Source organism: Rutilus rutilus (genome assembly GCF_951802725.1).
Source record: "Rutilus rutilus genome assembly, chromosome: 8".
Taxonomy (NCBI): Eukaryota; Metazoa; Chordata; class Actinopteri; order Cypriniformes; family Leuciscidae; genus Rutilus; species Rutilus rutilus.
In genome coordinates this window covers 21,572,666-21,820,998 of record NC_140222.1, presented here as the reverse complement: position 1 = coordinate 21,820,998, position 248,333 = coordinate 21,572,666, and the positions used below count along the sequence as shown (strand labels likewise).

Here is a 248,333-nt window from a genome sequence, read left to right as displayed (position 1 = left end):
AAATGGGAGATGGTGGAGGAGATAGAGGCGAGAATGCTAATTAAAAAGTTTTATAGCTAAAGAAATTAATAGTACGTTATATAGTTGAACATGACACTAGCAAATTCATGGGTATCATTCCTAGGGGGCACAAATAATGAAAAAAAAAAACATGTACATTCAATGCACTCTAGATAAAAGTGTCTGATGAAGGTAAGAAAAATAGTTGGTACTTCATGGAGATCATATGACGAATTATTAAAGTAAAAGCAATGCACCCACACCCACACCATTAGGTGACAAGTCCAAAACCACTTAGGAAGACGAATAAGAGGCAGCAAAGGTAAGGCACATTTACCATTGTTCTGCACATTTTTAGAGACGAAATCAAGAAATTTCAATTATAATCAACTTGAAATTTTTTGCTTGAGTGCGAAAGATTTTCCTGTATGAATTTCGCAATGGCTTCTGTTTTTTTTACATGGTTTTGCCAAGAGAAAGCTGCTTGGTTTGTGCTTCATACAATCGCCATGCTACTGACAACAGACTTTCTTTGCCTACAAAAATTCACTGAAATTTCACTAACATGACTACACTTTTACCAAAAACATACCATAAAGTACAGATTGTAGCTGCTTTTCCATTGTTTGTCTATGTAAACATGCGCCAGACGCACATCTTTGACCACTGCATTTGAATCTTTTAAAGGAATAGTTCTGTCATCATTTACTCACCCTCATGTTGTTTCAAACCTATATGAGTTTCTTCTGTTGAACACAAAAGAAGATATTTTGAAGAATGTTGGTAACCAGACAGTTGACGGTAGCCATCGGGTGGCCAAATACTCTAAATTTGTACATCTGGAGGTGTTTTGGGGGGTGTTGAAACACTGAAATTGTGTGGAATCAAAATACGGATAAAAAAACAACTTAAAACGTCTTGAGACGGCATTTTTTCCCATTCCACTTTCCACGTCTTGCGTTTTTCTCGCATTCTGTTTGAATGGCTTCTAACAATTGGCTTGTTTTTTCTAAATATTAGATTTGCTAAACTTACCACCACAATGCCAGGGTGTTGCCATTTATTGCTAAGGGGCTCTGGGTGAACTTAGCTCATTGTTATGGAGTTGCTAGGGTGTTCTGAGAGGTTATTAGCATGTTACAATGTGGTTCTCCTTTTCTGCACAAGACTTATTACTGGTGCTTGGGGTGGTAAAAACACTCATTTTATCAATTGCTGCACTACAAAAATTGAGGAAAACTAACCAGCCACACAATTTGAAGTATCACTCATGTCCATAGCACAAAAGCTCCGAAACAAATTTTAGCTCGCTGCTAAAACAATGACATCAGTGGAGTCTGAAAGGCTTGTTTAGAGTAATGAATCCCAGAGTACAAATCAGCTCTGTCTTCGCTAATGAGAAGATCGATAACTGACCTCCAATGTCTGAGCGAAGCGGCCATCGTGTTTGATGAAGCCAGTAAACACAGCTGAACTGCCTTTCTCTTGTTTCCTCTTCTCTGCTGACTCAGGAACGACTTTCTGGGTATTTTGCAGAGAAAGCAAAGAACAGAGACCTGTAAGTAAAAACAAGAGAGCGCTTGAGCCCGTAAAACCCTAGAGCTCAGCAATAACGTGGCGCTTTATTGAAAAATGGATAAGAGAACACTGAAATCTGATTATAAGCACACATGCGGTCCAGAAACTGACATATAAGAACCACTGGTCATTTTCAGTTTCTTAAAGTAATAGTGCACTCAAAAATAATAATTATTATTATTAAGATTTATTTATTTAAATTATTTATCATCTTGTTTTAGTATGGAGAAGAGCAGCCTGGACATTCGGCTAAATAACTCCCTTTGAGCTCCATGAAAAAAGGGATGCATTTCAGTAAACTAGCATAAGTTAATCCTAAAATAGACCCAAATCAAGTATGTAAACACAAATACTTCTTGTTATGCATGATTGTAACGCACTGGCCAAACATTTCTGCCCTAAAATATGAGTTTTGAGCGAGATATCTCTTTAATTACAGTCACACACACTTTCACTGACCTGCGTTTCCTGTGTCAGTGAACGGGATGAGTATTTTCTTCTATTCAACCCATGACTCTGTTGTTCAGGACACGGGACTGTTCGAAAGGGAAGGAAGGTCACTCCTGGCACAGCAAGAATCCGGCTGCCGTGCGTCAATACCGCGGGAGAACCGTCATGGTGCAAGGACTTGTCATTGAAAAGGCTTGCGTGAAATTTTCTAAACAAAACCATTACGATAAAAAGAGGCATTTGGGGGATGTTTGTTTTCTGTTACAAACTCACCATAAAGCAAAATGTAGGCTAAAGGAACATTTTATGGCACAACTGAGAGTTTGAAACAGTCCTGTTTGAATGGGTAAATATTTGAAATACATGAACGCTGTTGCCTAATGAGCCTGAGGTTTAAATGATTGGGAATCATCTGAAAGCAATTAAATAGAGGACCGGCCCGCATTGATGGATCAACCCTGCACACACTCTCAGTGGCTGTATGTTCGCAATGGCGTAGCCTACTGTTGCATAAACTGCTTAGACAGTCATCAAATTTTTTTTTTTTCTTCAAGACTGTTCATAACTTTAAGTCAGTTAGATCAAAAACATAGATTGGTCTAATTTGGACACTAAAAAGTAAGACTGCTTGCCCCTTGGCTAACAGCTGGTCAGTCTTGACATAGCCTACTAACTATGTTTATGCAACTGGCCCCTGCAGTACTGCATACTACATATTATTAAAATAGTATATGTAACCATTTGTAGTCCAATTGAATAGAATACTAGCAAACTGCCTTCTATTTTTCTAAATAGTATTTGAAATAGTATGCAGTATGCAATGATAGGCTTCAAACAGTAGTAACAATACACATACTATATAATACAGAAATAGTATGGAAGAATATTCGATCTTCCAAAATGGCATACTATGCAGTGAGAGATGTCCATGTATCATTTCTGAAATATGTTTTAATATAATTTGCATCTTAGATCCACTTTTGTGTAAAAAGGTCTTCACTGATAGTGGTCTACTTAATAAGCCCAAGTCAAAAAGGTTGATACCCTATCAAAGGTCAAATCAACCACATTGCATTGTGGGATACAGTAGCCCATTGAGAGGTGCTGAATTCAGAACCGCATACTAGTATGCTACTTTTACCACATCTTTCTATGGCAGACATAGTATAAGTAGTATGCAAGTATGCGATTATGAATTCAGCAATGGACACCCCAAACAGTAGTTTACTACACCGTTGTCACATGACTTATTACTATATTGCAAGTTTAATACAGCGAGGGGTGTCCAGTAATTGTGCAAAATGGAATGATAGCATACCGCAGTCACAGAGTAAATCAAGCACGTCGCATACCAAAGAGAGGCGTCTAGTAATCCGAAAGAAATTAAATACTAGCATACTACACACTCAACAGTCTCATGAGAATTCATAATTGTTTTACGTTTAGGCAAATTGGTTACAAATGGGTGCAGCCGTTTTCTTACGAATCACGTCACATGAATGTGTATGTAATTGCAACTTTGTAAATAAATTTTCTTGTCAGAACAGTTTGGCACACTACACAGTGTAGGCTATACTGTATATAATGATGCTTTCATATACCAATAAAAATGTAGCACTGTTTAATTGAACACATTTTACCATATTTCAATCCATTTCCACCCAATATGTGCAGAATTATGGCAATTATGACATAATTAGCACACTGTAAACAAACATAAACAACAAAATATGGTGAATAGTATGCTAGTATTCAACTACAAACATTGCCAGGATACATAAGAGCGAGAATTACGCACACTATATCACTGGTCATAGAAGCCATTGGAACTTTCTGCTAACGCTAAATGCAGCTGCACAGCTGAAATGAGTGATGAGTCTACTTTAACGTGGGAGTTTTGATTGCAGATTTGGGATATAAAATTGTTTCATATGCACTGAAGCAGTTTGAGTAACTCATATGATAAAGATTACAAGTCTCCAGACACAGCAGCTAAAACAATCACAGCTCATTTTGGCCTCTCCAAGGAAATCACAGCTAGTCTTCAGAAAACCAACCGGGAATAAAAGCCCCAATTAGGACTCTGGGTGGGTGTGAGACCGTGGTTCATTAAAGATGGAATCATGGATATGGAATGCAGATTCCTACAGCAGTTATGATCATGACATCTCTGTTGTACACAATTTGGTCAACAAGATATTCACACTTTCTGAAGAAGTGCTAAACTCGGTTTGCTAAAGTGTTATGAGGGGTTATTAGCACAATGCTATGCGGTAACTAGCTGGTTCTGAATGGTTGCTAAATGTTTGTTTTCTGGCCTGACTCAATAAATCCCTCCCACAAGCCTATATGATGGGGTTTGTTTGCTCATTTTATCATCTGCAAGTTAGACCACTTACATTCTTAGCACAAATGTCCTGTTTTTCTTCAAGTGCCTTTGTCCAGGTCAGAGATTAGCGTCGCTGGAAAACGTTCCTTATAATGATAAATGATTCCAACAGTAGAAGATAACATTGTCTGGAAATTTGTTTGTGGATGGAAGATGAAGGAACCAAAGCAACGGTGGAGTTCAGCTCTGTGGAAAGAACAAGAGTTCAACTAGAGCAGGGGTTCCCAAACTTTTTCATTCGAGGACCCACCTAGACAAGTATAATCAATCTCAAGACCCACTTGCACTGGTGCTACCAACTTTCTCAGTTAGTCGCACCAGCATGATTTGGTCGCACATTTTTTTTTTTTTTTTTTTTTTTTGCTACATGCCATGGGATTAATCAATGCATGCTGATGATCTTAATCTGTATACCCTAGTTTTGCACTGATGTAAAAAGACTGACAGTGACAAGACCTCATGTTAGCAAAATATTTTAAACTTTTAATTCTTAAAAAAACAACAACAACAAAAAAACATGAATGTTCTTTAATGTTTGATTATAATTTTACCGTCTTCACATAGGGATGGGAAATGATCAGATTTTATCAATAAAAATAATGCCACTGACAATTCTGATTGTCGATCCGATTCTTTAACGATTCTCTTATCGATTCTTGATAGCACTGTGTGGAAAAATTTCATATGCTTTTCAAAAAAAATAAGTGGTTTTATTTATTTTAAAGCTTAAGCTTGAGTAAGCAAACTGTACTTTTTATGTAATGTAATAAATAGAACCTTATTGTAAAGTGTTACTGATTATACACCGATTCATACGTCTCCTGAGTTCACTGTTGGAAAGATCAGTTGTTTTAACCATTCATTAAAATGAATCGGTTCAAAGGAGTCATTAGTTCGCGAATTGGACGTGTGCATGTGCGCGTTGTGTGATTATCCCAGCAGTTAGGACATGGACATCCAAGATTTCTGTCAACACAGAAAACATTTCATCACTGGATTTTTTTTTTCGTTTAATTAAAGTGTTGTTTTATGTCAGCTGAATGTCTGGGACGCTTTTCAGAGAAGATAAGGCAACTTATTTAGCACAATTCACACCCAGCAGTAATTCAGGAAAAAAAAAATCTCCGAATGCTCCACATGAAACTTTGGTCTTCCGACCTTTTACCACCATGTTGATTTATTTTGATTAATATGTGCGAGGGAGAGAGAGAGAGCAAGACAGCGCTTAGTTTGAAGACGGTGAAGTCTTGTTATGTTTACACTTTCGCCTGGCTCCGAAGAGAGAGAGAGAGAGCGCGCGCGCGACCGAGTCTCTCTCTCTCTGCTCGACGTTCTTTCAGTTAAACATGCGCTGTGACAAGCGCAGCAGTTCATCTAATTACTCACCGATCAAATAAGATTTTGGCGGGACAAAAATTCACTTTGGCGGGCGCTAAAACTCACTTAAGAGTCGTTTGGTCATTAATCGGACTGGTTTTGTTTCACTCATCGTAACGTAAATTTAGCTGCAGCTAAGTGCCTTTGTGCGACCCACCTTTTCTCACTGTGCGACCCACAAGTGGGTCGCGACCCACAGTTTGAAAACCACTGAACTAGAGGACAGACTGCAGGAGGAAAATACGGTCTACTAAGAGACAAAATGGCTTAAAGTATTTGATGTTGTCCTGTTGTGGATGGAACTTAATTAAACTAAACAGAGGAGACAAACACACACAGCCCATAAATATTGGTTTTGCTCCTCTTGGTTCAACAGGGTAAATATTCAGCAGGTATAATGTCAAAATCTAGACGACCACATTAAATCAACATAAACCCCATTTACTTTCTAGACAGCTAAATTTACAAAGTAGATTTAGATTCAAAGCTGCAGTCCTTAACTTTTTTTGTGTTCAAAATGTATAGAAATAAGCGAGTACATCATGAATCCATTTTTTAAACTGTGTTTTTGTCTTATCCTGAATCACTACGGTACACCTATTATAAGTGTTAATATTCGGACTATATAGACTGGTACGGGTCGTACCGCTGTGGAGTAGCCCAGTCCCTGCGTGACTCGTCATAGAAATAAACAGAGAAGTAGCTCTGGCTACAATGCTCTTCCGCAAGACGCACGCAGTTCTGTTTATTATCAGCTAGAGCGGCAAAAGATAAGAACTGCAGCTTTAAAGGGTTAGTTTACCAAAAAATGAAAATTAGCCCAGGATTTACTCACCCTCAAGTCATTCTTGGTGTATATGACATTCTTCTTTCAGACGAATACAATCGGAGTTATATAAAAAAATGTCCTGGCTCTCCCAAGCTTTATAATGGCAGTGAATGGCTGTTTCTGTTTTTAAGTTCATCATAGTGCATGCATCCATGATAAAAGTGCATCCATCCATGATAAAAGTGCTCCACACGGCCCTGCAGGGGTTAATAAAGGTCTTCTGAAGTGAAGCAATGCATTCATGTAAGAAAAATATCCACATTTAAAACTAGGGCTGGGTACCGAGTTCGATACTTTTTAGGTACCGACCGAATAGCCTCGATACTATCGAGTATCGAAAAATGACTTGTTTTTCGGTACCAGATTTCGATACCTAAGGGGTTAACTCGTCAACGTCAGTGCTCAAACAAATACATATGAAATGCACAACGACACGCCTAAATTCGCTCACGCACATACACGCAAACTCTACACACACGAGACGCGCGGAACTCTCCGCACATACTCTTATGAGACGCGCGCGCGCGCACACAAACTGTCCACGCACATTCTCATGAGACGCGAGCCTATGGACGCGAGCACACACACACAAACTCGCGCACATACTCAATGACACGCAAGCACACACACTCACAATACCCTAAAGATGTGGAAAAGTCGATCAAAAGTGTGGCTACATTTCTCCAGGCTCGATGCCAACAGCGTGCGATGCAGTATTTGTGGTAAAATAATGGCTGCAAAGACGGTACCGCGACAGATATGATGAAGCCCTTGACAGTGCACGGAGTAAACATAAGAGCAGAAAGTTGCTGCGTCTTCGACTGGTAAATGAAGAGATACCTTGTTGATCACTCTGACTGTGTTTATATTGCAATAATGACCTACTGAATGTACACTGCCGTTCAAAAACGTGTTGGTCAGAATTTTTTTTCAGTAAGCATGCATTAAAGTGATCAAAAATGACCTTCCAAAAACTGTTTTCATATTTCAGCTTTGACAACACAGGAATAAATTACATTTTGAAATATATTCAAATAAGATTTTAAATTGTAATACTATTCCACAATATTACAAGTTTTACTGTATTTTTGATGAAATAAATTCAGCTTTGGTGAGCATGAGCTCTTTATAAAAAAATATATTTTGTACCTTATGTATATGTATAAGGAATATTTAGTTCCTTTGTGCTTTTTTTGTTCCTTTGTGCACTGACTAAGGAGCATGAGTCAAACTGAAAAAATAAAACCAAAGTTTTTCTGAGGTAATGTGTTATGTAATCTTGTTAAAATGGATTTCATAAAATTGGTATCGAAAAAAGTATCGATCAGGAACCGGTATCGAAATCAAGGTATCGGTATCGGTATTGGTATCGAAATTCTTTAAACGATACCCAGCCCTATTTAAAACTTTAGCGACTAAAATAACTAGCTTCCAGCAGGCGGCCGTACGCATCGATTTACGGTGGAAGAGTGACCCTTGAGCTGATGTAATGACGAACGTGTAAGCGCAGAGGATAGAGCAAAACAAAACACTATTCATGAATTAGAAGTCTAAAACGACAATTTTTAAAGAGAAATGTCGGAGGAGCTTGGGTTTGTTGCCCAGCCCTGTTTGTTTGAACTGCGAGAAGCGTCTAAACTTACGATACTCCTACATCATAGATGCGTCATGCGTTAAGGTCCTTAACCCGATCCGAATTTTATGACGGATGAAAGTTCCGGAGGCAGTGTGTAAACGTGATTGACAAAACATGAGGTCGTATTCATTTTTTAACGTGCGAAAATTTCGGACATGAATTTCGGACTCAGTGTGCAAGGACCTTTACTCTTGTGGCGCAAGTCGACTTGCGTAGTATGCCTATTGCCGTCTGCCGGAAGCTAGTTATTTTTGTCGATAAAGCTTTAAATATGGATATTTTTCTTACACGAACGCATCGCTTCACTTCAGAAGGCCTTTATTAACCCCTGCAGGGCCGTGTGGAGGACTTTTATCATGGATAGATGCACTCTGATGAACAACCATTCACTGCCATTATAAAGCTTGGGAGAGCCAGGACATTTTTGAATATAACTCCGATTGTATTCGTCTTAAAGGGATACTACACTTTTTTTTTTTTAAATTAGGCTCATTTTACAACTCCCCCAGAGTTAAACAGTTGAGTTTTACCATTTTCGAATCCATTCAGCCGATCTCCGGGTCTGGCAGTACCACTTTTAGCATAGCTTAGCATAGACCATTGAATCGGACAAGACCATTAGCATCTCTCTCAAATAAATGACCAAAATTTTTCCGTCGGTCTTAGTACACGATGTAACTACAGAAGAGTCAAGTTTTAAATAGGAAAAAAAAATCTAAACTCTTTGGTCATTTTTTTAAAAGAGATGCTAATGGTCTTGTCCGATTCAATGATCTATGCTAAGCTATGCTAAAAGTGGTACCGCCAGACCCGGAGATCGACTGAATGGATTCGAAAACGGTAAAACTCAACTGTTTAACTCTGGGGGAGTTGTAAAATGAGCCTATTTCCAAAAAAAGTGGAGTATCCCTTTAAAGAAGAATGTCATATACACCTAGAATGACTTGAGGGTGAGTAAATCATGGGGTAATTCTCATTTTTGGGTGAACTAACCCTTTAATTCAGATTTAAATTTACAAAATTAATGCAAAACCTGCAACCTAATTAGTTATTTGTATTTTTTTTTATATAATAAAATCAAATGTTGGTTTGTAGTTTTTTTTGTAAAAAAAAGTTATCTTGCAATAACTTCAGTAACAGGGTTGAATGGTCAGTCTCAACAAATACGGTCAACAATGCGATGTGTAAAAAAAAAATTTTTTTTTAAATGGAATGAGGTTTACTTACCATTACGTCATGCTGCAGAACGGTCCAACTGATGTCACTTCCTGTGCATCAAATTTTTTGGAATATTCAACAAAAGAAATAAATCATAAAACTATTTTTTAGACAATGAATATATTAATGATATATCAATTTAAAAGATCATGTTGAACAAAAAAAAAAATCTAAAATCATAGCCATTTTCAATCAAATCCATATGGATAAAATCAGTTCAGTGTCCCACCAAATATTCAGTTTTAATATCGAATTAACAGACAAACACAGTTTGATATGCATTTATACGTGGTATTTTCTTTAATGCCATCTGGTCATTTCAACTGTAATAAATAAAGACTGCCAGAACAGTGAGAGGGGGCAGGGCTTCTCACAATGACTGGCAGCACTGTGTCAGTCAGTGCCTCAACCGACCAATCAAGGAGCGGCAGCAATTCCATCATCCAATCAGCAAACAAACAAATCACAGCGCAGTAAACAGCCATTGATTCTCTCCTACTGGCTGGAAAGCAAGCAGAATCAGGTCTATATGAACTACATGCAAAATTCAGGCTGTAGTTTTACTTGCTTATTTTGTACTAACCCTAACTGCATTACCTCTACGAACATCGCATCCTGACGATCTGCGAAGCTCTGCTTGTTATACAATGCCCGTCGATTAAAGCGTTCAAATGCAACCTGATCTTTCTGAGGGCTTCTAGAACATCTTCAGAATTCTACACAGAATGTTCTAGAAGGTTCTCCAGAGTCCTTCAAGATGTGCTCCTGATAAAAGTCAAACATCGCTAAATATTCTCGATTTCTATGGTCATATACTAACAAACAAACAGCCATTCACTCATACAAACCACACTTAGTGTCTTGGCCGTACAGCCCATAATAGTCTTCAAGACGTACATGTGGAGGATTACAAGAAAACGAAAAAGTCAGGACATCATTGTCAGGCCTCAGCCTCTTCTCAGGCTGACGGCCAGAGCATCTCGCGGCCCGTTTGCCGGGATTCAACATACACGCGTCGAGCCCTCCCAAACTCACGGGGGCGCTACACAGCAAGCGTGTCCAGGATCCAGCGGTCGGGAGGAAAATGAGGGAGGACGGAATCTTCACAGGAGGTCACCGACGACATCAAGCTTCACAGATGACGACCGGAAAATCGACGTGGATACGAGGGTGATCCAACTTGACGACTCCCTACGGAAAAATTCCCAATATTAATGTTCTAGTACTCATGAATATTCAAAGACTTATTACAATTCAATATAATGAAAACATGTAGAAAATGTTAGCAAAACATTCCTGTGCTGACTAACCTGAGGCATGAGATTCTTGTGGATTCGTTTTAGTTTGGCTTTCTTACGGCCGTTTTTCGTTACTACCGTTTCTTCGTAAAACTCGTGGGCCAGGTCGCCGTCCTCATCGTAGTACAAAGAGCTTCACAACATGAATACAAATGTAAAAAAAAAAAAAAATCACATACATGTGCAACAATCAAAATCTTTTTACAAAGTCACACTACAGTATAACGATAATTATATTAGCATCCACACCAACGCGCGATAAGTTCTGTTTATTACAAGCGCGCTCAGCAGGTTTGTTGCGTCTCTGTGCCGTTATCGTTTTAGTTGCGGTGTAGACTTCCTAATCTCATAGAATTAGAACGATTATTAAAACTTTATAGTTATCGTTCTTGGTGTGAACGAGCCTTAAGGGGCCGTTTACGAAGAAAGCATTTTTGAATTCCGCTGTGCTGCTTTTCCATTGTTTCTCAATGCAAACATTCACTAAATAGACGTGATTAACCATGTCTCGCGTCTTTTACAGAGTCTTGCACGTAAAAAGATGATGTCACGGGCGGCTCTAGATTAGGGTGGTCCTTGTCAAGTCCATTTTTTTTTTTTTTTTTGCAAAATGTTAGTGTCTTAACCTCTTAAACTGTTCCTTTTAACTTCAAAATTGGAAATATGCAAAAATGTTGACAAAAAATAGGAAGATTGCCTATGTTAAGCTGTGCGGCGTTATTGTGATATGCAAGTAATATTAAAAGTTGCTGCAAATGAACTACATTTTATAGAAATCAGAGCAACACTGACATGACAACAATGACAACAATCTCAAAAAAAGCACAAAGTTTTCAACAATCCCTCATTTCTGATGCTCAGCAGGCAGTGTTGACTTTTTGCAGTCTGGATAGATCCGTCGGTGATCTTCCACCACATGAAGGAGTTGTTCTTCAGAGTGTGTGAGATAGCCATTGTATTCTTGAATCAGAGCCACTCCTCTCTCGGCGTGATCATTGACTACTTTCATTGCATGTATAATTGCCTGTGCCTCCTGATAATCTGCTTGATTAGGCCAAAGTTCCGGGTCAATTTCAAGGAACGTAATGTATTTTTTTAAACCAAAAAATGTGCTCTAAACCCAAACAATAACCAAGGTGATCATCAATAGAAATATGTATTGATTCCACCAGGAAAGGTAAATCTGCTAAACCGGGTCATGGATGGATTAATTTGGATTTAGTTTCTACAATAAGTAAACTGAGATATGCATCTAAAATATATATTTAGGAATATATGGAGCATATGGAATATGTGGAGATTTTTTTGGAATTTTACTAGCCAGGTACAATACCAGTTCAAATGATCGTTTTTTTACGAAAATCATCACAATCTCAGAAAGTTTAAAGCTATTGAGCTACCAGTAATTATTATGTTACTGCCATAAAAATTGGCATGCTGTATTTTCTTATATAAAGGAACGATTTGAAGGGTTAAGAGCATGACAATTGGAGACTTTAAAAATGAGGACCACCCTACTCTAGATGTTCTTTTCCATTTCAATACCCTGCACCTTGTGTTTTTAAAAGAAAAAATTCTGTGTGAATGGAACACTTGATTCTATGGAAGCTTGTTTCCCCTGCTGAATAAAAAAGGTAATTACCACGTTTTTATCTCACAGTTCTACTCTTATTCTTGCAATTGTTAGCTTATATCCTATATTCTAACTTCTTTTCTCAGAATTCACTCGCAATTCTGAGATAAAATGTCACAATTACCTTTTTTATTTTTTATTCTGTGGCAGAAACAAGCTTCCATATGATTCTGATTGGTCACTTTTGGCATTCTATGAACAAATATGCGTGTGTGTATATATTATGTAGCGTATTGACTGTACATTTAAGGTTGAATGACATCAATGGCTCAAATACTTTGAAAACATTACTTTTGAAATCTGCAATGAAACTCAAGAAAATGTGTTTTTCAGAGCACCGTCTCTTAGTAAAAGAGAGTCCCTTCTCTTAGTGTAACTGGCACAGCGGTTCAGTTATGCTGTCGCATGCCAGGATCTGTGGCTATATTTACCTCCTCCTGGTAAACACGAAAGGCGTCGCATTTCGGATGCTCCGGACCCTGGCCAGGCTCTGCTCTTGGCCGTCTTTGGCAGGTTCATCCCCACCAACCGAACCAGAGAACGGCCAGTACCCTTTACCTTTAGACCCGCTGCCACCCATCATGGGCCGCAGAACATTCTCCTCTTGTTCGGGTCACACTTGGGACAGACGTACAGCTCTGGAGGAAGAAAGAATAGACTGTTATTTGACTCATACTGTTAAATATTGACATCATGAAGCTGATAATGTCAGTGTTATAAAATATGGCTTCTTTTTATGGCATGGGAAACCTGTGACCTGTGCTTTCCCACCAAGTCAAACACTTCATTATAATAAAATCCATAAAAAATCTATATATTTTACGTTCTTAATAAATTGACATTTTGAACAATATTTTATGTAACAGAGATATTCACCTCAGCATTAGCATGTAGCATCTTTAAACAAGACAGATTGTGTTTGACAGCAAAAACAAGAGTCAAATTTATTATATTTATTCACTAAAAAGATTTTCCATCAGTATTATTATTAAGAAATAACATTCAGTTTAATTATTTTATTTTCCAATTGTCTTAATTGATATAGCTTTCGTGCTAATACGGCTAACATCATCATCATGTCCTACAACGTTTGTGTCTTTAACACAATATTATTCATATTTATAATGATGACACTTACTTGAATAAAGTCTCTTGATGTTAAATGAAGCAGAGGAGCGGATATAATACGAATTAATGCGGGTTTAAACAGATTTATTGAGTGTGTAAAGTCAAAAAACGAACCGCTGCAGATCAGAGAGTGAATCAAGACACACGTCTCAGCCGCTCCTGCTAAAACCGGAAATACATAGAACTGCTTCGGTGAGGAGAATGGATAGAATAAAAGTTTGATTTTTTTTTACAGAATAAAAGTCTTTACTAAATTTAAATTTTCAATAATTTTTATTTTATTTGCATAAAGTCATTAATCAAAATGAAATAAAATTTAATTTATGGTTTGCATTTTTGTCAAAAAGCAGACTAAACAACTAAAAAAGGGTTGTGCATATAATTTAGTAAACATGCAAACACAAATAATTTGACCTCTAAAGAAAAATCTGTATTCTCTTTCTAAATGACATGTTATTGGTCATATTGTAAACTATGAAATAGAGGACGTTATTTAAAAACATTTTGTTTTGTAAACTAAATGCTTTCCTTTTCACTTAACTTTAAAAGCTACTTATACATTTAAAATATAATTATTAATAATAAAATGCAAAATAATGCATATTACATATTTCAAACAATGAAATGTGTTTCTGTCATTTAATGGTTCTTGCACACAACAAAAACAGTCATTTTTAAAGGGGAAAAATATTCTACTTTATTTAATTTCAAAGAAATTGACAACAAATATCCAATATATACATGGGTCCTTCAATATCTCACAAGTATTGCATCACTAAATGGTGGTATATTAATATAGCCTTTAAAATTATATATTGTTTCCTATTACAAGTTCAAATGGTGATTAAAATACTCTTTAATCTGCATTGATATATGCAATCACCACAGACCAATAATCTGTCGCTCACACTGGAAAGACGTTGCTCCACAACTGGATCTACGGCTGCGACCGCAGCATTTCTTCCAGTGTAACGTCACACTCCTCTCACGCTCATCAGTCACGCTTAAACACACGCTACTCCTCTCTTTCTCTCTCTCTCACTGCATTTCTCTTTCATTTACAACCCTCTCATGTCTCAAAGGGTTCTTCCACACACTCTTTGGATTCAAACAGTAATAAGCTTCGTACTTAGTACGTTTTCTTCTCCTTTTCTCTTGTTTCTGAGGTATAAAAGCAGCTTGTTTCAGCCAGGCGTACTGAAGTTCTTCATAGCCTCTTTCATCTTGTCTCGTGCCGAGGCGTAGCGCCGCACGATCTGCCGGACGTGATCCTCCTCCTCCCGCTGCAGAATGCGCAGGAAGTTCCGGAGTTCGGGAAAACTGAACGCATCCCACTGCGAGAAGAAGCCAACAATATCGTGAATACTTGGACCTCATATATGTGTATATACCTTTTAAAACAATTTAGCATATTTTAACGCTTTTATTATTTCTGGTAAAGATAACTTTGATGACCACGCACAGGCAACTGTCAGAAGGGCGTTTACTCACATTCACTTCTCCCGTTTCATTCTCTTTAAGAACTAAACTGAGGACTTTCTCGTTGGGTCCAGCACACAGACGTAAGAAAAGCGGACATTCATCATCCGCAATCTTCTTTAAGTGCACTGAAAAAAGAAAGATAATAGGAATGTTACATTAAATTTATATTTTGTTTATTATAAGAATCAATGTAGGTAAGGTGTCAAAATAAAAGTATACATGTTGTTCTCCCCACCTTGATTCTGCCGTTCGCTGCGTTCGAACAGAGAGAACTTGGCCGGATTGTCCACCACGGTGAACTTCTTCAGCAGTGCTTCGATGACCTCTCTGGCCCGTGTGCTGGAGCTGATGTGCAGGTGTTTGACTGTGTCTCTGGGCAGGTAGAATGAGGTGCGATGCTGCAGTGCTTCAGTGCAGTCCCATCCCGAGGAGGAGGACGTGCTCCGTGAAGGAGGGAGAGACACGGGCCGGGCCAGCTTAAACTGGACCTTTATGAAGCCAGTGTAAGATCCATCACGGTTCTGATGACGAGGACAAGAAAACAATCACATTGAAGTTGATAGTTACGGTTAGGGGTTTTTCAAAATGCAAGTACCACAAATAAATACAATACAATAATATATAAATGAATGTAATATTATAATAATATACATGTGCAATTAAAATTACTACAATGCAAGCACGTCTAATAAGCATAACGATTAATAATATTATAATGTATATCATTATATTTATGTTGTGTTATTATGTGATTATAATTATAATACAAGCACCACTAATACATTTATAGATATATAATATAATGTGTATGTTTGTTATTATGATATACATGTAAACAGCAATAAATATATAGATATAGAATAACAAAAAAATAAAATAAAATAAATGATACATATATATATATAATTTATACTGTGTAATAATGTTAATAATTAATATATAATAACTGAATGGATTAATATATTTTTAATTGTGTGTGTATATATATATATAAATTTGATAATATATTAAATTGTAAAATTAAAAACAGCAAAAAACTATTTGATGGATTTACATAAATGGAGACCGACAGGTTTCCTTACCAGAACCATGAAGAGGTTGCTGTTGACCTGAGCGTTGTATTCTTTCACTTTCTGTTGTATTTCAGTGATAGAGAGCTCCTGTTTCCTGCAGTCGACCGGCTCATCCTGCAGGACAGAGGACAGGAGAGTGTGTAATGCATCACGTGACCACAAGGGGGAGGCAAAGAAAGCTCAAGCGACTCAGACTGGCTGACGTATCCCTAGGTTTATGAGAACTTTATAGTTCATCCTAAACACTGATTTTATGGGTTTTCCTGAGATACAAACCAATAAGAATCAGATTTATAAGTACTTTGACAAAAAAAAAAAAAAAAAACGCCTGACTTTATGTGACTGAGTAACTATATTTAACAACATCAGCTGGTTGTGTTTGTACAGCAGAACAAATGCAGTCTGAGACAGAAAGTGGGTTTCAAATACTCCGTCAGATCCAGCTGGATGCCTTTACCCACAACTAACACAGACTGACACGGGCCACAGGAAAACACCCTCCCTCATCCAGAAATAGCCGACAGGAAGTGGGAACGAACACACACACATTGTTCCGCACTCACTCATACACACATGTAGACTTTAAATGCGTCTGAATGTGAGTAAGGAGTGAACAGATTTTCAGTCTGCCACATTAACTCTAATACTTCACAACAAGTAAGATTTCTTCCCAAATTTGTGGGAAAATGTGTTTCCTACATTCGAGACCGCCTCATCCCAAGTTTTCTATAAATCTCCGGAACTGTTAAAAGTACCATATAAACTGAATTAAATATTTATCAACTGGTTAATTTAAGTAGTTATTAAATATTTAAGATAATAATTCCTGCTTTTTATCTAAATATTGATGCATGGTTTAAAAATTAATTTACAAATTATAAATTCATAAGACAGACTCCACTAATAATGTACAATTTTGGGCATTATGGATCTCTTTTGTGTGTAAAACAACATACTACTAAATAAATAAGCAAGCAATATATGTTTCTGGTATAAACCTGGTCCACTTTTGTCTTTAAATAAAATTGCTGGCTTCATAAATAGTAATGGAAGTTTTAATTAAGAGTCTTTACACTGATCATGGGCTATGTAATGAGACATGGACACACTGCAGATGCTTTGATTTGTTAATCACCTTAAGTACTACTCAGCATGACATCATTTTAAGAGGAAACACTTCCCCCCCATCCTACACACACACACACACACACACACACACACACACACACACACACATACATACATACATACAATTAACTAAATCTAAAATATAACAAATACAATAAATATTTTAAAAAAATAACGAATAATTAAAATAAATTATGTTACGATTTTTAATAATAAAATAAATTACTAAATTGTACAGTTTGAAAGTATATGCAAGCATCATTTAAAATAGCCACGCATGCGCAGATTGCGCACATGCATTGTTGGCACACCGAGTCGAAGATATCCGTAAGTTAAGTTTCTTCAGTTCCAAATGGACTGTAAAAATAGCAAAACCCACCCAAAACGTCAAAATAATATACATTTAAGCTTAATATAGTATTTTGTATGATCATATATCACTGTCTTACTTTGTCTTTGCGTTTTTTAGTCTTTCTGAGTGAGGTGCGCGCGGTGTAGAACTGCTCGAGCTCGTGCTCGTGCTCGGAGTCGCTCTGGCTGCAGTATCCGCTGCTCGCGCTGCTGCCCCAAGTCATGTCGAACCACTCACAATCCGTCATTATCACACCGAAACCGACTGGACCAGGACTGAACAAGAGCTTCCGCTGTGTCTGAGTGAGGAGGGTGATGTGGCTGTCTGACTAACTGACCTCGTGCAACCGGGATGCAATGCAACCGTTAGGCGTGATTTGAAACCCCACCCTTCCGCTTTACTCCGCCCCCCGGATTGAGTTTACTGCACGTAAGCTCCTCCCTCCATTCAATCCTGGCCCCTCCCCCCGAGACCCAGCAGAACAATACAATACAATACAATTTCTAACTATAAAAATATATAATTATATATACATTAAATGGTATAACAATTCAAAAAATTATACACATATTTATTTAAAATAAATGTAAATAATAGTATTTTAAATACATTTATACTATTATGTATAAAAATGGATAAATCATTACAGTTGACATAAAATTATAAATCACATCTACAAATAATTATATAATAATTGTCAAAATTACATGTAGTAATATGCAATATTTTTAAATGGTACATTTATAACTGTATAAATATATTTTGAATACATTTATACTATTATGTACATATATATTTAATATGATTATTATTTGAAGTATTGTCAATTAACATACAAGTATTTGGTATGACAAAACAAGCTGTGAAACAAACAAACAATATAAAAATCACTACAGTTGACAAAGAAAAATATAATTATATAATAATTACTTATAATATGCATATAATATGCAATGTTTGTTATATATAAAACATAACATTTATTTTAAATTGTATATTTATATTAGTAAATAACAGTATATGTTTATTTGTACAAATGTATATTAAATCATAATAATTATAATGATTATTATTATTATCATCATTATATCCAATATTACCAAGAAACAAAATAATTTAGAATTAAAGAAAATAAGTGCAGAAAATAACACAGTGAACAGAAAAGAATCGCTGGGTCTCAGGAGGATATATATATGTATATAAATGTTTCATATGGTGCCGCTGGGTAAAGTCTTATGTGTAATAAAAAATAAAAAAAGTAAAAGTAGAAAGACCAAATGAGAGGTTAAGATGATTTGCACATTTGTAATTAGGTAAAGCGTGATCAGTTCATTTCTCCAGCTGTCTCCTCCTCCACCCTCCCCCATTTCACTTTCACATCAGCACTCAAGAAAGACTCACTAACATGGAAAAATCAATGGCAGATCTGTCCTTCGCAGATCATCACCGTGATTACCATCTTAAATGATCGACTGAAAGCTTCCATGCAACTCTACATTGGTCAATAAATGTCCAGAATGTTTTAAAAGTAACGCATTTATTTGTCACGTTTGAAATGTTAAAAAACGAGCAGCTGCTTTATTGTGTGGTCGTCGTAAATTGCGCGTGACTCTGCGTGTGTAGGACGTAATAAAATCAGCACTGGTGGCATATGGCGAGCCGAGACTCAGACCTCCTTCAATTATGTTTTACGCTGAATTTATGCGCACATGCTAGTGATGGGGAAACAAAGCTTTTAGAAACTTTGAATTAATTATCTAAATATTCGAAATTATGACAGATAAAAAGATAATAATCAAAATTGTGACGTCATAATTTCAATTTCTTTTTATCTAATAATTATGCATTTATAAATCATAATTTCAAGTTATGTCATAATTGTGACAAAGTCATAATTTTAAGTTGATTTAGTATGTCAATTTTACCTTATGTCAGGAATTACTTTTTATCTTATGACTTTCTGTTACAATTTCATAATTTCAAAATTTCTTGTGAATTTCTGTCATAATTATGACTTTTTAAGCCATCATTTTGATTAATGTTACAATTGTAACAAAGTCATCATTTCGATTTAGTGTCTTTTCATCCTGATTTTGTCAAAAAAAATTTATCTTGATATTTTGTCATCATTTTGACTTTTTATCTCATAATTATGACTTTTTAAGTCTAAATTTTGACTTATGTCATAATTGTGAGTCATAATTTCAACGTTTTATCTCATTATTATGACTTGCTATGTCATCATTTCAATGTATGATTTAGTATGTCATAATTTCGACTTTGTATCTTATGATTTTCTTTCATAATTTCGACTTTTTATCCTATAATTGTCATAATTAAAAAATTTCTTATGATTTTCTGTCATAATTTTACCCTTTTATCTCATGATTTTCTGTCATAATTATGACTTTTTAAGCCATAATTATGATTAATGTTACAATTGTAACAAAGTCATCATTTCGATTTAGTGTCTTTTTATTAGTGTCTAATTTTTGTCATCATTTTGACTTTTTATCTCATAATTATGACTTTTTAAGTCTTAATTTTGACTTATGTCATAATTGTGACAGTCACAATTTCAACGTTTTATCTCATTATTATGACCTTCTATGTCATCATTTCAAAGTATGATTTAGTATGTCATAATTTCGACTTTGTATCTTATGATTTTCTGTCAAATTTCGACTTTTTATCTCATGATTTTGATTATCATAATAATTGTAACATAATAATATCAATTATCATCGTTATAATTGTGACAAAGTCATAATTTCTATTCTTAAAAATTGCAACTTTTTGTCATAATGACTTACCAGAGCATGATTGTTTTCTTATGTGGCAGAAATGGCGAACGGGTCCATGACTAGCACATACATAAACAACTTCCTCTCTTATTTACGTCATTTACGGGTGACGTGTGCTCTCTAGCAGTCGTTCTCTCACCACATTGGTGTCCGTCTCGATCGTGTCCTCGCAGTAGTTCGTTTGTTCACGGGTGGCGTCACAGTCGGAGCTGCAGTCCAGCTGAATGAAGGGTTGACAGCGGTAGTGACAAGTGTAATTACAGTCTGAAGAGACACAAACATTCCTTCAGAAACCAAAACCACACATCCAGTTTTTGTTTCTAGAGTTAATAGTTCTGAGCACTACAGTTTAACAGAGCAGCGGACTGATTTTAGTGGAAACACATGACAGAGGGATCAAGCGTTGCTCATGCATGAGTCTACAGCGCCACCTGGTGGTAATGGTGGTTCTGGGTCATTTGATGAATAAATCATTCATCTGTGGTCTGTTTGACTAAGCCACTTTAAAAGCTGTGTAAAGTGTAAAAACATGCTGGATCGGTTTAAAGTGATGTTTTTGGCAAAGAGAAAGAAAAAGAGCAAACGATATTTTTAATTTATATGACAAAAATGTGGGTTGAACTTGCAAATCTCACTGTTACAAGATATTCTGGAAGGTTGCCAGGGATTTGCCAAGGTGTTCTGGCTGGTTTAGGCATTTATTTATGTAATTATGCAGTTATTCTTCTTCATTTTCTATACTGTACTCTATTCTGTTGGTTTGTAAGCAGTTTGTTATTTACTCTGTCTTATTTAATTTTAAATTAAAATCAGTTGCACATATTTTAACATCTAATCTGTATGCTATTACCCAATTTATTAATTTGACCTAAATTAAATCAATCATATTTTTTTCAAATTTAGTTATTTACTTATGCCTTTACTCAAAGTTTTACATTTATGCATGTATGTATTTATACATTTATTAGAACATTTATTTGTTTATTCCATTTGCATTATTTGCCTAAATCTACTTTGTATAAGGTTATTCCTATTCTGTTGTGTTATTTATTTGCTGTACTTATGAATTACTGTCCATAAATAAACTAATAACATTACTGATTGATTTGCCGTTTGAATTCTTAAATTTCGTAACAAACACACACCCACACCTACACAATCTCTACCCCACAGAAGACACTGTCTAAACTAATCCGTACCCAAACATCCTTTTCCTATTTGCTTTCAGTCACTGAGGGCCAGATTGTCTTGACAGAAACATTTACACAGCAGAAAACAAATATCCCCGTGGAAATGTTCTGGATTATCTGGGTAAAGGACTCACGTGTGCAGCGGAGACTCTGCCTGTACAGGCCCCATATGAACTCCCCGCAGAGGTCGCACCAGCTGAGCTGCGTCTGGCTGCAGGGCTGGAAGTCGTGACCCCGTCCGGGTTTACACGTCGGCCAGTCGGGGTCCTCCAGACGCACGCGCTCGCCCACCATCCGCACCACCTTCTCTTTGCTCCACCTCTCCAGAGTGGGCGGAGGGCCGCTAGGGGGCGCTAACTCGATGCGGTCGTCCGGAGTCAAGTCCTGTAATTCAATGAGTTCACATTTTGCCATCTTGGGGATGTGGGAGGCTAAAAAGCATCACTTCAAAGCGACCCGGTTTACTCCGAACCAGGTCGACGGACTTCGCGTCGGGTTCTGACGCGTTTGCACATCCAGGCTGAGAACAAACATGGATCACTTTGTCGATCGTACAATATTAATACAAAAGAGATGATGTTTTCAGCGAGATGTCCTCTTGATTCAGTTTTCAGCAGCATCTGGCTCAATCTGAGGAAAAACAACAGAGATTAGATTAGATTACGATATATTGTGAGATAAATGTGGACAGTTATAATCTCTCTGATCTTCAAAGGACTTTTATTTGTTTTACTGTCATTATATATATATAAATAATATAAAATATATAAATATTATATATTATTATAATAATACATTAAGTAATATAAATATTCTATATTATAAATCTATTTTAATAATATAAATCCATTATAATTACTTTTTTTGTATATTACGCCTATATATTTTTAATAAAAGAGAGACCCTTGATATTTGTTGAACAGAATTAAATATTTAGTCTGTATAGGGTAAAAGCTTCTTTAAACATCAGACGACAGAAAGTCCACAGACAGGAAATTATGGGGTTTTAACATTCCAGCGGGTTTGTGCAAACTAATCTGTCCTTTACAAAACCACTTGACAACATCTATATGGAGGCTGATCAGTATGCGTGAGGAGGAAAATTCACTCAAGAGTGTTTTTGGACCATTTTTGTTGTAGGGCACCTCTTTTGGCTACTGTCCTAATCCTGAGAAGCCCAAAGGCCCGAACAGCCAACCAGAATAGAAAGAGGCGTAAAACTGGGTCACAAAAGCATAGCAAATAAAAAGCACATAATATAGACTAATGAAGAATGGACAAATAGAATAGAGTAGAACAACTGAGTAAATAACGCAAATATTTAACTAAGAGAATAAGCAAATAAATCGCAACAATTAATGTAAAATAGGCTACATACATTCTTAATAAATTAATAAACAAACCAAGAGATTATAATACATTAGGCCTATAGAAAATAAAGAAAATAAATAGCAAACATAATAAGAAATACATATTGTAAAAAAACAACCTTACAAATTTAGTCTACTTGTAAAAAAAAAAAAAAAAAAAAAAAAAAGTGTAGTAGCCTACTATTCATTCCAGACACATAACACGGAAAAAAATAATCTCTCACAGATTAGATTAGCAATTCGACGTCATTGATTTGACGTGGAATATAAAAAACCCTACAAACTGCAGAAAGTAGGCTATACATCTGTAATGTGATGGTTATAGTGTCATATTATAGTTGTAGCCTACTTGTATTTGAACCTCTTGTAGAAACTGCTTAAAAAGACCAACCTACCGTAAACCCAAAACAAGACACTTCTATCGCCAGAAGAGCCTCAGACTGACAGTAAACGGCTCAGTTTCCTCAAATCCGCTCTTGAAGTCTCAAACAGCGCGTAATCTGCGCGCGCATCGCGTGTTTGAGAGGAGATAACGCAAGTGATTGCGTAAAACAGAGAAAACATCTTCGATTACAGGCAAAAGTAAAGTGGAAATGATGCTCCTCTAGCAGGGGGATGTCTCCTCATATTTTCGGTTCACTGTTGGTGTCATTCGCGGTCGCAGCTCGAAACCGGGTCGATTATGAGTTTCTCCTCAGTCAGAACGCGCACCTTGTACAGCGCGACCGCTAGCGCGCGTTAGTGCGCATGCGCCGCAGACTCAGATTAACGCTTAATCCAGCACGATCTGTTCTATTTAAGAGCGGCGAAGGCAGAGCAGACATCATTTCCTGAATCATTTGGTGGACCCTCGGGTTTTATACTCTGAACCCACGCCTGCGGGTCTATTTACAATGACCTCGTTTAAAATTAAACTCATTCTTAAAGGGACAGCGCTCTCAAAATGATCATCTACTCGCCCACATGTCATCTTTCCTCGAGAATCTTAACGTATATCTTTTCCAAACAAATTGGTTCATACAACTTGTATAATATACATTTCAAGTCTTCTAAAATTATAGGTGTGGGAGCAGACTGAAATTTAAATCGTTATTTGATAAATCTTCAGAATATTTATACAGAGTCATGCATAAATTTAATAAATAACGTATGAAAGTGAACATGGAAGATACCATTTTCCTGCAAAGCTTTCAGTGCATAGAAATCTAGTGTGCGTACTTACTTGCTCCAAACTGGGAGTTGGCAGAGCTCCATAGGCTTGATTTAACATTGAAGTCTCTCTCTCTCTCTCTCTTTGGTCTGATAGCGGATGTATGTATCATCAGGAAGGAGGTCTAGGAAGACCCAGATGAGATAAGAAGGTTTCTGTCCTCCTTCTGTCTGGATGAGGGCCAGCAGGACGAGCAGGTCACAGGACACGAAGAAATCCTGCTCCGCATAGAGGACAATAAACAGTAATTGGTTGTGAATGTCTGATTTAGTTACGGTCATCGGATTCCCCAATTAACGGAGTCATTTCATGACATTTCCCTATACAAACCAAATATAAATACAAACTATTTGTAAAGATAAAAATGTCATTGTGAAAAGGAAAAAAAATTATAAAATTATTAATCTAAAAATAAATAAAATACAAAAAACCAAACAAACATACTTTTAAAGTTAAAAACATCATTGATCTCAGTATTTATGGTCAGGAAAAAAAATATTTAAAAATAAGTTCTGCACAGACACAGATAACAATAAACTGTGAAGCATTTATTTATTTGTGGAATCTGAAAGAAAAAAATCCAGTGTGATCCCTGCAGGTCAAAAGACGGAAAGACATGCGTGTAAACAAAATCCCACGTCAGCATGAGCACAGGGATTTCTAGAACAGAGGCAATCTGGAAGAAATTATTTACAATTATTTCCAAAATAAAAGTCATGTATATCATTTAGAGAAGAAAATAGACTTTGGCGCAAACCAGATTCATTTTAATTGATCGTGGTGGGTTTTCAAAATATATAAATCATATTTATTTTTATGACAAATCAGATTTTGCTTAGAAACGAGATGAGACTTTTATTATGGCATGTTGGTGTGTAACCGGAAATCTTGAATGATCAGAGTTCGGAGTTGAGATTGCGAGCATTTCAAATGGGTTGAGTTAGTTTAGTCTCAGTGTGCTGTTTGTGTATGTAGCTGTGTGGAATAGATTTGAGAGAGACCCAGTAGAGTACAATATGACTGTCCATCACGAGTCGGAGCCTAAACTGTACCGCTACAGCAGGATAGTGTGCGGAGTCTCCACTCATGTGCTGTGCGCTGTGTTCACTGGCTTCATCACGGTCCTCGCCAAACCTGGATCCAGTGAGTACAATAAACACCAGTGTGAAGATCGTACTCAGATTCACACTGATCTGTGCTGTCAGACTGTCAGAAAACGATAGTTTCCTGTAGTGAATTTATATGTTGTTTGATACTATTGATAAAAAATATTGACATTTTGAAATGCATTCTCATTTATTTCTGACAGGAATATACGTACATGTTATTATAATAATAATCAAACGTTATATTCATTTAAAATAATGACAAAATAACATAGTGCAAATATCCTATTAATTATGAAAGTAGATTAGCCTATAGCCTATAATATAAATGTTGTAATGGTTGTATGCGCAAAAGATCGATACTTTTGTATTTGTATTGTATATGTATAATGTATGTATATTATTTATTTGACAACATTTAATAAAATATCACATCATCATAATAATACACTATTAATAATAATGAAAATATAGTTTCTATCATTTATACAAATATTTCAATTGTTTGTTATATATAGTGCTGTAAAACGTTTGTGTATATAATTATTTATTTAGCCAAATATAAAATATTCTATCACATCATCATAATAATACACCATTAATAATAATGAAAATATAGGTTCTATAATTTATACAAATATTTCAGTTGTTTGTAGTTATACATTGCTATGTATGTATATATATGTATGTGTGTGTGTATATATATATATATACACACACACACATATATATATATATATAGCCTATATATATATATATATATATATATATATATATATATATATATATATATATATACACTCACCTAAAGGATTATTAGGAACACCATACTAATACTGTGTTTGACCCCCTTTCGCCTTCAGAACTGCCTTAATTCTACGTGCCATTGATTCAACAAGGTGCTGAAAGCATTCTTTAGAAATGTTGGCCCATATTGATAGGATAGCATCTTGCAGTTGATGGAGATTTGTGGGATGCACATCCAGGGCACGAAGCTCCCGTTCCACCACATCCCAAAGATGCTCTATTGGGTTGAGATCTGGTGACTGTGGGGGCCATTTTAGTACAGTGAACTCATTGTCATGTTCAAGAAACCAATTTGAAATGATTCGAGCTTTGTGACATGGTGCATTATCCTGCTGGAAGTAGCCATCAGAGGATGGGTACATGGTGGTCATAAAGGGATGGACATGGTCAGAAACAATGCTCAGGTAGGCCGTGGCATTTAAACGATGCCCAATTGGCACTAAGGGGCCTAAAGTGTGCCAAGAAAACATCCCCCACACCATTACACCACCACCAGCAGCCTGCACAGTGGTAACAAGGCATGATGGATCCATGTTCTCATTCTGTTTACGCCAAATTCTGACTCTACCATCTGAATGTCTCAACAGAAATCGAGACTCATCAGACCAGGCAACATTTTTCCAGTCTTCAACTGTCCAATTTTGGTGAGCTCGTGCAAATTGTAGCCTCTTTTTCCTATTTGTAGTGGAGATGAGTGGTACCCGGTGGGGTCTTCTGCTGTTGTAGCCCATCCGCCTCAAGGTTGTGCGTGTTGTGGCTTCACAAATGCTTTGCTGCATACCTCGGTTGTAACGAGTGATTATTTCAGTCAAAGTTGCTCTTCTATCAGCTTGAATCAGTCGGCCCATTCTCCTCTGACCTCTAGCATCAACAAGGCATTTTCGCCCACAGGACTGCCGCATACTGGATGTTTTTCCTTTTTCACACCATTCTTTGTAAACCCTAGAAATGGTTGTGGGTGAAAATCCCAGTAACTGAGCAGATTGTGAAATACTCAGACCGGCCCGTCTGGCACCAACAACCATGCCACACTCAAAATTGCTTAAATCACCTTTCTTTCCCATTCTGACATTCAGTTTGGAGTTCAGGAGATTGTCTTGACCAGGACCACACCCCTAAATGCATTGAAGCAACTGCCATGTGATTGGTTGATTAGATAATTGCATTAATGAGAAATTGAACAGGTGTTCCTAATAATCCTTTAGGTGAGTGTATATATATATATATATATACACACACACACATATATACACACACACGTATATATATATATACACACACACACACACATATATATATATAAACGTGTTTTGTGTAAAATAATCAAACATAATTTAATACACTATTTGTAATAATAAAAATAAATCCTTTATAAAAATAAATCAAAATTTTGTAATATAAAATACAATTGATATTGATATTTTCACTTGCTTGTAGTATATTTTAGATAAAATACCTAAAATACTTGTAATGAACATTTTAAATATATAACTAAAAATAATAAACAGGAAACATTATAATGATGTCAGAGGAATCTAAATCTAAATAAATAAATGTCTTGTTTCTGGCTCACACTATATCAGTGTATTGTTAACTAAAATCATTAAAATGTCTTTTATTTGGTAATTGAAACAAAGCTGAAATAAAATATAAATATTAGAGTAAAGGCAAATTAGAAATGTTGCCTTGGCAACTAACTGAAATGCAATTAGATATAAGCTAAATAGAAATATATTTAAAAAAATCTAATGAAAATAAAAGAAGCACATACAATTATTAATAAATACTATAGTGGTATATAAATAACACTGCTCTCTGTTTGCTCACAGGTCTGTTCTCATGGCATCCGTTCCTGATGACTCTTGGTGTGAGTATGACGCAGAACAGCCCATACAGCAACACAGTGTCGGCCCACATCTGGAACGGGTGGGATCCACATGTAGGCTACCAGATGTGGCCCGACACTCTGTTGATGTCTGAGTGCATACAGACCTTGATTGTTTTGCATGTAAATTAATTTTAAGTTGGCTTTTTGTCACGCCATACTTTCCTCTCACAAGATTTTCTTGCTCCCATCCAGTTTTCCTTTTTCATGACCGAAGCCGTTCTGCTGTTCAACCCCTACTCGTCTCCTGTCAGGAAGTTGAAGCACAAAACTAAAGGCCGCCTGCACTGGATCCTGCAGTGTCTGTGCGTGTGTTGCGCGACCGCGGGCCTGTGCGCCATCGTTTACAACAAGAACCTCAACGACAAGCCACACTTCACGTCGTGGCACGGGTTGGTCGGTGTGATTACGGTGTGTGTCGTCGGGCTGCAGTCGCTCGGAGGACTTCCCCTCCTCTATCCCAAACTGGCCAAAGGCTGGTCGCTGGCCAAACTGAAGCGCTACCACGCCACCTCCGGTTTACTCACGTTCCTGCTGGGCAGCGTCAGCTTGTTTCTCGGACTGTGCTCATCGTGGTTCAGTGACAGTGTGAGCGGGTACGTCTGGTACCTGGCCGTCCTCTGCCCGGTTCTGTGCGCTCTGGTCGTTATGAGTCAGGTGACGAACGCTTACATGGCCCGGAAACGAATGCAGTACTGAAACTTTCTAAACAGGTTCATCTGATACACAGACATTGTGAACCTGAATTGCAGGTTGCGGCTCAGCTGTATGACGGAGATGATGATACTGAGTGATGCTTTGCAACTACTTGTACATTTATATTATTGCTGTATAGATTGACCAAAACAGATGTATTTTTGGATAACAGATTTATATTCTTGATGGCATTTTTTTTTTTTTTTTTTTTGTGCAAATATCTTTGGAATTGACTGAAGGCAACTGATTTTTCTTAATTGCAAGGATAAAATAATTCATTTATTCAATTATTTGTCATTCTTTTGGTGCTTGTGAACCATGTTTTTGCATTTACCAGTGCCAGCCTTTTCTGGTATTGCAGATCATGAAAGGGAAATATATATTCCTTAATTGGAAACTTACATTTATGTGATTAATAGTATATATAAATTATTAAAATATTACGTTATATGTAATCAACTATTTATTTCTTAATGGCAGAAATCATATTTTTGGTTTATTAAAATCTTATGTTCAAGTTAACAATTCAGCTCATGTATAAACTTACATTCATTATTGAACTTCACATTATTGATATTGTACATAAATTAACAAATATTATGAATAGTATGTATACTTTTTAAATGGCAAGTATCCGTTTTTATTAATTAAAATAAAATGTATTTCCCTGTGCTATAACAGTTTTGCAGATCCTGTTTAAAGACATTTATAATGTCTAATTTTCTTTAAATTAAACTATTATATATGGAAAAATTATATATATATATATGTCTTTTCAAATGTTAGATTTGGCTATTTTTATGAAAAAAAACATTGTTATATTTATATTGTGTCAATATGTAAATATATGAATATATACATAAAGAAATATATATATATATATATATATATATATATATATATATATATACACACACACACATACACACATAACACGCACACTTTTTTCATGAGTCGAGCTGAAATTGGTGGAAGCTGTGAGAACCATTACTCTGAATACAGGAGGAGTCAAGTTTCTTTATGTTAAAACAATGTTTAATAAATACAATGTCATTTGAATCTACTCCTCCCTTTGCTGGGAACATGAGATGACGTGTGGACACCTCCTGGTACAGCGTCTGTATGGGATCACGTGTGTTTGTGGGTCCCGACTGCCGAATCGCTCACAGATCGTGGTCTTGAACTCGCCTATGGGGATGGGGGTTTGGGTGAAACCCTGCGTCTCTCTAATAGAGCGATTTATTTCTCCTTAAAAAAAGGTTGAAAATGTATAAAAAAATAAAAAAAAGAATGAAAATGAATTACTCTTCAGCATTATAAATAAATATTTCTGGTACATTTGTACATAGTTGAAAGAGAAAACAACATACATAAGATGTAACAAAACACAAAAAAAAGATATCACATGTCAAATGCACACCATTGTATATATAACAGCGTCTGCAGACTCAGGCCAAAGATCATGACACGGCTATCTGCCAATCAGAAAGCAGACTGTGGGAGGAGTCAAAATAAAGAGCTCTAATAGGCACAGAGAATGAACAGTGTTATTGGCTGAGGGATTTATCAGTCACAGGTCAACCAGCGCGCATACAATTCAACATTAACACAAATGTTAAACACATCAAGATTTTTCAAAATGGCCGAACGAACACTTTGGTCATGACTGTGGCCCCAACACGGATGAAACTGAATGGCCGTGCAGATGATGCAAAGCGCCAATTTAGAAAATGACGGCTAGTAGGGTTCGCTTAACAGTCTACACATTCGTAAGATGATCCCCATGGATAACGACAAATGATTTTGTTTGCTACGCAATTGAACAAGAACACAGATCCATTTGTCTGCTTTAAGGCTAATATCGAACTAAACGCACTAAACTTACATCTCCTCCACCAAATTTTAAAGGCTAACATGAAAATACATTCGAGTTTGTAAGGTTTTCCTTGTCTTTTTTTTTTTTTTTTTTTTCAAAGGAAAGCAAAAAGGTCTCGGCGGTGCTTATGCTAGGCATGGCTTCTGTCGCTCTACGATTCGACTGTTATGAATTCCCCCAGTTGCCCAGTCTGCGATTTTCAATGGTCGAAACGACTATGAATATTCATGTAGGACCACCGTTTACAAAAGTAATAGTAGTACTTACAGTTATAATTAAAAAAAAGTCACATATTTTTTTTGTTTTTCATTCCAAGTGATGCTACAAGGTCTAGCAAACGGCTAAGTATCTCTAAAGTCATCTCTTATGAATGCAAACAGTCTGTAAAGACAATCACATTTAAGCTTGATTCAGTAATCTCTCTGAGGGAAGTTCGTCAGTTCAGTGTCTAGGCCCTCGTGAGAGAGATATGACTAGGGCTCTTCAAGTTAGCCCTGTGCTCTGGTCCCTTACGGTAAAGAAAAATATATAATCGCCTTTCTTCACTCCATGCATATTCAGCATTTGGATTTATATAATTTCAGCTCCATCCAATAGGTTTCTTCCATTCGGAACTACGGAATCTGGAGCAGCCGATCAGCGATCACTGGCCCATCACCTCTATGACATCGTCATCCGAGCTGCTCCCGCCGTTTTCCGCGAGCGAGTGGTGCGTGTCGGGGCGGCTGAATGCTGCCCCCAGCAGGCCGGAGGAAGAGAGGAAATTGGAGGAGTTGGAGGCAGAGGTTGGCGTAGAGGACAGGCCTCTGGGGTGTAGGGATCCTGCAAACAGCGGCTGGGAAAATGGTACCGGGAAGCTAGAGAGCATGCTTGCCATGCTAGGGTTCATCATGAAGGGTGGGAGCGAGGAGGAAGTGGAGGAAGATGACGAACAGGGCACAGAGGATGAAGAAGAGGCCAGCATTCCAGCGTGGGTTGAGGATGTGGTGTTGGTCGAACAACTCGAGGAAAGAGTGCTGTTGGACGGGCCAAGTCCGAGCGGTTCAGTGGGGAACATTGCATGTAGGTCGCCCAGAGCCTGACCGGCTTGCTGTAGGAGGTGCGACCTGCCTCCAAGTGAGGGTGGAGTCATGTGACCCAGGGCGCCCAGCAAGGCAGGGTTCAGCCCCATGGGCGTGAACCCAAACCCACTGCTTAGAGGAAATCCCGGGTAACTCCCGGGTGCACCGGCTGGCGTTGAGGTTCGTTTGCCACCAGGCTGTTTGGATGTCCGACTTTCCAAAAGCTTCCGCTTTAAACTTTGAACATCCATAGATGATGCAATGTCATTGCTGAGCTGCCGGTGCTGGTCAGTGACGCGAACTGGGTGCTGGATGGATCTGTCCACTCCCGAGGGTTCGGGTGTTCCCAAAGACGGTAAGTTCTCTACTGCAGAAACGGGTTCTTTGTTGCTGTGGTATTCTCGGAGGAGCTCAGGGCTGTCTTGGGGCGAAGGGCGAGGCTGAGCCTCAGGGGTTAAACGTTTCGGCTCTTGAGGAGACGCACGACCGTTACTGACAGAATGCAAGGAAGGGCCGGAATCCTCTGTGAGAAAGAAAGAGATTTTGTTAGTTTATGTTGATGTAGACTAATGGGTGAAGATCTGGAATGGTCAACGAAAGATTGTGGGTTCAATCCCCAGTAACGGGTTGATCCATCAACAAATCAACTCTGCAACTTTGATCAAGGTAGAGGTCTATACATATGCAGAAACCCCAAGCAATGGAGTACGCTTCAAATCGCGTTGTAATTACGGTCTTCAGACTACGCAGCGTGAACCCAAATAAGCACGGACCATTTGAAAGCAGCTGCCTATCAGTGGGTTATTGAACCCCCAGTCCGCCCGTGCCTATTGATTCCCGACCTGCACCCGCACCGCAAATGACAATGTAAATATTATTCCACCCGTTACATCAAATATTAGCAGTACCCTGTCGGGTACCCACATGCAGCACTCTGCACCTTCCTATTGCCTCTACCGGCATGCTTTTACTAGCGGGAGCGGGACAAAACATGAAAGTTGTGGGCAGGAGCGTTACAAAATATAAAGGGCAGAATATTGCGGGAAAGAGACTAAAATATCCACCCCATACAGACCTCTAGATCAAGGCATACGAAACATTTTTAATTGGATTAATGTGCAGATGAACTGAGCACATTAATGGTGCGTTTCAAGCAAGTCAGAATTTACAGAACTTCCTATTTGCTAAAAAGTGCAATAAAAAAGTATTGCAAATAATTGTTAATCTTTGATCTAGCATTTTGTTTCAAGACTGTGTCAAGCAAAGAAATGACTAAAAGTTTGGAAGCAAGAGATGTAAAAGTAGGAACATCCCACGTCTGACTTAAAAAAAAACCAAACATAATAACAGACTATAAAGGTTATGTCAGAAGAATTGCTAAATGACAAATTAGTACACCTCTAGAAGCTGTGGCTGCTCCTTCAGATGGTCTTGGCTTTCCAGAGCGGATTGCAAATATCCTCCCATCATTGGTCCTTATGTATGTGCCTGCAGCGCAAATGACAGAATATGAAGCAAATAAACCTTACCTACAGTACAGTAAACATTCTCAACAGTTTTCTAAGGTACCTTTGGATCCTCGGATAACGTGAATACTTTCCCCTGCACCGATTCGGGCTTGGACATCTGTGCTGCTGTTTGACCCTGGGATCACAATATCTGAAAAGCAAAGACATGAAACCATGAAGAAACAAACCGAGAGACCTGACACACAGCAAGAAGTAGCATGCACTACAAGTGAGAAGTCTGTACCAGTGGTGGTGACGACGCGCTGTACGTAAACGCCGGCCTTTTGCAGGTAGTTGACGGGGAATCCTGTGCTTGAACTGGGGACGCCCATGGGTACCTGGCGGGGCATCATGGGAATGGGCGTGGACTGAACTGGCCTCACGCTTGCGACTGGTTTCTCTTCTAAATGAGGTGGGGGCCGCCTGAAAAAAAGGTTTGGATAAGCAAACATCTAAGACTTAAACAAAACAGAACATCACTACATTGAGGTTTTTCTGTTTTGGACCCACCAGTTCCTCTGGCTGAAGGCAGGGATATTGGTGAGTCTCTGGTCACTAGCCGGGTAATAATGTGCGTAAGAGGGCCGTTGATACGGCACAGACGCCCGCTTCTCATCTTCATAACTTTTCTTGGCTGCTCTCTTTTCTGCTTTGGTCAGTTTCAAATCCTTGCGGTCCATCAGGAGAGACTCATGATGGAACGGTTGCTGGTGTGGAAAACAGAGAGATGTTAGTATAGGTGACTGAATGACAAACGAAGCACAATATAATTAACATTCATGAGCTAAGCCTTCAACATTGTATTTGTCTATAATACTGGTGTGAAATCCAGATCAACATGAGCTTATGTGACTGGACGCTCCAGGAAGGTTATGAATAAACACAAGCACAAGCCAATTAATATTCATGAGCAAAACTTAGACCATAGTAGGATCTACAATATTTCAATTTATAAACATTTGCAGATTCAAATAAGGTTATGTGACTTGATCTTCCAGGAAGGTTACAAAGCAACTTCAGCACATTCTAATTAATATTCATGAGCTCACCATTGTAGGATTTAGAATTTTGCTGGAATAGATTAATTCGGACAAGTAGCTGGTGTAGAAATCGGCTCATATGACTGGACACTCCAGGAAGTTACGAAGCAACTTCAGCACAATTAGCATTCATGAGCTAAGCCTTCGCTATTGTAGGATTTAGAATTTGTCTAGAGTACTTCAATTAATAAATGTTTACTGGAACGGAATTCAGACAAAAATGTGCTTATGTGATTAAATGTTTTATTAAGCCACACCTGTACAACCTAATTAATATTCGTAAACCAAATTCTGCACCATAGTAGGATCCAGAATAGCTGAATTGTACAACAGTAGCTGGTCATGATAAAAAAAATACAGCTATGTCAGTGCAACCTACTTTTGCCAAAATAATTTATTGAAAAATGGCTGCAAATCAATTAATATTCATGAGCTAAGCGTTCACACAGTTGGATTCGGAATTGTTCGGAATATATTTTAGAATAGTCACATTTTAAAAATAACGTCTGGTGTGGAAAGCAGACAAATAAATTACCTTGGTTAAGAGGTGTGGGTAAAACAGACAGGCTTGTTTAATGACGATCTCCATCTCCTCACTGGGGACCAGCTCTGAATGGCTGGTATCAGGCTCCTCCTCTACAAAGTGCAACAGCGACTCCACTTCCTTCCGTGTGAAGGTGAGGACCGGGTTCAGATCGTCCACGACTCGATCTGGCCAACGCACAATCATAACGTCAGAACTGTTCACAACATTGAGACCCAAAACACACCTTTCCGCCCTCTCTTACCAGACATGCCCTGCTTGGACACCTGACGGTCGTAGATCTTCTTCTCCAGTGTGAAGTCACACACCAGCCTGTATATGTGGCAAGGCTTGTGCTGGCCGTAGCGATACACGCGGCAGACGGCCTGAGCGTCGTGACACGGGTTCCAAGAGGCATCGAAAACCACCACGCGATTCGCGCCAATCAGATTCACCCCCAAACATCCAGCCCTGTGAATACAGCAGCCTGTTAGTCCAGACTCCAGACCTCATCATTATCTGTGGCATACTGTAACATGCTGACAAACGTGCAAGTTCTTCACCTGGTGGACAGCAGGAAGACCCAGGCTTGGTTGTTCGCAGGGTCGTTAAACTGGTTGATGAGTCGTTCTCTCTCTGAAGATGATGTGCTCCCATCCAACCCTTCACAGGAGACATAAACGAGGTGAATTTACGAAAAATACACACACCCTAAATCATGACAAACCTTAGGCAAAGTTGATCTACAGGACGCAGAAATTAAAACAAGGCTGAGAATATGGGTGTGTAGAGAATATCATGACAAAAAGTTATTAGGAAGAGGGTCCTTTGCAGGGGATCATTGTATATGGGGGTCCTTGGCAGTGTTATTTTAGTATCAATGATATACTATTCATTTTTTGTTAATATTTTGAATGAACATAATTTTAGTTAAAGTTTTAGTAATTTTGCTGAGTGTTTTTTATTCTTCTCTCGTTTTTAATTTTATTTTTATAAAATAATATTGTTTATAGTTTTAGTTTATTTAATATTAGTTATTTTAGTACTTCCTTGGCAACTAGCTGAAATAACTTTATTTTATTTTAAATAAACGGAAACTTTTTTTACGGTTTTTGTTTTTAATTCTCAGCTCCCTGGTACTTGGTATCAAAACCTTTAATAACTCACTGTAGTAATTGATGTTCCGGACCCAGTTGTGTCCCCCAGTTTCTGTTTGGATTGGCATGGGCCTCCGACTCAGGAAATCTTCGATGACTGTGAGCGTTGATAAACTCTGACTGTAAGAATGACACACAGATAAATGAGTCAGTGTAAGCATTGACGTAACTGTAAAACAACAGCATGACTGACAGCTCAGGATGCTGAAGAAGAGATTCCAGATAAAAAGGCAAACATCTGTATACTGTCACACAAATAGATTTCCCACCTGAACACAAGTATTTTATCTCCTCGGCTGACGCTGTCATCAATCAGGTGGAAAAGCAGAACCATCTTGGCCGAGTTATCCAGAACACCCGTCTGGTAGTTGGTCATGATGTCTTTTGCCTAAAACAAATAGATTACGAAATGGCATCATATCCATGAGCTCATTAACATATAACCACCAACATTTACATATCAACTGTTCGATTGTAACTCTAATCTATTCAGCAGCTTTGCACGGCATTGTTTCTCATTTCACTCGCAAAGACAATGAGCAACGGTAACATTTACATTCCGGATGTAAAAGACCGGATGTAAAATGTTCATGAAAACTAAATTAATATTGCGGCCTTATGTCTCACTTGGGACGAAGAGGATTAAGTTTGCTAATATAATATGTAAAAAAATAAAATGAGAAAGTGCACAATGTGTTCTAGGGCTGCAAGTTTTGGGGGAAATATCTAAAATCTTAAAATGAGTTAGAAAAAAGAAGAAAAGCTCCAGGTTTGCTGTGCTTGTTTGTAGGGCTGTACAATTTGGATGAAAAATGTGTGTATACTATAATAATTAATATTATTATCACTACTAATTAAATACTAAACAAAATAAGAAATATTACAATTGAAATGGTCACTGAAAAAAGTATTTCAGAAAAATAACGTTATAATAATATTATATTATATAATAAACTAATATTTATGGCTGTCTTTTCTTCATTTTCAAAAGTTAAACCATCATGCAAGCGTATATATTTAATTAAATCATAGACTTTGCGATTGATAATCGCACCAAGCCATCGCATTCATTGTGTTCCCACAAAAATAAACACACTGTACGTTGAAGGTTTTACCCATTCATAGGTGATGACTTGGTTGGCCTTCTCCTGTAAGGGGTTTAGGGGTCCCAGTGCCATGGCCATCTTGCTGTTGGCAGGGTCGGATGACTTGCCCTTCATCCCCGGTGCGGAGCAGCGGGTCCCGCTGGTGGAGTTGAGGTCATCCAGGTCAAGATCCTGCTCATTGGCCAGATTTTCCTTCTGCAGAGCTTCGTACAAAACGTCCGGATGATTCCAGATCTACAGGGCGCACAAAATACAGATGTGAGCACATCGACCACTATATAACAACAGACACACCGGTGTGTTTGGGGTCTCTGTACCTTGCAGCAAACACAGAAAGCTTTAAGCGGGTTGAGTCCGAGCCATCCGCTGTTTCCCGCCTCCCTGAAGCGGTTCATGAACTCCGTATAGAGCGCCCTCTGCAGGCGAGACAGTCGTACCAGAATCACATGCTCCTCTTTTGGCGGCAGCTGCTCCCGGAGAACATCGTGACCTCGTCTGCGAAGGTAGAAAACAGTTTAGCTTGATTTTTGGTCCAACTAAAAAAACGTCTGAGTCGAAGCCATAGCCTTGCGGGCAGCGCTCCGCTATATAACGCAACAGCTCTTTGGGCAACCAGAGTTTGCATCCGGCCTCATGGCCCTTTCCTGATCCCGTGCCCCTATAGCTTACGGTCTCTCCAATATAACAGCGGCGGATACATAAATAAAGTACTTTTATTTAATGAATAAAAATGTAACTCATATTTACTTGATAAGCAAAAATTGTGATAAAGAATTATTATTCTTACATATAACATAATACATTAAAACAATAAGAATAATGTAAATGATAATAAATGTAATAACAATAATAGAAGAAATATTAAATAAAAGAACAAACATTTAATAATAATAATAATTATTATATGTAAACAATAATGAATATCCATTATTATTATTATTATTATTATTATTATTAATAATAAATAAATATAAACAATACATTTACAAACAAACATTAATGTTCAATGTAATAATAATAATAATAATAATAATAATAATATACAAACAATAAATATTAAATAAATACATGTAAACAAATATTTAATAATAAATAAATAAAAACAAAATTAAATATTGATTTATAACACAAAATAAATATTTAATAATAAATGTAAATATTAAATGTTAATTAATAATAATAGTAATAATAATTAAACAATAATAAATATCCATTAATAAGAATAATAAATCTAAACAAAAACTATAATAATTATATATATACAATCATACATTTAAAAAAATTCTATTATTACAATAATAAGTAAATAATAATAATATATTTTCACAAACCAACAATAATAAATTCGAATTAATAACAACAACAACTCACCTCTGCACGAAGCCCTCCAGCAGACTGTGCAGGACGTGACTCCTGTATCTCATGAGCTGGACGTCCTGTGGCGTGCTGTCGATACACTGACCGTTCAGAATGGGCCGCTCGAACATGTTACTAAACTCCTGCCGTGTACCGAGGAAATCGGGCCGGACGAAATCCACCATGCACCAGTACTCGATCAGGTTATTTTGCAGTGGGTATCCGGTGAGAACCACCCGTCGGCGTGACCGGATGTTCTTCAGGGCCTGGGAGGTGCTGGCGTGACAGTTTTTAATGCGGTGACCCTCATCACAAATGACGACATCCGGACCAGGCCGCGAAATCGCTCTTTCAATCCCTGAAGATCACAGACGAGACAAGAACATTTGTTATAGACCACAGCTGAAGTAGATGCCACGCATTTTCCACCCGCAGAACCCCGACAGACCTTTCATGAGCTCTTGCTGACGGTCCTCCTCGTCCAGGTCAATAATTACAGGACCCGCGGGTTTCTTGGACTTCCTCTTGCGGCCGGTCACAAAGCTCTTTTTGAGCGACATCAGGCGGTACATCTCATAGCCCATTAGCAGCACCCCTCCGCCACGAGTCCAGTCCTCCACCACCTTGGCCCGGGCCACTGTGGTTCTGGTCCAAATGAACGAAATACATGAACATTTCGGCAGAAGATACTACAAGCAACTTATAGTGCATTCAACAACACATTTTATCAGTATGTGTGTTCCTTAGTGTTGCTAGCAACTTTAGCAAAACTACAGATACTCATTAACTCTCAAATCATCAAAAAACACAAAATCATTGACAACAAAGATCCCAAACATATAGTGTGATTTGTTTTTTCCATTTTGCAGGTAAATCTCACTTTTTATTTTATTTTATTGTATAATTATGTTTTGCATAAAGAATATATAGCCTATATATATCCTATATAGCCATGTGACATTATTTACTATGACAATGAAGCACAAAAGCTGGTGCGGCGTTCATACTTGTGCTCATCGTTGAGGATGTGAACCTTAAAGGTTCGAGGTAAAACCTGGGCTGGATCTGTGTCGGGGGGAAGGGACTCAGCAGCAGGCAGCCAGAGATTAAACTCAGCCAGCCAGTTTTGTAGTGTATTCACCTGGAGAAGAGAGGAAAGATGAGACGCAAACCCCTCAGACAGAAGTATTTAATCTAATCCCTCAGTGAAAACGCCACTCACAGGTACAATGGCGAGGACAGTTTTGGCTCCAGTGTGGCGCAGTAGGATGTCGATAAAGGAGATGACCTGTAGGGTTTTGCCCAGACCCATACTGTGAGCCAGAATACAGCCGAAGCCACTGCTGCTCTTGTAGCGCTCAAGAGACTCCACCAGGTTATCATACAGAAAACGGATGCCGCCGATCTGACAGAGAAAGGAAGAGACATTGAAAATGGATTCCACGTCCAACTAAAATGGAAAAATACTGGAAAAATTTTAATTTAATGGCAAAAAGTGTGAACCTGGTGTGGTTTAACAGCGCCGGCGAGCTGCGGGGCGAGGAAGAGGTCCTCCTCTTCTCCAGGGTGGTTGATATTGACCAGCACCCTTCCCTGGGCGTCCGGTAGATTGATGGCGTCGTTTACATGAGACCCGCTACTCTCCTCCGGGCCGGGAGTGACCGAGCGATCTTCGTTGTTGTCCTCCTCGCTGCTTATCCGCATGGCATCTTCATCACCTGAACTCAACTCAATCACATCTGGAACAGAAAGGAACATCAAGATACCTAAACCTCATTGCAAGATCAATTTAGAAGAATTTTTTTTGATTTTGTAAAAAAAAATGTATAATACATATTTAATAATAAACATTCAACTCCTTTTCATTCATTTGTTTCTCAATTTTTTTGTGTATATAATGAAAGCAATATATCATTATAATAATAACAATAATAAGTAAATAATAATAAATGTTTAATAATAATAAAAATGGTTAAATACGTTTTTCAAGATTTGCTTAAAATACATTTTGCATATTTATCATTATAATATTGAATGTATGGAAATAATGTCATTAAAATAAATAACAATACTGTTTTATATTGCAGTGTGTTTATGTTGAGTTTACCATCTCTGAGGTCAGGTAGCTGAGGGGGCGGGGCTTCTTTAGGCTCACCCTCATCTCCGCTGCTGTCCAGACAGATCACTTCCTGTTTGAGACCCGGCACTACAGTGGACAGATCTGACAGCAGCGACACAACACAACCAATTAACTAATTACATTACAAACAGCGAAAGAGGAGGAGCGGGCGGAACAGGCGAGTCTCACCGGCGTGAAGCGGGAAGTCTTTCCGCTGCTGTTCGAGGCGCCGCCGTCTCTCAAGCTCCTCCTGCTGGGCGGCTTTGGTTCCCGCTTCCAGCTGATGCTCCGTGAGGAGCTTCCTGCAAGCCGGAGGGGAGAGATGCGATTTAGATAAATGATCTTTATTATAAGTGTAACGGTGATCAACAAACATGCAGGGTGGGTTTCGGACCAATGAGATTTTCAGTGTGGGCGAATCCTCCCAGAATATGATCAAAATGTCTTGTTGTGTGATACTTAGCATGTCTGGTTGGCACTTAAAAACAGGATTTAACAGTGCAACAGTTGAGCTCCAGAAGTAAAAACTTAAAACTGATTAAAACGGATTTTTAACCATAACTTATAAACCTAAAGACAGCCCTGTGAGCTATGAGGTTGTTAATCAATGGCTCAATTATGCTTTTATTGAGGCCATCAGTTTACATTATTTCAATGTATTGTATTTTTAAATAATTGCGTTTAACAGTGGAATTTGCGACGAAAAACTACCCATAATGCTGTACAAAGAATTCCACTAATCAGAGAGTTGCGGCGAGCAAATCACGCCAAAATAGCTCTTTAGCTCCGAGTGATCGAGTCAGTTTCGCAATGCTGTCAAAATACTTATATATTTGAATATGTATATACACAATTAAAATATATTAATCATTTTATAATTCACTGTTGTTTTTACTTTGATTATGTCATTCTCAATGCTTCATGGGACTGTAGTTCTCTCCTTCACTTAAGCCGTTAAGTACACAGTTAAGTAATCAACGTCTCTTTTTATCCAAACACATTTTGCTTCAAATCAAAAAGTTCATAATGTTGTGATTCACCGCGTGGCCGGTTGGTTTGGTTCATGGCAAATAACGCTTTAACAAAATCCCCACACTCTTAAAAATAAAGGTTATTTTTGTTACTGATGGTTCCATGAACAACTTTTAACATCCATGGAACCTTTTCACTGCACACAAGGTTCTTTATAGTGGAAAAAGGTTATATGGATTATTAAAATGTTCTTCACACTAAGAAAGAAATGGTTCTTTAAACAACTGTCCACAGAAAGGTTCTTAAATGGTTCTTCTATGGCGTGTGAAAACCCTTTTGGAACCTTTATGTATGGGAAAATTAACTACTTCCGGAAACAAAGGCACTATAAAACTAGGCGGGACCTAATGCATGCTGTTATTAAACGAAGCTCAATACCGGATGTTCCTCCTCAGGTGAGCAGGTTTGGAGGTTTTGGACTTCTTCTTCATGCTGTTGGCAGACGTGTTGCTGCGGCTGTCCGGGCTGGACGCGGGTTGAGAGCCGGGCCGTGATGACGTCCGTGAGGTGGACGAGGGTTGGGAGGGCGGCCGGGACAAGGGGTCAGGGCTTGAGTCTCTAGAATTAGGCGAGGTAGGTGCTGGGCTGGCCGGATCTCTTTGATCCTCGGCCTCCGGGCTCTCGGGCTGGTCTGTTGAGAGGAAATACCAAGAGATCAATAATTCATTTCCAGCCAGAAAGCCAAGCGCACGCATTAGCGATGATGATGATGCCAGACAGAAGCTTGATGCTTTTAAATGTATTAATCAATGCAAGTTCAAACTCAAAAAGGTATTTGCATGCTAAAATAATGGTTAAAAAGCCGGTATGAATTGAAAAGATGCTCACCGCCTGCATCTTCCTCATCATCCCCATCATTCTCTCCGTCCTCTTCCTCCTCCATCTCCTCTTCCTCCTCGCTGTTAAGGCTGGGCTCCAGGTCGCTCCCTGAGATCGCCTCTTCTGACATGGCGTCCCCTGGGTCTCCAAGAGCATTACTTACACATCTTCATTCAGACCACCTGAACAGCAAACACGCATGATGTTATTAGACACTGTCGTTCAAAAGTTTGGGGAATGTAAAAAAAATTTAAAAGAAATTCATATTCAGCAAGGATGCATTAAATTGATTAAAAGTGGCAGTAAAGACATTTATAATGTTACACAAGATTTCTAACTTTTTGAACATTCTATTCATCAAAGAATCCTGAAAAAAAAATTATAAACGTTTCCACACAAATAATAGGCCTAAACAGCTAAAACAACTATAAAAAACTGTTTTTAACATTGATAATATTAATGAATGTTTCTTGAGCATCAAATCATCATATTAGGATGATTTCTGAAGGATCATGTGACACTGAAGACTGGAGTAATGATGCTGAAAAATCAGCTTTGATCACAGGATATATTTTTATATATATATATATATAGGCTATATTCAAATGGAAACAGTTATTTTAAATTGTAATATTTCACAATATTATTGTTTTTACAATTTTTTTATCAAATAAATGCAGCCTTAGCAATATTATCACCATCTGAAACATTCCTGTTGCGTACATTTTCCATTTATTAACTGCCTTGTTAAAAAAAATGACAACTTCAAAAAAAAATTTTATTTTTTAAACGGGCAAGTGTTAAATAAATGTTGCTTGGGTACAAATCAATGATCAGTTTTAATTTTTAGCAATGTATTTTTATATTTGCTAGATGCATTTACATGGTTAAATATCTGTTTTCTTCACAACATTTTTTTGTTGTTCAGCAAAAGTAGAAATAGAAAATTTGCAACAAGCTAGAAATTATACAGCTATGAAGGAAGTAAATCTAAAAAAAATCATAAGCCTATTGGAAAAATGATAGCATACAATGAAAAACAAAGCGAAAGGTTTGAAGTTTGAAGTCAACACGTGATTCTTTTCTAACTGATGCTTTAAAGACTATTGCAAGTCATTCTTGCACAATAATCCATGTTTGCAAGCTACAAAACATTATAAAATCATCTAAATTTGCAACAGCCACAACATAGAATAAGTCTGAAACGTTTAACCGGACAAATCAGATCAATGTATGTAAAACAGTTCAGTACAATAGCAATGCAGAACTGGCCCCAAACTTGTGGATTTCAATCTTTGAATAAAAAAAACACACAAAAAAGATGGTCACCCACAACACTTGATGGTTCGTTTTCAGCTAAACTAGTAAATGAAAGCAAAATATTGTAACTATAAAATGAAACCACACAAAGTTAACACAGAATTCAGGGTTGTGTAATTCACTTTAAACTGTCCGATTCTCAGCGTGAATCAAAATCTGAGCAAATTCACGACTCAAAAAAAAAACAAAAAAAAACAGTTTGGGAACAGGAGAACAAAGAGCAACCACAGAACTCCAATCAAAAAAGTGTTGAGAGAAGAAACAGAAAGAACTAGAAGAAGAAAAAAACAGAAGGGAGCAAGAGATTCAGGCCTGCTTACATAAGCAGGGTTATATAAGAGAAGGCAGCGAGCGGTGTGTGTGAATGTAGGCCACGCTGGCCGTGACACACTGACACATTCACACACACCGTACAGCTCAAGCACAGCCTGTTCCACAACAACCTGCACCTTCAGACACACACGCTTGCTTCGGTTCAGTTCAAGCGAGCAATAACGTCAATACAGCGGCCATTATAAACCGTAGAACTTTTCTGGTTTCCTTTAATGAAACACAAAATGAATATTGTCCAAAGTGCTTTTGTCTGTACACTGAAAGTGAATGAAGTCGGATGCTGTCAAACATCAAAACTGACAATGAAAGCATCATGAAGTGGTTATAGGACTCAAGTTCTCACTCATAGACTGTTTTTATGGTATGGTTTTTGTGTGTATGCATGATTTATAACACTTTATTATAAACTTTAAGAAACAATAAAATATTAATATTATTTTATTGTATTATAATTACATTACAGCTGTTCCAACAACAACAAAAAAAGAGCAGAAATGCATTGACTTTCAGTGAAACCAGATGTTGAACTCTATTCAGAATCAGATCTATTCAGTATTAAGTATTAATCAGCTTTACATATTTGTATTTCCCTATATCTATCTATCTATCGCAGACCCACTGATCTCGACTCTCTCTAATCTCTAATTTACATAGAAATCGAGCACAGACACTAACCCAACCATGTTTGATTAAATAGCCCTTTAAGTCCATCATCTATTGCATTATGAGAGTGACTGTGTGTGTAAAATGAAACTGAAGCTCGTGAAGATTATTCTGAACCTGCGCTTGACACACACCGCTATCTTCATATAAAACCACGAACCCACCTCATATTTCATTACACTAGGTATATATTAGCCTATTTTGATATCACACACCACACGAAAATGTTTCAAAGCGCTTTCGTGGACTGAAGTGAATGAGGCACATTTACATAACTGTACTTGACCAGCAGCGCCGCTAAGAGAAGAACAACCAGCCTGAAAACTCACCCAACGTCCACAATGTGAGCACAAAACCACGTTAGACTAACACATCTGGGTGTTTAGTATCGCATTATATGCGTTATGTGTAAAACACGACATTGTTTCAAGCCTAACGAGCGCGCTAGCTGTTAGCGCATTAGCACGAACGCGCGATGCTCTCTTTTGTTGACGTTAGCTTCCGCGCTAACTCTGCCGATATATAACTGATACAACACATTATCGCCACTTACACGTGCGTGTGCGGTGTTAAATCAGCGTCTTACCTTTTTACACCCTTTTTAGGAACCCGCGGCTGTGCTGTGATTCATTGAAGAGTAAATATTATTTTTAGTAATACTCACTGATTCTTTTATTTTAACTATGAATTGTGCACGAGCACCGACCTCAAACGCCCGTCGAGGCGCACAGACGGAGTCTAATGGTTCCGCTCTTCATACGGTCCGGGGGGCTGAATGTCATTGAGTGTTTCATAACCACTTAGATGGTTGCATAAAAGTAAATACAACAAGGTGGGGTGTTGTGTAAATGCCTAGAATAATCCAGCTGGATGACTTACAAAAGGAAGTTTCAGACAAGACTGTCAGTCACAGTTTAGCCTACATTCTTTTACTGTCATTTTGGCATGTATCCTTGTAATATTTAGTACATACACACGTTTTGATGTTTTAAATATTATATGAAATGGTTGCATACATATAGAACAGTATATATCTTAACATATTGTATTTTTTTTTTGTGCATGTTATATAATTTATTATATAATTAGGAAGCATATTATAAAACAGCAATGTTTAAGAAAATGTTGTGTAAATACTTAAAATAATCTATATTGAAGGCGTTTTACTTAAGCCTGTTTTATTATAAATATTATATTATATAATTATAAAACAGTATAACTTATCACGTAATGATAGGCTTTAATTCATATATCATCATTTATGGATGCAAATCATGTACTCTTTTTTCTTATTTTTCATTATCATATATATATATATATATATATATCCAAGATGGCGGCGCGAGTACATCGCGAGGCTCGCGGTCTCTCCAGATTCTGTAATTTAGCAGTATTTTTCTTGCTCATTTCGGGTCTGTTCGTCCAGAACAGTTGTGCCTTAACATCGTACACCCAAGGTGAGCTTTTGGATATTGGTTTGCGAATTTCCGACAGTTTTATGGACAACCCTCGACTCCTTCCTGAGATCGCCAGATCACCCGAGGCTATGCACTCTGCCCGGCCGGGCGGAAGTGCTCGCAGGCGCCGGCGAGATCGTAAACAAAGGCGGGGGAAGCGCGGAGGACTAAGAGCTAAGCTAAAGCTAACACCACACCGGCTCTCTTTACCCAGCATTTTCCTTGCCAATGTACGGTCGCTGTTGAACAAAATGGAGGAGATTCGACTCAACATCACATACAGCAAGAGACTTTTGAACTGTAATGTTCTAATTTTCACGGAAACATGGTTAAACAGCGGAATACCGGACAACGCTATTGAGCTAGCGGGACGCCATACATTCCGGGCGGATAGAACATTACATGGCTCCGGTAAGACCAGAGGTGGTGGATTGTGCATTTACATTAACAAAGCTTGGTGCACAAACTCTGCTATTGTTGGGAGACATTGTTCAGCTAACCTTGAGTTTCTCATGGTTAAATGTAGACCGTTTTATCTACCGCGGGAGTTCACTTCCACTATTATAACTGCAGCCTATATTCCCCCGGATGCTGATGCCAAGTTTGCTATGAAAGAACTTCACGCAGCCATCAGTAAACAACAGACCGTTCACCCGGAAGCTGCGTTTATTGTTGCGGGTGATTTTAATCATTCAAACTTAAAGTCAGTGCTACCGAAATTTCACCAGCATGTTTCCTGTCACACCAGAGGAAACAAAACCTTAGACCATGTTTACACAAACATGGCTGAAGCTTACGTCGCGACACCCCTCCCCCACTTGGGACAGTCAGATCACCTTTCTTTGTTCCTCACCCCCAAATATGCACCTCTGATCAATCGCGTGAAGCCATCAGTGAAGACCATCAAGGTGTGGCCTGCGGGGGCAGATTTCTCACTCCAGGAAAGGTTTCTACACACAGACTGGAGTATGTTTGCTTCTCAAGCCACCAGTGGCTCTCACACGGACATTGACTGCTACACCTCCTCTGTACTGGATTACATTAATACCACCATTGACAGTGTTACAACCCAGAAGCAGATCACCACATACCCAAATCAGAAGCCATGGATGAACAGGGAAGTGCGACTCCTATTGAAGACACGCAATACTGCCTTCAGATCAGGAGATGCACAAGCCTATAGCACATCCAGAGCAAATCTGAAAAGGGGCATCAAAGAGGCCAAGCACTGCTACAAGCTTAAGATAGAGGGACACTTTTCCAACGCTGACCCTCGGCGCATGTGGCAGGGCATTCAGGCCATCAGTGACTACAAACCCTCTCACTCCACCCCCGCAGCCACTGATGTCAACTTCCTGAACGAGCTAAATGACTTTTATGCTCGCTTTGAAAGAGACAACAGAGAAACTGCCACCAAGCTCAAATCCTCAGCTGACCACCCACCGATCACACTCTCCTCCACAGATGTCTGCAATGCACTGAGCAGGATCAGCGCGCACAAGGCTGCTGGACCAGACAACATCCCTGGACGCGTACTCAGGGCATGTGCGGAGCAGCTCGCTGGGGTTTTTACAGACATTTTCAACCTGTCTCTTGCCCAAGCAACTGTACCAACATGCTTTAAATGCACTTCCATTGTGCCAGTGCCAAAACACTCCAGCCCGAAGTGCCTTAATGACTACCGCCCTGTAGCACTCACACCCATCGTAATGAAGTGCTTTGAGCGGCTGGTCCTGGCACACCTAAAAGACTCTCTACCATCCACATTGGACTCACACCAGTTTGCCTACCGTAGCAATAGGAGCACAGAGGATGCAGTCTCCATGGCACTGCACTCTGTGCTCACACATCTGGACAATAAGAACACTTATGCACGCATGCTGTTTGTTGACTTCAGCTCAGCATTCAACACTGTCATCCCAACTAAGTTAATAGCCAAACTTGGAGACCTGGGCTTCAACACCTCCATGTGCAACTGGATTTTGGACTTCTTGACCAACAGACCCCAGAATGTTCGATCAGGCTCCAACTGCTCCACATCCATCACACTCAACACTGGTGTACCACAGGGCTGTGTGCTAAGCCCGTTCCTCTACTCCCTCTTCACCTCCGACTGCAAGCCTGTGTACGGATCTAATTCCATCGTCAAGTTTGCGGACGACACTACGGTGATTGGTCTCATCAGCAACAACGATGAGACTGCCTATAGGGAGGAGATCAAGCACCTGGCCACATGGTGCACCGAAAATAACCAGCTCCTCAACACCACCAAAACGAAGGAGCTCATCGTGGACTTCAGGAAAGTGTCAAGAGGCACACACGACACCATCCACATCAATGGAATGGCTGTTGAGCGTGTCTCCAGTTTCAAGTTCCTGGGGACCCACATCTCGGCGGACATGACCTGGACAACCAACACCTCCAGCCTGGTCAAGAAGGCTCACCAGCGCCTCTTCTTCCTGAGGACACTGAGGAAGAATCAGCTTTCCTCCACTATCCTGGTGAACTTCTATCGCTGTGCAATAGAAAGCATCCTGACCAACTGTGCTACAGTGTGGTATGGGAGCTGTTCTGTTGCAGAGCGCAAGGCACTGCAGCGGGTGGTGAAAACCGCCCAGCGCATCACTGGGACTCCACTACCTGCCATCGAGCACATCCAGAGGAAACGCTGTCTGCATCGAGCTCGCAGCATCCTTAAGGACTCCTCTCACCCAGCCCACAGACTGTTTTCTCTCCTGCCTTCCGGCAGGCGTTTCAGGTGCCTCCGGACCAGGACCAGCAGACTAAAGAACAGTTTTTTCCCCAGAGCTGTCTCTTTATTAAACTCTAACCCTCATTGATCACACTCCCCTCATATACTGATTGACTCTCCTCTCCCTCCTCACACCTGCCTCCATTTTGTTATTTGCAATACTATAATGTTCATTTGCACTGCTGACTGTTATTACAGTAACAACTGTTTACATATGCATCTTGCACTACTACCTTGACTGGAATATGCTCATTTGCACTGCCGACTGTTTATTTACAGTACCGACTGTTATATATACATTGCAATATCGTACCCTAACTGTAATATGCAATTACTTTCCACTGCACTCACTCGGATAGCTTCTGTCCAAACTTTATTTGCACTACTTTAAATCCATTGTTATACTGCTCATTAGCCTAACTTATACATATATCTATTTGTAAAATTCTGTTTATAGTAATAGCCATCTGTATATTATGCTCACATTCTGTTTATAGTAACAGCCATCTGTATATATATTCATAGTACATATCTATCTGTAAAATTATGTTTATAGTAACAGCCATCTGTATATTATATTCAGTACATATCTATCTGTAAACATTCTGTTTATAGTAATAGCCATCTGTATATTATTATATTCAGTACATATCTAGCTGTAAATTCTGTTCACAGTAATAGTTATCTGTATATTATATTCATAGGACAATCTATCTGTAAATTTTTGTTTATAATAGTATTCAACTCTATATTTATTCAGTACATATCCATGTTCTGCACTTATGAACCACTGTATATCCTGCACTTGCTGCTATTGCACTTCTGGTTAGACCTAAACTGCATTTCGTTGCCTTGTACCTGTACTTGTGTAATGACAATAAAGTTGAATCTAATCTAAAATCTAATCTAAATATATATATATATATCACTTTAGCCTGTATTATTATAAATATCATATTATTTTGTAATAAAATACTTTCATTAATAGTATAATATTTTTGTATACAAAGTAGGCCTATACTCTTTTTTTACTTATTGGTTATTGTTGTTTTTTTGCATTTTATCTGGCATCATTATAAATACTTTATTATTTTGTACTTTATAATGTAATTTATAATTAATCATATTACAGTGTAAACCTTTTTTATTATTGTATTTTTTTGCATTTTAGCACATATCTTTATAATATTTTTATATTTTAAATATTATCTTAAAATAGTATTATATAATCTATAGTAAATGTATAATATTTTGTTGTGTAAAAATAAGTTATATTTCATATATTTAAAGACAGTGCGTGCTATTCATGTTATGTAACTTATTATGTAATTAGAAAGCATTTATGGCATGTTATGAAACAGCAATGCTCTCAAAAAGGTTTCTTATTGTGTAAATCTCAAGAAGTATCCAACTAGATGACTGTAGTAAATGTAGTTTAAGACAAAAAAAGACTGTCCAGTTTTAAACCCCTATAATTATTATTATTTTTTTCATTTTTTTTTTTTTCAATATTGTTATACATACATGTTGCATATTAGTACTACTGATTCTAAATGCCCCAAAATGAATTTTCCTTGGCCATGATGATAAACTATTGGTACTACAAATCGCTTGTTGAAATCGGTTTGCTGAAAGGTATTTAAACAAATACTTATGTAATGCTTAAGGAATATGTCCCATATTGATTGTTTAGATTGAGATATAGCAAAATCACATACAAGTACACCGTACAAAAAACAAAAACAAAACAAAAAACTATAAACGAATAAACTGTTACGAAACTAGAACCATTTTTATGTCATAGATGTAAGTTGAACTTCACAGCACAGCGCCACCCAGCGCTTCTTCCCTGCATTACACTACTGACTCACGGCGCAGCGGGATGACGTCAACTACGGTCGACGGCGCTGCTCTTCATTGTGTTTACTAGCCGTCCAGATCGTCTAAAGATGGATTAAATATGTACTAGAAAATGATTGATGTAGTTCTTTATAATATTATGGACTGGTCGATGATTTAGCGGAGTTTTGGTGACTCTGATTTCTGCAAAAATGAACAAAGGTTGGCTGGAGTTGGAAAGTGACCCGGGTGAGTCTTTATTAAATCAACATTTATGCATATAATATTGGAGTTAGGTCATTAATTATTTATCAATCATTATTTTATTATTTATCAAATATGCTGTAAGTTAACATGTCATCTCGCTATATTATAGAACAGTTGTGAATTCAATGCATATGAAAATTCAACACAATATATGCTCTCATGTTAACGTCATTATATTGGCTGTTTCGACTTTCAGGGTTGTTCACACTCTTGGTGGAGGACTTTGGTGAGTTGATCTGTATGACACACACACATGCAAAAACGATTTATTGCTTTTTGGGGGTCAATTACAGTCTAAATATGAGTGATGGTGTTTAAACAATTATTGATAAAACATGGAGTGTTATGAATATTAAATGAGTTTAGACGCTTTGGGTTAATGAATTAATATGTGAAGATTCATGTAAATGGCTTGTGTTTGGACACAGGTGTGAAGGGCGTTCAGGTGGAGGAGATCTATGATCTTCAGAGCAAATGTCAAAGGTGCATTTATCAAACACTTTTACTTGTTAAGCCTGTATATTTATGATTTTAATATATACACTCACTGGCCACTTGGTTACACCTTGCTAGAGCCGGGTTTGACCCACTTACACCTTCAGAACTGCCTTAATTCTTCGTGGCATAAATTCAACAAGGTGCTGGAAACATTCCTCAGAGATTTTGGTCCATATATACATAAGCACGTTTCCAGCACATCCCAAAGCTGCTCTATTGGATTGAGATCTGGTGACTGTAAGGCCATTTGAGTTTAGTGAACTCATTGAACTCAGTTTGAAACCGGTTTGGCATGATTTGAGCTTTGTAACACGGTGTTTTTTCCTGCTGGAAGTATCCATCAGAAGATGATACACTGTGGTCATAAAGGGATGGATATGGTCAGCAACAATACTCAGGTAGACTGTGGCGTTTAAACAATAAAAAAAAATTTACTAAGAGGCCCAAAGCGTGCCAAGAAAATATCATTACATCACTACCAGCAGTCTGAACCGTTGATACAAGTCAGGATGGATCCATGCTTTCATGTTGTTTACGCCAAATTCTGACCCTACCATTTGAATGTCGCAGCAGAAATCAAGACTCATAAGACCAGGCATAGTTTTTCCAATCTTCTATTGTCCAGGTTTGATGAGCCTGTGTGAATTGTAGCCTCAGTTTCTGTTCTCAGCTGACAAGAGTGACACCGGCGTTTCTTCTGCTGCTGAAGCTCTTCTGCTTCAATGTTCAGCGTGTTGTGGAACCAGTCTGGTCATTCTCCTCTGACCTCTGGCATCAACGAGGCATTTATAACCACAGAACTGCCGCTCACTGGATATTTTCTCTTTTTTGAATCATTCTCTGTGAACCCTAGAGATGGTTGTGTGTGAAAATCCCAGTCGATCAGCAGTTTCTGAAATACTCAGACCAGCCCGTCTGTCACCGACAACCATGACACGTTCAAAGTCTCTTAAATCATATTTCTTCCTCATTCTGATGCTCAGTTTGAACTTCAGCAAATCGTCTTGACCGTGTCTACATGACTAACTACTTTGAGTTGCTGCCATGTGATTGGCTGGTTACTTGAACAGGTGTACCTAATAAAGTGACCGGTGAGTGTGTGTGTGTGTGTGTGTGTGTGTGTGTGTGTGTGTGTGTGTGTGTGTGTGTGTGTGTGTGTGTGTGTGTGTATATATATATTTAGCTCTTCTGTCTTTTTTTTTCTTCTCCTCAGTCCAGTGTATGGCTTCATCTTCCTCTTTAAGTGGATCGAAGAGCGAAGATCTCGGCGTAAAGTCTCCACGCTGGTGGACGAAACCTCCGTTATCGATGACGATATTGTTAACGACATGTTTTTTGCTCACCAAGTGAGTCCGTATTGATTTAGTTTATTTCTTTGCCTATAAACTGATAATGGTAGCCTTGCAACATAAATCTGCCGTTATTATCCCCGTTTTCCTATTGTCTGTCTGTGGATTGTTGTGTGCAGTTGATACCGAACTCCTGTGCTACTCACGCTCTGCTGAGTGTGCTACTGAACTGCAGCGGCGTGGAGCTGGGAAACACTCTGAGCCGCATGAAAGCTTTCACCAAGGGCTTCAGTCCTGAGGTCAGTTACACACATGAACACCATTTTTAAGTGTGCCTTAAAGGGATAGTTCACCCAAAAATGAAAATTCTGTCATTAATTCCTCACCCTCATGTCGTTTCAAACTTGTAAGACCTTCGTTTGTCTTCGGAACACAAATGAAGATCTTTTCGATGAAATCTGAGAGATTTTTGTCCCTCCATTGACAGCTACGCATCTACCACTTTGATGCTTCAAAACATTCATAAATAATCGTAAAACGAATCCACATGAATTGAGCGGTTTAGACCAAATTTTCTGAAGAGACTCGTTTACTTTATATAATGAACAGATTGAATTTAGGCTTTTATTCACAAATAAACATCCATCAACGCACACAACCAATGAGGTTTATTCTCGCGTGTCAAGCAGGTTCGGTTGAGCTTTTGTTTATGTTCACGGATCAATGTTTAAATGTGAATAAAAGCCTAAATTAAATTTTCATCATATAAAGCAAACGAGTCTCTCCGAAAATTTGGACTAAACCGCTCAATTCATATGGATTAGTTTTACGATCTCTTTATGAACTTTTTGTAGCATCAAAGTGTCAGTTGTGTAACTGTCAATGGAGAGTACAGAAAGCTCTCAGATTTCATCAAAAAGATCTTCATTTGTGTTTCGAAGATGAACAAAAGTCTTTCGGGTTTGGAACGACATGAAGGTGAGGAATTTATGACACAATTTCATTTTTGGGTGAACGATCCCTTCAAGTCATGCTTAAAAATGTCTGAATGTCATTGCACTATAAGAAAACAGCAAATGCACACTTTTGCATCTTCTCAATGCCTGTGTTTTAAAGCACATCTGCATTTTTTGACTTCTTAGAGTAAAGGTTACGCCATTGGAAACGCCCCTGAGCTGGCGAAAGCCCACAACAGCCATGCCAGGTAGGGTCAGCTTTAATATTACTCTGCAAACTCTTTCCCGCTAACATAGAATAAGTCGATTTTACGCAATCAATCTTAGTTGTTGTCTCAATCTGTTGTTTTGTAGTTATTGTTTTTGTCTTGTTTCCATGGAGACCGGAGCCGCGGCACCTGCCGGAGAAACAGAACGGCATCAGTGCCGTGCGGACGATGGAGGCGTTTCACTTCGTCAGTTACGTGCCAATCAAAGACCGGCTGTTTGAACTGGACGGGCTGAAGGCGTATCCCATCGACCACGGTGAGAACTTAACTCACAAAAGACCGTTTTACTGACAGTCCAACAAAGGACAAGGTTATAATAATCTGTCTGTCTCTCTCAGGGCCATGGGGTGAAGAGGAAGAGTGGACCGATAAAGCCAGACGGGTCATAATGGAGCGAATAGGACTGGCCACTGCTGGGTAAGAGCCAGACTGATCAATATTCACATCTCTAGCCAACAGGATGATGAAATTATATATAGACCATCAAGAATATTGCAATATTTGAATGCACTTTTTATTCAGATCTTCTGTACAGTTTTTTTTAAGCATCTAATTTTTACACTTAGAGTCCAATTCTCACTATTAACTAGTTGCTTATCAGCACTGGCTGATTATTAGAACTTATAAATCACATATTAATGCCTTATTCTGCATGATCACATTCTAAATCCCTTGATTCTACGCAATACGTAAATTTAACAACTATCTTACTAACTATTAATAAGCCGTAATTAGGAGTAGTTGAATTCAACATTTTGAATCTACATTACAACAGTTGGTTTCTCTGATTTAAAAAAAATATAATAATACCCTTTAAGTCACACACTGGTATATATATATATATATATATATATATATATATATATATATATATATATATATATATATATATATATATATATATAAAATTAAAGGTGAAATATATTAATTAAAAAAAACAAGCAATTTTTTTTATATATATATATATATATATATATTCACATAGTCATTATATTAAAATAGATAAAAAATATATGTATTATTTTTTTATTGTTCAAGCAATTTATTATTTTCTTTCTAGCATATCTGATTTGTCTTCTCTCCCCTCAGAGAGCCCTACCATGACATCCGCTTCAATCTCATGGCGGTGGTTACAGATCGGAGAATAAAATACGAGTCCAGGCTGGACGTCCTGAAACGGAACAGGCAGATTATTCTAGAAGGGCTCCAGCAGGTTAGAGAGAAAAAAGTGAGTATAAACTCTTCTTTGTTTGAATAAAATCCTGATAATCAAGCTTTCTGTGAATGATTTCTCTGTGTACGGCACAGTCGGGCTCATTTGTTAATGCTTATGTGCACCACTGTACATGCTACAGGTCATTCGGGTGACCCAACAAGATTCAGGCCAAGATCGTAAGCAACAAGACTCCTCCTCTTCAGAAGACACTCCCCCTGCTGTTAAAAAGGAGGAAGGGCAAGACACACCAGTAACCTTGGGTACAGAGAAGGCCACACCCACAGGTAGCCCACACAATTTGATTTGAATATAATTTAGTTTGTATGATTTAAATGTAAAGCCTTTTGATTTAAGGCCTATTTCTTGATAAGAATGACGTCAGTGGGAGCATTTTTGCCTCAAAACTAGGTGAAAAAGAACCTAAAACATGTCCCATGACATTTCAGAAACTCAAGAAGGTGCTGCGGCTCTACCAAGTCCCGCTGGAAAAGTCAGACCCATGGCTAAACCCGCCGCCTTGCCAACAGTGGGTGCTCCGCCACCAGCCCCTCTACCTGTTCCCAGTCCCAACCCCATCGTCCAGCGTCTGCCAGCCTTCCTAGACAACCACAACTACGCCAAGTCCCCTATGCAGGTAAGATCAGGCTAAGTTTCAGGAATATCTGGACTCGTTAACATATGTGTTTTCACTCAGTATTTTGGTTGATTGACAGGAAGAGGAGGATCTCGCTGCGGGTGTGGGACGCTCACGATTACCTGGCCCCCCTCAGCCCCCTTATTCTGACGACGAGGATGACTATGATGATGAGGAAGAGGAGTGCAGCACTACAGGTGCCACAAGCAGGTATAAGATGTTTGAGAAAGTGTTACATCTCTAAACTCAATTTAAAATATGTTCTTGTAGTGGTAACAAACCTCCAGAACTCAAGAGGGTGATAGAGTCCCTTCAAATGTCTGTACCGTTAAACTGCAGGTGTCATTATTTAGCTAACAATAAACATAGTGTCGTAGATTTTTCCCTAAACCTAATTAAGTCCTATCTCATCTGACCTAAGTCTACCTGGGCCAATAATATTTATATTCTAGCGCGTCTACACATTGACGTCGGCTGGGTGCTAATCCTATACTCTAGCGCGTCTACACATCGACGTCGGCTGAGTACAACCCTATACCCTAGCGTGTCTACACATCGACGTCGGATGGGTGCTAATCCTATACTCTAGCGCGTCTACACATCGACGTCGGCTGAGTACAACCCTATACCCTAGCGTGTCTACACATCGACGTCGGATGGGTGCTAATCCTATACTCTAGCGCGTCTACACATCGACGTCGGATGGGTGCTAATCCTATACTCTAGCGCGTCTACACATCGACGTCGGCTGAGTACAACCCTATACCCTAGCGTGTCTACACATCGACGTCGGATGGGTGCTAATCCTATACTCTAGCGCGTCTACACATCGACGTCGGCTGAGTACAACCCTATACCCTAGCGTGTCTACACATCGACGTCGGATGGGTGCTAATCCTATACTCTAGCGCGTCTACACATCGACGTCGGCTGAGTACAACCCTATACCCTAGCGTGTCTACACATCGACGTCGGATGGGTGCTAATCCTATACTCTAGCGCGTCTACACATCGACGTCGGCTGAGTACAACCCTATACCCTAGCGTGTCTACACATCGACGTCGGATGGGTGCTAATCCTATACTCTAGCGCGTCTACACATCGACGTCGGCTGAGTACAACCCTATACCCTAGCGTGTCTACACATCGACGTCGGATGGGTGCTAATCCTATACTCTAGCGCGTCTACACATCGACGTCGGCTGAGTACAACCCTATACCCTAGCGTGTCTACACATCGACGTCGGATGGGTGCTAATCCTATACTCTAGCGCGTCTACACATCGACGTCGGCTGAGTACAACCCTATACCCTAGCGTGTCTACACATCGACGTCGGATGGGTGCTAATCCTATACTCTAGCGCGTCTACACATCGACGTCGGCTGAGTACAACCCTATACCCTAGCGTGTCTACACATCGACGTCGGATGGGTGCTAATCCTATACTCTAGCGCGTCTACACATCGACGTCGGCTGAGTACAACCCTATACCCTAGCGTGTCTACACATCGACGTCGGATGGGTGCTAATCCTATACTCTAGCGCGTCTACACATCGACGTCGGTTGAGTACAACCCTATACTCTAGCGCGTCTACACATCGACGTCGGATGGGTGCTAATCCTATACTCTAGCGCATCTACACATCGACGGCGGCTGAGTCTAATCCTATACCCTAGTGCGTCTACACATCGACTTCGGCTGGGTGCTAATACCTGTTCCCGTTAAATGTCCTTTAAATGCTTTAATCACAGCCGGAGGATCTCTCGAGCAGTTCTCAGAGAATTTCCCCAAGAAGAAGCAAGGCCGGAGGATCTCAGACAAATGTGACCCGTCACGGAAACCAGGGACACAAGTCGGCAGCACAACTTTCGAGCAAAATGAGAAAGAAGCGGTTTTTTTTCAAAATTGGTGATTTTCGTTTTTTTGCAGAATCTGTTAGTTGAGATCACGAAGAAGCCTCTCCATGTTTGAGATAGCAGTATTGGTATATTTAAAAGCGTACATTTTGAGTTTGAAATCGGCTTGTTTTTCGGAGATTCTAGCACGCAGTAGGGGCGTGTCATTGTCGGTGTGTATTTCCATACTGAATAAGCCGGCGTGGCTACTTATTATGCAGCGCTCTGGCCGGCTCTATCTGATTTCAAAATTCAATGAACATGGACGCCAATAACATTACGATGTCCAGCAATCGATTTAAATAGTAGGTTACATGGGGTTTAATTTGTCGTTTAATGAGATGTAGCCTAATACATGTTGTCAGTGCCAATACATAGATCCGCCTTTATAATTAACGAGATTATGAGCTTTAGAGCTGTAGAGTCAGAGGTGTCAGAGGTTGAGAGTTCGAATCCGCCCTTGTATGGATTTTTTTTTTTTTTCTCGTATAGTTTTTTTTCTCTCATCAAAACGATTATGTTCATCAGTGGTTGTATATCAAGCAGGGACACGCAAACGTTTGAATTATTTTGTTATTTCAACAGAACGAATAGAGAGTATCCGACCGCAACGCAACGGATTGAAGCGCGCGTCGAGTGAAGACAATGCAGTGTGTGCGCGAGCCACATGAGTAAACACTGTATCTGCGCCACTGATCGCAGCGGCAACGAGCACTTTGATCACTTGATAAAAAAAAACAACACATTTCAGCGCAAGTATCTTATTTAAAAAACAAACGAAATGAATGCTCTGCCAGTTAACTGGAAATGTTTTATTTAGAGAATTTGTAGAATTGGTACATTCAGGGGGGAGGGGGAGACGGGGGAGCTTTACAGGGGGTATGACTTATCTAAATGAGATGTAAATGAGCCCTATTGTCATTCCCAGAAGGGCGAGAACTTGCCAATCTTTAGAAGCAGATTTCTACCATTTCAGTTTTTTTTGAGTGCCTACCTTCAAATGGCCACAACTTCTCCAAATATTATCAGATTTACATGTGTTACACATCGTTGGAAAGCTTGAATACTACACTTTCAGAATATGTGAATAACTCAAAATGCCCCAGAACCGACTTGTGTCCCTACTTTCCGTGACTGGTCACAAATTCCATTGAGAAACCCACCAGCTAACACGAATACAACAGTTTTTATAGAATAGGGAGGTATGGCAAAATGATATGAATTTGTTTGGTTCTTCATATACAAACCCTTCTGTTACTAGGTAAAGCAAACTTTGTTTTAATGATTATTTCATTGTTAATCACAAGGTTCAAATTGACCCTTCGCTAAGCCACGCCCGAAAACCAGTCGTGGCTTAGCAACCGTAACTAGGCGCGGGAGGTCTGGCAAGCTTTCGAGCGATGGAAACATGCCGAAGCGTTGTGCGTATGGATTGTGCAAATCTGATACCCGGTATCCTAAAAGTTTGGACGGGGTGGTGGATTTTGTTCCCTTCCCGAAACCTAAAACCCAAGGGGAGAAATGCCGGGTGTCATCTTCATTTATATAGCGCTTTTAACAAAGTAGATTGTTCCAAAGCAGCTTTACATTGATAATAGGAAATTAAAAGTAAAGTGTTTTGGCTTTAAAGCAGCTCTAGAATAAAGTTATTCTCCAGCTCGTGGATCAAGCAGTGTGATTAAAGGCAAGACGGAGGCTCACTGACATAACTTAACGTTACTTAAAAATATATTTCAGCATTTTGTTAATCGACGGCTAAACTAGTACCCCAATCCGATCGCGACTCTCCCGGTGTTAGTTCTAGTACAAGTAAAAGGTAGTTAGTAAAAGGAGGGAACACCAGGGGGCTTGCCGGAGATCTCCAAGGAAAAGGTTGGTATGCAAACTTAACGTTAATCAGTTCATAACAGTAACGTTAGTCACTTATGTGACCCACGACGTGTGAGCAGTAGCCTGGCGCACTAAAAATATAAGAATGTTATCATTGCAAAGTGGTCAGGCTAATGTCTTGTGTTTATTCCACAATACTTATGGATAAGCTGTTTGATTTATAAATATTAGATTTTCAAATTTCACCCACCCTGCTGTGCACGCACAAAGCTGTTCCTCAATTTGTGTGTTTCCCATTTGAATGGTCAGCGTGTGAGGCGGCTGCTGCTTGCGTTGGGACCTATAGGCTTTACAGCTTCAATTTTGATGAAATTATTCTCTAATCGGTTGCATATTATGTCGTGGATATATCCCTCGAATGCATACTGCAGTCCCTTTTGTCTTGCTCTCTCAGATATTTCACCTGTTCGCCAAAAATGACTAATTATCTCCTTGGGAATGTCTGAAACCGGTGCATACATACTGTAATAGACGTGCCAGGCGCAAAAGCTTGACAGGCGTAGCAACAGTAACTAAGGAGGGCAGGGCTTAGCGAAGGGTCAATTTAGTCATCTGTCTAGTTTCAGTTCCCATATTTGTTATTTTTACACTCACACAACCAAAGTAAAAGGGGTATGGCAACACAACATACAACATTCAAAAACAGGACAGAACGTTTTAGTACATTGTGTTTCAAAGTGTTATCATGTTAGGCATAAAAAGAGAAATAAGGTTAGATGTTAGAAACATGGTTAGTTTAATATACAGTTTACTATTTTATCTATTAAAAATCCACCACAATAGCGACATGCTTAACAACCGGTAGCTAACATGCTTAGCAACATTCTCACCATGATATTAGTAAGTAGTTGAAAACTTACCAAAGAAGAACAATTATGCAAACACCTTGCGGCAACACTGTGGCGTATTTGAATACTTTTGAATACGAGAATACTTTTTGTGTACAAAAACCCCCCAAAATAATGACTTTATTCAACAATCTCTGCTCGTTGAATGAGAAGCGGCGTTCTGATGCATAACCTGGAAGCGCTGCACTGTTTGCACTTCGTCAACAGCATAGGAGAATGAAGTGGAAGAGAATAGATTGTTGAATAAAGTCGTTATTTTTGGGGGTTTTGAGCACAAAAAGTATTCTCGTCCCTTCATAATATTAAGGTTGAACCACTATAGTCACATGGACTTTTTTAACAATGTCTTTACTACCTTTCTGGGCCTTGAAAGTTGCAATGACGTTGCTGCGTATGTGGGGTCAGAAACCTCTTAGATTTAATCAAAAATATCTTAATTTGTGTTCCGAAGATGAACGAAGGTCTTACGGGTTTGGAACGACATGAGGGTGAGGAATTAATGACAGAATTTTTCATTTTTGGGTTAACAAACCCTTTAATAAAGAAAAAAAAGCTATTTGTACCAAATACCTGCTGTACCAAAAACATACCGAACCCTTACTTCAAAATCCAAAGTACATACCAAACCACCATTTTTGTGTAGTTTCTCCACTATGACCTCAATTGTTTGCGTGTCTGATTGGCAGGGTCCGAAGAAAGGTGGGTCTACGCACACGTACCATGAGCCGCACTGGAGTGAGCGGGGTTGCGGCAATGGAGGGTCAGCTAGCACTCAGCGTTTTAGCTGAGAAACTCAAGAAGGAGGTCCAGAGGAAGGACGCCATGGCCACAACAGGATCCACACCTCTGAATGTTCGTACCGAGGGTCGCACGGGCGGGATCAGCATCACCTCGGCCTGCCAGCCTTCACCCACACCCAGTAACGAAAGCACGGACACGGCCTCTGAGATCGGCAGTGCGTTCAACTCACCGCTACGCTCACCCGCACGATCGCAAGCAGCTACGCGTCCCTCCAGCCCCGTGGCGGCCCACTTGAGCCGTGTGCTGTTCGGAGAAGAGGAGGGGCTGCTCCGGTTAGATGCCCGACACAATCGAGCCGTCAGAGACTTGGGGGCGCTAGTGAGCTCTACCCTGCTGCAACTGCAAGAGGATGGTGTCATGTTTGCCCTGCCACCTACAGGTAACAATGAGATTGAACGTTTTGAAATCTAATTGGACCCTATTTTCATTCGTAATAGATTTTCTCTATCCTATTGTGAAGGATTCATCAATTGTTCCAGTATTAGTTTGGATAACTTTGATCTCATTTGACAGAAACGTTGGAGGGGTTGAAGAAATCAGATAGTGTGGAGAAGAAAGAGAAAGAAGAGGCGACCTGTCCAGGAGGAGAGGAGGAAGCCAAGGAGGGACCTTCGGTGGAGATGAAACAGGAGGACGTCAAAGAGTCAGTGGACGTCAAATCAGACAAGGAGAACCTGCCGTCCACCGACGCCACCACTGAGACCAGCAGCAAACCTTCTGGAGAAAAATACACTCCTAAAGTGAGACGGCTACCATTTTCTTTCTGCAATCATTTCGTTTCTCTTTAGTTATGTTTGGGACAGGTTTGATATGCAACATGAACTTGAGGGTTTCTGTCTTACAGGAGTTGCTAGCCTTGTTGAAGTACGTGGAAGCAGACATCACAAACTACGAAGTGTGTCTGAAAGAAGAAGTGGAGAAAAGGAAAAAGTATAAGGCAAGTGTTTAACTTCATCTTTGACGGTCCAGTGAACAAAGAAATATGATTGCCAGAGAGCTTATAGTGATGCTTTTTGTCCTTTCTCAGATCGATGACCAGAGGAGGACTCATAACTACGACGAGTTCATCTGCACCTTCATATCAATGCTGGCACAAGAAGGTAAAAAGCATTTTTGTCGAGAATCTTCATATGTTATATGTTCATGCAATAGCAGCGTGAATGTTCTGCTAAACGTCGTCTTTTGCGTTCCATGATAGAACGGAAGTCATATGGGTTGTAACAACATGAAAGTAAATTGCCTGGAAATGATTCTTTTAATCAAATGTCCCTTTGGTGGTTTGTAGGTATGTTAGCGAGTCTGGTGGAGCAGAACATCTCTGTGCGTCGCCGACAGGGCGTAAGCATCGGCCGGCTCCACAAACAACGCAAACCCGACCGGCGGAAACGCTCACGGCCGTACAAAGCCAAGCGCCAATAAACGCTAAAAAGAACCGAATGGCAGCAACTTCATGACTCAATCTTTCTGAGACATTGTCCTGACACATTTCTGAAGACAAGCAACAATAACAAACACCTCATTGACAGTGTTAGTGATGATGTTGATTCAAACATTGTTTTTTTTAACCTTATGAATTGTTTGTTTCACATTGTAAACTGCCCACATCCATAGTACACCACTTCCAAAGCAAATTGGTGATGCTCAGAAGATGTTTAGAGATACTGAATCATTTGTCATGTTGCCATATGAAATCCTTACTTTGTACTGTATCAAGCTAATCATAAAAACAACAATCATTGTAGCACCATATTGGGAAAACAACTGCTAGTGCCATTATTAGGGTAATATTTTGAGATTGAGGATCAGGGCTGGAGTAATTCAGGCTTTAAAATCCAAAGATTTCAAGGAATCTTAGTCTCCAGACATCCCAAATATCCAATTAAAGTGCTACCAAAGATAACAGCGCACCAGATTCACTCAAACAGTGCTTGCCCGGAGAATGTCTATTGTTATCAAATGGACCAATCGCCAATCTGGATGGAATTCTAGAGATATGTTCACAGCCATTCTGGGATCAAATATTCAGTGTCCAGTCATTTTGTTTATAAGTATACTAGACTAAAAAGGATCCAAGATTGGCACTGTCACTTTGGGATATTTTAAGATTGTGAACCTGAGTTGGTTTGTGAATTGTATTTTATTTCATTTCATAGAAATCATCACTGTAAGAGTCGAAGCAGATATGGTTTTGGTTATATATAATTGTTCTTCAACATTTTCTTGAAGATTGTTTTTGTTGGCAATCGACCAGTGGGTTTTGTCTCATATGTTTGTTTGTACATATGTATTTGTGTTATCTTATGTCTAAACAAGACTGTCAGATCTAGACATTAAAATAAATGTTTTGAATTACACTGGTGGTCTTGGTTTTAGTTTGAGAAGTCTCTTGCATGGGAGTAACTAGTCTTAATAGGTCAAGTCAGCAGCAGAAAAATAAAACCCCTCCACCTGAACCTGGTTGAGAGACGCGTCATTCTCAACACCCACCGGCCACCGCACGAAGTGAAAGAGCAGCTATGGCTTCCAGCGTCCCGGTGTTGCTCCTCATGTTCTTTTTGGCTTTATTCACGACCAAAGTCAGTAAGTGTCTAAACGTTTCAACGCGTTTAAACTTGTTTTTCGAGTATGAATACAGGACGGGTGTCATGTTTGATTAGAAGTATAGTAGGATGCTGTGCACGTCTTTAAGATTTATTTGCTAATTATCCTAATAATCCCATAACAATAATCATTTGAGTTTTGACCTTTTTCAAGAGCTATTCTGGGGTTATTTGTCATTTCTCTCAACATTTTCGCGCGTTTATCACGCGGAAGCACGTTGCTTTTTCCCACGCGTTAGTTGTTTGTGTGTGCTAGTACTTGTTGAATTATGTTAGTGTATTATAACTGTTTCTCTGTCGCCAAATGTTTATGTTGCTTAATCTGGTCAGCATTACTCCAAACAAGTAGCGTTGTTCGATTCTTGAACGAACTGTTCTTCTTTTCAATGAATAGTTGAACAGGTTCACAAAAAAAAACTGGTGTTGGTTAGAGTTTTAATTGGTCTGAACGATTCGTCCACCAACACACCAGCTCACCGTCACATTTGGACATGTCAAGCTCATTCAATTAAATTTGAGAATAGAATGTTTGTCTCGTTTAATGTTAATGCTAATTATTTTTAGATTCTTTGAAAGATCTGCTTGTCGAAAATTATTCGAATTTCTTCTCAAATTTAAGTGTTGAAGAACTTAATTTAAAGTCCCTGTAAAGTCAAAATTAAACATATGTTCTGAGTTTGTCAGACCACAGAAAAATGTGTTATTAGCCACCCAGACAAAATTTGAATGATAAAAAAAGCTGCCAAGTAAAAAAAAAAAAAAAAAGCCCACAAAATCTTGGAAATGCTCTCAAACGCTGGGGGCGTGTCCGCTGGCTGCGCTGAAACCACGCCCACTCGCGGGAAAGCTGCATCCTGCGCTGGACATCCAACCCCGCCCACATCCAAGAATGACTTCAGAAGCCACGCCTGTGTCCAATACATCACCTTGTGACAGACTCCTCATCCCGTTCTGCCCCGGAAACCTGATTTGTTGTGTGTAGGTTTCTGATTGAAAGGGTTTTAAGGCGTAAGGGTAGGTTTTAAATATGCGTTTCAGCCGTAAGGGTTAGGTTTTTGGTGGGTTTTATTATGTAGGTTCCGATAAGGTGCTGTATGTAACTTTTTCACTCTACTACATTCTACATTTACATTCCACATTTATGCATTTGGCAGACGCTTATATCCAAAGCGACTTACATTGCATTTCAAATGTCTGTTTTTGTTTTGGTCTGTGTGATCCCGCCCACTGCCAGTTCACCCAATACTATTTCGACTACCCGGGATGCTAGTTGGCAGGAAACACAGCGTATTGCAGCCAGCAAACAAACTGGGTCAGAGATTGCAGATTCTACCCAACCTAAAAACCCTCACTATCCATCTAAAAATCTCTAAGACAAGAGCATATTAAAACGGCTTTCATTGTCAATTTTGCTCATTTTAGCGAAAGTGAGAGAGTGTAAGTTTTGAATGCTTATATCTCCTAAATGCGAATTTTGTCATTGTTTTGGAACACACCAGCTTATTCATAACATTAAGGGTAACATATTCATACTAAATGCTAAACAACTTAAATTTTTATTTCTGGGGGCCTTTAAGGTTATAGTGACAGGTAGATGTAGGGATCACTGGTTGGTGTGGTGTTAAAAATCACTCCAATGGGAATGTAATGTATTTGGACATGGGCGTGGCTTCTGACGTCACACTTGGATGTGGGCTGGGTTGGAGGTCCACCCCAAGCTGCAGCAAGACGCCTCTCAAATTTTTTTTGTCTTTCTCTTTAAATACAATACTGCCCCACTTCGAGCACTGGTTGCTGCAAAAAAGTTGAATAATTTATACAAACTGATAACTAAACAGAAAAGTTTGAATATCTGTAAAAATACTGGTCGAGCAGATTATTAAACTCAGAGATTAAAATGTGTTTTCATGGGGTTTCTTAAATATTTAACCTGTTATTTACCCCAACCTTGCAAATCTGCTTTAAACAAGTGATTTGCAACACAAGACAACTCAATTATTTTGCCTTTTCAAAATGGTTCACATCTCTTCTGTTCTCTTGTTTAGGCAGTGAGGATTGTAGCATGTTCGGGGGTAAATATGAATGGTGTGATTCTGGGAAGTTCTGCTGTGGAATCTGTGGTGAGACGTACTGCTGCTCCGATCCGCAAAAAAAAATCCAAGGACGACTTGACTGTTTGTTGTGAGGAATTGCTTTTTTCTTTCTTACTTTAAGTCAGAACTAAGTGTTGCACATTTCTGTTACCACAGGGTATTTATTTTGACGATTTTGTCATAATCTAGTACAAGCAAGTAGAATTGAACATTAAAGAGCAACAACGACTGTAAGTTCTGGACACAGCTGCCTTTTTCAGAGAGCTTTCAGAACAGGAAACCCTAAAGAGGAAATGCCTTCTTCCCATTATTTTCCGTTTTTCTACAAGCACAAACCTTTTCAGTCCCAAGAAGACAAAGGATTGAGAAAGAAAGAACCTAATATATTTATAATATAAAATTGGATTTCTAATGTTTATTCTTCATAATCTGTCCAGAAAAGGTTTCAAGAATTTGGGTAAACCTCCTCAAATGGAGTCTGCGCCTGATGAGGTAATTTTCCCTGTAGTAGTGGTCCTCATACTTGTGACCTCCATCATTGTGCTCATTACCTGCTGGGTCTGTCCCTGCTGCTGTCTCCATAAAAGGTTCAGAAGTCCTAGACGTAAGTGCCAATGTATGTCCGTCAATAGAACCGAATGCATTTAGAACGTCATTCCAATGTTGTTCCACCTTTGATTCTCCCTGCAGCTGTGATTGCGACGACTTCAGTCGTGACGACACAATGCCTTCCACGGCCTGACATTCAGGGCAGTCAGTACCTTATTTTCCAGCCTTTGCCAAATAACCCACCTTACGGAGGCCAACCCTTGCCAATTGGTCCTTTTAAGGAACAACCGTATCAGGAGGCTGGTAATATCTGCAACAAGACGACCAAGGCTATTTGAGCAAAATGGTGAACAATGAAAATGACTGCTGTCTTTGTTTTCCAGCAGGTCCAGGGTATCCTGTTCCCTTCAGCCAGGCACCCAATGACGGTTATCAGGCCATGTACCCTATACAACCAGCTCAACCACCGCTGCCCACAGACTACACCACGCCTCAACCTGCGTACAACCCCGCTTATGTGGAGTTAACGGGTACAACTTTGGCTACAACAGTTATGACCAGTTACTAAACCAAAACCACTGGGTTACGTGTTTCCTCGCTGTTCTGCCCTAGTGAATTGTGCCGCTACTGTGGACACTGTCCTACCATGGTGTCGAGAATACAAGTATTATTGTTGTTTGTTAATGCGTAACATTTATACTCTCTTGTTCGCCATTGCGAAGTTGCTTTGTGCACTTGAATTTGTTTGTTTCTCCCTATTTTAACCAGATAATTTGCTGAAGTATTAAAGTGGATTAACTATCCATTGTCCTATAATTTTGGATCCTAGATTGCTATTGATATTTTGAGATTGTACTACACTTGTTGGATTGGGTTCATTTTATGGCAAAAAGGAATGCCAGGAGTCAAATTGACTATAGAGTCCTGAGTTTTGCAACTTTGTCTTGAAGATTGTTTTTTGCTCGTTATTAGAGCCTCAGACGTTAGTCTCAGACATGTTCTGTCTGTTTGTATACATGTATTTTTCTCATTTTTCATTAATATTAAAATTAATTTGTTTGTCAAATTACACTGTTGGTCTTTGGTTTCTTCTTGAGTTTCTTGGATGGGAGGAGCACAAACAGGACTCATCAGGATTGTTTGCATTACACTAGCAAGAAAAACATAACTGGGTTTAATTGATTCTTCAGTTTCCAGAAATGCACCTGAAAGGTAACCTTAAAAAGGTACTGGTAATTTGCTGCCAGGAAATTATCCGTTTATGTGGACATTTAACCTTAAACAACAATTTAATGCGTTATTCAAAATACAGGTAAAACGTAAAAAATGTGCAGGATGGATGTCCCACATTTTGGATTTATTTAGCTTACTATCACTGATGTATTGTGTGCAAGTACTTCAAAATTATACAGACATTATAGGCCCTATAATGTCTTTGGGTAATGAAACGAGGTGTTAGGGGGTAACAGTTTAGGTCCCAAGGACCAGATGTTTAAAAGAAGACCCGGAGTTAGAATTATAATGACACTCAGACCCTGAAGTTAGGCACGTCGTGACCTTCCAGTTCGCAGATTTGGGTTGCTGGGCGCCAGCATGTCCAGAACAACAACTCAAGTCAATCTCCAGTAATGCCAGGGGTTCCTTAACCTGTAACCAAGAAGACACACCGACACACAGCCTTTCCAAGGTTGGATTTGGCCAGGCTCTAACTATAAACAGGAGAGTATTATCCAAACATCAAGATAATGCGTTCTTTCTGTCAAGGAGAACTACACTTTAGTCTAATTAAGCAAGGCTTTAAAGGGATACTTCACCTCTGGGAAGATGAATGTGTATTTAAAATAGGTCATTTAAGTAGAAGAACTGTGAAGACATTTTTTAATTTGGAGCTTTCTAGACCGAGAAAAGCCAGAAAATGCATTTTTGTCTTATGTGGATGAAAGACAACAACTCCCAGAATGCACTTGCTTCGCTGCCTTAGGAGGCCACGCCTACCGGTAAGAGTGCGTAGCTGAAAACAACAAGGCTAGCCTACGTGATGAGTTTGCCAGTGATTTAGAGATGGGCCAAAATGTCCGGGATTCGGCTTTTGCGTTCTACAGTCGCCATTCATTCATTATGTTTACTGTGGTGAGCAGGACGAGGCTGACGGCCGCGGGAGAACGGCGCGAGGCCGGTGGCGTCATTGCTGAGACGCGCCGGGTCTCGCATCTCTCACGGAGGAGCGGGAATTTTCTTAGCAATGGTAAAACGCACATCAACCGATCACTTGTTTAGCGTTCATGTAAACACTACATTCAGATTCACCAATCGGAATGAATTCAGTTAGATTGAAACAAAAGGTGCATGTGCATGTAAACAATGAATGGCGACCGCAGAACGCAAAAGCTGAATCCCGTACATTTTGAACGATCTCGCCCATCGGACAAGTCCGGGAAAAGGAGGATGTTGTTGTTTACCCCTACTTACTCAGCTTTCTCCTACTATTCAGCTTTCTCCACAGAACAAGAGCCTGCTAGCTTAGCTTCCAAAGAAAGACAGCTGACACTGTACATTCTGTGAGTGAGATCCCTCCCTCTATGAGCGGGCTGAAAACATGCGGAACAATGCCATCTACTGGCTGTAGTCTTTAGCCTCTGACCAGAAAATCCTCCGATGACGCAAAATGACGATTTTTGCGTCATCGGAGGATTTTTTCCAGACAAAAAATACATAAATCTCTTGTCTCAGGGGGATATGAGGGTGGAAAGCACGGTAATTCGAAAATACTACAGGTTTTCTACTAATACAAAGCTTAATGCTAAATCCTGAAGTAACCCTTTAACAAAAGAAATGGTCCTATTGGCTTCAATGACCCCTATATGTTTTAACACGTTGAAGACCTTTCTCAAACACAAAACAAGTCCCTATTTCATTTCTAGAAGCCGGGCTAAATAATATAGACATTAAAGAATACATGAAAAGAACATTTAAGTGATCACACTGGTAACTTCTATAACAAAGTAAAATCTCCAGAGAAGTCATTCAACTTGTGATATTTAGAAGGAAAAATATTGATTAATACCTTCAAAACGAACGCTTCATCTTTTGTGTGATGTAGCCTACAATGAACTTCATAAAACTGATTAGTAAAGTTTTGGCCATCATTCAAGCTTATGGGTAGCAAATTTCAATTTGAAATGTAATATGCAAAATGACAATGCAATATGTAAAATGGCAATGCATTGAATACATATTTTAACGCTTTATAAGTTGCAAAATTAAAATGTATTACAAAAATGATGAGATATGTTTAACATGTTCAAACAAAAACTGTAGCAAAATTGTAATTTAAATGTTATTTTTTCTTAATTGAATTTACACTCACAGTTAAGACACTTGCGATTGCATTTCCAGTAAGTGTCCCGCAATGAATGTATCAAAATTCAATGTGCAATTTGAAAATGTATTCTGAGCCGATCACGTGCCCACCCCGCCCTGTCAATCACTGCGTGAAGTTGGCCCCGCCCCCAACCCAATGCAAAACGTCGGCAAAAATAGGCTCAACTGTTTTTACTTCGTTTGTGCTGTAATTTTTGTTTGTGTTTGCTGCTTCTGTTTTTTAGATATTAAAAAGAATATTTATAGTTAATTCTGCCACCCAGCCCGCCACATGCTCCAAATAAAATAGTCTCGTTCGGTTTGTGCCGGTTTTGTTTGTGCTGCTTCAGTTTTTTAAATATTAGACCGAATTATAGACGATGACGTCACCAGCCCCCCGACCTGCTCCACATTCACCCAAAATAGACGCATATGTTTGTGCTAATTTGCGCTGATAAACGTTTATTTTGTTCTGCATCGGTTTCTTAAATATTAAAATAATATTTATTACTATCTAATCATTTCTGTAATACATTTTAATTTTGCAAATTATAAAGCGTTAAAATATGTATTCAATTTACATATTAAAACTAGTGTATGAAATGGCAAATGTAAATTATATAATTGAATTTTCATTTTCATTTTGCACCAAACGTTGCACAAATGTATGGGAACTTTTAAATTTAAATACAGAAATGCATTGCCATTTTACATATTGCATTGTGACTTTGCATATTACATTTCAAATTGAATATTGCTAAGCTTCCATATTGGACAGTGTTCGCTACAACAGGCTTGTAGTGGATAAAAGCAAGGTGACAAGATAAGTTATAACCGTAATTAAACTAAACTATACCTGTTCTATCTCCATGCAGCATAATAATATCTGGCTCTGTAGGCATGATTGTCCTACTCTGGTTCGAACTGAACACCGCTAGTACAGTTTCCAACATTTTATTGTTCGTGTGAGATGGTCCTTTTGATGCCAGCACCATAGACAGTAAAAGAAATGGACACAGCGACCTCATAGACTTCAACGGAGAAAAGTGAAGCAAATTAGAAGCACTCACTTCCTGATGGCTGAGCGAACTGCGCAGACTCAAACTGAGCTTGATGACGTAGATGTGATGTGAGCAACCTGTCTGACAGTTGTAAGTCTTCTAGTAGCTGTGCCAAGAGAAATCTGAATCATTCCCTTCCGAAACTTGCAGAGACGGAGAGCGTGAGTAGGAGCTGTCCATGAGCTAGGAGCAGAAGCAACTTTATGACTCTCAATGGGCTATGGGTCTATACGGTAATTTCCAGAGAGTCACGTGGTTATGACGCAAAGACTGCTTCTACGGGGCCATAACGTAAGATACAAGGTAATGGAGCCTTTTATACATTGTCGTGTTTCTTTAGAAATAAATAATGGACAAATGGAGTATTTAAACGCCTCAGATGTAAAGTTAATCGCTGAATGAATGAATGGGAGTCAATGGAATGCTAACAGCAGGTGATGGCTTGTTAGCGAATGGCGGCCCCCCAGACATGGTACGCTTTTCGGGTGCTGGGATACCCCCCTGGCCAGCATGAGCTCTTGAAGCTTGCACCCTTCTTGAAAGGGGGCTGGGAGCAGCAGCTCATTTGCATTTAAAGGGACACACACAAAAAACAGCACGTAATTAATATAATAGTTAAGGGACCATTTCTTTGTTAAAGGAACATGCCACTGTTTTTTTAAATAGGGGTTATTAACCATCTCCCCTACATTTAGATAGGTGGGCAAACACATTTTTGTCTCCGTGCATGCATTGTCTTAGTCTGGCAGCGCCGCCGTTACCTTAGCTTAGCATAATGAATAGAAACCTTTGTTGCCGAATAGCATCTGGTCCTTGGGTCCTAAACTGTTACCCCCTAACAGTTTTTACTCCAGAAAATCACTGTTAGAGCTGAATAAAACAGTTCAAGAAGTGCGCATTAAAGTCTTATCCCTTAACTCTCTCTCTTCCTTGCATTATCATTAATATACACAGCAAATTACACAAAAACCTGTGCAGTATGATTTCACACTGCTCAGAGAATCAAAATGGCATGTCTATGAGACTGCTTTGGTTTAAAATAAAAGGAGTGGGTGGATTACTAAGTTGTGTCATAATAAGTTGTGAAAAGGCCTTATGGAGATGGTTTGGGCGTGTTTTCTGCTAATGACACCTTGTACCTGACTGCTCTTTTAGAATACTCCAAATTCACTAAAATTAGAAAGGGAGTTCATGTGTGTACGCACGTACTGAGAAGTTTTTGGAGATTTTCGTGAGAAGTTCTCCTGTGCCTAGGCTACTAAATAGCCTACACACAATTATAGTGAATGAGACCCACACGTATCATTGTATGGCCTTTTGTTTATTGGTCAATAAATTGCACACATCTTATTAAACTAAAATTATTTATGTTAAAAAGTTAACATAACATCGCCACTTGTGGGAATTTTTTTTTTTTTTGCGCAGCCTATACGTTTTGAACGTTATTCTGTATCAAACAAATCAGGCACTGGGTCAACATGAGGCTCTCTAAATTATACTTTTTTTAAAAGTTCTTTATTAGTTCTCACATTTTTGTTCTTAAAGGCGAACAACAAAAAAGATTCATAGAAATTGTTCGTGATTTACAGATTTAACACATTAATAGGCTATAGCCTAAGTTTCACAAGTTTTTTCTTCTTCTATCGCTTTCGTTTCACCTTGTAGTAGGTGCAGTTGATGACACGAAAACAGAACAAAAGAAAGTCGGTCCCACCTACTTTATTATAGCCTATTCAAGAGCCTCAGTTGGATTTGATAACGCTGCAGGCTTTCATCAGAAGAAGAGCTATGGCCTCCACCGTCGCGGTTCTTCTGCTCCTGTCTGCGGGGTTATTCACGGTCACAGTCGGTAGGTTATACGGGCTGGTACAAAAATCTAAAGAAACACTTTAAACTTGTTTTGGGGCGGTTTACCGATGGCTGTCAAGTACAAAATAAATTTACTCCGCACTTACACTATTACTTTAAAATTCAGTTTTTCTGAGACTTTACAATGTATCAGTTGTTTGTATTTGTAAATGTGCCACATTTCCTCTGTTTAAGGTTTTCTAGATGAAAATGACTGTATCGGCTACATCACCAGCAAACACAAGTACAGGTCGTCGATAAGCTGCAGCAACGGGTTTCTTTCGCAGCATTGCTGTGGGGACTGCGATAACAGATACTGCTGCTTCATTGGATATTTGAAGTTATCCAGGGAGGAGCAATTCGTGTGCACTGTGTAAGGAATTTTAAGTCGTTTCAGTCTTAATACAAATGTCTTTCAGACCCAAAAGTACTTTTTACACATCCTCATGTCATTCAAAACTCGTATGATTGTCTCTCGCCTGCTTTAGGGGAGAGCGAGGCACAAATTTACGCTTTTTGTCTTCCGCATTAATTTCACACGTCTAGTTCAATTATGTGGTTCTGTTTTATTAATACTGTGTGAAAGTGAAATGTGACAACATGGTGTATTTTAACATGACCATGACAGCTTAAAATGTAATCTGATCTAATTAAAAAAAATGATCCAAGACAAACTAAAATATTTTCTCACTAAAATACAATTATTAACTTTTTCATGTAAAAAAAAAATAATTCTGTATATTCAGTATTTATCCACCTGGTTTCTCAATAGAATTCATAAAAGTATTGTATAGAATAGTTCTAATGGGGCTCATTGTAGTGTTACAACTAGTGTCTTCTGCCGGTTAGATCAGCATTTAACTATTTATTTCAAAGTTCTGTTAAACTAAAAAGTTCGTCGAGACAAACTTTAAGTTGGCTTGACAAAGTTTGGACCAAAAAGTTTGAAGTTTAAAGTAGTTTGAAGATTAAAGTAGTTTGAAGTTTAATTTAGTTTAAAGTTTAAATTAGTTTAAGTTTAAAGTAGTTTGAAGTTTAATTTAAACAAAGATTAAAACAATATCAGATTTCTCTAATTAAAAAAAAAAAAAAAAAAAAACATGAAAAATTAACATAAGAATTTTTATTTTGCAATGGTTACTTATTTTACTTTATTTATTTATTTATAAAGCACTTTACAACTGCACCTGCAGACCAAAGTGCTGTACAATCAGCAGCATAAAAACAAACAACACATAAAAACAACATGCAACTTACTAATACAGATACTTACTAATACAGTGGATGATACAGTAATACAGTGGCCCAACCTCTCAAAACCTAAAGACAAGAAAACAAATTTAACACAAGCTTTAAATACATTTAAAGTACACTCTAAGAAATATCTGTTTATTAACAGTTGTATTACTGTATATTTTTACAGAAATTGTCCATAGACCGTCATTTACGGGTGTATTTCTGTTTATTTACGTTTCGAATTGCATTATGGGACTTTGATCTCTGCTGCAACTGCCAACTGCCGTGGCCAGAGACGGACGTTTTAAGCAGAACGCCCAAAAAGAATCTGCAACGTCTGCCTTTCAGCGGTAAGTAAATTTTTTTTGGAAAAATGTACATTATCCAAGTGACTGTTTTATTTGCAATAGTTTTAAATGGTCTGGGTTCATCGTGTGTGACGTTATACCATTTTGAATTTCCGTTGGCTATTGTTAACTTTAACGTTAGCTAACTTAATGTTCGTGAGCTGCTGTTATTAACCAGCGCTTGGTTAGGGAGATTAAAGAGCTGTTTTTTTCTCAGAAGATTTAAAACTGACCAGGTTTGAGTGAGTTGTTTTTTGTAATATTAGGTCAGAGCCAATTATCATCCCTTATTTGGCCTTATCCCGCTTCTCTCCATTCTTTGCGGCAGTGGGTCTGTTAATTTACGGAACTATTGTCAGTACTAGTGATCTCTCTTAGTTCAAGAGGCAGACTATTCCAAAGCCTCGGACCTGCAACAGCAAAGGCCTGATCACCTTTTAACTTTAAATGAGCTTGAGGGACAGAAAGCAATGACTTATTATTTGATCTTGAAGACCGAGGTGCTTGATGAAGAGCAATGAGCTCAGATAAACAGGAGCTATCCCATGCGCTGCTTCAAAAACATACAGCAGAGTTTTATATTTTATCCTGAAATCCACTGGTAGGCACCTGAGAGAAGCTAAAATAGGAGAAATGTGATGACTTTTCTTAGCACACACCAGCAGCCGAGCTGCCGCATTCTGAACTAATTGCAAGCGTGATATAGTGGTCTGACATGACATGACACCACATACATAACATTGCAATAGTCAAGACGAGACAGAACAAAGGCATGAAAGGGGTGGTATAATGCCCTTTTCCAGAGGTGTCAAGTAACGAAGTACAAATACTTCGTTACCTTACTTAAGTCGAAATTTGGGGTATCTATACTTTACTGGAGTAATTATTTTTCTGACGACTTTTTACTTCTACTCCTTACATTTTGACGCAATTATCTGTACTTTCTACTCCTTACATTTTAAAAATAGCCTCGTTACTCCTATTTAATTTCGGCTTGTTTTCATTCCGGCTTGTCGTCGTTAAAAAAAAATGGCCAATTACACAAACGGTTTAGATCTGAGTCCCGCCTCCTGAATACACATCGCTAAACTGATTGGCGTTGTGGTGTCTTTCTAACTTGTGCGAGGCTGTAGTCAATTTGGTTGTGCGCAGCGCCAAAACTCCTCCGAAGGAAACCTAGATGCGGTAAGCGAGGGAGAAATCGGGGCAAATCGCGTCAAATGATTCAGAGAGAGAGAGAGAGAGAGGGAGAAATCGGGGCAAATCGCGTCAAATGATTCAGAGAGAGAGAGAGAGGGAGAAATCGGGGCAAATCGCGTCAAATGATTCAGAGAGAGAGAGAGAATTAATTGCATTTTTTTCCTTACATTACTTTTATACTTTAAGTAGTTTTGAAACAAGTACTTTTATACTTTAACTTGAGTAAAAAGCTTGAGTTGATACTTCAACTTTTACAGAAGTCTTTTTAAACCCTAGTATCTATACTTCTACCGGAGTAATGAATGTGAATACTTTTGACACCTCTGCCCTTTTCACAAGATGTAAAATAAGTCTCTGATGTCCCCAGAGTGTTTGTGTGAAGTTTTAGCTCAAAACACCCCACAGATATTTTTATATAGCATGTTAAAGTTGTCACTTTTTGAGAGTGATCAAAAACGCACCGTTTTTGTGTCTGTCCCTTTAAATGCAAATAAGCTGCGGCTCCCGGCACAGTGGGTGGAGCATCAAGAGCTCGTGCTGAAACATGCACTGAAAATTTCAAAAACCTTTAGCCCTTTATGTTCAAACCGGAGTCAGACAATGATGGAGAGACTCAAGAAGAAGTGACAACATGTAGACAACATTTCTGAATGGTTAGTTGATTCATTTATGTAGCTTATGTGTAGTTATCTTCTACTCATTGATTAGCATATTCTGTCATGATAATCCATAAATCGTGTTCCCGGGGGCGGGGTTTATGCAAATTTTAGGGTTGGTGATGTCACTAACCCGGGAGGAAGCTTGTGTAGTCCCTACCAGCCGATTGTTGTAGTCCTTAAAAAACGATTTCTTTAAAAGCAAATATCTCCCTTTGCTTTGTACTTTGAGCGTTGTTACTTTGCAGATGTTGTTTATGCTCAAACAGCAACATGACACACTAACTAAAGTTAGAAAAGTGAAATCATAATCAACCACCCCTTTAATAATAATTAATAAATCTGTTTTTCAACAGATTAGACTTTAAACGTGCAATAGTCCTAATTTGAAAAAAAAAAAGCGACCCTTAACCACGGCATTAATCTGCTTATCAAATTTCAGCTCTGGGTCAAACACAACTCCTACATTTTTACTTGGTCATGACAATAGTCTGAGTCTGACCATGTGCCAAAATATGTTGCAATATCGAAGCATCCTCTGGAAGGGCCAGAAAGCATAATCTCAATTTTACTCTGGTTTAACTGAACCAAATGATGGGTCATCCAGCTCTTAACCTCCTCCAGACATGACAACAGTGAGGTAGAACCACAATTCACAATAAATTTGTGGATCGTCAGTGTACAAATGGTAAGACGCCATATTTTTTTTAAATCAAACCCAGGGGCAACATGTACAAAGAAAATAAAATAGGGCCAGTAACAGAACCCGACAAGTGATAAGCACTGTTGTTGAAACAAAGTTACCATACCATATCAGTAAGATAAGACTTGAACCACTTTAAAACTGTCCCACGTATTCCAACCAATTGGGATAACCGCTTTATGAGAATCACATGGTCTATAGACTATTGTATCAAAAGCCGCACTCAAGTTCAATAAAATCAGAGCTGCAGCATTACCTTCATCTCGGATTAAACGAAGGGCAACGAAGGTTATGTTCAGTGATATCTTCCAAAGATTTCAGAATTTTGGCACCATTTTTTCTCTATATAGTGTTGAAATGGCAACTAGTAAATACACTAAGTTTCGTCATGCTGGCATGTGTGGAGGTATTTAAAACAAGTGTGTTACAACTAGCCCCGCGTTAGGTTGTGCCACACTCACCCTAAAACAGGAGAAATTTTGAAAGTGTTTAAAAATAACATAATTTTCATTTTGGGGTCAGTTATTGCTTTCATTTCTCCATCATAATCTGTAACTGTTAACTAGTGATAAATCGGTGAAGCGTAAAATCATGGTGATTTCTTCTGAAATGTTAGTAGTTTTAATCCAATCTTTGAGACCTGAAACCTTATCACTAAATTTACCTTTGTATTGTTTTTGCGATGTGTGTTACTTGAGGCTTTGTCTCTCTGTGTGTCGCTCCACTCGTAGTTTCCTACAGAGGTTGTGGTCGTTTTACTAAACTGCAGTTTGCAAGATGCATCCCCCAGATTGACACGTTACAACATAACAACAGCTTTGTGTAGTGCAAGGTGTGAAAATGCTTTGCTTGATAATTAAAGAATAAATAGTTCATGTTTTTGGTTGTGAAAGCTGTAGCGTTCAAATTTATTAAGTAAATTTAATGACAAATGAGGCAAGAGAGAAGAAGCATGATGCAACATCCACCTTTTTCAAGTTTTTACCCCAGTAATGGAGCCACAAATGTTTTATTTCAGAAGTTGCAATCAAAATCTTGCAATCAAAATCTGCACCTACAATCTTGATAATAACAGTTCCGAAAGAGGATTTTCGGCAACCGTGCCATAGAAGAACCATATGGCTCCCCAAAGAATCTTTCAGTGAACAGTTCTTAAAAAAAAAAAAAAAGAGAATTTCTTTAGAATCTGAAGAACCATTTGTGCAATGAAAAGTTTCCATGAATGTAAAAGTTATTCATGAAACAATAGATACCAATAAAGAATCTTTATTTTTTGAGTGTAGAAGTGAATTCAAATGTCCAGTCCATAGGAAAATAAATACTAAACAATTAACATTTAAATAAATAAAACTAATTAATAAAATGATGATCAAGAAATATAATTATGTATAAACATGATTTTATAGATTAAATATACTAGAACATGATAAAGAGTGTTTATAATGCTTGTTGCTTCATATTTTTTCATAATCTGTCCAACAGCCACAACAGTGATGTCCTCATCATTGTTTCAGGAGTAATGGGATTGTTGATCGTATGCATTGTGTTCATCGTCTGCTGCTGCTGCCCCTGCTGCTTTATGTATAAAATGTGCAGAAAACCCAGACGTAAGTGTTTTAGTGTCAATATAACGCTTAGGCTAGTAGTAAAATGATAAGAATTTTAAAAAAACGTCTCTTTCTTTTTCCCACAGCTGTGGTAGGAGCACATATAACCACAGTCATGAATACGCAATACAATCAGCAGCAGCAGCAGCCTGTCATGCAGCCAGCTCAGTATCCAGCATACCAGCCTGTGCCGACCCAACCGGGCTACGGCGCTCAGCCTATGCAGACGGGACCATATCAGGGACAGCCATACGCACCTGGACCCGAACTCTCATATAAAATGACAGGTGAGAAGACCTAGAGAAGGGGCGAAAAACTTCCAACCCTGCACCAACACAGACATACCTGTAGATTTCAAATAAGCCTGCTTGATCGGCTGAATCAAGTGCGTTTAATTAGGGTTGAAGCTAAAGGTGCGTTCACGCCATCTGTAAAAAGCCTTCACGTACATGTAGAACTCGTAATTACAACGTGTAAACTGGTAATTTTCCGAGAGCTACGACTTAGCACGTGGCGTGCACACAGCATAGAGCTGAGTTTTGCACCCCTGTACTAGAGATTGCATGAGTGAGTAGTGAACAGACACACACACTGCAAACCGTGGACGAACACACCGGAGCAGTGGGCAGCCGTTTTGCTGTTGCGCCCGGGGAGCGATTGGGGGTTAGGTACCTTGCTCAAGTGCACCTCAGTCATTTCCTGCTGGTATTGAGACTCGAACCCGCAACTTCAGGTTACATGTCTGACTCTCTAACCATTATGCTGCGTTCACACCAAACGCGAATCTGCGTCAAAATTCGCGCCTGCCGCGTCTAGTTATACGCGTGACCACTTTGTGTGCATTCGCGCGTCAAGAGTGAAATTGACGCGCGTAAAATCAAAAGTTTGAAGCGAAATTTACGCGCGTCAAGAGGCGAAAGTTTCTAAGCTGTTGGCGGCCATCTTTTTTAGATGTTTATCTAACATTAGCAATAGCATTAATCGAGAGAGTCACCGCTCTTATATGATCTGAAGAGCAGAAACAGCTGCGTAGGGGACATCGTCGCTGTACTCGGGTCCACCAAAACCTCCGGAGGGTTTCAGGAGTTTCACAATTTGCTCCAGGAGGTAGGTTTGGTGGACCTAACGGTGAGGACGCTGACGAGGACAGCGTAGGCCGTATAAAGCCTCGGCCTCGAGTGGTCGCTGCCTGACGAGCCCACGCTGTAAAGCCCGGCGCGAGGTTCACCCTCTCCCGCACCTAATCTGTCATTTATTTTTGTTTTGATAATAAATGGAGGCAGCCTCCAAAAGTGAAACCTGTCCTGTTATTTTTTTGAAAAGTTTTTATACACTTAATTGTGTTTGGTGTCTTTACATTAGATTAATAAAGTTTCATATAGGCTAATCTAGAATAGATATGGAATAAATAGCATTCAATACAAACGAGTAGGCTATCTCTCATATTGAAATCGAGTTTTTATGTGAAAGATTTGCTTTGTTGTGCATTTTAGTCATATTACAAAATAATTTATTGAGGCCAAACATAAAATAACATTAAACTGTCAGTTCACCACGTGACAGCAGCAAGCAGGCAGGCTCCTGATTGGTTAACGCGGCGCGAATTGACGCAGAAGTTCAGATTTTTCAACTCGGGCGGCAGACGCGAATTCGCGTCAAACGCGTGATGCACAAAAAGCACAATTCGCGCTTAACGCGCGAAACGCGCCAGACGCTCAATTCGCGTCTAGTTCGCGCGAATGAGGCGAATTCGCGTCTACCGCGCCGCGCTAAACGCCTCATTCGCGCCGCAAGACCTCCAGACGCGCGTAAACGCGTCTTACCATTGACTTAACATTGAAATCACTCGCGCCAGACGCATATTCGCGTTTGGTGTGAACGCAGCATTAGGCCATAATGACAACATGGGCGAATGTAGTACTAATACATATAATGACAACGTGAAAGAAGTTTGTTGAAATCTTTGAAAATGTATTAAAAATAAAAAATGACATGTAGATAAGTATTCACAGCCTTTATCATGACACTCAAAATTGAGCTCAGGTGCATCCCTGAGATGTTTCTACTAACTTGATTGGAGTCCACCTGTGGTAAATTCAGTTGATTGGACATGATTTGGAAATGCACACATCTGTCTATATAAGGTCCCACAATTAACAGTGCATGTCAGAGGCGGTAATGCACCAAAAAGCTGGATGCCAACCGCCAGAAGAAGAAGAAGAAGAAGAAGAAGAAGAAGAAGAAGAAGAAGAAGAAGAAGAAGAAGAAGAAGAAGAAGAAGAAGAAGAAGAAGAAAAGTCAGAACACAAACCAAGCCATGAAGTCCAAGGAATTGTCTGTAGACCTCTGAGACAGGATTGTTTCGAGGCACAGATCTGGGGAAGGGTACAGAAAAGTTTCTGAAGCATTGAAGGTCCGAATGAGCACAGTGGCCTCCATCATCCGTAAATGGAAGAAGTTCGGAACCATCGGGACTCTTCCTAGAGCTGGCCGCCCGGCCAAACTGAGCAATCGGGGGAGAAGGGCCTTAGTCAGGGAGGTGACCAAGAACCAGATGTTCACTCTGACAGAGCTCCAGCCTTTCTCAGGGGACAGAGGAGAACCTTCCAGAAGAACAACCATCTCTCACTCCACCAGTCAGGCCTGTATGGTAGAGTGGCCAGATGGAAGCCACTCCTCAGTAAAAGGCACATGACAGCCCACCTGAAGGACTCTCAGACCATGAGAAACAAACATTAAACTCTTTGACCTGAATCGAAAGCGTCATGTCTGGAGGAAACCAGGCACCGCTCATCACCTGGCCAATACCATCCCTACAGTGAAGCATGGTGGTGGCAGCATCATGCTGTGGGGATGTTTTTCAGCGGCTGGAACTGGGAGACTAGTCAGGATCGAGGGAAAGATGAATGCAGCAATGTACAGAGACATCCTTGATGAAGACCTGCTCCAGAGCGCATTGGACCTCAGACTGGGGCGAAGGTTCATCTTCCAATAGGACAACGACCCTAAGCAAACAGCCAAGATAACAAAGGAGTGGCTACGGGACAACTCTGTGAATGTCCTTGAGTGGCACACCAGAGCCCAGACTTAAACCCGATTGAACATCTCTGGAGAGATCTGAAAATGGCCGTGCACCGACGCTCCCCATCCAACCTGATGGAGTTTGAGAGGTTCTGCAAAGAAGAATTGGAGAAACTGACCAAAAATAGGTGTGCTAAGCTTGTAGCATCATATTTAAAAAGACTTGAGGCTGTAATTGGTGCCAAAGGTGCTTCAACAAAGTATTGAGCAAAGGCTGTGAATACTTATGTACATGTGTTTTTTGTGTGTTTAAAAAAAAAAAAAATTTGCAAAGATTTCAAACAAACTTCTTTCACGTTGTCATTATGGAGTAGTGTTTGTAGAATTGAGGAAAATAATGAATTTAATCAATTTTGGAATAAGGCTGTAACACAACAAAATTAGGAAAAAGTGAAGCACTGTGAATACTTTCCGGATGCACTGTATATGAGGATGCGAATGATGTAGAATACCCCTAGGCTAACTGTAAAAATGAACACTTGTGGCGGTCTAGTGTTGAACACTTGTGAAGTCCACAAGACCGTAAGTGCAAATCAGGTGTGTCATCTTTTTACAATACAAGACATAATTGTTGGGCTGTCAATTAATAAACACTTGTTGGCACATACTGTTATTTTTTGTCTTTTTTTAAACTGTAACATAAACCACAGGTACTCAAGTAACTATTGTTTTGCAACTAGTAACTAGGAGAAATCAGTAGTCGTGCAACCCCTACCTAGGCTAGTACTTGACAGATTGAGACCATGTACTGATATTTTGCTTGTAAATAATTTGTGTCTTTTTGCATTTCCAGCAAGCCCTGGATATCCCAGTGTTCAGGCTCCATATGACGGAAGTCAGGCCACGTATCCCATGATGCCCCCTGTCCAGCCCGGAAGTGCTTATCTGCCCCCAGAGACATTCAGTCAGCCAGCCTACAACCCTGCCTACATGCAGCCACCGAATACCGGATACTAAACCACAAGCATCTGTCACATCAGTCACTGTTGGATTGCTTAGGTTTGTTGACGCACTTTCACTCGTCAGTAAGAATGTCCCGCATTCGATGCAGAAGACTAGTGGATGTGTTACAGTCAGTGTTATTTCTGTTTTATTTTCAATCAGTCGTTTCAGTTTAGGTTTCGCTCTGCGTGCGACACACACTAAAAGTAAAGATTTTAAAAGAAAATACCATTTGAAACTTTCTACTTTTAAAAATTTCAAGTTTAACTCTATTTGACATTTATTTGTAATTAATTGTGAAAGTTTTACTAGCGATTTACGAGTGTAAATTGTTTCTACAATAGTTTTAGCTTTCAGTGTTATTCATTCTACTATTCTACTAATATTGAACTGTGTAATAAAGTGCATATCTTTTGATACAATTTGATATACTAAAAAAACTAAAATCTAAAATAAAACGTGGTAATTTTTAAGTTGTAGTTTAGTTTATTTTTGCAATTTTGCTTTTGTATTTTCGTTTTCGTTTACAGCACAGAAACATGAATGTCTTCAATATTTATATTTCAACCAGCAGGATCTGTGATTTTATTTGAACCCTTTCATGCATGAATTATGATAACCTCAGTCAGGATTTTTTTCCTATCTGGTTTTATTGCTCTTAGGGCATGAAAAACAAGATTTGAATTTTTTAATTTTTTACACATTTTTCAAAGAGATCTTCAGATGTCCACTTGAGTGGACAACATGCGTTTATGGTTTAAACTGAAGAGATACTGTATTAAACATATATAATCATACAATAATCAAACAGATATAGTGTGTGTATTTAACAAACCAATCAATAAAATTATATCAAATCATGTGAAAACTATAAAATATATAAAAAAATATATAAATGCGAAATAGCGATAAGGTTTTTTTTCAGTCTCATCTGAAATGAGCAGTGTTGGGGGGTAACGCATTACAAGTAACATGCATTATGAAATCAGATTACTTTTTGATCTAACAAGTAAAGTAATTAATTACAAGCAACATGCATTATGTAAATAGATTACTTTTTGGTCTAACAAGTAAAGTAATTAATTACAAGTAATGTGCATTACGTGATCAGATTACTTTTTGATGTTACGAGTAAAGAAACGCATTACAAGTAACGTGCATTACAAAATCAGATTACTTTTAGATCTAACAAGTAAAGTAATGCATCACAATTCACATACATAGTGTAATCACATTACCTTTTTTGATGTCAATGAAAATTACATTCTAATAATACAAATACATTTATTTACAGTAGAACAAAAAGTTACTGTAGATTAAGTATTTTCAAAAACAACATTCACAGTATAAGTATGAATTGTAGCTGAAATATATTGATGCATGAGGTCCACTATAGTGGACAGATGATTAATCAGAATTTTCTCCCAATCTAAAATCAAAACTTGGCAAATTTGACTGTGAAATGACTCATTAGATATTGCTTGATGCAGAAATATTTTTTTTTACCTACAAGAGTCTCCTAGGATAGAAGGAATGGGTGGATATTTCGGAGCAACTTGGTATTTCTGACTGATCATTGGCCATCTTGCCATCAAAACCCGTGAAAATTCAAGAAAATGCTTTTTTAATAGCTGTCCATTGTAGTGACCACTATGCATGAAAGGGTTAAGAAAGCGTCAATGATTTCCATTTGTAAAATGCAGTTGCATTTTAAATTCCAATGAGTGATGCTGAATCTCCGTAATTTTGTCACGAGTCTCACCGGCTTGTTGTTTTGACCAGGTGAAAAGGTATTTTATTAAAGGAACCTTTGTTAAAGCATTAGGAAACCATGTGTTTTTTGCACAGTCTTTACTGTTCTTTTTCAGATTATATTGTTTCGGGTTACATTGGTTTTTTAGATGGAGCCTATTATTTTTTTTTTAGCTGTTACAGATTTTGTAAATGTTTAACTGCTGTTTTGTATTCATATATTTATATATTTGTGAGAAATGTGAAAAGCTTGATTGTTAAAATAAATATCTTACAGTCTCTTTAAAGAAAGTTTTACAGTAAAACATAAAAATTGTCAAACTCAAAGTCGACAACGGACAGAAGATTTTGGACTTTTTTTTTTTTAATGCAATGTTTGGTGAAGTTACACCACTTGAATGTTTATGGGACCCCCTACTGGTGAAACAAAAAAGAAACAATCTGTAGTGCTTGTATTCATCTAATTGTAGTATTTTTCATTTATTTAAATATTTTGAAATTCTGTGTATCCACTTTTCAACCTGATTTTTACAGATTAGTAGAGAGAATGTTTTTTTTTACTGTTTTTAATATGATGCTGAATATATTCAGATATACTGAATATATTATTCCTCCTGTGTTCCTGTTTTTGTATGCTTTTTGATATTCAATAAATCAGCTATTCATGCAACTGATTCCTCCTCTTTACCCACCCTGACAAAGCGTGGCGGTTACGTGCGACTGACCAATTCCTGACCAACAATTTGGCAAAAACCTTTTAAAATATAAATGACACATTTCCAGCAGTTGAGTTAATTTATTTTATTCAATCAATCAATCAATGACAAAAATATATTAAAAGATCATTCTTTAAAAAAGAAAGGGGGAGAAATAGGACAAAAGCATTTCAACCTTTAAAAATAAAATTGGCTTCAGAAGTCTGATTGAGCCTGATTAAGACCTGATGGTCGAAACGTTGCTTGAATAAACTCTTTTGGAGCAGTAATTTTCAGTGTGCGGACTACACTTCTTTATTTTGTTCAGAAGTCTGATGTCATAACTACAGGTGGTCCAACGGTACAGGTTTTTAAAAATCTGTCATACATCAGACTACTGCCTCTTTTCCTTTGGGTTCTCTGAAATCTGAAAAAGAAAGCACGATGTTACTCGAGAACAAGTCAATTCAGTTGCCACATTCAAGAATGTTAATATACTAAACACAATACGATTCACTTTTTAAAAAAAGTTGCTGAACACAAAATATTCTAACTATGATTAAAGCATCATTAAATTCTGATTATTTCATTTATTTTTCTAAAATCTATTAATGCTTCAATATCAAAAGAAATCACTATGGCAGGGGTGTCCGATTTTATCTCCAGCCCTAATTAAACACACCTGAAGCAGCTAATCAAGGTCATTAGGATCAATGGAAACTTCCAGGCAGGGGTTGGAGCTAAATTCATGACTTCATGAAGAGGAACAAACAGAAAAGAAAGGTTAGTACTTAAGAGGAAAGTAAGAAAATTGGGTGTGGTAGTATTCAGTATGGAAAGTCTATTGGGAAAGCAAGTAGAACAAGTAAAAATATATAGTGCGATAATGAAGTATCTTAAAGCAATAGGAGTAGGTTGGAGAATTTGAAGTATAGGGGATACTTTTTTTTTTTTTTGAGTTGATTATTGTTTTGTTTTTTTGTTATTAGTGCTTCACACTCCAGTCCAGTTGGTGGCGGTAATGCACCGGAAGTTGGTTTGCCAACCGCCATAAAACACCAAATGAAGAAGAAGAAGAAGAGGAACAAACACCTATGAGTTATAGCCATTAACAATATCTCAGTTCATTTTCTGTGAAACTACATAGCATTCAAGTAACAATTTTATCTTGTAGAATAAAAGAACTTAGTTTTTTTCAATGAAAATTTCTTTAAAGGGATGGTTCAGCCCGAAAGGCAAATTCTGTCATCATTTACTCACCCTCAAGCTGTATGAGTTTCTTTGTTCTGCTGAACACAAAAGAAGATATTTTAAAGAATGTTGGTAACCAGAAAGTTGACGGTGGCCATTGATTTCCATAGTAGAAAATAAATACCATGGAAGTCAGTGGCTACCATCAACTGTCTGGATGCCAATATTCTTCACTCTATCTTCTTTTGTGTGCAGCAGAAGAAAGAAATTCATACAGGTTTGGAACAACTTGAGGATGAGTAAATAATGACAGAATTTTCATGTCGGGCTGAACTATCCCTTTAAAGCTGCAGATTCACCTTATGTAGACCTTAATCTCTTTAAATATCACAAAATAGCCATGTCAGTCACTTTCTTAATAAACACAAGATGTTTTTTGTTATTGTGTTTCAGTGGAAACAAGCTAAACTAATTGGAAATCAGTTGCATTTCTCAAATTTAATACAGATTCAGGAATATGAATGATTACCTGATTAAGCAGTGATAAGGCACAGGATATCATCAAGTCCCAGGTCAGGTGATTCGGTGTATAATCAACGTCAGCATTATCAGGAGGGGGGTGCTTTTTTTTATTGTCCATCTTCGTCAGCCTTCATTCCTACTAAAGGAGCAATGTGCTCTGCATGCAAGCACTGATGGATGCAAAACATGGGCTATGTTTGCAGTGTAACTTTCTTGCACATGTTCATGTCTCCTGCACTTCAAGAAATGTGTTAAATGACATTAGAACTTTATTCAGGAAATTCATAATAAACTTTACTAAAGCAATGTGAAGTTTTAAGTATGTAGATGCACCATTGTTTGAAACTGTGCTAGAGAAGTCATGTATGTCAGGTGCTTCAACAAACAAGACTTCTGTATAGGATGCACCTATGTTTTCTCTAATGAGGAAGCATTAGACTACTGAGAAGTGCGCATACAAAACCAAAATGGGCGTTTACCAATCAGTGGCCAATTTCAAACTACAATAAATGTTTTTCAACCATTTTTCAACAGACTTGCTAAACCACCCCACCCCTAAACCAAGCCCCCAATGAATTAGAGCAAATCAGGTAAAGCGGTTGAAAATGCCCATTGTGGTTTGAAAATGCCCCACTGATAGAGAAACACCCACTAGTGTTCTGCAGAGATACATGTCTGAATGATCTTGTGCTCATCAACTACAAATCACTGTTAGTTCAATGTCACTGTCTCCACCCATGTGTGCTGTTGGCTTTCATCAAAATTTCAATGCTGATCCAACACACTTTAAACACTGAAATGTCAATCTCAACCAAAATTATGGTTTGGATCAAAACTCAACATTGTATTAATGTTCCCATGCTATCTGTGCGATTTATTTCAACACTTTACTTACTTGGAAAATTAATGTATGTTAGTAGATTTAGTAACAATAAATAAAATGCAAGTAAAAAGCATGCTAAAAACAGAAATACATTATATGCACCATTGTTTGAAACTCAGAGAGTTCATGCATGTCAAACACACAAGACTTCCGTACAGGATGCACCTTGTGTTTTCTCTCTAATAAGGAAGCATCAATTAACTACTGAGAAGCCCACATGCAAAACCAAAATGGGCGTATACAAATTAGTGCCAATTTTCAAACTACAATTGGTGTTTTTCAACCATTTTTCAAAAGACTTGCTAAAATCATGAGGGCCCACCCCTAAACCAACCCCCCAGTGTATTAGAGCAAATGAGGTAACACCATTGAAAGTGCCCATCATGAACTGAAACGCCCCACTGATTGGGAAACACCCAGTAGTGTTTTGCACAGATACATGCCTGCAAGATATTGTGCTCATAAACTAAGACTCACTGTTAGTTCAATGTCACTGTCTTCACCCATGTGTGCTGTTCCCTTTCATCAACATTTCAATGCTGATCCAACACACTTTAAACATTGAAATTTTGATGTCAACCAAAATGATGGTTTGGATCAAAACTCAATATTTAATCAATGTTACCATGCTGTCTGGGTTTTTTTTCTGTTTTGTGCAGAAATGCCCGCAATGCTGTCTGTGCATGTCAAGAACAAAGTCTTGCGTAACTATGTGTGTGAGTTCTTGAGAACGGGATTGTGGCAACAATTGGCCAGGAGAATGGCTTTGCAATCAGCCCGAATAATGCAGAAAACTCAAAACAAGAAACTTTACATTTTAAAAATGAAGAGATAAAAAAGATCCTATCTTTAATTATTGAACAATCAAAAATATGTTATTTGCTTTTTCCAGCAGGTCCAGGGTATCCTGTTCCCTTTGACCAGGCTGCAGGTGCTTACGTGGAATTACCATATTTATCAAAACCGGCTGTTATCAACACTGGACCCTTTTCCACGCTTGAATATTTTTTATTGGACGTTTATCTAATGTTTTGTTTTATGTTCTCTGAACATTCTGAAGCATTCCCATGTTTGCAAAATGATAAAATGGAATGTTGCCTAAACATTCATACATAGGCTAGGCGTTTTTGAAGTGCCCCCTATTTTGCTATTTTAAAGTTTCCTAATGTTGTTTTGGAGTCTCCTACAACAGGTTTACATGTATCAAAGGTAAAAAAACGTTGTCATTTTCTCATAACATACATTTGCACATCACCACCGGACCACATGTGACCTACCCCAACCCCGCCCCTAAACCTACCCGTCACTGGGGTTACGACCAACCAAGAGCGGTTGTGGTCATGTGTGGTCAGGTGTGGTCCGGATAACCGTACAGTACCTTCAATTATTCTCAAAAGACTCGTCTTGACGTCACAACGAAGCGGCTTATGACTTGTTTAAAAACGATTCATTTCATTGACTCAGAGTCGACTCTTACTTTTGAAAGACAATAACTTTATAAACGGTGCACTTTCAGATTTAAAACTTTGCAGGATGTTTTCATTCACTTAGAGCTTACACTCTACATGAAAGGTAATTTTCAAAAATCCATAATAGGGGCCCTTTAACCCTTTATGTTCAGAGAACATTCAAAAATATATATTTTTACAACCTAATAGGGACGATGGCGAAACATTCTATAGAACTATTTTTGTTTTTGTTTTCAATCACGGCCCACTGTTTGTTTGTTTCACTTTATTTTAACTTAATTTGGACTCAGTGGGTCTCATTCTAAGCATGTGTACGCAAAAATGAAACGAACGTTTTCACGAACAAATCGACAGCTTTCGACCGTTTGACGAGAAAACCCTAATAAAGATTGGACGTGTTTTATGCAAATAAATAAATAAATAAAATAAAAAAACTCGTGCACGTGGCTTCTATTTGGAATACTCCAAATTCTCTAACATTAGACCGAGATTAAGAACAAATACATGTGCGTACTTCCGTGCAGTGATTTAGGGGGAGATTTTTTCGTGAGAAGTTCTCCTGTGTTTACAAATAAGAAATAAAAAATTATTGGTGGACGAGACCCATTGTTTTGACACGTATTATTTTATAGCCCCGCTTTTGTTTTATGGTCAATAAAGTGCATACATCTTAAATTAAACTGATTTATGTTAAATAAGTTATTATAACATATCCACGTATGGGGAAATATATTTAGGGTAGAGTGGGGGAAAACGCCCCCCTGGGGTAAAACGCCCCCCACCTGTTTTTCCCAAAATAACCACTAAAAGTAGTCAAGATACATTTTTACTGTTGCTATGCACTACGTTGATAACGGGGATATACAAGTCTGTAGTTTGAGATCATATATTATTTATAAGGAATATAATTATATTTTAAAAATTAAACATTATTTTAAAAAACTCATAGCTTGTGGGGTAAAACGCCCCCTACGCTGAGGGGTAAATCGAGAGATTAAAGACTATTGTCTGTTAATTTAGCTGTTTATCTATGAAGCAAACTGGTTGGTAAGAAAGGGGGCATTTTACCCCACCTTGGGGGGCGTTTTACCCCACCGCTGGGGCAAAACGCCCCCTTTGTACAAAAATATTTTCAGTGGAAATACTAATTAATTATGAAGGCTGAGCAATTTTAATATTTGGTGAATAACTCCTGCCATAGTCACTCAAAACCGGGATGGCAATTCTAGTCACATTTATGTTTTGTTTCACTGTAATGTCACATTTTCCTTAAGGGGGGCGTTTTCCCCCACTCTACCCTACTTAGCCTACGTTTTGAACGTTAGGCCTCCTAATTCGAATCCTTTTTCATATAACTTAACATTTCAGGTCTTAAATGTGAACAAAAAAAAAAAAAGATGAATTCAAAATTCTTTGTCGAAATTCATATTTACACATTCAGGAAACTTTCACAAGTTTTTTCTACTTCTTTCGCTTTCGTTTAACCGTTGCAGTTGAAGTCTAATCGGTTCCTCATACGCCCACCTACTTCATTATTCACGAGCCTCAGTTGGATTTGGTGCTGCAGGCTTCATCAGAAGAAGAGCTATGGCCTCCACCGTCGCGGTTCTTCTGTTTCTGTCTGCGGGGTTATTCACAGTCGGTAAGTTCGAAAGAAACACAAATCTGAAGAAACACTTGTTTTGGGCGGTTTACAGACAATAAATAAATAAATTCTGATACTTTAGAATTTATCGGTTGTTTGTTTTGTATAAAATGTGTCACATTTACCCTGTTCTTTAAGGTTTTGGGGATGACTGTAGAAACTACACCACCAGCAGTAACGAGATCAAGCCCTTTATAATATGCCAGAACGGGCAGCACTGCTGTGGGACCTGCAATAACAGATACTGCTGCTCCAGTACTTATTTTAAGTTAACCGATCAAGACGTGTGCAACGTGTAAGACATTTTAATTCGATTCTGCCTTAATTCAAATGTCTTTTAGACCCAAAAGTCCATTTCCACAAAAGGAGAGAAGATTTTAAGTTTTTTTTTTTCTTTTTTTTTTTTAAACATCATTTTCATGTTTTGGGTCAGCATGCTTTCATTTTTCCTTCATGATCTGTAACTGTTAACTAGTGATAAATCAGTGAACTGTAAAGTCCGATTTCTTCTGAAATATTTGGTGTGTATCTAATTGTTGAGGTTAATCTCAAACCTGCAACCTAATCAAATGAACTTTTTTTGTAATGTTTTTGCGATGTGTGTTACTTGAGGCTTTGTCTCTCCGTGTGTCGCTCCACCCATCGTTTCCTACAGAGGTTGTGGTCGTTTTTAATAAAACAGCAGCTTGCAAGATGCATCCCACAGATTGACACGCTTCAATTTTAACAGCCACTTTGTGTAGTGCAAGGTGGAAAAATGCTTTGCTTGATATTTATAGAACAAAGAATGAAAAGTTTTTTTGCTGCGAAAGCTGTAGCGTTCACATTTATAAAGTCAATTGAAAGACGAATGAGGCAAGAGAGAAGCATGATGCAATACTAAAAAAATGTTGTTCAGGGGATTAACCGGGTGTCCAAGACAAGAAAAGGCGGGACCAAAGAAAAACTGTTTGTTATATAAACAAATGTTTTAGTTGAAAAAATTATATATATATATGCGCTTTGTATCTCAAAATTATTGTGAGCTAAGTTGATCGTAGAGAGTGTAGAAGTGAATTTTAATGTCCAGTCTCCAAACTAACTGCAGATACATACACATAAACAAAATTATCATTATTATCAAATAAATAAATAAAACTATATATAAATACGATTTTAGAGACTTATAATGCTTGTTGCTTCACATTTTGTCATAGTCTGTCCAGCAGCCAAAGTGGCCACGCCATTGTTTCAGGAACAGTTTGGATTCTGGTCGTATGCGTTGTGTTCGTCTTCTTATGCTGCTGCTGCTGTATCTATAAAATGTGCAGAACACCCAGACGTAAGTGTTTTAGTGTCAATAGAACGTTACAATGTTACATTATTTAGGCTGGTAGTAAAATGATAAGAATTATATATTTTTTTCTGTCTTGTTTTTCCCACAGCTGTGTCAGGAACGCACATAACCACAGTCATGAATACGCAATGCATTCAGCAGCAGCAGCAGCAGCAGCCTGTCATGCAGCCAGCTCAGTATCCAGCATACCAGCCTGTGCCGACCCAACCGGGCTACGGCGCTCAGCCTATGCAGACGGGACCATATCATGGACAGCCATACGCACCTGGACCCCCACCCCCATACCACATAGCCGGTGAGAAGACCTAGAGGAGGGGAGAAAAACTTCCAACCCTGCTCCAACACAGACATACCTGTAGTTTTCAAAATTAGCCAGAAGGGTTAAAGCTAAAGGGGCGTTCACGACATGTCGTAATTACCGTAATGATTCTGAACTATAAAAAGCCTTCACGTACATGTAGAACTTGTAATTACAACGTGTAAACTAGTCATTTTCTCAGAGCTACGACTTGTAGCATGTGGTCGCTGTACCTCCTGACCACCGCAGATTTAAGGTGTGTTCGACTCGAAGTGGCGCTGTGCAGATCGATCGGTGTATGACATCCAAATACAGCAAGATTCGAAAGCATACAGCTTTGTTTTTATTAATTTAAAGCAAACCAGCAAGCCATGAATGCGAATGCTCAAAGAGAGTTACTATGTCCGAAATCTCATACTTTAATAGCAGACGGAAAACAGTATGTGACTAGCCTGGGAAAACCCAGACAAACTTCCGGCAAATTTAGATTTGCTCTCAGTCTGCAAGTAGTCTGGAAAAGAGCTCATTCAAGCCGATTTCTAATCCGTCCAAATCGAGGCACCAATCAGAAACGTTGAGGCGGGCTTTACACGATGACGATCGCTCTGATTGGTTTTAGGTCTATCCAATTGCGCCCAGAGGCATTTGAGCGACGTCCGTTGTTGACGCCCCTTTGGAAATGAGTTATTAATGAAGCTTTGCCAGACCATAACTCAGTTACTACTGAGAATGGTCTGGTTTTAACCAGGCTAGTATGTGACAAAAGAAGTATGTCCGAATTCACAGTACTCATAAAAGAGTAGGCAAAATGTACCTGGATGACCTACTACTTTCAGTGAGATTCTGAAGTGTGAATACGATGGACACTTTACTATCCCATGAGGCCACGGGAGAGGATTTGTGAATGGCAGGGTAGATCACATGATAATGAAGTGAGTGAAAGTGACATGTGAAGACCCATACTCAAAATATGTCCTCTCCATTTAACCCATCCAAGTTAGTGCACACACATTAGGAGTAGTGAGTAGTAAACACACAAACACACACTGCAAACTGTGGACACACACACCCAGAGCAGCCATTTTTGCTGTTGCGCCCGGGGAGCGATTGGGGGTTAGGTGCCTTGCTCAAGGGCACTTCAGTCATTTCCTGCTGGTATTGACACTCGAACCCGCAACCTTCAGGTTACAAGTCTGACTCTCTAAACATTAGGCCACGACTGCATAATGACAACATGGCGAATGTAGTACGTCCGGATTACATTCATACTACACATATTCATACTGTACAGAACAAAATAAGTACCTAGTATGCGATTTCAGACGCAGCCAGTTTGTGGCAGGAGGTCGATGACAGCAAATAGACTACATGCATTTTGTCTTATTCTATTATAAACTATATTGAACCATTTGAGTAAAAATCAAAATGATGCGAGTAGTTATTGTTTTTACTGTTGTAGACCTGTGAAATGTTATGAGGATGCGAATGTTGTATAATACCCCTAGGCTAACTGTAAAAATGTCATTAATATATGTATGCACATATTGTTTGAAATCAAAGACGCGGAAGCTAAGTTTATAATGGCCCTGTCCAAAATGGCACCCTTAACACTCGCAGTCTTCCTACGAGTTCGCACTTTTTCAACGTAACACCGCTATGAGTGTCTTCTGTGGAGCTCACTTCAGTGCGGACTCGGCAAAAGTGTGCATCAAAGGCGCATATCGGCAGCAAAGGGGTTGTCCGCAAGCACCCTTCTGAACCTAAAATGACAAATGGGACATTATGGCCTTCTGGATTGAGCACTTGTGGCGGTCATTATAAGTCCACAAGACCGTAAGTGCAAATGAAGTGTGCCATCTTTTTACAATACAAGACAGACATAATTGTTGGGCTGTCAGTTAATAAACACTTGTTGGCACTTGTTTTTGTCTTTTTTTACCACAGGTACTCAAGTAACTATTGTTTTGACTGGGAGAAATCAGTAGTCGTGCAACCCCTACCTAGTACTCGACAGATTGAGACCATGTACTGATATTTTCCTTGAAAATAATTTGTGTCTTTTTGCATTTCCAGCAAGCCCTGGATATCCCAATGTTCAGGCTCCATATGATGGAAGTCAGGCCACGTATCCCATGATGCCCCCTGCCCAGCCCGGAAGTGCTTATCTGCCCCCAGAGACATTCAATCAGCCAGCCTACAACCCTGCCTACATGCAGCCACCGAATACCGGATACTAAACCACAAGCGTCTGTCACATCAGTCACTGTTGGATTGCTTAGGTTTGTTGACGCACTTTCACTCGTCAGTAAGAATGTCCCGCATTCGATGCAGATTATAGAAGACTAGTGGATGTGTTACAGTCAGTGTTATTTCTGTTTTAGTTTCAGTTTATGTTTGTGTGCGACACACTGTAAAAGTAAAGATTTTAATAAAACAAAGATTATTGAACTAAGTTTTAAAAGAAAATACCATTCGAAACTTTCTACTTTTAAAAATTTGAAGTTTAACTCTATTTGACATTTCTTTGTAATTAATCGTGACAGTTTTACTAGCGATTTACGAGTGTAAATTGTTTTTACAATAGTTTTAGCTTTCAGTGTTAATTATTCTAGTATTATACTAATATTGAACTGTATAATATATTGCATATCTTTTGATACAATTTGATATACAAAACCTAAAATCTAAAATAAAACGTGGTCATTTTTAAGTTGTAGTTTAGTTTAGTTTTGCAATTTTGCTTTTGTATTTTCGTTTTCGTTTACAGCACAGAAACATGAATGTCTTCAATATTTATATTTCAACCAGCAGGATCTGTGATTTTATTTTAACCCTTTCATGCATGAATTATGATAACCTCAGTCAGGATTTTTTTTCCTGTGTTTTTATTGCTCTTTGTTGTTTTTTTTTACACATTTTTCAAAGAGATCTTCAGATGTCCACTTGAGTGGACAACATGCGTTTATGGTTTAAACTGAAGAGATACTGTATTAAACATATATAATCATACAATAATCAAACAGATATAGTGTGTGTATTTAACAAACCAATCAATAAAATTATATCAAATCATGTGAAAACTATAAAATATATAAAAAAATATATAAATGCGAAATATTGCAAAGGCAAGCCCTCCTCTGAGAAAACCTAGCGATAAGGTTTTTTCAGTCTCATCTGAAATGAGCAGTGTTGGGGGGTAACGCATTACAAGTAACATGGATTAAGTAAATAGATTACTTTTTGATCTAACAAGTAAAGTAATGCATCACAATTTACATAAAATGTGTAATCACATAACCTTTTTGATGTCAATGAAAATTACATTCTAATAATACAAATACATTTATTTACAGCCAAAAAAAGTTACTGCAGATTAAGTATTTTCAAAAACAACATTCACAGTATAAGTATGAATTGTAGCTGAAATATATTGATGCATGAGGTCCACTATAGTGGACAGATGATTCATCAGGATTTTCTCCCAATCTAAAATCAAAACTTGGCAAATTTGACTGTGAAATGACTCATTAGATATTGCTTGATGCAGAAATATTTTTTTACCTACTAGAGTCTCCTAGGATAGAAGGAATGGGTGGATATTTCGGAGCAACTTGGTATTTCTGACTGATCATTGGCCATCTTGCCATCAAAACCCGTGAAATTCAAGAAAATGCTTTTTTAATAGCTGTCCATTGTAGTGACCACTATGCATGAAAGGGTTAAGAAAGCGTCAATGATTTCCATTTTAAATTCTTTCCTTTAAGGGCCTAAAATGCAGTTGCATTTTAATTACAATGAGTGATGCTGAATCTCCATAATTTTGTCACGAGGCTCACCGGCTTGTTGTTTTGACCAGGTTAAAAGGTATTTTATTAAAAACCACGTGTTTTTTGTACAGTCTTTCACTGTTCTTTTTCAGATTATATTGTTTCGGGTTACATTGTTTTTTGAGATGGAGCCTATTGTTTTTTTAGCTGTTATAGATTTTGTAAATGTTTAACTGCTGTTTTGTATATATTTCTATATTTGTGAGAAATGTGAAACGCTTGATTGTTAAAATAAACAAACTGTTTTTGTATGCCTTTTGATATTCAATAAATCAGCTATTTATGCAACTGATTCCTCCTCTTTACCCACCCTGACAAAGCGTGGCGGTTACGTGCGACTGCAGTGATGTCGCCCTCATATTGGAAGAAGGCGTCGTTCTAAGAAGTCTCTGTGAAGTACCAAATGTAACTTCCATTTTGATCCTTTTTCATTGTTTTAAGTACATTGTCACCTTTAAACACTGACCAATTGAAATATAATTTTATTTTATAGCTTTTTTTCCTGTTCATTTAAATGTTAAACACTGGCTATTGAAACTCTTGGATATTTGACTGTTTTGACCTTTAATTTAGTTAATTTGTAAGGGAAACAGCTGACAAGGTCATTTATATGTATTTAGTACAGACACTTTTAAATCTAGTTTACTTGAAATAAGTAGTTGGGTCAATTATTTAATTATGCCAACAAAACTTTGTAAGTTGAAATACTTAATATTCTAAGTACATACAACTTAAAAGCAAAAAGATAACTCAAAAAGTTAAGTTGAGAGAACAATTTTTTATAGTGTATGTCTCACTTTAATACATTTCTTTGACCTCATAATGTTCACTCAAAATGTCTCTGTGGTGAGTGGTGACATATGTCGGGCTTCTTCAATCAGTGGGGAAAATCAAAGAGGGTCTTGTTCATCATATTTACTTTTATATAACAGAATTTAAATGTATTAGCAAGTGTGATTCGTGAGATAGCCGCCTTTGGTGTCATAGGTGGCTGATTCACTATTCACGGATTTATGAATGAACCACTTGTTTTAAAATCTTCCTGACATTTGCTATGACACCCGCTTCAAACTTTGCAATGCTCATGATAACTTTATTTAACTCTTCAATATGTAAATCCACTTCACCAGCTACTTACTCTTCGACAGCGATGCCATAAAAATATACAGAGCTACCGCAAAAACGTGAGTTCAAAGTCAAAATTCGAAGCTAGATCGCAGATCCGTGTGAACAGGGATCTTTTTGACAATGTTGTCGTTTGTCGCAAGGAAAACCTTTAGTACATTGTTGTCGTGTAAATCAGTTCAATGTTGATTCAGTTCAGTTCAATAACTGAAAAATTCTTCAATTATAAAATTAAGTCAAAACAGCTATAAAGCAGCTCTGCAGAAAACAGTGGTGGCATCCTCCAGCTCAATTCAGTTTAAGTTTTGTTCCAATCCAACAGTCAAATCAATAAATGCAACAAATGAGCCATGCAAATGTGAGCGGAAGTAGCGAAGAAAAAAACATCTCAATTGCTTCTTTTTCTGTTTTGTGCAGAAATGCCCGCAATGCTGTCTGTGCATGTCAAGAACAAAGTCTTGCGTAACTATGTGTGTAAGTTCTTGAGAACGGGATTGTGGCAACAATTGGCCAGGAGAATGGCTTTACAATCAGCCCGAATAATGCCGAAAACTCAAAACAAGAAATTTTACATTTTAAAAATGAAGAGATAAAAAAGATCCTATCTTTAATTATTGAACAATCAAAAATATGTTATTGCTTTTTCCAGCAGGTCCAGGGTATCCTGTTCCCTTTGGCCAGGCTACATATGGTGCTTAGGTAGAATTACCATATTTATCAAACACTTATCAACACTGGACCCTTTTCCACGCTTGAATATTTTTTATTGGACGTTTATCTAATGTTTTGTTTTATGTTCTCTGAACATTCTGAAGCATTCCCATGTTTGCTAAATGATAAAATGGAATGTTGCCTAAACACTCATACATAGGCTAGACGGTTTTGAAGTGCCCCTATTTTGCTATTTTAAAGTTTCCAATGTTGTTTTGGAGTTTCCTACAACAGGTTTACATGCAATCAAAGGTCAATAATCTGTTTAATTTTCTCATAATATACATTTGCACATCACCACATTTTCAATTATTCTCAAAAGACTCGTCTTGACGTCACAACGAAACGGCTTATGGCTTGAAAAATGATTCATTTCATTGACTCAGTGTCACATTCACCGCCTTCTTGTCTGTGTCTGCACTACACTTCCCAGAATCCTCCATCATCACCTTCACCTGCACATCGTCATTATCATCCTCTTCACCTGTGTTCACCCATCATCATCACCATCACCTGTTGTCGTGTCATTATCACCTCTGTATTTAAGCTCCCCTTCTCACTCCTGTCAGGTTGGTGCACTAGCACACTGTTTCGAGTTTGTTTAGATTTTGCCTATGGAAATAAATATTTTGTATCTTCGCTTGACCTTAGTCTTCTTCTTCAACCCGCTGACGTTACACTCAGAGTAAGAGAGTCGACTCTTACTTTTGAAAGACAATAACTTTATAAACAATGCACTTTCAGATTTAAAACTTTGCAGGATGTTTTCATTCACTTAGAGCTATATTACACTCTACATGAAAGGTCATTTTCAAAAATCTATAATAGGGGCCCTTGAACCCTTTATGTTCAGAGAACATTCAAAAATATATATTTTTACAACCTAATAGGGACGATGGCAAAACATTCTATAGAACAAATTTTTGTTAGTGTTTTTTTTTTTTTTTTTATCACAGCCCACTGTTTGTTTGTTTCACTTTATTTTAAATTAAGAATTTGGACTCAGTGGGTTTCATTCACTAAGCATGTGTACGCACAAATGAAACGAACGTTTTCACGAACAAATCGACAGCTTTCGACTGGTGCACATGGCTGCTTTTTGGAATACTCCAAATTCTCTAGCATTAAACCGAGATTAAGAACAAATACATGTGCGTATTTACCATAGACTGTAAAAAAATATGGACGTCGTGTCCGTGACGTCACCCGTAGGTTTCTGAAGACCGTTTTTGAAGCCTAAAGTGGGCGTGGCCGACCGTCGCCATCTTGGCAGCGCGTCACTCCCGGATTTATTTATTTTTACAGTCAGGCAATGAGCTGAGGTAACATGACGGCTAACAGACAGCAGACAAACGGCTAATGATGACTAATGACCACAGCAGCGGGAATCCACCTGTCACTCAAAAGTGGACACCCTTAATTATGCAGAAATTTTAAGGCTTAATATAATTTAAACGGATGAGTTCATTCACCCCCCCTCACAGTTGTCATGAAGGGCACAATTAGCTGTATCGACCAAAGCCACATACAGACACCAGGCTGTAAACACGTTTTTTTCTGCTGTAAATTTGCCATTTTAACATGGGGGAGATACAGATTTGACTCACTTTTGATACCAGCCTCAAGCGGCCAGTCAACGAATTGCAGTTTAACTCACTTCCATGTTGGTTTCAAGAGAGAGACGGAGAGGTTGCCGCTCGGTATTTACGTGCAGTGATTTAGGGGGAGATTTTTTCGTGAGAAGTTCTCCTGTGTTTACAAATACGAAATAATCCACGCAATTATTGGTGGATGAGACCCATTGTTTTGACATGTATTATTTTATGGACCCGCTTTTGTTTTATGGTCAATAAAGTGCATACATCTTAAACTAAATGTATTTATGTTAAATAAGTTATTATAACATCTCCACATTATCTAAAAATTATCTTAGCCTACGTTTTGAACGTTACTCTATCAAATCCAAGGGGTTAATCTTTCAGAAAAAACTGAAGCTTCCCCGGGCGCCGCCATTGATTAGCAGACCATCACCTGCTGTTAGCATTCCAATGACTCCCATTCATTTTGGCGTCACTTTGACAGCGAATAACTTTACATCTGAGGCGTTTAAAGACTCCATTTGTCCATTATTTATTTCTAAAGAAACACGAAAATGTATAAAAGGCTCCATAACCTTGTATCTTACGTTATGGCCCCGTAGAAGCAGTTTTTTGTAAAAATAGGCAAACGATTGCGTCATAACCACGCGACTCTCTGTCGCACAGTAGAAAAATTACCATATGGACAGGAGGAGAAGTTCGCGGGCAATCGGGGGAACGTGGAGGCAAAATGACAAAATAATTAATCAGAATACTTAGCAAAAGTTTCTCCTGCTCCTACCTCATGGACACCTCCTACTCACACTCTCCGTTTCTGCAAGTTTTGGAAGGGAATGATTCAGATTTCTCTTGGCACAGCTACTAGAAGACAGACGGGTTGCTCACGTCACATCTACGTCGTCAAGCTCAGTTTGAGTCTGCGCAGTACGTTCAGCCATCAGGAAGTGAGTGCTTCTAATTGACTTCACTTTTCTCTGTTGAATCCTGTGTCCATTTCTTTTACTGTCAATGATCAAATCAGACACTGGATTGACATAAGGCGCTCCAAATTAGACGTATTAATTCGAATAATTTTTCATATAACATTCTGTTCTTAAATGTAAAAAAAAAAAAAAAAAAGATTCATTTTAATTCTTTGTGGATTTTCATATTTACACATTCAGGAAACTTTCACGAGTTTTTTCTACTTCTTTCGCTTTCGTTTAACCGTTGCAGTTGAAGTTGAACTTTATTATTCACGAGACGGTCGTCTGGGAACGCCCCCGGGAACGCCCCGTCACGTGATGTGAATTAGCCCGTGGGGGAAAACATTGCCTTGGCGCTCATTGAAATACACGGGGCAATCATGCCGAAGAGTTGCTGTGTCGTTTTCTGTACCGCCAATAAACAAACAAATTATGACCTGAAGTTCTACATCCTCCCTAATAAACACACAGGAACCGGAAATGAGGACAAAATGGCTTTTGAGCTTTCTTTTTTGAGATTACTGTGAGTAGATCCCTGTGATATAGTAGTGGGTGTTAAACTCGTGGCAGTGGTGGGCTAGTTTTGTCTACATCCCTTACGAAAAAGAACTATAGTAATCCTATAAGATTTCTATAGTAGGCCTAGTGTATAATACTTATGTGATGTTCTGCAATACCTCTATAGTAGCCTACTTCTAGTATGTCCCAAAATATTATAGTATTCCTATAGGATTACTATAATATTTTGTCCCAAAATACTACAAGATTCCTATAGTTGTTTTTCATAAGGGATGTCTCATTCACATTAGTATTATCAGCTGAAGGCTCATGACGCGAGCCGTGAACCTATTGGAGTAGACTGCAGTCTGTGAGTTAGACAACTTTATAGGGATAACTGTCAGCACAGTCCCTCGGCAACTTCGTAGCCTACTAGGGGAGACCGGGGACAGTTGCAACATGGGGATGGTTGCAACATGCCATTTTTCTCCAATCAGAAACAAGTTAGAGTGATGACACTCATACTGTACATGCACAGTTAGACCCTCCCCCCACCAAGAAGACAGTAGACATATTCAACAACTGCTGCTGCATTTATTGAACAAAACTTGTTTTGGAGGTATGAAAGTAAATTTTTTCATGAGATATATTTTTGTCATACTGTCCTGACATTTTGTATGAATTAATCAAAACTTACTTAGTTTGAAATATTGTTTTGTTGACTTCTAAGTGCCATGGTAAGCATGTGTCAGAGTCAGTGTGTCTAGCAGGCACATGATGTTCTGTCATGGCTGATAGGGTTGGGGACGGTTGCAACAAGTTATAATTTGCATGTTTAATAAAAGTTTGCTGCATTGCAAATTGTTCAATTCTTCCTGTCTGACACTGCTGGAGAGATTGAATAGCATCTGTAACACCTGCACATTGAATCTATGTAGGCCTATGTTCTACACATGAACAAACAAAACTCAATAACTGTTATTTGATCAATATGACTAAATAAATAAATAATAGGCTACAATAATATTATTGAAATAGATAAAACTATAATATTATAGTAGGCCTAAAACAGTTAATATTTTCAGAATTCTATGCTCATTGAGACAAAAAGCTCAAGTTAATTAATGAAATTTAAGGTATTTTTAACATGTTGCAACCGTCCCTGGGTTGTGTTGCAACTAAGGTTGCCAACTTTCTGAAATGGAAATAAGGAACGGGGGGTAACAACTAAGTGTTGCACCTGTCCCCGGTCTCCCCTACTGATCACCGTTTTACAAAAGGATTAATAGTTTGGAGTGAAGCATACGTACAATTGGTAAGTGACAAGATTGTATGGAGTTATAGTATGCAACATAAGTTGACTGAGTATAGGCTAATGTTACCGCTACTACAGCTACCGCAATGTCTTAGAGATTCAACCAGATAACAAAATATGTCTGGAAACAACACCTCCGGCCAATTGGTTGGGTCATTGACCCAGTTTTTAATTAAATAAGGGCTATCATAACCTATTGCAGTTAATTTTACAATGTACCGTTGCCGGTCGGCAGGCGTCAATGACTCGCAATACCACATTTTTGTCATTCAAATACACACGATGTTCGCAGTGTTTTTCCCCACGCCGATTCCACCCTCGCCACGCCTTCAACTATGACTAGATGCCGACTGTATCAGAAGAAGAGCTATGGCCTCCACCTTCACGGTTCTTCTGTTCCTGAACTTCCTGTCTGCGGGTTTATTCACAGTCTGTAAGTTATAAAGAAACACTTTAAACTTGTTTTTGGGCGGTTTACATACAGTAAATAAATAAATTCTAATACTTTCGAATTTATCGGTTGTTTGTTTTGTATAAAATGTGTCACATTTCCCCTGTTCTTTAAGGTTTTGGGGATGACTGTAGAAGCTACACCACCAGCAGTAACGAGGACAAGCCCTTTACAAAATGCCAGAACGGGCAGCACTGCTGTGGGTCTTGCGACAACAGATACTGCTGCTCCAGTTCTGCTTCAAGGTTAACCGATCAAGACGTCTGCGATGTGTAAGACATTTTAATTCTATTCTGTCTTAATCCAAATGTCTTTTAGACCCAAAAGTCCTATTCCACAAAAGGAGAGAAAATTTGATTTCATGTTTTGGGTCAGCTATTGCTTTAATTTCTCCCTCATGATCTGTAACTGTTAGCCTAACTAGTGATAAATCAGTGAACTGCCAAGTCCAGATTGATTGATTCTGAAATATTTGGTGTGTATCTAATTGTTGAGGTTAATCTCAAACCTGCAACCTAATCAAATTAACTTTTTTTTTTTTATGTTTTTGCGATATGTGTTACTTGAGGCTTTGTCTCTCCGTGTGTCGCTCCTCGCATCGTTTCCTACAGAGGTTGTGGTCGTTTTTAATAAACAGCAGCTTGCAAGATGCATCCCACAGATTGACACGATACAATTTTAACAGCCACTTTGTGTAGTGCAAGGTGGGAAAATGCTTTGCTTGATAATTAAAGAACAAAGAACGTAACGTTTGGCTGCGAAAGCTTATTGCGTTCACATTTATAAAGTAAACTGAAAGACGAATGAGGCAAGAGAGAAGAAGCATGATGCAATATTAAAAACATTTTGTTGAGGGGATTAACAGGGTGTCCAAGGCAAGAAAAGGCAGGACCAAATAAAAACTGTTTGTTATAAAAACGTTTTAGTTGAAAAAAATTATATATATAATTTTTTAGATATAATAACTTTGTATCTCAAAAGTATTGTGAGCTAAGTTGATTGTAGAGAGTGTAGAAGTGAATTTTAATGTAATATTTAATGTAATATAAATACGATTTCAGAGATTTATAATGCTTGTTGCTTCATATTTTGTCATAGTCTGTCCAGCAGCCAAAGTGCCCAGGCCGTTCTTTCAAGAATAATTTGGAGTTTGGTCGCATCCGCTGTGTTCTTCATCGTATGCTGTAGCTGCTGTATCTATAAAATATGCAGAACACATAGATGTAAGTGTTTTAGTGTCAATAGAACGTTACAATGTTACATTATTTAGGCTGGTAGTAAAATTATAAGAATTATATATATTTTTTTCTGTCTTGTTTTTCCCACAGCTGTGTCAGGAACGCACATAACCACAGTCATGAATACGCAATGCATTCAGCAGCAGCAGCAGCAGCAGCCGCCTGTCATGCAGCCAGCTCAGTATCCAGCATACCAGCCTGTGCCGACCCAACCGGGCTACGGCGCTCAGCCTATGCAGACGGGACCATATCACGGACAGCCATACGCACCTGGAGCCCCACCCCCATACCACATAGCCGGTGAGAAGACCTAGAGGAGGGGAGAAAAACTTCCAACCCTGCTCCAACACAGACATACCTGTAGTTTTCAAAATAAGCCTGAAGGGTTAAAGCTAAAGGGGCGTTCACGACATGTCGTAATTACCGTAATGATTCTGAACTATAAAAAGCCTTCACGTACATGTAGAACTTGTAATTACAACGTGTAAACTGGTCATTTTCTCAGAGCTACGACTTGTAGCATGTGGCCGCTGTACCTCCTGACCACCGCAGATTTAAGGTGTGTTCGACTCGAAGTGGCGCTGTGCAGACCGATCGGTGTATGACATCCAAATACAGCGAGATTCTAAAGCATACAGAGCTTTATTTATTAGGGCTGGGTATTGACACAAATTTCACAATTCAATTCGATTTCGATTCACAAGCTTGCAATTCAATTTGATTTCGATTCAATATTGATTATTTTGGATATCAGGTACAATACATGGCAACTTTTCTAAAGGAAGACAAATCTCTTAACTAATGCTGTAAACTATGGGAGTCAGTTGTAGCCTATTGGCTTCATTAACCTACTATAATATTGAAGGTAAAAATGAGCAGCCATTTTTGCTGTTGCGCCCGGGGAGCGATTGGGGGTTAGGTGTCTTGCTCAAGTGCACCTCAGTCATTTCCTGCTGGTATTGAGACTCGAACCCGCAACCTTCAGGTTACAAGTCTCTTGGCGCTTTTCCATTACCAGTACCAGCTCGACTCGACTCGCCTCGCCTCGACTCGGCTCGGCTCGCTTTTCGCTCCGTTTTCCATTGCAGATAGTACCTCCACAATAGTACCTGGTCGTCATAGCGACACCGCAGGAAACTGCCGTGACTTAATCTTTTACGCGAGACGCGCGAGACACACCCGCTACCTACACACACAGGACAATGGAGGAAATTGAGTGTATGCTGTTTTTGGATGTTTTTGTTTTTGCTGTTTTTTATTCAGGATACTGCGTCTGGCGCGTGCAATGATGACGCAGTGAATAGTGACGATTCTCTCTGACCAATCAGCAGTCTGCCATGATTTCACGTCACATTTTAGTATCGCCTCAGCCCGCTTAGAACCGCGCCGGAGGTGGTACGAAAAAAAGTACCTGGAAGCAGGTACAGGTACAACTTTTACACAGTGGAAAACCAAACAGAGCCGAGTCGAGTCGAGCTGGTACTGTGTAGTGGAAAAGCGCCATCTGACTCTCTAAACATTAGGCCACAACTGCATAATGACAACATGGCGAATGTAGTACGTCCGGATTACATCCATACTACCGGTACACATATTCATACTATACAGAACATACTTTTATAGGTACTTATTCAAAATAAGTACCTAGTATGCGATTTCAGACGCAGCCAGTTTGTGGCAGGAGGTCGATGACAGCAAATAGACTACATGCATTTTGTCTTATTCTATTATAAACTATATTGAACCATTTGAGTAAAAATCGAAATGATGCGAGTAGTTATTGTTTTTACTGTTGTAGACCTGTGAAATGTTATGAGGATGCGAATGTTGTATAATACCCCTAGGCTAACTGTAAAAATGTCATTAATATATGTATGCACATATTGTTTGACATCAAAGACGCGGAAGCTAAGTTTATAATGGCCCTGTCCAAAATGGCACCCTTAACACTCGCTTGTCTTCCTGCGAGTTCGCACTTTTGCGACGTAACACCGCTATGACTGTCTTCTGTGGAGTTCACTTCAGTGCGGACTCGGCAAAAGTGTGCATCAAAGGCGCATATCGGCAGCAAAGGGGTTGTCCGCAAGCACCCTTCTGAAACCCTTGTTGGCACTTGTTTTTGTCTTTTTTTACCACAGGTACTCAAGTAACTATTGTTTTGACTGGGAGAAATCAGTAGTCGTGCAACCCCTACCTAGTAGATTGAGACCATGTACTGATATTTTCCTTGAAAATAATTTGTGTCTTTTTGCATTTCCAGCAAGCCCTGGATATCCCAATGTTCAGGCTCCATATGACGGAAGTCAGGCCACGTATCCCATGATGCCCCCTGCCCAGCCCGGTAGTGCTTATCCGCCCCCAGAGACATTCAATCAGCCGGCCTACAACCCTGCCTACATGCAGCCACCGAATACCGGATACTAAACCACAAGCGTCTGTCACATCAGTCACTGTTGGATTGCTTAGGTTTGTTGACGCACTTTCACTCGTCAGTAAGAATGTCCCGCATTCGATGCAGATTATAGAAGACTAGTGGATGTGTTATAGTCTGTTATTTCTGTTTTATTTTCAATCGTTTAGGTTTCGCCCTGCGACACACACTAAAAGTAAAGATTTTTTTATTAAGTTGTAAATAAAATAAAGATTATTGGAGTAAGTTTTAAAAGAAAATACCATCTTCTAATTTTCAAAATTTCCAGTTTAACTCTATTTGACATTTATTTGTAATTAATTGTGAAAGTTTTACTAGCGATTTACGAGTGTAAATTGTTTCTACAATAGTTTTAGCTTTCAGTGTTATTCATTCTACTATTATACTAATATTGAACTGTGTAATAAATTGCATATCTTTTGATACAATTTGATACACTAAAAAAACAAAAATCTAAAATAAAATGTGGTCATTTTTAAGTTGTAGTTTAGTCTATTTTTCTGTCAGGATCTGTGATTCTATTTTAAGAAAGTGTCAATGTTTTCCATGTTGAGTTTTTCATTTGAGCGTCTAAAATGCAGTTGAATTTGAATTACAATGAGTGATGCTGAATTTCTATAATTTTGTCTCGAGTCTCACTGACTTGCTGTTTTCACCTGTTGAAAAGGTTTTTTATTTAAGGAACCTTTGTTAAAGCATTAGGAAACCACATGTTTTTGTACAGTCTTTCACTGTTCTTTTTTTTAGATTATGTTTCGGGTTACATTGTTTTTTGAGATGGAGTCTATTTTTTTAACTGTTATAGATTTTGTAAATGTTTAAATGCTGTTTTGTATTTACATATTTCTATATGTGTGAGAAATGTGTAAAGCTTGATTGTTAAAATAAATATCTTACTGTATCTTAAAAAAGCGAATTTAAAGAAAGGTCTACAGGAGAACATAAAAAATGTCAAACTCAACAAAGTCGACAACGGACAGCAAACCTGCTGGAGAAAAATACACCCTTAAGATTTTGGACTTTTATGCAATGTGAGGTGAAGTTACACCACTTGAATATTTATGGGACCCCCTACTGGTGAAATAAAAATAACCTTATTTTTACAGATAAGTAGCAAGATAAGTTATCTCCCAAAAAATGCAGTTTTTCCTAAATAACTACCTGAACCGTGGCACCGAGGATGAAGAAATTTTTATGGTATGTTGGTCTTAAGGGCCCACATCAACCTAGCCCATAATCACTCATTAGTGATTTGCGCCCCTTCCCATAAAAAATGAAAATGCGATATTATTCTGCTTTAATCGCCCCTATCTTCAGTTGAGATGTTCAGAACTGCACCATATTTCATGTGTATGATTAACTTGACATCCTCTGGGGGTATGCTAAGTTTCGTAGAATTTCATCCATGGGGGGTATAAAATAAATTCATTTATGTGCACATTTAGTGACTGTACACTCATCGGCCTGTAGATGGTGGTGCTGAGCGAAGAGTTGCTGGTTTAGGATGATACTGTCACACACACACATGCAGGAATACAAACAAACGCAAGCATGCACACACATTGACATCCACACGCACAGACACACACACACAAGCGCACACACATATACGCACGCATACATACACGCACAGACATACACAAACACACACACATACACACACACACAGACAGACATGCACATACTACTACTTTTTTTAGGTATCAGCCATATACCCGATTTACCAATACCCAATGTGTTATGCTTGGGCAGTATACTAATGAGGTGGGTGGGACATGTTTCATGCCATGTTAGATCACATCCTGAGAGTCTACGCTTTCAGAAAATATATAGTTTATATTATTATTTATTTGTTCTTCCCTTTTATTATACAACAGTTTCAACATTATGCATGTGACAGTTAGACTTATATTGGTAGATACAATGCCTTAAACATAGATAAAATTAGTATCAGTGAATTCATTTACATAACTTTTAATGTAACCTCTGTCCTCTGATTCTTGCAAAATCCTCACATTTCATATAATATTTTACATCCTATGAATACATTTTAGCAGCGTTATGGACATAACATGAAATACACACACTTTACAAGTGTCCTACAAACTCTGTAAATTATTAAACAAACTACCAATGTAGCATGAAAAAGACTTGCTTGAACACAATAAGTGTGTTTTTGAAACTCATTTTTATAATACATTATGTAGGGAAAACCACTGTTATGAATGTGACATTTTCACGTTGCGGATGTTAAGTGTCTAAACTAATGACTTTTGATATAAAACTTAAATAGTAATAGCAAATAATTACAAAACTCTAAATTATCCATGATCCACAGGAATACTCCAGACAGTCTTTTAAAATATACAACTTATATACATAAACACGCAATACAGCCAAATTGCTCCACGTCATTTATTTTTGTGGAAAGCCAGTGCAGGCCTGAGCGGCGGTCATATTTTGTACCGCCATGCGGTACATCTAGTTCCTCCCTGTGTTCCTGTTTTTGTATGCCTTTTGATATTCAATAAATCAGTTATTCATGCAACTGATTCCTCTTTTCCTACCCTGACAAAGAGTGGCGGTTACGTGCGGCTGCAGTGATGTAGCCCTCATATTGGAAGAAGGCGTCGTTCTAAGAAGTCTCTGTGAAGTACCAAATGTAATGTTGATTATTTTTCAATGTTTTAAAAGTACATTGTCACCTTTAAAGGTATAGCGGAGGATTTTTTACTTCCGGGTGGATCACCTATACTATTGGTCCTCCTAATTGTCAGGCTATTAGACAAAAATAGATTTTTTTTCCTGTTTATTTTGAGAAATAATTTTTTTCAAAGAAACACTGGCTATTGAAACTTCCATAATTATATTTTACTGTTTTGACCTTTAAATTTGTTAATCCGTAAGAGAAACAGTTGACAAAGTCGTTTATATGTGTTTAGTACAGACAACTTGAAAAAGTAGGCTAATATTTCAACAAAATTTTGAAAATCTTAAAATAAGTAGTTGGGTCAATTGTTTAATTATGCCAACAAAAATTTTCAAGTTAAAATCCTTAATATTCTAAGTACATACAACTTAAATCAAAGCAAAAACATAACTCAAAAAGTTAAGTTGAGTGAATTTTTTTTTTTGGTGTTTCACTAAAAAAAAAAAAAATTGACCTCATAATGTTCACTCAAAATGTCAATCTCTCTAGTGACATATTTCTTCAATCATCAGTGGGGGAATTAAAAGGAGGTCTTGTTCATATTTACTTTTATAAAAAAACAAAAAAACACAGAATTTAAATGTATTAGCAAGTGTGATTCGTGCAATTGCCTTTACGACACGTAGGTGGCTGATTCACTACAAGAAGTGAGAATGTCCATCTTGACTGCACTTTCACTCCTCCACTGACTGCAGTCGCCTACTCTTGTCTGCTTTCCCTGCGAGGCGTTTGGCATTTCAAACAAGCCTGATCATTGCTATTTGTGAATAGGTTCACTGAAAAAAGAAATTAGAGCGAAAGAATGATTCATTCATGAACCTGTCCCTGTGCACACCTTCATGAACTGCGATTAACACAAAAAGTGTGTTTAGTGTATAGACTTTTATCTAACTATTAAAATGTAGCCTATTCTGTACAGTGCTTGCACAATTGTTAGGATAGTTTTATATTCCGATCATAGGCCTGATGAGGGATGTGTGGCAGTTTATTCTACATGTAAAATGCAGGGCCAAAAAAGAGATTTAAAGGGTTAGTTCACCCAAAAATTAAAATTCTGTCAGTAATTACTCACCCTCATGTTGTTCCAACCGCGTAAGACCTTCGTTCATCTTCGGAACACAAATTAAGATATTTTTGATGAAATCTGAGCCATGTTTCACTCCTCCATAGGCTTCCAGTGTGACCGAAACTTGCTGGCCCAGAAAAGTTATTAAAGAGATCGTTAATATAGTCCAAGTGACTCCAGTGGCTCAATCTTAAGTATATCAAGCGACGAGAATACTTTTTGTGCGCAAAAACAAACAAAAATAACGACTTTATTCCACTATTCATTTCCTTCTCTCTGGATGTCTAGTTGGTTTGCGTAGTGTTTTTGCGCAGCGCGTCTGTGTTACACGTCACCACGTAGGCTCACTATTGGCCGACGCCGGTCATGTGTGTGTTGCGTGATGACGTGCAACACAGACGCGCAGCGCAAAAACACTACGAGGCCCAGAGAGAAGGAAATGAAAAGTGGAATAAAGTCGTTATTTTTGTTTGTTTTTGCGCACAAAAAGTATTCTCGTCGCATGATAAACTTAATGTAGTGCCACTGTAGTTACTTGGACTATTTTAACGATGTTTTAATAACTATTCTGGGCCGGTGAGTTTCGGTCACACTGGAAGCCTATGGAGGAGTCAAAATTCTGTCAGATTTCATCAAAAATATCTTAATTTGTGTTCCGAAGATGAACGAAAGACTTACATGGTTGGAACAACATGAGGGTGAGTAATTACTGACAGAATTTTCATTTTTGGGTGAACTAACCCTTTAACACCCTGAAAAGTCCAAAATTATGAAATGTCCACTATGGAAATTTCGCAATGAAGGCATGATCATCCGACTGTGAAATTCTCATTGGTTCAGTCAGCAGATTCAGCAGGCTTGAGAGGAAAATATGCATATTAACTGGAGTACTTTAAGAATTAAGGCAAAGAATTAAAGCTGTGATGTAAAAGAAGTAGTGTCATCTTTTCTTCTATAACTTAAGTTTGGCATCAGTGCTGCGTAGTAACCGATTACGTAATCAGATTCCAAAAAAAAAAAGTAATTTTAATTAGATTATATTACGTTATAAAAATCAATATGGTACAATATTATCCTATTCAATTTGATGTGATAAATGAGACAACAATTAATCTAATTATATCACCTAAAATGTGTAATGCAGTGGATTACCTTACTAACTACATTTTTTGTCATGTAATTTGGAATCTGTAATGGACTACAATTTGTAAGCAATCACACTGTTTGGAAGGAGGGTCAGCAAACACTTAATATTCAACAATGATATTAATCTGAATACTGACGCTGAATGAGAACTGAACTGAGCTGGACGATGACATCATTTTTTGCAGAACTGCTTTACAGATTAAATGAACTCATTTAATAATTGATGATCTTTTCTGCGGATCTGAATCAACACTGAACTGACTTCAGCCGAAACGCATCATTTATTTATCACCGTAACGCTGCTTCGAAATATCCAATAAAGAAAATAAATAGTGGGGTAAAATATATATAAACATAAGAGATTTAGGCCCCAACTAGCTGTTTTGAAAAAAGAAAGAAAAGAAAAGGTATATCATCCATGTTCCCAAAACCAGCATATCACCAGACCTTCTAAACTTCGTTTCGTTTTCGTTTCATACAAAAAGGATCCCGGTTGGGAGGGGCATTTTATGGATTATGAGACCCACGTTGTGACACATCGGCCATTGATTCCCATTGTTGTAGGTCCAACATTGTCTATGTGTGTTGTGTTGTGTTGTGTAGGCTATGGTTTTCAGGAAAACGTTAATCTTTTACCCCGTGTTTATAGTCTAGACGTCAGCAGTCTCCTGGTTTACAGTTAAACCTGAAAGTTTTGCTAGACTAGGCTTTTTCCCTTCCTTTCCACAAGGCAGGATCGAGGGCTGTAGGCGTCTTCTCAAATTACAACATCCGCACTAAACACGCTATTGAAGGAGAATGGCGTCCACCGTCTCGGTTCTTCTGATCCTGTTTTCGGGAATATTGACGGCGACAGTCGGTGAGTGTATAAAATACCTAACGAAAAGGCTTATTAACCTTTAAGCTTTGTTCTTGTCGACGGTTTGTCCGGGTAAACCGATGTCTGTCAGTCAAGTTTATAGCTGGATCAACCTTGACAGACAAACAAACGATATGATATGTCAAAACTTTAATTCTATAATTTATCGCGATGTATCTTGAAACTGAATCATATGTATCTTTCTGATTGTGTCACGTCACGTGTTATTTTTCCCGTCATATTATTAATGGTTTCAAGTGTTGGCTACTTGTGGTTGTTGTTTTCCTTTTTTTGTCTCCGCAAATATCGTCTATAGTAAATAAAGATGTTATTTTTTTTAACCTAGCCTAATTTTCCAATATTCTGGAACTGTTTTGTGTGTTGAATGTTTGATCAACATGTTTCCAGAGATTTGAAAACATCTTAACAGTGATGTATTTCCCCATACTTTGGGTCTAAAAAGTCATGCAACATAGTTTACAGGTAGTGCATTAATTTACTGCCTCTCATGTTGTTCCAATGAATATTCTTTTCTTCCATGAAACATTTGAGGAGACATTAGGCAGAAAGTTTGTGTTGCTCTTTTACATACAAGAAAAATGGATGGTTATTTAGGGATGTCCTGATCAAGTTTTTGCGCCCCATAGTCATTGAATATTGAGTATCTGCCGATACCGAGTCCCGATCCGATACTTGTTTTCCCAGTGCTTGGTGCACTCAAGTACATTAAAGTTATTGAAATCAATCCAATGTGGACAGAGTTTGTCAGGGGCTCAAATGTGTGTGTGTCTGTGTGTGTATATTGATTTTATTTATACATACATACACACACACACACACACACACACACACTATATAAAGACAGTGGTAGATGTAAACATCTGTTACAATGATAGTGGTCACAGGTATGAATATGGGACTACTGATATATAGTTATATTTTATCTATACAATAAGCATAATAATTGCAACAAAAAAAAGTGGAGTAAAGGTTAGAAAGCATGAAGCTCGCAGTGTCAGAATGCCAATCTGTCAGTCAAGTGCGAAGCAAGATGAAACTCATGGCAACGCGTAATGGCAATAACGTCTCATGCAGTATGGCGGCAGATAAAACTATACAGTAAATAAATAACTTTAGAATGAATCGTTATAAAAGTGTGCATCAAATATGCGCATTGTGTGTGTGAGGTGCTAGAACAGACCTCATTGGTTCTCAAGTGCATATTTGAGCTTCTTTTCCTTTTGATGGCGGTTGGCAAACCCGCTTGAAGGTGCATACCGCCACCTACTACACAATACCTGCGTGACAGCTGATGTAAAATAAAGGATCGGGCTTAGGATAGCCGATATCGATCAGTTAAAAAAAAGAAAGAAGCTTGATCGGCCCCCATAACGATTCTTGAGATTGGGTCAAAACATCCCTATTATTCAAACTCTAAAAAAGACCTTATATAAAATAGATCTTATATAAGTCTTCTGAATGCATTCGGTAGCTTCAGTTGCTTTTGCCGTAGCGCTCAAATCCGCGCAGAACTACTTGGTTTTGGGCGACCTGAGGTTGAGTAAAAGATAGCGTAAGGTTTTCAACTATACCTTAAGATACTTTTGGCCAATATGTCTTATTTTTTCTCATCTTTTTTGCTTTGTTTAGCTGATGATGACTGCATGGGCTACATCACCAGCAGTGGTGCGTGGAAGGAGTCCATTGATTGCGGGTTTCTTCAGTTCTGTTGTGGGACGTGTAATAACAGATACTGCTGCTCCGATCTATTCGAGAAGTTATCCGAGGATAAACAAGAGGACTGCATTTTGTGAGCAGTCTTATTTGTCTCATGAAAAATAATTGCTTTCATTGTTTTATTCTGATATCAGCACACCAGCTTTACATTTATAACTCTTTCTGTGCCATTAGCATCCCCAAACAAAGTTTTGAAAATGACTTCCCAAACACAATCCCTGTTTTTGTTTATAGTCAGATAGTCATGCCATATATTTGTCGTATTAAAAATTTTTCAGGGAAATCTAACTGCAACCAGTCATATTTGAAACAATAAAGTGTGTTTCTAAATGTGATTATTTTTTCATAATCTCTCCTAAAGCAACGATAGTACCTATGTCGCTGTCGGCGTGACAGTAGCGGGGCTTGTGGTCCTCATCATTATGTTCATCGTCTGCTGCGTCTGTCCCTGCTGCTGCATCTACAAAATGTGCAGAAACCCCAGACGTAAGTGTCTACACTTGCATATTTTTTAATAATTGTATCCATTCTTGTTCATGTTTCCAATTTGAGATATGTCTTTCTTGCCAAATATTTTGATGGGCATCATATTCCACATTCAGATGTGAAGCCAGTAAAAATAAATTTGGCAATTTCTCAAACTGAAACTCATGAAACTCATCACTGACATATTCATTGTGATGATATGTCCATGAAAGTTTATAGATCATGGTAGTTGTTGTTGAATTGGCCTTTTTATGCTAATTTAAATGAATGTACTACAGTATGATTTTTATTGAAATACAGTTTAAAACAAATCAAGATCATAATATAGTCTGTTATATTATATTAGTTAGTCTAGTATACTATACTAGTTAGACTATCTGTTATAAAAAATATTGTTTTTATTAAATAATCTGTTATAATATATAAATATAATTATATAGAAAAAACAAAAGTCAAAGTCTACATGTATTAAAATAATGAGAAGGTTTTTATGCAAAATATATTCATTTCATTCTAAGTCTTTTATTTAATTTTGGGCCGGAATATGGACGACCTGGATGTGTTTTCGTGTGTAAAAATGGCAGAAATGTTTTAAAACCATTTTTTCCACAAGTTTAGACTTTCTCTGACCTTGTAGCCTGTGATACAAATGCTGGAATGTGACTTTTGAGAGTGGAAAAACTAAATACTGGAACACTCTGTGATTTCCCCACCCAGTCTGACTCACTGTGTCCACTGCAACCACAAACAGGAAGCGTGAGCGCCCATGTGTAACATAAGGAGATGAACCATTGTCACAAGACACTCATAGACAGCTGCAGTGTCATCTTCAATAACATTTGTTTCAAAAGTATAGACTTGGCTTCCCTATCTGGGAACTGGGAATGTAGTACTCTTCTTAAAGCGACAGTGCACCTTAAAACCACAGCTCTCCCGAATTACATTTTTTGAGTGCATATGTGTGTGCCGGTCTCAAAACATGTCTCCGTCATATTGTCATATTCTGCTCGTCTGGCACTTTGCAACAACACAACCTTGTTTCTGCTGCAAAATGTTTGCTGTAACAACCCAAAATCTGATTAGAGTGGTCAGACTGAAACGGATTTCCAGAAATGCGAAACCACATGAAAGTTGCTCAAAACGTATTTGTAAAATTTGCTTTTCATTAGATTTTTGTGACATTCATACTTGCTAAATCTGATCGGATTTGCACAGAAACCGGATTTAGTTTGACAGTCTGAACGAGGCTTTAGTGCTTAAATACAGACAGAGTAACTATGGACAAACTGGAACATGCAATGAATGAAACCGATACCAAAACAGTATTAGATACTTTTATTTTAATTAATTTTTATATTTGGATTTTTAAGGTTTTAGTAATTTTGTTGTGTTTTTGTTATTATTAGTTTATTTTTTAAATATGTCTATATAGTTTATTTTTTTACATTTTTATTTAAGTTTTAGTTATTTTAGTACAATGATGTTGCCTTGGCAACTAGCTGGAAAAAAAGTGTTATAAATGTTATTTTATTTCAGTTAATGTTTAACTTTTATGGTTTTAGTTAACAGGCTTGAAGTATGTTGTCGGGAGTACCTATTCCTCATAGGTTGGATTGGTTTTATTTTCTGTCAGCATATTATTCGGGGTTGTTGTAAAGTTATTTGTTCATAATTGAGATATAATTGACCATTTTTAACATTTAGCTGATGTGGTCGATGCTGATATCTGTAGAGCAGGATTGCCAACGTAATTATGATATGTAGGTAATGCAATTAAATGATGTCAAATGATTTGCATGCCAAATTGTAGAAACTGTAAAACATATTTACACAATATATATTTAAAATTAAAACAAATGGTTGGTTGATTAATCGTCTTAGTCAATATACACATATATATTGCTGAGGTTTTAAACGGCCTTCTACGGATTAAGACACAGCAAGAAGTTGCTATCTAGTGCATCTTAAATTTAGCCATTTAACCGCGCCAGAAATGAATTGCAGCTGTAATTGCGGTTGCAGACGTTATCAGGCTGTCCTTATTAATTTAGTTTAAAAATAAAATAGTGTTTCAAAGTTGGCTTTGAGACCCACATTTATAATAATTAAGACAGAAAGGTTCCAGAGAAGTTGTGACAGACCTATATATATATATATATATATATATATATATATATATATATATATATATATATATATATATATATATATGGTGAGTCCTCCATCAACTATTATCTATTATTCATGTTGTTTCTCCATTTGTTCAACAGCTGTTATGGGAGCAACAACAACAACTACAGTGGTATCCACACAATACCCTCAGCAGCCTGTTGTCCACGGAAGTCAGTACCCTCCGTACCAGCCCGTAAAACCACCTCAGTTTGGGTACAGCGGGGCACCAGGATATGGTGGGCAGCCTATGCCCACTGCACCATATCAGGGACCGCCTTACGTAGCGGGACCCCCTCCCCCATATCAGGAGGCTGGTAAGATAATGAGCTTGAACAGCAAAAGTTGTAGGGCAGAGCGATAAGTATGAATATTCATGATGGTTTTGCTGGTAAATGTCGTGAATGTCGAAATTTTATTATGCTTTTTTAATGTGTCATTACATAGTTTTACAAAGATTCAACACAGTATAATCGACAAAAAAAAAAGCACGAGGTGCTCAACCACAAAATATGTTTTAAAAAAGGGAAGTAAAAGTTGTTTCATGTTCTCACCACAGGTGAAGTTTCAGCCCACGCTTTTCATCATGCGTAGTTTTTGCAATCCTGTCTTGTCTTGTCTCATGACTGGTATGAGTCATGAGTGCGAAAGGCAAGGCCGCTGTTTAAAAGCGTCTGCAGCAAAAATGATTTATTACTTTGCATCAGTTCAGAACGTTTTAGTGAATCGATTCAGAATTCTTTGTTTGCATTTTCACTCAAAAGGTGTTTTAGGGAAAATAAATTGTCGGTAATTATTGCTGTTAAAAGAGATTAGTTTTAGATTATAACTTTGTTTAATAAACTGTTTACTTTTAGTTCTTGCATTAAAGATTTTTTTAAAAATCTATTTGGTTACAACAGCTGGTTGAATTAAAGAAAACGTATTTTTAAACTATTTCAGAGCACATATTTAAGATTTCTCATATCGCCAAAGGAAATAAAAATTGTGTGTTTTTAGATATAGTGCTGTTTAAAAGTTTGGGGTATGTAAAATGTTTATTTAAATGATTTTGAAAGAAGTCTTATGCTCACCAAGGCTGCATTAATTTGATCAGAAAATACAGTACAACAATAATATTGTGAAATATTTTGACAATTTAATATCTTTTAAAATGTAATTTATTCCTGCAATGGCAAAGCTGTATTTTCAGCATCACTACTCCAGTCTTCAGTGTCACATGATCCTTCAGAAATCATTCTAACATGCTGATTTGATGATCAAGAAACATTTATCATCATCAATGTTGAAAATGCTGCTTATTATTTTTGTGGAAGCTGTGATACAGTTTTTTTTATTCTAAGATGACAATTTAATACACCCTTGCTGAATAAAAGTAATAATTATTTATATCTTACAGACTCCAAACTTTTGAACAGTATGTATTTACTCAGCCCTAACAAGTTTGCATAAAAAAAGGGCCAACAGTGTCTCAGTGACTCAACTGTAGAACTGTAATTGTGTTTGTGTTTGCAGGAGGCACAGGATATCCTGCTCCCTACAGCCAGGCTGCGTATGACGGTGGACAGGCCGCGTACCCCATACAACCACCAGCTCAGCCTGGTTTCGCTCAACCGCCTCCACCGGCAAACTACAGCTCGACTCAACCAGCTTACAACCCCGCCTACGTGGAGCCTCCAAAGACCGGTTATTAAACCACAAGCTGGACTGTTGACGCTTTCGCAGTTCCATGACCTGGTCTCCTACAATTGTGCATTGTACAGCTACTGTGGACAGCATATTCCAATCGGGTCGGGAATAAAATGATCGGTGTTTATCATGATTGCTTTAAGGTCTTCTTGCGTGCCAGCATTGTTTTCCTTACACTCGCCTTTTACACTTCATTTTATATAAATATATATTTTATCTTCTGTGACTCCAAGCCATATTACTTTTTCACTTTGTTTGTGCAAAAGGGAATATCTTTGTTTTTCGTCTTGAAATGCCGTTACACGCCTTTAAGATCGTCAGATTCATTTTATCCTGGGAATTTGCACAAAATACTGACATTTTATCAGTTGGTGAGTTGGAATCACGCCAGCATGCTGTTTAGATGTCTTCACAATTTTTGTACCATTCAGGTTTAAGCATCTGTGATTGTTTGTAACAGTGTTCTCATGCACAGAGATCCAGAAAATGCCTTATTTATGCAGCTTATGCAGCAAATTACACGTGGACACTTTAACTACTACATTCTCAGTGTGTTCAAAACATTTTATGGTTCTGTATGTTGCAGAAATTCTGCATTCATGAAGGAGTCAACACATTTTATAAATTTCCCTTTCCTCTGTCCTTGAGCCAAATGACTTTGCCATCAATTTAAATAAAGTTAAATAAAAAAAATTAAACAATAAAAGTCACTTAAAGGTCAGAAAGAGGGTGAAATTTAAGATGTTGTTTGACTGGCATGTCTAGTTATCTGGAAATTCTTGTAACAGGCTTGTCCGGGAAGTTAGTTCATATTTGATTAACCCTCTCTGTACAGTCTTCCACTGATTCCTGTTGGGTGTGTGTCGGGTCATATTTTTAGGATGTTTGTTCATGGTTTATTAACTATTAATGTTCAAATAATTAGTGTTTTATGTTCAAATGTTTATACTTAAGCATCTCCATGTTTGCAACTGCAAATAAAAATAAATTGTGCTGGAATCACTGTTAAAGTCAAATTCTCTGCCTACAAACATTATTTCTCTCATTTTAGTCAGATTTTCTATTTTTCAAAACCTACACAGGGCAAGTTAAATGGTATACAGGGCAAGTTAAATGGTATACAGGAAGTGAGCTCACTCATGTGTTGATGCCAATTAAAAATACATTTAAGCAACATGCTAGAAAATACACATTGGTCGTGATGGGAAAGTACATACACCATCTAGAAATACTTTGTCACATACCGTTTCCTTACATTTGTCTTATTTTATTATGCAGGTCTCAAAATCAGCTGTGAGATATTACCTCGTATAGTTAAATGCTGTACAGCAGCGGTCCCCAACCTTTTTTGCGCCACGGACCGGTTTAATATCAGACAATATTTCCACGGACCGGCCTTTAAGGTGCGGCGGATAAATACAACAAAATATAAAAAAAAATATAAAAAACAATTAAATATAATAATAAACGTGAATCCAATGTGTAGGCTTACTTGCAATTTTATTAGCAGGGTACTCGTAATATCGCGCCTAAAGACAACTGAGAAAGCCTGAACACAAACAAAAAGCCCCCCAAAAGAAAAAAATCTCCATGTTTACGGTGCTGATGCGATGTAAGGTGGCGCTGCCAATAAAGCACATAAAAGCTGTCACAAAGAACCGATTTTAAGAACCAAAATGAATGATTATGAATATGTAAAATATAGCAGGAGACATTTTAATTGTTTAAACAAGTGTTTTCTGTGCAAAGATGAAGTTGACAATGCTGACTCGATCTTCGCAGTATGCCTATAGTGAACGCGCCAGAGAGAAATGCACATATACGAATTACATAAGCAGAGAACAGTCAGTTTTCTTTTGTTTTGAATTGTTCTGTTTAAAATGAGACATTTCAAGCTTTCTATGTCTCAGGTCTGTGAGGCAAGTAGGCTACCTTATACGCTGAATTTCGGTTAATTTATGAGATCAGCTCCAGTTCACGCGCCCGCGCCTCCGTGTCCTGATTAAATATTTTCTATTATATTTACTTCTTATTAAATCCTGCCAATTGGGTGATGAAACATTGATTAAAATTAAGATACAATTAATACAAAACGAAATACAATTTAAAGACAGGCTTTTTGCTTTCTGTCTGAGGTCTCTGTGAAAGTTTTAAAGCAGTCTTTTTGTGCCGCTTTCAGAGCGCTGCACGTCCGTAAGGGTGAACAGTCCCATCCGAACAATTATTATTATTCTTTTTTTTTATATATTTTTTTTGTGAAATAGGCTACATTTCTAAATTAATGCGACTTATAGTCCAGTGCGACTTAGGCTATATTATGTTTTTTCTTCTTCATGACGCATTTTTTTACTGATGCGACATATACTCCAGAACGATTTATAGTCCGGAAAATACGTTAAGTTATATATTCTTTCTGTGAGGCCCGGTACCAAATGTCCCACGGACCGGTACCGGTCCGCGGCCCGGGGGTTGGGGACCTCTGCTGTACAGGAAGTGAGCTCACTCATGTGTTGATAATGTCAGTTAAAAATAATTTAAGCGACCCGCAAAAAATACAGTGGGAAAGTATACCATTCAATGTCGTACATCTGGAAATACTTTGTCACAGACTGTTAACATACATTTGTGTCTTATTTTATCATGCAAGTCTCTGAATCAGCTGTGAGACATTTCCTCATATTCGCCAACGTCAATAACAACGCACATCCGAGTTAACTAAAACCGCCGGTACTTTCCGCGAACTCGCGCGCTCTCGTTTTACAAACTGTCGCCATTTTGCGCATTGTCGATAGTGTAACTTACCTCAAATTACTTTACTGTAATATTGTTGTGTTCGTTTTGTTGCTATCCCAGTTGTTTTGTACATTATAATAATGTACTACTTTTTTTCCTGTCGTAAATTTGGGGATTATATACAACCGAGATTATTATTTTAAAGGGATAGTTCACCCAAAAATTGTCCTTACTTAAGTTACTCACCCTCATGTTGTTCCAAACCTATATGATTTTTTTCTTCTGTTAACCAAGATATTTTAAACAATGTTGGTAACCAGACAGTTGACGGACCCATTGACTTCTACGGACCCATGACTTCTACAGTTGACGGACCCATTGACCCAAAAATCCTACTACGGAAGTCAATGGGTGCCGTCAACTGGTTACCATCATTCTTTAAAATATCTTCCTTTGTGTTCAACAGAAGAAACTCATAAAGGTTTGGAACAACTTGAGGGTAAATAATTACAAAATATTTGGGAGAACGATCCGTTTAATTCAAATCAAAATTACATATCAGCCTAACTATTTTTTTGAGCGAGTAGCCGCTTAAGCAAGATAATGTAAGCTGGTCATTAAAGCAAAATAATCATAGACGTGTATAATGGGGGGGTGTATTCTGTAAAACAGGTTGCATCGCTTCTGGTTCTGGTCTTTTGTATGTACTTTGTTAAATATAGAGCTGGCAATAAAAAATAACTAGCCACCAAAGTCCATATATAGTTCATGCTGTTAACACTTTCCCAGACAAGTGGATGTGATGAGATCTGTTTTCCTGTTTGTTCATGTGACATTCGACATAAAGCCTATCCCTTGCCTCAAAGCTGAACCCCAATAAATATTACTCTATTTATAGCAATTGTTACTTGTTAATTATCACAAAAAAATATTTCTCGTCCTTCGGTTTATAAAAACTGTAGCCTAATTCATAAAGAATGAAAAATACCTCAGTGACAGAATTAATTCTTTAATTCGGGTCATTAGTGCTCAGTCTTAAAAAGAATAACAAAATCTGAGGACAAGAGACAAACAGAATGTTTCTGAGGGGACACACTGAACATTTTTCATTACAAAACTTGACTTTATATTAGATCATTATGACCCCGTCTCCATATCCATGTCTTCAACGTACTCCGTTTCAGATCTGCAGATCTCCTCCAGAGCCAGTTCTGGAGTGAAACAACAATATAATACCATTTAATGCATCACAGTGGACTAATTTTAAAACAAATATCTTTAAGGACAGTAAATGTTATACATCAGATGCTACTCAGAAGTCAGTTAGCCAATCAAAATGATGTTGGCATTAATTAATATTAACTTACTGAATATAGAGATGTGAACCCACCTTCGCTCTCGGACAGATCTGGGACCAGACGGAACGTGTCTCTGATGGCGGGAATGACCTGATCGTACATGTGCAGGACGTCCAGACAGTGTTCGGAAAAGGACGAGTCCTTCAACAGCAGCCAGTGCAGTAACATCAGAGCTTCTCGCAGTACCTGTAATCCAGGACTCGTCCAGGTCCGATTCCTCAGCGTGTGACTTCCTCTGCCTTTTGTTTTCAGCCACTGCCTGTGTAAAAGCACAACGATCGTCCGCACCACCTGAAGATGAATAAAATACAGTTATGGTCAGTACCAGACCATTTTGTTGCATTTTGCTCTACAGAAATGAAAGATTTAAGAACAATGATCATTTCCATTGTGCTTCTGTAGTCATTTTGTCCAATTTTGTCAATTATATTCTTTGTTGGTTTTGCTTCAAAACTAACAGATATGGAGGGTGAAAAGAATCAAACCTCATTAATACACTGGCAGGATGATTCACAATAAGCTGTCCATGTTTCTGCCTTCTGTGTGAACAGTTTGGTTAAAAACCGGATGACCTGTTGATGGAGGAATCGGATTTTTAAAATTACAGTTTAATACAATGCATTTCAAAACAAAGTACTGCAAGATAACTCGCCTCAAGTTCAAAACGACTCCACATATCTTCTGAGGCGGATTTCTGCGGTCTAGAGGTGACGTACTGGAATATTTTGAGAAAAGGACATGGATCTGAGGGAAGACAGAGGGTTTGTGTTAACTCAAGCCAACAAAAAGACACTTTATGAAATGCTGAAAGACACACTTACATTCATGTGAGCAGATTTTTGTGGCCATCTCTTCATTATAGATGATAAACGACAGAAATCTCACAGACAGAAGGACTATTCTGTAGGACGTCTCCAGAGTCATGCATTTGGACAACACTTGACTCGACATGACAACCTGGAGTCTACATTTGAGAAATCAGATAACAGTTTAATTGGTAAATAAAAGTAAACGAGGATGATTATAATAATATGCTTATTTACATTACAAGCTATGTCATTTTACTCTCTGGTCATATAAATATCAGAAACTTCACCAAACTGCATATTTTTGCTCAGTCTGGATTAGGGATGGGACGATTAACGGTTTCACTATAAACCACGATAAAATGTACTGAAGGTTTTGTGCTGAGTATTATCGTTTAAAATTGAATTATCATTAAAACCGTGTTTGATTATTGCGATTTTAATAACTCACTGTAAATCCTGTCCAGCCAGCAACAGGCTGACGCAGGCGCAGCGCGCAATGTTGTTGTTTTTTTTATTTGAGAAGGAATGGCCGGAAGCAACATGCTAAAAAATACACATTGGTCGTGATGGGAAAGTACATACAACATCTAGAAATACTTTGTCACATACCGTTTCCTTACATTTGTCTTATTTTATTATGCAGGTCTCAAAATCAGCTGTGAGATATTACCTCGTATAGTTAAATGCTGTACAGGAAGTGAGCTCACTCATGTGTTGATAATGTCAGTTAAAAATAATTTAAGCGACCCGCAAAAAATACAGTGGGAAAGTATACCATTCAATGTCGTATAACATCTGGAAATACTTTGTCACAGACTGTTAACATACATTTGTGTCTTATTTTATCATGCAAGTCTCTGAATCAGCTGTGAGACATTTCCTCATATTCGCCATCGTCAATAACAACGCACATCCGAGTTAACTAAAACCGCCGGTACTTTCCGCGAACTCGCGCGCTCTCGTTTTACAAACTGTCGCCATTTTGCGCATTGTCGATAGTGTAACTTACCTCAAATTACTTTACTGTAATATTGTTGTGTTCGGTTTGTTGCTATCCCAATTGTTTTGTACATTATAATAATGTACTACTTTTTTTCCTGTCGTAAATTTGGATATTATATACAACCGAGATTATTATTTTAAAGGGATAGTTCACCCAAAAATTGTCATTACTTAAGTTACTCAACCTCATGTTGTTCCAAACCGGTATGATTTTTTTCTTCTGTTAACCAGAAGATATTTTAAACAATGTTGGTAACCAGACAGTTGACAGACCCATTGACTTGTAATAATAAATACATTTAGGCAGATTAATAGTTGTATTTGAATGAAACGAGAGAGCGTGTGCGCGTCTGTTGTGATACATGTGCGCTGTGTTATAATGCATTGTTATTGACGACGGTCATTTTAAGGAAGGAAATGCCACAGAATTTAATCTTGCTTAAAAAAGTGCAAAGAGCTGCTTGTTTTATTTGTTGTTTGTTGATTTTCAAATATAAAACTTGTTGAAATGTTTTCAGTGTGAGCATCAGTTATTTTTGAACACTCATCTCGTTTTAACAAATCCGTGATAATATTGATAATCATGATAATTTTGGTCACTATTATCGTGATATGAAATTTTCATACCGTCCCATCCCTAGGATAAAGCTGAGGTGATTTTTTTTCTCAAAAAACAAACAACAAAAAAACTCTGCATGCAAACTTTTGTGTAGTCTGTCTAAAGTTTTTATAAAACGTTTTTTTTAAAAGCAGATTGTTCTATAATTCCAGTAACACTTTAGTTCAGGGTCCAGTTCTCACTATTAACTAGTTGCTTATTAGCATGCATATTAGTAGGATATTGGCTGTTTATTAGTACTTATGAAGCACATATTAATGCCTTAAGGCATTCACACAGAATGTGTTTTTCTATCACAAACACGTGCTTGACGGACGTCTTAAACCGTTGCGCTCTCGTCTTGCGTCTTTTGCAGCGTCTCGCGTGTGACCCTCCATTCATCGGGGCGTCGATGCTTGACGGAGGGCGTGTCTGAATCTTGGTGCTGAGTCTGCTGATGCGACCATCACAGTGACAACAGCCAATCACATTCATTTTCCAGTGTCGCATGAACTGCTAGCATCTGGGCTAGGGCATTTGCATAGGCAATCTGATTGGCTGAAAACTTTTCAACTTCTGCCGCGAGCAACACCAGTGACGCAAGGGAACCCACAATTCAGTTCGCCAATGCATGACGTCACCGAATCAAAGTAAATCAAAAGCGTCAAGACCGCTGCCCCGTGTGAATGCACCGTGACACAGCATTATAAAAATAAATATTCAAGTTAAAATAAGTTCAACTTATAAAAAACGCTTTTCTAGACCTTGCACTTTTTTTTTTTTTGCTCCACGGCTAGCATATTTTTCCAATTGTTTTCAATGGGAGCTCTGCTTTATAAAGCGCCAGCAGCGTGACGAGGAGCTAAACGTGGCGTGGTGTGGCACAATGGATAAGACACATGCCTTTGGTGTGAGAGACCCGGGTTCGAATCCACTGTGAGACACCAATGTGTCCCTGAGCAAGACACTTAACCCCTAGTTGCTCCAGAGGCGTGCGACCTCTGACATATATATAGCAATTGTAAGTCGCTTTGGATAAAAGCGTCAGCTAAATGAATAAATGTAAAAAATGTAAATGTAAACGTGTATTTCACGCTGAGCGCAAAGCATTTTTTACCGGTTGCCGAGAGTTGAAGAATGTTCAACTTTAGGTAAAATGCAGCGCTCATCGTTTTAAAAAAGACGTCTTTAAAAAAAAAAAGTCCTGGAATGTATATGAAGTGATCTTTATAGTGTGGTCACTGTCACTTTTTACCCAGCCGTCCAATCACAGCAGAGGAGGGGCGGGACAAATACCACACCGACCAACCGCTACATCCTGCTTTTACAATGGTAATTTTTTATATAGATACAATACAGAAACAGATCTGTGAAATGAAATACTAGTCCACCGCTTAGCACTCTGTGTGAAATAGATGCTCAGCTCCTAGTCACGCTGCTGCCGCTTTTAAAAACGAGGCGCTCCCATTTAAAACAATTGGAAAAATATGCTAGCCCTGGGAAAAAAAAACGTTCGGTGGAAACTCAGCCAAACAGCAAAAATGTGTTCTGTGTGAACCAGCCCTTTTTCTGTATGACCATATTCTACATCCCTTAATCCTACACAATATCTAAACTTAACTACCTAACTAACTATTAATAAACAGTAATTAGGAGTTTTTTGGAGGCAAAAGTCATGGACGAAAGTGTCCAATTCTCTAAAGTGTGACCATGATTTCATATGTCAGATTTTAAAGGGTTAAGATGTTGCCACAGTATTTCTTTCCACTTTCAGTCATCTAAATGTAAAGTAAGTGGCAGAATCAGACTATAAAATGGGAAAAGAACATGACACTCATGTAGACACATGTACTATACCTCAAGAGCTGGTTCTCCTGCGCTCTCTCGGCCAGCATGCTAAGAGTCTTCAAACTAGTGTTCACTAGCGCCTCCCTCTGGCCAGCGGCGGTAATAAACGCTGGATCGGCCAACTGTAGGAGTCCTCTGAGAAGAGGCAGTTGGGTTTGCACCTCCCTGGTGAGATGCTCAGAGGCGCTGAGGGGATTCTTCGAACACTGCGGCCGGTTAAGGCAAATCTCTCCGTCCTGATGGCACAGAACCATCTCCAAAGCCTCACAGCTGTAGCACACTATGTGATAGAGAGCTTGCATGGCTGCCAGGGCGAACTCCTCCTGACCGCTGAGAGATTCCTCCAGACTCGAGGCCAGGTTGGAGTCGGAAGATCCCGACAGGGAGCTGCCATGGAGCGAGGCTTTCGCAGAGCTCTCGACGGACTCCAGCGACTGACAGTACGTGCTGATGTGGAAGGTGAGCAGGGGGAGGAAGTGCACCGCGGCCGGGCAGGTCTGGAGAACAGCATCTGGGTTACATGGGACACTCGTGGAGGGCTGGAGAGTTAATGCGGTGAGAGCGGACATAGCGAGACTCTGCAGCTGGTGGAATCGAGTTTGAGGACGATGAATCGATCGGAATTCTGTGGAGGACGAGCTGGAAGTCGTCAATGATCCCCTGAAGTAAAGGGGGAAAACAATTCACAACAGTCCAAACTTTTTACACGGATAATTAAAGATGCAATAGTAAACATTTAACAAACAGTTACTAATACTTAAAAGACATAATGCTAATAGTTATTTTATCATACATGCATGCTATTTCCACAAATAACTATCAAATTTCCATAAGTTTCAGGCCCAAAAAAAAAAAAGGTTTTCCCCATAAAAAATTTTAATCATAATTTCCCCCTACTTTCAAAAAATGTATAATTTTTTATTATTATTATGAATACATTATTCTATAATATTTTATTTCATAATAAATACTAAAATACAACAAATAATATTTTAACAATTATGTTTTAAAATAAAAAAGCAAATGTCATGGTGTAAATATGAATAATTATTATTATTATTATTATTAATTAATACAATATAATTGTTATTGTTGTAATTAATACAGTATTCTATAATGTTTAATTTACTAATGAACAATACAATACAACATTATTATGTTTTTTAAAATGCATTATACTTTTAATTTAATTTAATAATAAATAATGAAAAATAAAAAGATTGTCATGATGTAAAAAATATTATTATGATTAATGATAAGAAGATACATTACACAATATTCTTTATTCTATATATTATTATGAATACATTAATCTATAATATTTTAATGATCAAAAATAATATACAACAAATAATACTGTTTTAATAATGTTTCAGAATAAAAAGCATGTCAAGATGTAAAAACGAATATATATATTTTTTTCTTTTTTTTTTATAAATACAACATTGTATAATATTTTAAATAATAAATAAATAAATAATAAAATAAAACCAAAAATATTTTATAAGTACTGTTTTAAAAATGCAATAATTAAATAAAATCCAGCCAAACCAGCAAATGTCATGATGTACTTTTTTTTTCTCTGGAATGAACGTGAAGTGAAGTGTTCTGTATAGTGTGCTTTATGAACCGAAAATATGTCTGATCATGCGACTTAAAAATATATATTAGATCAACGTTTCCAATGTTGACATTGTTCAAATGCTCCAATGGAATATACCAACATCTACAAATGTTGCAATGGAAATTTCCATTCTTTATGATTAATGTTGTGAAAGTGGGCCAACGATTTCCCAAAACAAACAGTTGTATGTAGTACAAGCCAATGTTTACAGTATATTTCTCAGCTTTCAGGACATTTCAGACACACAAACACATGGAGACAGTGTTAAGTGTGTTGTATGGGATGTCTTGTTGATACTCACGAGCTGACGTAGCCGTTCTGTGACAGGACGTTCGGTAGAGCGGCAGGACTGATGGACAGCAGGTGACACAGACCCAAAGTGCTTGGATCCAACGGTTGTTGCAGCAGTAGGTTCAACAACACACAGCCTACAGCATCACAAACACAAACTCACAGCAAACACACCGAGAGAACAGACTGAAGATAAACGCTAGAGATTTGATCAGCCGTTACCTTCCTGTTGATGGTCAGATCTGAAGGTTTGGCCTGACTGCGGCTCCTCTGTGAGGAAACGTTTGGGCTGCGCTCGTTTCCCATCTGATAAGAGTTTGAAAATGTGATGTTGAGGAATGAACGACAATGGAAAGACCTCAGGAAAGGAAATGTGCATAAAATGTGAAATAATCCATACCCTCTAATAGATGGTCTTTTTTGCTAGGAGACGTTCTCTTGGAGAGCTCGGCTGCAAAGTTCTCCTTAGTCATGAACGCTCGACTCGCAGGAGAGTGAATACTGTGTTAACACCACAAAACACAAATCAACTATTTGTCTAGAGAGGAAACATTCTAACCTTTTAATACAAAACAAATGTTATTATTTATAATTTGTATTAATTATAATAATAACAATGATCACTAATATAAATATTAAATATATTATTTAACAGCAATACTTATAACAATACTACTATTAACAATTATTATAAAAAAGTAATAGTGATATTTTATTATATTATTTCATTGTATTCTTTAATACTACAACTAATAATACATATTAAAAATAACTAACATTTTAATTAATAATAATAAACACAATAGTAAAAGTATTAGTATTACATATTTTGATAATTATCTGGAAATAATTGTTAAAAAACAATCATCATCATTAATATTAAAAACAACTAAATTATTACAATTATTTATTTGAAATAATAATAAATATAACAATATTAAATACAAAAATAATAATAATATTTATATTAATAAAGAAAAACAACAATAAATTACTACAATGACTTTAATAATAATAATAATAATAATAATTATTATTATTATTATTATTATTTAATAATACTACCACTAATTCATATTATTATTAAAAACATCAACATGAATGATAAATATAATTATTATTTAAAAACAACAACAACAATACATTATTACAATAACTTATTTTTAATGATAATAATAAATACAACAATTATTATTATTGAAATGTTTAGTAAGATTTAATGTTAACACTTTTCAATAAGGTTTTATTTGTTAACATTAGTTAACGAACTAACAATGAACAATACTTCAACAACATATATTAAACTTTGTTAATGTTAATCTAAACATTTACTAAGGGTGTCTTCACACCAGGAGAGTCCGCTAGTTCACTTGCTTTGGTCCGGACCAAATACAATGTTGATTTTTTGTTTGTTTGTTTGGTGTGGTTCGCTTTCACACTGCCCTTTTTGCAAGTGAACCAAAATTTGTAAACCAAACCACACGTGTGCTGAGGTCATCCATTCATTGAACAGAAATTCTCATTCAATTACAATCGATGTTGTAATTACGATTTTGCAAAGACGAAGATGTGCTGCAAGACGGTTGCGGCGGAGAGAGCATGCTCTTAACTGATCAGACATTATTAAAGACAAGTGAACAGTCAGTAATAAAATAAGAACAAATACACAAATTACAAGAAGAGATTAATACTGAATAACAAAGTTACAAAGTCTAACAGTAGTATTCAGGTACAGAAATTAATAATTAGGCCTAAATGTAAAATAACACTTTGTTCACTGTAGAAATTAAATATAGGTTCATCTTTGTTAAAGCTGTATTTTGTTGTTTTATTAACATTAATGACACAGACAACAGTAAGAATATTAGGTGTCTGCTGTCACTTTAAGACCAAATGCACGAAAAAAAAACTCGGAAAAAAATGACAAACATATGGTTTCTTTCTCAACCATGACATAACCGAGAGAATACTTGCCGAGACGGGTATTTAGACGAGTTTTTTTTTACTTAATTTTGTGTGCATGTGTCCGTTCAAGGGCAAGGAAACGCAAAAGATGAATCAACTCTGTGTTTGACCACTATCTGAATCTCTCTCTCTGAATCTCTCTCTCTCTCTCTGGATAACGTGCGAGTCCCGATTTCACGGCTCTTCTTCTGCGTTTAAAATTGTTTGAATGTGTATATTTGCACAACACGTCCAAATTATAAACTTTCACTCTATGATGGTTAAATTTAGTAGTTAATCCGCGAAGCACATGCGTGCTGAACCGAGGGGCTCAACGGATCAACTGCGATCCGTTGCACCCCTAATGTATAGGCATTTCATCACCCCAAATTACATAGTAAAAATCTGACCCTGTCAAAAAAGGCGCAGTGCATTTTGCAATTGGGTCGGGTCATGTTCGCACCTTAAACGAGCCGTACCAGAGTTGGTTTGGAACCGGACCGAGAGCACCTCTTCAGCTGGGTCTCGGTTCGGTTGTTTGGTCCGCACCCGAGTGTGATTGCTGTATTTACACCTGCCCAAAAGATCCGCACCAAAGGGGGAAACGAACTTGAGTTTGATTCAATCGAACCAAACAAGACAGGTGTGAATACACCCTAACAAAGGTTGACAGATGCTGTAAAAATGTATTGTTCATTGGTAGTAGTTTGTGTGTTCATTGACGCATTAACTAATGTTAAAGGGATATTTCACCGCTGGAAAGATGAATGTGTTTTTAAATTGGTTCATTTAGGCTATGTAGTACAACTGTGAAATTATTTTAGAAGTTGGTGCCCTTCTAGACGGAGAAAAGCCAGAAAATGTATTTTTGGCTCATGTGGATGAAAGACAACAACTCCCAGAATGCACTTGCTTCGCTGCCCTACGAGGCCACGCCTACCGGTTACAGAGGGCAGTATCGGAAGAAATGATACAACTAGGCTACTAGTCGACTTGAAACTGAAAAGACGCCGTTTTATCGTGAGATCCCCCTATGGGCGGGTTGAAGACATGCAGAACGAGCTCCTCCTACTGGCTGTAGTCTCTCGCCTCTGGACAAAAGAGCCTCTGATGATGCTAAATGACGATTTTTGAGTCATCTGAGTTTTTTTTCCAGACACACAATACAGAAATCTCTCGTCTCAGGGGGACATGAGGGAGGGGAGCACGGTCGTTCGAAAATACCACCGGGTTTCTACTGATACAAAGCTTAATGCTAATCCGTGAAATATCCCTTTAACAAATGGGACCTTATTATAAAGTGTTACCAATTTAATTTAATTTAATTTAATTTAATAACAAAAAATCCAGTATAACATATGATACACTGGAGTGGAGTGCATGCAAAGAGACATGCTTATGTGAACAAAGAAAAGGAAAAAAGAAAGAAATGCTGACCAAAAGCTGTAACCGTGCAGACAACAGAACACTTGTTTCTCATTACCAATTCCTCTGGAAGAAGACACACAAAAATCAAAGTTGTATTTACATGTTTCGCGCAGGTGTGCCGGGCTGCTTTCCTCCACGCTCCACGCTCCGAAGTTTCCCTCTCATTTCATTCATCTCGGCTTCTTTAAAGTGCAACTCCGACTGCAGCGACTGCACCTGCGGTAAATCCAGCATTTCCATGAGTTCATACGAAACGTTTCATTGGACGTCAGTCAAGCTTGTGTGCCGTACCTTCCTGGACAGCTCCTTCTCCCGTTCGCTCTGAGCCTGAGCTTTCTCTTTCTCCAGGGCGAGTTGGGTCTGCCGCTGCTGTTCCTTCTCCTGATTGGCCAGTTTCAGGGAGTCCCGCAAGACTCGGATCTCTCCGTTCTTCATCAGGATCTCCTCCTCCACCTCCTTCAGCTGAGTGTGAACAGAAATGCAGACACATGAGAACTGGTTTTTAAATCCTAAATCAGGAGAAGCTAAATGATGGCTGTTTTGGTGTAAGAAGCCTTGTCTAAAAAGTGGCGTTCAGGAAAAAAGGGGTCTTTTTGAGAGCAAATTAAGTGATTTTCTATTAACCACAACAAACCGACCAAATGAAGAACACACCTTTTTCTTCAGGTCTGCTTGCTGTTCCTCTAATTGCTTGTAGTACAGATCTTCTCCATCTTTACTGGAATGACCATCTGCTGTGTGTGAGACAAACTGGTTACATTTCTAGATTATCCCATCCAAAGTTCATATAATGCAAAAATTACATGAAACATTTAATTATATATTTATTATAAAAAGCCGTGCAAAGAACTGTGGGAATAAGAGTCATAAAATATTTAAAAATAATATAATAACAATTCATTTCATTTTATAATAATTAACATAATAATATTTATTAAATTTAATTTAAAAATATGTTTAGTATGTTATATTTGTAAATAAATATTCAGTAATAATTATTATTATTATCATTAATGATAATAAGATTTAATAATACTTGTTTGATTTAATTCATTTTTGCTTTGTCAAAAATACAATAACATAATTAGATTTTTTGTTATTAAATTTATTGAGTATTATTAACGTTATTATTGAAATATTTTAAAAAGTCTAATACCCACAGTCTTTTGCTTAGTTAATGTTTGCACTGTATAAAAATCCAATATAACATAATAATTAGATTTTTTGGTTATTAAATTAAATAAGCATTATTATTTTAATCTCATGTATTATTATTTTTGAAATATTTTATAAGTCTCACAGTATTTTGCCTAGTTCATTTTTGCATTATGTAAAAATCCAATTATTTATTAATATAATAATATTATTTACTCTTTATTATTTAGACTTAAAATACATCAAGTGTTATATTGCATTTTTATACAATGCAAACATTTTTTTTATTTATAATTCAATAATAATAATACTTAATAAATTTGATTTAAAATCAATTAATTTAATAAAAAAAATCATAAAAACTCTAAATATCATTATATATTATAGTATTAGATTGTTGTATTAAATTAAATTAAATTAAATCATAATTATAATAATAAATTATCATTAGCTGTTGTTGTTATTAGTATAAATCTGCTCTGTGAAACACAAAATAACATATCCAGAGTCCATAATATAATGCAAAAATGAGCTATGCAAAGAACTGTGGGGAAAAGTTCTCAGTCCAAAAGCAGACAGAGGGAGTGTTTGGGAAACAAAAGACTTGTGGAATGTGTGTCCAAAACATCTTATACTAACCAAACACATCTTTTCTTGGAGGTTCTTTATTGTTATATGCGCTACTGCTGCAGCCGTCTCCGATGGCAAATGTTTTTCGGCCTGATCGCACAGATGCTTTGCTTTGCTCATCAGCGCAAGCGAACACAGAACCAAACGTTCTCTTTGACCCACTGTTCTGGACGTCTCCTGTGGCGGCCTGGGACGCGATGATGTCAATCTGGTCCAGGTCATCCTGGGTGAAATCGATGTCATCATCAAATGGGTCGGGTCCGTCTGACACCTGATGACCTTTCAGTCTCTTGCTTGGTGGGAAGTCCATGACAATGAGGTGCTTTTGGGAAATCAAAAAATCATAATTAATATTTATTGATGATCAATGATGAAAACATTCAAAATAAAAATAAAAATTGACAGGTCTGAATATATATACATATATATATATAACAAAAATACACACACTATTCAATTTGGGCGGCAAAGTAGCCTTTTCCGATATAACAGTTTGTGCACGTTGTAAAATGTCATTAATGTCAGTAGTGCAAACTAAAAAAAAAAAAACAGTTGAATGTAATTTATAATCTTAAATACTAGATGTTCATAGTAAATAATCCAGTTATTTTCCATCCAAAGGCGGAAAATAATACCTAACCTACATGCAATAGTCTTATAGAGTCACATACTGGGTTTATTATGGTAAAACTGTGATAAAGTGCTCAGGTTTATCAGTTACCTGCTTCAGTGTCCCTCTCAGACTCCTGCATTGACCTGCTACGACTCGTCAAACACACACCATGCTGGACAAAACACAAATAAAGAGCTACTCCGAGCTGTTAACATAAACCTAAATGACTAAATAAACAAAATAATAGAAAACTTGAGAAGCTGAAAGCATTTCTGAGCTGTGCCTCTCATTCGGTGTGGAGGAGGATCATGCGTCCAGACAAGCGCATGCGGTAGTAAAACCTCACCTGATTGGCTAAAGCGTGGCCCCAGTGTCTTACGGTGCGCTATGATTGGTCTAATGACCAGCGAACGTACTACGGAGACTTTCATGAGACAAGTTATGCACAAACGCGTTATGAACGATATATATATATTTTTTCATTTAGAAAACACGTAATAAAATAAGTTTTATTTTTAAAACAAGTAAATTAAAAGTTATCTTAACGTGTAACGGTGCGTTGGGAAACGTTTGTTTCCTTTTTTAATGTTCGTAGACATGAAACGTAAATCAAGTTCTCATAAAAGTTGTTTCAGCATGTAGCCTGTTTTTACTTAGCCTCCTGTATATAAATGTACTAAATATACTTAACAGCGAAAGCTATTACAAATGCTATGGGTACACAACAAAACACTGTTACTATTAAACGTTAAAACATTAACATGGACACAAATCGTTTTTGTTGCTTTAAAGTTGTGGAGTGCAACAAAATTGAAGCTACTAAAAAACTACCAAGCAGCATTTTATCTGTGTGAAGAGTGAAGAAACTTTCACAATACATGCATTCAAGTTGAGTAAGTTACGTGAAATTGTTTAATACGAAAAATCACTGAGAGACACAGAGGGGAAAAATAATTAAATAACGCATATAATAAATTACATGCACCATACAGTATGAATAAGAATATAAAAGTACTCATTCATAGTAACAACTACAATTTGCTAGTTTGATACACCGTCTGTTTATGGAAATAGCTCGTTTGTGACGTCACCTCGAACTCGCTCTCTGATTGGCGGAGGCGCGTGGCTGCAGAGTGTTTACCATCTGAGCTCAGAACTGGAGCTGCACGTACTCGTACAACCACCGAAGGAGGAAGTTCGCGGTCAAAAAGAGAAAAATATTTGCCCGTTTTTACAACCTCGTTAATAAAAACGCTCGCAACGGCTGTGGAAACTCTCTGTATCCGTATACCGATTCACTGGAGCAGGTCAGTAGCGTTTAAGGCGCGATTTTTCGTGTTGTTTTGAACAAAGGAATATGCCAAAGACATTGGCCAGGCCTGTTGAGTTTAGATGTACTCGAGCTGATCGATCTTAAAAAAACTCGTTCGTGCTCACGTTTGATGGTGTATCACAGTTTTACCTCGTTTTCCCTTTCAGCTCATGCAAAAACTTCATGATGAAAACTGAGGTATCTACTGCTGCTAACTTTGTCACACGTCTGTTGAGGGGAACGGGACTGCTTTCAGAAGAACAGCTGCAACAATTCAGATTCTCTTTGGAAGAATCTTTAGGGGGTAAGACAGGATTGGACATGATCTTTCCATGGTTTTAAGTAAATTCAAGTAAACCACAGTTAAAATTATATACAGTGTAATAAAAATGAACGTTGTTTATTGTTACAAACAAAACCAGCTGAAGATCATAATCAATTTATTGCAGCACCAAAGTCCATTCATTGAAACTTGCACCATTTTAACCCCCAATCTGCCTTAACAAAGCAAAAACGTTGGCAAGTAATGCTAATCAAAGGCCGTGTTTGATTGTGCCAAGGCCTAACTTTGTTCTTTCATTGTAGATCATTATCAGCACCACTGGTTCCCAAACGCACCTTGCCGAGGTTCGGGTTACAGGTGCATCCGGATCAACCACAAGATGGACCCTTTGATAGGCAAAGCGGCCTGTACGATCGGACTCACAAAAGAGCGACTCTTTTCACTGCTGCCAAGTGAACTCACCATGTGGGTCGACCCGTATGAAGTGTCCTACCGGATTGGAGAGGACGGGTCCATATGTGTCCTCTACGAGTCCACGCCACCGCCGGACAAAAATCAGAAGGACAGCTGCAAAGACAAACTGAGAATCGGACAGTCGAGTCCGTCCAAATCCTTTGGCATGATGACTTGCTCCAGCTGAAGAATGATTCTGTCTAATGAGCTGTGTGTGAGCATTAAATCAGGCATTGCTCACATTTGATTTCTTTTTAAATCTTTTTTTTTTTTTTTATCAATGGTGAAATCTTCATCCTATTGACCTCATGGTGAAAAATGTATTTTGATTAAATGTATGTTTTAAGCTCCCTGTACAGTCATGTTGAATATGTTTTTTTAAATTTCTATTAAAAAGGTTTTCTATGAATTTCTAAAAAAAAAAAAGTCTTTTGTAGTTATTCCATTAAACTACATGAACTAATCTTTCCTTCCTTATCATATTGATGTAATGATTTACTCTTCCTAAACTTACATTTGTTTATTTGGAATTTGCCTGCAGGAAATAGCTAGTTCAACAACTGCCATTCAATACATTTATATGTAATAGAAGCCATTGCATTACATATTAAAAGCAAAGTTGAAAAAAAGATGTTCTTCAGTTAATGAAAATAATTCTGAATAAAATTACTCGATAAATACATTTTGAGAATAATCTCGATGTAAGTCACAAAATAAAAAAATGGCATAATATTGATGTAATTTTTTTCTGGGGTAAAACTTTATATGGGTGATCTTAAAGGACATCTCTTTCATTTTTGTGTGTATTTTAAATATTTACAAGATACATTCCAAAATGTCATTTTCATAGTTGGCTTAAATTTAAAAGAATGTAATTAAATTAGTAACAGTTAGTGACTGCTTAATTATTCAAAAAAAAATTAATGGTATGACTAGACAAACCTCAACCTTCAAAAGTGTCTCACATATCATTGTTTTAGTATTGTTTTTTTTAAATCAATTAGATATGTTCTAATTCTATACAAAACAGAACACCCCTGAATGTCCAACTGCTTAAAACATATGCAAATCATGCAATTCAAAATTATATTTATAATATATATATATATATATATACGCACACACACTGTATATATTACATACTTGCATTATTTATAAACTTCATTGAGCCTTTTGTGATTTTTCACTTGTTTTTCTGTTTCAAACAGAAAAGAGAAAGAAAAAAGTCATGCGTTCATGACATCATTTTACAGATACAGTACATAAATTGCATTCAGAGCGGGCGAACATTTGATTGTCATTTCTAGCATCCAATCAGCGCGTGAATTTAACAATGTCAGACACTTTTGGCCAATGAACAACCCTCAACCTCTGCGCCTGGCCAATGAGAGCGCGGAGGAGGCGTGTCCTCGCGAAAGCGGTAGTAGCGCTACACACCCGTCGGTGTGTCAGACGCAGATCCACCAGAAGTTTTGCGCCTGACCCCGATCATCTCGCCCAGAGTATCAAATCTGCGCCAAAACTCCACCAGTTTACGGTTCTTCTGGGTTATGGAACTGGATAAAATGGACGAAAACGACTGGAAATATCACGGGGAGGGGAACAAAAGCCTGGTCGTGTCTCATTTGCAGGTTGGTGTTCAATAGTTACTAGCTTTTAGCTTAGCCAAGATTCATATAAACTCGATCAAATCTGATTCAGTCAATGGAAAATCAATTCAAACTGTTTGGAAAGGACCTAGACTTTAAGTTTGGCACTTTTACGCCACCATTAGACGGAAATGAACTCTTTCTTTATCCTAAAGGGGTCTTGTCAGGGGTTTAAAGCTAAAGCCACCTAGCAGGCTAAATCAGGATTCATTGATAAAGTGAATGTACAACATGTGACACGTGTGTTATCAATGCCACACCCACTTTATGAGATATAAAGTTTATTAAACCCATTTCAGTGGCACATTTAATGTAGGATACATAATGCTGTGGCCGGTTGAAGGAATGGTCAGTGGTGATCTTATAGTGAGAGGGTGCTTTTGTGCATCTGACATGGCTCTTAAATGGGAAGAATTAGAGATGAGATAATAAACAATGAATATTTTCCCCATCCAGGATTCAAAGTTCAGATAGGAAACCCTTAACAGTTTAAAGTGAAAGATAATGAGGGTCTAGGCCGATTTTAAACCAGGATGATGGGTATGAATATTGATTAGGATGGGTGGAAACGTTGATGTTGATCACTTTTCTGTATTTAGACATTGGCCAAAGTACATTTAAAGATTAAAAAGATCTCGCCACATGAAGTTTCAGCAATGTTATATTGTTTTAAGTAAGATATCACTTGGGTTATTGCATGTAACAACCAGAACCCTCTTTATTTGAACAACGGATTGAAATTAATTAAATCAGCTATATTTGAGATTTGTCTCAATATGACTAATGAAAAAGTTATGGAAACTTTATGTAAATTGTTCATGTATCAGTTCCATTTAGCATGTAGTTGACTCCTTTTTTCACTAGGATTGCAATATCAAGGCCCTGTTTTGTTAAGATCAAGGATATGTTCCTGCAAAACGGGAACAGCTTAACCTTTGCCTGATTTTCCAGCTCATTTGTGCGTCTGTACCCTCATACGACAAATAAACTGAAAAACCACTGGATCAAACGTTCGAGAGTCATAAACTGGTTGGATTTGTATTACAGATTACAACACAAGAGTGTGTATCCAATCACAAGGCAGCAGCCCGAGACAACATTGGCCAATATGTTATTGCAATCATGACAAACTGGGTGTGAAGAAAACGGGTGACGCTTTGATGCAGATTTCAAAAAGTACTCCTGCAGTATACTCCTGCAAGGGCTTGTCCGTATCTATTTGCTGTTTACAGACATTCTTTCATGTCCCACTCCCCACACTGGTTTTTTTTGTCACGTTGGCTGGCCTGTTTTAAATTCTTGGAATAGGAGCTGAACCGCAGCATCTTGTCTGAAAGGTTGAGTGAGATTATTACGATTTTTAAAGGCATCTCAGTTGCACATTGAAATAAGTGTGGTTTAAACAACATTTTGGGGTACATTTCAGAAAAAAAACAATGGTTTGGTTCATGAATATGTTTTTTATTATATGACATTAATTTCATGACAAATAAATACATTACCTGCTTTTTTTACAACCTAAAATAAAGACAAATTTCAGGGTTTTGTCCTTCAATATCCTGCCTTGTCAAACTCTAAATAAAACTAAGCTAAAACTAAACTACCTTTCCCCTCAAATTCTCATTAGAATAGAAGAAATTCTCATTGCTGTAATGAGATTTTAATTCATACTCATTTTAATAATGATCATTATAGGATTTTTTCATGGCGCATATTTAGTTTTTAATTGACTATAATTTATTTTTCTTTTCATTTTGAAGTGAATTATACATAATTTCTTCATGAACATTATCTTTTTAAGTCTGACATTTTGTGAGGCAGAAGTAGGTTTTGTAACGTCGTTGAGCAAGTGTGTTTAGAAACTGCATTTGCGTTTAAGTGACCATCAGTTACATCAGTCCATAAAACAAACCGCCAGGCAGTGAGTTTATCGTCAGTGCGATGATGTCACCTTTGTGGACCTTTTTTTATGTATAAGTGCATTCTGGGAAAAACATAATGAGTGGATGGAGTATTTGTACAGTCACAGGCAAACCTGTTTCATAGCAATCCCTTCTTTTTTTACAACCTAAAATTGGACAGTTTGTTCACTAGAATACTTGCAGTGGCCAAAGTCTGTGTGAAATGAGTTGAATGCAAAATTTGTTTTCAAACACGTTACTTCTCCTTACAGCACTGTCGAGTTCTCCGTTTGTTAAAGTTTCCCTCTGAAGACTCTGCACATACACGACAGGTAAAACTTCCCCAAATTGATATTACTAAACAGTAGTACTTCCCAAACTTCTCAAATATGCACCATAAAGCAGAATTGAATGGTGGCCGAGAGAGCTCCATGCACGGAAACTGAAGAAAACACTTGCAAATAGAAAAAACACCAGCAAGTTAAGAAAACATTTTTGACAAATACTCACAACACAACCAAATACAGAAACACACTGCAAATACTCACAACACAACCAAATATAGAAACAAGCTGCAAATACTCACAACACAACCAAATACAGAAACACACTGCAAATACTCACAACACAACCAAATACAGAAACAAGCTGCAAATACTCATAACACAACCAAATACAGAAACACACTGCAAATACTCACAACACAACCAAATACAGAAACACACTGTAAATACTCACAACACAACCAAATACAGAAACACACTGTAAATACTCACAACACAACCAAATACAGAAACACACTGTAAATACTCACAACACAACCAAATACAGAAACACACTGTAAATACTCACAACACAACCAAATACAGAAACACACTGCAAATACTCACAACACAACCAAATACAGAAACAAGCTGCAAATACTCACAACACAACCAAATACAGAAACAAGCTGCAAATACTCACAACACAACCAAATACAGAAACACACTGCAAATACTCACAACACAACCAAATACAGAAACGCCAATTTAACCAAATACAGAAACACACTGCGAATACTCACAACACAACCAAATATAGAAACGCCAACTTAACCAAATACAGAAACACTGCGAATACTCACAACACAACCAAATATAGAAACAAGCTGCAAATACTCACAACACAACCAAATATAGAAATGTGCTGCAAATACTCACAACACAAACAAATACAGAAACACACTGCAAATACTCAGAACACAACCAAATACAGAAACACACTGCAAATACTCACAACACAACCAAATATAGAAATGTGCTGCAAACACTCACAACACAAACAAATACAGAAACACACTGCAAATACTCACAACACAACCAAATATAGAAACAAGCTGCAAATACTCACAACACAACCAAATACAGAAATGTGCTGCAAATACTCATTCAGTTGCAGTGCGTTGAGCTCTCTCTGCCACCGTAGTATTGCCTTTTCGTACAATATAAATGTGATGGTAAATTGTTCATAAAACTTGTAAATAGCCACATTAGTTGAGTGTGCACCATAAAGCAGAATTGAATGGTGGCCGAGAGAGCTCCATGCATTGAAACTGAAGAAAACACTTGCAAATAGAAAAAACACCAGCAAATTAAGAAAACATCAATTTGTCAATTTTGACAAATACTCACAACACAACCAAATACAGAAACACACTGCGAATACTCACAACACAACCAAATATAGAAACACTCTGCAAATACTCATTCAGTTGCAGTGCGTTGAGCTCTCTCTGCCACCGTAGTATTGCCTTTTCATACAATATAAATGTGATGGTAAATTGTTCATAAAACTTGTAAATAGTCACATTAGTTGTGTGTGTTTTCTTGCCCATATTGGAAGTAAAGTGTCTCTTTTGGTACAAAGGTCATCTGCAACAATGTAAATATGCAAAAAGTGTTTGGTCTTGGTCTGTTTGCATTGACATACAGTGTAGTATAATTTGTCCTACTTCTTTCCTAACAGACCGCAGAACAAGCTTTTCGACACATCCTCAACATTGTAGATTATAGTAAATATGTCATGAAGCCTTTGTTGGGGGAGAAATACGTTCACAGTGGAGTAAGTTACAGTTCAAGAAGTTTGTGTACATCAATACATCATGTTGCTTTAACACAAGCCGTGACCTAGCGAATAAGATGGAAATAATGGTTTGATTGTTTACAGGAGGTTGTCAAACTACCGCTGGACTTTGTGAGACAGCTGTCGCTGAAGGTCCAACAAGAACGACCTGGTACGAATGACCAAACTTTCCTTTTTTTTCTTTTAAACATTTGGTGAATATTATAAAATCGATCCAGAACACATTTTTATCACATTTCCACAAAAAAAGTTTTGCATTCTTATAACAATTACTCACATTTCCTCCATTTTTCATTCCTGTAATGCAAAAAAAACAGTGTCATTGCTGTAATGTCCCCCTAAAACCAACAGTGTAGTATTTATACTTTATGTTAGTATTTGTTGTATTTTAATTGCAAAATCCTTGAGATTAATGGGCATTACTGTATACTTCAAAGTAAAACATTTTGGTCCATTGATTACGGTAATGACAATTTAGAGGAAAATATGCTTAATTGCAATGCAGATAATGTCCTAAAATAAGCATAATTTTCAAACTTTTGTTGTAAAATCCGGCTTGAATGTTTTCCGGAGTTTCACCCACTAAAAAAATGTAGTTTGTTCTTCATTGCAAACATATGCATGTGAGATGCAGTCACTTTTGAAGACTGGATTTGATGTTGCGTAACGGTGTTGTGATCTTTCCTTCATGCAGAACTGCGCTGTGACAAGGTCATGGACACATTCAGCGGGTGTGGTTTATGCCTTCCTAACCTGACCCAACTCCCCCTCCACCACCTCAGAGACCACAGACCTCCAATATGCGTTGAAATCAAGGTGAACTCCACTTTCAGCTTGGCATAGCCACAACACGTCACTACCGTTATGTTTGTGTTTACTACAAGGGGGAATTTGCACTCAAAATGACAGTGATATCATTTTTATACCCACATTTATGCTTGTGCGTCGAACTGCCGCCGTAGCTACGTCGTAGGCTGTGTGTAGCGCGCGTACCCTACGGCGTACCCTGACGTGCACCTCTCCAAAAATGTAACAACGCGTCAATTCTACGTGGACACAAGCGCTGTGATTGGTCTGCCAGAACCCCTCCCTCGGGGTTTCACACGCTCCCTAGGTACGCATCAACGCGGACAACGACACAGAAGTATAAATTAAAACCAACACGTTGCCTACAGCGTATAGGCTCCGGCGTAGGTCCGACGCAGAAGTATAATGAGGCCTTTAGAAAATAATCACATTTCGAGAGTGTACGCAAAAGTGAGCCAAAAACCTCGCCTTTAATGTGTTGATTTCGTATCACTTCCGGTCATTGACCTTGCTGACAGTTGTTGATGGGGTTTTCTATATCTTCATGCCATTAGGGTGGAGACACTCTGTGGTTTTAAATTGAAAGATTTGAATCTCATATAAAACAAGAACTAGGTTTTTAGGGGTCAGTTTATCATAAAGTCCGTTCCTAGGGAAGTAAACCACAGTAGCTGAATGACTCATTGAATCTATTTGTGTGGAATTTAATCACATGGTCAGTCAAACAAACAGGGGAAGGTGGCGTGAATCCGATCTGAAAGGCTCGTTTGTGTGTTCATAAAAACAACAAAACCTTCTTCGCATTAAGCTTGTTCACAAAACTTCATTGTGTAACTCGAGAGGCAGAGAAATAACTACATATTTTAACTTTTTCCCTTCCAGCCAAAATGTGGATTTCTACCCTTTTCAAGACACATAACTAAGGAATGCAAACGCAAAGTTTGCAGATTCTGCATGCATCAGCATTACAAGGTAAGTACCAATCAAGAATCTTTCAAAGGCCTCGTCGTTACGAAAGTAACTCATGGTTCATTGAAGGGAAGCCAGATTTCTAAATGTGAACTTCTGCTTTAACAACAAAAAAAGAGGATGGTTCAGTGTAGTGTAAACATCCTGCTGTCTGTTTGTACTGTACGCTATCACACAATCAGTCCTTTGGGGGTTTGGCTGGAGAAGATGTACAAAAATCAGTTTCAGTCCCAAAGTAGAGGTGAAACGGAAACTGGAGAGTGTATCAAGTGACTGTCACTGAAGTTGGTGTACTTGATCGAAACACTATTAGCAAAGTTTACAGTAAAATTCCTAACATTATTCTCTTACAGTTAGCCAATGGGAAGTGGAAGCGATTGAGCAGATATTGCCCCCTGGATCTCTTTTCAGGGTGAGTCACCGCTCAGTCACTCAGTGCAGGAAATCAGATCTGGATTTATATCTTTCGCTGATGGTACGACCTTTAACCAGCATGGTTAACAAAACTAACTGACTGCGGCAAAGAGATTCACCAAGCCAACTGACCTTAGTTAAAACAGAATTTTCCACTGAGAAAGACCACATTCACCTTTTCTTTTTTTGTGACTCACCTTTCCACTGTGAAACCAGCCCTATAACCCATCATGCATGAAGCCTTTATAATGCTACTTGACGCTAAAGAAAACAGAAGGTTTAGAATCAGATGTGACAATCCATATAATCCCTTAACATGTTAATTGTTGTCATGGCAAATAATTCTTTTTCTCCCTAAACTTTCCTTCATTGTTTGCAAAAATGTATGTTATTTTACTAACCTGAATGCTGTTGAATAACTTGTATTCCAGGAGCAAACAGCGAATGTACGTTGCATTGAAGAATCTGTTAGAGGAACCACAAAACAACTTGAAAATCTTTAAGGTAAATATAAACTTCCGTAATTGATTCATTCTCGAACCGATTAACGTCTCCAAACAAACTTTATTTTGTAGTTAATTTCAGCCTGCTGTCTATAGACCTTATTCACATCAGTGCCATCTTTGATTTTTAACGGGAATCTCTTCGGTGGGTTGAACTGTTATTTAATTCGATTTTGGATTGTTCTGCTGATGAAACACTGCAAAAATATCCTTCGACTTCCATTTATAGAAGGCTCAGCATTTGAAAAGTAACAGTCAGCGATGATGTCATGCATACTGATTTGCAGTAGGCCTTCGTTTCATTACTGAGTAAATCTTAAGTTATCCTGGAACTTGGAAGTAGTACTACTGAAAACAGCTTAAACTGGTTTACTGGTCTTAGCCAGATTTGGCTGGGAGACGAGTTGTTTTAGATGAAATTTAGCCACTTTTCAACTGGAAAATTAGCTTGCTGATCATCATATGTGACCCTGGATAACAAAACCAGTCACAAGTTGCACTGGTATATTTGTGGCAATAGCCAAAAATATATTGTATGGGTCAAAATTATAGATTTTTCTTTTATGCCAAAAAGGATATTAAGTAAAGATTGTGTTCCATGAAGATATATTGTAAATTTCCTACTGTAAATATATAAAACATTTATTTTTGTGAGTGAATGCAGCACAATCGGCAACATAACTGAACAACTTTAAAGGTGATTTTCTCAATGTTTCGATTTTTTTATTTTTGCACCCTCAGATTCCAGATTTTCAAATAGTTGTATCTCGGCTAAGTAATGTCCTATCCTAACAAACCATACATCAATGGAAAGCTTATTTATTCTCAATTTCCAATAATGTACCCATGTGACTGGTTTTGTGGTCCAAGGTCAAATATAGGTCCAGATGTGTGACTAGCTTAAACCACCTAAGACCAGCAAACCAGCTTAAGCGGGGGTTTAAAAAAATAGCTACTGTTTCTATATTGGTCTGATTCCTTAGAAAAGGGTTATAAAAGAAAAGTTGCATTAACTAATTGTTTCTCCCATCTTTTTTTCAGGGTGGAGAGTTGATATTTAGCTGTAAAGACGACGCCAAGCAGCAACCCGACTTGAATGATCTCATTCAGCACCTTTGGCCTTATTTCCCCCATAGTAACGGCCTCCATAACGGCCACCAGCCTGGCAAAGCCGTCCTCAACGAGTTCATTCAGGTGATCTGCTCCTCCCTGCTCAGCGGCGGGGACTCGAATCGCTCGGGGGAGCCCAGGAAGATGCACCTGTCCGAAAGCAGGCCGCACTGTGAAGCCAGTCCCTTCCCAAGAGACCTGCTCCGCAACGGTGAGGCCTTTACCGACTGCTAACTAATGAATATTTGCATGGGCAAATGATGGTTTGGCCAAAATATTGTTAAACTCTCATATTAGTTCCAATAGAAATCACTTTACTGTTGAGTCACAATATAACTGGAACGAAATGTATTGTGCATTTTAAAAGACGCATTAAGGGATGTGTAAAAGACCGGATTATTGCTGCCTATATATGACGGTAATCATAAAATCTATTATGCAAGTCCAGAAGTACACGTTGAGCTCATTTTCATATCTTCACAGGTAACCATGGCCTCCCTAAAGACAGCGTCCTTTCAAAAATCCTCCAAGTACAGATGCTGGATAACCTGGATATTGAAGGAATCTACCCTCTGTACAAACGTGTAGAGCAGTATCTAGAGGAGTTCCCGAAAGAAAGGTGAATGTTTAAGCTGGGATATTGAGTGCTTCGTTACTGATCTATCAGATCAATATTCCTGTGCAAGAATGGTTTGTTCTTGCTGAGCAAAGTTTCTGTTGGGCGGATATTTCAGGCCATACCTTATCTGTGCAGTGTTCACCTGTACTGGCATAATCTTATGTAAAAATGCAGTACAGTTGCTGAATCGCAACTTGTTTTACTATTATAAGTATTAATATACTTTATTTTCAAACAATTTGAAGTCTTATTACGGGTTCTTGGAAGACATTATGATGAAAACACTAGGTGGTGCAAAAGACTGTGTGGATGTGGTACTTTATCTAGTAATGAGGCACTGTGGCCACATGGTGGTCCTGTGCAGTGTGGTCATTGGTGATTTCCATGCAAAGCCACATCGTCTTTATGAATAAACGTGCTTAAAAGCACTTAAACATCTAATCAACACTTGTTTGTATCCCCAGAAACCGACTGCAGATAGATGGGCCTTATAATGAGAGTTTCATGGACACAGTTAAAAACTGTCCTACTGAGGATGACGGCTCTGTAGAATATGCAGTTGGGAAGGTAAGACTGTGAGCATGTGATGCTGCAGTTTAGGTGTGAATCTCATAAGACATTCACAGGTTGTATTTCACCCCAAAATTGGGCATTTAAAAAAAAAAAGTTTTAATTACAGGTTTATTTGTATATAAAACTAATATTTTGGGACAAATCTCTAAGTAAGTTTCATTCTCAGAGGTACAAACCAGATTTTAATTTCTCCTTGCATCTTTCCAGGTTCATCAGTATAGAGTTGCAATGACCGCCAAAGACTGCTCAATCATGATCACGTTTGCACCTTGCGAAGAAGACGAGGAGTACGTTTTTCACTTTTTAATTAAAGATTCACCTTGACGTTTGCGGTCATTTTAACCTTCCATTTGCTTTGTGTTTACAGACACCAGTTGAATTTGGAGAAGCCTCGTTTTACGTATTCCGTGTCCATCCTGGATCTGGACCCCAAACCGTATGAAGGCATCCCTCACCAGTACAAGCTGGACACCAAAATCGTCAACTACTACCTGCGGAGCACGCAAGCTCCGCCCCCCTCCAGCCTCTATAAGGAAAGGCAGGAGTGCACGCTGCTCTTCCATGCTGTATGAGACACCTCCACAAGTGCTGCTTGGGAAATGCGTAGAAGTGAAATTGAGATAGTGATATAGTTTTGTTATGTTTGTTTGCTAGTCTGTCTAGCAGTTTGCCCTCCCAGCGTGTTCTGCGACGTGAAGTTGGCAGCGACGGCGGCATTTGTGAGCTGTTGCTGGGACGACCTTTTGTTTTTCTTTTTAGAGGGTGATGTTCTTACTGGGGCTGGTCTCCTAAAGCACAGAATACCTGAACGAGTCAGTCATTGGCTATAAAAAGGGAGGACAAGGAGGTTGTGTGTGTGCGTGTGTGTTTTTGTGCAGTGCTGTTGGGTGTTTCTCTCACGCAGCAGCGCTACTGTGGTTTCCAAGTGCCAAAAAGTGGCTTACAGCGATTTTCCCTAATGAACGTTTTACCATGCATCAACTTGGCCGTGTCAGCAGTCGCTGTACAGGCAGTCTGGAGTTCAAAAGCAGACGAGTACTTGAGTTTTTAGCAAGACTACATCCATAGAGCTCCTCAAACCGCTGACCCACGGCGAGCTACAGTAGCAGAATTAATACTGACAAGCACAGACCTGTTGCATGCTAGCGAATGAGGTTGCGCTAACACTGTCACTATCCATAATTAGATTTTATGAATTTGAAGATAAGTCTAATGATATTACTCTCTAATGAAAGTGTATTTTTATAACGCACGCTTGCCTGGCGTAACCGTCTACCGCCACATACAAATCGAAGTGTCTTATTAAGGAATAGTTTGCACTACATAAACATTTAGCCATTGTTTACTCACCATCATGTAATTGCAAATCTAATCAAAATGGCTGAAGAATTTGTATGTAGCTTGGCAGTTCATTCTAACCAGGCATTTTGTCCGAATTGGACAAAACGCTGCTGGGTGTTGAGCATGTAGTAAGTGAATGAATGAACAACATTTTTGAACGCAAGATCATCAGTGAATAACTACTTCAGTTTTGAGTGAAGAACACACTTAAAATTTAAGTTATATGGACTACATTTATGGTGCTTTTTATTGGACCTTCAAATATGTGGAAAAACCTGAATATACCGACATGAAGGTGTGTAAATAATGATTGAATTTTCATTTTTGGATAAACTACTTCTTTAAAGCTAGTCTATCATCTCAAACGCCACTTTTTTTTTTTTTTTTTTTTTCGGAAAAACTGCTGTAAAATGCAAAATCGACTCTGCCTGTCCATCTACAACTGCTCTGTCTTTGAGTTCGACATTAATACACTTAGTCATCTGTTTTGAAATTGCAGACTAGAAAACAACTAGAGGAATTCATTCCCAGCAGCTTAAACGCTACTACAGCTACATTTGGCCTGAGTTTTATTGGCTGTAATTGTTTGCAGAGCAAGACGAATTTCATAAGTCGGCCAAAGATGGACAGCATGGCATTTATTGTTAGCACAGTACAGAAGTAAGTTGATCCAGCAATTTTTCAGAATAGCAGTATATTGTGCCACGGAAATGGCAGTGTTGATTTAACATTGTGTGCAAGTTTAGCGCCTTTTACCGAAAAACCAATGACGGTTAATGCAAATTTTACTGTGCGACTTCAACACTAAAGATGGCACCTCAAGGTTGCCATTTTCTTGTCATGGGATATATTACTGTTACAAAATACTGTGGTGTGAGTGATACTCATGCTTCCGTTTACCTCTTTTACTGTGATGTTGACTGCGTCGGCTTGCTCAACTCAAAGCCTTCAATGCAGTTCTCATCTGGTGAATAGTGTTTGAGTTTTACATGGATGAACATTCAACATTGCCAAACTGTGTTGACACTCCCTTTTGTCTTAATGTGAACTGGTGTCAAGAGAAGTATTATACGCCTTACCTGTGAGCGAACACGCTTTCGTTGTCCAACCAATGGCGTTTGTTTGACTGTCATGTTGCTCAGTTTTAATGTGTTATGATGTATCTGATTAAGTGCAGTTTCTCCACACCAGACATTGCTGTTTTTGCCTTAGTTTTAACACCATCTTTCCCCTTATGAACCAATGAACCAGAGATATTATGAGTCTGAGGTGGTGACATTGTGTTACTCTAATGAAATAAAGATCTATAATCACTATGTAGGTAGGAATGGACATTAATTCTGTTATTAAGCAGGAATATCACAGTTTCTGTGATGGAATCTAATGTTAAAATGTAACTATTTGAAAATACAAAGTGGATTTTGCTGTCAGACATTTTGTATTTAAAATTATTTATTTTTCTAGCTCTTGTCTAATGATGTATATTTCCATACAGTGTGGGCATATCATGCGTAAAAATGATTGACACTTACAGATGGCATCAATATGTAGTTCCTAACGGGTGATTGTACAGGTGTTTATATCAAATAAAATGATTAGATATGAAGTTCTGATGACATGAATGTTGGCTTGTGTTTTATGACTTCTCACAAACACACGGTTCTTATCAAGGCCTCAATTGACGCTTCCACCCCGAGAATCCGCAGCAGGCTCTGAAAGTAATCCGAGCCATTTTCCATCACTTTTTTGGTGTCCAACTCTCGAGCTGTTCAGATGAAAACAAAATAAAACATTTTAGTAGGAATCTATGAATTATACAAGTATAAAATAAGAAAATAGTTGATTCTGATCCACTGCACCATGTAGCAGTCACATACTTTTGCATAACAACCGTAGAAATGTTTATTTGACCGTTGCCCATGACTCATGAGTATTTCCAAGTCTCTTTTTTTGCTCCAAAAATGCAAGTTAGAATAGCTTATTGGAGACATGTTGATGATAATCAAAATGGCTAGTTTGAACTAGTAAAAATGGCCTTTGAAGACTTTTAATCTGTTTAATAAGCAGAATAATACCAATTCAGATAGTCAACCCTGACACAACATTATCCCTTCATCTATATTTCACTCGTCTTACCCTGATCTGGCATTTTCAGCAAGAGCTCAAGCGTTGGTTTTACCACTCCTTCCTTAGACACATCAATCTTCCAGAATATGGTCACGGAGATCCTGAAAAACACAAAGCCATTGATTTTACCATGTTTCAAGCATGTAATCTGGAGATATCAGTCATGGTAACCATATACATGTACATGAACCTTGTAGGCGCTTGATGCCGCTAACGGAAGGCGAACAGCTAAAGTTACGGACTGCAGTTTCCATTTAATTTTCTCAGCTGATGCAACCTACCCGGGAAGTTGAGGACTTCGTATAATCATGAGCTCCGATCTGCATCCCTCTGGAAGGCTGACCACGTCTGGGTGCTTGTCCTGCCAAAAAAACCACTCATGTGTTAAAGGAATTAAAAGTCCTGACAGATTCCATCTGACCCACAGCAACCTGGCTCCAAAACACTGGCCGATAACAAAACGGATGCAAACAAAATACAAAGAAATTGACATATTAAAGGATTATGTAATTGTAAGTTGAATTACGGCATTTGCTCCATAACAAGGCAAGATTACATCATGTCACAGTCTGAGACTTTCTGCATTGAGGACAAAATGTTGAATTTTTAAAGAAATAGATCGACCAAAACTGTTATTATTTACTCCCCAAACCAGTTTGGTCTTTTTTCTTGCTTGTTTGCAACACAAAATGTAAATTTTCAAGAATGTCCTGACTACTGTTTAATTAAATATTCAAATATAGGTCTTTCAGGCTCTAAAATGACCAAAAAGCACCACAAAATTAGTCCCTACGATTATTCAAAGTCTTCTGAAGTCATACGATCAGGGCTTGACATTAACACCCGCCAACTCGCCAAATGCATATCATACCAACACATATCGATCCTGAAATATCTGAAACGGTTCCAATGCTCATTTTCCTCAGATACACAATTCCAGCTCTCTCACTCTCTCTCCAACAGCTGGTGACACACAAACCCGCCTCTAAATTGAGTTCTTTTTTGCTGCTTATTGCGCTTAAACAGTCAAATACACAAAAGATAAAGTCAAAATGCCAGACTTGGCAAGTATTCATGTAAACACAATCAGTTATGTTTTATGTGAACAGTTGAGAAAGAAACGGATGTGTAACAGTATAATGGGTCCGTGCGTCAGGTCTTAAAGTGACAGCAGCCTAATATACCTGCTGAGATATAAAAAATATACGTATATATGGCAGTTCTTCCCCATGGTATCGATATCAAAAGTGTGGCCAGTGAAAATGCTGAGTGGCTAGTAACTTTGGAAAACCACTAGCCACAGTGGTTGGTGAGCAAAAAAGTTAAGGTCAAGCCCTGCATATGATCCTTTTGTTAGAAAAAGATAACTTGGTAATTATTAATCGGTAACTTGAGAACCTAATTCATTAACGAATCATTCAGTTTTGTAAACTGGATCCACTGATGCATTGCAAAGATCGTACTCAATAATAAATAAAAAAAAGAGTCTAGAATATTTCACAGAATGAAGATATACATGTTTGGAATTAAATGAGGGTGAGCGAATAACAACATTTTTCTCTTAGGTTAACTATCCCTTTAATATTCCAAGTGTTTTTTAATAAATAGAGTGAGTTGAAGACATTTAATAGTCATGCCTTCATGACTCTGAACCACAGAAGAGAAAATCGAATACACAGAACCATTTAATGCTGACAGTAAATAATAAAATAAAAGAAGAAAATTTTTTCCATCTCTCTGTCTTTTGCAGAAACCACTAAATACCGTTTGAAATTATAGCCTTACTTACACTTAATTATGTATTAAAACACATGGAGAAACTGCTTTAATAAGTAATTAAGACATCTAATTAAACTACTCTTAAATTTAACCCCTCATTTGGCCGTATTTCAACTAGCTCATTAAAAACACATGATAAATCCCATAACCAGCCTTAGCGCACCAACCGCATCACAAATCCCTTAAACAAATCCATCAGACTTTCCCATTAGACATCAAAACTTTCCAGATTTTTTTTTTCCCAATTCCCACATTACACAGTTGGGAAATGCTGTCATTTACACCATTAACTTGATGTTTCCCCTGGTAAACACTAAGACTTTCTCTAACAAGTAGTCTAAATTCGTGACTGTGAAGACTGTGAAGAGACTAAACACTGTTACGTGAGCTATTTACAATTTTTGCAAATGTTTATTTTTACACGTACACATTGACTTTGGTCAGTCAATGAGTTATGTAATTCATTACACCCTTTTCTTTGCAAATCACTGATAACAAACTTTAAAAACCAACAGAAGTGTGCATAAAACAATCTGGAAGAATATATATCAAATCTATTTAGTTAAAATATGGAGTTTAAAGATTTAACAGTACTTAAATTATGATATAAATAATGATTTAATATATGATAAAATGTAATATTTTTAAAAACTTACAAATCTTACTATGCAAGTGTTTTTTTCTTATACATTTTATTTCTTACGTTAAAGATTTTGAATCTGTTTGGTAATCTAGCGTTAAACTAGAATATCATCATTGAATTTGCCAAGACTTTTACTTTGCCAAGACTTTTAGAAATTGCAGTCTATAGCTGTCAACTTAAAAAGTTCAACGATTATTTAAAAAGACATCACTGTTTTCGGTAAATGTGACACAGGTCTGACCAAAGGCTTCAAGGCTTCCTTGAACTAAGCCATTAATTTAGCATCCCTTTAAACAACCCAACCATTATTTGAACTCTATACCTCTATTGTCTGATCCTGGAACGACATGTTATGCTCCCCACGGATCCCTGTCAACAGTTATTAAAACACCAGACAGAGCAACCAGAGTCTCTGGGCTTGTTCAGAAGCCAATACTTACTGGATGCTTTGGGATCTTCTACCCATTAAATGTTCTGAGAAATCAGAAAATCTGAAATTTGGGGATTCCATCTGAGACCTTCACTGTGAGATTCTTGCAAGTGAATTTTCAGCAGGTTTAGTTTCAGAAACACAAAACATTATTTAATTTCCACCAAGGTGTGTTAAGAGTGGATGACCCAAGACTGAAACGTTAATCTGAGTGCCTCCAGGGCGATTGTGAGGTACCCAGCTAAAAGGAAAGAAACATAAAACCCGCTGACTACACACATGCCACTGCTGAGTACTTAAGCTCTCTGGCACAACATAAAATATTCCATTATGTTAAAAGTTCCATAAGGAAATATAGTGAACCAGATGCTGAAGCAAACCGACATTACCACAGTGGAAAAAGACGTCTGAATGCAAAAAATACAGTCCAACCTCATTATCATGGTGCTAGGCATGTGTGTGAAAGACTCTTCTGGGTCTCGAAGTACATTTCAAATGGTCCGTGACATTATACAGTCCATTCAAACCAATGGAATTATCTTGTGGAAAGAGGGATTTTTTTTTAAAGACACCCTAAATTCAACATCCTCTAGTGAGCTGCTTCAAGAAAAGAGCGGCATGTTGGTTGAGTCAACGTCCAGACAGAACTAGAAGAATGTCCAACCCTCATAACTTAAGATGTTAACAGTAAGTGCGGCAATGCATGAGGAATCCAACATGAAGTAGCATTCACACACCATTTTACTTCCATGACGAAACAGGATATTGAAAGAAAATGAAGGGAGGGACTTGATGCCGAAAAGTGGTTTCTGTAGGATAGACATTTTCAAGGGATGGACTTGAAAAATAAGAGTACTTGTTTGACGTAAGCTGAAAACAAAAGCCATTTCAGAGGTGGAGCAACTGACTTTATATTGATTAAAAAGTATTAAAGACGATCTTTTTCCTTTGGAATCATGTACGCCGATGAATAATTCACAATTAAGAGCAGGAGCATGTATAAAGAAAGTACATGCAGTGTTGTTACGAACTGTGAACAGTCGCAGCTGTTCATTCCAGTTGGTTGAGTCACAAATCTCCGGCCATTACCTGATGGCAAGTCAAAACATCCTAAAGTGCTGAAACATCTCGCACCGTTAATTTCACACTACAGTTAAACACTCTTTTGATCTACATCTCTTAAGACTCATCTACGAGGACTATACTGTAAAAGCATATTTGTATATTGTTCGAAATGATCCCACATATTTTTACAGCTATTAGACCCTTTTAACCCTAATCTTTTGGATGAGATGTTGCAAGGAACGACAAAGCATTTGATCATGTAAGAGTGATATCAGCTTCAATCTACGGTTGGATATGTTTTCAATTTAGATTCTCATGAGATAAAAAAAATCCAATCTGCAATGCATTTCTGAAGATTGTTTTATTCTGAAAGCTCTGGCATAATGTCAAGCTCTGCTCTTTGTTAAAGTCTATCTGCTAGTTTGTTAGCACAAAGTACGGTGTAATTTCCACTCATCAAAGGCTATACGGAGTTCCTTCAAAGTTCTTTACAAAAATGTCGAAGCATAAAGAGTTTTTGCACAACCTTTTTCATAAATGTCAACTGTTTAATTAATAAACATCAGATCAAAATTAATCAGCGGTCTGATTTTCCAAATCTTCAGGCATCATCTTCACAATAAATTGCTATTAAACTACGTGTGCAAAAGATGTTATTTATTTGTCTACAGATGAATCTTTTAGTCACCGCATTTTTTTACTGTATAAAATTGCATTATCTTTGTTCAATGTCAAAAGATTTAAAATATATAATGTTATTGTGATAAATGAGTAAAATAATGGCAAAAATAATGTCTTAAGATATATTTAGATATATCTATTTGCCCACAGAGAATAAATAAAAACCTTTCCTGCCTAAAATTGCATTATATTTGTTTAAAGTCAAAAGATCTTGAATATAAAATGTTGTGACTAAAATGATTTATAAAGAACAATGGTGTACCTGTTGTGAGAGTTTAATATTTCTAACAGTGCAACTACACTAAGTAGTCCAGAACACAGTCTGCCAAATACATTTCATATTCATTAATCTTATTATACAACAGTTAGTTAATGACACGCAAAGCTTGATTTGCTTCCCTTGGAAATATTTTCATTGGCAGACAAAAGATATACAAACAATCTGGCCAAATTTGGTCTAAAATATTTGATAACAGCTTCTTGTGTGAATCACAGCCAGATTAATCTTTATCATACACTCTAAAGATACTAATTGTTTAAATATATCCTTCTTTTGAGGCATATAAATGAAATAATGGACATTAGATGCGATTTATGTTTGAGCTCCAATCTAATTATAGCACACAACTGCTTGACCACGACCCTCCGTGTACAAAACTGGAAGGAAAGTTGAGATCTTTGTTTTCAGCTCAGTGTGCCCACCCTCTGAAACGTGAGATGGGACGGTCTCATTGGGCAGTAGGGGGTCGACCAACACAGCTTGAAAACCCGTCCAAAGACGCCTGAAAACCAGTCCAGACTCCCTCTGATCAGCTCATTCAAGCTAAAATGTTTCGCCCATTTTCTGCACTCAAACAATACTTTTACAGAGGTGCTAATGACAAGCCAGATGCCACCTCTCTGTTTGAGTACAGTACCCGTCCTAGCCTAGTAATTAGGACACACAAATTCACCAAGTTCTTTCGCCTGAGAGAGGCAGTATCTTGTCACGACCCTCATTTTGCTGAATCTTTCAGAGACAGAACTGGAGAAGTTCTGCCCGAGCGAGTCCCGACTAAACGCTAGAGCAGCCCCCGTCTGTTTTTGACATTTATCAGCCTTCTTGCTGCGGAGCAGACGCACACACACTTCTTGCGTTGCTGGCAAATCCCACAGCTTTTGGGGAAAGAGCGGAAATATTTGGCCTCACAAAACCGCCCGAAACCAGTGGTAACGTACAAACGACTCTCTCCTCTCTTTCAGCTCTCACCCTCAGTAATGTCGTAAAACACTTTTTGTAGAACACTAATTGTTTTTCTTCTTCCGTCTGCGGGGTGCATGTCACATTTATATGGGTTTATAGATGAAAACTATTCTTTGCATGCGGATTGGAACATCTCCACTAAACATTGAGATGTTTGCATCTGGAGTGACGACAAACGTCTTGTGAAATAGGTCTGTCTCATCGCTGAAGCACAAAGACAGCTGGCAGGACTGTAAAAACACTTATAGCTTTACTGTACCTGGTTTTCATTACAGCGCTGAGAGAGGGGGACCCAGTAACATGCACGCCCCTCCGGGATGTTTTTACTCATGGAAGTATATATTTCGCCCCTTTTGTTCTCTGTCTAAGCTGTAGGTTTTATAGATTCTTTCCATCTGAGCCTGGTCATCCTAAAGAGCTTAATTAAAACACTTTTCCCTCTCGTCTACATTTCTTTTTTTCCTCCATCTCACCACAGCTCTGATTTAATGCTAACCGTATGACTTTGCCTGAGGGTTGGAGTGACGTTTGTAGACGCCCTCTGCACACATATCAGCAGTGCTCAGCTGTTGATTTTATTCTTGTTTCCCATTACTGTAAGTCTGGGTGATCAGTGTTGTCATATTTTCCTTTTCTGGCTTGGATTTTCTTCTGCAAGCACTTCAAACTTTGAGACATGCAAGTGACCGATTTGTAAAAAAAAAAATCTGTAAAAAAGAAGGTGACTGAATTAACCATAATCACTATTAAGGCGAGACACTACAGGTGAATAGGGTAACATTTTTATCTAGCAGATATCACCATGAAACTTTCCCAGTTGATTACCTACATTAAGATGAGAAAAAAATGTATTACAAGTTTTCTGTAATTTAATGTTTAAATATGCAAATTAGGCAATATCTAATTAAATATGCGCTAGGCTAGGAATAATATATTTACAAGTCCCTCTGTAAATGTCTTCATAATATAACTAGGTACAAGACTGGAAAGTTTGGTGTATATAGGTGCTACTGAAGTGGAGATTTCGGACTTGGAGTATGAGAGAAAAGTCATTTTGAGAAAACGGGCTTTAAAGATTTATCATCAGCCAATGAGATTGCCATTCAGCCCTTTTACTTTCACGATTGGTTGCTGATAAAAAGGAAATGACCATATTTGGATCCGATAGGATTGTACAGAAGAGAGAGAGCTTCCTAACGGTGCTTGTGATGACAGGCTGCCGGCAGCGATCGCGGAGCAGCACGTTGAATAAGAACGCCGACTTTTGTTGAATTTATGAGAAATCTACAGACACAAACAGACAAAGTGTAATAAAATAAAGACCTAAATGTGTATTTCGGACTTTTTTTCACCACAAGTCTGAAAGAAGACATGTTATTGAAGACAAATAGCCAAAAATCTCAAAATTGACCAGTAAAAAAAAAAAGCGGATGTTTTTGCCTGCCGTGTCTCGCCTTAATAAAATGGTAGGTTTAGTCTTTTGAAATGACACAACAACTCAATTAATCAATTTTAAACTAATAATTTGTTCGCCATGCCGAAATTGTTAATTGCTACTCGGTTTAAAGTGTAAAGAGTTTCCATTCCTCTAATAATTTAAATTTAAACAAACTAATAACCATTCCATTGCCATTCTGCTAATAATTGTACATATATACACACACACATACATATATATACTGAAACAATAGTTACTAGTTATTTCTTTGTAATTATTTGTGAAATTTACTAGCAATTACCCCCTCTCTCTATATAAACGTGTGTGTGTGTGTGTGTGTGTGTATTTCATGCGAATCCTATTTAGGTTCTAAACGACCATTTTTATGAGCTGAATTGAGGCTGCAACAAACTGAACTGATTGAACTGACCATAAAAACTATTAATAAAACTTGAAAATCACAATAAATAGCAATATGTGCGCACATATGGCTTTACTGGAACATTTTAAATAATTTAATATGGCACATTGGACGATCTGGAGCCACTAACGTGATGACATAATTTATACAAATTTATCGAAAGAACCAATCTGCGTAAACGAGTCGTACTTCCCATCACTACAACCTGAGAGTATGAGTGTCATCGAGACCAAGTCTGTTCTTAATTAAAATCTGTGCTATGATTGTTACATTTGAACATAACACTTAAAACCCCTTGCAGTTCTCTAAACACCACTCATCACACACCTAAATAACAGTTTTACTCTTTTACAGTAAAGGTGTTAAAGGCTACTATTCCTTCAAAGCTGTCTGGCTTTCCAGGGTCAAACTTTTAAAGGCTGGATCAACCTGTGATGCCGTAACTTATCATTATGGAAATGTGTACGCAGACAGTATACATTAACAGAGTTATATGAGGAACACGTAGGGCTGAGATGCCTCTGTGTTTCATCCCACAGGTTTCAGCTATGAGGCTAAAACTGATTCTGGCACTGTCACTCTTCGTCTGCATGACCTTCAGCCTCGCAAAAGACCAGAGTCATCCCTTGGCACGAGGTAGAAGACGAGGTGTTGGACCAAAACGAGCAAGAAAACAGACGTCTATTACCACCTTGCAGCAGGGAAGATTGCCAGAAAGCAATGGACAAGATGGATCTATTTTTATTGAATCTCACAAGAACACAAACGAGCCAAAGCCAGACTACGGAGCGGCTGCAGGTCAGTGTTGGGAAAGCTACTTTGAGACTGTAGTTTGTCAAGCTATAAACTACTCGCCATTTAAATTAGATAATTAAGACATTATCCTCATATACAGATGTGCTGTATATAACTTAACTTTGACAATAGCTGATGACAACTTTCACTGTTCATAAACAAACCATAAACTTGGCTAATCATGAAATTGCGGCAAGTTTATGGTAAGCGAATAAAAGTAACCAGATGGCCACGTTAAAACATTGAAATATGGTTATTTTTTGATATAGTTAATGTTGTGAGGTTCAAAAAAGCCATAAAAAAAAGTGGTTAGTTTACATGGTTTAGTACATGACCATTTTGCCCAGGGTGGTAATGGTCAGGACTGAACACTGACCACATGATTATACACTGGCAACACGTGACCGTGTGACCCTGCAATTCGCAAAACACAAACATCCGTTTGCGCCTTAGAAGTAAAAGCGTGGATAATACCACCAACACACATTGTAAGTGCCTTTAGCATTAATCTCAATAACAGATCTGTAAAAAAAATGTAAACAGCGCAAATATGGTCAGTAAGACTCCATTAAAACAAAAGAAAAAAACACTACTTCCCAGTAGACACATTTTACTACTGTATTGCTAGCATGTGTGCACCATTTTAAACTGCGAAGATCTCTGTTCATGAGAATGTAGATAGCCATTTGCCATGTGGAAAACAGTGTTGCGATAGACTGCTATATATAGCCATTTTACAGCCAGATTATATGCATTGGATGAAAACATTGGGCCAGATGGGCCTCAACAAGCGTGTTAGCATCCAAAATCGTCTAACAGCCCTGTACATGCATAATGTGGCTTCTGTTGCCAATCATTTCAAGTGAATTATATTTTTATTAAATCACATTTTAAATAAATAACTAATCAAATCAACATGATAAAATTAAAATGAATCAGACTGATTCATTGGTTTGAACTGATTCTTTGCAACCTTTTTAATCTCGATTCTTTGCAATTATTTCACTGCAACATTTGGCAATCAATCACATTTCTAAGTTTCTTTCTTGTTTGTAAAATTATTCCAGGAAAATCCGAGCACTGTGTATTTCGTGGCATCACCATGTATGATAAAACGGTGTGGTCACCGAAGCCATGCGTGAATTGCCTGTGTTCCAGCGGCGAGGTGGTCTGCGACCAAATACTGTGTCCCGCCCTACGGTGCCAGCTCAAATTTCAACGAATCGGAGAGTGCTGCCCAATTTGCATTGACCCAGGTTTGGATAAAGCATGGCATTAGTACTGCCTGCCAGAATATTTTATATATTAATTGTTGTGTTTGATCTTTCCTTGTCTTATAAATGAACTATTGGCATGGTCTCAGTTGTCGACGCCCCGGAGTATTCAGGTGACTCTCCCGTTCCCAACGATCTCGCCGAGCCCTATACCGGAATATCACAAAGCCAGAAAGACAGACAAAAAAAGGATGAACAAGAACGAATTCGCAAAAAAGATGCTGATCGCAAGCAGAGAAAGAAGCAGAAGAAAGAGGAAGCCGAGAGACAGAGAAAGTTAAAAGAAGCCAGAGAAAAAGAGGAGGAGCAAAGGAGGCTACGAGAGGAGGAAGAGGAGAGAGCGGCGGCAGAGGAGAGGAAGAGAAGGATGGAAGAACAGCGGAAGGCAGAGGAGGACAGGGCTCGTAGGCTAGAGATGGAGCAAAAAGAGATGATGAGAGCTCTGGAGGAGGCAGCCGAACGTGCCCAGGAAGGACTCCGTGGGGACGAGGCCACTGAAGACGAGGACGAGGTCTGGCTGAGGGGAGACGTTTTTCAAATGCCACCCGTGCCACCAACGAGAGCAGCAGGTCCTCCTCTCTTAGCTCTCCAAGAGCCAACCGAACCAGACGAGGAGGACACTGAACCAGGCGAAGAGGAACCAGAAGAAGTCGAGGAGGAGTCTGAGATGGTAACCACATCGCTGCCACAAGGTTGTTCGATCTCTGATGTCACTATCTCCTGTGAAAATGCTAAACTGACGGGTATTCCTCCACTGTCCATTCCTGAGCTCAAATCACTCAGCCTACAGGGTGAGGAAGGCCACATCTCCGCATAACCCCTGTACAGGTCGTAACGAGATACAGGCACTGAAATTGAACTTAGATCATTACCTAAGACACATGCAAGAAATTAAGCCTAAATCAGTACATATGCCAGTGTTTACACAGTCCATGTATACAGATTCCAGTGAGGCTGCTTTTGATAACTTGTCATGCATTATGAAATTACAGGCAATGAAATCAAAACCATCCCTGCTGGAGCATTCAATGGCATTCCCAACCTAGAATGGATTGACCTGGGGAAAAACAAGATCTTGTCCTCTGGCATAGACCCACAAGCTTTTAAAGTAAGTTAAAAACAAAAGTTTCCTGCATATTGCATCAGCAATAAACACAATCTTTTCCTTTTGGTGAGAAAAACATTTTGAGCTCTGAAAAAAATCCAACTGCAATTTTCTTGCCTTGTCATATTTGCAATTGTTTGGATGACAAAATGTTCATGTTTCACGTTAACGACTGAATAGCTGTGGTTCAAAAATTTTTGCAAATATTGTGCATGTTAACGCCATTTAGTTGCATCAGACCAAAAACGCCTTGTCTGTTGCCAATAATGTGATCTTGACATTCTGCAAGGCATTTGACCAGCAAGGGCTGCAAAGAAATGGCTAATCTCACATAATGTTGTTGGAATCTTAAAGTCTGCTTAATGTAGAGAGAGACAGTGTCACGGTGTGGGTTTTGTGTCTTGTTCCTTGTTAGTGTCTGTCATATTATTCCATGCTTGTCATGTGATCCTGCCATGTGTCTTGTCATGTTTAGTTGTTCCTTGTTATGTTGATTAGTCTTCACAGGTGTTTCAGTTTACCACGCCCCCTTGTTATCTTGTTTAGCTTGTGTTCCCTGTGTATATATACCCTGTCTGTTTTAGTATGTGTCACGGAGTCCTTGTAATATATCACACCACTTCCGTTCCCTGTGTTTCCGGTTTATGTTCTTGTTCCTTGTTTGTTTATTTTGTTATATTGGACTGCTAATATGGATTTTGACACCTGCATGGATGACGACGAATTGGATTGCCCTACAAATAAAAACGCTGTATTTGGATCCACCTGTTTCTCTCCCTTTCCTTGGTGTGTGGATCGTGACAGAAGGACTCCGTCACACAATGGATCCAGCAGCATGAACATTTTTCAGGGCCTGGCTTTATGGGCCCGCCAGACTGAAGAGGCCATGGCGCTGAATTCCCCTAAGCACCCTTCGCCACTGATTCCGCCCAGCTCAGAACCTGCACATTGCCATCGGAAACAGAGGAGGAGAAGGAAGACCTCCTCCGTGACTGTTCCGGTGGTCCCGATTCCGGTGGTCCCAGTTCCGGTGGTTCCGAATTCGGTGGTCCCAGTGCCGGTGGTCCCAGTGCCGGAGGTCCCAGTACCGGTGGTCCCAGTTCCGGTGGTCCAGAGTCAAGTGGCACCAAAACACAGGAGGAGGAGAAAGGCTCTCTCCGTAACTGTTCCGGTGATCCCATTTCCGGTGGTCCCTGTTCCGGTGGTCCCTGTTCCAGTGATCCCGAGTCCGGTGGCTCCTAACACGGAGACCATCCCGGAGGTGACTACCGTCCCTGACGTACCGCCCAGGCGTCTTGCTCTGCCCGCACCACCCAGACGTCATGCTCTACTGGCCCCGCCCGAGCTGCTCGCACTGCCTGCACCACCCCAGCGATCCGTCACGTCTGCCCAGCCAGAGACTGTTCATGTCACGTCTGCCCAGCCAGAGACTGTTCACGTCACATCTGCCGGGCCTGTGTCTTCGGACAAGATGGCCGCCGCCGAGCCTGTTCACGTCACGCCTGCCGAGCCTGTGTCTTCGGACAAGATGGCCGTCGCCGAGCCTGTTCACGTCACACCTGCCGAGCCTGTGTCTTCGGACAAGATGGCCACCACCGAGCCTGTTCACGTCACGCCTGCTGAGCCTGTGTCTTCGGACAAGAGGGCCGCCGCCGAGAGTGTTCAGGTCACGTTTGCCGAGCCTGTGTCCCCTGACAAGATGGCCGCTGTCGAGCCTGTGTCTGTTCCTGAGCCGGTGGTGTCTGTTCCTGAGCCGGTGGTGTCTGTTCCTGTTCCTGAGCCGGTGGGGTCGGTTCCTGTTCCTGAGCCGGTGGTGTCTGTTCCTGTTCCTGAGCCGGTGGTGTCTGTTTCTGTTCCGGAGCCGGTGGTGTCTGTTCCTGTTCCTGAGCCGGAGCCAGTGGTGTCTGTTCCTGAGCCGGAGCCAGAGCCAGTGGTGTCTGTTCCTGAGCCGGAGCCAGTGGTGTCTGTTCCTGAGCCGGAGCCAGCGTCTGTTCCTGAGCCGGAGCCAGCGTCTGTTCCTGAGCCGGAGCCAGCGTCTGTTCCTGAGCCGGAGCCAGCGTCTGTTCCTGAGCCGGAGCCAGCGTCTGTTCCTGAGCCGGAGCCAGCGTCTGTTCCTGAGCCGGAGCCAGCGTCTGTTCCTGAGCCGGAGCCAGCGTCTGTTCCTGAGCCGGAGCCAGCGTCTGTTCCTGAGCCGGAGCCAGCGTCTGTTCCTGAGCCGGAGCCAGCGTCTGTTCCTGAGCCGGAGCCAGCGTCTGTTCCTGAGCCGGAGCCAGCGTCTGTTCCTGAGCCGGAGCCAGCGTCTGTTCCTGAGCCGGAGCCAGCGTCTGTTCCTGAGCCGGAGCCAGCGTCTGTTCCTGAGCCTGAGCCTGCGTCTGTTCCTGAGCCTGTGTCTGTTCCTGAGCCTGTGTCTGTGTCTGTGTCTGGGTCTGGGTCTGGGTCTGTGTCTTGGTCTGTGTCTTGGTCTGTGTCTGTGTCTGAACCTGAGCCGGTGGTGCCAGTTCCAGTGCCTGAGCCGGTGGTGCCAGTTCCAGTGCCTGAGCCGGTGGTGCCAGTTCCAGTGCCTGAGCCGGTGGTGCCAGTTCCAGTGCCTGAGCCGGTGGTGCCAGTTCCAGTGCCTGAGCCGGTGGTGCCAGTTCCAGTGCCTGAGCCGGTGGTGCCAGTTCCAGTGCCTGAGCCGGTGGTGCCAGTTCCAGTGCCTGAGCCGGTGGTGCCAGTTCCAGTGCCTGAGCGGGTGGTACCAGTTCCAGTGCCTGAGCCGTTGGTGCCAGTTCCAGTTCCTGAGCCATTGGTGTCTGTTCCAGTTCCTGCGCCGTGGCCGACCGAGGGGTCTTCACCAACCTGGCCGCCCGAGGGGTCTTCACCGCCGTGGCCGCCCGAGGGACAGTCTCCGCTCTGGCCGCCCGAGGGAGAGTCTCCGCCCTGGCCGCCCGAGGGAGAGTCTCCGCCCTGGCCGCCCGAGGGACAGTCTCCGCCCTGGCCGCCCGAGGGACAGTCTCCGCCCTGGCCGCCCGAGGGACAGTCTCCGCCCTGGCAGCCCGAGGGACAGTCTCCGCCCTGGCAGCCCGAAGGACAGTCTCCGCCCTGGCCGCCCGAGGGACAGTCTCCGCCCTGGCCGCCCGAGGGACAGTCTCCGCCCTGGCCGCCCGAGGGGTCTTCACCGCCCTGGCCGCCCGAGGGACAGTCTCCGCCCTGGCCGCCCGAGGGAGAGTCTCCGCCCTGGCCGCCCGAGGGGTCTTCACCGCCCTGGCCGCCCGAGGGGTCTTCACCGCCGTGGCCGCCCGAGGGGTCTTCACCGCCGTGGCCGCCCGAGGGACAGTCTCCGCCCTGGCCGCCCGAGGGACAGTCTCCGCCCTGGCCGCCCGAGGGAGAGTCTCCGCCCTGGCCGCCCGAGGCAAAGTCTCCGCCCTGGCCGCCCGATGGACTGTCTGCTCCGCCCTGGCCGCCCGATGGACTGTCTGCTACGCCCTGGCCGCCCGATGGACTGTCTGCTCCGCCCTGGCCGCCCGGTGGACTGTCTGCTCCGCCCTGGCCGCCCGGTGGACTGTCTGCTCCGCCCTGGCCGCCCGGTGGACTGTCTGCTCCGCCCTGGCCGCCAGATGAACTGTCACTCCCTGTCCCCGTTTCCCTCCATGGACCTGGCCCCCCTTCCCTCCCCCTGATCCTCCACCACTCCACCTCCCGCCTGGATTTTTGTTTGGTCTGTCACGTCTTGTAGCGTCTGGTAGCCGCTCCGTAGAGGGGAGGTTATGTCACGGTGTGGGTTTTGTGTCTTGTTCCTTGTTAGTGTCTGTCATATTATTCCATGCTTGTCATGTGATCCTGCCATGTGTCTTGTCATGTTTAGTTGTTCCTTGTTATGTTGATTAGTCTTCACAGGTGTTTCAGTTTACCACGCCCCCTTGTTATCTTGTTTAGCTTGTGTTCCCTGTGTATATATACCCTGTCTGTTTTAGTATGTGTCACGGAGTCCTTGTAATATATCACACCACTTCCGTTCCCTGTGTTTCCGGTTTATGTTCTTGTTCCTTGTTTGTTTATTTTGTTATATTGGACTGCTAATATGGATTTTGACACCTGCATGGATGACGACGAATTGGATTGCCCTACAAATAAAAACGCTGTATTTGGATCCACCTGTTTCTCTCCCTTTCCTTGGTGTGTGGATCGTGACAGACAGAAAATAAAAAAGTGTAAATAATCGGACCGTTGACATGAAAACCGACCCATGAGTGTAAATTTGCTGAGTCAGACTGACATGTACATATTTCGTTTTTTAGGATCATACAGCATTCTGGCAATTGAGATAATGTTCCTTTCCATTGCTGCCTCTTGTTCAGAAATTCATATAAACATTTCTTCATGTCTTCCAGCTGAACTTCAGTTGAATTAGAGAAGCAAATGTTTCTTCCATAACGGTTTAAAGCCGTGCAAAAACAGAAAAACCTGCAAACCTGACGGTGCTGAACTACACTTTTCTCCAATGTTTTGTTCTGTTCACAACCGTATGGCTTTTACAGAAGTTTCACAAATCTTGCTCTTATACAAACACTATACCCACTTGTACTTGACACTTGTAGCCATGCTTTTTTTGCACAGCCTTTCAAATAAAAACAAAATTCCATGGCACATGTTCAAGTGAAACAACAGAGGGTATGCTACGCTACGCTAGTCTTTCCTATTTTCACTGGGTTCTAACCAGTAGAAATATGCTCATCATCTGAAACAAATAGTGAAGTTTGTATATACTATATAGTTTATATACAGTATCCAGACTGTGTCAATTCATCAGAAAGCTTGGTGTTTCAATCAGAAATAACGTATATGATAGCGATATGGCATGTGGAGTCCAAACAACTGGTTGTTTAGTTAGAAAACATGCGTCAAACAAAAACATACACGTCAGCATAACTAATAAGTATCCAAAGCACTGCGAGAAAACCAAAGTGGAAAACTTTCACTGAAGGATTTCGAAAGTGTATCGTATATAACCTTTATTTTTTTCGCACCTAAAGATTAATGACGTGATTTTTATGTAACTGTCTTTTAAGGGTCTTAAATTCCTGTCTCGCCTGTATATGGATGGAAACCTTCTGGAAGAAATTCCCTCTGAGCTCCCATCAACACTCCAGGAGCTTAAGATAAATGAGAACAATCTAAAAGAAATTGAGGAAAACAGCTTTGAAGGTAAAACAGTTACGCAAAATTGCCATGTATAAAAAAGAACATCTATAAAAAAAAGCTAACATTTAATCAGCTAATACTAGCATGAAATGTTCCTTACCTAATGTTGTACAAAGAAAACACAATATTTTCACAAATTGCTTCATAATTCCTGGAAGGTCTCAGCAGTCTGGTTACTTTGGAAATGGAAGGGAACTTGCTGAGTGAAGGTCATGTGAATCCACAGGCCTTTAAGCCCCTCAAAGAGCTGACTTACCTTCGGCTAAGCAGAAACCATTTCCGTACCATTCCTCAGGGCCTACCTGCATCTCTACTGGTAAGTTTTGAAAATGGAGAACTATTCTGCAGTCAAGGAACATCCAGAAATATAGAAACCACGACTTAGTCAACTTTGTTCATTTAATTGCGCACACATTTGTGAGCTACAAATCAGCATTGGTTCTACAGTACCTGTGGGAAACCAGTGGCACTAAACCAGCAATTAAGGCAAACCAAAACCAACACTTTACCACAGAGTAATTCAAAGCTGCTCAAGTCAAACTTAATTGCATTGTCAAGTAACAACTGTTTCTGTTTATTTATTCAATGAAGCAAAGTTACTTCATATTCTCTTTGACGTTTAGGAGTTGTACCTTGAAAACAATCTGATTGAAGACATCTCTGAAACAGCATTCAACCACACCACAAACATCAACGTCATTGTGCTACGACATAATAAATTAGATGAGTCAAGCATTGCACCTTTCACCTGGATCAATCACAGGTGTGTGTCTTCAACAAGGTTAACAATCAAACCAATATTTAGGCAAATACTGTTCACATTTGTTCTATTTTAAGCCTAATTTGCATATTAATAACTATTTTGCAGAGTAAATTGAAACTGCAGAAGTTTTAGCACATTTAGCCTCTGGTTGCACTGGATTGTGGGTGGTTAGTTAATACGCTTTTGCACTGAAATATTGCATGCTAAAGTGGCGAAAACAGTTTCGTGCAATAATCCTTTGGAAGAACTGAAAAATGGAAAAGTATCAAGAAGTGAAAAACCTTTTCTGGGTTTTTCCAGTTGTTTTTTTTAAACACATGAACTCTAATTCTACTTTTCCCGCTGTATCTAAAAGGAACCTGGAATCTATAGATCTCTCACACAACAACTTCTACCTGGTTCCATCCTTCCTGCCAAAGTCACTGGTTCATCTGGTTTTGGTCGGGAATCAGATTGAACGCATTCCAGGATACGTGTTCGCACACATGGAGCCTGGCCTTGAGTACCTCTACCTCTCTTACAACAAGCTGGACGGTGACGCTGTGGAGCCAGAGTCATTTTTTGGCACCTTCAACACTATGACTGAACTCTGCCTAGACCATAACCAGCTTACGTCTATTCCAATGGGAATTAATGAGATGACAGCGTTACATTTCCTACGACTTAACAACAACAAAATAAGGTACAGTGCTAGCCTTCTTGCAAAGATGAACATGTCTAGTTTGTCATAATGTCCTGGGACACATACATACACAACAAAAACAAGATACATTTATGTATGAAAGATATTAAAAAAATTATTATTCCAGACATTTTGCCAAAATGATTTTTTGCAACATATATGGAGAACTTATGTATGTACTTAGATTATGTTAAATTCTTCCTCCAACAGGCATGTTTCAGAAGACGCCATCTGCGACCCCTTGAATGACGATGACTCTCATCTAGTTGCCCTTCGCCTCGAGAACAATTTCCTTGACCCACGGAAAATCCCACCCACGGCTTTCTCCTGCGTCCGCTCCTACTCAAGTGTTGTTTTAAAGCCTCAGAGGATTAAGTAACTGTAATCTTGTCTACTATTATTATAAACCACTAAAGGCCGTAAACATAAAACTAATTTGATTCCTGTGAAACATACAGATATCATGAAAATATAACTTTTTTTCTTTTTCTTTTTTACCCCAAAAATTGCTAACAGAGACAATTCTTGCATTGAATCTCTGTTTGGCATGTTTATTTTCTGTCTAGTTTTATTAGTTTCTGTTTAAGCTTCCATTTATTAGTCAAGGTAAGATGAGACATGTTCACAGCCTCAAGGATCATGGCAGAATGCTGCCGTTGTTCGCGCCTGTCTAGACGTGTCTTTGTAGGATGCATGGATCAACTGTCCAATACTTCAAGAGGAAAAAAGTAGCAGAATATAACTTTGTATTCTATGTTGAGATGTATCTTATTCTTGTCATGACAGTATTAAGTTTGTCTGTCGTAGTGAAGAAAAACAGGATGCATGGCTTTTCTTAAGTGTTTTTTTTTAAAAGGCAGCCAAAATCAAACTGCTTACATAAATGCATTTTTCTACTAAGACAGGACCAATAAGGACGTTTACTACTGAGAGAACTGTGATGCATAATTGAAAGACATGATTCAAGTCATTTAAGTGAGCACAGATTTGTATTTGCTTAGTTTAGAATTCAGTGGGAAAATCAATACAGCTTCAATAAAAACACATTTTCCTATGTATTTTACATTCATTTTATCCAAAAGTGTGAGACGAATTAAGCTATCACATAAAAATATTTCCTAAAATGTCTATTGTACTTCTTTCCTAAAATACCTCAGTATGAAACATCTGCGATTTATAAACGTTCGACAGAAGTTCTGTGCTAATGGAATCGCTGCAGACTGAAGCACATTAATGACCCCTGTAAATGATCTGACTATGACATCATAGTCTTCCGCTCCTTCTAAGATTCCTCTAAGGTTCCGAGTTCCCACTACATCATAGCCAGAGAAATGTGGACGATTACTGAGGAAATGCCTCTGAGGTTGAATTGGGGTTTCACTGATTTCAGACTACAACTAAAATGAGAGGAAAGAATAAACAACAAAAAATGCCTGGAAGGGGGATCATCTCAGAAGCTTTCCATGATTCAATGACTCACATACTAGTCACATGGCTTTTACTTACTTTTACTTACTTTAATCAACAGCTGAACCACCCCCTCCTTGTGCCTGTGTACAGTTAAATTCTGCTCTATATTTAGAGGACAAGCAAAGTTGTGGAAAATCGCCAATATATCTCAAGGCTGCGCGAGTGTTTGCAAGGTCGGGACATTTCCAACATAGTTCTGCACGTCACAACATTACAACAAATAAGATTGAAGGTGTGAAATACAAAAGAATTCGAAAATGGTTGAGGGAAATTACTGGTACTTTCTGAATAATCTAAGCACATCTACACATTTCTACCTTTCCTCAACCAGTTCACCCTCATGTTGTGTCTGTAATAGTATCTACATCCTTTTAATTTACGGCACCAACTCGACATACCACAAACCTTTATTGGTTTGAGGTTGGTTATCATTTCGGAAGGAATGCTGGCCAGTGAGACCCAGGAGAATGAACGGAGAAACCATGAGACATAGGAACTTCCATCATCTCAAAACCCCCAGCCAAACCCAAGCATATGTGGCGCCACCAGTACTGCCCTGTGAATAGAGAGGGGTCGCGTTTTGTGCTGCTGTAAGCAAACAGCACTGTAAAGTCTGGAAAAGTTATCATCCAACATTTAGTTTTAGATTAAAGGTCCCCCATGGATTGGGACCTACCATATTTTGTCCCATAAATATTCATTCGAATTCACGAAACACGAAACATGCATTTACTTGACTAAAGTCAATTATTTTATTAGTAAATTGATGCCAGTTCTAGTGGATGTCAAATAAATGTTCTGATTTGGGTCAAGCAGAAAGATTTGCAAATGTCTATCAATTTTACTTTTTTTAAAAATATTTTCCAATATAAAGTGTATATAAAAGCTATTTTATCCATGTCATATCACTATCAGTCAGTCGTTACATTACAAAAATTAGTGTTTGATCTAAAAATAGAAGCCCAGAAATAGCCCTACAAATTATGCAACATGCAATAATTTGTGCACTCTGAAATATTTAAATACGTCAAAAGTCAGATAAGTAGAGACCACCCATTGGCAATGTAAAGAATGAGAGTATCCCAGACTGGCCATTGAAAATTTAGGCACACAAAATTGGCCGAGTTTCAAGTGCTGATGAGAAACATACGGCTGGTAACAATGAGTGTTCAGTGCTAGTTAAGCATCCAGCAGAGCTGCGTGCTGTTCCTACCCCTTATTCCGAATCTGCTCCTTGAACCAGCAGTATCTTTTCCATCCCCATTCATTCAAGGATCTCATGCTTTGACGAGCGTGATCTCCACCTTTCGGGCTTTCGTGCATGCTGCATTTAAGGACCCGTGTCTCAACAAATCCAGACGGCAATATTGATCTCATCCCTGGAGGCTTACTTGAACAAGGATTACACAGCTTCATCAGGTATGTTGTCTTCATCTGTCCCTAGACTTGAGATAATTGATTCCACCATAGTAAGTTTGTGTGAAGCTCTATTTCTTGGAAAGGTAATAGTAGACATATGAATTCAAACGAACAGCTAAATAAACCAGACAACATTTCATTATATTAATTGGGAGAGAACAAATTAATTTAAAAGTGCCGTGGTGAAACATTTACAGATAAATTCAGAGCAGTCTAATAACAAAGCATATTTCTCTACGCAGGTATTTTAAATTGTTTTAAAGCATAAATATTAAAGTTGTAATATTTATAACTTACAGCAGGTGAATTCTTAACAGCTCGATTTAAATTGAACGTTTTTGCAAAAATCAAACAAAATACAATCATTCCAAATGATGATTTAGATTTACCATTAAATGTCATGTGGGTAGCGTTAGCGCATCATTAACAACTCTTAAAGGTCAATAAACTGTGAGCCAGCTTCTCATACGATGATGACTAAGGCTTCCATAAATAAGATTGCTCCATAAACAATTGCTTAGTACAGCTGGTTCATTTTAACTTCTTACACAAACAATTACAGCAATCATTAACCTTTTCTCCTCACAATTATTACATTAATGCTACTGAATTGAATCAAAAATTTGTGCAGGTAAAGAAAAGCAAAAACAAAATGAATCAAATCATCACAAACATATTGAGAGTCGTGATATTTCAGGAGCATCTGTATTTTACTGTAAAGTGCTGTGAAAGTCATTCAATAAGAATGTCTCTTTAACCTGTGATCAGTTCCCATTGGCTCATTTCATTGTGATGCCAACTAATAAACCAATCAGGATCCTTGGGATCCAATTCACACGATTTTCTCTTCCATTCTGTGAAACAATTCTATGTGTTATAACGCAAAGCAATGTAACATGTTCGACAAAGTACAGGTTAAACAACTGCTTGTGTTCATGTTCACAGGTCTAACCATTCATGACTAAAGATCCAAACAAAAGCTGCACCATGAAGGTACTTTTACTACTCACCCTACTGACATTATGTCACGCAAAACCATACATGCCTATCAATGTCATGGATTTCATCAAGCATCATGAAATCATGCAACAAGATGTGGGTGATTATGATGATGATGACGACGACGACGATGACAATGATGACGATTACAACGATTATGATGATAACTTCGTTTCGGACTGTCCCGAAGGGTGTCGGTGCTCAAAGAAAGTTCTCCAGTGCTCAGATCAGGGTAAGCACTGCATTAAACTACTTTAAACAACTATTTCCAGGGCTCGAATTTCGGCGTGGGATTGCGGGAATTGCATATAATTTTACTCATTCCCGCAGGTTTCGCACTTATAATGCAGGAAATTCCCACAAACATTTATTCAATTAGCTCGTTGGTTGACATCATTTCACAAATTCGACGCTACCGCGTCTTCTCTATCTTTCAAAATGCGTGCATGGCTTCACAGCACCACATCATCTGTACAAGAGAGCTGCGCGGTGCGATACAATACTTTACTAAAGTTTTTTATATGCACGACTTGTCAATTTAAACATTCAAGTGATTTGAAAGAATTCAGTAGTCCTCGCGCTCTCTCTGAGAGCCGGTTTTCTGTGCGCTCATCCCAGGAGCACGCGCATAAAGCCGCCAGTCATTTCTAAAAATGCATCATTCTGTTATGTTCCATCAAGCTGTCACTGAATGCAAGATCACATCTTAGAAACGCAACTTTTCAGGGTAATAATTATATAGGGTTTCTTTAAGACTCATTTGCCAACTAGCCTTTCAGGCAACCCATTAAAATGTGCGGCTTTGAACATCTCTACGTTCTAGTCTATAAAATATCACATCTCTGTTGTCTTCACAGGTCTGACCAAGGTGCCAAAGGACATTCCTAAAAACACGCTGCTCGTCGATCTCCAAAACAATGACATCACGGAAATCAAGGAAGACGATTTCAAAGGCTTGGATAATCTCTATGTAAGTAGTAAACTCTCCCCCTTAAATGCTTTTAGGGCATTTTAAGAGTTGTGTTTTTATACTGGGTTTATACAAGGACATCTGGAGACATGCAGTGGTAGCAGAATTATGTGGAATTCTGGACACATACTTGAGTGTTATTGATATTTGCATCTACTGTGGACAGTTTCATACTTGTGGTAAATATTTGCTCATGATTAGTGGTAAAATGGTTAAAAGTTCTTGCAGTGCAAGAAAGCAAGAAAGGGAATAAACTTGCAAGGGCATAAAAAAATAGAAACAGCCCAGATCTTGAAAACAACAACACAAAGTTCTATTTAGCTATCCAAAATTTCACAAAAATGTATGGAAGCTGTAAAATGCCATTTTTAAAAGTGAACTGTGATCAATAATGGTAATGACTATCTAGAGCCATGGACACTGTACCTTAATTATTTCTCCTTCTGTAATTGCAGGCCCTGTTTCTGCTCAACAACCAGATAACAAAAATTCACCCAAAGGCCTTTCGCAACATGGACAAACTCAAGATTCTCCACCTGTCATACAACCTGCTGACACAAGTCCCAGAGAATCTTCCCAAGAATATTCAGGCATTGCGACTGCATGACAACAGGATCAGCAGACTTCCGAAAGGAGCATTTAGGGGAATGCAAGGCTTAAATGTTTTAGGTAGGTCTCCTAAGTGATGTTCTTAAATAAACACGGTCAGAGTCATGCTTAAGTAGTTAGTACACTTGCTTCAACACGTTGAGCTGTATGACTTGCATCATTTCCCGATTCCATTCCCGTTCTCTCCATCATGACCTCATTAAACCTTGTTATATAATCAGATACATGATCTTACATCATTTGTATCTGACACAACAAGCTCACTTCAATCAACTGACCTCCATGGTTCTCAGGTAATGTACAGTTAAAAAAAAAAAAATCTGCCTCCATAGTGTCTATATTAAGATCTGCATTTACAGATTTAATCTCAATAAATTTGGCAGAAACAACTGAGAATTATGTTGATACTGTGGTGTTGTAGTTAAAAATGGGGCTGGCAACCAAACGGTTGCTGGTTCAAACCCAACAAGGTGTGATCCGTGAGTCTTTGTATCACATTTTTCTGCCAAATGCATTAATGTAAATGAATGCTTATTTAAAAGAAAAAAAATACAAGATGTTCCCTTTTCTTGCATCTCTAGAACTGAGTGCAAATCCAATTGCAAACAGCGGGATTGAAGGCGGAGCTTTTGACGACATGGCGACTCTCTACTTGAGAATAGCTGAAGCAAAGCTTACAGCTGTTCCTAAAGGTAAGAATTATAATTTGCTTTATGAAAGTCAAGAGTATATCACACCTGAAAGAAAGTCTAAAAGATGACGTGGGTCTCGAAAGACAAAGTGCTTACAAATTTGACTAAGCACATAAGTCTAATAATATCGATTTTTATTAATCTGAATACCACAGATCTCCCATCTTCCCTGACCGAACTTCACTTGGACTACAACAAGATCGCCAAAGTGGAGTCAGAGGATTTTTTGAGATTAAAAAGTCTACAGAGGTAAGGTGAACCGACTCCCTCGTGTGGATGAAAACAGAACACAACATTAACTTGTCTTTCACAGGTTGTGGCTTGACTTCAATCAAATCAAGTATGTGGAGAATGGAAGTTTCGCTGGCATTCCCAAAGTCAGAGAAATTCATTTGGACAACAATAAACTGAAGAAAGTTCCTCCAGGCTTAAACAACCTGAAATATTTGCAGGTAAAACACAAATACACATGCAATAGAAACATGAATAAGACATGATGTGTACAGAGATCTGATCCACTTTGTTTCTTTTTTTAGGTGATGTACTTACACTCCAACAGCATCCCTTACGTTGGAGTAAATGACTTTTGCCCTTCGAGAACCCGGGTTAAGAAAGCCCTCTACACTAGGATCAGTTTATATGCAAACCCAGTGAAATACTGGGAGATTCAGCCACCCACTTTTCGGTGCGTATCCAGCCACAACTCGGTGCAACTGGGTAACAACAGAAAGTGAGCGAAACGGTACCAACGCGTACCATCTTGCCACTGGAGGGCAGAATTATAGTCATGAACTTCATTCTAATTTTATAAATTACCATTTCATGTCCTCATGGTGATGTACAGAACATAACTTATCCAAAATCCAAGAGCATCCGCAGAGGCTACAGACTCAGTACTTGAATTTAGAGAGGATTTCGAAGACTTTGAATTCCAGTAAAGATAGAATCAACTACAGTGTGTGCAATAGTTACATAGGTTTTCATAGTTAATGTTTACATTGAAATCTTTTCGACTTTATAAAAGCTAGAGAACAGTTTTTTGAGATCAGGTGCTAAGTAAATTTGTCCCTTGTGTATTGAAGGTCAACAAATAAGTTTTATCTAAAAAGGAACGACTGTCTAGACTCAAAGAAAAAAATTATAAAATTCACAAGGCCAGTCTGTTCATTGTTCTACTTGTATTTTAGAGAATGGGCATTACTCATTGGTGCTTATTAATCGTTTTTAGTGATAACAAAAAATTATATTGCATGCTAAATTTTCATTATATAACATTTTATTCATTGCCATTGCCATTGGACTAGGACATTCTTGTCAGGTCACAGAAATACTGAAAAATTGATCTGTATGGACCACCTGGTTGGTTGCAGTTTACACAACAGTTAACTGTGATTGCAACCAGTGTTTTCTCAGTCAGCGGTGCTGTGTTATTCGTTTCCAATTCAGATATTGTTGTTTCTTTAGAAAAATAAAGAAAAGTGAAAGAGTAAATCTCGTTGGATTAAGAATGTGTACATCTGTCCTGCAATAAAACAAAATGCCAGCAGATGGAGACTTCAGTGTAGGATTGGACCTGTTCTTCTGGACATAAGTACAGTAGTTGCTATCCATGCAGATAGAGGATTTTGTGTTAAATAGGCAATGGTCATGTTTTTTTTTTTTTTAAATCAGGTGAATTCATTATAACAGTATTGTATGCCATTCAAATAAATTTGAACTTTCCAAGTAACAGCCATTCCAAAGCATATTCTTGCACACTGAAACCTTTTTCCCCATTTTTGGTTAACTGAATGCTGCTTTACTGCTATTTGACTACTTTTTACAAGATATACTCATCCAATTCGGGTTCAATTCTCAATACCAGCAGGAAATGACTGAGGCGTCAAGCAAAAATGGCTGCCCACTGCTCCAGGTGTGTGTGTCCACGGTTTGCAGTGTTTGTGTCTGTTACCTACTCACTACTTCTAATGTCTTTGCACTAACTTGTAAATGCAATGCAAATGCAGAGGACAAATTCCAAGTATGGGTTACCATACTTGGCCGTCACTTTCACTTCACTTTTTCCCCATTTTTGATTGCAGCTTGGCTTCGCATAGAATGTATATACACTTTTATCAGACTACAATTGGACTCTGGTTTGTGCATGGCTCCAAAAGACAAAGAGGATGCGCAGCAAATGCAACCCAAGTGCTAGTATCCTACCACTCCGTATCAGTTATTCTATTCCGCACTGTGAGATTAAAGAGAGATTAAAGCGGTAGCGTCATTACACAAAAATCCACTGTAGCTCAATTGTAAATGTACAACTCACTCATAAAGACAGTCACTTGCTGCCACCTACTGGTGTAACTGTGTAAAAAAAAATCCCCACCTCTGATGCACAGACAAGTGGAGCGATAAAGTAAGTTTACAAAATGTATATTATTTAATATGTATTGTAAAATTTGTGGATAGTGGGTCTCATTGTTTACAACAGCAAACCAGCTAGATTTCGACCAATCAGCTCATTTTGTGTCCCTGTAATATAATTTGGGTCTGAACGGGTTAAATGGGGGAAAAAACAACACCGAGGGGTGGTGGCTAGAGAGAGAGGCTCTGCTCAGGAAACATATGGAACAAATCTTCAGGTTGGCCTGATCTGCTTCTGCCACGTCTTGCATACCGGCGTCTCCAAAAAACTCACAACAGGTTTGGATCATTTAGGATCTTTGAGCCCCAGAAAACACCTGAGGGATTCGGACACAGAAATAAAATTGTTTAAAGATAAACCAATACGTTTCCTTCTCATACTCAGTGTAAACGCTTATATGTGAACAATCCTGCACAGTATTTTTTCCACTTGTATGACGAATCAATCTTTATTAAATATCTGAAATGACCAGGTATTAATGTACCTTTATGCATCTGGTTAATTTCAGGGTTTTTTTAGCCATTAAATGGCCTTCGGGTCTCTTGGATCACAAACAGAACATAAGGTTTAACTCTTGCGAATCCAAATAAGGTAATAAGTAAACGTGTGTCAAATTTGAGAGCAGAGCTATGAAGAACTGATTCTAGGTCTAGTTTAAATCTTCCTTGCACAGCACACACCTCATAATTTTCCCCATCCAATTTCCCTCCAAAGTAAATACCTTTGAACTAAGACAGAAAACAACCACCCAGCTTGTTTTTATCAGCTCCTTTCAAGAGAGCCACCAGACCACTTCCCTTCCCGGGAACATTTTCAATAAAGTCTCTAAAACACTGTTTTGTTCAGACACACGTTTGTGGATTCATTATTATTTTTTTATTTTTTTTAAAGATTAAAATTGTAGACCAATGGAGTTTACACTTTTGTGTTGGTCAACAGTTAAACCTTTATTTAACTGGAAAAACTATTCCATATTCACAATGTCAAACCTAAGACAATAAACAATCTTTCTTCACTCCCCTAACTGTATAAGCTTACTTTGAATATAAATAATTGGTCATCTAATTGGTCTTTAAGAAGCACTGTACAATAAACTAACTGTCATCATGATAAATGAGTATAGAAGCATATCGCATTCAAAATTCAAATGGGACTACAAACGTCCATTCGTGTTTCCCAGTTGTGAAAGCACAAAGTGTGAGAATTAAAATGCAAAGCATATGGGCATTTGCATGTTCCCCAGAAGCGATGGTCCTCTTAATGTTAATATTTTTAAAGAGCATTGCTCATGTGCAGATTGCATGCAACTGCTCATCTTTCCCAAGCCTAAATATTATTGTAACGTCAAATATCCATCACAAAAAAACCAGGCTGAAGTTTATCAAAGACCAAAAAATACGGCTTGCCAAGTTTTCACCCCCTTCCTTACAAAAAAATGCCCCAAAAGAACCTCTTGGGATCACAATCTTGACGGGGTTTTTTCTCAAGCCGCAGTAGCGTTCATGCTGCGGAGACTTCTCAGCGTCTGCCATGTGGGCAGCAGCAAAAACAAATCTTCCAGTTGACAGAATGAGTGCTGAGGGGTCTGTCTAGCCAACTCTGAAAAAAAAAAAAACGACACTCTGTAGACGGGTCATGAGAGACCGTCTGTGGTTTTACTCTGATACAGTACAAGCACTGGAAAAAGGCCTCCATATAGTGAGCTAGAAATGTCTAAACCAATTAAATTGAACCCACTTAATTGTTGCAATGCATTTTAGGCATTTAAATTTGCCAACTGTAATCTTCCTTCTCACTAAACAAAACTTTGTATGAACACTGGCTGAAGTTTTGTTTTAATTTTTGTTACAAGTTTTAAGTTTTGTTACTTTTAATTCTGATAAAATATAATATAGGCCTAATAAAAATATGAGTAGTATTTTATTAGTATATAGTGTTAGGGAATTTACAGTTAAAGACCCAAGGACCAGACATGATTAATTAACACCAGGAGTTAGAAGTGCAGTCAATTTAAGACAAGAGTCAGAATTATAATAAATTATAGAAAAATGTAAGATAGTTTGCGGTTTCATCAGGCAGAAGTCAGCTTCACCAAGGTGTAAGCTACGTCATTACTTCAGGTTGAATGATTCTGATAGATAAACATAGTAAATGTCCACACATGGACTGATAGGCAGTAGCACATCTCTACGGCTACCACCAGGACCCTGAGTTAGTTACGAGTGGCCCTCCGAGGTCACAAGACTGTGTGTCTAGGCGCCAACATGTCCAAGAAAACAAGTCCGTCAATCTCCAATAATGCCAGTTAACCTGTTCCTTAACCTTTAACCAAGAATGCTAACACACACACACACAGACACACAGCTTCTTCAAGGTTGGATTTGGTCGGGCTCTAACGATAAACAGGAGACTCTTCCCGAAACATCCAGATAACATGTTCTTTCTCTCAATGAGAGGACACTGTAATATAGAACAGTAAAGTAAATGTTTTAACTAAGAAATGGTCACCTAAACTGTTGGTTCCAATGACCCTTGTGACCTATAGTCGTCATGGTGAGCTAGAAGAACAGATATATGTTTTAACACAGGGGTCTCCAACACGTCGCTCGCGAGCTACCAGTAGCTCGTGGCCTGATTGGAGGTAGCTCGCCAAGGGCCGTTCACATATCGCGTCTTTTGCGCGCTCAAGTTCGTTATTTCAAATAATTGAAGCGACGCGCTCATTTTTTCCAGGCGCAGCGAGTCAACATGAAGGATGGGGGTGCACCCAAACACTATACGGGTGTTTTTCTGTTCTCCGTAAATAAATCTTGTAGCAGAGCTACAGCAAGCGTTTCTCGGTGGTGGAAATCCATTAGCTATTAAAACTTCTTTGTCGTTGTGGAGAGCGCAGAGCATGGTTGCATAGCAACGACAGACGCCACGGGAAAATCGGACCGAATTTTACTATTAATAATAAAAGATAAGCTAATGTGCATTGTAAATGTCAGTAATTTATCTTTTTTGACTCATTCTTTTTATAAAAATGATTTAAAAGCTGAAATATGCGAGGTTTATCTGTTTATAAAAACTTTTTTGTCAACTTTATTTGAACTTGTACATGTTAGTAGATAACATGTTGCAAGACTCCTTTAAAATCTGGCCATCATTTTTAATGTTATTATTTTAATGTTTTTGTAAACAAAGTGCATATTGATGCTAAGTTTATTTGTTATTTGCTGGTTTTCGACATAAAACTTGGTGAATTGATTTTATTGTGTAGTATTAGTACTTTTTGAACAGGATTCTGTGATAACTTGATCAGTTTAGTCACTATAATCATGAAATGAAATTTTCATGCCATTTCATTTCTAGTTATCATGCACTATAAAATCAACTATAATTATGTGTTTTTACAGTATAATATGCAAAGTACAATTTTCTATAATTTTTTTTATCTCTGATTCTGTTCTTTTCTCTGACATTTAAGGGTGACATATATAGGCCTACAAAAACGATTTTAGGTCTAAAACAGTTTGGATAGTTGTTAATATGAGAGTTATGAGACATTATTTAAGAAACTAAAGTATTGTATTACATGAGTAGCTCTCGGCCACTTTCATTTTTAAAAAGTAGCCCTCAAATGAAAAAAGGTTGGAGACCCCTGTTTTAACATATGTTGAAGACCTTTCTCAAACAAAACGAGTCCATATCTCATTTTTTTTCTGGAAGCCGGGCTAAAGAATCCACTCCCTTCAATAGCTTTAAATCTTTTTGCGTAACATTAGCTGCACTAGTGCAACACCTGTTATGAGTCTGGCCTTAATTTTGTGGGTTAAATTTTTTACTGTCCACATACAATAATGTGGACTGGGGGGGTGGTGGTGGCGCAATGGATAAGACACATGCCTTTGGTGTGAGAGACCCGGGTTCGAATCCACTGTGAGACACCAATGTGTCCCTGAGCAAGACACTTAACCCCTAGTTGCTCCAGAGGCGTGCGACCTCTGACATATATAGCAATTGTAAGTCGCTTTGGATAAAAGCGTCAGCTAAATGAATAAATGTAAATGTAAATGTAAATGGACTGGATACTAGGCCATTCCTTCCAGAACTATGTCTGGAAACTTCAACCTCACCTCAACTCAACAAAAGGGGAAAAGAAGAATCAGATGAGACCACGAGGCTTTACTGAGGTCACCGAACACATGCAACCAAACGCTTCCAGAATCATTTCCACGGAAAAGAGGCAGATCACAATCTCTCCCAAAACGGCTAATGCTGCTGTGGGGGAAACCACAGAAGTAATCTTTCACGCTCGTCCCAGGAGAAAAAACATTTCCCTGCTTTAGGCAACATCGTCCAAGCTGAAGGGGCTGCTGTGTTTCATCTTGGGCACTCGGCCTCCCACAGAGAGAAAAACGACCCCACAGGTATGATATCATAATTTTGAAGATAGTACAATATATACTGCTTCGTAATGAAATCATTTTGTACTAATTTGTGTGAGATTTTTTGCAAGCATTATTCACATTGATGTCTCCAAAAAGAATTGCTTTGAGCGTGACAATAAAAAGAGGTATATTCCTATTCCTCTTACATTTTAGCAACCCACATGCAGAAGTCAGGTCACAAGATTTAATGGCAATGCTTCTAAAACCTTTTTATATCTAAAATTTAGTATCCGCAGTTAAGGAATTATACACAGAAAAACTGATATTTATGATGTGCTTATCAAGACAAATAAGTTAAAGGGCCAATTAAAATGTAAACATTCCTCCACATGCGGTTTTTGAATCAACTATGAAAAATATTTCTATGATTGATTAATGAAAAAGAGCTTCAAATTGACAGAATAAGTCATTATTTAACTGAGCAACATTAAAATCACAGCCAACATACCAACACGTCAAAGTTCTGCAGGAGACAAGAAAATTACTTGAGAGAGACTGTCGTACTGAGCAGTTACAGTAGTTAAATTAGATTAACTACTCGCTGTATTTTTTGGATCACTTTATCCAGCTGCTTTGCCAGCTCATATTAGTACTATGACCAAACTAGATATTTTTAGTGTAGGAGAATATTACACCAAATATAAACAAAAATCCAAGAAGAGTTCTTTCCTAAATTACAAGGGAGTGTTTGCCTTTCCAAAATGGTTGTGTTTAGAAGTTTAAAAAGCAACAACATAAATACCAATTAATACTAGGTCAGTCAACAACTGAGTCATAGGCTTTACCTTCAACACGCACAGTAAAACCCCTGCTGAGATAATTCATCCCAGACATCACAACAGAAGAGAACACTAAACAAATATCAACATTTACAGAAAAATGTCATATTGCCCAAAGTATGTGCAATTAGGGGTGTTTGTTTAGTCTTCTGGAAAAGTACCAAACCGCTTTAAGAAGACCAAAAAAAGTGAATAAAAACCCAGTTCTTGTTTAACTCTGTCTCAAAATCTCATTGTGGTCTATTTCATGTGTCACTTTCTATTCACACTGTTTTTTTGTGGAACCCAGCACACTTAGATATTATTGTAAGATATTATCGATGATGATCATTATTATATTGATTATTTCAGTACAATCAAAGTCCTAATAACCTTTTTCTAATTTTCAAAATACACTTCTTTTTTTGTGACCGTTCCAAACAGATAGCAGGGAAAAGCAAACTAAACCATGACATCGTCACGGATCTTGAAAATACTATGTCTGCATTTGCTCTCTGGAGCTCTGGTACTTTCTCAAGAGCTTGGCTATATCGATTACGACATAGATGACAACTCCTCGCCCGAAGTTCCTCGACAATCTGTAACTCAACAACCGGATTACGATGCCCAAATAATGTATTCGTACGAATGTGCCAGCGAGTGTTTCTGCCCCTCATCCTATCCATTTGCCATGTATTGCGACCACCGAAAACTCAAGGCGATTCCCAACATCCCAAGACACGTCCGCCACTTGTACATTCAGCATAACGACATAGAGGAGATAACTTCAAAGCCTTTCATTAATGCCACGTCCCTGAGGGAAATCAACCTCAGCTACAATAAGCTCCAGTCATCTAAGGTGGATAAAGATGTCTTCAATATACTCAAAGAACTCATTCAGTTACACCTTGAGCATAATAATCTGGAAGACGTTCCTTCTCCTTTGCCAAAAGCTCTTAAAAGACTTAATTTGGGCTTCAATAAAATTTCAAAGATACCGGCTGAAGCTACACGAGAGCTTACAAAACTTACAGTGCTGGATTTGTGCAGCAACAAACTAACAGATGCAGGTATTAAAGGAAAGATCCTATCTGGCATGAAGAGCCTCGTGCAAATCAACATGTGCAACAATAAGCTCAAGTCCATGCCAACAGACCTTCCAGAATCGATTCAGCAGATATCGCTGGAAAACAACTTAATATCCACCATACCCGAGGGCTACTTTAAGAAGACTCCCAATCTCTTGTCCCTACGCATGTCACACAATAAACTCAAATCCGTTGCATACATTGCCTTCAACTTGTCCAAACTGATGGAGCTCCATTTGGGCCATAACCAGCTCTCCAAACCGTTTTTTGTTCCCAGGACCTTGGAACATCTGTATCTAAATCACAATGACTTTAAAGGTAGGTTAAAATCTAAAGGTACAAATGTAGAATAAAGCATGATGGTCATACCCTTACTTTATTTAAACAAAACAAAAAAGCTATTCAAAAAACACATTAGAAATTGATTGAACTGCTCCACTGCAGTGTTCTCCAACCCTTTATCAAATATCAATCAAATAACGACATATGCTAAAATGACTTGGTCTCTTTGCAGATCTGAATATCTCTCTAATGTGTCCATCACTGGACTTTGGCAACCCTAACATGCTGACCTTCATGCGGCTCGACAGCAATAAGCTAAGAGGACCATTGGACTACTATGCTTACAGATGTTTCCCAAGGCTGATGATGATATTTTACGGAAACCAAAGGAAGGATGATGAAGATGACTCTGAACCCAAAAAATATGAAAAACCAAAAAGGCCTGGGGCAACAAGGCTATCGACATAGATTTTTGAGATGCTTCATACATAGTTCAACAAACCAAACTATGAATTATTCAAAGTATAAGATTTAAAACAGGATTTATGATTTAAATATTATTAAACGTACACATATTAGTAACTTTGAACATTCCATTCCTTGCTGCTTGAACGTTCTATTTGATTTTCTGCATGCATGTGTATGCTCTGATGCATCTTAATCAGCATAAAATGTGTCCAAAATCGTAATTGCTATGTACGGAAAGTTCTGATTCAAAGTTTGCTTTGTTTTGCACAATGTCACTTTTCGCTCCATTAATACAGTAAAAAGCATGTATCTACATTAGTACATTGCGCTGTAATGCATGTAAATATAATAAACAACAAAGCTAGACTTTTTCTGATGAAATTAATGTAAGATGCTTTTGAAGCTGAAAAGTGTAGGATCAGATGCATTTAAAATATTTGTTTATAATTATACACAATCATTTTTACAAAAATAATTATGACAAAAACTCAAATTTCACTGTTTTTCGACCCTGGCACAAAATGACCAGCATTGACCAAATGTAATTTCACTAATCATATCATCAGCTCATGGGAAAGTGTGAACATGAACTAGTCTGGTAAAATCACTCCATCATTCTGACTGGATTATAAGAGCAGACAGCAGTCAGGATTTGGCCCAGAAGCTGATATCCAGCATGCCCGAGCGAATTGCAGAGGTTATGAAGAAGAAGAGTCAACACTGTAAATATTGACTATATGCATATATTTAATGTTTTTGCCAATAAAAGCATTTAATCTAATGAAATGCTTATGATTGTTTTCCAGCATACCATAAGATGCGTCTACATGGACCCTATTAATCCATTTGTGACCGGATTAGTAGCAGTCGGAATATAAAAAGTCACATGTAACCACGTCAATAGGAATGAATTGGCTAAATCCAATATAAATTTCATTCGGTTTGAAAGGGGTGGTAACATGCTGTAGATTGAAAACTGAAACTGGAAAGTTTGGTGCATGTGCAATGACGTAGAAATGCTGTAATGGCGTATGACGCACAGAATAAGCTGTTGTTGTTGAAGTGTCATGACTATAGTGTCATTTTAAATTCTCCTTTCACTCATCATCTGTGAAGTGATGCAGGACAACGTTCCACCAGTCCTTGCTTCGGACTCTCATCCACAGATGCCTTGTTTTGGCCGCGGAAACAGGCTTTTTACTGCTTGATAAATATAAGCAGTACAGCACAAAGCTTCATGTATCTGTTGTCTCCAAATCAGAAACTGTAATATATAATTAAGTCTGTTTAAGTTAAGTTAAGTTAAGTATTTTATTAGCTAAAATCAATGTCTTTATTCATAAATATGTCCTCATTGGTGTAAAATTACCTCTGCCAATGATCTGACTTATCCTCGTAAGCGAAGAATTTCTTATCTTTATTTACACTGGACGGGTAAGTCCAAAGAGGCTTCCATGTCGTTCCGTCATTTTGTAAAACTATAATAGCAGAGAGGGACAAAAAGCACTAGCCTACCTCACCATGTTTCCACAACGCGTTTTCGTTCAGAGTCAGCGTAACGTGACTGAAACCAGCTGAAACGGACAAGGAGATCAGTGCGAGGCGCTTGTCACTGCCTCGGCAAATTTGAAAGGCTACACTGCATGGTACTTCATAATGCAGGATCATACTTATGCCGAGCCACAGGAGAAGGAATCCTCGTCGCCAAAAAAGCGAAACATTTAATTTAAAAGGAAACGTGACCGGCGAAACCTCATCACCCCAAAGAAAACTCGATGAAGTGCTATTGGAAGACATGTTGTCATAGCTTCTTGGTACATGACTGTTACCTTAGTTGCAACACGCATTTGAAAAAGCGAGGCGCTAGAAAGCACTATTCGTTTGAATGCAAAATGCAATTTCACCGCTAGATGGGAGAAATTCCTACACAGTGTACCTTTAAAACAAAGAAAAGAAGCAATGGTAGGAGGATGCTAGTATGTGCAGACAGCGGGAAACTCGTGTATATTCAAGCAGTGTGTGCATGTCAAAAGATCAATTCCGATTAGAAGTTGGTGAGAAAAATGCACAAATCAACCCGATCACCTCAGCATTCATGTAAACACTGTGTTCAGATTCATTAATCAGAATGATTTCATTCTGATTGATACAAATATTTTCCATGTAAACATAGCTATGGTAGCATGTGAATAAATAATCTATAAATAATGAAGCAGCAAACTTTGCTAAACACAACATTTATGCAACTGCCAATACTTTTAGCCCCACCTGTAAGGCCATTTTTGGGAGCTATACTTTAAAGTCTCGCCAGATGGTGGCATTTATCGGTAGTAGGGGTGTAACGATACACAAAACTGACGGTTCGGTACATCCCACGGTTTTGACGTCTCGGTTCGGTTCGGTTCATTTAGGTGGGGTGGGGGGTTTAGAAAGCTAAAATTGCTTCTTCTTTTTTTTTTTTAATAGTGCTTTAATTAACAAATTGTGTCCTTGTCTTTAAATTAATTCAATTACAAGTAAACGTTTCGCAAGGATAAAAAAATGTATCTGCTAATGCTGTAAACTATATAGGAGCCCTTACTTGCACATTACTATAACATTAAAGCTTAACAACAGAGCCTAGACTTTTAGCCTAAATTCAGTTGCTATTTATTTTTAGATATAATAATAATCAACACTCAAGTAACAAATTGTATGAAAACATGTAAACTGCACATAAGGCAATTTTTACATTAACATGTTTTTACTCTAATTTATTATTGAAATATAATAATTTACACAGTTGCTGTCATTTTCATGACAGATATTTAAAACATACATTAAATAATCAAGATGTCATTAACAGGTTAAGTAAAATATAATATATAGGCTAATATAGTGCATTTATTTAGTGAAAGAGTTCATTTCCTTAGCAAACCAACAAGCTGTGGACACTGAATGACTTGCATGAGGTAACTGTTAAATAAAGCTATGTGAAAAACTAACGTTGTTGTATTTCCGCTGTTGAAATATCTGTATATACTGTATCTTTCAACATACCTTCAGGTGTCCATTCATGTTTATTCTGTAACTGAGGAAGAGATGCTCGCGTTTACTTGCGTTCCGCGCTGCCGCTTTAAATGAGGAGCCTAGTATGGTGATCTGTCACGCCACATCAAAGAGCACCAAAACATTCAATGTTTGAATTTCGTGATCAAATAGACAGAATTTGAAAGATTACACCTTGCTTATTATCGAAAGTAACAAAACACTGAGCTTATTGCGATTAAATGTGGTTAATGGTGGTTAGGCAACAACGCTGTATTCGTTGTGTACACATAAGACATGAGGTCCAATGAGCCGGGACAGCAGGGGGCGGGGCGGGTGTGTTCGGTACGCCATGAGAGTATCGCGATTCGTATCGTGGGTGGTGTATCGCGGTTTTTCGGTTCGGTTCGAATATCGTTACACCCCTAATCGGTAGATGATAGATATTAAAAAACAATAACTGATTAAGTGTAAATATCAAAAATTATTATCAATCAAAATCATCGGTCAATCTTTACTAATTATACAGAGCTTCCATGACCGACCACTATTCACAACTCACTGACCAATCAATAAGGAAAACATGTAGTTTTGCACATTCTTACACTCCAGGTCTTAGTGTGGAGGGGTTACGTTTAAATAGTTTGAATCATGTGGTGAAAAAACCACCCTGACGGAGAAATGTACCACAGAGGATCAGCACTGTGAAAACATTTCTAAGTATTTGGCCCTTTTTCCCCGTACAGTAAACTTTTACAGGTTGGTATAATTGCTAACACACCTGTCATGTTATTCCTTCTCAATTTCCATCTCTTTCTCTCAATTTCCATATATGTTTATTTCGAAGGGCCGAGGCGCCTTGCGTCTTGTCTTAGGGTGTAAAACAGTCACATGTTTCCTATTAAACATGTTTTTCTTCACCTTGATCTTCAAGTGTCTGTTTTATAGAGGAGCTCTGTTTCTCTAATCTATTTTATGTTTTTAATTAAATGTATTTAGGCAAACCTGTAAACTACACACAAAACAGACGTTTAATCACAGTTGAGACGCACAGCAGATCTATCCTATGTTCCCCTATTGTCTTGTTGCAAATTCCTGCAAATCTAATTAAGCTACTCTTTTTTTTTCTTCTGACAAATTGACTGTAAAACGCTATAGAAACTAGACAAGTCTTAAGATCCCATATCAAGCAAAATAAAAATGAGTGCTATTCTCAAAGCTATTGAGAATGCACAACTATAATCAAAGAATTTGGACATTTAGAACTGATCTATCCTAATGTCCTGACACACTTTTGTGTCACCATTGTCCTCCCATTTTCTTGCTTCTCTGAGAAATGTAAAGATTAATTAGGTACAGAGCTAAGAAGAGCCAAACAAGCCTCAATATTACTAATTACAAAGCAACAAATCTCCAAAGTAAAAACTAACATTCCTTTTCATTGCCTTCTGCTCTCTTTTGCAAAGTTTTTTTTTTTTTTTTTCAGCAGACCACAAACATGGCCAAACCCTGCAGGCGACACAGTGGTCCGATCAGCACAGATGGGAATGCGAAGGGTTAAGGTCTGTTCCATAAACTCCCACTTAAGGATCTCCTCTGGCAGCCTGTGGTGGGGCTTAAAATCCTGATTTGACAGATCACATTTTACTCACAGGCACCAAGAAAATAGCCAAACACTGCCTGCACTGCGCTTCTGCTCTTTAACGTGGCAGAACACATCCCAGTCTTCAGATACAATGGGGACAAGGCTGAGAATGCTCATTTCAGCAGTCATATTGGCATCATGGGTGCTCTCAGCATCTGGTGCACACTACCACAATCACAGGCATCACAGGCTGGAGGATGTAGCACTTACTGAGGGAATCGATATGAGAGCACAGAGGAATAAGGTAAACTGTGTGTTTTTATTTTATGATTTATCGTTATGTTCTGCATAGGCTGACAGAACAGAATATTTAGAGATGGGTTTGCTTTTGTCTACTGCTTGTCCACTTTATATATGCATTTTATTTGTTCAGTTTAAATGAGTTTGCTCATTCCCACTGAATCATTATACATTTAAGCCATATAGCACACATTAAATGTAATGCGATATATTAAATATAAACTAGTATAAATTAATAATATAATTAAATATTAGCTACAATAAATGCTTCACCTATAATAAATGTTTTAAGCTGCCCAATATATTTACAAAACTGATTAATAGATCACTGTATATATACATACATACATTCTTGAGCTACATATGAAAATGAGAACATAAAATAAAATAAAATTAATACATAATAATTTAAACACTATTTAAATAAACTAACCAATATACTTATACAACAGATCACTAATTAAGATTAATGAATTTACAGCACTTATCAAAAATCAATTCTTATTTTTGCTTTAATTAATATTTTACTATGTAACTAACAATTTAAAATGACACTTTTATTCACCTTTCCATTAAGCTAAGTCAATTTTGAAATGTTTTTATTTATTTATTTAGATTAACTAAATTATACCACACATTTACATGGATTCATCTGTTAAATTTCCATTAAGTCAGATTACTTCCATACACTGATGGTTTTAAAACCAGTCAGTTTTGTTCAAATAAATAAATAAATAAATAAATAAATATAATGATTAGCTGAGAGTTCGCTCCGAGTCAGAGATGGTCTCCACAGCTGCCCGGCACAGTGTGGAAGCTTTCTGATTAGTCAGCAATCTGTTCTGGAGGAGTTCCTTCAAGGCTCAAATTCTCCCACCCACAGCTTCACGCTAACTCCTGGGGTCAGACACTGTCAGGGTGATTTAACAGGCGCCCGAGGGGCAAACAGGTCCAGACAGACACTCGTATCCAAGAGCATCGTCCAAAAAAGCCATGAATGTAAAAGGAAAGGTTTACCCAAAATGAAGCTGTCATCATTTACTTATCCTCACGTAGAGCTGCACAGTTAATCGTTAAAAGATCGCAATCTCGATTCAAACACCCATGCGATCTCATTCCTAAATGACAACAATTAGGCTATGTCTATTAAACCTTTGACAAGCACAACCAAATCTGTATTTCCGCTGACGCTGACCCAGAGAAAGCAGTTGTCATGTTTAGTTATGAAACAGCTTCATAAACAGTCTTTTCAATCATTATTTCTGTGTTACAATAATTCAAATGATCACAGAAGTACTGGGATAAAAGTTTATAGTACGTATATAAACACTGATGTCAACGGTACCGATCAAAATAGAGTAACTCACCTTTTGAAAGTATGCCTCAAACAAAGATTGTATAAATTACACCGTTACATCAGTGGGTGGCGACAAGTGCGCTTTAAAAAATAGCCTAATGTTGTCGAGATTCGTTCAAAAACGCTGATTTATCCAATAATGAAACAAGTGAAGTCAAGAGTAAGTCATTGAATCATTCATCAAACCCAATTTTTTTTTAAATAATTAATTCAAAATAAATATTTTTTAAATAGTCTGCAGCAATTAACAAAGTACATGTTATTTTGTTTAGTTGTCTTTTCATAATGGTGGGAGAATTTTGATCTCTATTAAAAAATAAAATAAAAAATAAATCATGATTCTCAATTTATCCGGCACCATGCGGCTCTACCCTCGTGTTATTAACAACCCATGTGACTTTTTTAGCCAATGAAAGACAAAAAGATTACTGATTTTCATGCATTCATGAAAAAACAGGGATTAAAGTTTCCACGATTAAAAAATGGATGCAAATGTGCCTTAAAAGGGCTGTAAAAGTATTCCATTCATGACGCGCTATATCCCAAGTTTTCTGAAGCTATACAAGAGTTTTCTGTAGTGGAAAGAACCAAAATCAAGTAGTTTTTCACAAAAAATCTTGATATTTGTCCTAGCTGTCTTTGGCACTTGGAAAAGTATCCACGTTTTCGAGGACTCATTGACTTAATAATCTGGTTGCAATGGTTCACTGGAGAAGAATATTGTCAGTAAATAACATAAGCTATCAAAAGGGCTTCAGAAGACGTGGAATAAAGTCATATGGACTAACTAGTATAGTTACCCTTCGTTGTAACTGAATCCACAAGACTTTCTCCTTTTGTGTTCTACAGAAGAAAGATATACAGGTTTGAAATGATATGACAACAAAACTCATTTTTGAGCCAATTTTTCCTTTAAAATCAAACGCAAAGGCTGGGAAGCTCCTAAAAACATGTATTATCTAAAGACATTAATTACTTCTGTTTAACCTAAATGTGGAATCTGTCAAACAACCAAATGTACCAACCAATAAAGCCATTTTACAGAGAGCGACAGCCGACACCCCAGATGACTCCAGTCCAATGCCGCCTGTGGGAGACCCTTCAGGTAATGAACGACTGAATCCTGGTCAACTGTCTGAAAGGAATGAGTAATGGGCTCTTTTTAAAAAGACCACATGTTGCTCACAAGAGCCCTTAATGTAGGTTTATTTGTTCATGAGCTATGTCTGTGTGAGTGGGAAGTGGTAAAGGAAAGAAGCAATGTGTGTTTGCCCATCCAGTTTCATTAACTTGCCTGTTTTGAATAAAAACTTGTACATGTTCCAGACCTTCCGACTTGTCTACTGTGTGTGTGTCTAACTGGATCTGTCTACTGTGAGGAGGTCGACCCAGATATGACATCAGTGCCTGCTCTGCCCAAGGAGACAAACTACCTCTACGCTCGGTACAACAAGATAAAAAAGATAACAGCCAAAGATTTCGGAGATATCGGTGAGTTCTTCCTGACTTGACTTGCTCTGGCATTCTCTTTTACTAATGGGAGAACAAATACAATTCTTCTGGACAGGATAAGGGATTATCCTCAAGGAGAGCAGGAGACAAACAGCTGCTTTTCAGAAATGAGTCCATTTCATCCAAAAGATTTCCAAAGGGACATGATAAATGAACCGCAATGTGATCGCAAGAGATTGCAAACTCTTCCGTTGCATAAAGACATCGATCACATTTCTGAACCACAATGTTCTGCAAAGAATGTGTATTGACAAAAACTTGGACATGTGGTAAACTTCTCTGTTTGCAGCAGTGCATCATGGGTGTAAAAAAAAAGTTAGCTAAAGGGAGCAGTCGGTGTTTAAAGCGCTTTTGGGGACCCCATGCATAAAAGGCTTTCAAAACACTATAATATCAGCCCATAAACCAAAATCACCAGAAAACCACCTTTGCTAATCCTGCAATCCTCTATTTCCAAAGTTTTGAAGATAATTTGTTACATATATAGGATAAGCATAGTGGATGCTAATTAAACCCTCATTAATAGGGTGACTTTCCACAGGACAAAAAAAAAAAGATTTTAAAAAACAAAAATTGCAGCAAGTACGCAAAAAGTCTCATTTCAGAGTCCCATTTTCAAGGTGTCTAACGTGATGCTTAACACTCAAGTTATTAATTGAATGCTCTTCTTTCCATTTCCATTCATCTACTGTAGTGACTCTAAAGAGAATCGACTTCACTGGAAACATCATTTCTGAGATTGAAGATGGTGCGTTTGCTAAGCTCACCATGCTTGAAGAACTCTCGCTAGGCGAAAACCAGCTGGTCAAGCTACCAATCCTACCAACAAAATTAATCTCATTTAACGCTAATCACAACAAGCTGAGAACCAGAGGAATCAAGGCAAATGCTTTCAAGGTAAAGAGCCACGAATTACATAAGCCTATTTCAATTAAGTGTTCAACATTGTTCCAAACTAGCTAGTAAACTACCTGTTTGAAAACTAGCAACATACAACCTTTTGTTTTTGTGTTTGCCACTTTTCTAAATATTCTGAAATGTCTTCCTTAAAGGGATAAACTAATAAAAAAAAATAAAAAAACCCAACCAAGTTACTTGGAGCAAGACAAAAACAGCCATATCTGTTAGTTTTACCATTTTGCACTCAACTTCTAAACAAAACATTTGATCTTCTTTGCTTCCAGAAATTAAACAAATTAATAAATCTGTATCTTGCTCACAACGAACTGGAGGCCGTTCCTCTCGTTCCAGAGACTGTCCGCACACTTCACCTTCAGGTAATAAAGTTTAACATGTTTTTGCATGCTAACAAGTCTTCTGCACACAAATCATAAAAACACTTTTTTTTTGTTCACAAATTACAAAACGTAAATATAAAAAAACCCACAATGTCTTGAAAGAACTGTTGCCTTTTCTGTTGCTTTGTTTACAGAACAATAACATTACATCTGTGACCGTGGACACCTTCTGCAAAGCTAACGACACTTACTACATCCGCCCCAACATGAACGAGATCCGTATGGATGGAAATCCTGTCATCCTCAGCCAGTACCCCAACAGTTTCATATGCCTGCAGTCTCTGCCAATTGGGCGATACCAATGAAAACCGAATCAAAGGTACAACGCTGCGAGAAGTCCTTGGATAGCCAATGATGATGACTAAAACCGAGAAGGAAAAGTCATTCAATCTCCTGGTGCCTGTGCACACTTGAGTGTACAAAAGGTTAATACCATGAGAATCTGTACTATATATCTAATTATGTAACAGCTGCCCAAACACTTAAGATTTCCTCTTGATACTGACTTTGTAGATGAACCTGAAACTCAAGTCTTTGAAAGAATAACTTTATATCCCTTGTAAATAACCACTGGAGGAGGCTACTGCTTAGTAAAACGTGAGATCATGAAAAGCAGCAGTCAAGCTTCTAGTATTCCTCAGAACTCTGTGAATTTCTGACACTTTCTAGTACTGTTAAAAAGTCTTACTTTGGCTGAAATTAAGATGCCTGCTAAGTTAATTAGGGGGCGAGGAACCCATACCAAGTTCCAAGACGCTGGTCTTTCTCAACTGACCTTTTCATTTATTGTTTGAATATTATTTATATGCTAAATTTGTAATTACTACCTATGTGTGAATTAAACATGAATAGACTGTACAGTAAAACATTGTATGAAATCAACATATGTTCACTTTAGTTGTTCAAATACACTTTTTTTTCTAAAAACTTGTGACTAGTTTGCTTTAATATTGTATAACAGATATGTCAGACTGCAGTTAAAGCAAAAAAAAATGTGCAGCTAAAAAAAAAACTGTCTGCGAACTTCAAACCAATCAAACCCAAAGATTGTGCACACAGAAAGCTCTGGAAAAAGTGGGGTAATATTGTTCCATTTTACTTGCCAAATTGGCAGCCATTATAGCACAATGGTCCCAGCAAATAATGGAATGTTTTTCATACTGCCTCAGAGGCTTCATTCCCAAACTTTCACTGCCATCGAGTCTTGGAATTTGTTCCCAATCTGGCATTCAGCAATCTCAGCAATCTTTATCATTAAGAAAGTCTTATGAGATATACCTGTATACACATGTGAAAACATCACAAGAAGAGTAATAAAAGTGGAGAACTTTGTTATTCCAGGTACAATCTTTGATATATTTTCCTCAAAGGATGTAAATAAATCTAAGAAATCAGGTAATTGTGTTGTATAGATATTGATGCAAATAATCATATTCTTTCTATAACTTAATATATTATTATTATTTATACCCAGGGTTCCTATACATTTTCCCTTGTGAAATTTTCAGCATTATATTTGGTATATAGTGCAGTCATCTGTAAATATAATTTCTTCCCCCCCGTTTTTGTCATTGTTTTCTCCAAGTGATAACATGCGCTTACATAATGAAAATACACCTAAAACACTTTATAACCTGCATATAATGACCTCTGATACATCGGTTATGGTAAAGACAAACAGTTTTGTGTAATGAAAACCTTGAATTCATTCAGTCGTGTTTGACAATCACTAAAGGATTGCTAAACTTTTGCTGTGAAAACACTCTGCTTGTATGATACATACATTTTTAGAAATTTTTATTTTATATTTTTGAAACAAATAATAGAGGCTATAGTTGAAACACAACTATTTTTCTATACTGTTTTATTTTTTTATCCAATATAATTTATCCAGACTCAAATCAAATTCCATACTTTTCCAAACTGCGTAGGAACCCTGTCTGCAATTACAGTGTAGTACAAAAAATGTTAAATGCTTACATTTAATACAAACTTTTATTCATACAAATTATATTATCTGCATAACACCACCCAAAGTCTGAATACTATGCCGCAATCAATCGAAAAATTGACCCCACAACCAGATTTAAATTGAGTTTCCTTTCGACAAGTTTGTGTAGCTGTCACTGGGGTTTTTAATTACTTTCATGATCAAACATTGCTGTAATTTCTCAGTACTCAAGTATTGGTGTCTATCCCTAGTTGATTGAGCAACTTATTCACTGCTTCTATTGCTGGTTACCTGAAAGTGCTGAAACGTTTGACGCCTTTCCTCACATCTCTCAGAGAACGTCCTCAAGGTCCTGAAGAACAAGAGAAGATCTTTTGTGTCCTCCACTCTGCAAACAAGACAGTATTGTAACATTAATACCCCAGAATGCCCGACATTGTAATGCTCACTTTGGTAAATTATACATTCTAATTAAAGATTCAAACTATTTGATGAACAACTCGACAGGAAAAAGACATCCTTGATGTAAAGTTCAGCACACAATATAGAAGGATAAACTGTGTATTTGTGTTTAATCCCCTTCACAGGATGACGTTACGAGACATTTTGAGATTTTCCATAGATTTACCAGGGGCCCAAAAGCTGTGGCACAGGACACAACTTTCCATGACTCTCGAGTCTTGTCTGTGAAAAGCTGATGTTGTAATAAGTGATGGAAAAATGGTAAGTCTCTCAAAACTAAATGGATCCACTCCAAGAGTAAAAGACAGCAGCTTAATGGCAAGAGTTAGAGAAAAAGCTGCCTGAGAATATCTAAAAACCAGACAAATAATGTACGCCTTACACTTTTTGGATCTGGGTTAGCTAAAAGTTTATAAACATTAATCAGACAACCGGTTTTGATTGACATCTAACACTGGTCAAAAGAAACCACAGACGAATCACCCTCGCCAGCAGATCTCATTTTGTAGTACCATGGCCAATTTCCATAATATGCGATTTCAGGTTTGTTGATTGGGGACCTAAGGTTTCCTAGAATGCTAACCTTTTAAGTTCGACAGACTAAACATACTGAATGCCAGAATCACTCTACAGACCAATTAACGGCAAATCAATGTTTTGGCTCCTTTGGATAATTTCTCTAAAGTTGTCCCTTTAGTTGTTCTCATTTTCCTGCCAAGGCCCTTTGCCATGAAATCTTGTACTAAGTACAAGAATAGGTAATACATTAGTTGTATAGGTTCCAAATTAGCAAATTAATAATGTTTATCAGTGAGGTCATGCTTCATTTCAAACTTCACACTTAACACGGTTGTCAAAAATCAAAACATCAACAATGGAATAAACAACAATAGCAAACGCAGCTATAGAGGATACAGTAATGATAATAGAAAAAAATAATAAAGTTTAAGCGCTCTAAAACCCTCTCCACAGACATGCCTGAATCCACTTATGTACCTGACCACAAGAGTGCTCAAAAATTCTTCTTTAGTTTACATGGGCCATAATGGTTATAAAATGCGTCTTCCTGAGACGCAGAGACAGCTTAGACTTATGCGAGAATCATTATCTCCAGTATTTTTCCGACTCTTTCATGCCAGGACAGACTCTCAGACCAGACAATATGATCCAGATGTCCATTCAGCGACCAGGAGGCTGGCTGCACTTTAGAAAAGGACCCAAACAAACTGCCGCCAAAACAGCAGCATTACTTCAAACTGTAATTTGTCATCTCAGCCAAAAATGTTTTATAATAATAATAATAATAATAAATAAATAAATCCTGTGACCAAGTGGAACAACTATAGAAGATCCTATAGTCATGTCTTTAGAAAACAAAACTCTGAAATGGAATCAAATTCATTGGTAATTCAAATGTTTAAGAGTAATGCATTTTTATCAAATAATATTATGAAGATAAAGGAATCTACAGTTGTAACCAGAGGGTTGTTGGTTAAAAAAAAAAAAAAGGTTTGAATTAACAACTACCAAGCAGCATGAAGCTACAGATGAGACATGAAAGGATAAACTTGTTATTAAAATTGACCACAACCATGAATGTTCCCTGCAGGTTCAAACCTCAGCTCTCTTTTCAAGTATTTCGTAAGTATGCTGTACAACACATAATCTAAATATCTTAACCTTTTAATTATGCCAGCTGTATTCTCTGTGAAAGGCTGGATACATCAACATCAAAAGGTGTTACTTTAATGGCAAGTGTTGTGCTGTAATCGTCCAAGTAATAATAGAAGACAGGACTGTACTTCAGACCACAGTGATGTTTAACACTAAAAAACCAACAACAGATAAACCAACTAAATTTACTAAGGACATCAATCACTCTCAGGTCTTTGGTGGAGTTGTCTGTACAGACTGTCCTGCCTCACACAGTCCAGAGGTGGTCCACATGTTCACTTTTTACAGTACACACACTGTGGGGTGCTGCTGGCTGCCGTTGACTTGCTGGTGCCATTTGCTGACAGTTTAATGAGTGGGACATGTTACGGACCGTCAACACAGCACTTTTAAACATTAAATCCACACATCATTATGTTGGGTGCAGCGTTCCTCTGAACTCAAATGACTGAACCTCATTATAGCACCAGTAGAGTAGCCGACTACAGTTTAGAAAGAGAGATTACTCCACCAACATAAAAACTAATCCTGCCTTGAAGCTGCCCTGTAGGAGCTTTACAACACACAATAGAACAACAAAACAAATGAAAAAGAACATAAAAGAAGGGAATGGAACAGAACAGAAAATATAATACAGAAGAACGGAATTCAGCAGAGCATAAGAGAAAAGAAGATAAAAGAATACAGCAACATATGACTATAGATTAGACAATAGAATAGAACAAAGCAGGACGGGAAAAATAAAACACAACAGAACTGAAAAGAGCAGAACAGATCATAACAGGGCATAAAGAGAATAGAACACAACAGAATGCAATAGAACAAAGCAGAAAAGACCAGAACACATCAGAATAGAAAAAAATAGAATAGAACTTAAAATAGAACAAAGCAGAAAATAACAAAATACAACAGAATAAAGAGCAGAGAAGAGAATAGAACAGATCAAAACAACGTATTAACAACAGAACAGAATAAATCAAAATAGAGAAAAATAGAATATACTACAATAAAATAAAACAGAACATTAAACATTATATAGAATATAACCAAATAAACAACAGAACAGAATTTAGAAGAATAGAACACGAAGGAATCAGCAGAACACAACCGTACAGAATAGAATGGATTAGAACTGAACAAAGAAGAAAGTTCAACAGAACAGAATACAATAAAACAGAACAGAATAAAATTAAATCTTCCATAATGGAAGAAAGATGCAGCTATCACACATACGGACCACATGCCTAATGACCAGAGACGTTTATTTGTTAATTTGGCCTGGACCACGTATAAACAAATCCTTCAGCTGATCCTTCAGGGGTTTATAACAAAAACCCCTCAAACACATAAACAATGCCCTTATTTGTTTAACGATGGAATATCTTTGTGGTTATGTGGCATTTTGCTCGAATGCCGCCTCATATGAAAGATTCTCAAGAGTACATCGCCATCAGTCAATCTGCCAGAGGCGGGACCAAACCTGATCTTGCAACACTTGTCAATCAGTCCTAAATGAAAAAATCAGATCTCTGCGGACCGGTAACTGTCCCGCATTGTGTTAACAACAGCTGGTCAGTGTTCACTCAGCATCCGGCTAATGAGCCACCTGGATACATTTATTTCCCTTGTATGGAGTTTTGTTTGGATTTGTATCTTTTTACAAGACTAACATGAAGCAGAACGCTCTTCTATGATGTCTGGGAATTCACTTGTCTGATGTTTACTTACACTGTAGGTTTTATGTTGTGTAACCTATTATGCAACTTGGATTTTCTCCAAATGGGATTTCTGTTGATTCAATCATGCAAACAAGCAAGATCCAACATTGTGTGAAGGGTAAAAATTATCCATGGAATCCGCTTACCTTTAAAAACAAATGTTAAAAATGATTACATTAAGTAAAATACAAACACACCAAAGATATTAAAGGCACAATATGTAGGTTTCGCCACTAGAGGTTTGCTTATTAAAAGCAATAACAAAAAGCGTAGCTTGATGACACCGTGAATGAGCGTGGAATCATGGGAGTTGTCATCATCACCTAAACAGCCGATGTAAACCAATCCGAGTAAAGTTTTATTAATGTTACAAAGGTAGGTCGGTGGGAGCGAAACGAATGCTAATGAGACACCAGAGCGACACACTGGTCTCGAGTCCCATGGAGGAGCTCTGGAGCTCTTTAATTAAGCTTATGTGCCACTGACGGCTGCTGACGCTCCTTTCGTTTAGTTGTTTATGTTTATTTTACAATTAAAGTTAAGTTTAACGTTTGCCGGGTTCCCGTTTCCTTCTTCCCTGAACTTGAAATTCACGTTATTTTATTTCACTCTAATAAAACTGACACAAGTGCTGAATTTCTACTCATGCAGTCACTTTATTTGACGAATTAAAATTGTGAGGTGTCGCAGCGCTGTTTTACTTGGTCAGAACAATCATACTAAAATTACATTTGAGTGTGTTGACAGTTATGTTATGTTACTCACACACTGCAGTAATCTAGTGACGTCACTGACATGTGAAGCAATTACAAAGGCCGTCACACTGGTTAAAATTGCGGATATTTGAATCCAAAAAATCGTACATACATATTGTGTCTTTAAGAATTTCATAATCATCGCTTTACCTGGACACAAACGCAGAGAAATCTTTAAATTCAACACCATCCATAACAATATTGAGCTCTGTAACTCTCCTGAGAAGAGCATCATCCTCCTGTAAAAAGATACTGAGAGTTAAACAAGATCATAAATAATCTCTTTAGCCTTCACTTGGTCTGCATTTACGCATTTATTCATTTACCTGTCATGAGACTGAGGGCTATTGGGATTTCCGTGACTCTCTCCCGGAAAAATCTTTTTTTGTTGTGAAGACTGTACCGCGAATCTGCTCTCACATCTTTTAATGCTTTAAACAACGGGTCAAGTTTATTCTCATGGTAAGGATGAAATTTAAATAAAACTTAAATTTTACTGAGACTCATATTTAGTTCAAACACAAATAAAACCACCATCTTCAGAGACACATCTTGATCTTGATCTTCCCACAGGCTGCCAGTTTAAAATCACAATTTTTAAGAGTGCCATCAATCACCAACCAACAATTCTGCTCTAAATGATTTAATGTGCCAGTGTAAATGTTTGCTGTGCCTCAAAGAGATGCACTTATGATTTCAGCGAAGCAAGCAACAAGAACTACTAAAACTTTAAATGCTGAGTCTAATCCATAAGAGACATTTTAAGACCTACTGCATAAATCTCTGATGTTGAAATAAAGCCATGGTCCAAATGGAGGCAAGCTGCCCTCTAGTGTTCAGTAAAAGAGAATATAAAGGTACAGACTTCATCACTGGTTGTAATAATCTAACCATGAAGTGGATGGAGTTTAAATGTTTGTAGGTGTTATGTGAGAATCTCAGTACTTAACCACGTTTTCTGAAGAAAAATGTAATGGTGCTTGCCAATACAAAACGTTATGATGCTGATCACTTACCTCACTTTTTAACAAGCAACATGATTTGAGGCATCATACAGACGTGTGAAATACGTATGATTAGGGGTTTGTTTAAATCTTTAACCAGAAGTATGAGCTTTAGGAAGCACCATTAATAATTAGAGAATAATACCAAATAGTAACTGATCTACAGCATTTTAAAATGTACTTTGTAAGTGTTATGGCCAGAGCCTTGTTGCAAAAAAACAAAACAAAAATATTAAACAAATTATCACTAACGATTTTCAAACGGATGCAGGGCTGTGCATGTCTCAAGTCCTAAAGTATGCAATCATTATACACACATCTGACCGGAGGATTTCAAATACCCTGCTTTGTGAAGAGTTATTCATTTTGCGTGCATTTTGAAAGGGTATATTCATTTTAATAAATAATACTTGTGTCAAAGTGCAGGCATAAATACTTAGTGATTTCTTTGTACCTGAATCTCAGTCACAGCTAATTCGACCTGGAACAACAGTACGCTGCAGTGACCTGCAAGTCTGAGCTGCTGTACAAGTTTTCTTTCACCTGAAGAGACAACAGAAGTTAATAACACTTAATTGCTTTTTTATAAATTAAAATGATAAAATTGTATAATAAATTATTTTGTATTTAAGAGCAAAATTTCTAAATATGCCTGCAGGTCTGACAACATAATCTCACTTTTGTGTAACGTCTTCACAAAACACTCATTGAGAGCAATGCCGTTTATTTCCGTCTGTCGTCTGAGGTCTTTCTCCAGTTCTCTGACTTCCGTGTGGAGTTTTGAAAGAGCGCGTTTATGTGCTCCTCCACCTCCTCTTTCCTCACAGACTGACTTTCTGAAAGAGAAATAAAAAAGTGTTGAAACTTCACTGTAATTAATTTAGTCCAAATCCTCAAGTGAACCTCTTTCATTGAGGTTCTCCTACAAAGATTTCACACCACAGGCGTGTTTATTTTTTGTCCATTTCACAGTTTACGCTGCTATATGACACTAAACAAAATCCAAAGAAAGGTGCTAACAGTTCCTCTTGTAGTCGATCTCCATGCTGTATGAAAATGGACCGTAAAGTCTCCTCCTGTTCAGCCTCCAGCATTTCAATTTCCTGCTGGAGCATCTGGATCTCTTCCTCATATTTCTGCTCCATGATCTTCCTCAATCTACTAAAAAGGAATTTATGAAAATACATAGAGAGAAGGAGAGAGTAATTACATGATATATACACTATAACGTAATAATTTATAGAATAACAAAACATTTGCATGCCAGTATTTTTAATATGATGCAAAGGTTATAATTAATCAGCTCAAGACACAAACCTTGGAATTTAATTTATCTAATTAATATTAATAACATATTTCAACAAAATACATAAAATACGGAAAGTAATTTCACAGCAGTTCAAGTAAAAACGCTTTTATTTAACGTTAATTACAAACGGACAAATAATCCTACAGATATCTATATGTTAATTATAAACATTTATATAGTTTCATAACGATGTTTTGTTGTAAATCAGATGACAGGAGCTCGATTTGACAATAAAGCATAACCATCAATCAGAAGAGATTTCCCTGACGTAAAAATTATAATAATAAAATAAAAAGTTATGGTACCAATCTGTTTGTTATGCCTTATATGGACTTAATACCTCATGTAGAACTTATATCAATCTTAAAACCGAATGTTTAAAGGAATAAACTTACTTTAATATACTCCTGAAGTAAAACAGCTCGACTTTATGATTCTGACGGATTCAACTATATCCCGCGTCAATGCGGAACATACCAAATGAGAACTGGATGGGTAAACCATGTCCAAAAACAGCCTCAAACATTTGCATGTTCATCTAAATAGTATTATTATGAGGTTAATTTGTTATAAACCGATTAATTACTGCGTGTAATTCATTTTGTATAGGAGAAATTGGACATTTGTGTAATACTGATAATCTTTATTCGGTGAGTATATTTTACAAATGGAACTTTCCATAACGTTGCGTTACATTCCCAAACGGAACCAAAGACACGTCCATGGTGTCATAGCGGAACAGTTAGAGTGTAACATCAAAATGTACATGTGAATCTTTGGCATGATCGTAAGTGTGTTTTGAGTTTACATTAATACTATATTCTTCCTCGGGGAATATTTTAGGAACTCTTTAACTATGTATGTTAAAGTATGGCATTGGGGAAATTAAGATCATACAGTTTGTACTTCTGTTATAATCGTATGTCCATGTGTCTCATGTTTTTAAACATAATTTACATAATTAGAAAAAAAATTTGCAATGCTGTTCAAATATTTTCTTTTTATTGAAAAAGATTCTGCTTACGTTTGTGTCAAGGCAAATAGTAAATTTTATACTGATTTACATTTAGTTCTGTTCCTAAGTTATACCCTTGCATTGTGGATATTATATAAAAATTATATATTGAATAATGTATTCATAATATTGAATAATTGTAATTATAGAATCTTTAAAGTGGGAATGAGTTTTGTGATGCTTCCTTGAGCAACAATTATTATTTGTAACATTTTGTGATAATTGTAATTGTGTGCAGTAAAGCTGTTCATTGTTCCTGACAAAAATCCTCCAGGTAGTTCTTTTGCCTCCCAGTATGCTCTGTGAGCCGCACATTTTAGTTTTTTTTCCCCCACAATGGTTATATGAAATTGAATCCAGCTTTGTTACTGTCAAGTCTTGTAGATTTTAACAACTGTATACTATGCGTGTATCTTTTAAAGTCTGCTTGGGATGGAGACTTCTGTATGTTTAGTTATTTGTGTTTTGATGATATTCACAAGGGTTTGGTTGCATGACATCTGGCCATGAAGCGGTTGTACATCGGAGGTCTCGGCCACACAGTGTCTGAGAAGGACCTCAAAGACAGATTTGGAAAATTTGGGGATGTGTCAGATGTGGAAATTATCAGAAGGAAAGATGAGCAAGGTAGGAATTATGATGAAAACCAAATTAACTGATTTTGAATTTCTTTCCCTTTTTTTTTTTTTACATTCACTGGGTACCCATTCAATATTATTCAGGATTTGTGCATTATCTTTGTGATTTGTTTGCAGGATCTCCTCTGAAGACATTTGGCTACATCAACATAAACATCACAGATGCTGAATACAAAAGATGTACATGCATTTATTTAACATTCAATTTTACTTAAAGAGTGTTGCTGTGTCATGCAGTAATTCAATCTGTGTATTTGTTTTTTATATAGGTATAGGTGTCTTAAATAAGTCCACATGGAAAGGTGGAACTTTGCTCATTCAGCTGGCAAAGGAAAGTTTTCTACATACGTAAGTATGCGTGTGTGTGTGTGTACATTTTGCTGATATATATTTGTGAATTGATACACTGCCCGGCTGTTTGGATTTAAATTTGCAGATGCTTAAGATAGTCTATGATTGGATCATTATTGCAGTTTCTGGCATATGTTTGGCAACAGCTCTTCTAACTATAATTGATGGAGTGTTTAATTTCTTAAACAACCATGTAGGAAGACACATCATGGCCATATTCCAAGATGACAAAGTCAGGCTCAATTTGTGAAAGAATGGTTGGGAGGGAGCATGAAGAATCACTTTCACACATGAATTGAGTCTAGACCTTAAATTCATTGAAAGTCTTTGGGACGTGCTGGAGGAGACTTGACAGAGTGCTGGACTCTTGCATTGTAAATTCAAGATCTTGACCAAAAACTGATGAGCCTCTTGATGGAAATAACATCACAACATTTAAGGTCTGGACTCAGGGATGCCATTTCATGTTCAAACCATTCTTTCACAGTTTGAGCCTGATGAATCTTGACATTGTCATCCTGGAATATGGCCATGACGTGTCTTCCTACATGGTTGTTTAAGAAATTAAAAGCTACACACTCCGTCACTTAAGGTTGGAAGAACTGATGCCAAACATAAAACATGCTAGAAACATAGTAATCAATGCAATAATGATCCAATCATAGACTTTAAATCTACTTTTCTTTTGTCAGACTTGCTGAAGAACGACAGCAAATGGTTGAAAAGACCAATACCCCAAAGATCATCCCTCAGGATAAATTAGTAGACTCACTTAAAGCAGCCGGAGTTGACAATTTCCACATGAAAGCTGCTGTTCCAGGGACAGAAATTCCTGGGCATAAGGTCTGTGTCCATAATTTTCTTTAGCTAGGAACATTCGTCAAGTTGTCCTGATGCTGATTTAACATTGGTTTTGTGTTTCTACACTCTTCCAGGATTGGGTTGTGAGTAAATTTGGAAGGGTCCTTCCTGTCCTGAATCTCAAATGTAAAGGAAAAAGCAAAATATCCTTTGTGTTACTATTCTATTGGTTTTAAGGAAGATTTACTTAAAAACTGCAGATATGCTTGGATGTGTAGAAGTGCCCTTTTGCTTGTTGCTTGTTTTGGTTGCTAAAAACTTATTTTGAAATCCATAATCTATAAACAGCAGCTGCAATTTCCAAGCTACATTTTTGCATTGAAAAGTGATTTTTTTATGTCATCTTCACTTTTTCTTGTCTGCTCATATTGTTTTTTTTTTAGTGCAGTGTCATCTTTTTTCAAAGTTGTAGATCTGGGATCATAATACAGAACAAAATGTCATGGTTTCCGAATAGTTCATAATCTTCCCTTAACTCTTGAGTACATCTTCAAGTATGATCCATCCAAACACTGCCATAACATCAAGAGACTGGAGACTGCGGATGACGTCACATCAGTGTCCAAGCTGACATGGGAGATGGAAGGTGGAGATGATGAAATCAGTAAGAAAAGGAGAGGAGAGTTTCCAAAGCAGAAACCGTGTCCCAAAAGATCTAAAGTAGACTTGAGTTCATTTCTTAGCAATGTGGCTCAGAGCAATAGAATTAATGCGGCTGCCATTGGAAACGAGAACAAAACGATGATCCAACAAAACGGACTCTCAGGAAAACAAAGACCTGTTGTTAAAAAGCCAGTTTGTGTTTTGAACAGTGATGCTGACTCTGAAGATGAAATCAGAATGTTGGTTTCTCAAGAACATTCGAGGAACCCAAAACAAACCTCTGCAGAGGATGACGATGACAACCTGGAGGTGGTGGGAGATGATTTTGTTGTTAAATCTAATGCTTTCTGGAGCACAGTGGAACAAGATGGCGAAAAATCGCTACTAACTACTTCAAAAGAGGATGAGGATTACGATTCAGCGGACACTGATGAAATACTAACCCAGAGAAAGACCCAAAAAACACAAGTTGACCAAGATTCCCCAACAAAATCCAGTAAAAATAAATCTTCGTCTGAATCTGACGGTGGTAGCGACGAGGTATCTGATGTTGATGTTAGCATAGATTCTGAATATGAAGCCATGATGGGGAAATGCTGCCGCTTAGAGCTCTCCCTAGCAGACTTGGAGCAGCTAGCTAAAAACACAGAGGTGATTTCAGATGATGAAAGTGTAGAAGAACCTAAAGAAGAAATCAAGACCCCAAGTGCACCAATCAAAAGAAGAGGTATTAACCCTGAAGATATTCTAGCTTCACTTTTTAAAGGCTACACCCCTGACAAAGAAAGTAAGAATCAGGTGACCAAAGTATCTCTTCCAGCTTTCATTGGAACAAAGGATCTCTTTGGAGGTCCAGAGCCCATCTTGAAAAGAGTCGCTCAGAGTATTGACTGTGAATCTCCTAAAAGACTCAAGCAAGACCTGAATTTGAAAGAACGGAGCGTTTCAGAAGATGCGAGTCAACCACAGTCTTCAACCCGTCCATCTCAACAGAAACTGTCCAATTTAAAGGTACAATCAACCTCAAAGAAACTTGAGAACCAATCATCAGAAAATGATTCTTCTAGTGAAGAATCGGAAACCAGCGAAGAAGGCGGCGAAAGTGCTGAAGTCGTCACCTTAAAATCTCCAGCGACACAGTCGGTAGGTACCATCCCTGAAACCAAACTGAAGACTGTTAGCTCTAACAACTCAAACACCCCAGTCAAACCCAAGAAGACGAATCCCTCCAGATCCTCCAGTAGTGACTCAGAGAGCAGCGAGGAGGAAGATAATGAAGATAGTTCTGAAGTCATCACTTCTAAAACGTCCTCAGTGACACCATCAATAAGAACCATCCCTGAAACCAAACTGAAGACGGTTAACTCAAACATCAAGCCCAAGAAGACGAATCCCTCCAGAACCTCCAGTAGTGACTCTTCTAGTGAGGAATCGGAGACTAGTGATGATGAGGAGAAGTCCAGACCTCAGCCAAAGGATTCCAAACCAGTCGTTTCAAAGAAAGTTCAGGAGAAAGTTGAGTCGCATCCAACAGTTCTTCACTCAACTGTCATAGACGCTCAGAAACAACAGAAGGACAACCAGAAGCGTCTTGCGGCGCTGGAGCAACGGCAGAAAGAGACCGAACAGCAGAAGAAACTCATTCAGGGGGCTCTTTCCAGCGTGGTGAGTAGAACTATTGTATATAAGTAGTCCATACAGTAGGGCTGGGCGATATATATAGCATGACATTGTTATGCGCATCTCGTCAGTAAAGCCGGTTCCTTGATTAGTAATTTTCTTTGAAAACTTGTTTTTTAGTGCCACTTACTCTAACATGATCTTTTCAGGACAAGGTGGAAGCGAACAAAGGCAAACACATCGTGTTTGATTCTGATGAAGAAGAGGACAAAACCACAAACAAATCAGAAGAGCAACCAACAAGCCAGAAAAAAAGCCTTTTTGAGGACGATTCTGAACCCGATGATCAACAAGCGTCCACATCAAAAGAAAAGGCAAATATGAACCAAGATTGCAATTAGAAGTTGAACTCTTTTTGTTGTTCTTCATGCTCTTTGTGTTTATTTTCATCATAATTCTTCAGGAGAACAAAAAGCCAGGTTGCAACAAGCTGTTCAACAGTGAAGATGAGGATGATGGTGCTGAGGATGATCGTTTCCAGATAAAGCCTCAGTTTGAGGGCAAAGCTGGACAGAAGGTTTGGATTAAGACTCTCTTTCAGGATAGAGAGATTTTGTTTAGTTAGTTTGAATTCTCATTCATCTTTCTTCATTTGTTTTCAGCTCATGAAGCTGCAGGCTAGATTCGGAACAGATTCAAGATTCCAGATCGATTCGAGATTTCTGGAAAGCGACGATGAGACTGAAGAAAAAGGTAACTTGTGATTTGTGATTTATTTGAGTCTGTTCTTGGACCTAAATGTGGTTGATGCAAGAATTATTCAACGGTTTCAATCTGTTAAACTTCAGATGCCGCGGCTCCAGAAAAAGATGCAGAAAAACAACTTCTTGAAGAGAAAAAGAAAAGTCTAGACATCCTCCAGAGCATTTTAAACACCAGCATTCAGCCGCAAAACACCAAAAAGACCAAGACATTCAAGTATGACTTTGTATTCAGATGTTCTTTCCAAACACATCTTTTTTTCTTCATATGTTTTTTAAAGAGTTTATGTACCTTGTTTGTCTTTGCAGAGATGTTTCGAGCCTGCATTACGACCCAACACAAGAGGAACACGCCGCTTTTGAGTCCAAGATCGAGCAGCCGAAGAAAGAAAGGTATTATATTATGAACTCTATTTTAGTTAACTTTGCTCCTCAAGGCGTCATTTAACATTTGCGTTTTTGGGGTCGTACAGCAAAGCGGCAAGACGAAAGAAACGTGAAGAGGCTGAAAAACTCCCTGAGGTGTCTAAGGACATTTACTTTGAGGTGGCGGCGGATTTGAAGGAGGTCTTCGGGATGTCCAAAGAAAACCTGGAGGAGAAGGAGACGGTTTCATGGGACAAAGAGGCAGAAGAGACTGAAGATATAATGACGCCAATGGAAGTTTCCTTCACTTCTAATGTTGAAGCCTATGAAGACACATCAGGCGGATTCAAGTTCTCCTTCTTTGACGAGGACGCCGCTGCGGAGACGACGACTAAGACAGGTGCATTGATCATTTACATCGAATTCATCTAGTTTTATTATCGCTAGATTATTGGATATTGCGAAAACCATTGGTTTATCAATCGTTTTCGTTCAGGACTGCTCTTTGTGTTTATTTATGCAGCTTCTTTTTATTTTTTTGTTCTGGAATCACTTTTACATTATACAACATTTAACAGTTTCATGTTCAAGTATAAAATGACTGTATTTTTTGGCCAATCAGACGAGTACAAAATAGAGAAGTTAAAAGGAGCCAAGTTCTCCTGGCAAGTGGACCCTCGTTTCCAGGATAGCAGCTCAGACGAGGAAGGCGTGGACGAGGTTGAGGAGGACCAATCCGCTTCCAGCAAAATCACTGAGTAATTATGTTATGATTTAAATTTGTATCTATTTGTTAATCTTTTCAAATATTTGCCTTGTAGAACTACAACATCAAATACTTAAACATTAAATGAAGTACAAATATAGAAGATCTCACTTTCTTTCAAGGTCTCTAATCAAACAAGAAAAAAGCTAAGGTTTTCATACTGTATATTTATATAACAAAATATTGATATTTTTGATTAAAGTTTTGAACTTTCATTTATATTTTGTGCAGGGAACCAACACCATCAAAAAAGAGGTTTTTCTTTTTCTATCAAGATGACGAACGGTTAAAAGGTGAGAATTAAACTGTTTTTCTTTATTAAAGGGTTCATTTATAATCCTGACAACTTAAGATGTTCATGATCAATTAAACATTAACAGCTATATTATATTAACATTTAACAACTTTAACAACTATAGCAACAGCATATTTGATGGATTATTCATGCCTGTGTGTGTGTGGGTAAATTAAAAGGGGTTTTTATGTTTTTTTTTAAATCAATGTACCTTTTGTGCAAAACTTTTTTTATTTTTTCATCAGAGGGGCCGGGAATGTTCTGTAGAAGCGGAAAACTTGGAGACCAGAGGGAAGCCTGGGAAGAGAAGAGGACGTCACTCAGAGATGTACTTGATTTGTATAAGTGATTTATATGGAAAAAATGGATAATACAAAATATTAATTTCACTTCAAACAAAGCTAAATGCGTCCTTGTCCCTCCCACATTAAACTATGTTAAGTAAAATGCACATGTAAATTACATTAAAATGCATTAGAATATAGTATGTACATATTTTTATTATTAATAATATGTGCATATTATTAAAATTCAACACTTGAAAAAGATTGTGGACTCCTAGTTTACCATATTTTAAAATGGTTGTTTGACATTTGAAAGTACTGATATTTGTTGAGCGGTTTTTATTTATGACATGAAGTTACAGCTGTTTCCCCCCCCCAACAGGAGTGTCGCAAGAAACACAGAGATGCCAAAAGACGGCAGAGGCCGTCGCTGAAGACCTGAACAATTCTTACGGAAAACAGGTTTTCAAAGACGTTGTTGCACCCATTCATATTCTGTTTAAAAGCTGTAATTTATTCTTCAAATTAACAGCATCTAATGCATATTCCCTTTGTATGATTGAAACATGTTTTCGATTGAATAAATGTTGGTTTGCACCACTAGAGGGTGGTGTGATGATACTTTCATGAAGCAGACTTCAGTGTTTGTTTTCATTCCTCACTCACTTTCTCCAAACCGCAGAATCAGCCCACAGAGTTGTTTTGTCAAAAAACAACTTTTGTGCTTTTCATGTTTGCTCGTGCCGCAAGATCATTTTGTACGCTCTTGCCCTGAAGATCATACAAATGTTTAATGAAATGATAGGAAACTTTTGCGGTTAAAGGCATTCTTGCATCTAGTTTCTCAGGAAGTATTGTTCATTAGCTGCATTTTACATGTGGGCAAAAGGTGTGTTTGTATGTGTGAAGGTGATTGAGAAAACTCTTCGGCCTTGTCTTAGTTACCATTTTGGCTAATGATAGTGATATTTGACCCCTAGTGTTTATTCTTACCCTTATCTGCAGACTCAAGCAGTTTCCACTAACTTGTGCATCGTAATAATTTGGGTTAAACTTTGCATATGTGTACAAGTAAAATATATATATAACTATAGGTGTTGTAAACGGTCACTTTTTTCCGTTTGTAATCACTTTTTGCTTTATTGCAGTTCATTTAAATTAGAATAGTGTTTGTGGGTGAATTATAGCATGTCACACTCTTTAGTTACACAAGTTCAGGTCAGTTGGCACTGGAAGGTGTTTAACGTCAGTCTGTGCGAAGGCCAAGAATGAAACGTTGAAGTGCAAACATCTCACACTGTTATTTTCGTCTGCTGATGAAACCCTTAATAAATCTAGAGGAACCGTTTGGCTCTGTCCTGCTAGTGAGTGTGTATTCACGAATATCATTGTTCCGTTGACTTTGTGTTTGATTGACAGTGGTTTTGATCTCTATAGGAATTGCGGCACATCCGCAGGTCTGAACTAAAGACATGAGCACTGTGTTCAGTGCATAAACAGGACGCTGCGGTTTCCAATTTCACTGTGACATCACAGCTGGTGTCTATAGCTCATGAAGGAATGGAGCAGCTGTTCTGCAGTGACATAAGTCCCCTGAAACTGCCATTTTGTTTTGCTAAAGAACTTATATGTCCTTTTTTTGGCCATCAATCTTTATAACACGTATTAACTTGGGGACTTTCTTGAGAAAATAAAGTGGTACTGTCATGACGCCAAGATGTTTTGGTAAAACTTTACCAAAAACTTTACCAAAACTTTATAAAACCATGGTTTTATAGTAGTAACAATGTTTTTTTGTTTTTATTTGTAGTAAAACCATGGTACATTTTTGTATTATTAATCTTAGTTAATGTTTTTTTGACTTTACCATTTGTTTATCCACAGTTTTACTACAAATACCATGGTTAAACTATGGTTAGTGAAGCAAAACCCTGGTTAATTTGTCGTTACCATGGTTTAACTACAATAACCATTTTTTTTTTTGGTTTTATATGTAGTAAAACCATGGTTAATTTTTTTATTATTAATCTTAGTTAATGGTAATCTCAATTTACTAACACTTTAATCCAGAGTTTGTTACCTATTATTAACAAAGGTTAATAAATGCTAAAAATATACTGCTCATTGTTATTTTATGTTGGTTAGAAAATGGGACCTGTGTAAAGTGTTAGTGATGTTTGAGTGATTTCTAGCATGTTGTTAATGCTAAGATGTTGAATGTGCTAGTTAGCATGATGTCACCAGTGTGTTTCAAAAGAGGCCACAAAAAGTCTGTGATTTTCTGGTGTCTAATTATTGCTTGATTTCATCCTTCGATGTATGTTCGTTGGAATATTTTTTTAACCCGTTATAAAGTAGCACATTGTCAACAAAACTCTTGATCTGAAAAATCATTCATGACTGTATGAAAATATAAGGTTCTTGAGTTGCTATATGATTCTGTGGAGATTGTCAAGTTCTTGATGTCACATACAGGTTCCTCTGATTAGCATTTTGGTTAATGTGTCCTTTAAAGCAGCAGTAGCCTGCCTAATATATGGTTTTCTAAAGAGCTAGCAAATACATTTCTTTGTGTAAGCTAAAATCATTCTCCAGTGACATCAGGCTATAAAACTCTTTTTTGGTTCTATATTTTTAAGATCTGATCTCACATTTATGGTCCCAGGCACTTTGGGTTGCTAACTGTAAATGCTAATACACTGTGAATGAAGGGGTGGTAAACCAACAACTGTTAGCCTATTCATTCTCCATTTAAACATTATTTCAACAGTCAAGTTCATTTTAAAGTCTCTTTCTTGTTTTCACACCAGTTAACTTCTGTTAGAAAAGATTAGCAAGCTGTTTGACTGAGATGAATGAATGCTGGAGGTTTTTATTACAAAGGGAGGCTTATTTCTGAGTGGGAAGGAACCAGAATGCGCGATGGTTTGAAATATTTACACTTTACTTTGTAAATTCCAATCATAGTGCGAATAACTTCCACGGTTACAGTGCGCTAGCCAGCTCAAAAAGACTGTCACGTGACTAGCCTGCGCCTGACTAGAATAACAGCCCTTCCCCCAAATGACACACAGACACACATGCCTGCAAGTGTAAACTAAGAGGTTTTACACATACATTGAGCTGCTTTGGACTTTATGTTTTATATAAACATGCAATTAAGTAGATGTCTGAATTTCTTACAGGTAAAACCCCTAAAATGTTAGCTTTAGCCTCGTTGGAATGAAAGTATTGATGTTAACCTGCAGCAACAGATGCTATTGCGCAAGACTTTGCAATGATCCCCCATGCATTTACTCTGAGAAAAAACTCTCAAAAGTCTGTACTTTTCCATACTTTAAGGTCTTGTGTGTTTTCCCCCCAAACACTCCTCCCTCTGTTCCTCAAATCCCACCCTGTCCTGCCCACCAACTTCTCAAAGAGGACTTGTTTGGATCTATAACTATTACTGTTCACAACCAGCGTTGGGGCTCAGATAACATCGGCGTCTTCCATGATAGGATGGGGCTAATATCTTCAACGGCCATTTCAAAGGCTACTTGCTCTCTGATTGGCTGTTGCTGTAGCTAATCATGTTAGTGTGTGACAGCAAGAATGTAGACAGAGTCTGTTTATGCACTGAGAGAAATCAAAATCTCTCTCTCTCAACCCTCCTTAGTTTTACACAAACCGTTTTGGCACAAAAATTAAATATGGGGGGAAATGTATAAAAAGAGGGAAAGTGGGTGGTGTCGACTGGCACTAAAATTAGCAGCATTCCAATATGCTTGTTGCAGCAAGCTGAGGTTTATTTACTCAAGAGCTTATAGTTAGTTAAGGGGTGTGTCGCTGTGCGCTGGAACTTGTTGCACACTAACAGAAAAGCTGAAAATGTTACTTTAAAGCTTCAGTCTTTGGTTATGTGTGGGTTGTAAACTTTTACTGTTCATGTTCTAAGCAGCTGGTTTGTGAGCATTTAAAATGCACTTAAATTTATGCCAATTTACTGTGCAGACACCATCATAATTTTTACTATTTTTTCTGACTTTAAATAATTACGATGATCATCATAAAGCATCTGTTTCCTGTGGAAGAAATTACAGATGAGTCATTTAGAAAATGCCTTAAATATCCAGGAACCACACAAACACCTATAGTGAAACTATTCACATTAAAACCAGTTAGTGAGCAGTAATGTGCACTACAATTATATCTAGATATGGTTTAGAGGAAATCAAACTAAATATGAGAACCAGTGATGCTTCATTTAACACTGTCTAGGAAAACACCTGAAAATATTGAGGATTCACCTAACATTCCGTTCATGCCGTCAGATTGTTTCCTAAGAATCATGGCGGTTCATTTATAGAAGTGAGACTCACAATATCCATAAAATGACATCAACTGTAACTTCAGCTGGGAAGAAAATCACAGAGGGAGAATCCAAAATGGCAGCGTTGCCTTCAGGGCATTGTTACTGATTGTTAAAGTAATTGTTTCGGTGACTGAAATAAAATAAAATTTCTATTTAAATAAAATGTAATAAAATAATGAAAAAGGAAAAACTTGAACTTAAAGAAAATGAGAAATGTTGCCTTGGCAACTAACTGAAATAAATTAGAAGTTTAGTTAATATTACTAAAACTGAAATAAAAAAGTAATAAAATGACAAACACATTTAATTACAATTAAAATGAAAACTGAAAATATAAAAGTAAAAGCTAACTCATACAAATACAACAAAAATACTATAATAGTATACATTCTAAAAATGTTCGTAAAAAATACAACCCAGGTACAGTTATAATGAAGGAATTTTCTGTATTGATTTTTTCACAGGTGTTTTATCAGTATATTGACTTGCGCATATATTGACTTGCGCAACTAGGTGGTAATTTTCTGACAGGACGTTTTTTCCACAGATTTGTTTCTCGGACTGTAAAAGTAATGATGAATCAGGAAAACCAGTCCTGATGTAATGTATAAAGGATATGTTCTTGGATACATGTTTTATCAGAAGTCGTATATTTCTTAATCAGTATTGATCCTAAACCATTACTCTAATATTTAAGAGAGGATGCCCAAAAGTCAACAATTTCTTCATCTTTGACAATGAAAAAAACCACCTTTTGCTTTCAAAAGCTGCTGCATTTTGACAAAAACAGGTTGATCAAACAAACCCCAGTGCTCAAACCACTTCAGGCTGACAGAGACGGATCATCCGCATGAAACAGGGCTGTTTGTGGTGCATGCTTTGCTCTATATTAGATGTAGGAGGCCCTTTATTGTTAGAGACGTCTGTGAAGGAGAGGAAAGGATATAGAGGGAAAGGGAGGGGGCGTAAAACATGAAGTGCAGCCTTTGGGCCTGTTAGGAGATTAAGCTACGTGCGAGAGGAAGAGAGCTAGTCAGCGGGAGGGAGAGAGTCGATTGGGATTGAGTGCTCTCTTATATAATTATCTCGCTGAATAATCCTGCTCGCAGTCTCTTTAGCAGCGGGGGAAGGGAATGGACTCGCATTCACAGTCTGTGGGTCGTGCCTTCACCTTATCTGCTGTTTGCTCAATGCTGCATTTGTTGCTATTTTAGAAAATCAGATCTTGGTTTGCGCTGCGTGGACGTTGTTGAGCTAAAATAATCCACATTTACAACTACATACATGTATTTGACAGACACTTCTATCTTAGTGTAACCACAGTGCATTCGAGATACATTTTTAGCAGTTAGCACTATAGCATTTGAGGCTATGCTATATTGTGAGCATAATCACAGCTAAAAGAGTTGCTAGCTACACTCTTTATCCATAAATATGTACCTTATTGCTTAAATCAAGAACTTTTCATCTCTACACAACCATATAATCATTTACTCTAAATAAGTCTAGCTACTGTAGCTAAACTCACTAACCTTCTTGCTAAAGTGCTTTGTGCACACAGGATGTTTCAGGCTGACAACTTTTGGTGTGGTTAAAACACTCCACAACCTGACAATATGCTAGTTGTGTGAAGTATTGATAACTTGCTGAGCAGGTCAAACAGTTGTGAGTCAAGCTGACATGCCTTTGGTCTTGCATGTCATGACATGTCATAAGAAAAGGACACTGCAAAAAAGGATTTTCTAACTCAGTATATTTGCAGTCTAATTAGTTAATATTTTTTCATACATTTTTCAGAAAACAATACTTATTTCTTAAGTAATGTTTCTTCTCAAGACATATTTTTTTAGATAAGTGCAATAGAAAAATAAGACAAAATAGTAAATAAGAACATAGTTTTTTACAGTGGGCATTATTGTGCACCACTTGCACCTAAAGTTTTCAACACGGGTCACAGATTTGTTTCTATAGCAAAAGCCTTTGAGAGGAACCCATCCCCCACAAAACACACACATCCACACCAGCCCTCAACTGTTATCGGGCTCTTGGACATTTAAAGGTATAGCGCATATTTATTTATTTCCATGTAAAGTTTTTCAGTTTTCATTGTAGTATTTGCCTGTACAGATTTTTGCATTCCCCTGTCCAAACCGCTGATGGAATGATCTATAATTAACATTAGCAACCAAAGTACAATTAATAAGGATTTACTTGGCATCAGTCTCTACAGTGGCTTATTTTGCTTTTAATGTTTTTTGCCCCAATGATTTTAAACACAAACGATATATTTTGCCAGTGACAAATTTCAGATAAACTTAGGCTATATAGATTTCAATGAGACATGCCAAGTGCAGTTAAACTGTTTGCACTACAAACCAGTGTGTTTATAATTACGACAATGGATTAAATAATATGATAACAAATACCATTTTGCAATATCAAGCAGCATAAAGGACTGTTTTTGTATAGCTAACAGAACTGGAAGCAAATGATGCAGTGTGTAAAGCTGTTTGTGAATATAAAAGTTCTGCAAAGTTTTAAAGATCAAAGACAAGTTATTGTCTTCTAAAAGAAAGAATCAATTCTGAACTGCTGAAATGAGTCATCAGCAATTCCAGTCTCAGTTCCTGTTACATACCTATTATGTACATAATAATATAACCATTTTTATATTATTACGTACATAATAATGTACATAATAATATTTTAATTTTTTAATAATGCCAGCCTTTGCCATTGTTACTGTTCACTGTGTACAATTGTTGAGGAAGATCCGGAGCTGAAATTCAGATATATAATGGCGTTTAGTGTCCGATACCTGCTGCAAGCGGTCAACCAATCACAACAGACTGGGCCGCCTGACCAATCAGAGCAGAGTAGACCAATCACAACAGACTGGGTCATTTGACCAATCAGAGAAGAGTAGACTAATCACAAAAGACTGGGCCATCCGACCAATCAGAGCAGAGTAGACCGATCACAACAGACTGGGCCGTCTGACCAATCAGAGCAGAGTAGACCAATCACAACAGACTGGGCCATCTGACCAATCAGAGAAGAGTAGACCAATCACAAAAGACTGGGCCATCTGACCAATCAGAGCAGAGTAGGTTTTCTGTAGGAGGGGTTTAGAGACAACTAACCGTTTTCAGACGTGAGGTGCATGCTGCAGTGTATATTATGAGAAAATTAAAGTGTTTTTTGACCTTTGATGCATGTAAACCTTTTGTAGGAGACCATAAAAAACAGAATTAGGAACCTTTCAAATAGCATAATAATGGCACTTTAAAAATAAAGTGGATAAAAGATTTTTACAAAGTTTCCTAAGTTTACAAAGGCTTTGTGAGAAATCTTGCATAATAGAGAAGCAGGTATTATGGTAAGGGTAATTTATGACTTTATTAGGTATTTCACTATATGAATATTAAATACTTTTATGAAAGATAAAGAAAAGGAGAACAAGGCATGCATGGAGGTCCAGGTTTGACATCACGTATGTTTACTAAAGCTCTAGCTCTGCTTGACTGTTAGCAGTCGTCATCCTGTCTTTCCCCTCCTCCTCCTACCTCATTATCACATGATCAAGATCTTCTGAATCAGATCAGAATCTTCCTTATTTCAGAGTTTCAATTTGATTTCAATATCAGAATTCTATACTTCCTTTTCAGAACGGTTATCTAAAATGGCATTGACAGAATGTTTATGGCCTGAAAGAATTATCTTTATTAATTAACTTTTAAAAGTATTCCATGTAGTTTCTGAATCAGTATGAGGTCATAAAGCCAATATGAGGTCATAACAATTATACACAAATTATAAAGATTATGCAAGACACTGCCAAGGCTTGTAACCTGTCCGTTTACAGTGTGGGAGCGTCCTTTCTAACACTTATCTAAATGTTATATCATATTTATTTGGCAAAATGAGTTGAATGTTAAACCACTTTGTTTACTGATTAACTCCTCAGCCAACCTTGATGAACCTTGATGAACCACAAGACACATTTGATCTGAACACCTTAAGCTCTGGTCAAAGGGCGCAGCTTTGCCTCATTCAACACATGTACGCCCCTGAAATCTTGTTCCTGGCATAAGGCATTTTTAATCTCAAACTAGTTGGTTAATGTGCGTGTGTTTGAATAGAACAATAGATTTAAAAGTTTTATTTAATGCTCTTGAGAAAGTTTTCTTTCATCAAGGTTTAGATTCAAATTGATATTAATGTTTAAGAGTGCATTTTTAGAAGCTGCAACTGGTCACCAAATTTCCATTTTTTATTAATTTACAAGAGTAAATCTGTGGATACCTGTCAAAAACATGACCATGCCACATTTCGTTACAAAAAAAAAGTTATATTTCGCTTCTCTATTTTGCTTAAGGAAAATGCAGCCTGTTTTAGGACAGAGTATTTTTAATATTTTTTTGCATTATTTTCATGACAGTTAAACACATTTCCTCAAATTCTCATTACTGTAATGGATAAAGTAATGGATACTAGTGAAACATAAAAATATTTATACATATTTTGATATAATATTTGTTATACTGTCTTTCATTTATGCAAATTGAAATAAAACCATTGTAGGCATATTTATTTTTAATTTAAATTAAATTACAAAAAAAAAAAAAAAATGCGATAATGAGATAAAAATGTTTGTCATGAAAATAACAAAATATATAAAAAAAAACCCTTCATGATCCTCAGTTTCCTTTATGCCAAATATACATTATATACAGTGCTATGCATAAGTTTAGACACCCATACTAAAGTTGACTAAAAAGAGGAATAAAAAATCATCTTTTGGAAACTGAACTTAATGCCTTAATTTAAAAAATTAGGAAAAATCCAACCTTTAAGGACACCAATTTTCTTTGTGAATGAATAATGTATCGTAAATAAATAAATGTTCTTCCTTAAAATACAGGGTGCATAAGTTTGGACACCCCTATGTTAAATTCCCATAGAGACAGGCAGATTTTTATTTTTAAAGGCCAGTTACTTCATGGATCCAGGATACTATGCATCCTGATAAAGTTCCCTTGGCCTTTGGAATTAAAATAGCCCCACATCATCACATAGCCTTCACCATAACTAGAGATTGGCATGGTTTTATTTCAGTTAGCCTAATAGCTAGTTTGATTTGCATTGAGAGATGATCTTATGGAAAGTACCCCATGCCAATCTCTAGGTATGGTGAAGGCTATGTGATGATGTGGGGCTATTATAATTCCAAAGGCCAAGGGAACTTTATCAGGATGCATAGTATCCTAAACAAAAAATAAATAAAAATACTTAAAAATAAAAATCTGCCTGCCTCTATGGGAATTTAACATAGGGGTGTCCAAACTTATGCACCCTGTATTTTAAGGAAAAACATTTATTTATTTACGATACATTATTCATTCACAAAGAAAATTGGTGTCCTTAAAGGTTTTATATTTTATATTTTTATATAAAAAATTTTAAATTAAGGCATTAAGTTCAATTTCCAAAAGATGATTTTTTATTCCTCTTTTTAGTCAACTTTAGCATGGGTGTCTAAACTTATGCATAGCACTGTATTTTTAAGAAATATTATGTAAAAAAATGATGAGGTCATAAAAATTGCAAGTAAAATAATTTATTTAAAAATGGTTTTAGATTCAAGACACTCCTGCCATGTCAACTACCCGAAACACTCCTAAAATCCATTTGAAAGTCTCTTTTTCCATCTTAGTGAAGTGTTTATTTCTTTTATCGGCAGTTAACGGTCTAGAAATGGAGTCGGGGGATTGAACACACAATCCTGTAGGTTTGGCTGGAAGAAGTTGCACCACAATTATCTGACATGCAGTTGGCAAGCTGTGCAGGAAAGGGGCTGAACCGCTGTTGATCAAAACACTCGGGATCTATTCATGAGAAAGATTTCATCTGAGCCTTTTTATTGAACCTTTTTGCATTTTTATTGACTAGCAAGGCTTTACATTTCCTTATTAACACATCATACACAAGACTAAAGATGATAATAGGTCTCATTGTGTGCTCCAAGACGGAAACCCAATTAGTGACGCAGATTATACGGTTATATAGAGGCTCTTTTGCACACACACCTTGTCTCATGAGCATTGCTATTGTTCTTGTGTCAGATCTTCAAGAGCCAGTACTGATGTACAGAAGGGTGTGTATGTGTGTGCTGGAAAGAAGAAAAGGTGCTTCTTAAATGTTATGCAGTCATCGTATTTCTGTCATGCGTCTCCTTTCATGACCCCAAAATATTTGGATAATGCCATTCTGTAAAATGTTGTTCGGTTTCAACAATGCAACTGTAAACGATGCAAATTGTGAGTAATCATCTTTGACAAGTCATTCTCAAATTTGCAGGTTATTATTCATTGAGCAAAACGTATCCAAAATGTAAACAGTGAATAAAAAAATATAGACAATGTGTAGCAAAATGACGATTTATTATGAAAAAAAACATTCACATAAGGTTTAGTTTTGCAGCACAAACCGCTGCTATGTTTGTCATGAGTGATCAAATGATCTTGATGGTGATTGGCTGGCTGGTCTCACTCCTACTTTGGACCCTTTTCTCCCCCCCAAAACAGACCAGTCGTAATACATCACAGAACAAACAAACAAAACAATGTCTTGTCACATTGCAATCGACAGATTAAGTTGTGAAAAACAGTTCAGAAACCACCGTAGTGATGATGTAAACGTGTTACCTGTGGCAGGTGTCTAAATACATGGTGCCACAGTGTCACAGAATTCTTTGAAGTCCCTTTGCATGAAGCCTTCGCTTTGCATCACGTCGTCTTCTGATGGGAAATACTGCATGCTGTCCTCTTGATCGAAGCCGAAGAAGGGAAACGGCTGGCATTGCTTCATCTGACGTGCGTAAAATGTGGGTGGTGAAGGCAGATCTGGACTGTCCAACAGTGCGCCTCTAGCGTTTTCCAGCACACCAAGGTACGAGTCCATATCCGCAAAGTCCATTTCGCAGTCGGACCCGCTGTCTGTGCCAACTGAGTCCGATCGCATATGCATCATCTGATATTTCTCATGCATGAGGAACTGGTTGGTGTTCCTTGGCGCCCTCATCCCAGGTGCTCGGTTGCCTTGAACATTGGCAGGACGCAATGAGACCACAGTGGTAGACCACCGAGATAGTCTCGCACGATTTCTGCGCATTTCTGGACAGTGCGCCTTTCTTCCTGGCCTCCTTCCCCATTTGTGCCACTTGTGTTTACCACCGCCATTGCTTCTCCTCAACTCGTTCTTGTGTTTTTCCGTCTCCTTGATGGAAGGTCTGCTGCCATAGACCTCCAATTGGCATATCATGCCCCTTCCACACATTTTCTCAGTGTCTAGCATCAGCTGTAGGACGCTCTCACATAATCTGGAGGGCAACAAAGGCTGTTTCTTCTCCTTGATTAGGGGTTTTGGTTACTCGTGCCTTTCTACACGAATCACCCCCTCAGTCGTCTACCTTTTTACTTTCTTTTCCGATTTTTTCTTTGTCACTGGCTTTAGATGGCACATAGCCTGGCGCAGTGCCCTCTGTATAGGCAGCTTGACTCGCGTGTGGCTCTGATCTGAGATCAGTCACACCCCTCCTCAGCTTTTCCGAGTAACCAGTGTCTTTTTTGCCTCAGATTAAAAGCAAATTCGTTGTTTAAATGTCTAAAGAGTGTAAAAAATATGTTTGTAGTTTGTTTTACTTTTGGTTAAATGCCAACAAACTACGTTTTCTGCCCGTACCTGACTAGCGCTTGTCTCGAAATGACAGTTGACATCTAGAGAAATCAGCGTCTGGTGTGATATTTATAGTGTTGGGGCGCTTCAAACCCCATCGAAGGCATAGGGGCGTTTCATTCTTTCTTGAGGTAAAGTATTATAAATATGCCTATAATTTTATCTAACAACATCCTATATATGCTAAGTCATACTTATATTATCAATATTTTAAAACAACATCTATTTTTACGTGAAGAGTGCGGACAACGCCGTCATTTTGGATTCCGCAAATGTTCCCCCTCCGCGATCGGAATGGTTTGTTCCTTCTCTGGGCGTCTTCGCAGCTGCTGTTCCAGGATCAGTTTTTGCTGTCAATCCGCGTCTTTTTCATATACGCTAATCTGCCCCTAGATCAGTTGAGAAACGTCATAACGACAAAGAGAGCGTATACGTGATGTATGTGAAAGATGTGAGGACAACAAACTAATGGCTGTCGTATGAACGAGTAGTTCTCTTTTTAGTCGTTATGTTTGTTTCTCAGTTCTCTTTTAGGCTATTCACGAAAACGCACTCTCGTTTTCCTTATTAGGATAAGAAATGCACTATATGTATGCATATGAATACATTTTCTGTTTATTTATCCATAGCCTATGACTAAGATTTTCCATCGATGTGGCATTTATTGTTTAATCGAGAATCTAAAATTAGTGAACCGCCTGAACAATTACTTACTATTTTGTAGTAGGGACAATCACTAAAATGCTTAGTTTATGACCTAACGGCACATACTAACACACACTTTTCTTTTTCCATTCGACCAGCTTCGTCAAACCTTTGAATAACAAACAAAGAGGAGGAAAAGGCACTTCCTTAAACGTTAGAGGAGGATTAAAGCACTGATTTTCTGTATTAAAGCCACATCGAGCTAGACGAACCGAGAAAAAGATGGTTGCCTTCAGCCTGACATGAATAAATAAATAAATGAACGAGTGAATGCATTCAATGCATCAGTGATTACACGAGTGAGTGAGTGAACTTCAGGATGAAAAGACAGACAGACAGCCGGATGGATGAATGAAACGGAGATAGGAGTATAATATAGTTTGTTTTAAATAGATAAATAGATTGATAGACAGATAGAACAAATAAGAACGTTCTGGGAACCAAAAAAGGTTGGGGTCTCAGTAAACTTAGCCTTACCAGTCCTTCTTTGTTGCTGGATTTCCATATGTGAGCTGAATACCTTTAATAAGTAAATAAAATGTATTTATATAGGCCTATGTCATAATACGTTTTTTTAATAAAAAATAATTTGTGCAATAGTGATTGTGTTAGTTTTCTTTCTTGAAATAATGGTAGCTAAACTATTAATAGCTACTATTATATTATAAATTGTATATTGTTATATTATTAAAAATAATACTTTAGCATAAATTAATATACATTAATATAAAGAATCAATCAAATTATTCGATTAACAGAATTGAGTTCTTACCATTTGTACTATAGGAGTTCATTATGATTATTTTGATTTTATGTATTTTTTTATGTATTACTGGTGACAACCTATTCCTTGTCTCTGAAACCCCTAGGGGTTCATAATGAAATTGCAGGGTTTTTGGGATTGTTATTGAAACACAACTCATGACCGTATGTTTTATGTACAGTGTTTGCTATTAATATCTATCATAATATTACTTTACTCTGATATAATATAAGCTTCAAAGAAACATAAATGTATTGTTCATTATATGTATTAAATATTAGCCCATTACTTTATATGTCAGTGGGTACATCGTAAAGTAAATAGGGGAATCTCATTGAATTCACCTTAAAGATCACTGGAGTCATATTGATATTTATATTTATATAATGATTTGAGTTCTGCTGACGATGTAATGCATAATTTTAGTAGTAACAGCCTCATGCGATAGGGGGCGATAAAGCTCTCTCTCTGTGTGAGCGCCGCGGCCTGTGAGAAATACGAGGAGGAGCTTTGTTTCGGTTAAACCACAACAAAGATGGAGGCGCTACATGACAGCTAGGCTTGCATTTTTCATCGCGCCGCGCTCAAACTCGGGCTGAAGTGAAGATGGACGCGCCGCATCTGTCAGAGCAAAGCCCGGAGAAACGCGTCCGCATCGTGGGATCCGAGCTGGTGGAAAATTACACGGTCAGTCTGACGGGTTTTATTTGGGTCGGCTGTTCAGTGCATATTCATGTATACGATGACGATTTGCGAATAAAATAAGTGAAAATGATTGATATTGTTAGTTTTGTTGGATATAAGTATATTTAGATTAGATTAAAATAGGATTTGTGTTACGCATAAAATACAACAGGCGTTTAAGAAAACATATGTGTGTTGCGTAAGAGCGGATGTTATTTATAATTAACATTTGATGATTTGCATAAGATGTCATAATAGGATTAAAGGAGTAATTGATCAATGTTTAGTGGAATCCTATGTTTAATTGTTAATAGGAATGTTGATAATTAATAAAAATAGCGGTTCATACAGTGTCAAAGGCCACTTTAAGGATTTGCATGCTCATTTGCATAACATACAATATGAGTTATTATGAATCTTTGACAAACTGGAGAGGCGTTGATTGGTTTGCAGTGTTTAAAACGCATTAATGAGCAATATTAATTAACAATTTCATTTTATGTAAAACAAATACAAATGTGTTTTCTAAACCCCCTCAGGTTTACATTATAGAGGTGAATGTTGGAGATCACAGTTGGACTGTCAAACATCGTTACAGCGACTTTCACGATTTGCACGAAAAAGTGAGTTACGCAGGCACGTTCCCAAAACCATAGGTCAGACCTCAGATATTGACATTGTGCTCATAGTTCACAGGGAGTGACTGATAAAACTGATTAAATGTTGCTCCTCAGCTCACTGTGGAGAAGAAGATCGATAAACATCTGCTGCCACCCAAGAAGATCATCGGCAAAAACTCCAAAAGCCTCGTTGAGAAGCGACAAAAGGAGCTGGAAGTTTATCTCCAAACACTCCTCAGCAGATTCCCTGCGGCAACTCCCAAAGTCCTGTCTAACTTCTTGCATTTTCACTTATATGTAAGTTTTTATGTGCTTTGTGTTTGATAAGAAGCGAGAGATTGCGCTAATGTGATTACAAGAAGATTCCTGTGCTTCATATCTGTCACATGCCAGTTAAATATTAACTGGAGTTTGTGTGTAATCCATCTGAAACAATTGCATGCAACTCTTGCTCTGTTGCCTTCACATCCAGTAAAGATCAATCTCTTCATTCTCTCATCTCAGCCGTATAAATGGTTCTCAGAACAGCAGGGCCTGTTATCTGGCCGTAAGCGATGTTTTCCCGCTGACAGTAGTGGTATTGATATTGATCTCTGAGCGGCTTTTGTCTGGGTGAGGCATATGACCGGACTGAGTTGTTTTGCAGAGGAGAAATGCATTTGTTCTCGATTGGCACTTTTGTTGGATTTGTGCCTGAGTTATTTTAGCATCGTTCTATGGAAGCTTGTTTTCCTTTATTGAATGAAAAAATAAAAAAGTTTATATCTCACAATTTAGTTTTTTTGTTGATATCTCACAAAGTCAGAATTGCGGGATATAAACGGGCAGTTCTGAAACATCTTGCAGTTCTGAGTTTATATCTCATTATTTTGACTTTTGTCTCAGAATTGTGAGATATAAACAGATTATTAAAAGGGTAATTGCAGCTTATCTCACAATTACGACTTTTTTTCTTATAATTGTGTGTTTATAGCTAACAATTCTGAGAAAAAAAGCCATAATTGCTGCATAAAAACTAGCAGTTCTGAACAAATCAGAATTGCACCATACAAACTCGCAATTGCGAGAAAAAAGTCAGAATTATCTCACAATTCAGACTTTTTTTCAGATTTACCAGTTTATATCCCGCAAAAATTTGATTCTGTGACGGAAACAAGCTTCCATACTGTTGAGTTCAGATAATATTATAGTTATTAATGTTTTTAAAATAGGTTTTATTTTTATATTTTCTGTTTTCCTTTTAATTTTAGTTGAAGTTTTAGTAATCTTGTGGTGTTTTGTCATTTTTATTAGCCTTTCATATAATTTTTATTTCAGTTTTATATTATGTTGTTTTAGTATATCAATTTAGAATATCAAACTAAATAAAAATTTAAAATGTTGCCTTGGCAAATAGCTGAAATAAAGTAAGTTAAAGGTTTTTTAAATTTAAATTTCAGATACCGTTCATTTTATTTAATGTAATGTATTTATTTTTTTATTCTTTTAGTTAACTATAATAACCCTTATTTGTGCACACAAAAGTGTTTCAAGGCATTTTCTCCGAATATTTAGAAAAAGGAAAAAAAAAAGCTGTAAGGAGGAAATTGAAGTGGTTTCTGCATTCCTCCGGCGAGATCTTTCAGGAAATGAGTTGGAGAAGCACATGCTGGTCATTAAAGCTCAATGATGTGACATTAGATTTCCAGTTTTGACAAAAACGTTCTTATTTTCAGGAAATCAATGGAATCGCTGCTGCCCTGGCTGAAGAGCTCTTTCATAACGGTCTGTTACTGTATTTCAATAGCCAGTTGTTACATGCTTGAAATGTACAAAATTAAATGTATTGACTGATAACTGATATAATCGGCAGTATTTAAAATCTATAATTTTATAATAAAGCTCCGAATGAGACTTTTGCATTCGACATCTATAGTCTTGCAACCTGGTATAGGAAAAAAAAAAGCTTTTTAATTGGAAAAAATAAAACCTTATTATCATATTACACATTTTCTACCGATGATGATGAAATGCAAAAAAAGAGACTATAGTGGCGCATAGTAGCTGATAAATGACTCAAATATTTTTGCATGTTCAACAAATCCCATTTTAAAATATTTATTTACACATAATATGATCAGTTTTGTCATCATCCAGTATTCTCAATGAAATGTGGTTGTGTCTCTTCTCCCAGGTGAGCAGTTGTTGGCAGCGGGCCAGGTGTTTTTTCTCAGACCCCTCCAGCTGTACGCCGTCACGCAGCAGCTGAAACTCGCCAAGCCCACCTGTGCCAACGGAGACGCCAAGGCCGACCTCGGGCACATCCTGGACTTCACCTGCCGCCTCAAGTACCTCAAGGTCTGAGTCTGTCACTTTACTGAAAGTATGATACTTTGGTACCCGATATGTCAGTATCGATTCGCTGATAAATTTATAATATAAATTTTATATACAGTATACACACATTTATTATTATTATTATTATTATTACTGATTACTTTTTATACATGCATATATATATGTGTGTGTATATATATATATATATATATATATATATATGTGTGTGTGTGTATGTGTATATGTGTGTGCTTGCGCGTGTTTGTATAATATATAGTGTACTACTTTTATTATTATTGTTATTTAAATTTTTTATTAAATCTCCAATACAGATAATTATTGTGTTTATGCTTATACTTAAATGATTGTCCATATTTTTTTTTACTCTTTGATTGTAACAGGTTTAAATATTAAAATTATCCATCTTTTTATGAACATGTATTTTAAGTACATTATAACATTTCAGTGCTTTGTTGACTTATTCATTTATTTATTATTAAAAAAATTAAATGTGTGTGTGTATATGTATATATATATATATATATACACACACACACATATATACACACACATATATATATATATATATATATATATATATATATATACATATACACACACACATTTAATTTTTTAAATAATTTTTTTGATAAAATAACCCAAACTGCAGTGGTGCAACTTCAAGCAGGTCAGAAATGTATATATTATTATTTATATAATTTTATAATTTTAAATAAATAAATAAATAAATATATATATATATATATGTATGTATATGTATATATGTGTATATATGTGTATTTATATATATAATATATATATATATAATATATATATATATATATATATATATATATATATATATATATTTATTTAAAATTATAAAATTATATAAATAATAATATATACATTTCTGACCTGCTTGAAGTTGCACCACTGCAGTTTGGGTTATTTTATCACTTTCAATTAGGAAAAGTGAGGAAAAGAGCTTTTTTTTCTTTTTTTTAAGACAAAATTTTTAATTTTACAGTGTTTCTGAAATAACAGGATTTCCATATTATTTTGAGGCCTTCGTGTTCCCGTGTGTGATGAATCTTCACTAACAGCGTGTCCTAATCATGCATGACCATAGACTGTAAAAACAGACCGTCTCTGCTTCCTTCCACTCAAAATATCCCATTGCCGATTATGTCATTCAGAGCCCTGCGGTATTAAGGTCCCGCCCACACTGCATTTTTATAGCATCAAATAACTAACTAAAACCAAACTTATTGGGAAAAAAAACACTTGAACATATGCCAGTGTGATAAGAACTACCTAAAATGAGAGACAAAAATTATTTGAAGTGTAATGGGATTTTTTTAGTCTGGCTCGTGTCCCATTTGAACACATGGAGAGGAAAATGAACAGACTTATGACCTGTACTGCAGCCAGCCAGCGATCGAAAGGGTTTGGCTTCACTTTTCAGGAGGTGTGCGCACACTTGGGCATGTCATTTTGAGCATCAAGTAAAGTTAAAGAAATGTTACGTTAAATGATCTAACTGTATAAATGTATCAAATCGCCTTATTGGTTTTTGCACATTACTAGAATAACTAAAAGCTATACATAAAATCTTCAAACGCAGGTCCCTGGAATGAAAAAAGCGGTGGGGACGAGTAACATCGAGGAGCAGAGCCTTCCGTTTGACCTGTCCATCTTTAAAGCGCTGCTCCAGATCGAGGTGAAGACACTCACGTTTGCGTTTTGTGTTAAATTGAGGGTCTGCGATGGACGATGTTTCTAACACTTTTTTTTGTTCTATTTTATTTTCAGATCAGTGATTGTGATGCCGGACAGTTAAAAGGTCTGCCTTCCCTCAAGCCCACGCTGGCCACGCTCAGCATACACCTCTCAGCCGGCAGTATGACGGTACTTTAGATGCTTCTGTCGTTGTGTTAGATTATAACTTAGGTTTTTGAATCTCAAAATGCAGTAGAGCTTCTCTAATAACAAAAATGGATGGTTTTAGGGTCCGATAAAATAGGGCTGGGCGGTATGGTGATATCACTTCCATGGTATAAAATGGCTATCGTTAGAGATTTTGCTATATTGTGTATATCGCGGTATGCAAATACATAGCACTACTGGAACTTCAGAGCGATGAAAAGCATGAATGAGAATATAAAAAGCAGGTCGTGCTTGATGTTAAAAAGAGTTCCTGAAAAGGAACTTTGTGCAGTGCGCGTACAGAAAGCTGCCTCTCTCAAAAGGCGATTGTGAACTTGGGACGTGCTCGATGTTAAAAAGTGTTATATAGCACAATAAGCGGTGAAAAAGAACTTGATGCACAGAAACCCCCGTCTCTCAGCATGCGACCAGTAATTCAGTTCTTTTTCACATCATACTGCACTTGATTGGTCGAATACACACGCAATTATGTCAAAATGACCATCGTGTGGAGTATTCATGCAAACACAGGCGTTAAAGGGATACTCCACTTTTTTTGGAAATAGGCTCATTTTACAACTCCCCCAGAGTTAAACAGTTGAGTTTTACCGTTTTCGAATCCATTCAGCCGATCTCCGGGTCTGGGGGTCCCACTTTTAGCATAGCTTAGCATAATGAATTGAACCGGACAAGACCATTAGCATCTCTCTCAAAAAAATGAACAAAGAGTTTCGATATTTTTCCTATTTAAAACTTGACTCTTCTGTAGTTACATCGTGTACTAAGACCGACGGAAAATGTAAAGTTGCGATTTTCTAAGCTGATATGGCTAGGAACTATACTCTCATTCCTGCGTAATAATCAAGAAACTTTGCTGCCGTACCATGGGTGAAGCAGGCGTAATGATATGACGCAGCGCATGCCGCCTGATAATAGGCTACCTGATAATAGGCTAAATTTAATTTAAATTTAAATTAGCCTATGATTTACTCACCCTGAAGCCATCCTAGGTGTATACACGAACTCGAACGCATCACTTCCCTTCAGAAGACCTTTATTAACCCCCGCAGAGCCGTTTCAAGCACTTGTATCACAGTTGGATGAAATATATCCACTCACTCTAGTATAAAGCTTGGAAGAGGCCATTTTTTAACATAACTCTGATTGTATTCGTCCGAAAGAAGAATGTCTTATACACCTTGGATGGGTGAGTAAATCATGGACTAATGTTTTTATTTTTGGGTGAACTATCCCTTTAAGTCTCAAGTGAAAGTAAACTGTTGGGTGTAAACTGGATGTGTATCAGTATAATGGATCCGTGCGTTTGGTCTTAAAGTGACAGCAGCCTAATATACTATACCTGCTGCTCTGTGTCATTTATGTCAATCAAACAAAAGAAAGAAAAAAGTTACTGCTCTTGATAACTTTTTTTTTTTTAGCTTTAATTAGAATAAAATTTCTATTTAATTCATACAGTAAAGACATTTTTTTTTTACATTTGTTTATTACATTTATGTACTAATTCTAACTACATGTTAAACAAACCTATTGTACCTTTTTTTTTTGTTATATTGTATTTGTCCTATTGTTTTTAATTTGCTTCTTTTTTTCTTATTTTTAATAACTGAATATTTTTAATTAACAGAAATGAGATAAAATATTGTGATATATATATCGTTATCATCAAATAAAATGTCTCCTATCATGAAAAAAATTATTTGGTCATATCGCCCACCCCTACGTTTAAAGGTTGCAACGTTTTTAGTTTTTGCCTTAAAAAACTGAAAGTTGTGCGAATGACAATGTACGCTCCTCCTCCGACAGGAAATCTTAGTTCCTGAAGCGTCTGAATTTGCGCAGTGGGAACCTGAGGGTGTGGATACGGACTGTCCCGTGACGGCGATCATTCCCACGTGGAAGATGCTCACCACTCTGGACATGAGCCGAAACTTCATACGCTGCATCGATGAGTCTGTGGTGAGCTGGCTTACCTTATAGGAAATAAATACCAGTTATTTCCTTGTTGATTTTAAAAGTTGTGCTTTTCCTGGTCTTTATTGTTGTTGTAGAAACTGATTCCTGAAGTGGAATTTCTTGACCTCAGCCATAATGAGTTGTCTCTCGTGGAAAACCTCCAGGTGTGTTGTCTCAAAATAATGTCTTAATATGCAAAGATGGTTTAAATGAGCCAATGTATTTATTTAGAAATTTTTCAATGCAGCATTTGTACAACCTGGTTCACCTGGATCTGTCCTTCAACAAACTCACCGTCCTGGAGTGCATTCACACTAAACTCGGGAATGTCAAGACTTTGAATCTGGCTGGGAATCAGCTGGAGACGCTCTCCGGTCTCAGTAAACTTTACTCCTTGGTTAACTTGGACTTAAGCAGGAACAAATTAGCACAGGTAGTTTATTATTTGCACCGACTGTTGCGAAATTTAATTTTGTTGACTCAATTATTTGCTCTATATAATTCTCTCTTTCTTCTGTTTTGCGTAGCTGGATGAAATTAAACACATCAGCACTCTTCCCTGTCTGGAGAAACTGACTCTGGCTGAAAACCCCATGTGCATCTTCCCAGATTACAGGACTAAAGTTCTGGCCCAGTTCTGCGACAGGGCCTCTGAGGTATGGAGCTCCTCATCATTGTTACGCTTTGAAGGAAGAGTGCCATATTACATTAATGTGGTGGTTTTCAGGACATTTTTCTGAATTTGTTTTTAAAGGATAGAGAAATGTAATTCACGTTTGTCACGCAGGTGTGTTTGGACAGTACGACCACCACAGAGAAAGAGCTCGACACCGTGGAGGTGCTGAAAGCCATTCAGAAAGCCAAAGTGGCCAAAGACCGAATGGCAAACAATGACAAAAAGGTATTTTATACTTGTTTTGTATGCTAATATAAATTAAACAGATTATTATTATCAACATTATTATTATTATTATTATTTACATTTAATGTTAATTATTATTTAAATGTTTTGCTTTTTAGTAGGAAAAGCACTATTTCATGATCATAATAATAATAATAATTATTATTATTATTAATTATTATTATTATTTTTATTATTATATTTATATTTATTTAACATTATTATTATTATTATTATTATTAACATCTATTATTAGACTGTTTTCATGTCTTATACATTATTATTTAACATTAATATTATTCTCACATTTATTATTAGACTGTTTTGCTTTTGTTTAAAATTAATTTTAATACTATTTCATGATGATAATAATTATTTATTGTTAATTTTATTATATTACATTATTATTTATTATTATTTTAACATTTAGACTGTTTTGATTTTTAGTAGTAATATTCCTTTTTGTACTTTTTTCATAATAATAATAATAAAAAATCTTTTTTTTTAAATTTATTACTATTTACCTTATTATTTTGATATTTATTATTAGACTGTTTTGCTTTAGTTTTGTTTAGTAGGACAATTCCTTTTTTAGTACTTTTTAATAATAATAATAATAAATTATGTTATTGTTATTATCCTCACTATAATTATACAATTATTATTATTACTATTGGCCTTTATTATTAATAGATGGTTTTGATGTTGTTCAGTAGGAACATTTAAAAAAAACATTGAAAGATGGTTAAAAAGGGAAACTAAAAGCTTTCCTAAATAAAACGGTTATGTAATAGGCTCTCATGCAAACCACTGTTTCATCTGCCAGATTAAGGGTTTTCTGATGTAATTACTGTTTTTAAGGCGTGTGCTGATGGCTTTCTTTCAACTGAGTGTGACACATTATTATTCTCAAATAATCTTTTTAGGTGTGAATCGGGCTAAACCTTGATATCCATTCATGAGAATTCAAGAAAAAGATGATTCAGTGTCTGGCTTTATATGCTCGCATTGATGCATTTTTGTGTCATCATCTATTGCATAACACAAATTACCCAGTGAAGAGAAAGACACGAGTTGTGGCGCCTCCGCCTGGCCAGACTCTGATAGTGACTGGATATCATCTCCACTAGACTTGACTGCAGTCCTGCTAAGACATGAAATAAATGTGGTTGTTGTCAATGCATCTACTTTTGCATATGCTATTGTAATATTATGTTGCGCTCATGTCTCGGAATTACCGTAATTTTAATGACATTAAAATTACATTAGAGCTGTTCAGTTTGTAAAGAATTGGCAGTTCTGTGTCTCAGGATTTATTTTATTTGTTTAAAATAATTTAATTTAAACAATTTAAATATAATTTTTAATAATTGCAATAATTTAAATATTGTTTTAAACAATTTAAATGTTGAATTTGTTTTCTTTAAATTTAAGAACTTAGAAAGTACATCATGGAAATTTGTCTATAATAAAATAGCATATAAAATGTGTCCCCTCTGACTGTCTTTTTCTGTTGAAAAGCTGCAGTTTTGGTTGTTTTTATGTCGTCACAAAAAATCAAGAGCTTTTATCAAATTAATCCGGAAAAAATTACGGTATTTCCGAAATAACATGAACTCAGTATTATTCTGAGGCCTTCATGTTTCGTGATCAGAAGATATTTGGTGTTTGATATGGAGCAGGATTTGGACCAGTGAGATTTCTGTGTGGGTGGAGCTACTCAAAAACTCTGATTAACATGAATGCGATAAATCGCTTGTCGTTCTGGTTTGGACGTTGATTGCTTGCACCCTTTACATTAACCTCCATTGGTCTTGGTTGTGCTTTTCGCTAAAGAGAAGCCTAATGTTATTGTTGTCAGGTGAGTGACGTCCCGGGGCAGGCCGCCGGCGGGCCGCAGTCCTCCTCGTCCTCTCTCGCGCCACCCTCCTCTTCCTCCCCCTCTCTGTCCCGTTCCACCTGCTCCAGTCAAGGTAATCATGTATGTATCACGCTGCTGGGACGAGGGGGGGAAACACAAACATAGAGTTAAAAGTGAAGTGTGTCATTTCAAACTAAATTCTCAAACACTCCCATCTGTCATTGGTCAGATTAACAAGTAGTCCCGGCCCAAACTTGTTTTAAATGCGTATAAAGATGTGAGAGGAGATAGTATTGACATTAAAAAATTACACACTTCACCTTTAAAACTAAAAAACGTCCCTCTGATTGCATGACATTATGTAAAACTGACGTTGAACATCATGAGACATTATTTCTCTGTTTTGGCATCACAAATTTCCTACAACATTATTATACTTTTTAATATTTCAGCTGTTTGTTATTAATCTGCATTTACATGGTTTCTTCATTACGTAATGATTGCAAATGATCAATCTGAAACAAAATTTTTTTTCTTTGCCCAGTTTTCTTTGCACAAGTGATCTAAATCTTATTTCATTTACATTTATGTTCAGTTACTCCTGCATACTGACTTGCCTACAGCTCTGCCGGTCATAATTATGTTTTGGAGATTTGGTGTGCCAATTTCTGCAATGCAGAAAAAAATTATCTAATTTCATCAGCATTCCTCCCAGATTTGTCTCATAAATTTGCTTTAAATACATTTTCTTTGCTTTGCAGTGTCAAACTAGCCTAAACGTTGATTTTTGTGGTGGTTAATTTGCAGTTGTTGCTCTAATACCGATTGGGCCTGATTGATAAAGCATATGATCTCCATATTTGTCTCTGGGGTGTTAGTTACTAAGCAACAGCCTCGGGTGATTTTGATACTTTCCATTTCTGCCGACGACTTCTAAATATTCAGTGTTATGCACTCCTTTAAAATATGATTTAAACGTGTGTGTGTGTGTGTAATGGAATAAAATTGTAGTCTAGAATAAGACTACAGTACTCTACTGACTACTAAGACTACTGTAGTCTTTTTTTGTGTGTGATAATTTTTTTTTACTTAATATTTTATTTGATGACACTTGCATCATTACCGTATCAACCAATGATGATACACCATATATTGACTGAACAAACAAATCAAATCATCACTGTCCATTTTCATCATCACCACATCGAATTTGTTTGCTGTGTGAATAAAACTTAAGTGACAAGAATAACTTTATGCTTTCCATCTCCCTTTCAGATATAACTGTAGAAAAAGCTTTTATTACCAAAGAGATATTAACTCCTGTGGATTCTACACTTACCCAGAGATGCTATGATGTTTACAGCTCAGCCTGTGAGGTCATCCCGCAGGTGGGTTTGTGTTATAGCTCAATGAATTAATTAATTAATTTTGTGCTGCCAGCAAAAACAAATCCTTTTTTGCAGGTGAAAACTCAAGTTGATTCCAGTTTTTCTTCGGAGGTCACCTTTGAGAGCAGGTCAGTTCTTATAAACTTCTGTTTTGTTTCTGCTATGCCCGAAACATACTCTACGCAAACACAAAGCTAGATTTCAAGCTTAATTGCATCCCAAAATGTTTCAGAGTGCAATTCATTATGAAACGCAAGTAGTTGTTGCATTCTCATTGTTGCCACAAGGGGCGCTATATCAAAAGGCTACTGTCCATTTTTTTTCCTTTTGGTGCTGCGTCCCAATTCAGAGGCTGCATCCTTCAAAGGCTGCATTCAAAGGCTGATTGCATCACCACGGCACGCCAAAGGCTGTCCCAATTCGAGGGCTCCTTCAAATGCGTCCTTTGTTTCCCGTGAAATTAAGGATAATATCAGATGGATCCTTCATGGCCTTGCCTACCCCAGAATTCATTACGAGCCGGTGACAGCAGGATTTTTTTTTATTAGAGAAATTGTCGAATTACACTTTTAAACGTGTGTATTGGGTTTCAACTTACTCAAATATCGAATAACCTAAATCTAAAACCTTTAAAGCGGGTCATATGTTGACTTATCTTACTAAGATACGATTATGTATAGTTTATACTCTATTATAAAAATAAATGGACCGTGGTGAAAATATTTAGACAGTTTTTTAGCCCTGTTTTGTTTTCAGACAGTTTAATATAACTTTCAAAAAAGTCTAGTACAAACGTTAGTCACTCATCAACGACAGCTGTCACAGTTGCTAGACGCCAACAACAGTCCTCCGTAGGCTAGACTGTCCCATTTAACAAAGCTCAGTCCGACCTTCTTGGCCTTTGAAGTCTGAGTCCTTCGAAGCATGCAGCCTTTGAATTGGGACACAGCTTAGGTCAGCTTTTGTCATTGCAGATCAACATTAACGTAACTTTATCCCTTGATAGACTTCTTAAGGTCTGTTACATGGTTACGTGTTATGTAAAACAAAGACTGAGTGGTGGCGATGCTTTTACCAAACTTTTATGTTTTGTTTGTGCACTTGCTTAGAGTATGTTTCTGGGCTTATTACTTTTGATTGAGTGTAGGAGTAAAAGTGTTACCTGATATGTCTGCATGTATGGAAGTCCCGAAAAGTAAAGTACAGGTTGTTACATGGTCCAGATTTTGCAGAGTTAGACGCATTCCTGGGTCATATTTTGTTGATCCTGGAACAACATTCCAGTCAGAAAATTTTGTCCTAACCATATTCCTACCCCTAAATCTAACCCTACCCATAAGTTATCCCTAAAATCAGAGGGAAATGATAGGTGAATAACACTGATGTAGAAGCACCTAACCCTGGTTGTAAGCCTAAACTTGACTTGAACTGTAAACTTGTCCCTCAAATTTGATTGGTTGATTGCAATGTTGTTCCAGGATCTGCTTTGAAATCCTTGAAGGTTGAGTGTTTATGGTTGAACATTGAAGATTTCAAAACCAAACTAAACCAAAACTAAAACAAGTTGTTTAATTTCTCTTTAGCCCCTGTTGTTGTGAAGAGGAGTGGAAACCTTGGACCACAAGTCTTTTGAATCTCTTTGTGCCTCCTACTTTACTGTCCTACACTACCACCAACCAGGAGTTTACCAAGCAACTTTCTGCTCACATCAGCCAGGCTAATAGAATAGAATCAACCCCGATTCCTTGCAAAACTACTTCTCTGGAGGGCACGGACCAAGGCAGCCCTCACTCTGGGGATGGGTACTTTGAGATGACTCTAGATGATACCAACAAGATCATGGGTTGTTCCTCCTCATCTACTGTTCAGGAAAAGGGATCAGATGATGTGAACCGAGAATCTGCAAATGATCATGTAAAAATGGTGGCTTGGTCTCTTTACATCAGTGTTGGAGAAGGTTTGAGTCGGTGCCCATGTTGTTTGGTGGCAATGGACAGCTCGCTTGTGGTTTTACACACACGGTCAGAAGAACCTGCGAGTAACTTGGAAGAACTAGCGGAGAACCTTGAGATAGACTTGGTTGTGCCGTACACCAACATTGAGACCTTTCAGTTTGATATTCCAGAGGTTTGTGTCTCTTTGAAGGTGAAGTCAAGCAATACGAGATGGTTCTTTTTCTCAGATGCCCAAAGTCTGAAGGAGATGCATTCTTGCGTTAGTCCTCATGTGGACCAAACTGAAGAGCAAATTTTGAACTCCTCTAACTCTCAGGTGTTCATCCGACAGTTTCTGAACTCTTGGGAATTTGAGGAAAGCGATGACAGCGTAAAAGGTGGACACTTGATCCATTTCCTTAATCTAGACCCATCTACCTCCGACAAAAATGTCACAAACAACCCACAATTTCCAAAGAACTCAGTACCCTCAGACTTTTTATCCCAAATCAGCCTGTTTGAAAGTGATCAGGACCAAACCTCCAATCCTATGATCCTCTTCCTTACTTCTCGGCACCTCTGCATTCTCAAGGTAGACTTTGTCGCTCTGTCGTCCCGGGACTCTTCGGAAGCGAGTGTGATGCGGAGCTGCTCCAAAGTAACCCGAATCCCGCTCTCGTTCACGTTACTTGACCCAAAGCAGAGCTGTTGTTCGTGTAGGGCCGTCTCAAACTCTCGCCGTTTCTATGATAACCATGTTGTAGAACTGATGGCGGGTCACGAGCATCTGACTATTGTTTTTGCCCTCCCACGAGACAAGTTCACCTTCCTGAGAGAGTTCATGCAGCTTCGATCCAATCTGCGGGAAATTAAGACCATCGCTCTGCAGCGCAGCAAGAAAGGACACTTGAGAGTGCACAGTTATCCTGCTCCTGCTACAACCACCAAAAGAATACCTACCAGCAGGTAAAGGAGCTCATTTGTTACTAGTATTTCTAAAGCTATGTTAGCATGGATGTCATTTTAGCCCCAGACCTAAGCTGTAGCCTGGAATGTAACTGAAAGGGTGTAGGCCTAAACTCTGCAAAGGTTTTCAACATTTGTGCCTTTTGGCAAGACGCTTTCAGCAAGAATATTAGTAGGGTTGGGAATCAATAATCGATTCCAATTCTGGAATCGGTTACTTAAGATCAGGAATCATAGCCTACAAATTTTGACGCACCCTCGCTGCAGCAAATGTAATTTGCAGCCAAGGTCGTCTAGCAACTCTCTGTTGGCTTGCGAGCTGGAAAAAACAAACTCTAGTCAGGCCAATCACATCGTGTATAGATTCGGTGGGCTTAACATAATGACGGCAGAGTTGCGACGGTTCCTTGTGAATTCCCTGCTTCGAAGAGCTGCTGCTGCTGGCGAACAGCGGTCTTTCGAATCGCTTTGGCCGCGACTCTGTAAGACTTGGAGTTAAACTTTTCTTTGAGAAAAGAACAAAGAACGGCACTGATGTCATTCTTAAAAAAGGAAGATGTGTTCGGAGTTTTACCGACCGGATACGGCAAAAGTTTAATCCATCAACTAGCTCCGCTGGTGAGAAAACGCTCTGGTTGGTTGCAGCGCTACCCTATTGCGTGCAGAGGGAATTTGAAAGAAAATCATTTATCCTGCCCCTCGGATTGAGCCATGCCAATGGTGTGTTCCCAGACCCGACATCTTGATGTTGGTCTGGCTTGTCAGGCTACAGGAATCAGATACTTGCTATAAAATTAAAAATGCGATTCCTCTTTCGAATCGCTTTGGCCGCGACTCTGTAAGACTTGGAGTTAAGCTTTTCTTTGAGAAAAGAACAAAGAACGGCACTGATGTCATTCTTAAAAAAGGAAGATGTGTTCGGAGTTTTACCGACCGGATACGGCAAAAGTTTAATCCATCAACTAGCTCCGCTGGTGAGAAAACGCTCTGGTTGGTTGCAGCGCTATCCTATTGCGTGCAGAGGGAATTTGAAAGACAATCATTTATCCTGCCCCTCGGATTGAGCCATGCCAATGGTGTGTTCCCAGACCCGACATCTTGATGTCGGTCTGGCTTGTCAGGCTACAGGAATCAGATACTTGCTATAAAATTAAAAATGCGATTCCTCTTATCGATTCCTTTGTGTGCATTTAATATGACTTTAAAACATTAAAGCGCAAGAAGACTTGTGCACTCTTTTCTGTGATCCAAAACGAGCACAAAAAACCCCGCCTCTCATACTAAATAGTGGGCGATACCGAACTGAGTTCTCTTCCACTTCTTTTTGAAAATCTTAAAACACTGTTTATTTAAATTGTATCTTTGTTCAGTTGTATTTATTTGCGATTGCTCACTTGTTTATTTGTGTATTATATCCATAGCTGTTAGTATAAGATTTATGTTGGTAACTCTTAAAAAATAAGTTTCTAGAAAAGAAAGGACAATAACTCTAACCTTAACCCTAATCCTAACTTTACAGGTTAAATGGGTTGAGAAATAGCATTATTAATAATGTTTTGAAATCATAGCCATAGCGGTCAGCATGAGGTTAGTGTGATAAACTTGTTTTCTAACCAACTTAGCCAATGTCATGACCAAGCCTAAATTGCAAGGATGCCAAAAGTGCAAGTAACATAATTTTTTCACAAAGAATTATGTAATTCTAAACCAGATGTTCTTTGGACTAGAAAAGTAATCCCAGCTCAATCATATCCATAATCCTAATTTTACAGATGAAATGCTTTTTAATGGATAACAGAAATGCAGAAGAGGTGATAAAACACATCTGCTAAATGACTACTCACTTTTCCTAAGGCAGCATTTGTTAATTAGTAAAACTTTAATGGTTCTTCTTAGCTGTTTTCACAGTAGATATACTGTACTGCTTTTTTCACAGCGTCCCTCAGGAAGTTCCAGTGCCCCATCTGACCCTGTCTCTGCTATATCCAGCCAAATCTCTCATTCAGCAGCTGATGGAGGACAACCTATGTCCCTCGCACCTCTCACTCTCCTCTTCATTACTCCTCATCTCATCTCTCAAGGGGGACCAGCTTGTTCACTTCTTCCACGACAATATTGCTGAGGCAAGTCGTTCACACATTTCACACATTCAGATCTAATATGAGGAAATTTCCTGGATGGTTATGTCGTAGAATTTTCACTATGGAAGTTTCCTTCACAATCCCTTGGGTTTATTGTCGTCCTCACACTGTATATTCCTCATTTTGTACTCTGTCAACCCCTCTCTTCCTGTGTGCGCTCTTGGCTCCCGTGAATTTGTTTATTTACTTTGACTCTGTTACATTTGGCCAGCTGCCCTTGTTTTCAAAAGGCGACTATCTGAACTATTTTCCACTCATTCTCAAATGTCCTATGTAATCAGTGCACTGTTTGTACAGGATATTCTAGACTGAATTTAAACCGTAAACAAACACGCCTAACATTTGAACTTTGCGACATGATTAGCTACCCTCGCTAGAATTATTTATGCCCTACACTTAATTTGAGGTGTTTCTTCAAAATCAAATGAAACCTAGCATGGTTCAAGGTATCATTCATGTTCGTTTGCAGAAACTGAATGGAAGAAACAAAACCCAGACCATAAGTTTGAGCAGTAATGCTTGTCTAAGCAAACGCCACTAAATAAACTGCTGTATTATGAGACAAAGAGGTGTTTATCTTGCTGATGGCATGCAGGTGGAGAATGAGGAGCTGAAACACATCTTGTGGACGTCGGTGCTCTTCTACAGATCTCCTGATGTGGAGACAACAGCCTGTGTCCTGCTGTCCACCAAAGCCATCTACTTCATCCTGGACGACACGGCGTCCTCGCTCACCAACCAATCAAGTGAGCAAAAACTTACTTTACATTTACAATGACAATTCTATTATAATCTGATCTTCAAGTATATTCAGTTCTATTGTTCATCTGATAAATTCAGTTTGATTATATTCTGTTCTTCTGATTTATTCAGTTCTATTGTTCTTTTCTTTACAGTTTTATTCAGTTTAATTCATTTTTTTCTGTTATGCAAATGCATTTCATTCTGTTTTGTGCTACTTCGTTCTTTTTATTCCATCTGTTTTCAGATATAGTTGTTCTGATATATTGTTTTAATGTAATGATTTTTTTTCTGTGCTATTCTGTTCAGTTCTATTTTTTTCTGTTCTTCAGATATTCTGTTATTTTATTCTATTCTGTTCTTCAGGTTATATTATTGGCTATTTTATTCTATTCAGTTCTATTGTGTCCTGTTCTTCAGATATTCTGTTATTTTATTCTATTCAGTTCTGTTGTATTCTGTTTTTCAGGGTATATTACTGGCTATTTTATTCTATTCAGTTCAATTGTATTCTGTTCATCAGATATTCTATTCTATTCAGCTGTGTTGTATTCTGTTTTTTAGGTATATTCTCGGCTATATTATTCTATTCAGTTCTATTTCATTCTGACCTCTAGATATTCTGTGCTATTTTATTCTAATTAGTTCTATTGTATTCTGTTCTTCAGATGTATTCTGTTATTATATTCTATTTAGTTCTGTTGTATTCTGTTCTTCAGATATATTCTCTGCTATTTAATTCTAATGTGTTCCATTCTTGAGATATTCTGTGATATTTGATTCTATTCAGTTATTCTTCTGATTTTATTTTTTATTATATTGTATTATCTTTTCACAGATGTATTCTATCTTATGTAAGCATTCTGTTCTGTTGTATTTTATTTTCACACACTATTCAATTCGGTTCTTAACACATGTTTTTGTATTCTGTTCTAGTAATCAGTCTAGAACATTAAAATTGATTCATTACATTGATTTTGCAGTGATGTGGACCTGGCAACCATCCGAGCATAAGGACACAGATTTCCTCATCTCCTTCTGCTTCACCCTCAAACTGAAGGACCTGCAGAGCGTCAACGTGGGCTTGTTTGATCAGTACTTCCGAGTCGTCGGTGAGTTTGTTCTGACCGAGATCACTACTCGTGCAATTTTCTGTCCAAATGCACGTGATTAGATGACATATTTATCAAGCCGACACCAATTGTAATAATCAGCTTAATCAAAAGATGTACCAATAAATATAAGTGCATGCTGTGTTTTCATTCCATTTGGTTCATTTGTGCAACAAGGAACTGCTAATATAGCATTTCACATTGTTGTTTATCTCTAGGGAAATGCCTTTGGCAAGAAGTTCACATTCTATGTATTCTTTGCCGTTTGTTTATACGGCAGACAGGTGCAAGTGCCATTATGTGTGTGTTACAATTAAAAATGTGTGTACAACAGTTTTGCAAGCAACACTATTTATTTGATATATTTGGCATCTCCTCTAACTGTGCGATGAAACAGTAAAAACAGTTAAGTAAGTTTAAAGAATTTAATCTTTCTTTCTTCAAAGGGCCCTCGGCTGATCACATCATTTCCTGTCTGACCCGTGACGGTTACGGAACGCACCGCTTCCTGCAGCAGCTGATGATGGTTTTGTCCCTGCTGGAGAAAGTTCCCTCTCCTGAACCTTCTGAGCTGGATTTCTACTCGCAGTTTGGAAACAAGAGCACAGGTTTGACTGCTTGGATGTCTAGAATAAATCCTATATATTGCTCATCCTTTTGACTGAATGTTTACCAATGATATTTTATTCCCTCATAAATCAGGTAAAATGGAGAACTACGAGCTGGTCCACTCCAGCAAGGTGAAGTTTGTATTCCCAAATGAGGAAGAAATCGGAGACCTCACCTTCATCGTGGCGGAGAGAAAGACCCCGCAGGCGCAGTCTCACTCCTTCAACATCCTTTTGTACGTACTGGTGTTCCAGGTCCACGTCATTCCAGGCCAAACCAGCCAGAACCAGACTGTCTTACAACCCAAGACTCTTATACTCACCAGCACGGACGTCTTCCTCCTGGACGAAGACCACATCAGTTACCCGCTACCCGAATTCGCGAAAGAGCCGCCGCAAAGAGACAAGTACCGCCTCACGGACGCCCGTCGGATTCGCGACCTGGACCGCGTGCTAATGGGCTACCAGACTTACCCGCAAGCCCTCACGCTGGTGTTCGACGACATTCCCGGGCCGGATCTTTTGTGCCACCTTACCATGGACCATTTTGCGGACGCCGACGTGAAGGGCGACCGGACGCAGGGGGTCGGAGGAGCCGAGGGCGAGGTGCAGTGGTGTATTTTCGTACCAGGGGCGGACAGCAGAGAACGGTTGATATCGATCCTGGCTCGCCAGTGGGAGGCGCTGTGTAGCCGAGAGCTGCCGGTGGAGCTGACGGGATAAAGCTCGGAAAATGCGCAGTATTTACCTACACATAGTATGAAGAACATTTGTTTTTACGAACCTTTTTTTTTTTTTTACTGTTTTGACACAATGCATCCTGGGAAGCTGTATTGTAGAGTCCACACGAGTGTAATATTTATCATCTCAGGCTTCAAACTTTGCTTTGCTTTTTAGGCATATTTATCTGCTGCTGTGTACAATCGGCCATGCATCATAAAATGTGAAATGTCTGTTATACAGTTTTGTGCTACAGTGTTATTTTGATTTTTCAAGTTAATTTGTTGTTCCATGGCAACAAAATGATTTTCCAATAGATGGCTCTTAATGAACGAAAAGATGTATATAGTCTTTCGTTTTTTACAGAAATGCAATTTTAAAGTGTTATTCCTTTTTTAGAAAGTATTCCTGAGGTGAATCTGCAGATTTATTTGTACAGATATTCAAACGGAAAACCACTTAGCACGTTTACTGGGCTCTTTGAGCTTCATGAGATTATTGACCATGGGATTTCAGACTGATCATGCACTTTTAAATTTTTTTTTTAATAAATGTGAGTAAATGTAAATGTCTTTTCTTTTTATTCTTGATTAAATATCCAAATATTTTATTTCATCCACAAAATGAAATGCTAAAATGGACAACATGGCTCAAAAAAAAGAGAAAAACCGAACAGAAAGTTTGGAAATCTGGAAAAATCTCCAAAAACATCTGGGGAGATGTATTCAGGCTTTGAAGAATTTATAAAAATAATAATTAATATAATCTTTTTTTATACAGTATAAAATTGTATTTATATATTTTTTAATATTGTGTATTTGATATATTATGTATAAATATATTCGCATAGCACAGTACTATTTAAAGTCATGTCATACGTAAGTTTGAGTGATGAAACATGCATGAATGAGAAAATAAAGAGTGGGACGTACTTGATGTTTAGAGTTATTCGAGTTTTTAAGCGCAATAAGCTGTGAAAAAGAACTCAAAGCGGTTGGTGCTCGCGCTGACTGACACACACATGAAGCGCGCACAGAAAGCCGCCTCTGAGATGGCATGTGATCGTGAATTCAGTCCTCTTTCACGTCTTGTTGCACTTGAATGGTCAGATAGACGCACAGCAATGTAAAAATGCTGTTGTGGGGTATTCACGTAAACTATTCGGTTATGTCTTAAATTAGCATAAAGAGCTGGGTGAAAGCCGATGCGTGTCAGTAAATTGGATCCGTGCATTCGGTCTTAAAGGGAAAGCAGTATAATAAACTGCTGTCTGTCTCATTAATGTTAATCAAACAACAAAAGACAAAAAGAAAACCACTCACTGCTCTTGACTGAATCACTTGTATTTTTAATAAGAATCAGTTCATATTTCATTCATACAGTGAAGACTATGCACTGCTTTAGTTACACACTTGATTATTCAATTTCTGTAGTATTTCTTACTACATGTTAAATAAACCTACTGTAGCTGAAAGCTTTGCTCTATTGTATTTGTCCTATTGTTTGTAAGTTGCTTCTTTGTTATTATGTGTAATAATAAAAATAGCTATATCGAGATATATATTGTTATCATGAAATAAAATGTATCATACCATGCAGTAAGAGTTTGGTCAAATCGCCCAGCCCCATATAATTATACATATTATTACCCTAGAGTGTGTAACTTTGCATGTTTTTTATTTTTATATTTTTGTCTGGTTTTTATTTTAGCTACAGTCTACACTCTATGAAGGAATATGTCCAAATTTTGTTCAGATATATTTAATGCTGTTTTAAAAAAAATTGGTTTTATATTTAAGAAAAGAAGCAATTAATAATAAATTCTTTAAAATGCTAGGTAAACGTGCCTGTAAACTTTCACATCTTAAGGCTATATCTGTATGAATACCAGAAAGATATGGACAAGCGAAAACTAAAGTGTGTCGCGTGACTAACCAAAGGCCTGGTTGAGCAAAAAGAAAAAAACCTCTTCTCCTCTCTCTAGTCCGTTGTTCCCTCGAAGACTGAGAGTCAGCGATATTAGATCCTGCTTTGAAACCCAGTGGCACGGGGTCTGTTGCTGAAACATTCACGGCCTGCTTGACCACTACCAACACGCACACAGGGTCACGCACAAAACCACGCTTCGGGGAAACTGATGCAGCTTGTCAGCGCTGTAATTTACAACCCTGCGTTGTCATTAAAGAGAGCGGAAAGGGCAGGAAACATTTGCTGTGTGCTGCTGAGGTGTCCAGCGCTGGGCATTGTCGCTCTGACCCCGCCACTTCCTGTTATTCCTTTGGCCCGGGGTGAAGGTCATGCATGGACTCACTGTAAACTTTGTTTCTTTGTGCTGGATGCTGGATGTTCAGGTTATTAAATATGGGCCATTGAGTTTGTGGCACTTGCTTTGTGGCAGTTTGAACTAGCCTTGCAACTTCAATAACATTGTAATGTTTTCTGCATGTTATGTTTGTTGTTGCTGTGGAGCTGAATGATTTTTAACTTCCCAAACAATCATGAGTGAAGCGTCTCTAATGAGCTGAAAATTCATTGAAAATGGTTTCGGATTTCATATCTTTCTATAAATATGACACTAAGATACATTTTAATTACCCATATGGTTGCTTAGAGGTTGCCAGGGCATTGCTATGCGGTTGCTAGGATGTATTGGGTTGCATTGTGGCTGCTGAGGGATTGTTAGTGGTTGCTATGGTGGTGTTCTAGGATCTGCTAGTGTCTTTTATTTTATGCGCATTGCTGTGCAGTTGGTGGGTGGTTGTCAGGGCAGTGCTTTATGGTTGCTAAGGTGGTCTGTGCTTTGCTATGTAGCTGGTTAGGCATTGTAGGCGGTTGCCAGGGTGTCGCTCTGTGGTTTCCAGGGTGACTGCGTGGTTTTTCATGCACTGCTAAACGATCGCTAAGATATTCTCTAAAGCTATATTTTAGAATGTTGCTATGTAGCTGCTAAGGGTGTTGTGCGTGGTTGCTATGGTTGTATGTTGCATGATTTGTTGGAGTGTGGTGAGTGGCTTTTAGTGTGCTACTGCCAAGATAGTGTTAGTGTTAGAGCTGGTTGCCAGGGCGTTCCTATGTTGCAAGTCTATTCTCAGGAGTTTTTAGCACATTTCTATGCAGTTACTAGGGTATGCAATCCGGTTATTAACTAAGGTGTTGCTATGCATTAGGGCTGGGTAAAAATATTGATTTCTCTATTTTAATCTATCTGTTTCTATGCAGTTACTAGGGTATTGGTATTGCTATGCGGTTGCTAACTAGGTGTTGCTATGCAGTTTATTCTCTACTATACTCTACTATTCTCATTTTTATGAACGATATTGATTCTTAAATCCCATAATCGATCTTTTAGTCTGTTGTTTTCAGTTGATAAATGAACAAGAGCAACTGTCGGCATACAATAAATCGGAATATGATATGAAACAGTCTCAGATTTCACATTCTGTACATTTTATTACGAAATTAAAAAAACAAATACCGTTTTGGCGCTCTTTAATCTGGCGCGAAAGCTCGGCGTTGCAGCATCACATCGAGCAAAGAGTGACGTGAACTGATCATCTCTTTACTAGTTACACGAAATATGAATGAACATCAGAGGTATGTTGAAAGATATAGTAAATCCTACCGAATTCCGTTTCATGTCTCATGTAATCGCTCAATCATTTTCAATAAAACAGACAATATGTCTACCCCAGAAAAGTCATTCAGTGACCAAAAACTCGTTAGTCAGCTAGAAAAAGCTAAGCAACTTGCTAAATATAAACCATATTACATAATTATTCATTATATATATATTTTTACTGTTCTTCAGTATTTGTACGTTTTTGAATAAATCGGTAAATTGTTTTTTGACAGACACAATTTAAATGTTAATATTGCAAAAACCGAATTCCAATGCAACCATTATAATGCAGTATTTCACCTGCCAAAAAGTGATTGAAGCCTCTACTTATTGACTGAAAGGTTATTTCTGCCCTGAAATTAGTTGATTATATTCATGAGGGTTATATTTGACTGATTATAACCCACCTAGTACTTTTTACCTCTTAAAATAACTAAAAAGTACTAGGTGAGTTCAAATCAGTCAAATATAACCCTCATGAATCAACTAATTTCAGGGCAGAAATAAATAACCTTTCAATCAATAAGTAGAGGCTTCAATCACTTTTTGGCAGGTGAAATACTGCATTATAATGGTTGCATTGGCCATCTAAAGGTATTTTAAGAGGTAAAAAGTACTAGGTGAGTTATAATCTGTCAAATATAATTCTTCTAAAGGAAATCAACTAATTTCAGGGCAGAAATAACCTTTCAATCAATAAGTAGAGGCTTCAATCACTTTTTGGCAGATGAAATACTGCATTATAATGGTTGCATTGGCCATCTAAAGTTATTTTAAGAGATAAAATGTACTAGGTGAGTTATCAGTCAAATATAACCCTCATGAATATAATCAACTCATTTCAGGGCAGAAATAACCTTTCAGTCAATAAGAGGCTTCAATCACTTTTTGGCAGGTGAAATACTAATGGTTGCATTGGCCATCTAAAGATATTTTAAGAGGTAAAAAGTACTAGTTGAGTTATAATCTGTCAAATATAACCCTCATGAATATAATCAACTAATTTCAGGGCAGAACTAACCTTTCAGTCAATAAGTAGAGGCTTCAATCACTTTTTGGCAGGTGAAATACTGCATTATAATGGTTGCATTGGCCATCTCAATGTATTTTAAGAGGTAAAAAGTACTAGGTGAGTTATCATCAGTCAAATATAACCCTCATGAATATAATCAACTAATTTCAGTGCAGAAATAACCTTTCAATCAATAAGTAGAGGCTTCAGTCACTTTTAGGCTTCAATCACTATTACCACGGATATGTTTATTTGCAAGTCATGTCTGTTTGATCCACATAAAAGCAGCTGTAGTCGTAAAGAGACTGGGCGATACAGCTTTAACACGCTGCGCGCGCTCCCGCGGACGGCAATCAATTTTCGGCGGACCATCACTTTTCGGCACGACACCGGCTTGCGTTTCCACCACCAACAGTAGCCTACCGTACTTGATCAACGTCAATTTCGCGCTAAGAAGAAAGCGACATAGTAAACAACAATGGATGACATACAGTAGATCTTATTTGTGCTTCTCGGCATGATGTGGCTGTTTGTCACAAGAAGCCACGTTGTCAAGTCCGGACTTGCCAGGTCCGACTCAGAATAATGACTCCCGAGGACGCGAGTCCGGTAATTCTGCAAATGAAACAGCGCGTTCTTGAAAGCGTCACTCAGCTCGCTGCTACTCCGGTTATCTCTAGGCAATAATAAAACGAAATAAGTTATAAAACACCACTCTGCCTCTTTTCGTTTTCATTTAAAGCATCACAAATGTGGTTCAGGCAACTCATTGATTATATTCACTGCATGTTAGCCTATTTATAACAAAACGAAATACACAACCCTGCCTCTTTTTGTTTAAATTTTACAAATATTAAACATATTAATATGGTCCAGGCAATATGTGCATTTGTACTCTGATCATCTTCACTGTAATAAAATTCATGACAAAACTCAACCCTGTCTCATTTTGTTCAGTTTCAGTTAACAATAATAGCCATTATAAAAGTAAGTGAAAGGTACAAGAAGCTGTAAGAAAGAAAGCAAACAAATCAGTCAAACATACATAATCAGAAACTTCACTTAGCCCTCAGCCAAAACGATTGGCCAGGGAACAAATTATAGATTCACGAGACCAAATATCGCCCGTTAAGTCTACACAAGACGAATTATATCTC

The 248,333-nt window shown here is 38.0% G+C and overlaps 19 protein-coding genes across 25 annotated transcripts; 14 read left to right on the top strand and 5 right to left on the bottom strand.

The window, feature by feature from the left end:
* Positions 1-9,754: 9,754 nt before the first annotated feature.
* Positions 9,755-13,727, bottom strand: tusc2b (tumor suppressor 2, mitochondrial calcium regulator b). The gene is made up of 4 exons (XM_084417925.1): positions 13,547-13,727; positions 12,840-13,046; positions 10,788-10,908; positions 9,755-10,668 (listed from the first exon to the last, which is right to left on the bottom strand). The coding sequence occupies exons 2-4, from the start codon at positions 12,989-12,991 to the stop codon at positions 10,603-10,605; spliced, it is 339 nt and encodes a 112-aa protein (XP_084274051.1). The 5' UTR covers positions 12,992-13,046; positions 13,547-13,727; the 3' UTR covers positions 9,755-10,602.
* A 480-nt stretch (positions 13,728-14,207) lies between these two features.
* On the bottom strand, positions 14,208-24,378 carry rassf1 (Ras association domain family member 1). Of its 2 annotated transcripts, none has more exons than XM_084417924.1 (7): positions 24,158-24,378; positions 21,700-22,195; positions 20,515-20,639; positions 16,101-16,205; positions 15,254-15,539; positions 15,028-15,143; positions 14,208-14,870 (listed from the first exon to the last, which is right to left on the bottom strand). In XM_084417924.1, exons 2-7 carry the CDS (start codon positions 21,977-21,979, stop codon positions 14,721-14,723), a joined length of 1,062 nt encoding a protein of 353 aa, XP_084274050.1. In that variant the 5' UTR covers positions 21,980-22,195; positions 24,158-24,378; the 3' UTR covers positions 14,208-14,720. The 2 variants fall into 2 exon arrangements, with proteins under 2 accessions (XP_084274050.1, XP_084274049.1); XM_084417923.1 differs by lacking the exon at positions 24,158-24,378 and adding an exon at positions 23,331-23,767.
* A 632-nt stretch (positions 24,379-25,010) lies between these two features.
* cyb561d2 (cytochrome b561 family, member D2) lies at positions 25,011-29,315 on the top strand. Its single transcript, XM_084417921.1, has 3 exons — positions 25,011-25,288; positions 27,888-27,925; positions 28,139-29,315. The coding sequence occupies exons 1-3, from the start codon at positions 25,162-25,164 to the stop codon at positions 28,640-28,642; spliced, it is 669 nt and encodes a 222-aa protein (XP_084274047.1). The 5' UTR covers positions 25,011-25,161; the 3' UTR covers positions 28,643-29,315.
* Positions 29,316-30,579: 1,264 nt separating this feature from the next.
* rad54l2 (RAD54 like 2) lies at positions 30,580-45,301 on the bottom strand. Its single transcript, XM_084417769.1, has 22 exons — positions 45,139-45,301; positions 42,246-42,418; positions 41,796-42,048; positions 40,575-40,687; positions 40,374-40,487; positions 39,770-40,005; positions 39,489-39,671; positions 39,274-39,407; positions 38,715-38,911; positions 38,282-38,624; positions 37,228-37,405; positions 36,920-37,144; positions 36,074-36,192; positions 35,815-35,924; positions 35,211-35,310; positions 34,913-35,118; positions 34,660-34,835; positions 33,595-33,791; positions 33,329-33,507; positions 33,146-33,235; positions 32,975-33,064; positions 30,580-32,099 (listed from the first exon to the last, which is right to left on the bottom strand). Exons 2-22 carry the CDS (start codon positions 42,364-42,366, stop codon positions 31,159-31,161), a joined length of 4,305 nt encoding a protein of 1,434 aa, XP_084273895.1. The 5' UTR covers positions 42,367-42,418; positions 45,139-45,301; the 3' UTR covers positions 30,580-31,158.
* A 5,325-nt stretch (positions 45,302-50,626) lies between these two features.
* On the top strand, positions 50,627-63,522 carry bap1 (BRCA1 associated deubiquitinase 1). Its single transcript, XM_084416844.1, has 17 exons — positions 50,627-50,849; positions 51,064-51,093; positions 51,296-51,350; positions 52,579-52,711; positions 52,834-52,953; positions 53,797-53,858; positions 53,993-54,135; positions 54,218-54,296; positions 54,969-55,107; positions 55,235-55,379; positions 55,542-55,729; positions 55,809-55,939; positions 61,054-61,547; positions 61,682-61,908; positions 62,013-62,105; positions 62,196-62,268; positions 62,454-63,522. Exons 1-17 carry the CDS (start codon positions 50,813-50,815, stop codon positions 62,585-62,587), a joined length of 2,283 nt encoding a protein of 760 aa, XP_084272970.1. The 5' UTR covers positions 50,627-50,812; the 3' UTR covers positions 62,588-63,522.
* Positions 63,523-63,634: 112 nt separating this feature from the next.
* On the top strand, positions 63,635-67,481 carry LOC311296213 (protein shisa-5-like). 3 transcript variants are annotated; one of them, XM_084417886.1, is made up of 5 exons: positions 63,635-63,748; positions 65,814-65,949; positions 66,299-66,465; positions 66,552-66,713; positions 66,794-67,481. In XM_084417886.1, exons 1-5 carry the CDS (start codon positions 63,685-63,687, stop codon positions 66,976-66,978), a joined length of 714 nt encoding a protein of 237 aa, XP_084274012.1. In that variant the 5' UTR covers positions 63,635-63,684; the 3' UTR covers positions 66,979-67,481. The 3 variants fall into 3 exon arrangements, with proteins under 3 accessions (XP_084274012.1, XP_084274013.1, XP_084274011.1); XM_084417887.1 differs by having other exon boundaries at positions 63,653-63,744; XM_084417885.1 differs by lacking the exon at positions 63,635-63,748 and adding an exon at positions 64,876-65,634.
* Positions 67,482-70,999: 3,518 nt separating this feature from the next.
* LOC311295614 (uncharacterized protein) lies at positions 71,000-95,276 on the top strand. Its single transcript, XM_084417080.1, has 12 exons — positions 71,000-71,134; positions 72,497-72,680; positions 72,875-73,052; positions 74,209-74,265; positions 78,304-78,428; positions 78,515-78,715; positions 82,303-82,464; positions 90,507-90,605; positions 90,747-90,903; positions 91,805-91,929; positions 92,033-92,239; positions 94,316-95,276. Exons 2-12 carry the CDS (start codon positions 72,620-72,622, stop codon positions 94,477-94,479), a joined length of 1,536 nt encoding a protein of 511 aa, XP_084273206.1. The 5' UTR covers positions 71,000-71,134; positions 72,497-72,619; the 3' UTR covers positions 94,480-95,276.
* A 7,302-nt stretch (positions 95,277-102,578) lies between these two features.
* LOC311296009 (uncharacterized protein) lies at positions 102,579-107,654 on the top strand. Its single transcript, XM_084417639.1, has 5 exons — positions 102,579-102,714; positions 102,848-103,004; positions 103,831-103,955; positions 104,061-104,270; positions 106,231-107,654. Exons 1-5 carry the CDS (start codon positions 102,651-102,653, stop codon positions 106,392-106,394), a joined length of 720 nt encoding a protein of 239 aa, XP_084273765.1. The 5' UTR covers positions 102,579-102,650; the 3' UTR covers positions 106,395-107,654.
* A 4,157-nt stretch (positions 107,655-111,811) lies between these two features.
* shisa10.1 (shisa family member 10, tandem duplicate 1) lies at positions 111,812-119,279 on the top strand. The gene is made up of 5 exons (XM_084417637.1): positions 111,812-112,182; positions 113,833-113,992; positions 114,281-114,405; positions 116,676-116,891; positions 118,090-119,279. Exons 1-5 carry the CDS (start codon positions 112,122-112,124, stop codon positions 118,266-118,268), a joined length of 741 nt encoding a protein of 246 aa, XP_084273763.1. The 5' UTR covers positions 111,812-112,121; the 3' UTR covers positions 118,269-119,279.
* A 2,710-nt stretch (positions 119,280-121,989) lies between these two features.
* atrip (ATR interacting protein) lies at positions 121,990-134,644 on the bottom strand. Of its 3 annotated transcripts, none has more exons than XM_084415733.1 (14): positions 134,405-134,644; positions 133,693-134,005; positions 132,553-132,632; positions 132,190-132,360; positions 131,999-132,114; positions 128,927-129,027; positions 128,749-128,832; positions 128,537-128,663; positions 126,621-127,271; positions 123,176-123,318; positions 123,007-123,098; positions 122,840-122,926; positions 122,387-122,645; positions 121,990-122,207 (listed from the first exon to the last, which is right to left on the bottom strand). In XM_084415733.1, exons 2-14 carry the CDS (start codon positions 133,991-133,993, stop codon positions 122,134-122,136), a joined length of 2,286 nt encoding a protein of 761 aa, XP_084271859.1. In that variant the 5' UTR covers positions 133,994-134,005; positions 134,405-134,644; the 3' UTR covers positions 121,990-122,133. The 3 variants fall into 3 exon arrangements, with proteins under 3 accessions (XP_084271859.1, XP_084271860.1, XP_084271861.1); XM_084415734.1 differs by having other exon boundaries at positions 132,553-132,629; positions 134,405-134,620; XM_084415735.1 differs by having other exon boundaries at positions 133,846-134,005; positions 134,405-134,620.
* A 796-nt stretch (positions 134,645-135,440) lies between these two features.
* Positions 135,441-136,966, top strand: LOC311294717 (protein BTG1). Its single transcript, XM_084415732.1, has 3 exons — positions 135,441-135,603; positions 135,776-135,912; positions 136,194-136,966. The coding sequence occupies exons 2-3, from the start codon at positions 135,792-135,794 to the stop codon at positions 136,529-136,531; spliced, it is 459 nt and encodes a 152-aa protein (XP_084271858.1). The 5' UTR covers positions 135,441-135,603; positions 135,776-135,791; the 3' UTR covers positions 136,532-136,966.
* A 751-nt stretch (positions 136,967-137,717) lies between these two features.
* ippk (inositol 1,3,4,5,6-pentakisphosphate 2-kinase) lies at positions 137,718-149,970 on the top strand. Its single transcript, XM_084415600.1, has 13 exons — positions 137,718-137,975; positions 140,167-140,226; positions 141,902-141,997; positions 142,103-142,169; positions 142,713-142,834; positions 143,708-143,797; positions 144,148-144,206; positions 144,640-144,712; positions 145,753-146,032; positions 146,305-146,440; positions 146,905-147,007; positions 147,221-147,300; positions 147,381-149,970. Exons 1-13 carry the CDS (start codon positions 137,895-137,897, stop codon positions 147,583-147,585), a joined length of 1,452 nt encoding a protein of 483 aa, XP_084271726.1. The 5' UTR covers positions 137,718-137,894; the 3' UTR covers positions 147,586-149,970.
* cenpp (centromere protein P) lies at positions 149,954-202,045 on the bottom strand. Of its 2 annotated transcripts, none has more exons than XM_084415602.1 (9): positions 201,927-202,045; positions 201,243-201,383; positions 200,901-201,058; positions 200,677-200,765; positions 199,369-199,457; positions 194,901-194,997; positions 150,763-150,842; positions 150,491-150,582; positions 149,954-150,119 (listed from the first exon to the last, which is right to left on the bottom strand). In XM_084415602.1, exons 2-9 carry the CDS (start codon positions 201,365-201,367, stop codon positions 150,001-150,003), a joined length of 849 nt encoding a protein of 282 aa, XP_084271728.1. In that variant the 5' UTR covers positions 201,368-201,383; positions 201,927-202,045; the 3' UTR covers positions 149,954-150,000. The 2 variants fall into 2 exon arrangements, with proteins under 2 accessions (XP_084271728.1, XP_084271729.1); XM_084415603.1 differs by having other exon boundaries at positions 201,243-201,380; positions 201,927-201,966.
* On the top strand, positions 155,876-168,827 carry ecm2 (extracellular matrix protein 2, female organ and adipocyte specific). The gene is made up of 10 exons (XM_084415599.1): positions 155,876-156,288; positions 158,721-158,979; positions 160,044-160,232; positions 160,340-161,041; positions 161,243-161,358; positions 166,404-166,539; positions 166,695-166,852; positions 167,160-167,299; positions 167,655-167,981; positions 168,192-168,827. Exons 2-10 carry the CDS (start codon positions 158,730-158,732, stop codon positions 168,358-168,360), a joined length of 2,187 nt encoding a protein of 728 aa, XP_084271725.1. The 5' UTR covers positions 155,876-156,288; positions 158,721-158,729; the 3' UTR covers positions 168,361-168,827.
* aspn (asporin (LRR class 1)) lies at positions 170,623-175,257 on the top strand. Its single transcript, XM_084415601.1, has 8 exons — positions 170,623-170,870; positions 171,816-172,101; positions 172,727-172,839; positions 173,295-173,508; positions 174,030-174,140; positions 174,296-174,389; positions 174,454-174,592; positions 174,677-175,257. The coding sequence occupies exons 2-8, from the start codon at positions 171,828-171,830 to the stop codon at positions 174,872-174,874; spliced, it is 1,143 nt and encodes a 380-aa protein (XP_084271727.1). The 5' UTR covers positions 170,623-170,870; positions 171,816-171,827; the 3' UTR covers positions 174,875-175,257.
* On the top strand, positions 182,186-183,579 carry omd (osteomodulin; the record flags this gene model as incomplete). Its single annotated transcript, XM_084415812.1, has 2 exons — positions 182,186-183,147; positions 183,344-183,579. The coding sequence occupies exons 1-2, from the start codon at positions 182,211-182,213 to the stop codon at positions 183,577-183,579; spliced, it is 1,173 nt and encodes a 390-aa protein (XP_084271938.1). The 5' UTR covers positions 182,186-182,210.
* On the top strand, positions 188,221-193,580 carry ogna (osteoglycin, paralog a). The gene is made up of 6 exons (XM_084415604.1): positions 188,221-188,495; positions 190,893-190,953; positions 191,175-191,339; positions 192,055-192,257; positions 192,545-192,637; positions 192,793-193,580. Exons 1-6 carry the CDS (start codon positions 188,343-188,345, stop codon positions 192,961-192,963), a joined length of 846 nt encoding a protein of 281 aa, XP_084271730.1. The 5' UTR covers positions 188,221-188,342; the 3' UTR covers positions 192,964-193,580.
* A 190-nt stretch (positions 202,046-202,235) lies between the features above and the next one.
* Positions 202,236-209,722, top strand: nol8 (nucleolar protein 8). The gene is made up of 17 exons (XM_084415598.1): positions 202,236-202,318; positions 203,029-203,173; positions 203,302-203,364; positions 203,454-203,532; positions 204,228-204,378; positions 204,471-204,539; positions 204,883-206,664; positions 206,829-206,993; positions 207,083-207,196; positions 207,282-207,372; positions 207,468-207,597; positions 207,690-207,773; positions 207,854-208,146; positions 208,369-208,504; positions 208,744-208,805; positions 209,053-209,135; positions 209,474-209,722. Exons 2-17 carry the CDS (start codon positions 203,053-203,055, stop codon positions 209,531-209,533), a joined length of 3,483 nt encoding a protein of 1,160 aa, XP_084271724.1. The 5' UTR covers positions 202,236-202,318; positions 203,029-203,052; the 3' UTR covers positions 209,534-209,722.
* Positions 209,723-223,136: 13,414 nt separating this feature from the next.
* On the top strand, positions 223,137-243,474 carry nisch (nischarin). Its single transcript, XM_084416992.1, has 21 exons — positions 223,137-223,337; positions 223,874-223,957; positions 224,069-224,251; positions 225,670-225,718; positions 226,128-226,291; positions 227,898-227,993; positions 228,086-228,181; positions 230,024-230,176; positions 230,269-230,337; positions 230,421-230,606; positions 230,701-230,829; positions 230,961-231,074; positions 232,936-233,047; positions 234,211-234,323; positions 234,399-234,451; positions 235,907-237,223; positions 239,160-239,346; positions 239,960-240,110; positions 241,089-241,217; positions 241,664-241,825; positions 241,920-243,474. The coding sequence occupies exons 1-21, from the start codon at positions 223,257-223,259 to the stop codon at positions 242,546-242,548; spliced, it is 4,257 nt and encodes a 1,418-aa protein (XP_084273118.1). The 5' UTR covers positions 223,137-223,256; the 3' UTR covers positions 242,549-243,474.
* Positions 243,475-248,333: the final 4,859 nt, after the last annotated feature.

Bases quoted from the DNA above. Each gene is read 5' to 3' on its own strand.
- LOC311295614 (XM_084417080.1), top strand. From the start codon at position 72,620: ATGGCCTCCACCGTCGCGGTTCTTCTGCTCCTGTCTGCGGGGTTATTC. The intron at 72,681-72,874 runs GTAGGTTATACG...CCTCTGTTTAAG, and splicing joins GTTATTCACGGTCACAGTCG to GTTTTCTAGATGAAAATGAC. The intron at 73,053-74,208 runs GTAAGGAATTTT...TGCCGTGGCCAG, and splicing joins GAGCAATTCGTGTGCACTGT to AGACGGACGTTTTAAGCAGA.
- ogna (XM_084415604.1), top strand. From the start codon at position 188,343: ATGGGGACAAGGCTGAGAATGCTCATTTCAGCAGTCATATTGGCATCA. The intron at 188,496-190,892 runs GTAAACTGTGTG...GCCATTTTACAG, and splicing joins TGAGAGCACAGAGGAATAAG to AGAGCGACAGCCGACACCCC. The intron at 190,954-191,174 runs GTAATGAACGAC...TACATGTTCCAG, and splicing joins GCCTGTGGGAGACCCTTCAG to ACCTTCCGACTTGTCTACTG.
- LOC311296009 (XM_084417639.1), top strand. From the start codon at position 102,651: ATGGCCTCCACCTTCACGGTTCTTCTGTTCCTGAACTTCCTGTCTGCG. The intron at 103,005-103,830 runs GTAAGACATTTT...ATTTTGTCATAG, and splicing joins GATCAAGACGTCTGCGATGT to TCTGTCCAGCAGCCAAAGTG. The intron at 104,271-106,230 runs GTGAGAAGACCT...TTGCATTTCCAG, and splicing joins ACCCCCATACCACATAGCCG to CAAGCCCTGGATATCCCAAT.
- nisch (XM_084416992.1), top strand. From the start codon at position 223,257: ATGGACGCGCCGCATCTGTCAGAGCAAAGCCCGGAGAAACGCGTCCGC. The intron at 225,719-226,127 runs GTCTGTTACTGT...CTCTTCTCCCAG, and splicing joins TGAAGAGCTCTTTCATAACG to GTGAGCAGTTGTTGGCAGCG. The intron at 237,224-239,159 runs GTAAAGGAGCTC...CTTTTTTCACAG, and splicing joins AAAAGAATACCTACCAGCAG to CGTCCCTCAGGAAGTTCCAG.
- shisa10.1 (XM_084417637.1), top strand. From the start codon at position 112,122: ATGGCGTCCACCGTCTCGGTTCTTCTGATCCTGTTTTCGGGAATATTG. The intron at 114,406-116,675 runs GTAAGTGTCTAC...TTTGTTCAACAG, and splicing joins AATGTGCAGAAACCCCAGAC to CTGTTATGGGAGCAACAACA. The intron at 116,892-118,089 runs GTAAGATAATGA...TTGTGTTTGCAG, and splicing joins TCCCCCATATCAGGAGGCTG to GAGGCACAGGATATCCTGCT.
- bap1 (XM_084416844.1), top strand. From the start codon at position 50,813: ATGAACAAAGGTTGGCTGGAGTTGGAAAGTGACCCGG. The intron at 51,351-52,578 runs GTGCATTTATCA...TCTTCTCCTCAG, and splicing joins CTTCAGAGCAAATGTCAAAG to TCCAGTGTATGGCTTCATCT. The intron at 61,548-61,681 runs GTAACAATGAGA...CTCATTTGACAG, and splicing joins GTTTGCCCTGCCACCTACAG to AAACGTTGGAGGGGTTGAAG.
- tusc2b (XM_084417925.1), bottom strand. From the start codon at position 12,991: ATGATGGGTGGCAGCGGGTCTAAAGGTAAAGGGTACTGGCCGTTCTCT. The intron at 10,909-12,839 runs GTAAATATAGCC...CATGTTGTGAAG, and splicing joins TTCGTGTTTACCAGGAGGAG to CTCTTTGTACTACGATGAGG. The intron at 10,669-10,787 runs GTTAGTCAGCAC...ATTTTTCCGTAG, and splicing joins ACAAGAATCTCATGCCTCAG to GGAGTCGTCAAGTTGGATCA.
- LOC311294717 (XM_084415732.1), top strand. From the start codon at position 135,792: ATGATGAAAACTGAGGTATCTACTGCTGCTAACTTTGTCACACGTCTG. The intron at 135,913-136,193 runs GTAAGACAGGAT...CTTTCATTGTAG, and splicing joins TTTGGAAGAATCTTTAGGGG to ATCATTATCAGCACCACTGG.
- LOC311296213 (XM_084417885.1), top strand. From the start codon at position 65,457: ATGTGGGCTGGGTTGGAGGTCCACCCCAAGCTGCAGCAAGACGCCTCT. The intron at 65,635-65,813 runs GTCGAGCAGATT...TCTCTTGTTTAG, and splicing joins GAATATCTGTAAAAATACTG to GCAGTGAGGATTGTAGCATG. The intron at 66,466-66,551 runs GTAAGTGCCAAT...TTCTCCCTGCAG, and splicing joins AAGGTTCAGAAGTCCTAGAC to CTGTGATTGCGACGACTTCA.
- ippk (XM_084415600.1), top strand. From the start codon at position 137,895: ATGGAACTGGATAAAATGGACGAAAACGACTGGAAATATCACGGGGAG. The intron at 142,170-142,712 runs GTACGAATGACC...TCCTTCATGCAG, and splicing joins GGTCCAACAAGAACGACCTG to AACTGCGCTGTGACAAGGTC. The intron at 142,835-143,707 runs GTGAACTCCACT...TTTCCCTTCCAG, and splicing joins CAATATGCGTTGAAATCAAG to CCAAAATGTGGATTTCTACC.
- cyb561d2 (XM_084417921.1), top strand. From the start codon at position 25,162: ATGACTGTCCATCACGAGTCGGAGCCTAAACTGTACCGCTACAGCAGG. The intron at 25,289-27,887 runs GTGAGTACAATA...GTTTGCTCACAG, and splicing joins CCTCGCCAAACCTGGATCCA to GTCTGTTCTCATGGCATCCG. The intron at 27,926-28,138 runs GTGAGTATGACG...GCTCCCATCCAG, and splicing joins CGTTCCTGATGACTCTTGGT to TTTTCCTTTTTCATGACCGA.
- atrip (XM_084415733.1), bottom strand. From the start codon at position 133,993: ATGGACTTCCCACCAAGCAAGAGACTGAAAGGTCATCAGGTGTCAGAC. The intron at 132,633-133,692 runs GTTAGTATAAGA...TCTCACACACAG, and splicing joins TCCAAGAAAAGATGTGTTTG to CAGATGGTCATTCCAGTAAA. The intron at 123,319-126,620 runs GTATAGTACATG...TCTCAAATGTAG, and splicing joins CAGGAGAACCAGCTCTTGAG to ACTCCAGGTTGTCATGTCGA.
- nol8 (XM_084415598.1), top strand. From the start codon at position 203,053: ATGAAGCGGTTGTACATCGGAGGTCTCGGCCACACAGTGTCTGAGAAG. The intron at 204,379-204,470 runs GTCTGTGTCCAT...ACACTCTTCCAG, and splicing joins CAGAAATTCCTGGGCATAAG to GATTGGGTTGTGAGTAAATT. The intron at 207,197-207,281 runs GTTTGGATTAAG...ATTTGTTTTCAG, and splicing joins AGGGCAAAGCTGGACAGAAG to CTCATGAAGCTGCAGGCTAG.
- cenpp (XM_084415602.1), bottom strand. From the start codon at position 201,367: ATGGAGCAGAAATATGAGGAAGAGATCCAGATGCTCCAGCAGGAAATT. The intron at 200,766-200,900 runs GTGAGATTATGT...TTGTCTCTTCAG, and splicing joins TGTGAAGACGTTACACAAAA to GTGAAAGAAAACTTGTACAG. The intron at 150,843-194,900 runs GTAACCAGCAAT...TTTTTTTGGCAG, and splicing joins AAACGTTTCAGCACTTTCAG to GACAAGCACCCAGACGTGGT.
- aspn (XM_084415601.1), top strand. From the start codon at position 171,828: ATGACTAAAGATCCAAACAAAAGCTGCACCATGAAGGTACTTTTACTA. The intron at 173,509-174,029 runs GTAGGTCTCCTA...TTGCATCTCTAG, and splicing joins GCAAGGCTTAAATGTTTTAG to AACTGAGTGCAAATCCAATT. The intron at 174,141-174,295 runs GTAAGAATTATA...TGAATACCACAG, and splicing joins GCTTACAGCTGTTCCTAAAG to ATCTCCCATCTTCCCTGACC.
- rassf1 (XM_084417924.1), bottom strand. From the start codon at position 21,979: ATGGCAAAATGTGAACTCATTGAATTACAGGACTTGACTCCGGACGAC. The intron at 16,206-20,514 runs GTGAGAGAACGA...TCTGTCCTGCAG, and splicing joins TCGAGACGGACACCAATGTG to GATGAGCCGGTCGACTGCAG. The intron at 15,144-15,253 runs GTGGGGAGAACA...TTCTTTTTTCAG, and splicing joins CAGCGAACGGCAGAATCAAG to TGCACTTAAAGAAGATTGCG.
- rad54l2 (XM_084417769.1), bottom strand. From the start codon at position 42,366: ATGTCAGAAGAGGCGATCTCAGGGAGCGACCTGGAGCCCAGCCTTAAC. The intron at 33,065-33,145 runs GTACCTTAGAAA...TTTGCGCTGCAG, and splicing joins CGTTATCCGAGGATCCAAAG to GCACATACATAAGGACCAAT. The intron at 32,100-32,974 runs GTGTACTAATTT...TCTTTCTCACAG, and splicing joins AGCAGCCACAGCTTCTAGAG to AGGATTCCGGCCCTTCCTTG.
- ecm2 (XM_084415599.1), top strand. From the start codon at position 158,730: ATGAGGCTAAAACTGATTCTGGCACTGTCACTCTTCGTCTGCATGACC. The intron at 158,980-160,043 runs GTCAGTGTTGGG...AAATTATTCCAG, and splicing joins AGACTACGGAGCGGCTGCAG to GAAAATCCGAGCACTGTGTA. The intron at 167,982-168,191 runs GTACAGTGCTAG...TTCCTCCAACAG, and splicing joins CTTAACAACAACAAAATAAG to GCATGTTTCAGAAGACGCCA.